The sequence below is a fragment of the Trachemys scripta genome, chromosome 10 (genome assembly GCF_013100865.1).
Source record: "Trachemys scripta elegans isolate TJP31775 chromosome 10, CAS_Tse_1.0, whole genome shotgun sequence".
In the NCBI taxonomy this organism is placed as follows: domain Eukaryota; kingdom Metazoa; phylum Chordata; order Testudines; family Emydidae; genus Trachemys; species Trachemys scripta.
In genome coordinates this window covers 81609981-81884362 of record NC_048307.1, presented here as the reverse complement: position 1 = coordinate 81884362, position 274382 = coordinate 81609981, and the positions used below count along the sequence as shown (strand labels likewise).

The window sequence follows — 274382 nt, the reverse complement described above, 5'->3', positions numbered from 1 at the left end:
CCCCCCCCCGTTTCTTGACTGCCCCCTCCAGAACCTCCCTGTCCCTTCTCCTGCCCCCCCTTACCCTGCTGCTCAGAACAGGGTGTTGGGCTCTGTGCCAGCCGGACACATGGCTGAGCTCCCCTGCACAACACAAAACCCGGTCCCTGGCCCTGCACAGGGCTGCCGGAGCGGGCTGCAGGAGGAGGAGCTGCCGGCCGGCTCAGAATGCAGGGAGGGGGGGGTGGGAGGAGGAAGCTGCTCCGGAGTCCAGCCCGGGACTTTCCTGCAGCCCTCCCAGCCGCTCGCTCTGCTCTGCCGGGGGAGGGGGAAATCCCGGACATTGTGAGTGCTTTACAAATTCCCCCCGGACGCTATTTTTAGCACACAAAAGGAGGACATGTCCGGGTAAATCCGGACGAATGGTAACCCTAGTTAATTGTCTCTCAGGCTTGGGTAGCTAATGATCAATAGGGAGGTAAACTCATGACTCCTCCAGATCTCTGGTGGCAATTTGTGAAGCCCCAAGAGAAGATAGAAAGTCTGAGACAGATGTTGGCTGTGGGGCCAGTATGCAATTTGCTTATCTCTGTACAGGGAGATTGAGTGAGAGAAACAGACAAGGTTGGAAAGTGACCTGACTTCAGTGAAGGAGCAAGAAGAGATGAGTGAATTTTGCTTGTACCAGAGATTGATCAAACTAGAATCATCGTCGTCTCTGGATTAAGATCAGGCAGTAGCTGGATAGGAGGGGATACCAAGTCTGAGCACCCAGCTTGGCCTAGCCCAGGTGCCAGCAGCCATGTTACTGAGTCCTTGTTGTGCTCTGCTTCCCTGGGGTGTGTTTGGACTTCTGGGGCCATATCCCACGGTCCCTTGTGCTGGAGCAAGCTGAGCGGCTCCAATTCTTTCCCAGTGAATGGTGAGAACTTGTCTGTCCTTCAGGAGACACAGGAGCTCGGGGGAGGGGAGGGTTGCGGCATTGGAGGACTGTCAGCATTCAAGGAGTTTGCAGTGAGGATCCAGGCTAAAGTGAGCCGGGTACCAGCCTGTGGGAAAGCACCACCCAGGCGCTGGCCTGTATCCCCAGCTGTGCCAGCTGGCCCAGGATGAAAGCTGCACTAAACTCAGTGAGAGGGTTTGTGTGTGTGGACGGAAAGAGGGCTGGGGACAACGCCCAGGTGAGAGCCGGCGTGAAGACAGATCTCCCGTGTGGGCCCTGACACGGCATTGCAAGTCAAGACTCTTATGCTTATCCCGACACAAAAGACACCCATGTACCTTCAGCCTGGGTTATTCTACTGGAGATTGAGGGAAGCGACAAAGTGAGAATGAATAAAGTCAAGGCTCCCCAAGAGCATGATGTGGGCCCCTTCCCTGTGACATGCTGCCTCAAGTGAGTCTCAGGTGCCTCTACAGAGACCTAGCAGGGAGATTTTTTCAAAGGCCCAAATGGGAGCCAGGTGCCCAACTCCTTGGACTTCCAGTGGAAGGTGAATGATGCCATGCACCGAAAACAAAATCCTTGTTGCTAAAAAGGAGAAAGATTGAGTCCAAGAAGCTGCATCCTGTACTCCTGGCTCTTACCTGCGGGGGACTTACTCTTCCTCTAAAACATACATGTGCAAATAGCAAAGGCAATTTCCCTGCTCTTTGTTTGGCGTGAACTGCTCTCCAGGAAGGAGGGACATGAGGCATTAGTTTTCTGAGATCCTCTTTGTTTTGATTCAAAACACTTTTTTGTAATCACATCAAGATGCTCCAGATGCTTCTGCCAGCGCAGCAGTAAGCATAAATCAATGTGTCAAACTCAAATTCACTTCACGCCCTGCTTCTCTGCCCGAGGTCATGGTGCTGCAGGCAGCCCATCACATGAGGAAGGACTGTGGGATGGGCGCAGTCCCCAAAGTGCAGCTGTGGCTAGCGCTGGGAAATCTCCACTCCCAGCACATTAGCATAAGGCCCTGCCATTAGCATAAGGCTGGCACGTGCACAGACTTTCACAGCTGAAAGGACGTAGCTGAGCGCTTGTGTAAGCACACTCCACTCTAAGTGTGCAGTTTGCTGTCTGAGCATGTGTGGCAAGCCTAGCGCACTGCCAGCGGAGTGCAGCAGGGACCTGTTCTTCCCCTTTGTTACAATGATCATTAATCTCCTGTTGCTGTCACTGTTTGTTGCTGTGAATATCTATCTGGTTTTCAATTCTAATATTAGACTCATAGACTCATAGACTTTAAGGTCAGAAGGGACCATTATGATCATCTGGTCTGACCCCCTGCATGCTGCAGGCCACAAAACCGTCCCTACCCTTCCCTTGACTCTGCTGTTGAAGTCCCCAAATCCTGTGTCTTGGTGACTTCAATTGGCAGAGAACCCTCCTGCTAGTGATCCCTGCCCCATGCTGCGGAGGAAGGCGAAAAACCTCCAGGGCCTCAGCCAATCTACCCTGGAGGAAAATTCCTTCCCGACCCCAAATATGGCGATCAGTAAGACCCCGAGCATGTAGGCAAGAGTCTCCAGCCTGACCCTTGTTAGCCATTATACTATTTACCTGTTATTGCTTGGTATTCCTCAGCTAATATGTTTTACCATTAAACCATTCCCTCCATAAACTTATCTAATTTAATCTTAAAACCAGACAGGTCCCTCGCCCCCACCGTTTCCCTCGGAAGGCTGTTCCAATATTTCACCCCTCTGACGGTCAGAAACCTTCGTCTAATTTCAAGCCTATTGTAGAAGTTATCAGCACATAGGATGACTTTCTCAGAGACTGCGGTGTGCCGAGAGTTGGCGAGAATCGGTGGGTCTGCACCGACTCTTTCCAACGTGTCTCTGTGCCACAGCAATGAATGGCCAGGGGAGGGTCCTGCTGAGTGCCGTCTGCTTTAAGGTAGCACATTGGAGTAGACTCCCAGTCTCATCCTTGGCGCTTTTCCTCTCCCGACACTGCTGTGGGGTGAGAAATCTGAGCCATGTTTTACAGATGGGGAAACCGAGGCAGAGAGGTGCCCAGGGGACAGAAGGCGCTAGCATCGGCACCAGGATTAGAATGGAGGCGTTCTAGCCTGTCTTCTGCCCAGGCCACTGGATCTTTCTCAGAACTTACAAGCCAAGAGCATCTCCCTAGCTGGGCAGTCTGCACAGCCCAGTTCCTCTTTGAACCCTCCACTGCTCCCCCTTCCGTGCGACACCATCTTCAGGGGCCTGCATAACTCTGCCCTTTCCTTCTCACTCAGGTTTGTGGCTCTGGAGTTGTTCCTCGGCCCCACCAGTAATGCCAGACACCAGCACCCGCTTCCCCCAGGCCACGCCTCATGCAGGGAGCAGACACTGTCCTCAAACTGACCAATCAGGCTGCTACCCTCGCCTCCTCCAAACACCACCTGTGAAGCCCCACCACTGGGGCGACACCTACACCACAGCAGCCAGGTAACCATGGTCAGCCTGGGGTGGAGCTGACCTGAATTAATGTGATCTATTTATTTAAGACCACTTCACCAATTCAGCATACTCAAGTAGTGCACCGAGCTGGCCTATAACTATGTGGTCTTACGTAGGCATCCACTAGGGCCTCCCAAATGCTCTGGAAAGATTGTACCTTTGCCAATGAGCTCCGTGTCTAAGGTCTGATTTCTAGTCCCTATGTTCTCCCCTCCCGCTCCATCCTAGATTTGTTAGCCTCACCTGAGCGGCGCTATTCTTTTACAGCGGTGCAAGTCAGACACTTGAGGATGCCGTTGACAGTTCTACACAATTAGGGCTTCTATTTTTCAGGGATTATTAATTTCATTTGGGGGGGTTATTTTTAGTAATGTTTTAGTTTTTATCCAAAAATCAGGATTTTCTGGGCTTTCTCTTACCTTACACATGATAGTAGATTGCTTTTTGCTTGTTACAACAGTCTGTCTCTTTGTAATGGTCCCTTGTGCACTTTCACGTAGCACTGTTTCAAACAGCACTATGTTTAAAGTGCACTAGGGAACCTTTAGTGCACAGCAGCAGGGTACATGGACCAATTAATGCGCAACACCTAAATGCGCTTTAAAAATACCACCCCCAGGGTCCACATTATTGCTCTGTGTAGACAAGCCTGTATATACGAGTAACAGTTTCTGATGTTTTTCCAGAGTTGTATTGGATAAGCACCAGTTTCACTTTTCTCTAGGGATGCTGTATTGGTGTGTATTTGTTTAAAACCAAGAATCAGAAGCCCTATACATAATCAAAGATGTACACTGTGTTGTGTACAATGTTGTGTACACAGTGTGTCTGTGCATACACGTGAAATGCCAACGTTCTGTGCCCAAACCTTCCATACTGTTGTCTTACATGCAGATTATTTGCTCGCTGCTGTTCAGATCAGTTATTGGAGCGTTAGCATTTTGGGGTTCCTGTTCAGCATGACCACATGGATACGTACAGGGCCGGCCTCAGGATTGGGGAAAGGTCAGCAAGAGAAGGCGTTGGAGCACTCCCCAAATTTCACCGACACTGGATCTCGTTGGGAACATGTCAACAAAACAGTTTGTCGGAATTTGCTGATTAATCAAAATCAAAACGACCCTGTTGATTTTGATGAAATGCCACCAGAAGCGGCACAGGCGTCCGATGGAATCCTGCCTGCCTGGCTTCAGGCTGTTCTGCCAGCTTTCTGGGGAACCTGGGTTTCTGGGTTCCCGGCTCCTCAACAACTCACCTGGGAGCCAAGACCCTGCAAGCCCAAGCTGGTGTCTCTTTGGCAGCCTGAGCATTCAGGGCTTCCAGGATCTGCAGCTCCAGGGCAGCGATCCCAGCAGAGCTGGGCAGAGACGATAGCTCCATTTCAGGGAAAATGCTGAAAACCTTGGGGTTTGTCCCAATCAGAACCAAATGTCAAAATCAAGAAATCCTCTGGTGGAAGGGATAGAAACTGGCTTTTGTACTAGGGAAAGTTGAGTTCCTTTTACGTTTCCATTTCCTTTCAATCATAGGTGACCCAGAAGGCTTGACAGCTGGGCAAATAAATACCTGTCTGGTACTGGGAGGACGCTGCCTGTTGTAATCAGAGACTGGCCCAAGACAGACCCCAAGCTCTCTGCAGGGTTCTGTGGATTTGATGGCTCTAATTATAATGCACTGCAACCCCCTTTACAGAGAATTGGTGTAACAGGGTGTTACCCAGTCTTGCATCAGACCCTGTCACTGCCTCGGTTTCCCTTTCTTGAGTTGCCCAATAACAGTACCCCGGCACTCATGCAAATCCAATAATGTCTGCTCTTGAGGATCTGGTTTATTATTACAGCACCACAGTTCAAATGGGAAGTTAAATCGAAACAGGGCTTTCTCCCTCTCCACAGTTTCTTCAGCCCTTTGTGGATCAAACACTCTTCTCCACCCCCCCTCCCCCAGCCAGGTTCTGTTGCATGACATTTCCAATGAGTTTTGCTCCAGGACTTTCCGTGTGGGAGAGCTCCTTCCTCTCTGACCTGAGCATCCTCTAAGAACCTCTCAGCTGAGGTCTTGCCTCACTTACCCTTGTCCTGGGGCTTCAGGCCCCCATTATCTGTCTCAGCTTCCTGATTTGTCCGCTGGGTTCACCCCAAACTCTGGGCATCTCTGGAGATCCCTCTCTATGGCCTTTCTTAGACCCTGAATGCCTCCTAGGCTACCATCTCATGATGCCTTGTTACTCAGCCCAAACCCATCAACTGTGACCCGAGGAAAAGGCTGGTCCCAAATCTCCTAAAGGGCCAGCCCACGTGGCCAGTGGGATACAGTGAAACTCCATTCATGGCAAGCTTGTGTGTAGAGAGCTGCTTTCCTGAAAGGGGTCCAGAGTCCACACACAAAGCATGTGGCGACTGAGGGCTAAAGAGCTGGAGGTTCCTTTTGTTAACACACCTGCCTGTGGTCTTTTATTCACTGGCCTGTAGGAAAGCAGCTACTTCTCGGCTGTTTTCATTGGTGATTGATTTAGAGCAGAAGCTGGTTGGCTGTCCCCACTTCTAAGCTATGTGCTCCCGGGTAGCTCTAAATAATAAAGCCCTCGTTTTCAGAATGGGCCGAGCGCCCATGAGCGCTGGCACCTGCCGCTGAATCACACGGGAGCTCTGGCTGCTCAACACCTTTGAAAATCAAGCTAACGCAATACCTTCCAGGCCAGGGTCTGGATTTGTACCTGCTTCTTTGTGCCATTCATGGTGTGCCTTACCACTTGTGAATATTACACCATACTATTTACCTTGGTCTTTAGTGTAGAGCCCTCTGCATGGCTTCTGCCCCTTCACCCTGTCTAGGAATTCTACCCAAAAAATCCTTGCCTCTCTGAACAGAACATTGCTTGTTTGCAATCCTGGTATTCTCACTGATGGGACAGGAAGAGAAATGGTAGTGCAGGCTTGGATTCAGAAAACCACCCACTCCTCACCATACACAGCTCTTTGCAAAGTTGTTGTTTCCCAACTGTCCTTTTCCCCCAGCAGTCAACATATCAGCAGTGTATCGTGTTCTGGGTAATGCCGCCAGCACTGCTGCAAAATTCATCCTGACGAGAAGTTCACACTTTAGTCTCTTAAATCTACCATGCTCTGCAAGCAACGTCCTCCGTGCCCGTGAGCCAAGCCCTCAGGATGCCACAAAGCTTTGCAAATATTTTTACTGTTTCTTGCAGAACAAGAGGAAGTTGTCAAGGCTCCGTCCTGGAATGAAATCCTTGGTATCGAGACGTGGCTTGTTTGCCTAGGCAGCCTCTTTGTTTATCCGTCAGTGTAATATGAAGAAAATAGACTCTTCTTTTAGCCACTCATTGGAAAAATCCATTCGAATAATCAAATATAAATGGTGCCACTTGTAGGGAGAATTGCTCCATCGCGTGTTTTCTTGAATCCCGATTCAATATGAAATCCAGATTTAAATGGAAAAACTCTGCAATTTTGGGGGGCTCAAATATTAGGTGGTGTAAAAATATTTTTCTAAATCCCTGGCAAAGGACTTTCAAATAAGACCCTGATACAGCAAACCACTTAGGCCCAGATTTGTAAATACATTTAGGTATTGCTGCATTTTGCATTGCAATGCCTAAGTCTCATTTTCAAAAGTGACTTAGGCAGTTAATGAGCCTAATGAGTAGCAATGCCTAAATACCTTTAAAAATCTCGGCTCTAAGCACTTGCTTAAATTTTCAAGTATGTGCTGAATTCACTGGCATTTAAGCACGAATGTAAAGTAAAACATGCTTTGCTGAATAAAGATGGACTGAAGCGACCGCCTGACGTGCAAGGATTGTTCATGATGGGAGCTAGTCTCTTGTGCCGGAGGAGGGATTAGTTCCCTCAAGATGATGTGATCCCGGCTGCTACCAGTAGCTCTAGTAATGAAGGTCACTGTTAGGAATAAATCATTCATGGGCGTCGTCAGGGGGCCAGAAGAAAGGTGAATGGAGCTCCAAAGTATCAACAGCTCTCAAGCCAACAGCGTTCCTTTGCCTTTCATACAACCATGCCCTTTTTTTAACTGGTGTGATGTCGTAGATTGTGAGTGTAAAGTCCTTTTATAAACTTCCAAATTTCAGTAGTGAGGCAAATCTCATCCAGATGGAGGAGGTGGGTCCCATGCAACTGGTGATAGGCTTTTGCCAACCGGCTGCTTCTGACTTGGGGTTCAATGATATATGGAAAGGAAGTTGCAACAAAAAACGTCAGCACAGTGAAAATTAGAGTTTGCCCCAAACTCCTTATTACAGTGCAGGTCCTTTGGGATCTGCTGCCATTTCTTTATTTCGATTTTTATTCACAGCACTGATACTGGTAAGCATCAGAAAGATCTGAGGTTCTGTGTATTTAGCATTGCAATTAGACATAACAAAATCTGCTTCAAATTTGCATTGGCATATGGGTAGCACTTTGAGCAGAGAGTGAGAACACTCAGGTGACTGCAAAAGTCATTCCGGCCATATGACTTAAATAGTGTATTAAATTGATACAATCAGCTAGGTCTGGGCTTGGGGTATTAATCTAGAAATACTCCTAAAAATGCCCCTTTGTATAAGAGCAAATTTCACCCCGAAGATGCCATCAATGTGGATAAATAGGCTGGTTACTACTAATGATGTCTGCAGTGTTTTGTCTTATAGGTCACTGCAGCTGTCTTTAACTGTCTCAAGGCACTACACTAATGTTCTTTCTCTAGCCACATGGATAAAGTGTGTTTTATTTCTCAATAAAGAAACACTTAATAGTTTTCCTACCGTCTCGCAATAATTCTAATACTCTGGTGAGCTCTGTTTCTTTGGGAGAGGGACAGCGTTTCTGCACAATTTCTATGATGGGTTGTTCTAATCAACAATCATTAGAACAGGTTGATTACTCTTTGTCAAATAGCTCTGGATAATAATTAGCACTAGTGTCAAACTTCTCATTTGCAAGCATTAACAGAGTTGGTACATTTTTGTAAACATTTCCTTTTTGGTTGATATTTTGAAATGCAGCATTTTTTATTGAAATTGCAAAGTTTTGTTTTTTTTTCTCACTGATATTTAAAATTTTGATGAAAGATGTCAGAATTCAATACAGAAAATTCAGACAGCTCTACTAAGTAATCCTTACAAAAACTTGTAATGTAGACATTTAAAATGTTATCGGTCTAGGACCAGTGGGTCAGTCTACGCCTTCCTTCCCTCCCCCTCCCTGTAACACCAGGCATGGGAATGGGGCAGGGGTGATGAACCCAGGGAGCTGCTCCCAAGCCCAGGAAGGGGGAGAAAAGGACCCTGCAGCAGCTGCTCCCCCCACCAGGCCTGGGAGAGGGGAGGCGCAGAGCTGCACGGGGAGCCGAGGGGCAGGTGTGAAGCCGGGGGCAGAACTGAGGAGTGGGCTGGGAAGGTGTATAATTAATTGCTGGGCAGGGGGGAGGGGGATGCAGAATGAATTGGGATGTTGGGACTTCGGGGGATGCGGGAAGCTCCACATCATCAACCCGGGAGAGCTCCTGCACCAGGGCCGGACTCGCCTGACTTGGAGTAAAAGTGGGGGAGCTGGTGTATCTCACATGATCGAGCAAACCACACCCCATAATCTTTTTTAAAAAACAACCTCCTGGTTGTGGTGCCAATCCCATGATTCTGGGGGGGTCTGACTGCTGATTTGGAGGTGGGCGGTACTATCGCCCCTGAGGCCATCTCTTGTTGTGGCTCGTCTGGTCCAGCGCTGCCTGAGCTCCTCAGTCTGAGAAGATCCCTGTCTCTTTGCCCCTCGGCTACTGCCCAGTTCCCAAACGAGCTTCTGGGGCAGGACACGGGCAGGGCGACTTGAGCCTAAATGATGAATAATCCTAAACCTTCCAACCAGCTTCTTGTGATACAATGCTATGCAGTGAATCGCACGGCTCGCCTGTTCAGTGCTCCTACTGACCTCCTGAGCGGCCCATGAGTGTCACTTGAAAAGTGTCCATGAAAATCATTGCTTAAGTGAGTGTGTAGTCACTGCATTCACTCATAAAACAAAAACAAAACACCTCCCCCAGGTGCTGAATTTGAAAGTGTGCAAGATGTTAATACAATAAAAGCACCTCCAATCATTTGGGAACCCTGTTTTTTAGATCAGGGAAGATTAATTTACACTTCAAATTCTCCTGGCATGTGGCACGGATTTAATCTGGCATTCGGCAAAGATTTCATCTGGGCCCTGCGAGAGCAGAATGAAGTTTAATGAATACCCGTTGAAGGTCTGGAAGACGATATGAATAATCACATTGTAACACGTATGATTTGGCACCCAGGGCAGCCCTGTCAAACTGCGGTCCAGGGGAAATAGAGTTTTGCTAGCAGCTATTCTAAAGGGCTGAGTTAGATGCATTCCAAAACTGCTCGTTTATCCTGACTTCTTGCCTCTGTTGAAATTCTTTATTTGATGCAACCTGTTGTTTTTTGCTTTGAAAATTGATTTGACATTTTGGTTTGGGGAAGAGGGAAAAATAATTCAAGAAGCCAATTATAAATTCCATCTACCACTGAAAAATGGATGGAATGGGACTGGAAAAAAATGTACCAGGGAGAAATATCAGTGCTGAAAAAAACAATAACCCATAGAATAAGGTTTGTTCATATAAAAGATTAAATATATTATGAAGATGATTTTCCTGCCCTGAATCAGTCAGAAAAATCTTGGCCTGTTTCTGCATATTTTGCTGTGATTTGCAAAAAAAATTCTTTGAAGAGAAATGTATCAGTCAGGATATTGTGAGTCTACCTTGTGCCTGCAGTTGCTGCCATATTAAGTAAAAATAGGACTGACAGGATTAATAACTGAACTAGAGACACTTAATCACTTCCAGTTACACTGGAACCTGCTGCAAATACAAAACCTCCTCTCCAGAATCATCCAAACTGGCATGGAAACTCCAACTAGAAGCATAACCAAAATAAACACCTAGGAAACTGGAAGGAAACATATTTGCTTTAAAATGTCCATCATGAAAAGAATTCTACCCGACTGCCGTCTGTGCAAACACCATAAGGCACTGATTAGCCACATCGGGAGCTGAGTGTCAACATGGATGAAGTCAGCCTCCTTCCTTTGCCAATTAGTAGCAAGATTGATTTTAATCTCAATGTACCTCTCTGAGATACTGCAGTCGCTGTGCAGTGTTTGAGTCGCACGTGCAGACTTGCACACATGAATGAAATCTGTGTCGGACATTGGTGTGACTCCAGTATCTTCACTAGATTTAGAGCAGGGGCGATGTTGGCCCGTTGTCTCCAAGCCAAAGATGTACCATTTAGTGTAACCACACGATCAAGGAATTTGCCTATATATTTTTGAGTGCTTTTGTTGAAAATGCCTCCACATGATAATTTCCCTTCCCCTCAGCTCTGACCAGGTCTCCCATTTGCCTAAATCTCTGAACTGGTTTCCCCTCTTCCATATACATTTCAACCTTCTGCTTCTCCCTTTCAAAGTTCTCTGTGACAGATCTTCTGTCACATGCATGTCTGCCCTCAGCTCCTTCTGCCCCACCGGCTCTGCTTCATCCGCAATGGGGGCTCAGTCTAGCACATAGGAAGAGACATTTTCCACCTGCCGTCAGCAGCGGCCAAGAAGTACAGTTAAAGCAGAGGAAATTAAACATGTTGCATCCGCACAGTGTGATTAAGCTGCTATATTGCAGCAGTGCTTGTTTGATTTTGCTGCATGCTTTTCAAGTTTGAACCCAGTCCTCTGTTTTATTTCCTCGACATTTTTTTTCTTGTGTGGCTCAAGCCCCAATTAGCCAGTGTTTTAACAGGACGTGCTAATGTATGTGGCTTTTGTGGCATTAGCATCCCAGGAATCATGTCTGCCTTCGGAGGAGCACCAGCATCCTTCACAACTCACCCATGCCATGTAACAACCTTCCCAAACTGTCCGGATTCCATTTCCCATAAAGAAAAGCTGTAGATCTAAAGTGCTGTGGAACGCACCAAGTCCTGAAGGATCTGGAATCCCTGGAAAAGATGTTTCACTTGGGCCTTGGCTACACTTACCCGCTAGTTCGACAGCTGGAAATCGAACTTCTGGGTTCGACTTATCGCGTCTAGTCTGGACGCGATAAGTCGAACCCGGAAGTGCTCGCCGTCGACTGCGGTACTCCAGCTCGCCGAGAGGAGTACCGCGGAGTCGACGGGGGAGCCTGCCTGCCGCGTGTGGACCAAGGTAAGTTCGAACTAATTCGAACTAAGGTACTTCGAACTTCAGCTACGTTATTCACGTAGCTGAAGTTGCGTACCTTAGTTCGAATTAGGGGGGTAGTGTAGACCTGGCCTTGGAAAGCCCCCTCCGGTGTCTTTATTTCTCCTTTGTGACTTCCCCAGGTTAGCCTCCAAGGCTTCGCTCTCTGATGAGTGAGCGCTCACATGCCAAAATCAATCCACCTGTAAATCCTCTTTAGAGGCAGCCGCTGCCACATGCTTCGGTGAACAGTCAAGAGGGTTTAAATAAATGGTCTTCAAGGGCAATGGGTCTGGCTTTGATTATAGCGATTTTCAAGTGTTTTACAAGTCTAAAAGAATGGAAAATGTCTCAGATTGTCACAGTCATCTCAGCTCCTAGCCAAGGATCCCCACATCCAACTGCATTTCTACGAATCCTAGAAAAATAGTGGAGCGGTGGGGAAAGCTTGACAGGGCCAGTTCAGAGGCCAATTCATTGCTCCCTAGACACGTGTCACGCTCATTAGAGTGAGAGAGAGCGTTGGACGGGAGGGCATGACAAATGAAGACTAGAGACCCACAATGAATTGGTATCAAAAGAAAGGGAGTGAAACGTGGCCCTCGCGTCATTTATAAGTAGCTTTATATTGCAGCACCCAGCATTTGTCTATACATTCTCTTTGTTACATTTTTAGAAGATGCAGGTCCAGAGGCTCACCTGCTATAAACCAGGATGATTCCATTGTAGTCCGCAGAACTGGGACAATTAACACCAGCTGAGCATCCAGGTCTCTTGACTGCAACTTTTGATATTTATGAGGGCAGCTTGAGTTACCTGTAGCAGCAAGTTTTCGCCTCATTCCCGAAGATGCTGACTGAGCAGTTGCAGCTCCCACGGGCCGGACTGGGAGTTGTGGGTGCCTAGCACCTCTGAATCAGTCTGCGGATGAATGCCGCCTTAGGCTTTTTGGTCTGACGCTGGGAGAGCTGGATACTTGAGATCTGCTGGTCATGGCTTAGGCAATGAGGAGGACCTAAAGCTCAAGATTCAGCTCTAGATTTGGGTCCAAACTTCCCCAATGTTCAGAGTTGATTCTTTTGGTGAGTCTCTGGTTTTGATTCAGCCTCTTACTGAGAAAGGGCTGAGCTTAGAGTTGGGATCTGGTGTTGGATTCCCCAGAGTCAGGACTGAGCGAAGCCCATCTCTGCACCTTAGTGGCTGAAAGCTCTGTTTTCTTGCTGAGATGTCTCTTTAAAGGTCACTTTCTGCCACACAAGTTACGACATTTCCACAGGGATAGCAGGGTTCCCAAAACAGTTCAGAGAAAACACAACTTGTCCTAAACCTTCACCCAGAACTGTACCTGAAACTCTCTTCCGGATAAAAAAAGCGGATTCATCTGTCTTCATTTGCTTTTTCTTCATTTGCAATTTCCTGTTTTGTCTAGGATTAGAAGTAGCTCTCTCCAAGTCAAGCCCTATCATATTCTGTTTAGGTTCTCATCCCATGTCCATCACCATGGCGTCTGGGAATCCTGCAAGGATTCTCACAGGCAAACACCAAAAATACCAGAGATCCCACAAGAGGATTCTCAAAGATTTCCTGCCCAACCTCAGATTTTTTCCATTATGTATGCTAGAGGTTGGTATGTCTGCACTATAGGGTACAGAGATGGAGTTTTAATCCCTTCACAAAACTCCTGGGTGTTTGTATGTGGGGTTTTGCTTTAGTGTATTGAAATTACAGTCCAGCACAAATTTGGTTCCAGGTCCTATCTTCAAGGGAGTTTGGATCCAATATGTTGGTACAGGCCCATCTTTAACATATAATATGGTAATGAAGAGGGGCTTACAGTATATGTTGTGAAAAGGCTATAAAAGATTCCTCTCCTACAAAATCATCCAGATTAAATGTGAGCCTGCGAGAGACTGCCAAATGCGACAGAAGAGAAACCAATATACTTGGTCTGGCTTGATTTTTATAACAGACCTAAGTTCAGACGGCAGCAGAGCAATAATTTAGAATCCTTGTAAATGGTTTTCAGGTGTGAGCAGGTAACGTAACGCACAATATCAGATGGAGTGAAAGGAATGACTTTGCTTGCTTGAATGTATTAAGAATACATCAGCCTTAAAAGAAATCTACACTTTAATCCAAATTTTTTTCCCAATTTACGTATCGAACATCTTTGCCTTTAAATATTTATATATGAGAGGAGCCTGGAAAGAATCTTGATGAAGCAATTTTATCCTGGAAAGGTCTTTTGTTATGCATTTAACAGAGTTTCTGAAGTGGAGGACCCAGGGGAGCCCAGGGCATAGGACAGGGGAGGGCAAATTATGTCCAGAGAGCCAGATCCAGCTCGTGAGGGCTTTCAATCCAGCCTGCGGGATTGCCAGCCCCGTGGTGCAGCGGGGCTAAGGTAGGCTCCCTGCCAAAAAGTTTGTGCACCCTTGGCATAGGACTTAACAGGGATCAGTAGCATCTTATGGTCCCATGGAACAGCTCTGAGTTGGACAATGGATGATGGCTACAGGAAGTAAGCACCGTCCCAGACCTTACCACCTTCTGCTCCAAGTCCAAAGCACAAGCTTTCCACCTGCCTTCTCTAGAATAAATACCGAGCAGCATCCGAAATCCTACCAAAACAATATTCTTCACTGCACAAAGAGTTCCCCCCCGGGAGAATAATCCACGTGTGACCAGTGTTAGCCCTGTCACTTGATGCGCTACTGGAAGGGGCTCAGACACTACTGGGATGCGGGTGGAATCAGAACCTATGAAGAATACAATGGCATTCCAGCAGGGGGGATTTAGAGCAGGGGTTCTTGGACTTTTGTACTGGTGACCCCTTTCACACAGCAAGCTCTGTGTGCGCCCCCCCCCCCCAATACATTAAAAACATTTTTTCATATATTTAACACCATCATAAATGCTGGAGGCACAGCGAGGTTTGGGGTGGAGGCTGACAGCTTGTGACCCCCCATGTAATAACCTCACGGCCCCTTGAGGGGTCCTGACCCCCAGTTTGAGAATCCCTGATTTAGAGTAATGAGGGCTCAATCTTGAAAAACGAGGATGACTCCTGAGAGGTGTTGAGTGCGCTTAACTCCCACTCACTTTAGTGGGAGCTGGGGGCACTCAGCACCTCACAGGGGTGTGCAGCATTGAATCCTAAAGGTCGTCTGAGCTGAATGTCAATTCTCACTGGCTTCAGTGGGGGATGAGAGCTCAGTGCCTCCACAGTGCAGTGACGACACCTGTGCCCTGAGCCAAAGGCAGGGTCCCCGGCTGCAACCCTCACTGGCCTACTGCTGCTGCTGTGGGTGAGAACTGCTCACTCGACTAAAGACTGCAGGGCCAGGCCCATCGAGGGACTGCATCGTGGGATGCAAAAGGAACATCCTGGAGAGTAGCTGCAGTGAAACCTTTTTCAGTGTAACTGCACTAACGTTCACTCAGTGGACTCCGGTTTTGCGGTGGCCTGGGATATCCCCTTTAGCTCACAATGAAAAGAGCACCTTAAAAAGTGTGCCCTAAAGACTGTCATTTAACTGGCAGGGAGTTCATGTGTCTCCAAGTGTGAGAGCCCGGGGAGCTGCTGTATTGGTGATGACATTCTGACCAAGCCCTAGCAAGGCCAGAGTGGCCTGTCTGTGAGGTAGTTTATAGGAGAATGGTATGGCCTGCAGCTCTTCTCCCTGATTTCCACAGAGAGCCCCAGGATATGGACTTTGGGCAGGGGTAAGGAATTTAGCTTTTTGCAAGGAGACCTATCGCTAGTAGATTTTGCACCTGAGCCTGCAATGCAGTGTTCACTGGTGGCCCCGCTCGGTGACACAGCTCTGCCCATGCCCACCCAGGTCTTATACGGAAATCTCCACTTTCCTAAGTGGAGTGTGTCCCCACTGGGAGAGCAGTATCTTTGCATTCTTTTCCTATTCACTTCAGTGGGGCCAGAGTGTCACTCCGGTTTTGGCGGTGGTAAGCTTTTCTCACAGTAGCTCCGTACCTTCAAGTTCTCCCGGCGTCCTTTTGACTTTCAAGCCACTCAGTCACCAGTCACAAAGTGGTTTAATTGGTTGTAATAGTTTTTTGTCCCCCATAGAACTTTTCTAATGAAAACTAGAGCTCCAGGTGTCGTTTAGGGAAGATGCCTGGTCCCGTGGGGAAGGGTGGGCAGGGACTTGGCAGTAGGGCTGGGCAAAATCTTTCCAGTAAATAGTAAATTTGTGAAGAGAGGTATTTTTCAGGACACAAACTATTTGTGAATTTGGGTCGAATTTGGCAAATACTTTCAGCTGGAAAAAACCCTGAGTATTGTCGCAATGGTTCATTTCAACATTGTTGAAACGAAAGCTCAGTTTGAATCGAGATTCAAAATCTTTCATTCAACCCGAATAAATTTTTTTGTTTGTCTGTTTTTCATTTTGGTGAGGAAAACCAAAAATATATAGTTTTGGTTTGAAACGAAGTGATTTTTTTTTTTCAGTTTGGCCACTGAACCTAAAAATCTGTTATTTGCTCAGTTCTATTCTGGAGGTCTGGGTTCTATTCCTGGCTCTCCCACTGACCTGCTGTGTGACCCTGGGCCAATTGCTCCATCTCTGTGCCTCAGTTTCTCTCCACCATCTTTTGTCTTGTCTAATTAGCTTTTAAGTCCTTTGGAGCAGGGACTGTCTTTACTATGTGACACTACAATGTCTAGCACAGTGGATCTCAGCTGTCCCTTGGGGATTTTGGCGCTACTGCAATACAGATCATCAACAATTTATAGATCCTGGATAATTTTTTTTATCCTGACTGTTTTCCTGTGAGCATGATCTAAAGTAAATATAATCCTCATTGCATTAACATCAGAGCTCTAGGGCACCAGACTGAACGTTTTAAATGTGTAGCGCTTGCACAGCATCATTCAAATGTTTTTTTTTCAATAACAAACAACGAAATATGCCTGTGGGAAGAATCTCCTCAAGTAGCCTACTTGGGAGAGTTACTGACTCCAGTGAAACACATGTTTTCCCAGGAGTCTAGCTTAGAGGAAACCAAAAATTGTCTACAAAAGACGTATTCTTCTCATCATGGCTTTGCAAAATCTTGTTTTTGTAAAGTGCTAAAACCAGAATCTTGCCAAGATGGAAGTAGAGCTGATTCTGCCATGTGCAGGTCTAATGAACGAATCTCATGTGCACTGCAGGAGAAATGAGAGGCCTTGGTACAAACACTAGATGTTCGCAGCAACAAAGCTTAGGTGGATAGTTACCCAAATGCTTTTCTGCTGTTCCCATGTAAGCGTAGGGCAGCTGAGAGAAAACAGAATTTTTAGATGAACAATAAGGGGAGAGGGTTAATTATTTTTAAATGTTTAAATGAGAAGTTTTTTGAAACCACATTTTCTTGGAGTCTAAGTTTTTCAGTTAAGCACCATTTTTTCTCCTACAAAATTTGTAGGCTATCATGTCATGCTGGGATGTGTCAGCCCACAGCATTTAAAAAGACTTGGCTTAAAAAACAAAACTTAAGAAAACCCCCGTTTACAAACTGTTTTCAAACTCTTTAAATTGTGATTGAAAAAATGTGCATCACTTTCACAAATGTGACTTTTTACCAACACACTTACAGGTAACTACACTGAATTCAAAAGCAGAGAAACTCTAGACACATCATAAATACTAAGCATAGCAGCACACACACAATGTTTTATAGAGAATTGAGTACTGATTTTTAATTTTAACAAAATACTAGTGAGATGGGAGTTGCCTTTGGGCTGCATAAAGAATCTCATTTTGGCTTGAAAACTGAAGACAACTTTGTAAACTGCAGCCAGAAATATTGATCCATATAACCTAGGTAGGAAGTGCATAGTAATTGTATTGTGTGACACTGCAAAATCTGACACGATTTTATTTGGTTACTGTAGCTAACTGAAGTTGGACTTTAGTACATACTGAATGCTGGTCTTCACAACAGATGCTGCACACAGATGGTATGCAAAAAAAATCCACTTGTCTATGGAAAGAAAGAGGGGACTTGAGCTATGCTTCCTGTCCGATTTATATAGTTTATGAAGGCATTCATTTACCGTGGTGATGCATGCAGCATAAATACCTAGAGAGAATAGCATCATTTTTCATCTACAGTATAACTTGGAAGGTACTAAGTTGACTGTCTGGTTTTGATTTTTGATACATGAACCTTTTATGATAGTATTTGATCTTCAGCTTGTTTAACTGATGCCTGAGAGGTAATAACTGTCTGCATCTATTTGCGTACACGGCTTCTGAGCTCCAGCGCCACAGAAGGAATGGAATTGGGAGTCATGGCATAGAACTGAGCAAAGAACGATTTAGGAGAAATAGCAGGAAATGTTTTCAGAGGGTGAGAGCTAATAGACTGGGTCAAGGCCTGCCCAGGGAAACAGTAGAAGACCAGGCCCAGACTAGGTTTGGCAAAATGCTAGATAATATGTCATAGGCTCCAATGCTACATGGACCCAGAGGGTACATCTAGACTGCAATGTAAGCCCAGAGTTAGTAGAAGTCGAGTTAGCAGAGTTTGTTAACCTAGGACTTGAGCATCTACACTCAATTGTAACCACAGGTTAGGAGCTGTTGAACCCTGGGACACAACCTGAGGCTCCAGGTTCAACACTACATTATGTGGGCCCGAGTCCAACCACCCATATCCCAGACTGTGCTCAGACTGTGAAATGATGAATGGGAATAATATTTTACTTACAGTTAAATCATTCAATTTTGCAATTGGACAAGTAGAGCCCATGTGGATGGGCACAGGTCTATTAATACCAATTGAGCTGTGCCCTGGTGACATTCTAGACCAGTGTTTCCCAAACTTGGGACGCCGCTTGTGTAGGGAAAGCCCCTGGCGGGCCGGGCCGGTTTGTTTACCTGCTGCGTCCGCAGGTCTGGCCGATTGCAGCTCCCACTGGCCACGGTTCCTGCTCCAGGCCAATGGGAGCTGTTGGAAGCGGCGCGGGTCGAGGAACATAGTGGCCGCCGCTTCCCGCAGGGATGATGCTAAGTATGCAGTCCCAATCTCCTGTTGGCATAGTGTGTCTTCACCAGACACGCTACAGTGGCGCAGTTGCATTGGTGCAGCTGTGCCAATGTAGTGCGGTAGTGTTGACCTGCCCATAGTGTGGTAACAACCCTGTAATTGGGACTAAGTCAAAAATCTGTTCCTGGTTGTTCAACCCTCCGTGTAATCGTCTGTGGAAGTTCCAGTCTTTGATTGTTAAACAGACATTTGTGTGAACCACGACTGATTCGTTCAAAATACCAAGATGCTTATGATGTTGTGTCTTTAAAAAGAATATATAAAAGGAGGTGAGGTCGTTGGTCTCAGATACAGAATGCTGTACTTTGTGAACTTGCACTGTGTATAGGCTAACAATAGCTCCAATGGCTGGGTGGGTAATTCTCTTCCTTTTGGGGTTTTTTTCCTTCATACCAAATGCTTACATGAGATATTGTGTGACAACCACAGGTCTCCCCACTGTTCATTTTATATAGAATGCCATTCAGGAGGCCAAAAGGGTAGGTAGAAGAGAGAGAAAATCTGGTAGATCTGTTAGTCTAGTGTCTCTAGTTAAAAATGTGGAGGGGATGAAACTTGTGGGGAATTCCCAGGCAGATACAACAGCAAGTAGCTCTCAAAGTCAGATCAGTGTTAGTTTTATCTGAAGATACTCCTGCCATTCGGATGTCTTTTCAACAGCTTTATGGATTGGAGAAAGAAAGAGGAACCACCTGCTTGATGCAGTAATAAGTTGTTTAACCTTGGAATATTTCTCATTTGGCATCACAGAACCAGTCAAAGGCATTTGTTTAAGAGTTTGGGTTTTTTTTGGTTTTGGGGGATGTTTTTGTCCACTGAATTGGAGAACTTAGTTGGCTCTTGGTTGTGTTTCCTGGTCTGTAGACGATACTGTGTCTCAGATCTGTTGTTTTTTTTTTAAATGGGAATTTGTTTCTGTGGAAAATGATAACTTTCTGATTGGAAAAAAATGAAAACCAGACAAAAACTGAAAAATGTTCAGGCATTCCATTTCTCAACAAAAAAATGTAAATTTTGATGGAAAACAGACCCCTTTCATGAAAAAATTTTGTTTACTCAAAAACCCAATTTTCCGTCAAACAGTTTAGATGTTCCGTCAATTAGCCCTTGTCTCAGATTTGTGAGCAATACCCAAGTTGAGAATGATTTCCTTGATCAAAAACAAAGTAGGCTCTCTTTGAACAGGGTTCAAAAAGGAACTAGATAAATTCATGGAGGATAGGTCCATCAATGGCTATTAGCCAGGATGGGCAGTGATGGTGTCCCTAACCTCTGTTTGCCAGAAGCTGGGAATGGGCGACACGGGATGGATCACTTGATGATTCCCTGTTCTGTTCATTCCCTCTGGGGCACCTGGCATCGGCCACTGTTGGAAGACCGGATGTTGAGCTACATGGACCTTTGGTCTGACCCAGTATAGCCGTTCTTATGTTTTTATGTTCTTAAGTATGTGGTACATTGCCAGGATGGTTCATGTGTATTTCTTTACATCATTCACAATGCCGTTAACCAAGACTGTGCAATAATTCCCCATGCAATGTCCCGAACATATATATACTCCATTATCTTACATCTTAAAGGCACATCATGTTTCAGTACATCCTGTGTATCCTGGCATTCAAAAAGCAATATAAGTGTACGAGTGGCTTGTATTTTCTTTTTAAACAAATATCAGTCATCAGCTGCGTTATCAATACACTTTCATCCAATAGCTCACCAGTTTCTTTAGCAGAGCAGACATCCGTGAGAACGTACATACGTGTGTGTGTGTGAGAGAGAGAGAGAAAGAGAATTTCTCTGGACAGTGGGCCTAATTCTAGTCCCAGTGAAGTCGATGGGAGTTTTGCCGTTCACTTCAATGACAGCACGATGAAAACCATTTTACTATTCTCAGACATGCGCCTGAAATTCACTGTCATGGGAAAGCTTTTGTTGTTCTCAAAAAACCAAAAGCTAATTGCATTACCTCACACTTACAATTATATTTACAAACAGGAGGGAGCTTTTTAAAAAAATCCATACAAAGCAATGTATGAAATTGTTCTATAGCTATCTCTATATAGAACATTCTGTCCTGGAAACGGAAAGTTATGAATATGAAGCAGATCATGATTTTCTCCACATGTGGCAAAAATGTTCATTATTAGCATCCTTGCCAGACAGGCCACTGCCAACTCATGTGGGCAATTCAGTCCACGTTTTCAGACATATTGTCTGAGACAAAAGAGAAGATTGGTTTTGTGGGGAAAAGTTGGGGTTTTCAAGAACACCTAAATGACGTAGGAGCGTACGTCCCATTGAAAGTCTATGGGAATTGTGCTACTAAATCACGTAGGTGCTTTTGAAAATCCCAAAGAGGAAGGAAATCTATGTTCTATTCCAGCATGACCTTGGGCCAGCCACCGGGGACCATATTTTCATGAGTGCCTACTAATTTTGGATGCCACCGTTTGGGGCTGTCCAATTTAATGCCTCAGGTTGGGCATCCAAAAACCGTGGCACACAGAGTCTTGAAAAGGTTGTGAGAAGTTGTGAGACTTGAATGATGTTTGTAACGGGGGAAGGGAGGGCTGCACTCTAACTCTCAACCCAAACACCCCTTCACTTTTGTCGTGTGTTAAATCTGTATCTAAATTGTGCAAAACGGCTCATCTTTCTTGTGGGTTGGCCCAAAACTCGGGTTCCAAACACCCGTGAACTCAAATGCATCAGAGATGTGGCTCCGATTTGGCTGGTATGATCCCATCTTTGGTTTGGGACGCTCTTTCGGATGCTTCGTGGGAGTGCTGTCGAAATACCAAGTGTTCTTTACATGACTACGACTACACCTCAGAATTCTCGGTGGGGTTATTTTTTTTGCAGTGGATGTCGCCTGTTCTGGAGAAATGACCACAAGGTATTTGGTTCCTAATCTGCATCTGGAAGAGTAAGAATTCTTGGTAAATGTCAAATGTGGGCTTCATTGACAGGTTTGACATGTACGCCTGCCACTGCACATTCCACAGCCTTCTGAGCACAGCTTGCTTGGAATCTAGTAGAACAACGTTGGGGAAAAGTCCGGGTGACTCATGCTTTAATATTGGTTTTGGTTTGGGTTTATTTTTAATCTCAGTCATTTACCATATGAGAGGTCAAATCAGATTTCCCATATTATTTTCTTAAGTTTTCAAATCCATTGCCATAGCAACTGTTTTGCCCTCCGCAAAGCTGTCATTAAGCCATGACATTGCTTTCCTTTGGGAAAGAAAAATGGCTGGTTGAGCTCAATGTAAAGAGTGAATATGTATTTTTTTAACCTTTCATAGAGCTCTGCTCAGCAAAAACTCCAAATTCCGTGGCTCTGGCAGTGCACAAGACTCCCTAGTTCAGCTATTACCAAACGTAGAATCATAGAATATCAGGCTTGGAAGGGACCTCAAGAGGTCATCTAGTCTAACCCCCTGCTCAAAGCAGGACCAATTCCCAACTAAATCATCCCAGCCAGGGCTTTGTCAAGCCGGGCCTTAAAAACCTCCAAGGAAGGAGACTCCACCACCTCCCTAGGTAACGCATTCCAGTGCTTCACCACCCTCCTAGTGAAATAGTGTTTCCTAATATCCAACCTGGACCTCCCCCACTGCAACTTGAGACCATTGCTTCTTGTTCTGTCATCTGCCACCACTGAGAACAGCCGAGCTCCATCCTCTTTGGAACCCCCCTTCAGGTAGTTGAAGGCTGCTATCCAATCCCCCCTCATTCTTCTCTTCTGGAGACTAAACAATCCCAGTTCCCTCAGCCTCTCCTCATAAGTCATGTGCTCCAGACCCCTAATCATTTTTGTTGCCCTCCGCTGGACTTTTTCCAATTTTTTCACATAATCCCCATCTGGAGACCAGGAGCTATTTCTCTTGCCCGCAGCATTTGTAATCTTGCCTTGTGCTTTAGCTCCCAGCCGGCAATGCGAAGAGAAGCCACATCTGTTCACTGTGTGCAGTGTGCTAGGTGTGAACATACCTACCATTGCTGGGCAGCTACTTGAAGCTTCCCCAGTTGAAGCTAATAAATAATGAAGTCCATATTCCTGAGGGGAAATGGGAACCATACATAAGAGTGTGTTTCATTGTTCCTCGGTTTGGTAGGACCAGTAAAGCTTGTGGTTGTGCACTGCAAATGGCTTCCTCTGGGCAGCTCTACATCAGCTCTTAGCAATCCCTGCCAGATGGGAACGAAGGCTTTTCGTTATGTTACAGCCCCTGCATGTGAGACCCATTCCTGGGTGAACAGCAAGACACCCACATGGCTGTGATCGTTGGCACATCTACAGCATGTGCCTCCAGGGACTGTGGTGTGGTTGTCCGTGGTTAATGGCTGTAGTCAATTTCCATGCAATGCTGCTTATGCGGGATCAGGATCAGGCCACGTTGGGGCATGGAGGGGTTGGTTACATTGCTTGTCACTAAACGCTACAAGTGTACACTAGCAGGGAGTGTAGCGATGGGGAAAGTCACAAGAACACCTGTATTGTAATAAGTGATCCGCAATACGGAAAAGATTTGAGAGCCATTGCTCTAAAATACACATCTGTGCTAATTAAGCTAGTAATATCCCCAGGCTGTCGTTCATGGAGCAGAATGATTTACCCACCTTCTGTTCATTGCCTGACCTTAGCTGCGAGTTACAGGGTGTGCTCAGTACAGGAACTCCTCACTTAACGTCGTCCCGGTTAACGTTGTTTCAATAGTAAGTTGCTCATCGATTAGGGAACAGGCTTGTTTAAAGTTGCGCAATGCTCCCTTCTAAGTCGTTTGGCAACCGCCTGTTTTGTCCACAGCTGGCAGGAAGAGCAGCCCGTTGCAGCTAGCTGGTGGTTGGAACCGGGGTGGACCAGCAGCCCCCCATCAGATCCCCCTATCGGCTCCCCGCTCCCCTTAGTTCCCTGTGCAGCGGCTGCCGGCAGTTCAGCTGTGTCCCTCCCCTCACTGCCATGTGCTGCTCCTGCCCTCTGCCTTGGAGCTGCTCCCCGAGACTCCCGCTTGCTGTGCGGGGGGAGGGGGGAAGAGGGGAGCTAATGTCAGGGTGTCTCCCCTCCCCCCTGCTCCTGCACCCCGCTTACCCCATCTTCCCTACATCAGGGGGGGCACACGACAGACAGAGGGAGCTTCTAGGCAGTAGCTACGGTCTCAGGTCTCAGCGAGCTGATTTAATTAACAAGGCAGTGGACTTAAGCCTGGGGTCAGCTACTTAAAGGGGAAATGCGCAGTTTTTCCTCTCACACACAGGGTGTGTGTCTCTGTCTGCCCTCCCTCCTTTCCTGCTGCTTTGTAGAGTGTTGTGAGAGTTAACCCTTGAGGGCTCAGCCAATTGCTAGTTCATTTAGCGGTAAGGCATTCCCTGGGAAATATCCCACCTTCTGACTCCTCCATCTCCACCAAGCTTCACAATCATCATCACTGTGTACCAGTATTAAATTGTTTGTTTAAAACTTATACTGCGTGTGTGTGTGTGTATATATATAATATAGTCTTTTGTCTGGTGAAAAAATTTTCCCTGGAACCTAACCCCCTCATTTACATTAATTCTTAGGGGGAAGTTGGATTCGCTTAACATCGTTTCGTTTAAAGTCGCATTTTTCAGAACTACGATGTTCAGTGAGGAGTTCCTGTATAGGTAAAGGGGGACGTGTCATCCAGGACCAACATGTGCAGCTTTCCTTTTGCTCTTCTTTAAAGGACAACAGACACCAAGTCCGGCTGAACCTGCTGCTCAGATTGAATGCACGAGTTGTGCACTTGTGCACTCCCCTGGAGAAGCCAGCAAACTACAGCACGGGCCAAACCCAGAGCACCAGTAAGCAGGCACACAGACATACTAGTGGGCTTGATGCACTGCAGATAAGTATATCGGGCCTGATTCTCCTACACGTGTAATGCTAATGAAGTCAATGGAATTACACTGGAGTGAGATCAGAATCAAGCCCATTCCGCTGAAAGTATGATAATGATATTTCCACCCTCTCAGGTGTTTCTGAGGAAAGTTCCAGAGGGAGTTAAAATAGTACCAGAGGAGAGAAGAGCTGATGATGAATAATCTGGAGGATCCAGAGGGCTCATGTCATGTTTCTTTTGAATGGGTTTCCACTTTCTTTGTCAGACAGAATGGAAAGTGATTTGAAACATTTCTCTTTCCCTCCTTGCAAATTATTTTGCGGAGTAAGTTACTTTACTGTCACATTTTCCCCTTCCAATACGTTCAGCGGGGTATGGATCAGGCTCTCCTTTTATGTTCTGTGATTTTATGAACTGCCAACTGCACAAAGCCAGTTTGGCATCTTCTCTTACAAATCCAGCTGGAAATGGCTTTCCCATTTGTATTTGGGACTTAACTGTGCATGTTGCTTCGGTAAAATTGAACTGGAGGAAAACAAAAAGAATTTGTATTTATATTACACAGCAAATGCCTCTATTCTGGGAGTAATTTCTCCAAGCAGACGAATGTCTGTAACAAAAACGTACAGCTCTGAATAATACTGCTGTGGAGCAAGAGAGAATATAATAATCAGTAAGACAATGTACATTTTTCCTACAGTGGAAAAATTTCCCAGGGGAAAGATTTTGTTTTTATGGGTGTGGTGTTTAATTTCTTTTTTGTAAATTAAACGTGTCTGAGCATTTCCATTGTCGGTACTTAGTGGTAATGGGAATAGCTTTACATTTCTGGCAAAACTGCACCTTCAGTGGAAGGAGGAGAAATCTGGCTTTCATGCGCGTACGTTTCTGGTTCTCCTGCGTTCCTCAACAGTGACTCGCTCTCAGAATGGCAGGGCTGGAGGTTAGAAAATGTTTTGGTGTGTGGGGTAGAGTTTTGGAAGAGAGGAGTCCAAGCCTGCAAGGTGCTTGAGTGCCTTTTGAGGGAGACTGAGCATTTTCAGCTCTCACTGAATTCAGCAGCCTGTACCTCGCAGGATCAGACGCGCGAGCACGAGGCTGGATGGGAAGTTGGAATATCTGGGTGCTGTTCTCATCTCTCCCACAGATTAATGTCTGGGCAACTGTGGGCAGGTCATAGGCAGGGTTCTTTCCAGAGGGCCTTTTCTGGGTGCTCAGCAGGGGATCTGGCTATCCAGCTTGGGGGGCTCAGTAAGGAAAGAAGTGCTGCTTGTTCTGTGAAAAATCTGCTCTTAAATTCCTCTCCCACGATCCCACACCACATCTGTGGGCAGAGATGCAAATGGACTCTGGGTCTTCTGACTTCCATGCTTGTGCTGTACTGATTAAGACATGCTTCCTGGAAGACTGTAAACTCCTCCTGACCAAGAACTGACATGAACTACTGCAGGCCACGAAATGGAATTTATATTTGAGTAACCCAGAACTAGCTTTTTCCCAGGGGGATTTTTAATAACCTATTTATTAGCAAGGCAGCACAGATGACTGACTCAAAGGAAGAAATAAACAAAGAGACTAAATAAATAAGAAAAAATGCTGGCTAAGTAAACAAGTAGAAATTCCTCAGTAGCAAACACTTATTTTAAGGTGAACTGTGTAAACATGGCATTTGAAGAGATGCTTTAATAATGAGGCAAGCCCTGGTCTAATATCAAAGGAAGTGCACAAACTCCCTTACTTTAATAGCAGATTAGCAGCTGTTTCATGCATTGGACAAAACAGCCTTGCATGAGCATTAAATATAACTTCCTACCAATGCTAACAGTAGAGGTTGGGACCAAGCTGCGAAGCTGAGATTTATAATTGAATCTGAATCCAAACATCCACAAAGCTCAGGAGGGCTGGATTCAGGAGGCCTCTAGTTAATAGGTGGCCTGGAAGTTCTGAGTCTTAAGGTGTGTCTAGACTGCAATTAAAACCCCACAGCTGGCCCATGCCAGCTGCCTCAGGGCCAGGCTAGTGGGCATCGGACTAAGGAGCTGTTCAATCACAGTGTAGACATTCGGGCTCAGGACCCCCTGATGGGGGAAAGTCCCGGAATTTGTGCTCCAGCCTGAGCTTGAATGTCTAAACCGCTTTTAAACCACTCCTTCGCCTGAACCCAGCTCGCCGGAGTCAGTTGGCACAGGCCAGTGTAATCGTGGTATAGACAGACCCTTAGTGAAAACATCAGTGGGGTGCCCAATCCCTTTCTAAGGTGTCTCTAGCCTTTTACTCCTTCAAATCCACTGCAGTCCAAATTGTCCTAAGGTCATTCCTGCTTTCAGATCACCGGAACTGATTACTCATTTAAGAGGTAGCATTGCAAGATGCTTCCCTGCCAAACAGTCAGATCAGAGGAAATGGTTACATTTTCAAAAACTTCTTCCATCTGGAAAGCCCCTGCTACTTTCCACCTTATACTTAAAATGCAGAATACCAGTGCAACTGGTAATCTATTAAATGGGTAGGAACTTGTAAGTTCATCCACTATACAGCACTACAAAGTAGGAATTTTTAAGTAAGTTGTCACAGTTAGGCAGAAATGGTTTTCCCATCTTATGAATATGTCTGAGAATTCAAAAATGTTTACTGTCCAGAATAGAGATGAGAAGTTGAAATCTCAAAAATTTTCACAAGCTAAAAGATTTTGATTATTTTTCCCCATTTTGGTCAATCAAAATGTTTCATTTCAATAATTATTAAATGTTTTATTTTAACCTTTTTTCTTGCCTCTTTTTCAGTTTAATTAGCTCAAGTGTCTAAAAAAATATCATTTTGAACTGGAAACCTGGCACTTTTTTGTTTCGAAGATGTCAAAACTTTTTGACAATTTTGAAACTTGTTTCAATACATTTTTGAGTCGGGAGATTTGTCAAAACCAATCCTGTTTCACAAACAATTTCAGTTTCAATGAATTGGCATTTTTCAACAGCAACAACAAAAATACCTTGTGTTGAAAAATTCCTGACCCAGCTCTACTTAGAGTTGGAGTGAGTGTCCTCTACTGCCTACAGCAAGCAACAGTAACTTTGATTCTATTCCCACCTCTTCCACGGGTTTGTTTTTGAGCTTGGGAAAATTCCTTAACTATTCTGTGCCCCATTTTGTCCACCTATAATAGTAATACCTCAGAGTCACAGAAATGAAAATGGAAAAGACTTATTCGGTCATTTAGTCAATTTTCTAGCCAGTGCAGGCTTATTTGAACTATACATTCCCTTATGGTAGGCTGTGTCAGAGCTTTATTAACTCATGTTGTGATATACTTTCAAGATCCTTAAAGAAAAGTTGCTTTTCAGAGCGCAAAGTACCTTTATCTGCAGTGGATGTTTGTGTCTGGAGATTACGGCTGCCTTTATTGCCAAGACAACTTAAATTTGCTAGAACGTTTCTCAAAACTGTTGCAACTTTGTTTTAGTTCTTATGGAAGAACATTCTTCAGTTATCTGCAGGGACTTCCTGGCTTTGGCCCCATGCGTATTGCAGCATGAGCCCTTCTGAAATAGGGAAGTCACATGCCAGTTGATTAATAGTGCCCATGCTTTCCTACCTGTTATAAAAAGCTTTAGGCCATGGGGGCGGGGACTGTTCCAATTGATGCAAAAGTAGAGAACTTCCTTTTAGGAGAGAAGCATTTTGGCTAAGAGACGAATAAATAAAGCTGAAATGCTGGGAGTCCAGTGCCAGAGGAATTCCAAACAGAGCAGGTTCCAAATCTCTGTTTTCTTGAGGTTAAGTTGCTTTTTAAGAAATACTGAAAAAGCAAATCGGCCTGAGCAGCACTGCTACATCAACAGAGTTTTCTCTTTGTTCCTTCCCAGTGTCACAGTTACACATGTTGAGTACGTTTTCTGTCCTCCAAGACTGCTTCTGGAATTGGGCGCTGATGGGGAGTGTGGCTAGGAGACTATAGGCCCTAATGATCAGGCTGTTTGCAGGGAGGAGGTAACTTTTACTACAGTAGCACTGTGATACCATCGCTCAGAGGTAGATTCGGTGCCTCAGCCAGCCACAAAAGCAGCACTGGAGGGATGCTATTATACACGTCAGCCATGCTAATCTATCCTCGTGGACACACCAGCTCCAGTGCTAGGCTCACAACCTTCGCCTTGCTCTCCATAGTCATTCGGCTGGAGGGTCAGGGCCCTGTGTGTTGCTATTTTCTGTTCAGCACCGTAGTTTTGCAGACAAATTTCCTGCCTTTAGGATCTTATCGTCTACATTAGACTCGACATGGGAAGAGATTCCAATAAACAAAGAAAGAGGGAAGGGAAGGGATATAGGAGCACAGGCTACAATAGCTGAAGATCAGGAGACATGCTTAATATTCTTGCTAGATCCTCTTTGGAGTTTTAAAATAAATGACTGTAACGTATTGGGATTGGGGACCCAGAATGGTTATGGTGGGAGTAGGGAGCAAGGGGCAAAGCAGGGGCTCTTTACTTGCAGGTGGGGAAGAAATAGGTCCCCAGTTATGGGTGCACTTTATTTTTCTTTTAAATCAGACAACAGAGTTTCTGCTGAGACTGCGTGTGTAAGAGTCAGGGGGCCTGTTTCTCCTTCGTCCATGAGTAGAAAGTGGAGGTTGGTGCCCTCTTGAATAGAAACAGTGGCTGGGAGTGGGAGTGAGGTCTCACACAAGAGCAGACGCTGGAGGCTGTGTTAGGGAATACTCACTCCCCTGCACCATCTGTGTGAGCCAAGGCTCAGGGAGACGCCATGAATCTAGCACATGGTAAAGACACACATGCACCTGAAGGCTACAGGAATATGCTGCCTGACCACGGCAATGCCTGCATTCATTGGTGCTGTGACAGCTGCCTGAAAAGCATGGGAGCTTAGCACGGACTTCTAGCATCATGGTGGTAGAGTGGAAATAAACGCACCTTTGTCCATACTGCAGCGGAATACAGAATTCCGTAAGGAGGCGCGTATATTTACTGTACACATGGGATTTGTTTCCATTTTGTATTCCTAGAGGGCTCCTGCTGTGGACATTTGCTTTACTATTTGAATACTAGACTTGCACAGCTAAAGATCCACCATTTCCTGGCTTCGTATTAAATTGATAATCTCCGGAACATGCCATTTTTGTACAGTGAGATCATGCGTTGAATCCTGACCAATTTCACTCTCTGAAGAATTCCAAACTACTGGACAGTTCTGGGATAGTCCTTGAGTATTTAGTTTAACCCTCAAAACGAGTTGTGGTGGGAAAAGTCCATATTATCAAACAAGTTGAGGGCTGGCTTTTAAGAGTAATTCGGCTGCGTTTCATTTTCGTTAGAGATGATCTGAGCAGCAAAGCTTGGAGCTGTGTCTGAACTGTCACAAAGTTCCGGGGGTGAATTCAATGGCAGTTCTTCATGACGGAGTCCAGCAAGATTTGGTCTGGAAAGTGATATTTTGTTGGCGGGCGAGTGGCAGGAGCTCCCTTCCATTAGAAGTGCTAACATGCTGTGTAAATTAGTCCACAGAGTTGACAGCTAATGTAATGTTGCAACTCCTTTCTTAGGCCTGGTCTACACTAGGAGTTTATCTCGAATTTAGCAACATTAAACCGAATTAACCCTGCAGCTGTCCACACAACGAAGCCCTTTACTTCGATATAAAGGGCTCTTAATATCGATATCTGTACTCCTCCCCGACGAGGGGAGTAGTGCCGAAATCAACATTGCAATTTCGAATTAGGGTTAGTGTGGCCGCAATTCGAAGGTATTGGCCTCTGGGAGCTATCCCACAGTGCACCATTGTGACCGCTCTGGACAGCAATCTGAACTCGGATGCACTGGCCAGGTATACAGGAAAAGCCCCGCGAACTTTTGAATTTCATTTCCTGTTTGCCCAGCATGGAGAGCACAGGTGACCACAGAGAGCTCATCAGCACAGGTAACCATGCAGGCCGAGAATTGAACAAGAGCACCAGCATGGACTGTACGGGAGGTCCTGGATCTGATCGCTATATGGGGAGAGGATTCAGTGCTAGCAGAACTACGTTCCAAAAGATGAAATGCCAAAACTTTTGATAAAATCTCCAAGAGCATGACGGAGAGAGGCCACAATAGGGACTCACTACAGTGCTGCATGAAAGTTAAGGAGCTCAGACAAGCCTACCAGAAAACCAAAGAAGCAAACGGAAGGTCCGGGGCAGAGCTGCAGACATGCCGCTTCTACGCTGAGCTGCATGCAATTCTCGGGGGGGCCGCCACCACTACCCCACCCCTGACCGTGGATTCTGAGGCGGGGGTAATCTCAGCTATGCCTGAGGATTATGCAGATGGGGAAGATGAGGAGGAGGAGGACGAGCTTGCAGAGAGCACACAGCACTCCGTTCTCCCCAACAGCCAGGATCTTTTTCTCAGCCTGACTGAAGTACCCTCCCAACCCTCCCAAGGCAGTATCCAAGACCATGACCCCATGGAAGGGACCTCAGGTGAGTTTACCTTTTAAAATATAAAACATGGTTTAAAAGCAAGCGTTTTTTAATGATTAATTTGACCTGAGGACTTGGGATGCATTCACGGCCAGTTAAAAGTCTGTTAACGTGTCTGGGGATGGAGTGGAAATCCTCCAGGGACATCTCCATGAAGCTCTCCTGGAGGTACTCCAAAAGCCTTTCCACAAGGTTTCTGGGCAGTGCAGCCTTATTCCGTCCTCCATGGTAGGACACTTGACCACGCCATGCTAGTAGCAAGTAATCTGGTATCACTGCATGACAAAGCCTGGCAGCGTATGGTCCCGGTGTTTGCTGGCATTCAAGCAACATCCGTTCTTTATCTCACTGTGTTATCCTCAGGAGAGTGATATCGTTCATGGTAACCTGGTTGAAATAGGGGAATTTAATTAAGGGGACAGAGGTGGCCGTTCCTACTGGGCTGTTTGTCTGTGGCTGAAAAGAAATCCTTCCCTGCAGTTAGCCAAGCGGGGGGGTGGGGGAGAGAAGGAAATATTGGCTCTGAGCTTTTCGCGTTTGGCTGGCAGGGATCTTCCCTGATACCAGCCACGCAGTGGGGGGAGGGGTAAAGCGATGGGGGGGAGGGGGTTAGTTTGGTTTCTGCTGGGATCTTCCCTGATACCAGCCACGCAGTGGGGGGGAGGGATAAAGTGATCATCCCAGAGAATTGGATCGGGGGTGGGGGTAGTTTGGTTTCTGCTGCTGCACGTTAACAGGAAAACCGCAGCACTCAACGGGCTTTGCTTGGTATGTGCGAAAGCAGGGCGTTGCTTTTCTGAAGGCTACAGAAGCCGAAAGACAATGGCTTACCATGGCCGCATGCAAGCTGAATTCTGTTGCCCAGACCTGCGTCTGTGCTCTCTAACACCAAAGCCACAGGCACTCAATATTAAGATGCAAAATGCGACCTTGTACCGAAATCACATGTGCTACGTAATGTGAATAGTGTTGTTCACCGTGAAAGAGTATAAGCATTGTTCTGTAAAATGTATCTTTTTAAATACTTCTCTCTCTTTTTTCTCTCCCTCCTGCAGCTGCACATTTTTCAAGCCTCCCTCCTCCTGAGAAGGCTATCTCAGATAAGGAGGTGAAAAAAAAGGACGAGAGACGAGATGTTCTCTGAAATCATGGAATCGACCCTCAATGAAAGAGCTCATCTGAATGAGTGGAAGGACGCAGTTTCAAAGTACAGGAAAGAGGCCAGTGAACTTGAGGACAGGAGGGGCCAACGTGAGGACATGAGGGACCAACATGAGGAAAGAAGGGACCAACGTGAGGACAGGAGAGACACTCAAGATGAGAGGTAGCAGCAGGAAGATCAGAGGAGGCAGGATGCAATGCTGGGGCTGCTGCGTGAGCAAACGGACATGCTCCAGCGTCTGGTGGAGCTTCAGGAACGGCAGCAGGATCACAGACTGCCGCTGCAGACCCTATATGACCACCCTCCCCATGTTCCATAGCCTCCTCACCCAGACGTGTAAGAACGCGGGGGGGGGGGGGGGGGAGGAGGGCGGCTCTGTGCACCCTCCCATTCCACCCCAGTGGACAGCCCAACCAAAACGCTGTCATTACTTTGAACTTTTTTAGTGGCCTTTTCCTTCCCTCCTATCCTCCTCCCAAACCCCACCCGGGCTACCTTGTCAGTTCTCTCCCTTTTTTTATAATCAATGAATAAAGAATAAATGATTTTTAAATTATAGTGACTTTATTTCCTTAGAAAGCAAGCTGTGATTGAAGGGGGAGGGTGGGTTGCTTACAGAGAAGGACTCAAGGGGTGGGTTTTCATCAAGGGGAAGCAAACAGAACTTTCACACCGTAGCCTGGCCAGTCATGAAACTGGTTTTCAAAGTTTCTCTGATGCGCAGCGCTTCCTGGTGTGCTCTTCTAATCGCCCTGGTGTCTGGCTGCGCATAATCAGTGGCCAGGCAATTTGCCTCAGCCTCCCACCCTGCCATAAAGGTCTCCCCCTTACTCTCACAGAGATTGTGGAGAACACAGCAAGCAGCAATAACAATGGGAATATTGGTTTGGCTGAGGTCTGAGCAAGTCAGTAAAGTGCACCAGCGTCCCTTTAAATGTCTAAATGCACATTCTACCACCATTCTGCACTTGCTCAGCCTGTAGTTGAACAGCTCCTGACTCCTGTCCAGGCTGCCTGTGTATGGCTTCATGAGCCATGGCATTAAGGGGTAGGCTGGGTCCCCAAGGATAACTATTGGCATTTCAACACCCCCAATGGTTATTTTCTGGTCTGGGAAGTAAGTCCCTTGCTGCAGCCATTTAAACAGAGTAGTGTTCCTGAAGACACGAGCGTCATGAACCCTTCCTGGCCAGCCCACGTTGATGTTGGTGAAACATCCCTTGTGATCCACCAGTGCTTGCAGCACCATTGAAAAGTACCCCTTGCGGTTTACGTACTGGGTACCCTGGTGCTCCGGTGCCAAGATAGGGATATGGGTTCCGTCTATTGCCCCACCACAGTTAGGGAATCTCACTGCGGCAAAGCCATCCACTACGACCTGCACATTTCCCAGTGTCACTACCTTTGGTAGCAGCAGGTCAGTGATTGCTTTGGCTACTCGCATCACAGCAGCCCCCACAGTAGATTTGCCCACTCCAAATTGATTCCCGACTGACCGGTAGCTGTCTGACGTTGTAAGCTTCCACAGGGTTATTGCCACTCGCTTCTCAACTGTGAGGGCTGCTCTCATCTTGGTATTGTGGCGCGTCAGGGCAGGGGACAGCAAGTCCCAAAGTTCCATGAAAGTGCCCTTACGCATGCAAAAGTTTCGCAGCCACTGGGAATCATCCCAGACCTGCAACACTATGCGGTCCCACCAGTCTGTGCTTGTTTCCCTTGCCCAGAATCGGCGTTCCATGGATAGAACCTGCCGCATTAACAACATGATCTCCAAAGCGCCGGGGCCCGCGGTTTGAGAGAATTCTGTGTCCGTGTCCATGTCCTCATCACTCTCGTCGCCACGCTGCAGTCGCCGCTTCCTCCTCGCCTGGTTTTTCTGGTCCTGGTTCAGCATAAACTGCACGAGAATGCGCGAGGTATTCATGACTGCTGTCTTGAACTGAGGGGCTCCATGCTTGCCGTGGTATGGCGTCTGCAGTGTTCACCCAGGAAAAAAGGCGCGAAACGGTTGTGTGCCGTTGCTTTCCCGGAGGGAGGGGGAGGATGTACCCAGAACCACCAGCGACAATGTTTTTTGCCCCATCAGGCATTGGGATCTCAACCCAGAATTCCAATGGGTGGGGGAGGCTGCGGGAACTATGGGATAGCTACCCACAGTGCAACGCTCCGGAAGTCGACGCTAGCCTCGGTACATGGACGCGCACCGCCGAATTAATGTGCTTAGTGTGGCCGCGTGCACTCGACTTTATACAATCTGTTTCCAAAAATCGGTTTCTGTAAAATCGGAATAATCCCGTAGTGTAGACATACCCTTAGATGACTATGGAGATACAGTGCTCCCAATGCACATCAAACTACGCATAGTGAGCCAGACACCCATGCCTGGCCTTGAGCTAACAGTGTCTATGGCAAATGAATTTGACAAATAGTTCATGTGAACAAAATTCATCTGTGCACTGTTCACAGTGAGAATGTATTCAATTATTCAGTCTCCAGAATTTTCAGTTCAGGCTGTGTGATTACTCAGCTCGGTCACGTGGTATTGTTTTTGCTCTCTGATTTGATGATCTAATCTTTATAAATGGCTATTATAAAGTACTTTCATTTAGTCACACAACCAATTTTATTTCTTGATTAAACAAATTCATTCTGTTTCCGTTCCTCTCAATGAAGCTTCACGCACATGGATAGTTCGGAAGACTGAACAAAAAAGGGCCTGGATGTCACCAAATCAAAATAATATTCGGAATTCACAACCCTCCTGGTGAATGCTTTCCCGCACTATTCACCCAGATTTTCATGGAGTATCTAATTGGTTTGCATTCTTCTGCTGAAGGGCCAAAGCAGGTTGGTTTTGGCTTTAAAACCTCATCCTAAGTGTGGCTGGAATCTGATTTCCTTTTTGCCTGGGCCATTAGAATTTGTAGGGTAACTTAACCCTTAACAAGACACAGCAGAACCAGCCTGAGCTACTGTCCACTAATCTAGGAAAACTAGCCCTCACCCCAGGCGGGTTCTTCCCCCCTCGCAAGCACTGAGACTGCGCAGAACAAAAGAAGCCGTTTATTAAAAGGGAAAGGGAATCCTGCATTAATGTGGGAAAACACCTCAACCACCATCTGAAAGCTAGCGCCCCGAAGCAAACACCCACCCCACAATATATTGGGCAGTGTCCTTTGCCTCCGTTTCCCGCCTTGTGCTGTGAAAGTCTGATGAACGAATGTCCCTTTCATACATCACTCCCCTCTCCCTCCGCTGCACCCCACTCACAGTTTGTTGTCCTAGGTCAGCGAAGACCAGAATTCAGAATGCGTTCAGGCGGGTTTGCCGCCCACCCCTCCAAAGAGGTGCGGGGCACACGCCAAGCAATGTCTCTTCTGCTGCAGCCACTGTACTCCATCACTGCTTGCCACAGCTGTTGCCACACTATCTCTACCATTGCTGGGCACCTGCTGATGCTGTTGTCTCTGCTACCAGTCAGCTCTGCCACTTCTGCAATGCAGCATTCTGAGGGTCCACCACTTAGCCCAGCTCCTAGTGATTTCACTGGGGTGTGGGGAACCTCTCAGCCGCTGCCTCTTTGGTCTTTCAGTGCAACCCTCGGTCTAGGGCTCAGCTCATTAGTGATTTCAGCTCTAGGAATCGCTGAACAGAAACAAGGACTTTCAGATGAGTCCTATCAGCTCTGTCTTTAAACAGTGGAGCTGAGAAGGTCAAATAGTGTCTAGGGGTATGTCCAGATTGGCAGGTAGTGATCGATCTATCGGGGATCGATTTATCGCGTCTAGTGTAGATGCGATAAAATCGATCCCCAATCGCTCTGCCGTCGACTCCGGAACTCCACCATGGTGAGAGGTGGAAGCGGAGTCGACGGGGGAGCGGCAGCGGTCGACTCGCCACCGTCCTCACGGCCAGGTAAATCGACCTAAGATACTCCCACTTCAGCTATGCTATTCACGTAGCTGAAGTTGCCTATCTTAGGTCGACCCCTCCCACCCCAGTGTAGACCTAGCTTAGGAGTCTTTAGGCAGAGTCCATACCATCATGTAGGAACATCTCTCCCTACCCCCTCTCATTTTCACTGTGATTGGGCATCCCTCCCCTGCTGCTTAGCAAGTGAGGTTTGGTTTAGAGTGAGCCCCTCAATCCGGGCAGGCTAAGTACAGTTTGGCTGCCCTTTACTCATGCAATAAGGGTAACAGCATTTCATTCCCCCTGCGTTTAATGCTAAAGTGAATTGTAACCCAAAGACCAGCCAAAATTGATCACTTTGGCCAGGCAGCTCTGTCTGCCGAACGCCTCGGCAGAATAGAGGTGTGTAGGCAAATACGGTCTGCTCCTGACGTCTTTCCCCTCAATTTGTCACTAGGAATCAGGTGCTCGTTCAGACCCTGTGTAGAGTAACATAAAAAAGGTTTCAGTTATGCCCCATCTCTGTTTTTACTACTATTAGAATGAGCTACTGAATCAACATTCAACAAACCAACTCTGAATTCATTTGGTAGGATCAGTGTCTGCACGTGACTAGCCGTCTCAACGTACAGTACAGTATGCAGAGATGAACAGCAGGCCACCATTATCCCGGGATGGACCAGTCTAGTCCAATTATTGCAGGTGTATTTTGGATGATATTTCTGTTTTTCCTCTCCTGGTGCCAGGCGTTGCTTCCTGACTGGGGGGGCTTCCTCTACACCCAATAGGTGAATTGCATTCAGCACTAGCAATCTATGGGATTTGCTAATGGATTGCATGTGCTGAACATGATGCATTGTGTAGCCACTTCTAAAATTGTCATTAAGTCACCATTGATGCTAACTCCATGAGAAACACCTACATGGTAACCTGCATCACTGATTTCCCATTACCTCCCAATTACTATAGGATTAGTTTGTCTTTTTATGAACGCAGTCCTTACGATGAAGGATGATTGCATGTTTCTGGTGCAGCTGATGGTTAAAATACCTCACAGAATATCCCAGTTCTTCTGACATTTGTATTAATTTATTGCAGCCTTTTTGTTTTCGTTCCTAGACTCTGTTTCTTTACATTCCCTGTATCCTAGTTTAATGCTTCAAAAACCCAAAGAACACAAGCCTTCAGCGTATCAAGCATCAATTGTGAGGATGTGTCTGCAGGAGGACAACCCGGAGTTTAGGAAAGAAACGAGCGTGTGTGTGTGAAAAAATGTACAATGAACTTCTGTGACTCTCTGCTAGCTTCTGAGTATCTTGCGATGGAGGGCAAATAAGATCGTGCAGAGCCAGGAGGTTGATAGAAGTGGGCTTTCTTCCAACTCGGGATGGGCTAGGGTGGGCGTCTGCGTTCAGCTCTGGATCCAATCTAGGCAAGTTTGGTCTGGGAGTCGGGGCCGAGGCATTGTGTGTATAAATCAAAAGTTTGGGACTTAAAATTAGTCCTTTATTTTCCTCGGAAAGTCTATTGAAGTATATTTCCATTCGGCAAGCCGTGTGGTGGTATTGCGTCATTCATATTTTTAGTGATTATATAGTAAGAGCCTAATTCTCCCCAGTGGGAGAGTTCAGGATTAAGGGCTACAACATTGACTCCTTAGTAAATTAATTAAATAACGTCAAATTCTGCCCTGTTACACTGGTGTGAATCTAGAGTCTTTCCACTTACAACAGAGAGAGCCTCCAGCTTTACATCAATGTAACTGAGAGCAGCGTGTTTCCCATGGCGGTGTTTTAGCATAGTAACTGGATTACCCACGACTTAATTCCAAGAAATTAATGATTCATTCCCTTGATGAAAACCAATTCTACCTAATTCAGCTACAGAGATTTAACATAAATTACTGAACATTTCTTGCCGAAAGGAAACGTTCCTTTACTTTTTAGTGGATAAAACACAGTATTGTAGGCTAATTCATTTGAGCAGCAAACGATGAGTCAAGCAATTAAAATGAGCCCCAGCTTTAGGGGTTGGGTGTAGCCTTGGTAATGCTGAAATCTCATGAGTTTTCTGCTATTGTGGACAAACAATCCAAGTAAACTGCTGGTGTCACAAATTTTTGTTGCTTTCACATGGGATCTGGTCCCCTGTTCTGGCCTGGAACTGAAACCTTCAGTTCAGGTCCAGATCTACGAATTTCTTAGATTTATATTTCACAAATGACCAGGGTGACTCCCCCAACCAAGGGAGGGTGGAACAAACTGATTGGATGGGTTACTTTCATTTCTCCGCTGCCTCTATGCTTTTTGGCTGCTCACCGTGGATTTTTTTAAGGCTCTGGTATTTCTTAACACAAATGTAGTGGGGTAGGTAGGCAGGACCTGACACAAAACTTGGATTCAGATTTTTAACACCAAGGAGTTTGGATGTTTTTTTAGCCTGTTAGAGAGAATGGCCAGTTGAATTTAGGGGTCAGACCCTTAACCCCTCCAGACCTCCAGAGCTCAGAAGAAGGACTGGCTGAAAACTCTTCATCAAATTTTTTTCCAATGGAAAATTAGGCTTTTGACAAAACCAGATTTATTGCAAAAACTGTTGGCTTTATGCAGAAAAAATCGAGTTTTTTTTGTCAAGACCAAAATCTTCATCTTCCGCCGAAAATTTTCAGTGTTTGGCTGAAAATTTTGGGTCTTGTAAAAACAAGAAAATGACAAAAACAACTCCTCCCCCGTCCCCTCCCCCCCCAAAAAAAACAAGTTAAATTTTCTGCAGGAGAAAAAAAAAAAATTTTCCCATCAGCTCTGTTCAGAGGTGTTTAGAGCCAAGGTTTTATTTCTGTCACGTCTCTGGCTGTTGGTGGGAGTTAAGGGACGGAGTCAATGGCAAAGCCTCCAAGTGAGTGTGTCAATTTATTAGGCTCGTGATTAACTTGGGGGAATGACTCCAAAAAGTGCCTGCAATGTGCACAGAACCTCTCATTCCTGTCATCTGAGAACCTGCTGAGAACCAGGAGTGGGCAACCCCCCTGAGGAGCTGGCAAGAACAAAGGGCATGAGAGTAGAGAATGCAGGGGGGCCAGGAAGTCATCAACTATACAGGGAAGGAGGGAAAAGGGAGCATTGGCAGAAGCTCATATACTATGGTCAAGAGGTTGTTGTGGGCATTGCATGCAAGTAACGGATGGAGCTGCTACTGGGAACTACTCTGCAAGTATTCTTTGCATTACTGTAGCACCTGGTAACCCTAGTCAAGGACCAGGAACCCATTGTGCAAGGCTCTGTACAAACACAGAACAAAAAGGACAGACCCTGCCCCCTGGCGCTTACCGTCTATCAAGAGACAATAGCTGGATATAGATGGTTGTAGTCTGAATGAAATCAGCAGAATATAGGAGTTTGGAAATGTAGCAGCGGAATAAATCAGAAGCATGATCTGTTGTTCAAATCTAAAAACCTCTACCAGATGTGGCAGTCCAGTATGGAAAGAAAAATATACACAAGGTTCACAGGAAGTATATGATAGCACATTTGTATTCTGCCATCAATATCGCTAGCTTTTGTTAGAGACGAACCCCCCACCCATCTTTTTCACTCTGTTGTAAAAGAAATAAATTGTACTATCACTGTAATTGCTTTTACAAAGCCAAAAAAAAGTGGCAAAGTTTTTCCTAGTCTAGTTCCAAACATCTGATGGTTTTTGTTATGGGATCAATTGTTTCTTTCCACAATCAGTTATTTCTGCGGGAGATGTTTATACCCTATCTATCTGCATTTCCCACAAGGAAACATTGCTATCAGCTCACAAATTTTCCTCCAAAATGTATAAAAACTTTGAGACTCTCCAGCGTTGCTGCTGCTGTTTTCACTAAGAATCATAATCAACTGCTGCGATTTTCAAAAAAAAAATCTGCTCTTTCTGTTTAAATACTAAACTTTGGCAGAGGGAGAGCGTATCCTTTTGATGGCTGCATCCTCTTCTCCTTGCTCGAATATGAACATGCGTAAATCTAACCCCAGTCACTGGGGAGATGCGTTCAGCTCAAATCTGGCTCCATTGTAGTGAAAAAAAAATTGAAAATTACTATCTGGCCTGGATTAAATAGAGCGCTGAATAGGACAATGATCCAAATATAAAATGGGAAGATAGTTCTTAATTTGCACCAACTCTTTCCTCCTGCAGGATTAATCACATTGGATGACTAGCAATGAAAATCTTCTTTTTCAGGTTTCTTTAACCCAGGATAACCTATGCTGTTTAATTTTCCAGAAGAGAACAGTGCAACGTCACCATAACAGCTCAGATTTTCTGAAGTGATTTCGTTTCCAGGTCCCTCCCTTGTCATTATTTCCTTCCCTTTTTCCCCATAGATCATTTCAGTTAACAGCTGTTTACATTTTGAAAGTATTACATCAATATTATCACAATGAAGCTTTATTTTCCTTTGAACTTCTGGCATTTCTAGTTCATGCAAAGAAGATCAGTAATATTAAGATGTCTGAACGTGATTTCTAATAACACAGCAAAAAAGACTCCTCATAACAATATAGCCATATGAATCACTGTAAAATGCGAACTATGCAAACACTGGCGTTTCAGAAGATCTACCAAATAAGATTACATCCTGCATTAATTGATGAATCATTCTGAAGAGTGGATAAAATTCAGAGATTGGCAAGCTTCTTACAGCCAATTCACAAGCAGAAAAAGAGACAAAATTTATCTAAGCGAAATTCTTCACCCCGCTCTACCTAAACAATTTGAGAAAAAGATTCTCTTTGCCTTCAGAGCTGGTTTTAAACTCAAAACCTATGAGGATCAACACAATCATCTCCCATCCTTTCGCTGTTATTGGGGTAAACATGAGGTAACATGGCGTCCTCGGATGTTGAAATAGTCTGTATGATAAGAGAAGAGGCTTACAGAATTGCTCATCTGCAGTAACTTTTGGTGGCAGATTAGAGCAAGGGTCGGCAACGTGCGGCACGCGTGCCAAAGGCAGCATGCGGGCTGATTTCTAGTGGCACGCTGCTGCCAGCCGGGGTCCTGGCTGCCAGCCCCACTCATCCTGCTGCTGGCCTGGATTACGGAACCCCAGCCCAGCAGCTGGGGTGGATGGAACCTGGGCCGGCAGCGGGCTGAGTGGGGCTGGCAGCTGGGACCCTGGTCTGGGGTTCGGTCTGCTGCCCGCGCTGCCGGTCTGGCATGTGAAACCTTTTGCTGGCATGCGAAACCTTAAATTAATGAAGACTTGGCACACCACTTCCCACAGGTTGCCAACCCCTGGATTAGTGTGTGGTATGATCAGGCCTGATCACATGATACTTACATTCCCAGAGTGACAGAATTCCGTTGATCCTTTTGCCACGTGCCACTTTCCCCAAGTTCCAGAACATTGGGCTGAGAGGGCGGGGCAGGCGCCCTTATGAGAAGACTGGGGGTAGAAGGTTGTTGCTAGGAAGTTCGTATCAGATGGGGCGCCCCAGAACATCTGTGAATCTAGACCCCCATTTGTGAAACTCTTGTGAGTTAGGAATTGTCACACCAAGAACAGAATGGTCTGCAGCAACCTCTTGAGTCATTTATACTGGGCCAAAGCGAAAGGGTTTTTTCAGCCCCTTTTCTTAGCTCTTCTCTATTGGGAATTCCCTGCAACTGCAACCACTTTAAACCATGGGAGACCCTGGAAATTTCTGTTTCTGCTTCCACTGCTCACTTTCTAGAGGCAATTATCCCAAAGCTTAGCTATTATCTGAGTTTTCCATAAAGAGTGTTAGCATCGTTAATGAGTATGATGTGAACTCTGGGAAAGTGCTGGATTGTTCTTCTGTCCTGAAAGCAATGCAATTGGCACCCTTGGCACCAGTGGATAGTTAGGCAAACTCTGGGAACTGGAATACAGTCCATTCCGTCAATGGGCATGTCATGTGGGATTCCAGGTGCAGAATTACCAATGTTCTTGCCCAATTTTTAGTATTCTATCATGATTTGCTGCATTTATGGAACTCCTAGGTATTGCCAACTTTGTTTGAGAGGTTCCAGAAATACAGAGGATGGTTGTTTAGTAATCTTGGCAACTTTTACATGTTAATACTCAGGGAAAATGTTATATTGATTATTACTCTCTTTTTTCCAACTGGAAATGATTCATTGTGAACAAGTGGCTGGAGAAGTCAGTACCTTCTGCAGAAGCTCATTATGAGAAAACAAATAAAAACATTAGTGGAGTCGGACCCAGATTGCTTAGTAAATTGAATGGGATTCATATTTCTAAATAGGGTCCGGTAATGTATTTGCAACAGAATCATAGAAATGTAGGGCTGGAAAAGACCTTGGGAAGTCATCAAGTCCAGCCCCTTGCACTGAGGCAGGGCCAAGTCAATCTTTGAAAGTTTCCAAGTGTTTCCATGTTGCACATTAGACAATCTTGTCGTGAGGGTTTGGTTGGCCAGAACGTTCACATTAATATGCCCACTGTTTGCTGTGCGGGGTCTCAGTTACCCAACCAGTGAACGTGGGCAGTTTGCTGTCACAAGCTACAAACCCTGCCTTTCCCCACATGACAACTGATGTATCTGAATGTACCTGCCCACGTTTCTTTCTGCGTGTGTCACCTTGATCCCCCAGTGAGTACCGTAGAGCGATTATGAAGACATTTTTATAGTACAGCTATGTTGTCCACTAGAGAATCTGAATTTGGGTGGGAAATTTGTACTAGATTTGGAAGACCCTGGTTGACAAGGTGTATTGGCTAGTGATTCACATAGGGGACCGGAACTTGTTGGTTTTCTTCCTGGCTTGGCCTTGGACTAGCTTTGGGACCTTGGGCAAGTCGCTTCGGCCTCAATTGTGTCACAAAGACACAGCAGTGTATTGTTGTCCCACCCCAGGGCCATCTGAAGAAAGGACTGAATATTAAAGAGCCACAAGTTCCTGCCTGCCCCCCACTTCCTATAGCTTGTGTCAGCAATAAATTAGGATCCCACCTATGCTCGCTCAGTTGCCCGGACTGGTGCTTAGGCTCTACTCACTTGCTCCGAGCAGGAAAAGAGTAGTGAGTGCACAATGCCCATTCACTCCTGCATGCCTGGACCAAAGTCCAGGTAGTCCATTTAGGGAGGGTCTTCTCCCCATTGCATCCTGCACAGCTGCGCGGCCCGGGGCACAATATAGCCATTAACTTCTATGTGCTCTGTTTACCCAATCCGTATCATAGAATGTACCTAACTGCGAGGATCAACTGATGTTTCTACATACTTTGAGATTCTCCAGTAGGCGTAACTAAGTCTGAACAAAATGTTGCTAGGCTATTTTAATATTTTCTAACTCAAGATGATCTGGAATCGAAATCCTGGATTTGAAACCCCCCGAAGTTCAGATCTGGTTATAGTGGCAAACTTTGTGGCTTGGGCCCATTTTTTACTATCTATGGTTTTGATCATGTCTATAAGATCCAACCCTACCCACCCCATCCTGCTTTAGTCCACAGAACAAACTTATCATGCTGGTTTGCCTGCTGGCACTTGCTGTTCGATCTTACTGGAAGGAATGGGGAAAAAATTGCTCTTCTTTCTGGGTGTTATTTAGTCTGCTGTATTTCTTCCTCTCCCGAGCCTGGTCATAATTAAGATTTCATTGACCAGAGTAATGTCCTAGGATGTGTGTGTATATTTTAGCAATGCATGAACGAGGGGCTGTTTACTTGGATATCTCCCAGATGAGACAGTCACAGCAGCTAGGCAGTGCTAGCATAGGTCATGGTTACTTTCTGGAGGCTTTAGTTAGACTTTGTAGTCTCTTCTTTTCAACTATTAGTTTCAGAAACTTCCTCTGCCCCCGAAGCAGCAACATCTTACAATGAAAACCCTTCCTGAAAACCTCTCAAATGTCCATCACCTCCCACATATGGACTTGCCCTCAGTTAATAACAGCATTCACTGAAAACACACTTTGTGTAAACACTGAAAGCAAACCACATCTGCTAGAGTCATGGCAGGTCACAGCTATCGTTTCTGGAGAAAGTACTTGAGGGAACATTCCTATACTTGGCTGTCATGTAGTCCACAGACTCTTACCATGCAAGACGCTGGCAGTGTGGAGCTGGTGGTCCCCCTTTTCTGGAGAATTTAGATGATGACAGCAATTAATTACTTCTCATCTCAAAGCCACAGTTTACAGCAAGTACATTACCGCCCCGTTTATCCAGTAGTTGGAAGCAACCTCCAGATCTCTCAAACAGCCGTCCAGTTTAGAAAAGACCTAACCCCGGTGGGAGGTGGAGAAACGCAGGCCAGGCCATAGGGTGCAATGGCTGTCTAGCTTTGTACCCGGGAGGAGTTCAGAACTGAGCTTCATGTTTCTGGGAGTACAGGTAAAATAGGTTCAGTTAAATGGTGGTACAGGGGAAGACCTAGGAGGAAGTTATGGTTCATTGAGATTAATGCTCTCTCTCAAGTTGGGCCAGAGTCTGCCACTCTTGCAGTGAGAAATACTCTACTCTGCAAGTAGTCCCATTGATTTCAGTGGGACTATTCCTGGAGTAAGTTATTACTCAGTGGGAGTAAGGATTGTCAGTCTCATCAGACTGCATTGACTTCCGGTACACATTTGCTGCACCACTCCGAGGTTTAAGTTGATGCACGCATTCTAGTGGCATTGAAACCGAAGCATGACTGCAGCCTTTTGGACATTTGGGGCCAAACATCTTGTTAACAAGCAGATTTCAATCCAACGAAGAGCCCAAAAGCTGCAACTTCGAAGGAAGTTCTCAGTTAATTTTGCTATTCTAGTCAGTAATACTCAATCAAAGGGTATCGGTTTTTAATAACTCCTTTGTGTTTATTCAAACATTTTAGGAAGTGTTCAGAATACAAAGTAGAGAGACAAGGCCAGGAAGGTAATATCTTTCATTGGACCAACTTCTGTTGGGGAGAGAGAAAGAAGCTTTCAAGTCACACGGAACGGTACTTCAGGTCCTGGGTGGCTCGAGAGCTTGTCTCTCTCTCCAACAGAAGTTGGTCCTATACAAGATATTACCTCATCCAGCTTGTCTCTCTAATACCTTGGGACTGACTCGGCTACAATTACACTGCAGAATACAAAGTAGTGCGATAGGATTTGCAGTTTTTCCATACAACTGATTAAATCCATAGGTTTGCTGGTTGGTAACAGTGAAGTTCCCAGGGGACTTTTGGTTGCTGCTTAATGGTAACCCATCTTCCTTCTCTGAGCATTTTGTTCAGTAAAATATGGGACATCCTTTGACTTAGACACATAGTTTACTTGCTGTGTGTAATCCTGCTGACTTCACAGTGTGTAAAGTTATGCATGTGTGTAAGTCTTTGCAAAACTGGAGATTTACTGTGGCGCATTTTACTGGCCTGAGTCAAATATTACATGCCTCTAAACCACGTCGTCTCCTGTTCTTAGACCCTTACTGGGATCATGGGTTGTAATGTTGCATTTTTTATTTAAATTGAATAGTTCTTATCCACCACTGTCTTTTGTACTTCAGTTAGTCCATGGTTAAATTTCCTATGTACTTGTGTATTATTATGTATTTGAATACTTTCCTCTGTTTGTTACTCCCCAAAAATAATGATAACAAAAATCATATACTACAAAAAGAAAAGTATTGTTTCCCCTTAGCTGTTGATCTCCCTTGAAATTCTGATTTTTGGTCTCAAACTGACATGGGGAGAGGCAGGTGGGAAATTCAGGAAGAAAACGGACAATGCTTAATTTTATCAAAAAGCATTTAGCGCCTAGAAAAAACCGGACGCTAACAAATGAGAAGAGCATGCACACATTGGAAATGTTTTGGATTCTGCTGCTGCTTTGATCTCGGTTCCAACATTCATTCTCTCCAATCTGGAGTCCCCAAACGTGCATTTTCTGTGGAAAAAAGTGGAAAGAAATCAACTCTCCCAAATGTTCTGCTTCATCCAAGAATGTCTGGAGCAGAGCTTAACTTCTTTCTTCAGACCCTGTACCCGGTTTGAAAAATAGCCAATAGACAGAGATAAGAGTCTGACATTTGGACTAATTTCAAAAGATGGTGGTTTTATTAAGCGGGAGGAGGGAATTATTTAGGCCTTGTCCTCTCCATCTTCTGCTTATAAGGACCAACTTTCTATGCGTGGAACGTCCCTTTCACAATCTCATTTGTCAGCAACAAGACCCGTTCTGCTGGCTGGCATTGTGCTTTAACAGAGATCCCACCGTGCAAATGGTAGTTCTGGTAGCTAGATTCTGCAGGGCTCCCTTTTGCAGCCAAAGTGTTGGGTTCCAAGAGGTTTGAGGAGAAGGCCTCTGGGATCAAATCTCGTGTAAACGAGATCTTTTTGTTATCTCTTTATTTGTACAGAAAGGAGAAAAGCGTGCTGCAGCAGCAGCAAGAAGAGCTGACATGATCTTATCACAAACCCCGCTGATTTGTATTCATGGCTAATCTGAATGCAAGGCCAGATCCAAAGCTGTTAGAAATCAGAGTGACACTGATTTACCCTGGCTGACAATCTGGCACGCCAAGTCTAGGTCTTACTATAAAAGCCCCTTACTGGGTTGGGACTTGACTGCCTGTGAATGTTACCTAGATAGGTATAGCTACATCATCCGTGTAGAGCCAAGACGGGCTCTCTAGTGATGGGTGGTGGGACCCCCGCGGTGGAACTCCATGCCCAGGGAGATTAGATTGACCCTGAGTTGAGCGGTGTTCAGCTCAAAGAGGGAGGCTGTCTTTCTCGATAAAGCCACCTCCACAGTCATCATGACTCTTCCACACCAAAACGACCAGCTCCGCCAACCCTGTGGGAGGTGGTCAGGGAGCAGAGCAGCCTTTGGATTTTGCTGGGCTTGGCTGGTGAATGCAGCCGAACTGCCGTAGATAAGTTAGATCCGCGCAGTCGTTACTGGGCTGATGGTGACCAAGCGAAGCAGCACTTTGTGCACAGCTGAGGGGACAATCGGGTCTTGGGGGATTCATCTCGGAGAGTCAGGGGATGATCATTGCCACTGGACAATTGGGAAGCCTTTCTCTCTCCCTGGTCCCCTGGGAGCTTCCCGGCTATGTTGTTCTAGGTGCCTGGCTGGGAGGCAAGCACAAACTTTAGGCTGTAGCAAAAAGTGCTGAATAACAATGAGACAAAACTTAGCCTGACCACTCCCCAGGCAGGCGTTTTCAATAGAGAGCGGCACTGTTCCAGGTACAGCCAGGTCAGTCCCTCAGGAACAATTCCCTGCTAAGCCCTGACACCCAAGTGCACGGTTCTCTCTCCTACCTACCAGGAAGCGTAATTAGAATAGATCTTAGCAGACGATAAATTCAATGGCTCAGATTGAACCCTGGTGTAACTCTCCAGTGGCCAGCAGGGTCAAGAGCCAGCGCTGATCTCGGCTTCAGCTATATTATTGTGTCATCAGAAATTATTATTCTGTGTAGGAAGAAATAATCTTTCCTTGCCATGGGTGGCATAAGTGCCCTCCCATTGCCTGTCTCTCGAGGCTGCCCAAGCCGGGGCATCTGAGTGTGAAGTCTGCGGGAGAGGGGCCCTGGCAGGACAGGCAGTCAGGGTGGACTCTCTGCAAAGCCTGTCCTCTCTTCAGTCCTCTTGTACTGTACCTCCTACAAGTTAACTTGTCCCTCCCACTCCTTCCCAATGAGCAGCTTCTGGCAGGGAGCTGGGAAAGGCTGGGGATAAGTGGAAGCTTTTTTCAGAGTAAGGCTACCACTCTGGCTCGGTGCCTCAAGCGGATGGTAGGGGTAGGGTACCAGAAGCCTCTAGCACTCACATGGACTTCTACAGAGGGCTCTTTGTAGCCTGGGCTCTCAGCCTCCTACCAGGTAAGCTCCCTCCCCTCTCTACCATCTGCTGAACTCTGGAAAGCTTCTCTTAGGGCTGAAGGCACCGGCGGCAGCAAGCAGCTTTAAAAAGGGGGGGAAATAGCTTTTTGCTTATGTTGGCAATCAAAGGAAAAAGAGCCTGAGAAAGCCACCGTTTAATAAGGCCGTGGGTCAGTTAGTGAAAGGTCTACAGTAAACGAGGAGGGGTAAAGGAGGGGATTTTTCTCCAGAAAGTGAAAAGGGATAAAATCTTTCACTCGGCTCCTGAGGGATGACTGGGAATGAAGGCGAGAGAACTCTTTTCGGTAAAGCACTCTCAGCTCCTCATCTGGGTTACAGTTGCCTGTGGGATTAGTTTGTATCTTTTTTTTTTTTTCCTTAAGGAGAAAATACTTTAAAACAAAAATGAATTCTCTACGACTGTGCTAAGTTTGGGGTTGTACTGGCAGCTTGTCTTCCGCAGCACAAAAGGGGGCTGGGCATGGGGAAGGTGTCAGGGACTAAATAACCTCTGGGTGCTGCGATTTTAGGTGCTCATTTCATTTTAAGATGTGAGTTTGCAGCCTTCCTTCACATCTGGTTCAGTGCGTGGCTGCATAAGCCATATTGAGTTACAAGGGGGCGGCGGGGGGGGGGGGGTTCTGCTTATTGTTGGCCACATGCCTGTGAGTTTAAGTTCAGTTGTTACAGAAAGTGAGTCCCTGCAGTAGTCAGTTTTGCTGCAATTAGACTAGCCAGCTTTCCATGCACAGCCTACCTCAGGAGCAAAGGGGACTGTGTCTCCGCTTTGAGCTTTAGAACAAAAAGAAATCTTTCTACCAGCTAGTAAAAAGTTGCTACTGTTGCTAACTAAATTACGCACAGCAATATGATGCTAAGAGCCGCACTGGGATCTCTTGTGATACTGTAAACACTTCTAAACATCCTGAGGGAATGCGTATCTATTTTTTCTAATTGCACAATTACTTGATAATCTATGGAAAGCTGCAAGGACGCTGCCTTTCTTTGCCTAATAGAGAACATGTGTCTATGCCTTGCACGTGGACAAAATGTTGTCCGCTTTGCACACAACTCTAAGTGAGATCTGAGAGGTTTTCACTTTGGACAGCATTCTGTGGTTACTTGCTGCATTTTGGAGATATTACTACTTACTGTTTTTTTCAGACTACGGCAGACTTGCCTTTGAAAATAGGTGGATCAAGTTGCTCTGACATTTGGACAATAGGCACTATACTTAAAACTGTGCTTACGTGTACTTTAAAGTCTGCAGCTTAAACTCTTTAAGGAGATCGAGTTATAGACTTGGTTTTATTTTATATTTTTAGACTCGACTTATGGAACACTGTACATTTTTGGATCTTTGCCTGCAGGCCACACAAATAAATTTAAACCTGGCTATTCCGTTATACGTACACTCCAGATGCCATAGTGACATCTGCTGGTGATGACAGAACTCTAAGTACAGACATCTGTGGTAAACAGTCTGATGTTTGTTCAAACAGGCAGCAAAAAGAATAATTGAAATAGCAAGAGTCAATTTTTAACTCCCTATAAAGGGTCCAATGGTATCCTAGGTCTGGCATTCCTGTATGTCTTGTCTTGCAGTCAACCCGGGTGGGGTGTGTGGGGACAGGAAACTAATGATGGCATTTGGATCTTTTGGATGAAGGCACATTTGGTTTTCTATGCTTGAGGCACAAAGACATGACCAACCTTAGAAGAATCATAGCATCATAGAATATCAGGGTTGGAAGGGACCTCAGGAGGTCATCTAGTCCAACCCCCTGCTCAAAGCAGGACCAATCCCCAACTAAATCATCCCAGCCAGGGCTTTGTCAAGCCTGACCTTAAAAACCTCTAAGGAAGGAGATTCCACTACCTCCTTAGGTAACCCATTCCAATGCTTCACCACCCTCCTAGTGAAATAGTGTTTCCTAATATCCAACTAGACCTCCCTCAATGCAACAAGAGACCATTGCTCCTTGTCATCTGCCACCACTGAGAACAGTCTAGATCCATCCTCTTTGGAACCCCCCCACCCCTTTCAGGTAGTTGAAGGCGGCTGTCAAATCCCCCCTCACTCTTCTCTTCTGCAGACTAAATAAGCCCAGTTCCCCCAGCCTCTCCTTGTAAGTCATCACAGCTTACATCACAGCTGTGGAGCAGTAACATAGGCTGAGCGTGAAGCTGCAGGGTGGAACCAAATCTAAGTATGTATATGTTGAAATAATCCTTTTATCCACATAGGAAGCCATCACATGTTCACAGCTGGATATTGTGTCATGATTTATGTTAATCTAGTGTGTAAAGTGCTGTCATGTGGTGCCTTCCTACAACAGAAAGAAAGCGGGGACCTAAAAAAAAAAAAAAGCTACTGCATCAGACCTACTTTGTCTCTTTCACCTTTTAAAGTGACTGTTTTGAGGCATAATTGGTTTGTGGAAACTCACGATATTTACACACTAGTTATAAAGACATTGGAAAATGCCCCGGCAGCCACTGGGGTATATCCTCTGATTTCACTGACGTTATCGCTGGGATTGATTTGGCCTAGTGCATCTCTGTATAACAGACTTTAAAACTACTTGAAGAACTTATTGTCCATAGCAGCGTGTGTTCCTTTAAGTCAGTTCAGAGGTTTTCAGTGGTGGCATGTGTGTGATGTTACTATGGAGTTACTATGGTGATTAGCGAATGTTAATAAATAGTGTTGGTCCAACTATTACATACATGACCAGAAGAGTCAGGCCACTTTCTCTTTTCAGCTGACTGCCCCTCTTCCTGAGAACGTACCTTCCAGGGAACGCCACGCAGTATAATGCCTTGTGCACTGGCAAACAGAGTTTGGTGAACAGTGATGATCCATCAGGGACCATTACTTCATATCTGGATCTACAGAGAACTAGCCTTAGGGCATACAAACAGTGACACCCTTCTCAGACGGTTAGAAACAACAAATAGGGCCAGATCCTGTTCCTAATGAATTCAGTGAGACAGGGCTTGGGCCCTTATTGGTTACTAACATTGTGGGGAAAGTGCTGCACATGGGCTTAATAGAAATGGCTTCTCTAAGTACCTACTGACAGCAGCTGGCCCTGGATGTGCAGAGTCAATAGATCATGTTGTTGATCACTGACAATGCAACTGGCTGTGACATGGAGAAGTTGTGTCAATTGGCAACACTTCCAATTCCAAAAATTAAAGACCCATTTGAAGAAAGCCGAGAAGGTTTTCCCTGATTAGAGAGTTTAGAAAACACACAAAGAGTTGTCACAGTTCCATCTCACATGTTTGCATCTGCCTGGTTTTAGCCGTATGACACATTCTGACAAGCGTCACTGGGACGTTAGTAAGTGGGGAAGAAGTCGGAATCTAGTAACCTTATCCAGTATGGTGCTTGGACCTGTTGATAACCTCTCTTGTTATCTTTATTTATTGCTTTTGTTATGTAGCTACTTCTAGACTTGTGTAAGTGAGGAACTAATGAAATAATAGAGCCAGACATTTCACCAGGCTGTCCCTACAGTTTTGTCCATTCACTTCCATCCTCGTCTGTAACACCCCTGTTATTCCAGTCCAGGGATTCTCTAGCAACTATGTCCTGCCAGCCATAGCAAATTAAGCAGTGATTTTGTAATGCACACAGATGTCCATGGGAGAATAGGATGAAGCCCCCTGACTCATCTTGCCTTGTTGGAAGGTAGGACATTAGGTGTGCTAGACTGGTATGTCTAGCTAGCGGACTAACACTGCGCCACCCAGACCCCACGCTGCTTTATTTCACTATGAAAGATTTAGTCTAACTTTATTTTTTTGTTTTCCACTTCTCCCTCGACCCCAGCTTTCTATTAATCTGGGTGGCTAGAATGTCTATTTCTAGCTGGGCAGCACATGCGTCAGGAAGGCCCTGACCACACTGGCATGGGAACTGTGCGCTCTGTGACCACGTTAAAAGATTGTTCGAGCGAGCTTCCAGCATGATTTTCCTGACCAGTGTGCACAGGGTTTATTATTCATCTGGAAAATGTGCTGGGGCTATTAAGAAAGTTTGCTACAGAGTAGCTAGGGGCTTGTCTCCATTAGATAACCTTATTGGGTTTGAATAAAATTATGAGGTCTGTTAGCTGATACGATACTGACCACCGTTTTGTGGTTAGGACAGATCATATGCAGTATCCGCCCGTAGTGTTTTCAGCAGAGTTTAACCTGCTAGGATGGTGAACATGATTCTCTTTGGTCTACCCTGCACACAAGGTCATGGTCAGAATCATGTCCTTTAACTCGAATGTTCCCAGTTGTGATCAAACTATCAGATTATTAGTGTTAAGACTTGGGGAGCTAGTCTATTATTTGGCTTGCATGGTACAGGGAACTCACCTTCGAACCCTGATAAGCACAGATATGTAGTTGGATTGGTGTTAACTTGGATCCCAAATGCAATGGGATACCTCACATGTTCTTCCTCTGTCTCTGCTAGTACAGCAGCAGTTAATTGGAGAGCTTGAATTTGTATTTTTTTAATGACTGTGTAGTCCCTGCATTATCAAGAATGATATTCTTGTGGCCCAGCATTTTAAAATAAAGCAACTTCTCGTTTGCTGCTTTTTGAAGGCCAATGAGCTGTAACTAGAAGTTGCTCTGACAGTTAATGACGTGCGGCTGCTTCCTAAAGATCTTGTGGGTAACCATGAACGTTACAGAACATGAATTTGTAATTAGAGATTTTACATTTATGCTTCTTATTACCCTGTTTTCGATCTACACCCATGTCGGCATCCACAAAGAAAACTCACTTTGTTCCCTAATGCCTCATGATGGACAATGGCTTTTAGTAGTTTAGGAGTTTGTTTAGCTCTTTGCTGGCAAGATCTTGGGTGTTTTAATACTTTCAGCATTTTATTTCACTTGTAGGAGGTAATGGCTGGGTTTATTGCAAGGTGATAAACTGTAGTCATATAATCTCTATATGTCATTATCGTTATTGTTGTGGGATTCACTGTCACTGCTCTCTAAGCTTTCTCCCAAGTTTAGGATTGAGTAGCAATGCCTACACGTACACTTTGTTACAAGGGCTGCTGCACCTCAGAACTGGGCTTTAGTGATTGGGTAGGACCCAGAAGTGAAAAATAGTCCATTGAGTTTCGAGTCCCAGACCAGGATGTTTGACCTCGGAATGCACCAGGCTTTGTGCATGTGTGAACTCCCCGCCTGCCACATTCACAGTCCTCGTCTCCACATCTCTGAAAGGATCGACCTTGATTCTCTGGAGCCAAGTGGGATCTAGCCCTGCTCATGTTGTTCCAATTCTCATCTTCATAGGGTTTCCTTAGCTCCTTTTAATTTGTCAGTGTCCAGAACCCTCCAGCCCCTGAATCCTGCATCTGCTTCAACGGCAAACTTGGGGGGATCCCTCTTCCAGGGAGAAGTGCCTAGTGGGGGCCCTGGGGAGAAGAAAACTCCACCAGGTTCCCCTCCATAAGTCATTCTCAGAGGTTCATAGAATCATAGACTATCAGGGTTGGAAGGGACCTCAGGAGGTCATCTAGTCCAACCCCCTGCTCAAAGCAGGACCAATCCCCAGACAGATTTTTACCCCGGTTCCCTAAATGGCCCCCTGAAGGATTGAACTCACAACCCTGATGTGTCTGCTAGAAGCTGACTATCCTCCCGGCATAGGAGATGGTTCAGGGGCAGGAGGGCCTCCCTCCCTACTGGCTATCACCTGCCTGCTGCAAGGCCAATAGATGCCCTGGCGGACAGAGCATGAGCTAAGGTAGGGTTGAACGCAGCCCCAGGCTAGAGCAGACACTAGATCCTCTGGAGGCCTGAGCTAGGCCGTGCCCTGGCTCCTAGACCCCTACTCTTCCCCTTCTCCTTGGAGCCACACAGCATCTCCCCGCCGCACTGCTACCACGGCACCCCTCAGAGGGGTACCCCGCTGTGGGAAGAGCTGTCCGAAAAGGTCAGCAGCCTCGGGCTACATTAACCCCTTCGTGGTTTTACCACTACAGGGAGGACCACTGTGTATTTCTCTAGTGCTGCCCATTTCCTCTCCTTCCGCCCACGCATCTTCCTACCCCCCGGAGAGCCCTTTCCAGGGCCAGGGCAGGCAGAGGGGGCCACAGAAGCTGCTGATGTCCCCTCTGTGCAGATGAAATACCCAGGGAAGAGGTACTCAGCTGAGAAGCCTGATATAGGCTGCTACACTGTAGCTCCCTTCTATAACCTTTCGGTTCATTCCACATTTCCGTCACGCTCGGATTACGCAGGGAATGCTCTCCAGTTCTGCCCTACTCCAGCTAAACAAACCTTTAAGGCGCTGCGGTCACACCTGTTTAGGTTAAGCTAATAATATAGAGCTATTATCACTGACACAGTAACCTCAAACCATTGCAACAGGCCACATTTTCAATAACATCAAACAAAACTACTCTATAGCACTGTCTAGAGAGTGGTGAGGTCTATGATAGAGCCAATGTCGTAACCTGTGACAACTGCTGCAGAGCAAAGACCAGCTACTATCAATAACAAGACACAATTTGAGAGGCAAAGGCTCAAATGTTAACCTTCCTTAAGAAAAATCTAGCTCGAATAGCATTCTGATTCTAGAAAACCTAGCTAAGGGGTAGCCCCGAAAACTGGCCAAATCTTACCTTCCTGGTGCGTGAGCTACTGAAAAGTGGACCGAGACGACCGGGTTTCTTTCCACTCATAGGCACAGGTAGGATGGTGCTGTGGCTAGAGTGATAGATGGGGACTTGGAAGATGTGGATTCAATTCCCTGCTCTGCTACAGACTTCCTGTGTGACCTTGGACAAGTCACTTAGTCTCCATGCCTCAGTTTCCCATCTGCACAATGCAGATAATAGAACTTCCCCTTCACCTTAGAGGTGTGTTTTGTGAGAATAAATGCATTAAAAGATTGTGAGCTGCTCAGATATTCTAGTAAAGAGGGTCACATAAGCACAGATATACACATTACATTTCTCCTCTCCTGTCTGTTCTCCTCTTATGAATCCTGCTCTCTGAAGCCCTCAGAGACACGGGGGGAATAGACCTAGAGAGGACAGAACCCTTTCAGTGTTGTGTGTTCCTTCAGAAGAAAGTCCCTTCTGACAGAAGATGCAAAGCTCCAGTAAGAAGAGAATGGAAATGAAGATGGGGAGAGAGATTTGTGCAGGAGAACTTTCTTTTGGAGAAAATGGTAGCTTTTCTTCCCAGTGTTGTTTCCCAAATGTATTTTTCTTTTGCATGCTTAGCTAATGAGTATCAAGAGTTTGTACTAAACAAAAACTCCAGTACGGACAGGAGATATTTGAGGCTTCTGGGTTTGACAGCATTGCAAGCTAAACCTGTGGGATTTGGACACTTGTTTATTACTGTGATGTCACTTCTGACAAGAAAATAAGACGTGGTTCTTCCGATTGTTAATGGTCTCCTTGACAACCTTTCACAAGATTTGTTTTAGTAATTTAATCCAGTTTGAACAGTCTCCGATTTTTCTTTTTTGCCTTAAATGCTCAGCTCAACATCTGCGTATATTTCTGAACAGCTTTTCCTCCAATATATGACGAATTCCACTGACTTTGCCATCTAGTTTGTAAATCTTTCCTCCAAATCATTTTCTGTTTTTCACCCCAGATTTGTCACCGGAATCTCACTAAAACTAAACATTTATATGGGGCCTGTGAACCTGAAAGATTCCTGTGCTATATTCACAGAGTATACCACCACTGAAATGCAGCTACCCCTGGTTTGCAGAGAAGGTCCAAATGGCTCAACGGTGTGGAGAGGGAACGTTTCTTGGCCTAGGGTACTAGGTCATGCCCCTTCTCTTACAAAAGGGTCATCTGCTCTTTAGGTGGTCATCTTGCATCATTGAAGTCAATGGGATTTTTGACATCAGAGTCCCAAAAGCCATTCAGGTTCTCTGTTTGTAAGACTGTGTCTGAAAGAAATCCTCACCCAGAAAAAACCACCTGGTGCTCACTTCATCTGCCTGGGGAAGATGAAGAGCTGAGCTCACCCACTCAGCCAGGGTTTGACCCTGAGACTCCAATGAACCTTGGTGTCCCAACCTGATGCTCCTGCCCCTAAACATCCCCTCTGGCATTTGCTCTTGTCCTGCCATTTTTAATGCCTGGGGAGTTTTCAGCTGTTATTTGTGTTCATTTTTTGAAGCTGGCTTTTGTTGACCAGCCTGAGAGCCAGGGGGTCCTTTGTGAACCTAATTTCTGACAGGCCTGGATGAGTTTACATTGAAAAAGGCTCCACTACTGAACGTTGAAAACTTTAGAAAGTTTAGTAATTAAAACATATTCCAAAATCCCTCCGCCACCATTTCTCCTTAGCCAAAGAAAAATGTATTTTGTTAACTGACAAAAATGCCTTGACAGTGAAACAGACGCCTGATGAAATGTAAATGACTAATCTCAGAAACAGAGGAGAGTGTCTACCTACTGCCAAAGAGTCATCAGTGCCGTTGCTAGGTGTCAACAATGGTGGGTGTGGCTGGAATAAGCAACAGATGGGATGCGACACAGAGTTTTGGTCTTGGAGATAAGAGCTGAAATCATATCTGATATTATGGGACTGATTCAGCACCACTGAAATCTATGGAAGTTTTGCGTTGATTCATATGGGAACAGAAAGCAAGTTCCATAGGGTACGTCTTCACTGCAGAATTAGCGCGGGCTCTTCCTTGGGTTTTTCCCCTAACTACCCTCCTCTCCACACACAAACCCTCTCACCTGAGTGCAGGGGTGCTTTCAGGCTAGCTGGCCGGGCTGGGGGCATAGGCTAGAGTGTGGGTTCTGCGTTCACTCCGGCCAAAAATCAGTGAGGAAACCGGTAAAATCTCATTCATTCCAATAGTCCTCTAATGCCTTCCCACAATTACCCCCGTGTGCCTAGAAGGACAGACACGTTTTCCAACAATTCACTGGGAAGGACTCATAGAACAGCTCTTCTTACCACAGCACAGAGAACCAGAGGGTCTACCCCCAGAAGTCCTAGTGACGTGCACAGAGGAATGCAGCACCAGTGAGGAGGACACAATAACACAAGTCAGGCTTTGCTGTCTGGCCACTCACACCTGGGCTAGGCTAATCCGGGTGCTGATCAATCGAGTTAACGCATGTTGATAAATTGGATAGTCAATTGCTTGACCACACTTTGGTTCTTTATGAAATATATTCAAGAGACCGAATAACCAGTGTCAGTCAGGTTGATTGCTCTAAGCCAATAACAATATAGTACAGGAAAAAGGTTCCATACTATATCAGTCTCTGGGAAGCTGACTCGTGAAGCGTTGTTACATCCACCTTAGGCAGAAGTGTGCTCCCCGAGTTACACCCCTAATGCCTCCTTTTTACACCCTGCCTGTTTACAAGTGAAACTAGACTGAACCAGTCAGCTCTTTGCCTTGTGTTTCTGGTGTCATGGTGTACCCCTTATCTCTTTAATCTGAACACATGCATTTCAGGCACCAGAAGGCGTGAAGGCACCTCCTAGGTTTGTACTAGGGTAGGACAATCATGTGGCTTGCCCTCTTCCTTTGGGGCATTTCAGTACAGGCCTGTGAGTAATTCCCTTTCTGTTGCTATGGTAAAGCACTCACTTGTCCAGATCTTAACAGCTTCCCTGTTTGCTCAAGCCAAAACTTACTTCAATGAATGCAAGGGGTTATGGGATACGTAGCATAAGTGAGCAGGGTGATATAAAATTCATTGGCCAATTTAAGCTATATAGCTGCTATATTATTATTGACAGACTATGTCTATATGCTAGCCAGAACACAGTAGTCAGTATTCTGACACGAAGACCCACCCTAAATCTCTCCCTAGCACTTTTCACATGAGTGTGAAGTTTGAACCCAGTGACCCTGATCCAATATTTCCTCTGCTGGGTAGCATATGCTCTGCAGCTTGGGAACTGCCATTCACCCCAGAAGTAGGCGCAATTCAGTGGCGTGGGGCTTGGAATGCCTTTGGAGTGAAAGGGGCTTGTAGAGGAGCAGACTCACCCCTGCGGCTCCTCCTGCTGGTGACTTCCAGGAATTAGCTTTTCCAGCATCCTGGAGCGCCCTCTGCAGGCCCGTGGTCCACCTGTCCTCTGGCCCCCGTGTCCCTCCCAAACCTCAGTGCCCTTTTACCTGGGGTGCTGCCCCCTGGCAGTACCCCCACAGTTCTGGGTCTCCCCCTCCCAGGGGAACCCCCACTCACTACCCCCACTTCACCTCAGTCTTGGCTACTGCCCCATCTCCATCTAGCCCCTGTTCACTGGGGCAGACTGCAGTATCAGCCACTCATCACAGGCAAAGGGGTTCGGACCTGCTGCCTCTGCCTACCCATGGGCTGCCCCCTGAAACCCAGTACCTAATAGGCCTTACCAGGCCGCAACCTGGGGCTTTCCTAGGCCAGAGCTCCCCTGCTCCCCTCTAGGCACTTAGTTGAGCTCCCTACAGCCAGGCCCTGAACACCAAGAGAGACTGAGTCCATACTCCTGGCTCCCAGCCTTTATAGGACCAGCTGGGCCTGATTGGGGCGTGGCCCCACCTGAGCCTGCTTCCTCCCAATCAGCCCAGTCGTTTTGCCCTTCCACAGCCCTCCTCCAGGGCTGTTTTCAACCCCTCAGGGCAGGAGTGGGTAACCATCCCGCTTCAGGGCTGTATAAAGATAAAATAGTATTTTCTCCTGTGAGGGTGAAACAAGGAGATGGCATACAGTCCTCTAGTAAGTATTGCTCTGATTGTTTTTGAACATGGTCAGGATATGGGGCTAGAACATGGCTAAGGCTTTCCAAGGCCTAATGGAAAAGAATTAGCTCCTCCCTGTGTTTAATTTTGTACTGAATATTGCTCCAACCTAGCATCACTTTATAGTAAAACAGATTTTATACAATCTTTTTCTCTGAGATCCTGCCAAGACTGTCTTGCTCTGACAAAGACCAGACACCATCTTGGGCTCTCTTTCATTTTTGGTAAGGATGTTATAGGGGTACCAATTATATATGGCACAGTTACCAGCTAATCAAAACACTCATTATAATTTCTTCCTTTGGCCCCATTCACCAACTACTGTCAAGGCAATTAACAATCACAAGGACTTTTTCTGGTTTCCTAACTTCAATGTATCAGCAAGAACATGTTCTGGCTACAGATGTGCTAGGCTGTGATTGTGTGATGGGGTGTTTACCCCCCTCCCCAGGTTGTTAACGAGTTATTATGGGCCTGAGAGGTAACCCAATGGCTTGGGCCAGACCTAATTAGAGATAAAGCACAGCTCGGGGGAGAGCTAGTGCATTTCTTTCTTTCTCCCACCCCAAATAAAGGGCTGTTAAAAGAAGGAGACCTCAAAGGTGGGGGAAGTTTGGTGTTTGCACTCTCTGGGCAGTAGCTTGGAAGCAGGCGGGTGGGCTGGCTGGTTTCCTTCTCCTGGGGTGAGCTGGAAGCCTGACTGGAGATGGGGTCTGAGGAGTTGTAGCCTGCCTGAATCCCTTAGCAAAGAGAGGAGTGTGCCAGCCCCTGAGCTGTAGGGTTGATGGCAGCACAGAAGCCTGTGGTTAGAGAGAAGCCCAATCTAGAGCAGCAGGGGCTTGTCTGTTCTGAGGTGGCTGCCAGCTGAAGGTTTGGCTGTTTTTATGCTTCTGTTGGGTTTTGGTGAAGGATTCTGTGGCCCTGGAAGCCGCGGTCTGGTTGGAGGGCCAGGACTCTCCTGTGGCTGGAGTAGGCCAAAGGACAGTGGGTGGGCACTGAGGCAAAGGAATTTCAATGCTACATCTAGGCATAGGCTAGCGCTGTTGTGGTGGCCCCCTGGCTTCAGACTCTTCGACAACTGTTGAGAAAACGATTTCCAATCCTAGTGTAACAAGGGCAAAAAAACAGGTCTTCTCAGAGCATGGGAGAGGCGGAGAGAGCCACCTTTCATGCCACGCCTGGGCTCTGGCTGAGCAATGCGTGGTGCAGGGCCAGAGAGGGGAGGTGTGTTATGCTAGCTTTGGGCTCACCCAGAGGGCCAGCTTGCCCCGGGGAGTAAGTTAGTGGCCTCAGGCTGGTCTAACTTACAGAGACTTGCGCGTGCTTCCAAGGGGCCATTGCAGAAGCCTGGGAGCACCAAATTGCAACATGTTGTGACCACAGCCACTCCTCTGCTAGCACTCCCTGGCATGACCCTCAAACCAAGCACAGAGCTGGCCGGTCTGCTCTACAGCACCAGGGATCTCCCACCCCAGGAAAATCCAGGTAGCAGGTGTGAAATTCAGGGGAAAGGGCTTCACACACTTGCGATTCCCATTAGGAAATAGCATTGGCAGGGACATCTCAGACTTGCCCTCTATGTTTAGTGTAATAATATCCATGCTTTAAGGACTGCCTGGCCACTCGGTGTATTGCTTTGTCTGCCGCTTGACTCGTAGGAAGATTCTCCCTCATGCTGGGTCCACCCTGAACTTAGAAAAAGTCCCTCCATTGCGGACCCTGCTGCAACTCTGGTGTTGTCTTACAGGTGAGGTGAAAATACAGAAGCCCGTGCCTCCTCTTCTGGCCTCCTGACATCATGGCCCTGAATATAGTTTGATTTTTAAGACTAATTACAGAAGCAGAGGGTCATACTTCATGGGATGAGCGTGGCTTAGTGCTCATGTCACACAGAGCTGGTCTTGCAAGTTTCATCAGTGTTGCCAAGTCTTGTGGATTTTTACCATGAGCTTTCCAATATTTTAGGCTTTTCATAACCTCCAGATCCTGGAGTCTAGGGATTACGTGAGAATCTCAGCTTTCATGTTTTTTTTTAAAAAAAAAAAAAAGTAATTTTTGAGCCTTCATGGGTGTGGAGGAAAGCTTGAAAATGTGACCCTTAAAAGCTCAAACATCAGAACACCAATAAAAAGAACCCCACATTCATTATTTTAATCTTATGATTCTGGGGAGGCTGACTCATGATTTGTGAATGCAGGGGGCTGGCAATGTGTCTCACACAGGATTTTCCAAGAGATCATTTGCAATGTGAGGGTTTTTTTCCCAGCACTAGTAGTAAAATGTAACCAAATTGCATCAGTTTCCAAGTCGGTCTCCCTGATTAAAATTTTTGCCAGCCTTTTGGGGGGCTGGCTGGATCCTGCCCATTTCTTTGACTGGGGAGGCAGCCAAGCCAGAGCACGTGTTTTACCGTTTGCACATGTGTGTTAAATTGCCCATTTTACACTTCTCCCTCATAGGTTTGATTTATACACTTTACTGCTCAATGAAGCATGAATGCTATTTTTTTTTTCTAAATTGCCTTTTATGAATAGTCCCAATGGATTACCTTTCTACTGCCACATTTCTCGTGATGATTGGGACCAGGCTAGGGCCATATATTAGGTCTGGATGGGTATGTCTACACTGGAATAAAAGACCTGCGGCGGGGCCAGGTCAGCTGACTTGCACTTGCAGTGCTAAAAATTGCTGTATAGTTGTTCGGGTTCAGGCTGGAGCCTGGGCTTTGGGACCCCTTTCCCTCATGGGATCCCAGAGCCTGGGCTCCAGCCAGGCCAAATGTCTACACTGCAGTTCAACAGCTTCATAGCTCGAGCCCTGTGAGCCCGAGTCAACTGACACGAGCCAGCTGTGGGTGTTTAATTGTTTTATTGACTTACCTTATGTGCTAAGGATTTTGTCGTTAGTTGTTCTTTGGAATAACAAAGCAACTGTGTAAGAGCATTCTCCTACAGGTGGATAGCCAGGGACAGATTCTGTCCCCAATGGTCTGCAAGGTTAAAGGTCCATACCTGCAGATACAATTGTATGGTTAAGTCCTAAAGCAAGGCAGGATGGTGCTGCAATCTTATGTTATAAAAGAATAAAATTGGGAAAAGTAGAAAACCAAGGGCCCAGCATTGCAGTCTTCAAAGGACAAAACTCCCATCTCTGTACACTGAGACCTTTATCTATGTAAGTTTTGCTGGTGTAAAACTAGAGACACTCTGTTGAAACTCAAGCATCCAACCTATGCAAAGGCAGAAGGGAGCTCAACTGTGTGTTACATCCCATCTAGCACGTCCTCTGTTGACTACAAAAATACAATAACCTAGGTAACTAATCTTCTTGAGAACGCAGTTTAGTTACTGACACACACGTACGTGGAGGTGGAGCTTGCTAATTTTGTGTGTTTGAAACTAGGAATGGCTGAAAATTTTCCATCTAAACTGTTTATCAGTTTACAATTTCGATTTTTCATGAAAAAAATTGAAATGTTTTTGGCTGAAAATTTTGGTGTTTAGAAGAAAAGCTGAAATTCTCCTGTGGCGAACAACTCCATTTTCCAACCTGCTCTCATTTAAACCTCGTCTGTTAATATTGGGCTTGATTCTCCACAATCTAACATGGGAGTCAATCTTCAGTAACTCCCACTGAAGCCAACGGATTTACACCGATATAAGCCAGCAAAAGGAAAACGAGCCATTAACTGAGACTCTTAAAGCAGCCAAGGAGATTTGGTTGCCCCATTGCCATTAAAATACCCCAGGCGGCTTTGAAAATCTCAATCCTGGCTTCTGTTGCTTTTTGACAGTTTTCAATTCTACATACAGGAGCCAATTCTTCTCGTATTTACACCTCTGTGAATCAGGAGTAACTGCACTCTGCACGGAAGACAGTGAAGTTACACCAATGTAAATGGATCAGAGTCAGTCTAGCAAATGCTGTGCTAGATATTCTGTCTTGTTTTTTCTTCATGATATCTTTTCATTATATTGCTGTTGGTAATGTTGCCCGGATTCCACCCAGCAGGTATTGGATACGTTGTAGCAGTTTTTCGTTAAACTAGATATTGTTTTTAGCATTAAAAAAGATGAGTCTAGCCACAAAATTTTGGATACAATCTCCACGTCTCATCTTCTGTGCTGTCTAGAATTTCTTCTACCAGGTTTTAAAGGGTCTTACCTCAGTTTTCTTTGGCTAGACTCAGGAGTTTCTCTGCTCATGAAGTCAGTGTTGCAGATCAGTTACTATGGTTACAAAGAAGCAGATTTATGCCTAACATTCTTACCTGCAAAAACACTTTTCCATCCTGCATTTTCATCAGAGAAACTCCAATCTCAACCTCTTGATGAGTCCTTGTTTTCCATAAAAAAGACTGGTCCCCCAGAACATGCTGTTGCCAAGTGGTCACCTTTAAAGTGGTCATTTACCAACCATTACCACAACATAGACTATGAGATACTGCAGCTATTTTCTGCCCTACGGGGGACAGAAATGCTGTGGTATCCTAGATATCTCACTGGAGTAATGTTCACTTCTTTTGATTGTCCCCCCCCAAGGCATTCTTTTCCTATTCAGTTCTCTGATCATATGCATCTAATGTAAAGAGATGCGGGGTCTCTTTTCAGGTGTTGGGGAGCCTACAGCACCTACAGGTATTTGATGTGAGACGTCTTTCAACAATAAAGCGTTCGGCAAAGGAACAAATTTCAAATTGACAGCATTAGGATGGAAAGCAAAGTGGGTGATTGTGATGTTGCACTCTAGATGATTTTATGAAAATATGCTAATGAGTGTGAATATAATGTAACCAGAATATGTTGCATGCAAAAGGTCTCTTATCATTACAAAGCTTATAATCTACTGAGTGTGGTCATCCTATTTGTATAAATGTATCACTCCTGTATCTGAAACTAGAAATATAAAATATAACTCTGAGGTCCTATTGTAGTTATGCAAAGTGTGGGCCATTAATGGTGGTTTGGAATCTTGATGGCTCCCATCAACCAGGACAATTGACTGTGGATGGCTCTGTTTACTTGTAGGCCTTCCTGTGAGTCAGGCTGGGAGGAATGAAAGCTTGGAGTCTTGCAGTGGCATGTGATCATGTCACCTGAACTGGAATCCATCTTTAACCTGGTGCTTTCCATTTAGAAGGAGGGGTGGGAACCCAGAGAGGGACAAAGGATTCCCTCCTTGTACAAAGCTATATAAGGGGGTGGAACAGAACAAAGGGGGCTGCAATCATGAGAAATCCCCTAGCTACCACCTGAGCTGGAACAAGGGCTGTACTGGGGAAAGGATTGTGCCCAGACTAGGAAGGTGTCCAGTCTGTGATAGAAGCTTATTGAAACATCTGAGGGTGAGATTTTATCTGTAATCAGTTTTCCTACTGTATTAGGTTTAGACTCGCGTGTTTTATTTTATTTTGCTTGGTAATTCACTTTGTTCTGTCTGTTACTACTTGGAACCGCTTAAATCCTACTTTTTGTATTAATAAAATCACTTTTTACTTATTAATTAACCCTGGGGGGGGGCAGCTGTGCATATCTCCCTATCAGTGTTATAGAGGGCGAACAATTTATGAGTTTACCCTGTATAAGCTTATACAGGGTAAAACGGATTTATTTGAGGTTTGGACCCCACTGGGAACTGGGCATCTGGGTGTTGGAGAAAGGAACACTTCTTAAGCTGCAGCTTTTGGGCAACATTGTTCAGACCTGGGTCTGGCTTTGTATCAGGCTAGCATGTCTGACTTACAGGCAAGGTTCTGGAGTCCCAAACTGGCAGGGAAAACGGGTTAGAAGTAGTCTCAACACATCAGTTGGCAGTCCCAAGGGGTTTCTGTGATCCAACCCATCACAGTGATGTGGCTCACAAATTCCAGGAACCATGACTTTGCTGGTTTGAAGACCTAAGGAGGATGAAAAGGGACCTGGTAAAGATAGCATGGCAGGAGAGGGTGGTAGGAAAACAGAGGAAGTAATAGATGGATTGTATCAAAGAAGGTGGTAAGCAGGTGGACTTTAGTGCATCAGACAGATAAAAATGACAGATGCTTGGGATAGGGGGAAGAAGTAAAGAGATCCATGGTGTGGATTATATTTTAAACAAAATCTCCTCTAGGAAGTGAGCAGTATGTGTACATGTAGGAGGTTGACATTGTGTTCAGACACAACTCAGGGTGTATATGCCTTTGAATAACGCTGAGTGTCTTCCATATCTGGAAGATGCCCCAACCCCATACCTCCAGACTAAGGCTGCTAATAGCCACGCATAGGCATTGAATGAGAGAGGACAAGATGAGAGTTGTCTCTAGGAAGAACAACAATTGCTAAGCACAAGACTTTGGGTCTTGACAAGAAATAGGAATGAGTCTATTTGTGAGCAGCCCTGGCCAATTCTCCCAATATCTACAGACAGGTCAGCGGCATCTTATGATATCGTAGGCAACAAAGAGCTCTAATTATATTAGCATGGATACTTGACTTTTTCATCCATTACTAGAAGATCATCAGCCCTCCCCAGTCATGCAGTCTATTTACCCAACTCCATACCTTGCCTGACAAAGGGTCAAGAGGATCTGAGAGAATACTGAGGAAAATTGTCTGGGCAGAGATAGTCTTTTCCTCTAAAGGGCCGGTTAGAGTGTCAGTCGAGTTTCATGAGCATAGGTAAAGCCAATGCGGCATTAAAAGAGGCAGCAGCTTCCCCTCCTAATGGGTGGTGTTGCCAATCTGCATTAACTCTGGGCCAGCCCCTTCTCCCTTGCCTTCCTCAGGCTGAATGTAAATCTGGAGCACACGCGGTGGCCCAAAGTTTCCCCAAAACCTTGAGAAACCCAGAGAATACTACTGGCCAAAACTCAAATAGAGCTGATGTCCCTCCAAAGTCATTGCCCTACCTCCAAGGACATAGGTTAATCTGAATCTTCTCAGGGAGAGGAACTCAAATGAGCTAATAAGGCAACATTGCCACTACTAAGCAAGCTTCCATTGTTTGAAACAAATCTATTGATTGAGATTTGTTGGAGAGAAGAAACTGCTCCTGCAGTATTATCCAATCAGGTTTCAGCGATCCATGCAAAGGTGGGGCTTCAACTTCAAACAGTGGCAACCCTGCGGACCAATGACGTTGGTGTACTCAGCATAAGCATTGATCCTTGACGTTCCAGCCTCCTGAGAGAGAGGCACAGGAGAAACCTATAGAACTGACTTCAAACATTTCAAACTTGGCTCGTATTTCTTTTATTCTTTTGGCAAGCATCATCGCCCTTCTGGTCTGCCCGCCTGCAGAACCCAAAAGTGAAGAGGGAGAGGAGAGGAAGGATTTGATCTGATTCTGTCACATGTTATGCACAGTTGTTAATGTTTTCCCTGTAGCACCTCCTCTGTGGGTGTCCCCCCGGGAAATGCACGCTGGCTTAGAGTTCTTAGGGAAGCTTCCTGGGAACAGCTGACTATGATCAGAAAGTCTGTCTGCCAGTTAAGCATTTTTCTTATTTAAAAAAAAAAACCACCCCATACTTTGTTGTAGTTAAACGTTGCTGATGATAATATGTCTTTACAAATGATAAAACCAAGATTTTTTTTTTAAAACAGACTTTAGATTCCTGGGGAAAAATAATAATGGATGCACTCAGCTGCGAGAGAGTCAGGAAATGTCAGGAATTAGTTTTACCTTCCATTTTTATAAATCTTTGCATACTGCATTATGGATTTACACAGCAAAGAAATAGCTATTTACCTTTATCTGTGCCTGGCCCCAAATTTCTGGATGATAAGAAATGCCCCTTAGGTTAGCAGTGCGAACCAGAAATATATTATTCATGCTTTCTATACTGAAGAAAACACTGTGGATACCATAGTTCAGCACAAATAAAAACCAGACTCCGTCATTTCATTTAGAGCAATTACAATTCTTGAACTAGATCAAGATGTATTTCATCATTCTTTTTCACAGTCTGGACACTGTGTGAGAGAGAGAGAAATCTTCACATCCCATTGGCAGTCTGTTTCCTTTCTATTTACATTCCAGCTCTCTTTTGAGCTCATCTGCAGCAACAAAATATGTCCCTAAAGAAACCCCTATAGCACAAAGAATTTAGTGTTTTGGTTTATCTTAGTGACCACAAAATACCACCCATACAAAAATGCGTGTGCTGCCATATTTTGATCTTGCCTTTCTTAGACAGTCAAAGTTCTGATGGTGAATTCGGTTATCATTGCAAGCTAATCATTTTTATTCTTTTTGGTTGAGTTCGTCCCACCAGGTTTGTATCATAGCAGTTCTTTGTGATGTTAACACTGAGTTAGATGGGGACTTGGACCAAATGCTTATGCAGAGGAATAACGGGGGAGGAAGAAATTATCTTACATCTGGGTTGGCTACTTGGCTCTTGGAGCAAAGGAGAAAAAGGGCATTGTGTACCTGCTTACCACCTCTCCCTGCGCGAGTGACTGAGATGTAGGACAGGAGGGGCAAGGAAGGGCTGGACCCTTAGTTATCTCCCAGTGTCTGAGCCATTTCAAGGACTAGTACAGGCAGGGCTGGCTCCAGGCACCAGCTGAACAAGCTGGTGCTTGGGGCGGCAGATTGTTTGAGGTGGCACGGCCGCTTTTTGTTGTTGTTGTTCCGCTCCGGCCGCCCTGTAGGGGGCAGCAGCGCGGAGAACCAGAGCGCCCTGCAGGGCAGTTCTCTTCCTTCCCTCCCCGCTGACCAGAGCGGAGCCCTCGCGGCAGGAGGCGGCGCAGCGGAAGGGGCCGCGTGGCAGTGCCCCTGCTGTAGCCCTGGCTGCCCCCTTCTCTCTCTCTCCCACCCGCGCCCTCCCCCAGCCAATCCCCCTGCACCCGCGCTCTGGCCGCGCCGCAGGGTTTTTTTTTGCTTTGCCGTTCTGGCCGCCCTGTTTTTGTTTGTTTGTTTGTTTGTTTTGGATTTTTTTTGCTTGGGGAGGCCAAAAAGCCAGAGCCGGCCCTGAGTACAGGCCATCAGCAGTGCCGACACCCTAATTCTTCCCCAGAGCAAGGTGAAAGAAGGGAGGGAACTGAGCCTCTGGGGGGTGTCTCTGAAGCACAGTGTCTTCTGGAGTGATGCATTTTTCACACGGTCCCTTGATCGGGGCTGTACCTAAAGGCACAGCTAATGCTATAAGCCAGGGGACGGCAACCTTTCAGAAGTGGTGTGCCGAGTCTTCAGTTATGCACTCTGATTTAAGGTTTCGCGTGCCAGTCATACATTTTAACATTTTTAGATGGTCTCTTTCTATAAGTCTATAATATAGAACTAAACTATTGTTGTATGAAAAGTAAATAAGGTTTTAAAATGTTTAAGAAGTTGCATTTAAAATTAAATTAAAATGCAGAGCCCCCCGGACCGGTGGCCAGGACCCGGGCAGTGTGAGTGCCACTGAAAATCCGCTCACGTGCTGCCTTTGGCACGTGTGCCATAGGTTGCCTACCCCTGCTATAAGCAAAAATACACTTTAAGCTGAGACTGGTCTGAGGTGCAAAGCCGGGCTGGGCAGGGAGATCCGATCTGGTCCTGAACTTCTCCAAACTCTACTGATGGTCACAGCGGAGGGGTTTGGATTCTGGACCAGCAGTATTGCAGAAGGGGGCCTCTTAGTGAAGACAGCAGATTCAATGCAGATTTAAGCATATATTTCATAGGCAGGCTTTTTAAACAAATGTCTGAGGCTTAAAGATCACACGTTTCAGTGCTTCCAGTCTCCATGTCAGAGCATCCTTCCACCTGGGAGAGATCCCACTTTAGAGTCCATCAAGACTGCTCCCTACTCAGCTGGAGAGCTCGCGAAACATTGGCTTCCTTTCCCCCTGGAGCTAGAACAGCCTCTGCTCCCAGAGCAAGACTGAATTCAGCCTATGGCAGAGCATCGAACCATCACTAAACTTCCAGAAGGATTGTCTAGGGGAGAGCACTGTTTTGGGATTCAGGAGGTGACAGCTCAGTGCCTGGCTCAGCCACAAACTATTTATTTGGCCTTGGGCAACTCACTTAATCCACCCCGTCTCTGTTCCCCAGCTGTGAAATGGGGCTAGTACATCTCTACTTGACAGGGGTGTTGTGAGGATAATGACTTTGTGGCATTCAGACATTATCATAATGAGTGCCATATAACCTCCAGATAGGAATCCAATCTGTCAGAATAGTGATGCAGCGTTCGGAGGGAGGTGGTTGAGAGGTGCAAGTGTGCAAGGAGGATGTTCAAAGATCTTTCTTTTGTTGTTCCTAATCCCTGTCCTGTCAGCTGTGGTTTTCCAAGGGGACTTGCTCTTGCATTGCCGAGGATAAACATGTGATTGTCTCTCTCCTATCTTTGCTCAGAGGCTGCCTCTGCAGCTAAGGAATTCCTTACAATGATTTCAGCACCCAGACGGGTTAAACCTCTGGGCAGGCCCCAGATGGGCTGGAGAGCGGAAACAGGCGTCTTCCTTCAGACTTCTGCAGCTGTGACCTCTACACCCTAAACAACGGGTTTTAAAAATAGTTCAGATCCAGGTCGGCCAGCAGTCTGTTGACACGGCACCCTGCTGGGGAGCCAGGGTCCAGGCTTGAACTTGGACCCTTGCTCCGAACGAAGGCTCAGCCCGTGCCTTTGCCCTTCTGCATCAAAGGAGTTTACTGGTAACAGGGGAGCTGAGCTGTAAAAGCTCCTGGCAACGCAAAGCACCCTCCTCTTTCGCTAACTTCAGAGGGAGCTAGTGTGCTCAGAATCTCCCGGGATCAGACTCTGCGAGCTACGGATGTGTGATCAGGGAGATGCTGATGGTCTCAGTAGGCTGTAGGAGACTAGAAGGAGCAGATCCCCTATAATCAGTGTGGGGACGGGCAGGGGAATTCCATGGAATAATTATTGGGCTACAGAACATTCCTGCTGGGGCGGGGGATGGGGCGGCAGAACAGTACCATGTTAGGCAGAAATAACGCTCAGCAGATGGATAAATGAAGTGCAATGTCTGGGGGTAAAGTCTCCGTCCCAGTATCACCTTTGTGCTTTACACTGGAGGTCAGTGTCGTTAGGGGAAGATCTCCTCCTCCCTAACTGGGACCTGAACTGATTAGATCTTTTTTTCCCCCCATCTCAGGATTCTGTGACACCTTCAATATTGACACCAAAAGGCCCCGAATCATACCAGGCTCTAAAGAAGCGTACTTTGGCTACACGGTGCAGCAGCATGAAATCGCTGGGAAGAAATGGTAAGTGAGCGCCTCTTATCCCTGTGGTCTAGCAAGAGGAAGGGTGTCATACTCTTAAAGCCAATCTATGCAAAACGCTGTATGATCATACCATCTCGCTAAAGGCGTTGTCTCAGAGAAGGCAGCGTTGTGGCTTTCTGTTCTGAGAGCTACTACGAGTCAAATTCTGCTCTCCCTTATGCTGGTGTAAATCTTTGACCTTCCCTAGTGCCTTCCATCTGAGGAGCTCCAAGTGTGATTCACATGAGAGGTTCTGTCAGAGAGAGAGTTTGTTTCCCTTCCATAGAAGCTGATGGGTGTTGAGTTTCCAGGTCCTGCTGTTGCCTGTCATTTGTACATGGCTGGTTCCATTCCCATGAACATTACCTTCGATCTTCAGGTGGGTTCACACCTCCAGGGGATCTCTTTGAGTTTCAGAGTCTGGGACTCAGAGGAAAAACTCAAAGCAAAACAGCCTGGCTTTTGGTCCGAACCGTTACGTTTTACCCTAGTTTCCACCCAAATGCACAACATAGGCCAGGTTACTTTGGGTTGGGTATGAAAGATGAAACTTGGGTGAATTTTTATCTGGCTTTAGGTTTCATGGTGAAAAGTTTCACTCCTAGCCAAGGCTGGAAAACATGAGGACAGCCTAGAATAATATGATGATTCACCAGACATTAGAGACATCACTGAGTGCCCTTCTGGAAGGCACTCAGATATGACAGCGATGAGGGTGGTATGAAAACCTATGCAATGCCCCAAAACTTCATTAACACAGAGTTAAGGTTGCCCAGTAGTGCCTAGCGCTCTTCCAGAGTCCGTAAATCTCTGAAAACCAGGATATGAAGAATTTATGGTACAGGCCTCCTCCATTTCCCCCTGCCCCTAATCCCCCAACTCCCTCTACTATGTCCTCCTCATGTCTCCCACCGCTCTCCTACCATCTCCCTTAATCCCCTTCCCTACCACTCCTCCTTATTTATCCCCCTCCCCTCGCCCCAGCTGAAGCCCTCTCTCCCTTCCCCTCCCAAACGCCACACCCCTGTACAGCTCCAGCACCCCAACACATTCTCCCTCAGTGCCCCTCCATATTCCTTTGGTTTGCACCAAAAAGTTATAAGACTCTGAACATGTTCGGAGCAGCTCATGTTGGCAGGGGGTGGGTGTCTATGTACTAAGTCACGGGGGACTTGCTTTCTTTGGTCGCACTGTCCTATTGTTCAGGAAAGAGGATGACGTTATCCTAACTGCTTAATAGAGTTTTTCACCTTACCTGTATTGAAGTTAATGTTAATTTCCTTGACAATACTTCCAAAGGAAAGTCTGAGCCTGTGTGTGGATTTTAAACTATTGCTCTTATCGTATGTCACCTTGAGCCACCCGGATACCGTGACAACAGACTGCCTGGACACTCTTGCTTCAACAGAGCCCTAATCTTGCTGCGTGCGCATTTCACTTTGGCACCTGCCAACCCGGAGTTACACACCTTACCCTTAGTCACCTTTTCCATCAACCAGAAAGGGCCTGGGCACTAGCTGAGATAAGACCCAAGCAACTGAGATCAGTTTGGGGAGGATTGGAGCCATCGTTTGTGCTTTAGGTGTATGCGAAAAATCAATCAATCAATCAATAAAAGAGATGATGATTTTGTAAAAGGCTGGTTGGGGTTCGGAGGGGGAGGGCTGTATCTTAAGAGCCCCTTGTTCAAATGGCACCAAATCAGACCCCTGATACGATCTGGCACCACCATGAGGCACAGCACATTTCAAGACCATCCTCGTCAGCATGTGAATTTTAGAGCATTTATAATAGCCCGCACCCAAACAGAAAATGACTCTCAACCTTAACCAAAGCAGAGCTAGTGCTCTGCTATTCTAGAGACGAAACCAGACCACACCGCTTCTTGTCCGGCTGCTTTCTGGGACTTGTTGCCCAGCTGTGCTCGGTGCTCCCGGACGCTGCTCTCTCTGTCACGTTGTGAAGGTGCCCACACCCCAGGCGGTAACCGTCGATGTGTGCGAACGAGCTGGGGCAGCCTGCGGTTTGTGCAGCAAGTTTGCAGGGTGCAATGGGGAGGGGTCTAATGACTAGATCAAGTTCTGAGGCTTTGCATCTAAATGCTCCGTCATTGCTATGTGTGAGGGTGGCTTTGGGCACACTTTCCCCATGTTAATGTTGGGCTTTGCTGTCTCAGTCTGGGAGGATTGCTCTGATTTTATTAAGATATTCACATGCGTGAAAACCCACCAGATGAAAAGTTCTTCCCGTGGCCCCCAGATCGTCAGCTAACCCGGGGGAATTGTCTGTCTAGTCTCTTTAGAGGCACACATTCTCCCTTACAGTGTGGCCTCACATGACGTAGAGTTGGTGGAGTGGCTTTTAGGCCTCCCCCACTGCTGTTCTCATGTTCTGCCATTCCTTCACTCTGCTGCAATACGGCTCAGTGGCTTCTTTTACTTGTGAGTTAATGAGAGGTTCTGATTTAACCTTGGATTCCCCAACTTTTGTCATCACAGCCTTAACATATTTAGATGCAGTTTCTTTTCTGTTTAATTTAAGGTTAGTGATCTGCCCAGACAGGCTGTCCTGTGGTGAATGACGAGTCTCTGGCTGGATTTATGCCCTGATTGCCCTAAAGCCAAAGGGATGGTGTGTTTTTCCCAAATCGTACCATATACTGCTTTAGTTAGAGACAACTGCTGTGGGCCAGAGACTTGTTAGAAACAGCAAAAGGTGACTCCGTGGGCACAAGACACCAGCCGTATTAGTACAGTGGTGGATCAGAGCTCCAGGTTGCTGCTCATGACTCCAGAACTCCTCGCTGTGATTCTTCTGAGATCATTGCAGTTATATAAAGCATTGGTGTTTCCAGTCTCTGGCCTCTGGTTTCCCTCACCCTACAGGAGGGGACTGAATTCAGAGATTCAGAGAACGTAGATTGACATTCCCGTGAGAGCCGGCAATAAGGGACTGGTTTGAAAGGCGAATGGTGGCATTATTATGCGTTCACTGTTGCCAATTGAAAAGGAAAATTTAGGTATTTAAAAGTGCCCTTTAAAACTCTTGGCTGAGACTTTCAAAACTGGGTGCCTGTATTTAAGACTGAGGTGTTTTCCTACTGCTTACATAGGACCACCAATATGCCCCAAATTATAGTTGGCTCTAGGCTTAAATTTTCAAAAATGATGCATGTTTTTTGTGTGTGTGCGCCCGACTTGAAACTCCTTATGGGGTGTGGCTTTCAGAGGGTGGGGGCACAGCACTTCCTGAAAACCAGGCCCCTTTGAGGCATCTCAACCTGGGCAAAACCACTTTTGCAAATGTGGGCACCCACATCAGCGGCCTGATGTTCAGAAGTGCCCCCAGCTCCCCTTGACGTTGACTGGATTGCTGGGTGTTGAGCCCCTCTGACGATGAGAGTCCACGTTCTTTCCATGACACCGGTTAGCCTGTCTTCCTCCTCCTTTGGGTCACTTTATCTATTTTGGAAAGACAGAAGAAATCCTTTTACATCCTGGTATCGATGTGTGGAGACCTGTGGTTTCCATCTGAGGTGGGTAGCAGATACTTCTATGGCAGGATTTTGGTGGCTGGTGGTCCAAGTGCCACATTTAAACAGCTCATCCGTCGCATCCGTCTGCCAGCAAAGCCAGTGCAAACAAATGAACAAAGAAATGAGAGTTGCCAGCTATTTCTGTTTACTAAGAAATAATGTTTCACTCATCAAATTCCTTGTGGTTCAGGGAACAACGATGCAGCTAAAGAACCTGCTAAATCAACACCAACTGTTACTCAACATGTGTATGAATCTTACATTTTAAAATTAAACATGTGGGGAAAGAATAAACTGCATTCCCCAAATGCCACTCAATTGGGGATTTCAGTGCCATTTGCAATTGTTTGGATTATTTCTTCCCCTCTAGGAGCAACCAGTAATACTTCTCCTTGTTAAACAAGAAAGAGTGGATACTTGTGTCCACACACAGATCTCTTCATTTGGATATAAATGTTGGTATTTGCCTCCAAGATGGTCTTTCCCAAACACTTTAGGGAACAGAAGACCCTCTGCAGGCATGCTCACGGAAAAGCCAATAGAATGAGGAGCAAGCATGAAATAATTTCCTGACTATTCCTCTTGCTCGGGTAGAGGAATAGGCAGGAATTGGCCATGTTAGAGTCACATTTTCTGTGCCCAGCACCTTCCAGTAGAACTTTAGTTCAACATGGGAATAGCACCTTTCCTGTCATGATTCAAAATGCCACCAGCATTTACATGTGCATTAGATCATACAGCCTTGAATTAGGCTTGGATCAGAATTTCCTGATGATTGGAGTGTCCAAAATCCAAATCTTTCTCCCCGTGCCAATCTCTAATATAGTCAAAGCTGAGTATGAATCACCGTGCATGGTAGATTTATCCCATCTGATCTCCTGCTGTAGGTGAGCCAGCAATTCTAATAAAACTTACAACCATAATCAGTCTCTGGCAGGCTAAAGCAGTAATTTCTGCCTGCTAATGCAGTATCTCTCTGGCAATGTTGATCTTTAATCATGATTAAAGTCTCCAATCCTGATTTACATCCACATGATACACTGCTAGCAATTGCAACTCTGACTGCTCCTGATTGCAGCACTCAGTCACTGTTGAGTGTACCACTAACACCTTTGCAACCGAGACAGCAGGCGCTTTTGTATATAAAACGGATAGACATCTGGTTTGCAATGGCCTGAAGTAAGATACTTATGTGTTGGAGTTTCTCTCTACCATTTGCTGGTCAACTAGCCTAAGTCATGGCAACCGCTTTGTGGGATACGTGGCGGGTGAGAGCTAGGATGAAGTATCTGTTTTCTAAAAGAACAGGAGTATTTGTGGCACCTTAGAGACTAACAAATTTATTTGAGCATAAGCTTTCATGGGCTAAAACCCACTTCATCGGCTGCATGCAGTGGAAAATACAGTAGAAAGATATATATATATATACAGAGGACATGAAAAAATGGGTGTTGCCATACTAACTATAACGAGAGTAATACATTAAGGTGGGCTATTATCAGCAGGAGGGAAAAAAACTTTTGTAGTGATAATCAGGATGGCCCATTTCCAACCGTTCACAAGAAGGTGTGAGTAACAGTAGGGGAGAAAAATAATTAGCATGCAGAAATAGGTTTTACTTTGTGTAATGACCCATCAACTCCCAGTCTTTATTCAAGTCTAATTTAATGGTGTCCAGTTTGCAAATTAGTTCCAATTCTGCCGTTTCTCGTTGGAGTCTGTTTTTGAAGTTTTTTTGTTGGAGTATTGCGACTTTGAGGTCTGTAATTGAGTGACCAGGGAGGTTGAAGTGTTCTCTGACTGGTTTTTGAATGTTTTAATTCTTGGCATCTGATTTGTGTCCATTTATTGTTTTGCGTAGAGAAAATGTATCAAGTTTGTCCTCGCTGGAGAGAGTCACCATTTGTCTAGATTCCTAGATTTTATTTTAAGGCCAGAAGGAAGCACTGTGATCTTCTAGTCCGACCGCCTGTCTAACACAGGCCACAAAACGTCACTCCCTAACTTCTGTCAGAGCCAGCTAGAGTGTATCATTTTAGAAGACTGTCCAGTCTCTATTTAAAGACTTCAAGGGACGGAGAATCCACCGTATCCTTTGATACGTCCTTGGACCGTTTGCCCAGCCGAGTCACTCCATCAGGCTCCTGTTCTCACCCCAAAGGTGTAGCCAGCTGAACTGCAGGTGGGGCCAGGGCCCTGCCTTTTGCCGGGCACCTAGCAGAGGCCCAGGGCTGAGTGTAGACCATGTTTATCTGTTAAGGCTTATGTGCTACTGCTTGGCATATTCTCTCCAGTGCCCCAAGGCCTGCATTTGCCCTGAACAGATGGAATTCATCGGCAGGTGCTACATCTGTTTTCCTGTTCTCCCTCCCATCCTGTCAGCCTCCAAAGGGCAGGGTTTGGCCCATGGTGTTTATCTGTCTGAAGGAGCTAGAGGCTATTTGGTGAAAAAGGTTCAATGTGCGATATAAAAGCAGCCTCTCGTGATTTCGCTTTGCTTCTAAAGCGAACGGCAATGACTAGAGGATTGCAACATGATTCACGCCAGTGTATGTCTTTAAACCACTGGGAGACTGCAGCTGGCACAGAACACAGCTGCTCGCTTCCTGAGCAGAGCACTGCATTGAGAACACATGAGGCCGGTGTTCTGGGATCTGCACTGGCACCTTCTTGGTCTTTGGGTGGAGTTGAAGGTATTGGTTATGACCTGGGACTGGCTTACCTGAAGGATTGCCTCCCTCCCTGTGGTGAGCAGGGGCATGCAAGCCGGATCCCCTGTTATAAAAGAGAAGGGGCAGCTGGCAGGGTGTTCTCTGTGCGGGCTCTGGACTTGCCCCTCTCCCCCAGTCCAAAACTGCCTGAACTTAGTGACCTAGCTCAATACAAAAAACACCTATTTGAGAGGGTTTTTTTGGAAGGGCTGAGGGCCTACATCCTGGATGATGAAGGGGGTAGATAGCTGGCTGAGTTCCTGTGGCATCTATGACTTTACTGCTACTGAGGTTGAATTTAAGGGCCAGATTCTCATATTGGTGTATGATACCCCCCACACACACACATTTGCATGCATGCACTGAGGCACTGAGCATGTGCACTTGGGGATTTGAGATCCAAAATTAGGCACATCCAAAAGGGTGTGCACACTTTTCTGTATTCCCACTTACAATCAGAACCTAAACTAACAGCAGACTTCATTTTTAAGGAGGTATCATCCCAGCCTCCTGTTTTGCAGGTGCAAATTTTGCACCCACAATTGACTGTAGGTGAAAATGATGTATTCCAGTATCTACTTGCCTGAGGTGGCAGCCAATCAGGTAGCTAGCTAGTGTTGTCATGTGTTGTTAATAAGGAATTATTAATCTTCTCGTTTGCAGAAACTGCTTCCTATTTGAAGACTTCATTAGCTAATTTTAGCACTCAGTCAAGTTTTGCAGTCTGTTATCCCACAGTAAAGTCCTTTGGCAACTGGGTGGTAGAACAATTCTGCTAAGTAGCTGGCTCAAATCAAGCCAGGGCTGCCTCGGGGGTGGGGGGCGGAGAGGGGCAAGTGGGGCAATTTGCCCCAGGCCCCACAGGGGCCCCCACAAGAGTTTTTTGGGGCCCCTGGAGCGGGGTCCTTCACTCGCTCCGGGGGCCCCGGAAAACTCTCGCGGGGCCTGGCCTCCGGAGCTTCTTCCGCTCCGGGTCTTCGGTGGCAATTCGGTGGCGGGGGGTCCCTCTGCTTTGGGACCCGCCGCCGAAGTGCCCCAAAGACCCGTGGCGGGGGGTCCTTCTTCCCCAGGACCCGCCGCCGAAGTGCTGGGTCGGACCCCGCCACCAAAGACCCCAGGCCCCCAGAATCCTCTGGGCGGCCCTGAATCAAGCCTCCATTGATGGTGACCAGAAGTCATTGCCATCTGATGGCTCTGTATGAAATGAGCTGTGTATCTTAGTTCATTTCCTAGAGAGCAGGGATCACATCACAACATTGGGGCAACTGCCACAAAATTGGCATCCTTAGTTGTAGCCTAGGCAGAGAAGTCAAGACCCTTGCATGGAAGAAGAAAGATCCTGTGACCCCAGGGCAAGATTGAGGCATATGGGCAAGTTGGCTTGGCAGGGGTGGGGGGTCTCCATTTTCCAGGGCTGCTCATCTGACCTTTTTCACAAGCACTGCCTTCTCACTTATAGACATCTGCTGTGGGATAATAGATGAAATACTGGATTTGCAAGGACCTGATCCCAAGCCCATAGCAGTCAATGGCAGTCTTTGCATTGATGTCTGTGATCTTTGATTTAGGCCCTAGTAGATGTTTGGTTTCTGCAAAGAGTTTTCTGATGGGTTGATTCTAAGCTCAGGAAATTCTGTTTGAAGCTGCAGATCTCAGAATTAGATAAGGAAGAGGAAATAAGATGCTTTTCCGTTAGCTTCCTTCCCCCTTTTGCTTTGGACACAATCCTTTTTTGAAAATCCTCACTTTGATCCTAAAAGTACATGCCACCCATAGAGAACTGTACTGTGATAGAATGCAAAGGGTATGCAAGTGTGTGGCCATCCAGATGTTAATTAGATACATAGCATATTGCTCCAAGCTGATGTGCCAAACTGCTCCTCAAGCAATGTTCCTCATCAGGCTGTGCACGGGAAAGACTACAACGACTGCTGAAAAAATCCACTGGGGTGGCAACACTGTGGTTCTACAGTGCAAATGATTTAACTTTAAAATCTCTTCTACAAGGGAGACCCTGGTGTATTGGGAAGAAAAGAGGGTATTTTAGCAGAACCAGCCTACTGTCGTGTTCCTCTCCGGCCTACTGTCGTGTTCCTCTCCGGCCTACTGTCGTGTTCGATATTAAGAAGCTTGAAAGAGGTATCCCTTCTGCAAGAAAAGTTAGTGAGGCTCTTTCTCCACCAGGCGCTCCACTTCTCCCCTTGATGCATGACCCTCATGTCACATTCTATCTCATGAAGTCAGTTGTGCCTAAGTTATTTACGCACCGCACTGAGCCTACGGCTGTATTTTGTAATCTTTCCACCAATGGCTACCCTCTCACGATACAAGAAAAGTTCCCAGCTTCCGAGCTCCGACTCACCAAGTGGGTATTTATGATGATTAAATGTCCAGTTCCAGGTAACCCGCCCCTTTCTTTGCAAACTTAGCGTCGACTATGCAATAAATAACAGCCTCACTCTTGCAGTTGCTTAGCCGGGTTCATTGAGTATAGAGCGCTTCTCTCAGCTCTCTCATTCTCTGGCAGAGGCTGGGTCCAGCTCTTTGTTCACACAGACAAAATGAAGCAATTTACACTCATTTCAGCAGCCATTTTGTCTCAAGGTTTTACTTATCAAAAAGCTCCAGTCTTTGACCTGATGGGGCTGAGAAGTATGGTCAGAAATGAGCCATTAGTTGCTTAAAGCCTCAGACCTGTAAGTGAAAGACTGGTTGTTTGCTGATTGTAAGGACAGATTTCCCCCTCCCCCTCCAGCCCTTGAGGTTTTTATCCCTGATCTCTCTTTGTGAAATAGAAGGTCTGTGACATTCCCCAGGGTGAATTCCTGCGTCCCCTTGGCTCTCCAGCCTGGGAAGCCTTTAACACTGCTTTGCTAGTGAACATCAACCCTGCAGAGTCACTCCCAGCTGAGTACATGAATGCTATGCCCAGCCATCCATGAATAGATACAGGGTGACACCCGCATATACCACAGTCCCAGCCTTGCCCCCCAGAAATGTGCGTCTTGTACGGTTCAGTAGCCCACTGAATGGTACAAACTCATAATTTTAGTCTGTCATTCCAACAAAGGGTAATAAATACACCAGCCTTTTTGACCTGAGTAGAGATTTCTCAAACACTTCAATCAAACACACTGGTTTAAGTAAAACAAGTTTATTAACGAGAGAAAGATAGATAAATTTTAAGTGATTTACAAGTGATAAAGCATAAAATTCAGAGTTGGTTACAAAAGAAATAAAAAGATAAACATGCAAGCTAATTCCTAAATTTACCACGGCTAATAAATTTAAAAGCAAATAGGTTTCTCTCACCCCAAAACTTACAGCAATCTGTACTGGCTGCAAAAACCTGCAGGCCAGGAACACTCCCCCCGCCCGCCAGTTCAATGATGTGCCATTTGTCTTTCAAGCAATCTTGCTGCTGTGAGTAGAGATGGGGAGGAGAGGTGATGAAGAGGTCGCTGTCTCTCCTTTTTATAACCTCCTCCTCTCTTTGAGGATTACCCCCTGCCCACCGGAGTGTAGGCAAAACAGTTCCCTGTGAACATGAGATTCAAAGCGTCTTTCAGGTGAATTGCAAATTTCTTTGTTTACAGTCTCCCCTGCTAGTAAATGGTTGCTTTAGCAGTTAATAGTTTTCTAACACCTGTGGTCAGTTCTTTGCTGTTTCTGAGGAGCTAGTATGGGGGCATTACCCAGAATTGTAACATATTTCAGTAACGAACATATAGTAAAATCTCATAGCTTTACACACAGTGTTGTTACACACTTTTAAACAGGACAATTGTGTTCAGCAGATTATGGGTTTTCAAATGATACCTCACAAGGCATACTTTACGCAAAATATATCATAAATGTACATAAGTGGTGAACATGGGGTACAGGGTGTCACAAGGTCCTTGTAGACTGATAGAGAATGTTTCCTTGATATTTTTTTTTCAATATAAGGGCATATCGAGCGGTGTCCCACGGGGGTCAGTTCTGGGTCCAGTTCTGTTCAATATATTTATCAATGATTTAGATAATGACAGAGAGAAAGAGAGAGTAAAGTTTGTGGACAATACCAAACTGGGAGGGCTTGCAAGTGCTTTGGCGGATAGGATTAAAATTCAAAAAGATCTGGACAAACTGGAGAAATGGTCTGAAATAAATAGTATGAAATTCAATAAGGACAAATGCAAAGTACTCTACTTAGGAAGGAACAATCAGTTGCACACATACGAAAAGGGAAATGACTGTCTAGGAAGGAGTACTGTGGAAGGGGATCTGGGGATCATAATGGATCACAAGCTAAATATGAGTCAGCAGTGTAACACTGTTGCAAAAAAAGCAAACATCATTCTGGGATGTATTAGCAGGAGTATTGTAAGCAAGACGTAATTCTTCCGCTCTACTCCAGGCTAATTAGGTCTCAACTGGAGTATTGTGTCCAGTTCTGGGCGCCACATTTCAGGGAAGATATGGACAAACTGGAGAAAGTCCAGAGGAGAGTAACAAAAATGATTAAAGGTCTAGAAAACATGACCTATGAGGGAAGATAGAAAAAATTGGTTTGTTTAGTCTGGAGAAGAGAAGACGGAGAGGGGACATAACAGTTTTCAAGTACATAAAAGGTTGTTACAAGGAGGAGGGAGAAAAATTGATCTTCTTAAACTCTCAGGATAGGACAAGAAGCAATGCGCTTAAATTGCAGCAAGGGAGGTTTAGGTTGTACATCAGGAAAAACTGGAATAAATTGCTCAGGGGGGTTGTGGCATCTCCATCATTGGGGATTTTTAAGAGCAGGTTATGAATAACCAAGCGTCCTGATGTGAGAAATACTGTCTGCAGCAAATGTAGACCTGGAAAGAACCTCGCACTAAAATTAGTAAGATAGGGCTCCCTGGACTCGATAAATGTTATCCAGTGTTGGCTACAATACTTACCAAACTGGCAAATGTAGTTGGTTAGATTTCAGCTTTAAAATCTAACTGGGACTGTTGCAAAGTCATTAAATGGACCCCTATTCAGGCTTACATAATGGTTATGTGATTCCTCCACACTTACCCAGACATGCCAAACCCACACACACAAAAATGCAGAAATTGGGCTTATGTTTGGCTTAATTGACTTGTGAGTTGTTTGTTGGCTAGTTTTTGGCTTGTAGATTGCTGCTTCTTTTTTTTTTGATTGGCTCCCGGCAAGCAGGGGCAAGGGTGAGGGGGGAAGCAGGGACAAGAGGGGGATAAACAGGGGCAAGGGGGGGAGAGAGTCAGGGGTGCACAAGCAGGCCCACCACAGTCCCAGACTGCATGCCGGGCAGATCTAGTCACATAGAGTGTTGGAGTTCTTAAGGATTGGCTTGTTTTGAAATAGGATTAGCTTGATTTTTGGCTTACTTTGAAAGTCAGGGTGCTTATTTACTGCGTGGAAGTTGGCAACTGTGCACTCACCTATCTTTCAGGGGTCATAGTTACCTGCCTCACACCTCAGCAGTGTGGGGGTGACCGGGGCACTCTGGAGGTATAAAGTGTCATATACTGCCAATTGAAATGTAATTTTACTTATGCTTCCAGGCCATCACCTATAGCGTCATGAAGGGATTTTCACCCCATGTATCTGATGGTTCAGTAAGGCTACTCCATGTTCCTCAAGCCAACATCCAATTTATACTTCTTTCCATGTCTTTGCATGAATATAAATGGATATCCTGAGGCAAGATAAATAGGCTAAGGAATTTTTATAAAAAAAAAACCCACCATGAGTCACTCTGGTTAAAATATAAATCACTGACCAAACAAAATGGCCATAGTATAAAACCAACAGACATACACTGTAGAGGAACCCTATTATGTGATTGCTAATAATGGTGTAGGACCTCAACTGGCAGGAGGCAGACGAAATGGAAATGATGAAATGAAACCACAGCTTGCTGGCGAGGTGGAAACCAGACGTTTGTTCCTGAACAACAGCCTCCAAAAGGTTCCATGAGATCTGATGAAAGGCAAAGGGGTGCCAAGAAACAAAACGACAACCTCAGAAATGCAAGACTATCTAGGAGCAATTGCTATAACAACACTTCAAAAACTTTGCTGCCAAATACCAAATGTGGAATCCGAGTCCTTTGGCACCTAACGCTAGTTTCTAAATATTTTAATGCTGCTTTTGGCCAGTTAGATGACTTTTAGGAGAATTTTAAATGTTATTATATACATAGATGTGTATGCACATTTATATATATACCTATGGGTGTGTTTGTGTTAATATATACTATGTATATTTTTGGTCAGGACTGTTTTGTTAGGGCAGTGAGCCAGATATTACACACTTTTTGGGTTCTAACCATAACCCCCTATAATAGAAAGTTTGAGAGGAAAGGCTCCAGAATACTAAATTCAGGGGGAAGAAGGGAGGGTATTTGATTTGTAATACTCTCAAAGATGGCCACTATGTGGGATCTCTGTTCATTGTCCTCCCAGACCAGCGAGTTAATGGCAGGCGTTTCCTCTTCAAACCTTGGCTCCTTTTAAAAAAAACTCCATATATTTCCATTGAGCGTGTGAATGAATAAATGGCAGTCCGCTGTCAAAACCAATGGAATCATGTCATATAATTTTGCACAGTAGCAATGGCTGAGCTACCACAACACTGTGGAAAGCTCCAGCATGCGGCTGTTCCTATGCTCGGTGGTGCTGGATCAACGGAAATACCCAGAAATGGGCCTCAGCGGGCCCTCACTGACACCTAGGAATCGCCGCCGAAGTCATTGGGGATGCTCGGGTGTAGCGGAGGGCAGAATACAGCTCCATATGGTTTTTGCACTTGGTATAAAGTCACTTTATATAGTTTTCAGTTGAATGAAGCAGAATTTCGTTAACAAGAGATTGTTAAGGACGTGTATAACTATGAGATCCTCGCGGTGTGCGTAGGATTGGTGGTGGTCCATTCCCTGGAGGTGACTTGCACCTCACGGGGCAGGTCCTCTGCTAGTGTCAGTCACTGTAGCTTCAGATGGCGAAGCTGACCCCTGTGACCACTCGTGGGAGCGAAGGGTGCGGAAAAGTCCCATCACTAGGCATGGATGCACCTGCTTGGATAAAGTAAGAAGCACATACCTCCCCTGCCCCAACACACACACACACACCCCTGCCCCTTGCGCGCGCGCACACACACACAGACGCACCTCTCCCCACATACATACATACACACACACAACACACATGGAGAGACACACCTCTCCCCACCCCCTCAAAGCACACACGGAGATGCAAACCTCTCCCCACACATGTCCCCCCCAGCACACATGAAGACACACACCTCCCCAGATGCACACAGGAGTGCGCACACACAGAGATGCACATCTCTGTACCCGCCTAGGCGCACACAGTTTTGAGTCAGCTTTTTTGAGTTTCAGAAAAAAAGTTCTTAAAGGTCCACCTTGAAGGGAAAGAAAAGTGGGGGGGGGATTCTTGTTAAGCCGCAGCTCTGGTCTGTAGCTAAGGGATGCATAGTGAAGTGTGAGGGCCAGAATCTCTTGTTGAACATCATTGTCCTCAATGGAAGGACACCTGACTTACACAAGCAGGAATCTGGTCCGGCAGGTGAAATTTACTCTTGGGGCGAACCCACACACGAGCTAGACACCACTTCAGCTCACTGGTGCTGGAACTAGGGGTGCTACTGCTCCCCCTGGCTTGAAGTGGTTTCCATCATACACAGGGGTTACAGTTTGCTTCAGTGGCTCTCAGCCCCCCGCCCCCACTGTACAAATTGTTTCAGCTCCCCTGCTTCAACCCCCCTTTCCATCCTGTTCTGAAGGCCTAAGCGGGAGTCTTCATTGTGGGTTGAACCAAATCCTAATGTGTTTTGAAATGTTCAGTGAATCAGAAAGTAAAAAATAAACTGATTGCAGGTCGAAGGAAATGTTTTGTGGATGCCAAAAGGAAACACTTGTTTTTATTTCAAGCCGTTGTTTACATTTACCCCCAGGGTGCAGCCTGGGACTGTGGGACCACTGTGCCCCCTTACCTCTCTCCAGCCTGGGCCGTCTCTCACAAAGCCTTGCTAGTGACCAGCAGCAAACCCTTCCAGGCGCTGTGATCACTCAGCACCACAGCATGTGGAGCCCCACACCCAGCTAGATTGTGTGAATGCTCCCATAGCCACTGACGAATCACACAGAGAAAGCACCGGAGCCAAATCCCCCCAGCTCCCAGCACTGTACCTCAGGAATATACTGTCGTGCACTGCTCAAGATGGGCAATGCAGATTTATTAATGGTCAGAGGGGTGGCCGGGTTAGTCTGGATCTGTAAAAAGCAACAGAGTCCTGTGGCACCTTATAGACTAACAGATGTATTGGAGCATAAGCTTTCATGGGTGAATACCCACTTCGTCAGATGCATGCGTATTCACCCACGAAAGTGTATGCTCCAATACATTTGTTAGTCTATAAGGTGCCACAGGACTCTTTGTTGCATTTATTAATTGGTTCACCACTTCAGCAATGGAAAGTGGCTATACACCAGCCTTTGCAAACCTGAGCAGATTTGCCACATGCTTCATACAAACTCACTGGTAAAGATAAACAGTAAAACAAATGTATTGACTCTAAAAGGTAGATTTTAAGTGATATTAAGAGAGAGGCAAAAAGTCAGAGTTAGTTACCAAAAGAAATAAAATATAAGCACGCCGTCTAAACTCTCAGGTGCAGGCGGAGTGCCGGTGAAGGGCGGTGAGCCTGCTGCGGCTCCGCTCTCCCTGGCGGGCGGAGCGCCGCGTGGAGGGCTGTGAGCCCAGTCACGGCCCTGCTCTTGGGCCGAAGCGCCAGCCACCCCCTTCCAGGTGCCGCCCCAAGCACATGCTTGGTGGGCTGGTGCCTGGAGCCGGCCCTCAGAGGAGGCCCAGGAGATGTGCTGCTCAGCCGCCCAGTGCCAGGGCTCACCGTCCGTCATCTTTTCTGCGCGTTCCTCCCAAGTCTTCCTTTCACAGGGGTGTGTTGTCATCGCTGAGCAAAGGATTAAAAAGTTCTTCCCCCCCCAAAAAAACTTCACTAGAGGCTTTGCTGTCAGATGTTTCAAATTAACCCATTTGACTTTTATGGCTCCTGTCGGAAAATGACATCTCCTAGCAATTGTGGTGTAGGCTCTGAAAAGAAAAGCAGCCGTTCAGCCAGACAGGTTAGACGGTGAAGGGCTTTCACATCAAATGTGTTTCTTTAATTTAAGGCGAGCCAGGGTTGATTCGATTACCATTGCTTTGTCGTGCTCTTCATGCCTCAGGCCAAGGGAATGCCAGACAGAACTTTCCGCTTCCAAACTCCAAACATATTTCTAGTCAAAATTGAAAGACAGGTGTCTCTCCCATCCCCCCACAGACTGGTGTTTAAACCAGAAGTGTGTATTTTAGGTACTCTACACAGAATGGCAAGCTGGTAAATTAATTGGTGTTGAGGGTTTGCTGTTGTCGGCTTTACGCCATCCATCCTTCCCCCAAGTGTAGGAGGGTGCGTCAAAGTGTGCTGCCTTTGCAAAGCAGCCCCTCGGGGACTTTCCTCCCTGGTGAAGCTGAGCGCAGACCTTAAAGAAGCTGAAGTTGCACCAGGGCCGGCTCCAGGCACCAGCTAAGGAAGCTGGTGCTTGAGGCGGCCAATTCAAAGGGGCGGCACTCCGTCCGGTATCGGGGCGGCACGTCCGGGTCTTCGGCGGGAATTCGGCGGCGGGTCCCTCATTCCCTCTCTTCCTCTTTGAGCTGCCGCCGAAGTGCTGCCGAAGAGGAGGAGAGGGAGTGAAGGACCTGCCGCCGAATTGCCGCCGAAGGAGTGGCACGGTTGAGCTGCCGCCGAAGTGCCACCGCTCATCTTGGGGCAGCAGAAAAGCTGGAGCCGGCCCTGAGTTACACCAGGGGTCAGTTCAGCCTTACATCAACTCCAGGATCAGGGCAGGGGGAAGTGTCTTAAATCTACCTTCCCCTCTACCCCAGGTCCTGTGCTGAGCAGGCAGGCCCTGGGTGTTTCACCCTAGGGTGCAAACTTCACGCATGGTGATAGTGATGGATGTCTTTACGCCTGCAGCTTCCTAAGTAAACTGGACTGATGTGGGAGGCTCCTCTGCCTTCGATGGCTCCAGCTTTCCAGTTGCAGAACAGCTAACTCCCTTTGACAATGTATTGCAACAACGCTGCACATCATTGGCTAGCGAGCGCTTGTTCCAGTGCTGTTTTGGTGCGTTGTAGAGGATGACGGGTTTATATTCCCATTGGTAAATGTCAGTAATTGTTGATTTTTCCCTCTTCCCGAAAGTCAACAATTTCCCCCCACTTCTTTTTAATCAAAATGGGCAGAAACAGGCGGTTGAAAACCTCTCCATTGCACTTGTGGCAAACTGGTGCCATATTTTGCTGTCCTTTCGAGCTGGCACGCAATAGGAAATTATTACGCAATATTCTGATTATGAATTCTATTTGTGGCTTCTAAAGCCATATTTAATCTTGACTTATAGAGTCATGTAACTTTTGCAAGCACAGCAAGGAACGTCTGGCTAACATTTTTCACTAGTGCAAAAACAACATTTGGATAAAATGTTGGGGCTGGGAGAGTGGATTAAAGACCCCGGGCAATAAGCCTCAATATCCATAAAGCAAACAAAATCAAATCCTAACCATCCCCTTCGAGTGAGTTGTACTGATGCTGTGTTACTGGCAAGGTGGCTTTGTTCATGATCAAAACAGAGCACTAGCAGACTCAATCATTTACAGCAGAGGAGAGCCAGTGGGCCAGCTTTTCAGTGCCTGCTAGGAATTAGCTAACAGAATTGCGTTAGCAGCCCTGTTGTTTGCCCCAAACCCAAGCCCTGTTTCCTTGCTATATACTTCACTGCTTATGGACCAGCTGTCACCTAACCTCTGCGCCTGTCTCCCTTGTTCCAAGTGAATGGGTGCAAGGAGCCTTCTCCCCTGTGCAGGGGCCAGGTACAGTTAAACTCTCTGCTGTCTCCTGACTGCTCCTAACAATCACCTTCTGGCCCTGCGTGTGTGCACGCCTCTGACTCTAATGAAAGAGGCGAAGCTGGCGACCCTGCTAGTCCCCAGCCACTGCTGCAGGAGCAGACATGACGTTTTCAGTCTGACTGTAACCGAAAAGGAGGGGGGAGAAGAGAGAAAATCTGCTCTGAAGATTTAGAGCCTTAATTGTGCTGATCTGGAAAAACAGCTAAAAGGCTCGCTCTTTCCCTACTACTGCAAGAGGCCGTCTTGGCTGCAGTCCTCTTGTGGTCTGGCTAGTACATGAACGCGCTGATTCTTTTGGTGAAAGGGTACATGACTGCTCAGCGTTCTTTAAATAGGGGAATAACATCTGCCCTCAGCTAGTCCGATCCCAGGCTCCAAGCCCGTCCACCTGGCTGGAACCGCAGGGTAGCATCTGGCCAGCCCAGCGCTGGCCTATTGCCCATCTTTCCGTCTATATCTTTTCTCTCTCATCTTTAGCCTTTCAGGATTGTCTCTCTCCCGAGGGGTGTATTGTTTTATCAGTTTCAGCAGCAGAGGGGACATCAATCACAGCTGCCTTTTGGAGCGCGCCCGATGTCCGTGTCTCGTCCATTTACCAGGCCGAGTGATCCTAGTGAGGCTTCTTTACACGTGAACTGCCAACTGTCGGAGACACACACTGTGGCTATTCTCATACAGGAGAACACAGCCCTTGTCTTCGTTCAGATCGATTTACTGCGCTGAATAGTCCTTTTTTTTTTTTCCTTCTCGGCTGACCATTCAGCACACACTTGATAATAGAGAACAGTCAGCATCCTTTGGAATCCTATCCCCTCCTGTCGCTCACATAAGGATATAGGTTAGCACCTCCGGGGGGGGGGGGGGGGAGGGGGAAGGGGGTCAGCCTGTAACATGGGGAGTATGCGCCACATTCTCAACTGCTGGAAATCAATGGAACTCCATTGCAGACAATTTTCAGAGTAGCAGCCGTGTTAGTCTGTATCCGCAAAAAGAACAGGAGTACTTGTGGCACCTTAGAGACTAACACATTTATTAGAGCATAAGCTTTTCGTGGGCTACTGCCCACTTCTTCAGATGCATCCAATGAAGTGGGCTGTAGCCCACGAAAGCTTGTGCTCTAATAAATTTGTTAGTCTCTAAGGTGCCACAAGTACTCCTGTTCTTTTTGCAGACAATGAAGCCCTGAACACCCTGAGGTCTGGCCCTCTATTTGTGCGCATGATTTAAGTTTTGCAGAAGATCTCATTGGCATGATGGGTCCTAGGATACTCAGCATTGTAAGATATGGGTGCATGTGCACACACACAACTCCCCCTCACCTCCCGCCGCAGCTTTCAGAAGAGATCAGTTTATCTCAGTCCTTTAGGGTGACCAGACAGCAAGTGTGAAAAATCGGGATGGGGGTGGGGGTAATAGGAGCCTATATAAGAAAAAGACCCAAAAATCAGGACTGTCCCTATAAAATCAGGACATCTGGTCACCCTACAGTCCTTAGTTACTTGGGTCTGATTCTCCTCTCACCAACATACCAGTTTTATACCAGGATAACTCCATTGAGTTCGGCAGAGTCACTCCTGATTCACACCCATCTCAATGAGCAGAAAAGCAGCTCCTCGGGTCCCTGTTCGCTGACTTGGTGGAGCTACTGACTCTAGCAGATGGTCATGAGGGGGCAGGGGGAACAGCCAGGCATATGTCACATACCACAGAGAGTAAAAAGGAAATGCCTTGGGGCTCTCTTTTGTGTGACATTCTGGCACATGATGCTGCAAGGTAACACTGCCCTGGATTGCCTCTATTTGCTTTCCCAGTTACAGATAGTATGTGGGCAATGAGTGGCTGGCTACCCTAGAGGGGTGATGAGCAAACTGCTGTATCATTGTGTTAGTTCATGCAGAAGCTCAAAGAATTCATTGATCGGGGGATATTTTCACGGTTATTGACCATTGAACTCAGGCAAGGCAACTGCTCCACCCCTGTTCATGCCTCCCCAGATCTGCTATGGACTAAAGGACCAGTTGCCAGCAGGAGAAAAAAGGGGATCTCAAATTGTAAGCGTCCAGCAAAAGGAAACGTGTTCTGGATTCTTCCCTAGTGAAACCGGCAGCGGCTCGTGTGCAAATAGATTGTTCAGAATATGCAATGGACCCTGGCTCTCGGCTTTCCATTTGTCTTCTGCTTTTGCCGCTGGTTCGACAGTATTTGCTGGGCAAGTCTGACTCCTCATCTGTATCTGCCTTCCACGCATGCAGTCAGCTGCAGGCTGTGTAATCTCCTGTGTCCTGGAAAGGCTTTACATGTTCCATTTTAAGTGAAAGGCCGATACAACATTAGCAGCCCAAAGCAGTTGAATCTATGTTTTGCAGGTCTTCTGCCGCTCCTGCTGCATGATACCAGACTGACCAAGCCATTCATTCTTCCTTAGACTCCTGAAACAAAACAAATCCATTTTTTCCTAGCAAAGAGCAAAGTTAGCATTTTTTGACTCTCAAGTTATAAACTCCCCTGCTGACATATGGAGGCTCCGGGAAAGGTTTGTCCTGTTGCATCAAATTCCATTTGACTTTGGCTGAGAGAGTCCCTAGATGGAATGTAATCTCCTGTTATTTGTGTCTGTGGGTTCTGAGACCATATTCCCGTGGGTAAGGCCAGTCCTCATGACTCCACGAATATCGTTGTGTTTCTTTTCAGTTCCAATACTCAGGGCTCCAGCCTCACCAGCAAAACGTCAGCGAGGGAGTGTGATATCCTCTCAAGCGGTACCCTAAAAACACCCCCTCGTCTGACGGCTGTGAAGTTGTTCATTTAAAGGGCCAGGTTCTCAAAGGCAGGCATGGTGACCATTCCGGACCTGTGCATGTAGACTAGGGAGTAGGATGGTGTATAAGGGCCTGTTTTGTGTGCCCAGAGTCTTGGGGGTGTTTTGGATCCTTTGAAAACTGGACATTTGCCATGCTAATGAAAGGTCAGTTCTCAGCCTGTTGCAGCTATGGCCCTAAACCTCTTTAGTAACACTTCTGCCGTGGCAGGCTGTACATCAGGAATGCGCTGTGGCTGTAGTATCACCCTATCCTGCCACCACTCTTCATTCGTGCAGTGTCGGTCAAGCAGCTAACCCCATGGGGTCCAGAAGCATCTCCGTGGTAGGCTCCAGTCCCTTCCAACACTACATAGATTAGCTGTGGGAAGCCCATTATGTGTTCATAAGGTTCACATCTGGATCACTTAGTGCTTGGGGACCTGAGGCCGTGAATATGATGCCATGGACTTGAAATGTTCAGAGGCAGCTGGGTGAAATTCTGAATCTTGGTTATACAGGAGGAGAGACTAGATGAGCAAATGGTCTTTAAAAGGTATGACTCTGTGATCCCAGCAGAATAATATTAGCCACCGATAACCAGGAATGTGGAAAACCAGGAGGCAACAGGCCCCCGTCTGGAGAGGTGCTGGAGTCAGAGATCAAGGTGTTGTTTCAAATCCCAGAAGGAAGTTGCATTTAGTTTCCGGTCGGAAAGCTCAGGAAACTTACTGTACATGCTGTGCAATGTTATGTGATGCCTACAACACTGGCAACCAGAAAGCACCTAGGCTGTAAACTCTCCAACAGAACACTGATGGTCCTGCCAAGAATCTTTGTACTCGACTGTAAACACCTCTTTATTAGAGTCTACTTAAGTAAAAGGGAAAAAAATGACACCAGAAAGTTTGGAAAGTATCATTACTGGTGACAGCAATGTTCAGAGAGCTCCTGAGACATGCTTTGCATCATGTACTTTAGAGAGCACTACAGTCGGGTTGTTTACTGTCATGTCTGTTTAATCACGGCTGTAGAACGTGTGGCTTATTGAAGGGGAGGTGCTGAAAATGTTGCAAGGTCCCTTCTCGCAGGCTGCCTGCCTAATCGCTAGACCAAAGAGGCTCAGATAAGCTTTGCATTAGCATCCAAACCAAATCTCTGAATTTTGATGGCTCTGCCCATCACTAATTTGCATAGGCTTTGACTGTTCAGTGCAACACTACGCCTTGTGACTGTAATAGACAGGGATTTCTCTTGACATACTCCTCAGCACTTTGTCCTTTTATACATCATCACCCTCCAGAAAATCAGAGTGGCCTTTGTGTGCTTAGAGAAGAGGCTTGAAGTCAGAATTGCTGGGGTCTGTTCCCAGATTTTTCCACTGAGACAATGTGTCACTTAAGCTTTCCGAGCCTCATCTGTAAAATGGGTATACTAATTCTTTCCTACTTTCCAGACACATTTTGTGCCTTAATTAAAGTCTGTGAAATCCTTCCAAGTGAGAGTATAGAATTATAAAATCCCAAGCTTGGAAGGGACCTCAGGAGGTCACCTAGTCCAACTCCCTGCTCAAAGCAGGGCCAATCCCCAGACAGTTTTTTGCCCCAGATCCCTAAATGGGCCCCTCAAGGATTGAACTCACAACCCTGGGTTTAGTAGGCCCATGCTCAAACCACTGAGCTATCCCTCCCCCTGATTTGATAGTAAAACACTATCAAATCAGATTTGCACAGGTGCAAATGACTACACCCAGCGCAAGGCCTGATCAACATGGTAGCAAAGGTGCCAGAAGCGACTCAAGCCTTCACTACACCAGGGCACCCACTGGCACTGACACTAGTGCTATTCAGCCAGTGGTACGAGCAGTGGGGTTCATTTTGTTTTAATTCCTTAATATAGACATGGCCCTCAATTCAGTGGGCCTGATTCTGATGTAAGTGGCAGCATTTTAAGTCAAGACTGACTCTGTTGTAGTCAAGAGAGTTAAAGTTGTGTAAGGGAACTGGGATAACCATTCGCTGCGGTTTTCAGAACTCCCATCACCTGACTATCCTGCTAGAATCTTACCCCGTTACGGTGGCGCCATTTTATGATATCTGACATTTCCCATTGTAGATCTATGGGTTTGTTCATGCGTCTGTGTGTATCCACTTAAAAAAGAAATGGGTGGAGGGATTGCTAAAACAAGCCTGCATTGCCACGGGCTGAATTAGGAGATGTGTTGCAGGAACGTACTATATAATTAGAACTATACATTCCAGTCTCAAACCCACTGTCACTAAGAACATCTGTTTAAATTACAATCGTGTTTATATTTCATTTTGGGATGAGAGGGTTTGTTATAAAACAGGAAAAACACTGATCATTGCTTAGAAAAACAAAGCTAGGTTGCCTGGCGGTTGTAAAAGATTAAAGGAAATATTCTCATGGGTGTCTTCCATTAAAATGACAATCCTCTCACACCATGGCTAATGGGTTTTTCCAAAGAACAAGAATTGTTCATTAGGAAGGTAATGTGAGACAGTGTCAGAATGCAGGGAGGATGCCAGAGATGGTCCCGCTCCAAAAGCCAGGGTCTGAGCTCTCTTGAATGGTAGTCATGTTCAGACAGGCTGATTCTACCTATCTCTAATTGTTACAGTGTGTATGTTGTGTAGGACCCGCTGGAGGAGAACTAAGATCAACCTATCAAAGTAAGGCTGTACTTCATTCTGTCATTCTCAGGACAGAAGAGTTCAGCACCAATGACCCCATTTTCAGCTGCCCTCAAACCAACTTCCAATTTCATGCAGCCGCTTTTCCACATGCAACTTCTGCATCATCAACATAAGTAGGCTTGCAGCCATAGGACTGTTAGGTGCCCAGCTGCCAAATCCGCACACGTGTATCCATCTTTGTGGGCACAATCAGGTGCACGCCTGCTGAATTGGAGAGTCCCTTGTTACTCCTGAATGCATACCGAACTGCCCCTCCATTCTGCTACATGCAGAGGTCAATGGGAATGCTGCACAAAAGGATACACGGTGATATTTTTAAAGAAACGAAGATGGCTTTTTTCTCCCACTGATGCACACCTTTAACTGCCACTGGCTTCACTGGGAGTGATATGTGAGCATTAAGGGGAATCTACGGACCCAGGTTTTGATTTTCTGGGCTGGATTAATCCTCCAGCCCCTATAATATAGGGGAACCAAGGTTTGCTATGCTATGCTTTTTGCTGTGCTGTGCTATGCTTTTCTAAAACTGCTACCTAAGTATAGCCAATTAACATGATTGAAGATACGGGTAATGCAGCCAGCAGTGTTCAGTATAGTCCTATACGTTTGCCAGACCTAAATGATGGGACAGCCACAAATAGTGATGGTAAAGATGCCAAGACACTCTAAACTGTGATCTTCAGCTCAGCACAAGCTGGATTGCTGCTTTCTAACCGTCTAGTCCCTCTCCCGACAGATCCTTCAATGCCAAAGGGTTTCCCTGTTGTTCCGTGTCTCTGACACACTGTCTGTGTTTAGGTTTCAGATGGACACACTCCCTTGGACGTTTGGTTTTTCGGAGTGTCCCTGCTAGGCTTCCTGGAAAAGCGTTTAACCGGGATTATTTAGCAAAGGCTTTTCTGCAATACTTCTGCCATCCCAAGTGCTCGATGGTGTCTCTTTTTCAGGGCTAAGCACTTCCCATATGGAAGAAGTAACCCCTTGAGTGCCTGAATATAGGGCGTCTAGTGTGAAATTCAGCACTTGCAGCAAGGGGCATTACAGAACTTTATCAGCCAGGCTAATGCTTTGGGTCCCATCTCCTTGTGCCGGGCAGCAAAGGAGAACCCTGTGGTCCCCACCCCAAATACCAGCAGGCACACATGGGGCAGAACCCCACCCCACAGCGTGGTCGCTGTAGGATCCCAGCTCTCTCTGAGCTGCTGGACAGTACCAGGTTGGGTAAAGTCCTAGCCACGTCCCGAGGAGAAGGTGGTGTGCCGTGACCTGTCAGTGTCGGAGATTGGTCACGTTGGATCTAGGGGGGCAGATCCTGAGCTGCAGCTGAGACCTGGTTAGTTCAGGAGGGAGGGTTTTAAACTGCCTTTGAGGCCCCTGAGCTGGGGCCATCCAACCACTGGGCTGGTCACGCCAGCTGCCACGGGCCACCCCAGTGAATGCTGGCTGCCTGTGGTGCCGGGGGACTGTCCCTCCAGCCTGGCTCCCTGGCAGCACCCCCTGTGGGAGTTGGGGAAGTGGCAGAGGGAGGACGTTCTAGAGCATCCCCACCTCACTGGCCTGTGCGGTGCAGGGCGCCAGACTAGAGCGTCACAACGGTCCCATCCAGCTTGCGAAGGGATGACCGATGCCCAGGGCTAGGAGACTCTGTCTAATGGGGGACTTTCGGAGACAGAGGCGTGTCAGCTCTGGGTTAGTGGCTCGAATCTGGCCCTAGCCAAGTGAGACCAAAGAGCTTTGCCATCTGAGGGGCGTTTGTTGGCCTGTCTGCAACAACGGGGCCGGTCTCAGGCCAGTTTACGTACGAACGTGTGCATCATTTGGTACCCAGAGGGCAGGCTCCGAAAAGATGCCAAGAACTGAATGGGCCAGAGCACAGGCGCCAGGCACTAAAGAGCCGCTCGTGCTGCCACTGCCTGCATGCTGTCCCTTCTCTGCATAGCCCACTGCAGCTTCCAGGGTGTCCGTCCGGTACCTTCCTGGGTCCTAAATTCACTTTAAAATGTCCTAACGCAGCTCCCCCACCCTCCCATGAAAATAATCCCAGCGTCCTGCCCTCCTGGCCTCCTCTGACTCCCTTCCAGCCTATCCGTACCAGTGCTTGAATGAGGAGAGCCTAATTGTTTGAGTCTGGTCTGCCCTCTTTCCCAGGTGTAGCTGCCGTGAAGAGCAGTTCTCCTGCCCACGATGTCACAGGCTGGAGATACGTTGCTAATTTTATGGAGCTATTCCTGAAATGCCTGCGTGGCGTACCAGACTTGGCCCACTGCTCTGTTGTAGCGTATTGAACTTCGGGAACTACACATATAGATTTACTTGTGGCACCTTAGAGACTAACAAATTTATTAGAGCATAAGCTTTCGTGGACTACAGCCCACTTCTTCGGATGCTAGTCTGAAACATATAGATTTGTACATCCACAGCAGCCTTTCAAATGTGAATGCAAACATCACCTGTTCATAAGTCTGAGCCCAAACCTCTTCCCATCCCTGATTCAAGGAGTCTTAAAGGTGAAATGCGCTAGAAGCTATTCTGAAAGAAAAGCACCAGTGATGATGAGTTTCTCAAGGAACACACAGTTCTGTATATGAAAGACTATTCCCCTGGAGACAGCCTATGCCACCAGGAAGAATCTATAATCTTCCTGCAATTACCAAAGAGGAAGATGTAGGCTTTATTTTAAAATCAACCATCTGCTAAGATGTTTCTAATATATTATCCTAAAAGTAATACTTCAATTTGGAACTACTGTAACGGCACTCAAGTCACATTGGTGGGAATTGTGTAGGTAGTACAGAGAGCCCACTCTGTAACCTTAAATCTCATCCCTCGTTTTATAGTCCGTGGTGTGCATGTCCTTATGGGAAAGCCCTACAGAACGTAATGGAAAATGATAGCTTTTCCATGCATTTTTAAACTACATTGCAAACGTAATAGAAGATTGCATCCCTGCTGTGCAACTCTGTACAAAACATCTCCAGGAAGGATTTCATTCTGTATTGATCCTATAGTTCTGAGAGTAATGTCTAGGGAAGCCTGCTACATTTCAATGTGAATGCAGGGTCAGTGAAGCTATGCTGAGTTACCCCAGCTGAGGATCTGACCCCAAACCTACAGTGGCAGAGGTCAAATTAGAGATGGGCCTGAACCAAAATCCTAGATCCGAACACCCCCAAACTTTGGGAGCGTGTGGATCCTAATCATATGGCTGGATCTAATCTCACACTGAGCCTAGAGGCCAGCCCCTTCCATGTCACCTGTTCCCTCCTCTTGTGCACATTGGAAATGAGAGTTTTGTGTAGGGGACCTGGTTAGTAACCTCGTGCCCCTTCCCTGCTGCTGTGAATGGAGACAGCTCCATGCTGTGCAAGGGTGGGGAGCCACCTCTTCTCCTCCCACACACATGGACACACCCCATTGCAATGGGGCCACTTTGCAGCTCTGTGCATCCAAGCAAAGCAAGGGCGGGCTGGGGAGATTTGCAATGGTGACTGTTGTTAATTAATGAAGATGACTGTGGAGACTCTACTGCACTGTCATGAATAGACTTATTTATTACCACGGACACCAGAGAGTGATCATCTCTCTGTCTCTCATGTACTGATTTGATTGCCATTTAAAACAGTGGTTCTCAAACTTTTGGACTGGTGACCCATTTCATATAGCAAGCCTCTGAGTGCGACCCCCCCCCCCCTTATAAATTAAAAACACATTTTTATATATTTAACACCATTATAAATGCTGGAGGAAAAGCGAGGTTTGGGCTGGAGGCTGGCAGCTCATGACCCCCTGAGGGCTCCCGGCCCCCTGATTTAAAATAAAAAACGAAGCAGCTGAACGACTACTTGTTAATGCAGTGCGGATTAGTGGACGGAGCACTGGACTGGGACTCGGGAGACCTGAATTCGGTCCCCAGCTCTGCACCTGGATTGCTAGGTGACCTTCAGCAAGTCATGTTACTGGTCGGTGCCTCAGTTTACCCATCTGTAAAATAGGGATAATGATACTAATCTCCTTTGTAAAGCTCTTTGAGAGCTACATCTGATAAGAGCGAGGTGTTTTTAATGTAAAAGTTTCTACAATAACTTTGCTAAGCAGGGACAGCAATCAAATTGCAATTAAAAAGTTAGGCTTTGCTGGTAGTCACTACACAATGGCACACGCACAGTGGGAAAGCGGTAAGGGGGACATGGGGTTTTAATGGCAGCCACTTGTCTCTAACAAATCAATCCTAGTGTGTGTGTTTTAGAAGAAATAGACAATACTAACTGAACTTACTGTGACGCTGGAGGGAGGAGCTCAAACTGCCCATTACCAGGACTGTTTGACCTGGACATGGTTTTGGGCAAGCCCTTTTGCTATCTGTCACGTACACCCCTTTCTCCTAGTGGCAAAAGTATGGAAGGTTTGTTGTATATGTGGTACCTTATCATAGTTAACTGTAGCACTGCTCACCAGAATCAATCCTCATGCCGCGGTTAGCCAGCATGCAGTGAGGCCCACAGCTTAGCAGTCCTTAGATGGATTGCACATTTATATGGACAGGTACAGCCAGAGTTACAGTAGTAAGGAATTAAAAATATGAGCATTTAAGGGACTGAAATGCTCCTGGCTCCAGGGCGTCAGCCGATCTCTAGCTATGGGGGTGAGGAAGATTTTTTCCCTGTGGGTGGGTTATCCCAGAACTGACTACTACAGAGTAAGGCCAATGGATTCCATGACATTCCCAGGACTACACAGAGACCTGTTGTCATATCTAGGTTTAGATTTTCTGCTCCCCCAGTGCCGCGCTCTGCCCTCAGTCTCGTATAAAGTGATGGACACCTTTGTTAAAGTTCTGAATTGTTTCTCTCCGATTGAATTCCCTGTCGCTTCTGGAGGGTTTTTTTGACCATTGCTAGTGTACAGCAGGCATTTCAAGTCCATTCCCTCCCCACTTTCTCACAAAGTTCCCCAAGTCAATTTAAAGTTTTCCATCACTACCCTCTCCCTCTCCTCACTCTCCATAATAAGTAGTTTCTCTAGTGCCATCTTGAATAAATTAGCTGCAACTGAATTTGTACTGCAGGAGATTAAGTGTTCCACTGATTGAAACCCCCGGTGAAAGGAATAGTGGCTTCTTTGTTCATTCTTAATTCTTGCCTCCCAAAATCACCAGCTAGACGTACCTTCCGTTCCTGATTTTTTTCAGTTTAAACAAAACATTTTTGGAAAATCAAAAAATATTGAGTTTGGTAACTTTATCGCTACTTTCCCAAAGGGCTTTGTTATTCCAATGGGATTGTTCCCATAGGAGATGGGCAGCTGATTGGACACAGAATTCAAAAACAATAAATTTGGTTAGACAGCAATGTGTAGATGGCTGTTAGAGGTTTCTAAAACGTTATTAGCTTTAGTGTTGGATTCATGGTACAAAAGTATCCTGGCTGTACAGATGGAGGGATAGAAAAAGTGTACCAGTAAATACTGTCAAACTCTCTCATACATTTTCTCAAAGAGATTTTCTGCAATATATGAGGCACATACAGAATACATGACAAGGCGGTGTGGCTTCAGACTTGATAGCACTCATTTAAGGTGACCAGCATAACCAGTGTGGCCATCTGAAGCTCAAGTCAATAAAACCTGTAGATCACAACATTGTCATGTATAATCATTTTTGCATCTGCAGTTCAGGTCACCTAGACAGCTAAGACCTGTGGCTGTCTGGCAGTTGCCCTCAGGTCTTTAGAAATCTGATGGGCCAGTCCCACACTGTTGAAGTGAATGGAAAAACTCTTTCTGACTTCAACAGGAGTTGGTTCGAACCCTCAGTCCATTAAATTGTCGATGTCAAATTGTCCCCACAACAACTTGTACTCACAATTTGCAGGAGCAAAACCGGAGAGCATCATTTCAAAATTTGATCTGTACATGCAACATAGGTATAATTCATTCCTACCAAAAGCCTTGTGTTCTTCGGAGTTTTGGGGTTACGGATAAAGATATAGGCTCAGGCTGAGCCTATAAAGATATAGGCCAGCAGCATGCTCAGTCAGGAGAGGGACTTTTTTTCTTTGCACAATTGAAAAACAAACCCGCGAATAAGCATTTCAAAAGAGTTTATCTTCTGAAGCCGCCTTTATTGGCCAAACAATGACCCAAGGCCCCATCCTGCTGCCTTTGCTGGCAGCTTTGCCTGTCTGGGATCAGACCCTAAGTCGGGGTATTATAAATATATACAAGGAGCGAGAGGAACTATTGAGGGTGATCCAAGGGTGCATAGCTAGGATTAAAGGGGAAGCCAAGGGGAATGGAGATGGAACAGCAGGAACTGGCTGCAGAATACTCTGAGAGAAGTCTGCTGAGAAAATGTTGATGAATGGACTGCAGGGACCTGTTCTGCATTGACAGAGAATAGCCTAGTGAAACTAGGTTTGAACACATCCCAAATCTCAACGCAAAGCTGAGGTGAAACCTGGCCATTGGGGCTGGTTTCCCACTGAAATCATCCGCCATTTGCATTTCCTGGGGGTTCTGAGACAAAACTGGCAAACCTGTAACTCAGCCCAGCTTCACAAACCTCCCCAGAGTTTCAGACTCAGATCCTGGAAGCAGGAGAGTGTCCTGTGGCATTGAGTACTACTGCAAACATGTGGCTGAGGGCCACCGCCACCAGAGCCAGGCCACCAGGAAGTGGGTATGGGCCACATGGGCTATTGGCTCATAAGAATGGCCATATTGGGTCAGACCAATGGTCCATCTAGCCCAGTATCCTGCCTTCCAACAGTGGCCAGTGCCTGGTGCTTCAGAGGGAATGAACAGAACAGGTAATCATCAAGTGATCCATCCCCCGTCGCTCATTCCCAGCTTCTGGCAAACAGAGGCTAGGCACACTCAGAGCATGGGGTTGCATCCCTGCCCATCCTGGCTAATAGGAACTTATCTCTTTTTTTTTAACCCTGTTCTAGTTTTGGCCTTCACAATATCCTCTGGCAAGGAGTTCCACAGGTTGACTGTGCATTGTATGAAGAAGTACTACCTTTTGTTTGTTTTAAACCTGCTGTCTATTAATTTCATTGGGTGATCCCTAGTTCTTGTGTTATATGAAGGAGAAAATAACACTTCCATATTCACTTTTGCCACACCAATCAAGATTTTATAGACCTCTACTATCAGTCCTCCCTCATTCATCTCTTTTCCAGTCTTTTTAATCTCTCCTCACACAAAAGCTGTTCCATACCCCTAGTCATTTTTGTTGCCTTTCTCTGTACCTTTTCCAATTTCAATATATCATTTTTGAGATGAGGCGACCAGATCTGCGTGTAGTATTCAAGATGTGGGTGTACCATAGATTTATACAGTGGCATTATGCTATTTTCTGTCTTAGTCTCTATCCCTTTCCTAATGGTTCCTAACATTCTCTTAGCTTTTTTGACTGCCACTGCATATGCGTGGCTCCCCCGTCGGATAAGCAGAGGACCCTCCTTCCCCCCATCCATATCACATGGGTGAGATTTTTCAGTTAGAAGCCCAAATCCTACTGAAAGCCAATGGGTCTTGTGCTGCTAAATGACTTAGGGGCTTTTAAAAATCCCAACCAATGAAACCATCCAGGTCTGTTATGTCAGCTCTGACAGTTATTTACTCAGTTTCCTGGAGCTTCATCCCCTCCAGAGTTCCCCCCCACCCTCCCATCCAAACCCATTTGTGTCTCTTTCTGCCCCTTCGATTGTCCTCCTCTCCCTCCCAAGCTCAGTATTTTGCATAGATGTAAATGCTCCATCTGGCCCCATTCTGTGTAACTGTTGGGAATCAGGGCCCGCAGTTCTAGCCTGGAAGCAGGACCTGCAGCAAAGCCTGTCTCTGGGCAACCTAACAAGCGCAGCTGGCCTGCGGCTAGGCTTGGTTATAAGAGTCAGCAGACCAGCTCCTAAGCCCAGCTCCAGATCAGTGACTGCTCAAAGAATTCACCCTCGACTGTGGTAGCTGCTTGTTTGTTCCCAGCCCTGTTTTCGCCTTGTTCCAGCCCAGATCCTGGCTTGGCCGCAGCCTTGCCCCCGCTTTTCCTTACTCCAGTTAACCTGGTTCTGACCCTCAGTTCCCATTCCAGACCTTAGACTTTGGCTCTGACACTGGACTCTGACACCTGGACTCTGACTCCAGTTCTGACCCTGAGCTCCGATTCCTGGCTCCTAACTCCTGTTCTAAGCACTAGGCCTGACTCCCGCTCTGACCACAAAGCATGACCGCCCGTGTCCAATCACGTGACAGTAACGGGTTGTTTTTTGGGACCCGTCTTGCCAGCTGGAGACTCAGGCCCGTTTTGATCACTGCTCTAATCTCTCCAATGCACCATTTGCAGCTGGCGCGAAGAGCCTTATGCCAGTCAACAGTTCAGAACGCTGCGATCGGCCCGGCGGGGGCTCGTGCCATGTACCTGCAGCCCCGGGCTGTGCATTGAACTGGGCGGCCATCACACACGTGCTGGTCACTTCTCGTTCCCAGGTTCCCTCAAGCCATTAAAACGTGATCTGAAGGCCCTTGGAGCCTGGACTCGGACAATAGCTGACACGTGGCATTGCTTTGTATGCCGGAGTTGGTCGCTGGAAACACGAAATACCCTCTTACGCTACAGGAGAGTCTAACAGCTTTAACGGGAAGCAAACAAAAAATAATGTCATGCATTGAGTTTTGCTGCCATGGAACAATTTACGGAGATGACAACTACCGTGGCTGACTTGTGCTGAGGGTGGCACCCTCTCATTAGCCCCTTTTGTTGTTATTTATTGGTTTCCTTTCCCAGATGTGTTTTCATGCTGATTTGGGACAGGATCTTATTTTTAGACAAGCATCTAGCACATGACTTCATAAACCACAATAATACAAGCAGGCTTCTAACCGACTTGAGACTGAAGCATTACATGATTACCACATTCTAATTACTGCTCTTGTGAACATTAGTCTACATGCATATGTCTCTTGTAACTAAAACTCTGTCCACCTTTTAAATAGCCGGGAAAGCATTTCTTTAGCTGCCAAGTTTCCATGTACAGTTGGTGACTACAGCTCAGTGACAATTTAAAGTTAATCCAAAGTGGAAAACAATGCCATTGTATTTCAGAGACAAATGCTATTTTCGTTAGCTTCTGATTTTCATTACCTTTATTGTTGTGTCTGTAAATATTTTTGGTTTCCCTGTAGCTTCAAGCTGTGAAATTGACTGGGAGGTACGTGGAATGTGTTGCTTTAGAGCCGTGACATTTTTGTGTTTGTATGAGAGACATTTAGGCCTGATAGTCGGCAATGTTAAAGTATTGGACTATGAGTTGTTGATAGGTATTGGTTTAGCTGAGCCTTGAAGGGAAAGATGCCCCCAGTAGGAAAGTGTTTGAGGACGTTAGGAGTGGTCTGATTCCGAAGCTGGTTTTCTTTGGTGCGACTACTGCTAAGGCTACGATTTAATCATGGGTATTTTTAGTAAAAGTCATGGACAGGTCACGGGCAATAAACAAAAATTCAGGACCCGTGATCTGTCCATGACTTATACTAAAAATACCTGTGATTAAACCTTGGCACAGCACCGGTGGGATGGCAGGAGCTGCTGCTGGGGGGTGGGGGGCGCCCGGGGTCGGTGGCACCAGCTGCTGGTGCCAGCGGACCGCGGCTGCTCTGGCTGCCCTGGGACCATGGCCGGGGGCCACCGGAGCAGCGACTGGTGTGGTTTCCCCAGGGCCGCTCCAGCAGTGGCTGGTGTGGCTGTCCTGAGGGCCCCCTGAGCAGCTGGCCCTGGATCCAGCTGCTTGGCCAGTGCTGGGGTCAGCCACATTGGTCCCTACAGAAGTCACGGAAAGTCACAGAATCCGTGACTTCTGCGACCTCCATGACAGACATGGAGCCCTAAGTATTGCTTTAGGAGAATGAATTTGTGTAAATGATGAACTCTGGGAGATGCTATTACAGCTCGTTACTGAACTCTGTAACTACTAACAGAAGAGCGCCGGACCTTTATATGTGGAAGTGGAAGGATCTTTTTCAAGTCTCCAAGCTCTGAAGCACTCCAGAGAACTTTTCATAAAGTTCTGTTTCTTCTTGGGAAGCAAAAAGATCTAAAATGAAAATATCTGCCCTTGTTCGTGGGGAATTGGTTGGAGTGTGATTAAAAATTAGAAATGGACCAAACACCATTTTTGAACCTCTTTCTTTTTATAGGCAAGACCCTACCCATCTTTTGAGGTTTGTCTCTTTGCTACCAGGATCCCTGTTCTTTCACCCCCAAAGTCATGGCCTCTCTGCCCAGTCTCCCTCTCTAGCTAGATAGAAGTTTAACAGTACCTGGAAATTCCCAGTCCTGGCGGCGTGTGGGGAGTTATCCAGATTTTCATTCAACTTCTGGAAAGTGTGGTTTGGATTGAGTCGGAGGCCCGGTCTACACTACAAACTTTTGTCAGCATAGTTGTGTTGGTCAGGGGTGTGGAAAAAAAACACCCACTAGCCGACGTAGCTACACCAGCAAAAACCCAGAATAGAGGCAGCTAATGTCGTTCAGGGAGGTGGTGCTACTCTGCCGACAAAACTCCTTCAGTTGGCAAAAGCTGTGTCTACACTGGGGGCTCTGCCGGTTCAGCTCTACTGGCAGAGCAGTTGTAGTATAGATGATGCCTGAGTTATTGATGGTGGCTCTAGATGGTTATTACTTTCTCCTAATTAGTCTCCTTATTAGCGAAGTGGAATAACAAGGAATGTTTCTTTTAAAAACCTAACATGCTCATTAGACTTTTGGAGTGTCCGATTTGCTGAGCAACCCTGTTTTACTGCAAGGGAATTAAAGAATTCGTTCTTAATGCCGTTTTGGAAACAATGTTGTTAAAAAAAGATAATCATTCCTACTGTAACACAATACAGCTGTGCTGAGACTCATTGTTTTTCCAGCTGTTGTATAGCACCACGCAGAACAAAAGGGTTTCTGTTCATTTACAGATCTGGATGTGGAGACAAGCATGTGCATATTTAAGCGTGTTACTGCTGCTATCTGAAACCACCGATAGAGTTCCTAACCCAAAGCTCTCCACATTCCCATAGCCGATACTCAGTGCTGAATATTTATCCAGGGTTTACAGGTTGGGATTGAAAGGTGTCACTTATCCAAGTGTAAGCAGGGAATGGTCCCCTAGGAACGTTCCGGGCTTATACACGACCCCGGTGAAGTGGGCTAGCGAAAGGTTCTGAGTCCCCACTCCCTTTACCCAGAGGCCTGCCTGACCTTGAGGGCTCCCCGTCCACTCTCCTGGGTGGCAGAGACCTTGTAACCCCAACAAGGCTGGGCCCAGGATTCCTGGGGGGCTTGACCCCCAACCTTGTCATGGTCACTTAGGACAGGGGCAAGGGTGTCCCCATTCCAGGGTGCTCTCTCTGCTCTGGATGCTTCCCTGACCCACTGATCATCACATGTAGTTAAAAGAAAATACAAATACAAAATACAAACACCAAACAGCAACTAATTAAAAAAAAAAGGAAAAGGAAAACACGTCACCCTGCTCTGTGGTCTCAAGGACACCACAACCAGCCATCCCAGGAACAGGGCCACCCCAAGCAACAACAACAAAAATCCAGAGTGCCGCCGCCAAAGCAAAAAAAATAAAATAATAAAAAAAAAATGGAGTGCCACCCCTTGAAAAAAGCTGCCCCCAAAGGGCCAGAGTGCTGCCCCTTGAGAAGTGCCGCCCCAAGCACATGCTTGGAAGGCTGGTGCCTAGAGCCGGCCCTGCCCAGGAATATCTTTTATTTGGACCCACTTCCATTGGTGAGAGAGACACTTTCAAGCTACAGAGAGCTCTTCAATCCATGGGGGACAGCTGAATACAAGATTAAACAGGTTTCAGAGTAGCAGCCGTGTTAGTCTGTATCCGCAAAAAGAACAGGAGTACTTGTGGCACCTTAGAGACTAACACATTTATTTGAGTATAAGCTTTCGTGGGCTACACCCAAAGAAGTGGGCTGTAGCCCATGAAAGCTTATACTCAAATAAATTTGTTAGTCTCTAAGATCAAACAGCTAGTTTAGCATAAGTAGTTAGCACATACTCTGAGGGACAATTCAAGATGAACTGGCCACTTCACTTTGAGGAAGGGCTCTGTGTAGCGCGAAAGCTTGTCTCTCTCACCAACAGAAGTGGGTCCAATAAAAAATATCATCTCACCCACCTTGTCTCTTTAATTTTTTTTAATTTTATTTTATAATATATTTAAAAAGTGACAATGAAAAATATCAAAATTGAAACTAAAAATTTCAATGGACCAAAAATGTTTTAAAAAATTTCATTTCATGGGAAATGGTTGAAATTTTTTGGTTTTGCTCCAAATGCCGAAACGTCAGAATTTCTTGCAGAATGGAAATTCTGAGTTTCAACCACCTCTGGCATTAAGGCTGCAGCTTGCACTGCTGTCTACGAGGCTGTGGACATTCTGGTCAGGCCACTAGCTGAGAGGATGCAGAGGACTTCCTGCTATCTCAGCAGACATCATCTGGCAGGACGGGCTGTGTCAGTCCCATGGAACTGCAAAAGGGAGAATCTTAGCCTTACCCAGCTCCTATTGCTGGTGCCCCAGTGACAGTGTGACTGGCGAATGGAGCTACCACTTTATGCTAGCACTATTCAAAGCAGGGGAGAAAGGCATTGGTGAGGGCAGCTCAGCTGTGACCCCATCTCACCACTCTGTGTTGGCCGACAAAAATGGCCAGGAACAGGGGGAGGATACGCTTCACCATGTAAAAGGGTAACAGAGCTGCTATGGCTGCAGCCTGTGCCAAGGTGGTGCCTGCCAATTCCTCCACCTCCGTTATCCCGACACAGGGCTGGACCTTGAAGGCCTAACCTAACCCAGAGCCTATCCCACAAATGGACACAGGTGCGGTAGAAAGCTCCCTATTAGTGACCTTTACTAGCTGTGATTCTGTATTTTATACAATTAAAGACCCAGGGAGGAATAATAAACGTGAGCCAACCACTGGTTTAACTGAGAAACCTGAGGGCGCTGCATAATAGTTCTTAAACCATAAACAATGTGCGGACCTTGTATTGCACAAATCTGTGAAGGAGAGTAACCAGATCATAGACATACGTGGCCAGACGCTCCCATGTATTGCTGCTGCCTTGCACTGGTGCAATCTGGAAAGGAGACGACTAAGGGGGGATATGATTGAGGTCTATGAAATCATGAGTGGTGTAGAGAAAGTAAATAAGGAAGTGCTATTTACTTCTTTCTTATAACACAAGAACTAGGAACTAGGGGTCACCCAAATGAAATTAATAGGCAGCAGGTTTAAAAGAAACAAAAGTAAGTATTTCTTCACCCAATGCACAATCAACCTGTGGAACTCTTTGCCAGAGGATGTTATGAAGGCCAAGACTATAACAGGGTTCAAAAAAGAAGTAGATAAATTCATGGAGGATATGTCCATCAATGGCTATTAGCCAGGATGGGCAGGGATGGTGTCCCTAGCCTCTGTTTGCCAGAAGCTGGGAATGAGCGACAGGGGATGGATCACTTGATGATTACCTGTTCTGTTCATTCCCTCTGGGGCATCTGTCATTGGCCACTCTTGGAAGACAGGATTCGGGGCTAGATGGACCTTTGGTCTGACCCAGTATGGCCATCCCACCATCAACCTCAGCCTGGACCAGTCCACACAAGATATCAACTTCCTGGACACTACAGTGCTAATAAGCGATGGTCACATAAACACCACCCTAAACCTACTGACCGCTATACTTACCTACATGCTTCCAGCATTCATCCAGACCACACCACACGATCCATTGTCTACAGCCAAGCTCTAAGATAAAACCGCATTTGCTCCAACCCCTCAGACAGAGACAAACACCTACAAGTTCTCTATCAAGCATTCTTACAACTACAATACCCACCTGCTGAAGTGAAGAAACAGATCGACAGAGCCAGAAGAGTACCCAGAAGTAACCTACTACAGGATAGACCCAACAAAGAAAGTAACAGAACACCACTAGCCGTCACCTTCATCCCCCAACTAAAACCTCTTCAGCACATCATCAAGGATCTACAACCTATCCTGAAGGACGATCCCTCACTCTCACAGATCTTGGGAGACAGACCAGTCCTCGCTTACAGACAGCCCCCCAACCTGAAGCAAATACTCACCAGCAACCACACACCACACAACAAAAACACTAACCCAGGAACCTATCCTTGCAACAAAGCTCGTTGCCAACTCTGTCCACATATTTATTCAGGGGACACTATCATAGGACCTAATCACATCAGCCACAGTATCAAAGGCTTGTTCACCTGCACATCTACCAATGTGATATATGCCATCATTTGCCAGCAATGCCCCTTTGCCATGTACATTGGCCAAACGCAGTCTCTACGCAAAAGAATAAACGCACACAAATCAGACGTCAAGAATTATAACATTCAAAAACCAGTTGGAGAACACTTCAACCTCCCTGGTCACTCACTTACAGACCTAAAAGTCGCAATTATTCAACAAAAAAACTTCAAAAACAGACTCCAGCAAGAAACTGCAGAACTAGAATTAATTTGCAAACTGGACACCATTAAATTAGGCTTGAATAAAGACTGGGAGTGGATGAGTCATTACACAAACTAAAAACTATTTCCCCATGTTAATTTCCCCCCTGCTGTTATTCACACCTTCTTGTCAGCTGTTTGAAATGGGCCATTCTGATTATCACTACAAAAGTTTTTTTTTCTCCTGCTGATAATAGCCCACCTTAATCAATTAGTCTCGTTAGGGTTGGTATGGCAACACCCATTTTTTCATGTTCTCTGTGTATATATAGATCTTCCTACTGTATTTTTCCACTGCATGCATCTGATGAAGTGGGTTTTAGCGCACGAAAGATTATGCTCAAATAAATTTGTTAGTCTCCAAGATGCCACAAGTACTCCTGTTCTTTTTGCTGATACGGACTAACACGGCTACCACTCTGAACCATTTTTCAATATTCTTCCAATTTTCTTTTCACATGCCCCAACCATCTAAGCCGGATTCCCTCCGCTTCTCTATAGTTGGTACCACATTCACTCTTCCCCTAACTCGTTAGTTCTGAACATGGTCCATCCTTGTCACTCCAGGCATCCATCTCAGCATTTTGAAAGGCATTCTCCTATTGCAGATCATTCCACGCACATCTCTCCATTTCACTTATGCCTTTCCTGTTCTGCTTGTAAGTTTGTCATTGAGGTCACCATTATCCTGTACTATATAACCTAGGTACCTGAACTTCTGTACCTTTGGTATGGCTGGCCCACCAGACTTACAGTCCCGTTGTCTTCCTGCAAGGTATCATCAAGTCTACAGACCATGGCCTCCATTTTATTTCTTCAGATTTTCATGCCATTTCTTTTAAATACTCACCTCCAACTCTCTTAGATCTTAATTTCAAACAGAAATTATTCATGTTTATAATACTTGAATGTTCCCTGCTGTGGTAGAGAAGTTAGCTCAAATTACTTGTTTTGCTACTTGGTTGGATGCAGAGAATGACCACATCTCCCCTCTGGCTATTCAGAGGTGGAGAATGCTTCCCCTCACATGTCATAACAAGGTAGGGGATATTTAAGGGGCATGAGTTGTTGGCTTTTTTCCCACCCAAGGTTATTAGCCTACCAGGTTGTCAGGATGTTTGAACAACAAACTTTAGCCTGGATTCCCGTGGACTGTGGATGAATTCACAGTCGGTAGTGAAGAATGGAAAGTTACGAAGTCATTTATTGTGGCAATAATACAAATGTGGTAGGAAGGAGCCATTAAAATGTCAGTATTTGCCAGCTTCTGAGCTTGCTCTCTCTGAACATCTCAGCCTATCGATAAAAGCCACCTATGGGATTAGGGATCCAATTCGCATTACAAGTGATGGGCATCCATATCGTTTAGGTAGATTGGAGAATTGCAGCCTCAATGCGTATACAACACAGGGTCAAATTCTACCCTCATTTATATCCATTGGTTTCAGTTCACAGAGGAGAAAAATGGATTCCTGAGTACTTTGAGGGAATTTGTGTCCATTGAAACATTTTTTTTTCACATAACAAAAAGTATTTCATTGAAGTCCAGCTTTAATCAGGTAAATCTTAGGGATGTTTCCTTCAAACAAATACCATGCGTGTTTCTTTTCTGTCTGCATTAATTCGCCAGTGCTGTAGATTGTTTCTTTGGGACGCTCAAGAAATGATAATTGGAACCATTCCTGGGTGTCTCTCTGATGTGGTGGTTCTGGATTTGGTGCTGAAATGTATGTTATTTGCAAGTGCCCGCTCATGTCATGACGAAACATTCTTTTGTCCAGGCTGGTGGTGGGAGCCCCCTATGAAACCAATGGACAGCTGAAGACTGGAGACGTCTACAAGTGTCCGGTGAATGGCGAGACTAACAGCAACTGCACCAAACTCAACCTAGGTACCACATGCCCTGCCACTTACTCAGCACAGCTAGCCTGCGTGCTAGAAAGTTATGAGTTAGGCGCACACAGATCATGAGATAATATATACAAAATCTTGTGATTTTAAAGTCATATATAAAATACTCTCTGTGTGTGTGTGTATGTGTGTGTGTGTGTATGTGTGTGTTTCTTTTTATTTATCTTCTGTCTTTTGAGCCTTTAAAGGTGCACTCCAGTCATGTTTTCAAGCTTTTTTTTGAAATGGCAGCGGAGATAATCATATAGTCATGTGACGGCTCGAGCTGGGGCTTTAAGAAATACTAAATCTCACGAGACTAAAATGCTTGTGCAGTCTCCAGAGGGAGCAGAATCAAAGAGCCAAACTGGTTCCAGCGGTGGTGCCTGTTCATTGTTGCTCTCAAGTTTTGCTTTTTTTAAAAAAAAACAAAGATCCTCAGCTGGTGGAAATCCGTGTCACTCCCTGACGGATTTATAAAGTATAAGGAGCCTGGTCAGACCCTTAAGTGATTTACACCAGCTGAAGCACCGACCCTATTGTGTCACCTAACCTAAAATGAAAGGAAAAGTTTCCATCTTTGTAAAAAGCATTGAGGGGGCCGAGGCTCCTCAGCGGGTGTGAATTGTTCGGGACCCAGATGGAGCTCTTTCAATTTACACCAGCTGTGATTTTGCCCCAGAGATTTTGGTTGGGAAGGATTTAAAACTTCCTCTGCCCTGTGTGCAGCCTCAATGCTATCTCACTGGGACAGAAAGTGAAACTGACCGGGAAGTAAGTGAAACTGACTGCTCCATTTCATTGTTATGGCCGAGTGTGAACACACAGTATTAACGTCAAAATGAAAAAAAAAAAACCAATCCCTAGAGAGTCAATTATCAGAAGTGTTACCTATAACAAGCAAGGGCATTTGTTTATAAAGTATAAGGAGCCTGGTCATACCCTTAAGATTACACACATGGGGGGACTCCCCCTCCATATTCAGAGAGACCCCCCACATCCCAGGGGAAGTCACCTCATCCTATCTGTCTTAGGTACCGTACTTATATGGCCCCATCAACATAGTGTCTGAGCACCTCAGTCTTTAGTGTATTTATCCTCAAACACCCCCCCCCCCCCCAGTGAGGCAGGGCAGGGCTGTTATCCCCCATTGGGCAGAGGGGGACGGAAGCATAGAGAGACTAGTGACTTGGCCAAGATCCCACTGGAAACCTGTGGCAGAGCAGGGAATTGAACCTGGGTCTTCCAAGTGGCTAGTGCCCCCACCTGAACTTTTACTTTCATGTACAACCCCCTGCCCTTCATTCCCCCTCCAGCACTGATCCTGCAGAAAAGTTCAGCCCCACAATATTCAGATCCATTCTCCTGCCTTCCAGAGGTCTAATATGTCTGAGATTCCCTGGCTGGGATGTTCTTGGCCTGAAGAATCCCCAGGTGGCACAGGACCAGCATAGCACCTCCTACACCCTGCCCTGCATGCTTGTCCCTACCCTAAGCACCTGGGGTGTGGCTAGTGAAAGTAGGTTCTGACTGAGAGCCAGCTGCTTCCCAGGTGCTGAAACAATCTGCTGGAGGCTGTGACCAGCCAGCTCAAGGTAGAGCAACCCTGAGACTGCTCTAAGTTGCACCTCAGTACTGTCCCAGTGACCACAGAATCAGGAAGGCATAAAAGTGGCTTTAAGCCCCACCCCCATCTGTGCCGAGTGCAGGAGGGCCAGTCCCGCCTATTATGTTTCCCAATTGTAATTGATTATGAACAAATACAATTCCAGTTACAATAGAAAATATCCTTTAAGTTGTAGGTGGGCCGGAGGCATGATATGTACATCTGGCACCGCCCCATGTCTAAGCTTTCTCAAAGTTCAAGGGTTCAGGAATCAATCTTTTTACATGGGCCTAGTATTCAACCTACCAAGTTCAGCACAGGATCTATCCTCCCCCAGAGTCTGGGGTGTGGGACTGGGGATGGACTTGTGGTTCAGGCTCCTTCCCATTTAAAAGCCCACAAGAGCCTTGAGAGAGAGGCTGATGCAAGGCCCCAGATGAAAGAAGAGGCCTCCTGCTCTTCCCATTAATTGCTCAGTTTTCTCCTCAGTTCCCACCTTTAGGCTCAGACGTGCACTCCAGCGAAGCACGGCCCCCGTGCCCAAGAGATGTACAATCATAGTCCCATGAGCATTTAAAATTGCCAGACCACCCCGGCAGGTTAGTGTTTATACCCCCACTAACCACATGCTGGAGGCTTGAAGAGACAAAACTATTTCTTTTGCTGAAGCTAAACGATGTTACCATTAGCCAAATGAAAGCATTGAATTGTGGGACTCCCTCAATTTTAAGAAATGGAATAAATTTGCAAATATACATTGGCAACTGGACGTGTTTCATACCCGCAATTACTTGCTAGACCAGTTCAAAGGTTTTTCTAAGGCTTATTTGGAATGGTAGGAAGTCCAGGTTTTTAACTCATTATTTAATTCCCTAGAAGACTTTTTTTCTATTTGTCAGTTCAGCCCATCCAGGGATAGTCTGAGATCTTGGCTCCATGGCAGTTGCATCTATTGAGCTAAAATACAGGCTCTGTGACATGAACAAGATCAAGATGTCTTGCAGTCCTTCAACTGGATCTGTTCTTACACTTACTAGGATACTCACGGTGGCACAATAAAAATGTGGGATTTTCTGGTTTGTGTTACAATTCTTCTGACCGCTTGTGGTCTGCCAAGGTGCTTCCTTCGCAATGGTAAAGCTTCGGCCAGCTGTCCAGCCGTGACGTATAAAAACATTTCAGAAGCCTGTGTACTAGCCGCACCCTGCTGGATGATACAGCGCGTCTAACCTTGGTATTCTTTCTCAAGGAAGAGTAACACTCTCCAATGTGTCAGAGCGCAAAGATAACATGCGTCTTGGCCTGAGTCTGACCACAAACCCCAAGGACAAGAGCTTTCTGGTAAGAAATAAGATACTGTCTATAAATAATTGGCTCTTAATATGCAAACTGCCTGATGCTTTTTTAGTATATTGAGTCTCTCTCCAGGATCTCTGCAGCAACGTTCCCCTTGCTATTTGTCTGTGGTTTATTTCATTAACTAAACCCCAACAGGATTGTTTTATCCAGTTATGAATATAAAGGCGAGACCTCCACTTTCCAAGATGGCAGCAGCTTCTCCAGCCTGCCAAAGGAAAATGCATTTTCCAAACACCTATAGTTAACATTTCACGTCAATGTTCTGTTGACCTCATGGATCAAGCTTTCAGTCTTGGCTTCTATTGCGGCGTGCCGCCTTTTGTGCATGGAAAAATGAAGCCTTTGCTAGTTGGCATTAAGGGGCTCATAGGGTCACAACGTCTACACTACACACAGAACACAGGCTCTTAATCAAGTTGGCGCTCAATCTCTCCTTCCGTCCACACACAAATCAGTTTGACTCGGGACAGCGAGCACTCAGGACCCACATCCGAGGATGCTGCTAGCAGGGTGGATGCATCAGATCCCAAGTCCCGCTGTGACTTGGGTCCAGCCTTGTCATTTTGCAGTGTAGACATAGCTCAAACCGCAGACCCGAGTCAGAAGGTTTATATAGTGCAGTATTCAGAGTAGCAGCCGTGTTAGTCTGTATCCGCAAAAAGAACAGGCACCTTAGAGACTAACAAATGTATTTGAGCATAAGCTTTCGTGGGCTACAGCCCACTTCTTCGGGTGCATAGAGTGGAACACACAGACAGAAGATATTTATACATACAGAGAACATGAAAGGGTGGGAGTAGCCATACCAACTGTAAGAAGCCAATCAATTGAGATGAGCTAGCATCAGCAGGAGAAAAAAAACGTTTGAAGTGATAATCGAGATGACCCATAGAAGGTGTGGGGAGAACTTAACATGGGGAAATAGATTCAATTAGTCTAATGACCCAACCATTCCCAGTCTCTGTTTAAACCTAAGTTAATTGTATCTAATTTGCATATTAATTTAAATTCATCAGTCTCTCTTTGGAGTCTGTTTTTGAAGGTTTTTTGTTGCAAAATTGCCACCTTCAGGTCTGTCACTGAGTGGTTAGAGAGGTTTAAGTGTTCTCCCACTGGTTTTTGAATGTTATGATTCCTGATGTCAGATTTGTGTCCATTTATTCTTTTGCGTAGAGACTGTCCGGTTTGGCCAATGTACATGGCAGAGGGGCATTGCTGGCACATGATGGCATATATCACATAGGTAGATGTGCAGGTGAACGAGCCCCTGATGGTATGGCTGATGTGATTAGGTCCTATGATGGTGTCACTTGAATAGATATGTGGACAGAGTTAGCATTGGGCTTTGTTGCAAGGATAGGTTCCTGGGTTAGTGTTTATGTTGTATGGTGTGCGGTTGCTGGTGAGTATTTGCTTCAGGTTGGGAGGCTATCTGTAAGCAAGGACTGGCCTGTCTCCCAAGATCTATGAGAGTGAGGGATCATCTTTCAGGATAGGTTGTAGATCTTTGGTGATGCGCTGGAGAGGTTTTAGTTGGGGGCTGAAGGTGACGGCTAGTGGCGTTCTGTTATTTTCTTTGTTGGGCCTGTCCTGTAGTAGATTACTTCTGGGTACTCTTCTGCCTCTGTCAATCTGTTTTTTCACTTCAGCAGGTGGGTATTGTAGTTTTAAAAATGCTTGATAGAGATCTTGTAGGTGTTTGTCTCTGTCTGAGGGATTGGAGCATATGCGGTTGTATCTTAGAGCTTGGCTGTAGACAATGGATCGTGTGGTGTGTCCTGGATGGAAGCTGGAGGCATGTAGGTAAGTGTAGCGGTCAGTAGGTTTCCGGTATAGGGTGGTGTTTATGTGACTATTGCTTATTAGCACAGTGGTGTCTAGGAAATGGACCGCTTGTGTGGATTGGTCTAGGCTGAGGTTGATGGTGAGATGGAAATTGTTAAAATCATGGTGAAATTTCTCGAGGGCTTCTTTTCCATGGGTTCAGATGATGAAGATGTCATCAATGTAGCGCAAGTAGAGTAGGGGCGTTAGGGGACGAGAGCTAAGGAAGCGTTGTTCTAAGTCAGCCATAAAAATGTTGGCATATTGTAGGGCCATGCAGGTACCCATAGCAGTGCCGCTGACTTGAAGGTATATATTGTCCCCAAATGTGAAATACTTATGGGTGAGGACAAAGTCACAAAGTTCAGCCACCAGGTTTGCTGTGACATTATCGGGGATACTATTCCTGATGGCTTGTAGTCCATCTTTGTGTGGAATGTTGGTGTAGAGGGCTTCTACATCCATAGTGGCCAGGATGGTGTTTTCTGGAAGATCACCGGTGGATTGTAGTTTCCCCAGGAAGTCAGTGGTGTCTTGAAGATAGCTGGGAGTGCTGGTAGCATAGGGCCTGAGGAGAGAATCCACATAGCCAGACAATCCTGCTGTTAGGGTGCCAATGCTTGAGATGATGGGGCGTCCAGGATTTCCAGGTTTATGGATCTTGGGTAGCAAATAGAATACCCCTGGTCGGGGTTCTAGGCATGTATCTGTACAGATCTGTTCCTGTGCTTTTTCAGGCCTGTGCAACCCACGTCCAGCAATTGTAAGCCCAGATTTGCAAAGCTCAAACACAGGCTTGGAAACATCAAGTCCCCAAGCCCGGGTCCCAACGAGCTGGCTTTACAATGCAATGTAGATCCCCTTAGGTTCCTGAGAAATGGATCATGCAAATTGGCTCCACACATTCTTGCCATTCTGATACTGCCATTTCTGACTCCTGGCAAGCTGCTGTCTCCACACTGTCTGCTGCCACTGCCAATGCATACAGATCTAGAGCCTGATATGACGAGGTGAGGATTTTTCTAAATCCAGCCCAAAGCCGGCAGGGAACTCCTCCTAAACAGAAGATATTGGTACAGGATAAAATGCTAGTACACCCTTGCCATGAGCCAACATCCTGCAAGTTAAATCTGCCTCAGCATAGCCCACAAACACCCAATCATCCCCAGAGTTCACATATTTTAGAAAGGAAAATACTTGTCACTTCCTTACTTAGGCTATTTTCTCCCTCTGTTTCTACTTTCTGCACCCCCTTCAGGATCTGTGACACCCCTGGCTGTCTTCTCCACATGCGCACAATGTTCTTAATGGCTAAAGTCTTATTGTAATTTGCTCTGGAGAAACCCCATGTAGTGTGCTTCTTCCTGCAGGCTGAGCTGGCATTGGAGGGGTTTGGCCAGAATAGTCCCCAAGTCGTACATAGGTGCAGATCTCTGATTCTTCGCTATAGATCTTTATCGCCTGTAAAACCGAGGCTAAGTAAGTGGCAGTTTTTCAACCCCTCACTGATGTTTTATTTTTCCCAATTTTCTTTACAGGCTTGCAGCCCTCTCTGGTCCCATGAGTGCGGAAGCTCTTACTATACCACGGGAATGTGCTCCAGGGTGAACTCCAACTTCAGATTCTCGAAGACCATAGCTCCTGCTCTCCAGAGTATGAGACGCAATCTGTTATGTAGCCTCTAACTCAAACCCTGCTTTTGAAGTTAAATAGAATTTTTGTTCTTTAATCACTTCATGCCATTGAGAAAACAAAGTGAAGTCAGGATTTAAAAGGAGGCAAGATAGCAAAGGAAATGATTCGAGAAAGGCAACCCAAAGGGGATTACATGCACAGACATCTGGCCAACATTTTCCTTTTGAGTGACACTTGAGGAAGACAAAGCACCTTATGCTCCGAAAACCAGAAATAAGTGTCCAGCATATTTGATCAGCACCCTTCAGTGTACTGGGAAGGGAAAAGAGGGAAAGAATTCAGGCATTGGCTGCACATAACAAAGCTGATCTGCATAACAACAGCTAAAAATGTTGGCCAGTATTTTCAAACCTGGTTGCGTAAAGTCAGCCACCTGGCTCCATATTTAGGCACTAAATAAGTGTCCTGATTTTCATGGTCACTCAGCATCCGCAGCTGCTTTTGGGTTCAGTGGAGGTTCTGGGTTCTCAGCCCCTCTGAAAAATCAAGCCACTTATTTAGCTGTCAACATTAACATCCTCTTTTGGGGGAATTTTGGCTTCCATCCTGTTGAACAGGCCGCTGATGAGCTGGGGTTTCTTTGGGTAATGGAGGGGAGTGAATTCAGAGCCTACTAACACTTTAACCGTATTTTTCTTTAAATTTCCCCTCTTATAATGTAATGTTGTAGGATGAATTTCTCCCATTGGTGCCCCGTTTGTTCAAGATGATGATGTCATTTCAGACGTTCTTATCAATCAGAGATGCTGCTATGATCACATTGAGAAGTGTAACTGATGCCTTGGAAGAAACTAGATTACCAAGCCTAGCTTTATCTTAAAATAATAATTGAACAAGCATGAAATATAAAGTCCTCCTTCCATTTGGAGCAGTTGATATGAGACCACTCAAGCTCCCTTCCCCGTGATTTATGAGTTCACTAGACCCTTTTGATAGAATCATGTACCCACTGACTCATGGCATGTCCATCCTTTGCTCCCCCAACAGTTCTCTGAGACACGTCATTCATTCTTATAAAATATGAGGGCATAAAAGAAAGCCATAAGGATAACACTGGACAATGACAGGCTTCAGAAAGGAAACTGATCAATCCACTGCCTCCTTTTCATCAGCTCATTTGATCAGTCCTGCGTAATGTGTTGCTATTGGACAAAACGCTGAAGTCCTCACTTGATTTTTTTTTTTTTGGCTTAATCTTTACTGTGGCAAAAGCTCCCCTTCTCTTTAGTTGGAGCAAATACTGATCTATACCTATTTCCTGTGCACTATCCATGTGCTGAGTGCTGGGTAACCATAGAAGAAGGCATGGTCCCTGGCCCAGGAAGTTACAATGCCAGGATCAGATTCTCCTACACTTCCACTGGGTGCATCACCTCCTGCTGGCGCTGATTCTGCATGGTGCGTAGGCATGTGCTTATCTCACACTGAAGTTAAGCATATGCTTAAGCACTTAAGGGCCTCTTCGAGTTGCCCCCTTGAAATCAAAGGGGTGACTCACAGAGTAAAGTACTACTCAACATGAGTAATGGTGGCAGAATCGGGCCCTAAACATTTGAAGTAATCTAATACACTGGATGGAGGTCCAAATCTGAATCGGAGCCGGCAATCTGAGATTGCTTATGTACAATATTATTCTTAGAAAGTTCTCCAGCTCTCTCCTGCCAGAGCTAACCAGGGTGTGGGCTCTCTCGATTTCATTTAAGCGAATGTGACCCGAAGGTCTTTAAGTCTGATTGAAATCAGATTTTTCACACAAATCACAAGAGCGAGTACCAGGCTGCAGGGAATAAAGCCATAAATTTCCACTTTGCAGTTGTTGCCAAGGTCTTTCAATAATATGCTGTGTATTTTCCACAGGATGCCAAACGTACATGGACATAATCATCGTTCTGGATGGATCGAACAGCATATATCCCTGGGTTGAAGTGCAACATTTCCTGATAAACATCTTGAAAAAGTTTTACATTGGGCCTGGTCAGATACAGGTAAGCACGTCCCTGGTCATCCTGTGCATTTACGTCTCTGTTCATCCTTGCGATACAGATTTTCCTGCTCTATTTCCTAGGAGAAATGTCCCTTTGGTGCCAGTATACTGCAGCTTGGCAAGGCGCTTGCCCAGAATAAACCTGCAGAGTATGTATTTGAAAGCTGAGCCAATGGAAATACTGCTCACGTTAATGTTCTTAACTGAAATATTGAGTAAGGAACAACCCACGCAATGAAATGGGAAGGAAGGAGGATGGTTAAGTTATGTGAAACTCAATTAGCATCGCTCTGTGTTTATGCAGTTTGTAGCAGCTGTGGAGTGTACTCCATCATTTTCTTGCTGGGCCTTATTGGCTATCTCTACACAGCAAAGAAAAACCCATGGCTGGCCCATGCCAGCCAACTCCGGCTTGCAGGGCTGTTACCCACACAAAATTCTCTGTTGCTCACACACTCGAGGGCACCCACCTTTACCCAGTTCCTAATGCCCCAGGTGAAAAGCACCTAACTTTACCCTTCCGTGGGCTCCGGGAAAACACCCTTTCCCTGTGGATTCAGGGCTTAATCTTTTGCGGGTTTACGGGGTCTTTTACCAGTGAAAGAGCTTTACACAGTAATATCCTACATAACTTCTAGTTATTAACAGTCACCAAAAACAGAAGGCACACGCTACACATACAGTGCTCACACTCCCAATAAAACAGATGAACTTTTCTTGATGGCCAGGCAGGATCAGGTCCATGTGGGGGACTCCAGTTTCTGCACTGTGTCATTGGCAGAGGGTTGAGGTCTGGCAGCTCTGATCTTTGGGGCTGTGTCCTGGAGTTGGTTCCCAAAGAACTTCCTTTTGGACCCCAGTTTATATTGTGGTATTTGATTCCTTTTTAGCTGTACCTTAACCAATCATTCTACTAAAATTTTACTAACCAATCCTAACATAGTGTAACAAAGTTCTCTAACCAATCCTATCCCACCACCTTAATTAATTTACACCTAGTAAAATTAATTATGTAACAGACAGAAACAATTAAAGAACCAGACAGAGACCATACAGATAAACAATAGAGAAGTAGGGACCATAATGACAAAACAATAAAGAAATGAGGATTTCACAACCATAACTATTGAGAAGTGATTTCTCAACAGACAGATGCTATCAAACTAAGTTTTCTTTAACCATGTTAAGAGCTGTTTCTTTATCTGCTGATAGTGGGTGCCATTAGGATGGGGTCTCCTTTTTAAGGGCCTGATATTATATTAGAATATCAGGGTTGGAAGGGACCTTAGAAGGTCATCTAGTCCAACCCCCTGCTCAAAGCAGGACCCATTCCCAGACAGATTTTTGCCCCAGATCCCTAAGTGGCCCCCTCAAGGATTGAACTCACAACCCTGGGTTTAGCAGGCTAATGCTCAAACCACTGAGCTATCCCTCCCCAATTTAGAAGGATTGTGAGGATATGACTTCCTGCTTCAAAGCGAATGGCTCCTGCTCAACTGCTCTTTTAATCTGGCTGCAGACGAAGGCCTGATCCTTACAGGGCAGTTTCATTGCTGTGTAAACTTCTGGGCTCAGTCCAGAGCCTCAGATCTGGGACGCATCCACCTCACAGGGTCCTAGCGCCCGGGCCCCAGTTCGAGCCTGAGCGTCTACACAGCAAGGAAACAGCCCCGCGGCCAGACCCGGCGAGCCTGAGACGGCTGGCATGGGCCAGCTGCAGGTGTCTAGTTGCTTTGTAGACATGCCCATTATGGCTGACGTTGGGACCTAGGTTTGTGACTGAGAAGCCAGTAAGAGTGGGGGGAATACGACATAAGGATTTCAGCCAATTCTGAGTCCCCAAAACTGCACAAAGAGCCACCCTGTACGGCCTCAACAAGAGAAGACACAGGTCAGCATTATGGGGCCAGAGGACCTGGTCTGCACAACTTAACACCTTGGTTCCCAACCACACCACCAACCCTCTTCCCTTGGCAGTTTGAGCATGGGTGATAGCTGGCCAGAATATGGGCCCACGATTAATGCTGGCTTTGTATTGCCAACTGTCATTTGGGGGGGAAATATGGAGCGGAATTTGACTGAGTTTAACTTTAACTGTGGGCAGAGATGACTGTGGTGAGAACACGCTGAAATAGAGTCTTCTCTGCCAGTTACGCGTAAAAAGACATCCAAAAGTTCCCCTTACAAAAGGATGGATTCTAGTATCTAAGTCCCAGCAGAAATACGGCTGAGAACAGTTTGTTTGCCAGATCTTCTTGTTTGGAGCAGAACTTGTTTAGTGGCTGATCTATCTTCATGCACTTTTAATGGACTACAATTAATTTCCACACTGATATTGGCAGAGATGCTACTGCAAACTCTTTTTGGATTTGCTTATGTATGTTGTCAGTGCCAAACCTCTAGCACTATTAAAAGACCAACAGCTTCCTGCCTTCCTTTTTCCTTCATTGTTCCCTGGGCTCAGGAACGGCTGGGCTGTTGGCTTTCCCTACACAGAATTCGGAGACATTTGCAGCTAGTTTTGAGGCTATGCAACAGGTGTACCTGCAAAAAAACTTCTGTTCTTGTGTGTGCACTCACACACGAACGGCTATGTGACCTTGCTCTTTTTCAGTGTCTGAATTGTAAGGTTCCCTGGTGAACTTTTTTGTGTGCAGGTCACTAAATAAACCTATATTATTATCACAGCAGTAGACATACCTGTTAGTCCAATTACTTGTAGCACAGAAGCAATGTAAGTATGGAAAAACCTGGTTTCATTGCAGATGGCCCCATTACTACACACCCCGACTCCTAATCCCCACATTTCTAGTAAATCATACAACAGTCCGTTCTATAGAACTATATACAGTATATTAACTGAAATTCTACTTGATCACTAAAACAGGCTCTTTGTTTCTCCGGTGACTTCTATGATGTGTGGTATGTGCATCCTTTGTAATGCTCCTTTAATTCCTAGGTTGGAGTTGTTCAGTATGGAGAAGACGTCGTGCATGAATTTCATTTAAATGACTACAGGTCTGTAAAAGATGTGGTGGAAGCTGCTAGTCACATAGAGCAGAGAGGAGGTACAGAAACCAGGACGGCATACGGGATAGAATTTGCTCGGTAAATCACAAATAGGGACTCACATTTATTCTAATTACAAGTTTCTTTCTTTCGTTCTTTCGTTCTTTCGTTTTTTCCAGGTGTTTTGAAAAGTTAAACAATCCCCTGAACTAGGGGATATTTCCAGACAAAGCCATAACGATACTTTGTAAAAGAATATATCCACCTCAATCCGCCACTGCAGCCGAACCCAGGAGGAGGGAATCAAGAGTTGCTGTATGTCAGTGTGACATCCCCCGACTCCTGAAACTGTGGAGAGATCATTTCAGGCCCTGCCCCATGGTCTCCAGGGGCGTCTTCCACCAGCCAAGCATTACCACCCCCAACATACCTCTATCCTGGGACTGGGATAAGGGGGCATAGACCTGGCTATTGTGATGGCTTTACACTAGACCAGGGAAATCTCCAACCTGTTGATTAAGCTGATTTTCTGCATGCTCTGTGCTGAGCAGGAGGAAAGGACTCAGGCCCATTTATGTCAGGGATATCTACCTCTTTCTGAACCTAACTTGGGTTGCACTGTTCAGATCCAGAGTCAAACCGGAAATATGAACCAGCCCAGTGGCTGGAGGAGTTCTGATCTGAGAGTGCAACGCGAACACGCCGCAGCAGAGCTCTATAAAGACCAGAACCAGTCTACAGTTCAGAACTTGTTTTTTCTTCACCCCGTCTCTCCCTCTTTTGTTGCAGAATTGCAAGTGGTGCGAGATTAGTAGGAATATTGACCACTAAATCACAGCACTATCGCCCTTAATTTATAACCGAATTTGTGGGCACTTTTTAATACAAAGACTGAGCCAGATTCTGATCTGTTATATGATGTAAACCTGGAGCAAGTCCTCTGATTTAATGGAGTTGTTCCACAGGGAGATTACAAGTGGTTCCACTATGAGGAAATATTGCTTCTTAACACCAAAAAGCTTTCCAAGAATCCCGTATTTTGTTAGATTTCCTTTTTAATTTAAGAACTCGCGACCCATTAAAATAACAGTTTGTGGTTTGTGAGTCGACCCTGGAGTAGATTCCTGTTGATCTGAATGGAATGAGAATCTTGCAATTTGTTCAGGTTAAACCGGAGATCAGCCAAGAGAAGGGGTTTTTCATGTAAGTGGCACAAGCCAATGTGACGCATGTGAAACACTCCCAGCATGGCAATGTATATTAAGCTATGTTCTGATCAGAAGAAACCTCTTGCAGCCAGCCTGCTGCTCTGCACCACCCAATATTTCCTTTTCCTTTCAGCTCAGAAGCCTTTCAGAAAGGTGGGCGAAAGGGAGCAAAGAAAGTGATGATTGTCATAACCGATGGGGAATCCCATGACAGCCCAGACCTGGAGAAGGTGATTGAAAACAGTGAGAAGGACAATGTCACCAGATACGCTGTGGCAGTAAGTCACTCTCCTATTTAACAATATATTGTAGCTCTTCTATAGTGACCCACTAAGCTTGGCATCTGCCCGAGCTTCCCCATCTGTGAAATGGGTACAGACCGGTAACAATACAGGGGCATTAACAGCTAGGCTGCCCAGCCCTCCAGGCCCCCTATCCCAGTGTGCTTCTCACTGTGACGTTGCACTCCATATGTTTTATGGAACTATGCTAAGGAGTGTGAATATAATGTAACTGAATATGCTTCATGCAAAAGGTCCCTTGTAAGATATCATTACAAAGCTTATAATCTACTGAGTGTGTTCATCCTATATGTATGTATGTATCATTCTTGTATCTAAAGCTAGAAATCTGAAGTATTACTCTGCATAGTTACAATAGGACTTCAAAGTGTGGGCCATTAATGGTGGTTTAGAATCTTGATGGCTCCCATTAACTAGGACAATTGGTTGTGAATGGCTCTTTTTATTTGCAAACTTTCCTGGGTACCTGCAGGCCAGCCCTGAAAGAATGGAGAATGAGGTCTTACAGTGACATGTGATCATGTCACCTGGTACTAAAATCCATCTTAAACTTGGTGCTTTTCCATTTAGAAGGAGGGGTGGGAACCCAGAGAGAGACAAAGGATACCCACCTTGTGCCAAAGATATAAAAGGGGGTGGAACAGAACAAAGGGGGCTGCCAGTCATGAGAAATTCTCTGCTTACCACCTAAGCTGGAACTAACAAGAACTGTACCGGGGAAAGGATTGGGCCCAGACTAAGAAGGAGTCTAGTCTGTGAAAGAAGCTTATTGGAACATCTCTGAGGGTGATTCAGTTCATTACCTGTATTCAGTTTCTTAAATGTATTAGGCTTAGACTTGCATGTTTTGTTTTATTTTGCTTGGAAACTTACTTTGTTCTGTCTGTTATTACTTGAAACCACTTAAATCCTACTTTTTATGCTTAATAAAATCACTTATGTTTATTAATTAACCCACAGTAAGTGATTAATACCTTGGGGAGCAAACAGCTGTGCATATCTCTCTATCAGTGTTATAGAGGGTGGACAATTTATGAGTTTACCCCATATAAGCTTTGTACAGAGTAAAATGGATTTATTTGGGGTTTGGATCCTTTTGGGAGCTGGGTGTCTGGGTGCTGGAGATAGGTAACTTGCTGAGCAGTTTTTGGTTGAAGTCTGCAGCTTTGGGGACGTGGACCAGACCTGGGTCTGTGTTGCAGCAGGCTAGCGTGTCTGCTCAACAAGGCAGGGTTCTGGAGTCCCAAGCTGGCAGGGAAAAGGGGCTCAGAGGTAGTTTCAGCACGTCAGGTGACAGTCCCAAGCGGGTCTCTGTGACCCAACCCATCACACTCATTTCCTGATCTCAGCCTGTAATTGAATTGCAAGTACAAAATGCAGGGACTGATTTTATGGATGTCTATGGCACCTTTGTAGAGGGAGGCTTCTCTTTTGAAAACCTGCCCCTTGGCATCTTGGGAACGCTATGTCCATTATGTGGAAACATTAGACAACTTATTTTTGTTTTTCACATCCAGGTTCTGGGGTATTATAATAGAAGAGGAATCAACCCAGCAGCATTTTTGAAAGAAATAAAATTCATAGCAAGTGATCCAGATGACAAGCACTTCTTTAATGTCACAGATGAAGCGGCACTTAAGGATATTGTGGATGCACTGGGAGAGAGGATATTTAGTTTGGAAGGTGAGTGATGTACATTTCCTGCATTCTAACAGGTTTATAGTGTTTCTAACTTCCACATATTCCTACAGACCATCTTCAGTTTTAGGATAAGCCTGCGTGTTTCTTTGTTAGCCAACCCAAACATTTGACCTAACTAGAATGGAGTCTGCTGGGCATTTTCCTAACATTAATAACATCATGCTTTGTTAATTAAAACAATTGCATTTGTCTATGCGTTGAAAGACATCGCGTGCGTGGAACATCGCGTGCACCTCCGACATAAGAGGAGCAGCAATTCCCAAATTAAGGTTGCCTAACATTTTCCATTATGAAAAAATCTTTGCAACTTTTATTCGAAGATCTTTAATGCTTCCAGCAGGCTTTTGAAATTTGCTGGGGGATAGTCTGGCAGTCAGTTTGTTGCCTTTTACTGACCCCATGAAAATCCATTCAGATTTGGCCATGTTATAAGCAGTCAAAAGTCACCATATTCTGGGTGTGTATAGCATATGTAAGGTGCAATCGTCTAAACCTGGATTCCTTTGTAACTGTATGGACACCTGTGAGAAAATGAGGCACTTCTACACAGGCAGAACTTGCCATGTTTATTCACTATGCTAGATCCTTAGCTGGTGTGAATTGGTGTAATTCTCTTGACTTCAGTGATTTTACACCAGTTTAACCCAGCTGAGGAATTGGCCTTTCCTGTTCTGAAGTTACAGGGGAGGTAGTAGTTCATTGTGCCTAATTCCATTCGGTAACAGACGATCTCCCCTAGGACAGGTCTTTAATTTAAACGTCTCTTTTTTATTCTAGGTACCAACAAAAACGAAATCTCCTTTGGACTTGAAATGTCCCAGACTGGATTTTCATCACACATTGTGGAAGTAAGAGAACAGATTTGTTTTTCTCTCCCATCCAAGTATTTTTTTTGCAGGTAACTGTCCTATGGAAAGCAGATGTAGTGGCTTTTGGTTTTATGGTGTATGAATCCATGTTGCAAATACATGGCCCAGAAGGCTCTGATGTGCATTAGGGTTTGGAGATGGCTCAAGGTCTTGATCCCTGAGGAGGAATCTATTTTTCCTGTTGTACATTGATACTAACTCCCAGAGTAAGTGTCCTGAATTTTTCCAGTATGTTTCCGTTTCACTCTGGATGGAAAGAGATGCCATTCCAGAGCTGACACCCTGACCTTTAGGAATGTGTGGGATGAACATTGAAATGAAAATCATTTCTCTCTGGAGCCGATGGGCCAAATTCTACCTGGCACAACTCCAGCACAGTGTGGGGAGTTGCGTTCACTCACACTGTGCCTGCGCTTTCCTTTTAAACCTTACCTAACCAGTCAGTGCATTCTAGAGACGTCAGCTGAGGGTTTCTTAGTGGCACCACTTACTCAGTACGAATAGCCGAAGGGAGCAGTGAGTGCCAGGTTCCTTGGTAGCTGGGATCAGTGCTGTGAACTGATTTGACTCCTCCCTGGAACTTGGGTGGAATTCCAGGCTTTCCGGAATGTTTAGCCGCTGTTTATAAACACAATAAAACATCTTTACTGGTCTCATCTCGAAATAGGAGGGCAAATGAATGAGTCATCTCAGTATTTATATATATATTTATTTTAGTTATTAGCTTTAGCTGGAGAGGGGCAAGCAAACGTTTTATACAAGCTAGTGTTGACAGTTGAAATAGACAAGGCAAAGAAGGGTGGGGAGAAAGTGCTGTTATCCTCACAACGGAAGCATAAGAGGTTTGTCCCAGGGCACGGGGGAATCTATGGCCAGAGCCCAGAATTTGAACCCAGACCCCCTGCGTCCATTCCTTTCCAAGTTGGGAGAGACGGGACTGACTCAGCGTGACTGGAGGAAATGGTGGGTGGATGAGCAATCACTGCAATGGCTAGCCCACACGGCAGCGTTACCGGTGTGCCCTGCATTTTCACATCCGACTAATGCTGTGCTCGTCACCCTGTGAGTGCCTCTGGCATTCCCATCCCTTCCCAGCTGGGACCTGCACCTGGGCGGGGTGCTGCTGCCTAATGAGAGGGACCCTCACTCTGCAAGGGATGCACGTTGGGGGGTGGCTGCCCACTGCCCACCTGTGTCACGCCAGCCACAATCTGACCCCCTTGCCATTGTTCCTTTTCTGGCTGGGTCCAGCCCCTTTCCCGTGACACGTCAGGAAGCAGAGGAGGAGGAAGGGGGTTCCTGGGACTCGGCCCTTGGACCCAGAAGGAGAGTAAACGCCATGGGTTGTGCTCAGGCTGCATCCAAGACTCCATCTGCAGTCAGAGGCTAATCCGAAGCCCGGGGAAGTCAATGGGAGCCTTTCCTTTAAGTTCCTATAAGTTCAGTGGACTTTGGATCAGCCTAAAATGGGGGTGGTGCTGGCCTTAAAAACCCAGCCCAGCTTGAAATATGTACAGCCCTCCAAATGCAGGTTGAGCAGTTAAATCAGGCAGTGTATTATGGGGCCATTCGTTATATATAAACTCGGCGATGGAAACACGACTACAGACACGATCTCAAACGTTACCCAGAAAATGACTTTCTCCCTCTCTGTTTCCTCTCTTTGTTTTCCATCCTGCCTTTCCCTGCACCTGCTAACAGCTGCTGTCCAGCACCTGTTGTACTGCCAGGAGGGTAGCTGGACTTCTCCGCCAGAAGAATCAACAGCTTTTAACCAGTCTTCAGCCTTGCTTTGTTGTTTGCTTAAAGACAGACTTTTTTCGTAGTCTTGCCAAAGCTGAAAAGATTGCAGGAATTGGCACGTCTGAGAATATTTCAGTCGCTGACTTGGCACTTGGATTTAATGCACATGGCTTAACTGCTTTTAAATGCTAGATGTTCTTCTAAACACACCTAGTACACTACTGAAATGCAATGTGACAAGGTGCAAAAGACAATGCTGCTAGGATCAGTTGGACTCTTGGAAATGAAAAGGTCATTGAAAAGACAGGGCTTGACTGGAAAGATCGTTACAGTAGTTTTAAAAATATACCTTTCTGTGAATGCTTTGGAGACTTGCTTCCTTGAAGCTTTACTTGCTAAATTCATCAGTCTTTCTGAAAATGACAAGTGTGATTTGTGGGAATAACTTTTTCTTGTTTTTCCTATAACCTATGGTGAGGCATCAAGCCAAATAAATACACTGCTGTGGAATTATAATTTCAGGAAAACTTCCAAAAAAAAAGAGCTGATAAATTTCCTAAAGGGGAAAACAACTAATTAGATTCTTCTCGTTACTCTCATTGATTTCAAACATCTGGCTTTAATCAGGATTTGCCCATATGTCCCATTAGGGGAATAATTGTATCTACATGGTAACAAATATTTTAAACAGAGATAGGGGCCCAAAAATTAACCTTGAATCCACCCCACCTGTTCCTTCTGAACATGTGTGTGGCAGAGCCGAGGGAATCCAATTTGAATCCCCTTATCTGAATCTGATATTATGGATTTGGTTTGAGGTCTGATCCAACACTGAGCCTGCTCTCCTGTTCTGGTAGAATCAGCTAATCTCAGGAGATTTCCGGTGCTTGGGGTCAAAATCTCAGGAGACCAGCTGGGGAGATTTCAGGGCCATCAAACCAAAACTGTAGTCTTAGCTTGACACAAAATCAAGGCTCAAACCCTGACCTGACCCTCTTTCACATCCAAACACTGCACCCTGAGCCCAACGTCAACAGCTATGGACGGAGCCAATTCGACATCAGACGTGGAACTGAAGTAGTGATGTCTCCCATGTAAATCACTGGCTAAATCCTCATTCGTTTCACTGGGAGCGGGATTGGGGCACAAGGGTGGGACCGGGGCACTGGGGCGGTTTAGTGGCCCAATCCTATTGTCTTTCAAAGGCAAAGGGATGTGCTGCCAAGTCATTGAGGCCTCTTTTGAAAATTCCACCTTAAATCTCTAAAAGGGCATGGCCGGGGTTTTAACGGAAGCTTAGTACCTTGTATAATCATCGTTACAGTGCTTTACTTAGCCTGTGTATCACCCCACTCCCTGCTGGGTCTCCTTGTTATGGGAACCTGCAAGAGTCACAGTCCTGTGCACACAAGTCGGTGCAATCTACTCCTGGCTATTTGCAGTGAGGGCAGTGATGTTATCTGAGGCAAGTTTGAATCCCAGTTTGCCATCTGCTGTGAAACGAAAGGCCACCGCGATTGCACCAAAGGGCTGCTTTATTTCATTATTTTTAGCGCTGGATCAGGCTGCTCTTAGTCAGACTTTGGTTTTAGCCGTACTTATGATTAAACTTCTGCAGGGCTGAGGACAGGCTGGCTGCGGCAACATGTTATTAAATAACTGAGCATGGAGGGCCGCCGCTACCAGCCGTCCCAGAGCTGATTGTTCGGGTCCCTGGGTCCAGCTCTGCTGTGTTTGGCACGGGACCCAAAGGGGATAGGAAAAGTGGCTTTAAGTCACCTTTGTGCTTCCCCAATCCTGGAAGCTGGCGGGGGGCAGCCCCTGGCACAACCCCAACATGCCCCCCAGGGATGCTGAGCCACTGACACCAGGGCAGGTTTCTGACTGCTGGAGCAGCGCAAAGCAGATCGGACCCATCGGGCTTCCGTGCTCGCTGCAGGCTCAGCGATGGGAGGAGGACACTTGGTGAGACAGGTTTAACAAAAGGGCAGCCTTTGATCCTGCAAGTCCTTGTGCCAGGTACAGCAGGGTGCTGCACGCCGGCGTGCGGGGGGCAGAGACACGCAGGCACAAGCGGTGTTAAGCACTGGGTGTCCTTCTCCCTGAGCAGGCGTGAAGCTGAAGCTCCTGGTGCCCCCAATGCCTTATTCTCAGGTGCACTGGATATAAGAGGGGGGTGGGTCTAGGTGGAGAATGGGTGTATCTGAGCAGACTTGACCCTGAGTGCAACAAGAGGGGGGAGGGATAGCTCAGTGGTTTGAGCATTGGCCTGCTAAACCCAGGGTTGTGAGTTCAGCCCTTGAGGGGGCCACTTAGGGATCTGAGGCAAAATCAGTACTTGGTCCTGCTAGCGAAGGCAGGGGGCTGGACTCCATGACCTTTCAGGATCCCTTCCAGTTCTATGAGCTAGGATATCTCCTTATTATATCATTAAGTAGGGCAAGCAGTGACACTCCCTTCTGTGGCCAGCTGCTGCCACCAGGAAGGATAACCTGGCCGCCTCGCAACTGCTCTCATTGGTTCAGGGCAGGATTTCCATGTGCTCCCGGACAGGATCCTCACCTAGCACTTGTGTGCCATGCATCTTAAAAGGAAGCCCAAGTTCGGCCCCTTTTTGGCACCGCTTCACTGTTGCTGGGTGATTTCGTATCTCCGCTGGTTTCCGTCTGTTGTTTGCTCAGTTTGATTTAATTCACGAGGTGTTTGGTGTTTGCACTGAAACCACCTTCAGCAGCCACAGGTCCAGATGACAAGCTGCTCTAAAGCTTTTGTGTTCCCCGCAGGATGGGATTTTGCTTGGGGCCGTAGGAGCGTATGACTGGAATGGAGCAGTGCTCAAAGAAACCAGCAGTGGAAAAGTCATTCCTCATAGGGAATCGTATCTCCAGGAATTCCCAGAGGAGCTGAAGAACCATGGAGCATACCTAGGTAAGGACATTACACAGAGCGGGTCGGTTTTACAAATTAAATTCATGATTTTTGCCATTTTTCAACCATTTCTGCCAGGCCAGGTGGAAAGTGCAGATTCTTTCACAGCAGATCCAATTTGCCAGTGCTCACAGAAAGACCCGTCCAAGCAAAAGTATATTGTTATGTACCCAGCTGTGCAGGCAGCCAAGACTGATACTACCCCTAGGTCACGGATAAAGCCGACTGACTATCGAACTAGTGGAGGATCCAGAGGAAAGCCAAAGCCTACAGGAATATACAGTGTACAGAAGCAATATACATGCAGGAGTTCTGATCGTCTGGGTCACCTGCGGTTCTTAATGGGGTGCTTTAAAAAATACTGATGATATGTCATGGGTAAAGAGGAAATATCTGCAGCTCTACATGCAGCGGTTGGCGTCCATGAGTGATAATATACGCCTGGTTTTCAACACGAAGTCTACTGATGTGACACGCTGCGTGGAAACGGTCTTCTCGGCCTGGCAGGAAGCAGAATCAGAGATTACACAGTAAGAGATCAAAGAGGCCAAAGCTCTTCTCTGTGATATCAGGCAGAATAACAGCCCCCAAGCACATCATTCTCCTCCAAACAATGGGAGAACGTAACAAAGAGGCGAATTGTTACAAACTGAGTATGGCTGCGTTCACCGTACCTGGAGCAGAGACAGGCTTTCAAATAGCACAAGGCCAGCTCCCGTTACACAAAGAATACCATGCTGCGGTGACAGGGGATGGGAGCACTGATTGGCCTTCTTCCTTAATAGCCCCAAATGGATCAGATAGGAACAATAGAACGGTCTGAGAAAAGCTGGGCAATCGTGTGTCCTGGACCAGTGGCAAGATTCCCCTGCACGAGGATCCTCTGGTGTAGACTGGCATGCGGTGGATGAGGCCATGCTGAGGACAAACGGGGTCCCTGGTGGCTGTCACTGTACCGTAAAACAGCCTATGCCAGGGGATTGGCTGCATGTCCAGCAGCTCCAGGATCAGAGAGCAAAGGTTCTGTAAAGCTACCTGGGCACCCACGCTCCTGACCTTTGTCGAGTGCAAACAGGTGAGCTCCGGGAACTTGCCCTGCAAAGTCGTATAGACAACGTGTACGCATGGTGACAGCCACATGATAAATTGATGGGCCAAAACAGAACCTCTCATTCTAACCCCTTTAAGTTGAATTCCCAGATTGGAAACCTCCCCTATAAATTGGTTCTGAGTGAGAACCAACAGTGGAAGGGGCCTTTTTTGCCATTCTAGTTCAACGGGCTGAACAGTCAGTTTAACGGGACTTCAGCTTAGGAGGGGGAAATCTGGGGAAAACAGCTGATCTTGCAAGATTTCAGCTCTTGAATCTTGGCCATCTCTAGTTACCAACAGTACAACAGCTTCCTGCAGCTCCTTTGAACTAGCAGCTCCAGAAAAATGTCTGGGACAATGATAAGTACATTTCTTCTCCGAAAGCAGAGTGAGCTTTTGGTCCCCTTTCATTTGGTTGGGGATTGTAATAAAATCCAGGTCAGTTGTCTTTGCCTAAAAGTATCTTTTTCAGAGGCCCTCCCTGGTTTCCACTTTAAATCATTCAGTGCCAAAAGAGACGGAACCAGAGCTTGGAAACGAAATGTCTTACCATTATCTATCTACTATCTGGTTTCTATAGTGCCCCACCGTACTGCCTAAACCTCTTCTTTGCTAAGTGTGCGCCGACATTCTAATCAGTGACACAGTCACTCCACACTAGGCTGCCTTTGGTCCCATAAATGCCCCGGGCTGGACAACATGTAATGCCATCCTTAACTCAACTCTTCCTTGCTAGTGCATCTGCTGGGCACACCTGCTGCATGTAAAAGTGTCCAGGTGAAAACTTCAGCAAAGTCCCTCCAGGCCAGATTATCAGGGGCCTCCTGCAGGTGCACGCGACTGGGGAAAGGAGGCAGCAGCTCTGTTCGCCCAACCCTTTGGACTCCCCTCTCCAGGGCAGCCACAACCCTCAGCCTGCCTTTCATGAGTGCAAGGTGTGAGAGAGGCCTTCACAGCCCCAAGGGAGAGCAGCTGGTTGGACGAACTGGCTGACGGCTGCCCAAGGCCAGCTCTGGGGAGCCCATGCTGTATCCCCTAATAAACATGAGTAATGCTTCTCCGGGCAGTTTCCTCCATCCTCCACCTGCTGCAAACCCCACCTGATACAGCCTCAGGATAGACGGCAAATCCTATTTCTATCCAACATCTCTAATATTTCTCCTTCTTCCATAATGATAAGGGATATTCATCAATGTCATCAGTAATTCTCCTCAGTCTGTTATTACTGATAAATGCGTGCCTGCCTCTCTTGGTGATCTGCGATCTCCTCACATACATATAGTGATAAAGAGGCTAGCGAGTACCTCTTGCATCCTAACGCTGTTCGTTTGTCTGTCAGGCGTCACTTTTTGCCATTCACGGGGAAGCCATTGGGGGTAGTTTATCTCTTTTCTAGATAACGTCTAAAGCACCTGCCTAGCCCAAGAACAGTGTAATCATTTAAACAGGGATTTACCAGACATTGGAGTAGCTACATTGTGTAATTACTTTGATACTCAGCCAACCCTGGTCTATAGATTTCACGGCCACACTTTATATCAAGGTTACATTTGTGAAGCATGTTAATAAATGATTAATAGATGCTATAAGCCTTGCATTAGTATATGTGTTACAGATTATTATAACAACATCTTCTACCGATTGGCTAGATCAGTGATTTTCAACCTGTGGTCCGTGGACTCCTGGGAGTCCACGGACTGTCTAAGGCAGGGGTCGGCAACGTTGGCACGCGGCTCGCCAGGGTAAGCACCCTGGCGGGCTGAGCCAGTTTTATTTACCTGCTGACGTGGCAGGTTTGGCCGATCGCGGCCCCCACTGGCCACAGTTCGCCGTCCTGGGCCAATGGGGGCTGCGAGAAGCGGCGCGGGCGAGGGATGTGCTGGCCGCGGCTTCTCGCCGCCCCCATTGGCCCAGGACAGCGAACCGTGGCCAGTGGGGGCCGCGATCGGCCGAACCTGCCACGTCAGCAGATAAATAAAACTGGCCCGGCCCGCCAAGGTGCTTACCCTGGCGAGCCACGTGCCGAACGTTGCCGACCCCTGGTCTAAGGGGTCCGCAAAAGGTTGTTACCATAGAACATTGGTTGTCGACTTGTGGTCCACAGACCGTGTCTAAGATTTCCAAAGGGGTCCGCATCTCCATTTGGAACTTTTTAGGGGTCCACAGATGAAAAAAGGTTGAAACGCCCTGGGGTAGATGATTATAAACACCTTATTGATACATTGGACTCTATAAGAATTGACTAAAGATTTATTAAAACATATTAATCACCTCTAACCCCTTTGTAAACTATCGATAAATGTACCCTGAATATAAAGTGGGACCAATTTCATTAGCGAAATCTAACCCTGCCTTCCTGGCTCACGCAGTAGATTAGCTTAGAACAAGAGCTAAAGATTCTGTGGCTAAAGTAAAACCAATCGCTGGGATCCAGCCGGATCATTCAGGGGGATATAATTCAGCATCTTTGCCTGGTTTCAGGTTCTCCATTTGTATACAGGACACATCCGTATTTAACAGCAGTCACTGACCTCCTGGAGTTTTCAGGGCATAGGTGCAGGATTATTTACTAAAGTGTTCATGAATCTAACGTTCTCCGTGGAGTCACAACTTTTTATAGCACCCATTAGTTTGGCATCAAATATCAGTCAACTCTTTTACGCTTGTGCAGTCTTCTCAGACCTGGTTTGTGCTCTGCTCGGAGGATGCCTTACACAGCACCACACGCAGCTGCGTGGAATCATGCATCAATGTTTTGTATCCAAATACAGTGTTATGGTTTGTATAATTTTATATAAACCGTGAAGTAAGATGGCTCTCAGGAAATGTAATGGACTTACCTGCTACTGCAATATTATTCTGCATTCGATTTGCTATCAGCACCAAACCTTGCAAATTCTAGTTGTAATCTGAATGATCCAGGAGATGTAATGAAGGGACCTGAGCAATAAATTCTGGGCACTTCAAAACATAAGGTTAGAGTTGTCAGGTTTGTTTGAATGACTTTATCTTGTTGAGAACTCTTGGTTTCCAGTTTGCTATCTGGGAGGCAGCTGGAGTTGGGTTAGCAGCCTGAAATGAATCAAAACCAGATGGTCAGCCAACAATGTTGCAATAAAGGAAGAGATTCAAAGAGTGGAGTGAGCAATGAAATGATAAGCACGGATGTGGACAGATTCAGACTGGAAATCCGGCATAACTTTTTAACAGTGAGAATAATTAACCATTGGAACAATTTTACCAAGGGCCGTGGTGGATTCCCCATCCCTGGCAATTTTTAAAATCAAGATGGGATATTTTTCTACAAGATCTGCTCTAGGAACTATTTGTGGGGAGTTGTCTGGCCTGTGTTACACAGGAGGTCAGACTACATGATAACAATGGTCCCTTCTGGCCTGGGAATCTATGATTCCATCTGTCTATTCAGAGCCAAACGGGAAAAATCTAATCAGGACACTTATTTTCCAGCTAGAAAACACAATGTGCAATTGATTTAGCAGGTTTCTGGTATCCAGATTTGTCTGTGTCATTTGTTACATCTATTCGGGACAGTATTCAGCCCGGGAGGTCATTCCCATGTTGGTGCTTCTTGGAGCTTCATTTCCAGGTTGTGCTCACCTTGTGTTTCCATGTCTTGTAGGTTACACCGTCACCTCAGTGATGTCTCCAAAGCATGGAAGGATTTATGTAGCGGGAGCTCCCAGGTTCAACCACACTGGGAAAGCAATTATTTTTACAATGCACAGCAACAGAAACCTAACTATTCACCAGTCTTTGAAAGGAGAACAGGTAAAACCTAAGGAGATGCATGGTACAGATCTATGGGGCAGACTTCTGAAATAGGCTTGATTGAATGCACTACTGTATATGCAGGGCCGGCTCCAGGCACCAGCATTCCAAGCAGGTGCTTGGGGCGGCAATCTGCAAGGGGCAGCAGTCCGTGTGTTTTTGCCGCCCTGAGCAGCGCGCCGAATTCCACCATGGACGGCAGGGGCAGTCCGTGCACCGTTAGGGTGACACACGTGTTTCCATGGTGGCAGCAATTCGGCGGCTTCGGTCTTCCGGCTGAAGACAGAAGCTGCCGCCGAATTGCCGCCGCCGTGGAAACGCGCGTGCCTCCCTAACGGCACATGGACTGCCCCCACCATCCGCGGCGGCAATTTGGCGCGCTGCTTTGGGCGGCAAAAACAGTAGAGCCGGCCCTGCGTATATGGCTGTTATCATTAGTCCTCGGATCCTAGGTATATTTCTCATCTATGTGACCTGACGGACAAAAGGTCAGATCTTCATCTGATGTAAATGAGCTCCATTGACCTCAGTAGAATTACACCCGTTTACATCAGCTGCAGGTCTGGCCCAAAGGCTTTGTAACACATGTTGTGGTTTAAAAACCCCTGTAACCACTACATTTTATTCTGAATGTTTTACGTTTCTGATCAGGAGATTTGCTCGTTTCCCCACTCCACTCAGTGGAAACCTACCAATATTTAGTGGAGCAATATTGGTAGCTTCCGGTTCCATCCATGAATTCCGGAGAAACAGATTTGGGTGCTCTCTCTGTGGTCTTTGTCTCCCTCCCTGTGCAGATTACTTCTCTGTTATGTTGAAATGAAAGCTAGATATTTTAACAAATCCATCACCAGCTAGGGATTTCATGGCTCTCACTGGGCTGGCAACGCTGACTTTCACAGCTGTAGCAGGGATAGAACTCAGGTCCTCCTATTTCAGGCAGGTGTGAGCAAAAGGAGGGGTTTATTTTTAGTTGTTCCAAACCCAAGGCCTTTGATACACTGTTCTGCAGGCTGGCACCTATCCAGCAGAGGGCAGTGGTGTACACACACCCCACCCACCAGCAAGTGCAGTAGAATATGGAAAGAAACTTACTCTGTGCATAAAACTTACTAGAAGGTTGCACCCTGTGTTGTATCTGTAGACCAAGCTCATTTAGGGTGATAGCAGATAGCAAGTGTGAAAAATTGGGACGGGGTGGGGGGTAATAGGAGCCTATATAAGAAAAAGCCCCAGATATCTGGAGTGTCCCGATAAAATCAGGACATCTGGTCACCCAAAGCTCATTGCGCACACCAGGGGCTTCTTGCCTCCCTCTGTTCCCCTCCCCCACAAGTGCTCTGTGTGCCACCCTCCCATCGCCCTCTACTTCAGGGACTCCCTACACCCTCACCCACCCCCTTCCTCATGCTACGGGTCTGAGTGCCCCATCCCCGCTTCCCCCATTCTTCCCACCACCCTGCGTGCGCTCCGGTGCCCTCTCCCTTCCCCTCACCTTTCTTTCTGTCTGGGAGCTAAGTCTTGCAAGGTGCCAGCATGTTGAAGTCTTTGGGGGGCATGAGGGGGCAGAGCTGAGAAGGGGATTACTGTTGTGCTGGAAAGTGTTAACAGCCACCATCAAAGGGTTTTCTATAGACATTCCAGAGGCAGTTGACGGTACTAGCTCTGCCGACCAGATTCCAGGGGATCCGTGGCCCCATTTTCCTCCTTCTGGTTTTCCCCCAGAGTCAGTAGGGTTCGGATCACTGGTGCCTAGAACGTTCCCTGAAATTTTGGAATTGATTGGGTGCAGCATTCTAAAGTTATCGCAGGACAGACAGACAGACAGACAGATGCCGTTGGGTCGAGTGTCAGACCTGGCTTCACTCGACCAATGACGGTTACACAATGGGGATGTCTACACAGGCACAAAAGCCCCGCGGCGCAGCCATGGCAGGCCCAGGTCAGCTGCCTCGAGCTCGTGGGACTAAAAATGCTGTGTAGACATTCGGGCTCAGGCTGGAGCCCGAGCTCTGGGACCTTCCACCCTTGCAGGGTCCCAGAGCTCAGGGTTCAGCCTGAGACTGAACACCTACACAGCAATTTTTCAGACCCAGATCCCGCCCCCACCCCTCCGAGCCTGAGTCAGATGACCCGGGCCAGCTGCGGGTTTTTTATCCCCACGTAGACACAGCGAAATAGCCTCGCAACCTCCTTCTCCTCCAAATAACCTTCTTCTTTTATCTTACGCCTCTGCACTCATGCCACATCTAATGCCGCAGCTTTGGCTCTGACTTAGAGCACGTTCTCGCCTCGGGATCACGCTAAAAGCAGCTCCCTTGCATAAATCTGCACCACCTTCTGTCGTCTGTCTGTCCTCTTATTCCAACACAGGGCCTGGAAATTCATCAACCTTTGTTCCCTACCCAGCCTCCTTGGCCTGCTGGGATGGGTGAACCTTCCATGCTGGGGGTGAAATTCACCACTTTGCAAAGGGCCAGTATGAGGCATTAAGTTCCACTGAAGACTGATTTTGAAAGGCCTTTATGCTGTACAGGGCGAGCTTCACCCTGTGTGAATTTTGCCCAGAAGCAGAAAAATGGCCAGGCTGGTTGTGCTCATATAGATTAGTTACGCATAAGCTGCTGTTAATCGTCTCCAAAAAAAAAAAAATTCAGTCCGATCTCTGGCAACCGGGCAGAAGTCAGGAGTGTTATCAATGGTACTGCTGCGCAAACCCAGAATTCCAGAATATTGCCGATATCAGTTCTCTGTGTTGTGGTCCATATAGAGACATGCCTAAACTGTAACGTTCCCAGTGGGATACAAGCTTTCCCAAAGTTTCGTGGGGGAATTGGACTCAGAGTTTTGATCCATCCCTAGTTATACGATGTAGCAGGACAGTCGATGACCAGCTGACCTGGTAGTCTGGCACCCATTTCTGCTAGCCTAGGCGTCCCGGAGGGGGCCCCAGCCCAGGCGTGTGCAGCAGGCCTCGATCCCACTTGAGTGCTCCTCTCCCTCCCCTTGGGGTTCCACTGCTATAGAGGAGCAGAGGGACAAGGTGGGGGACCCAGGCCCACCCACTCCACCACGTCCCAAGCCAGGGCCCTAGGGGTTTGATAAAGTGTCCAGACCAGCAGCTATAGATCTACCCCAAGTGACGCTTGCCCCTGCGTCACTTCCTACCAGACTGGCGCTCTTCTGTTTGGGGCCTGGTCACTGGCTTAGAAGACTCCACTTGATAATGTCCTGTTAAGGAATCTCTTTTAGGGCTTTCAGCTCCCAAAGTATGGGTAGAAAGATCCCTACTGCTAGAGCAGCCTTAACAAAGCTGTAGCCACTCCTATCCCAGCTCCCAGCATCAGCCTTTTTTCCTAGTGCCCCCTTTCCTTCCCCCCCCACCCCGCCCCCTTTCCTGGGCTACCTGTGTCAATTATTCCTCCACTTGATGCATGCCCTGCACCTGCTCAGGGTGGGTCCTCCCTGGCCCAGGAGTGCTCTATTCCATGCCCTGGTTCAGGTTGGGGTCTGTAGAGCCCATACGGTCTCCCTTCGAGAGTAAAGGACTGATTCATTCAAAGTAGCTTGAGGAAGAAACGGCGAAAGGGTGTCTAATAGAACTGGGGCGATTGCCCAGCATATACAGTCCACACAGGGAGGGAATTCTGCAGGGCAGAAGAATGAAGCCACCATAGGCTTGGAAGGAACCCTTCAGCTGAAATATACACGCATGTACCTACATTTAAACAATCTCTCCTTCAAAACCTAGTTTAACGGGAAAATGTGACACTAAGAGAACTCAACAATGCCAGAGAAAGGAAAAGAGCCTGATCATTAATCTTTTAGCATTCAAATTCTTTTCCCGGAGATCTGTCTAGACAATAAGTTAACGTGTCTCCATTCAGAAGACTGGAAATTCCACTCACTCCAAGGGTGTCATCCCTGAGGTATTCAATTCCTTAGAAATACGGGGACGTGTCGAAATACGTGGTGTTCTCATTTACATTCCAACCATTTTCTCCTTTTCGGCTCTTTCAGATTGGCTCCTACTATGGAAGTGAAATAAATTCCATCGACATTAATGGAGACGGGATGACAGATATTTTGTTGGTCGGTGCCCCCATGTACTTCAGCGAAGGCAGAGAGAGGGGGAAGGTGTACGTCTACGTTCTAAAAGAGGTAATTAAGCTGTGGTTGTTCCATCTTTGCTCCTGCCCCAGAAGAGGCTTTGGAATAGCCTGCACGTCAATTCCCCTTCCTCAAACTTGGCTACCCTCTGACGTGGTCCTCACCCTGCCCTGGGCACTCTGCCGGGGTGTGAGTACAGACAGCGTCCGGCGTCTTCCAGGGGACAATGCAGCAGCTCCTGTGGGAGAATGAAAGCATGCCGGGAAGGGGAACACTCCCATCATGCTCTGCTTGGACACTCTGGGTCCATCTACACTGAAGCTGGAGTTGATGGAGTTAGCCTGCTGAAACTAGCAGCGTAACTGTGTCAGCATGGCTGGTGGCTCAGGCTAGCCACCCGAGTACCTTCCTAGGAGCACGGACGGGACTGTAGTCAGGTGGCTAGCCCATCCACCATGGCTACGCTGCTGTTTTTAGTGCACTAGTTCAATCAGAGCTAGTGCGGTTATGTCTACCTGAGCTCTTTACCCAAGTGCTGTGTAGATATACCTACATGTACCCTAAGACAGGCAAAGGTGTCCTCTCTGCTCTGCTGGACAGAGGTGCTTTTTCAGTCCCGAGAGACAGACAGACAAGGTGCAGCTCTGCTTGGCCAGATGAACATCCGAGGGCACCTGCTCTGCTCAGATGGATGAAAGAAGAGGTGGATTGGGCCCTCAAAGTAGGTGGAACACTGCACATGGTGTCCCATTCGGCAGTCTTACCAAAAATACCAAGTGGGTATCCCAGGCTGGATGCAGGGCCATGGCACATACACATCTGGCTTGTCCAGAAGTACAGCCAAGTTGCCTTCAAAGATCACCTGGCATCTTTTGTCACAATCCAAAGGAGACACAGAACTTGGAAGCCCTTCCCAGCTGTGGCTGCTACTAGACTTTGAGCAAGTTTGCCTCTTTTTCTTGTTTATAAACCATCCTGGTTTTCTGATGTCAGCGAAGGGAATCTAGACCGTACTAAAGTGCAGCTGCATTGTCTCAGGGTCCCTTTCAACCACTCTTGTTCCAAACATATTCACAGACCTTGGGGAAGGCAATACTAGAAGTTGGATTACCTTTCCCTTTGGGAAAACGTGTTCTGGCTACTGGCCCCTTTGTCCAGCTCACACTCTGGGGATGGGCGTCTGGGTCCTGATCGAAACCCCATTTTAATCCGGGGAAAGAATCCCATTTCTTCAGTGGATTTTGTATCAGGACCCTGGGGCATCAGGGTCTTCTAGCCAGACCATCTCCTGCTCCCAGTGCCTCAAGGATGGTCCCATGGAACATGAACGGCATTTCTTCTGCCTTGTCAGCATTTTCCCGTTCCCAGAGTCCTGGTGCCTCTTGAAGGTTGCTGCCCTGCCCTTATGGAAAAGCCCTACAGAATCCAATAAAGAATGAAAAGTTTTCTTTTCTTCTTTTAAATCATCCTACGGATTTTAACAGAAAATGATAGGCCTGCAGTGGAAGCCATAGGATTGTTCAGATGGTAACAAGGGTTCCAACCAGCTAGAGAAAGGATCGGATTCTGTACAGACTCCGTGTTGCTAGACTGAAATCCCATTTTTTTTCTGTAGAACCTTTTAAATGTTATGGGATTTTCCATAAGAGCCTGTTCTGTCTTAGCCTGAGTCTGTAAAGTGCGGGATATGCTCAAAGATTGCAATGGTGTGGGCTAGGGGGAAGGGACTGTGCCTTCTCATCATTAATAAGGAAGTGGTTGGTGCTGGGTCAGAGCTTTTGGGCTCTGGAATCACCTGGTACTAGGTGCCTGAGAGGAAAATATAAATGCCCCGATGCTGGTAGTTGAGGGCACTCAACATCTCTCTGGGGACGCTTAGCATCTCAGAGGCTGTGTTTTGCTTTTCCACGTGTGTCTTTGGTTGTAGAACTTTGCCTGTAGCAATGGGTGTTTCACAATCTCAAGCAAAGGGAGGGATAGCTCAGTGGTTTGAGCATTGGCCTGCTAAACCCAGGGGGTTGTGAGTTCAATCCTTGAGGGGGCCACTTAGGAATCTGGGGCAAAATGGGTACTTGGTCCTGCTAGTGAAGGCAGGGGGCTGGACTCGATGACCTTTCAAGGTCCCTTCCAGTTCTAGGAGACAGAATATCTCCATTAATTTATTAAAGCTTTTATCCAATTATTCAAGCATGTAAATGAATGAGAAAGGAAAAATAAGACATCAGTGTGAGCTTTCGCGGTGGCATTTGCTGGTTCCTTGTTGATTCGTTGTGGGAAAGGCTCCTCTAATAACATTTCAGAATTATGCTGTCTTCCTTGTTTGGGAAATTGTTTGCAGATTGCACTACCTCTGTTATGATTTCCTCTAGGATTCCAAACTCTCTGAGGTAATGACCAAAAATAGTCTCTGTAGACAGGAAGAGCCATTCCTTCTCCTTCTCCTTCTTCTCCTCCTCTTTCTTGGACATCCTTGTAGCTTTCATGAGATTTTAAATCTTGGCAGCGCTGAAAAAAGCTGTAAGCTCAGTCTGGTTTTTATTGACAATGCAATGATAAAATTAGATCTCCCACATTGGCACTGAGTACTATCTTGAGTAGAGTAAACAGGGAAGCGCTGTTAAGGAAGAGAGATATACCTTTTAGCATGAAAGCTGATGATTTCTGTTCAGAGACACACAGTAGCAAATGTTGCATTATTTCCATAAACGCAAAGTAGGATTAACAGTAAGTGTCGCGTATGCGTGGTGACTTCAGGTCACCTCCAAGAGGAATGTTACGTTTGAAAACAACACTTGAAAAACTCCTTTTGGTCTCAGTTTGCTTTTGCTTTGTGACCTAAGGAAGCCAGTAAATAATTGGTTAGGAGGATTTTGTAACAAATGCCCTCGCCTCCCAAAAAAACATGTTGTGCACTTCCTGCTCCGTGAAGACTATAAACAGAGGCACTGTCCCTAGATTTTAACTCTTGAAAATTGGAGATTGGGCGTTACCGATGGGAGGGTCCCTCTCACTCTCCAGCAAAGGCCTGAAGTAGCTGGGTTTCAAGACCCCATTCAAGGCTCACCTGTTGGACCCATGTTTCCTTGGCTCTGGGTTGAGACGTGGCAGGTTAGGTCAGGTTATTTGATAAAGGTTTGTGCAATATGGCCAGTTGATTTCCTTTTTTAATGCAAACTGCGTCGCTAGCGGCCACAGCAATGGGTGCCTAAAACTGAAATAATAGTAATAATGCCAAGTGAATAAACAGAATTAATCTGACAAGTGAGGCTCTGTGAAATTGTCGGGGAAATTTCAGCCGAAATATTCACACAATTTTCTTGACTTGGTTTCGTGCCCTTGGTTTTTTTATTTTGGGGGAACGTTCATGAAATCAGCAATTTGGCAACGCTGCTTGTGTTCACGGTGCAGTTTTGCTTGAAATGGGCTCGTTGTCATTCTGAAACTTGATGACCACAGCACCTGTTTTGAATTTGCAATAAAATGCAAAAACGTTCAGAGCTGGAGCTGGCCTCTGCTTACATGTTCCGCACCAGCCTCACAGGCTACAATATCCAGGGATCTGCCCAGCTGTGGAATCCCCAGCCCCACCCTGTGTCCCCCCCAAAAATACAGTGCACAGGGCTGAAATGAGCCCCCAACAGGCAGGGCTCTGCTGTACACAGTGGGTGAGCACATGCCCATGCTTCTGAAATACTGCGTCCCTCCCACAGCAGAACAGGGTGCAGAGTTTGCCTCAAGATGAGCAGATCTTACAGCCGTATAGATACAGAATAATATTTGTATGTCCAGATCCCTTCCACCTAAAGATCTCAAAACACCAGACAGATATTAATGAATTAAGCTTCACAACACCCCTATGAGGAAGGTACGTGATCTTTTTTACAGATCAGTAGGCTGAAGTAGAAAGAATCTAAGTGGCTTACCAAGATGATAGAGCCAATGTTTGGTTGGGCCAGAAAAAGAATGCAGGGGTCCTGATTCTCTGTTCTGGCCAGGAGTCCGTAATGCTTGGTGTTCTTAGTTACAATGGGCAGCAATCTCTGTGGCACTTTCTTTCTCTCCTAGCTTAGGTATGTACATGGCCCCCCTCATTACTATCTTTTCACCTCACACCACTCCTGCTATTATCCCCATTTAACAGATGGGGAACTGAGGCACAGGGCGGCAAAGTGACTTGTCCAAGGTCACATAGAAAGTCTGTGGTAGAGCAGAAAATTGAACACGCGTCTCCCAAGGCTTGGGCTACTGCTCTAACCACTGAACCATTCTTTCTATCTACCTAAGGCTTTTATACTGCTGTCTGTCCTTCCACATGAAGTCAATAGCAATAGCAAAGCCCTTAGTCATGGAATTTCTGGCTCGTCTCTCTTTTTGGAGTACAGTCACTATTTAGGTTTGGGGAAGGGGAGTTGTTTGTTCTGTGGGGTTTTAGGGAGTTGGTTGATTGGTTGTCTCATGATTTGGGATTTTTTTATTCCTTCATCTTCATTGCTGTTTTTCTTTCCCCTTTGAAGGACCGGTTTGTTTTCAATGGAGCTCTGAAAGATTTGCAGAGCTACCAGAATTCTAGATTTGGTTCTTGCATCGCCTCTGTCCGTGATCTGAATCAAGACTCCTACAACGATGTTGTCATTGGTGCTCCTTTGGAAGATGACCACCAAGGAGCAATATATATCTTCCATGGCTTCAAAGAAAACCTCCTGAAGATGTATAAGCAGGTATGGTTTCCCTTGTCCCATGATTTCCCTACCAGCGAATTCCAAGAATTGTAATTTTCTCCCACTTTAGGGCCCCTTAGAGTGGTATATTTAGTGTAAATGAGAATCAGGCCCTGAAAAGGGGAACAATACAGTTTGGAATAGTTTGTGGAAATTTGACATCATTTCTGAGGTAATAGTGCCTCAGATGTTCACAAGCCAGGAGTGATCTCAATTCATCTCTGACTACCCATTTTTTCCATATCCATTTATTTCACCCTTGAGGGCTGGTCCCCACTTAGTCCGGACTTCGGACTAAGGTACGCAAATTCAGCTACGTTAATAACGTAGCTGAATTCGAAGTACCTTAGTCCGGACTTACCGCGGTCCAGACGCGGCCGGAAGTCTCCCCCCATCGACGCCGCGTACTCCTCTCGGCGAGCTGGAGTACCGGCGCCGACTGTGAGCACTTCCGGGATCGATCCGGGATCGATTTATCGCGTCTTAACCAGACGCGATAAATCGATCCCAGAACATCGATGGCGTGCCGCCGGACCAGCCGGTAAGTGAAGACTAGGCCTGAGTCTCCCATGGAGACTTTACCAACAGGAGAGGGCTAACGTTTTTCGTGTTCCTAAAAGTGAGACGTGGCAAGAGATAGTAGTGTCATATCCTCCCTTGGTCAACCTGTCCTGGGCAAGATCTACTCCTGATGCCATCTCATGGGCAGGGATGGTGTCCCTAGCCTCTCTTTACCAGAAGCAGGGAATGGGAGACAGGGGATGGATCATTTGATAATTACCTGTTCTATTCATTCCCTCTGAGGAACCTGGCATTGGTCACTGTTGGAAGACAGGATACTGCTCTAGATTGGGAATTGGTCCTGCTTTGAGCAGGGGGTTGGACTAGATGACCTCCTGAGCTCCCTTCCAACCCTGATATTCTATGATTCTATGGACCTTTGGTCTAACCCAGTATGGCCATTCTTATGTTCTTATTGTGTTACCAGAAATCAGTGAGAGGATTAAAATGGAATTCTCCCCACTACATTTAATGTGTGTCTACAAGGCAAGCTTCATTTGGTGGTGTGTAGTGCACATACGTGCGTAGCGCCCCTCGCACTGGTATAGCAGTGTAGATGGTGAGGCATGGTGAGCGTATACCTGAGCACATACCCTGCACTGCCCTCTGCTCACTCAAGCCGTGCCTTCCCGGCTACACCGCTATTTTTACCAGTGCAGTGTCCCGCTGCCTCCCTGCTACTGGAGTCTTTCCCCACCAAAGGAAAAGACTCCGGCAGTGGGGAAAGGCTCTGGCATAAGAGTTTCCCCACTACTTCCCCCCCTGCCAGAGCTTTTCCTCACCACAGGGAAAGGCTCTGACATTGGAGAGCTGCTGACAGCTTTCTGCACTACTTCCCCCCTGCCAGAGTCTATCACTAACATCACAGTGTGGACGCAGCTTGCTTTTCACTGCGATGTGTGGCTACGCATACTTCACATGATGCCGACATTGGTGTGTAGTGCAAGCACAGCCTGTGAATTATTCAGCAAGGTAAAGTACATCAGAGGTCATTGGCAAGATTACTTTTCAGAGAGAAGCTGCCATAATCAAGAACATGAACTATCGCATCTCCGAACATCTGCTATGTCTATTAGCACTTGTAATGCGTTTGCCTAGCTATCCAGTATTTTCTGTGTTTGGAAGTGAACTTGTTCTTTCCATACGTCACTAATTAATCAGAGAATCTTCTTTTGCCCAGATTGTTCTTCTTAATGTTGCTTCGCAGGCTCCAGTATAAAATCTGTCTCCAATGACAAAATCTGGAGGAAGAAGAACAGGAGTACTTGTGGCACCTTAGAGACTAACAAATTTGTTAGTCTCTAAGGTGCCACAAGTACTCCTGTTCTTTTTGCGGATACAGACTAACACAGCTTCTACTCTAAAATCTGGAGGTGAAATCCTGGCCCCATTGAAGTCAAAGGGAGTTTTGGCATTGACTTCAGTGGGCCAGGATTTCACACTCGCTGTTTAATTGTCCCATAATGTGACTGTAAAACTGGTGCCAAGATATTTCCTTCACATTTCCATGCTGAAACGCACGAGATATGAAAGATGTATTGAAAAGGAATGGGATTTTTAGAGCTTCATACAGTGGGACTGGTTTTGTAAATGAAACAGAATCATAGAAATGTCAGGGGAAGGGACCTCAAGAGATCATCTGGTCCATCCCCCTGCACTGAGACAGGATTCAAGTAGACCTAGACCATCTCTGACAGGTGTTTAACTTGTTCGTTAAAACCTCCAACCTGTTCTTCAAATCCTCAGCAGAACCATCCTCAAGAGCTAGGAAAATGGCACAGCCGCCCACTTAAACTATTTTTAGTGGGAAGTTCTGAGAGTGATACCGCTCAAAAGCAAATGTACTGTTTTCCCAACAAATTATGTAAATTTCTTTTCCTTCAGTCATTTGAAAGTGACTCACGTAGCTCTGAACGCTCTAAAGCCGGTGGTTAGTTCAGTGATCTGGGCTGAACATAACACGTAAGCATGATTACTCCACAAGATCAAACTTTAATTTCTAGATCCACTGACTTGTCAGAAAGCAAGCAGGGAGCATGTTTTGTAGAGCCATGAGCCCTGTGTGTTAGAGACTAAGGCCTGACTGACATAGGCACAGGCTTGTGCACCGGCAAGTGAATTTATGTGCATTCGCACCCACGTATGCCCATCTTCATGCACATATACTCACACTCATGCACCCACACACATGTTCGTGCATGTTCCCACACACAAATGCATACATGTGCTCACACTTACGTTTTCACACACACGTTCATGCTCACAAACATACTTTCACCTTTACACACTGCCATTCATGCTAGATTCCCAACAAATGAGTCTGAATGGAGGTCTGAAGGTGGTGCACCAAACCCACAAGGGAGTTCATCGCCTGAAACAAGAGATCCTTGTTAAAAGATAAAACCCAAGCTAGAATAGGGTACTGGAATGCAATAACCACTGGGAAACTGAGTCAAGAAGTCAGAGAAATGATTCGTTCAATATTAGTATTGTTGGAGTGAGTGAAATGAGGACTGGATGCAGAAGACTCCATTCAGATGGTATTACACTACTCAATTCAGGAAACTTAACACATTCCACCAGAGATATCTGTGAAGAATACTTGGTGTCCGCTGGTGGGACAAAGTAACCAATGGTGACGTGTTACAAAGGACTGGCCAACAGAGTGCAGAGACAATGATTCGAGAAAGAAGACTGAAGTGGTCTGGATATGTTGTATGGATGTCAAGAAACATGGCATTAGACAGACGGCGAGGGAAACGCCGGCTTGTCTCATGAGTCACAAGGCACAAGAGCATAAAATAATAATAATAGTAATAGACTACTCATGCTAGAAATGAGAGTGGATTTCTTTTTGTCCATTTCAGAGAATAGCAGCCGCAGACCTTCTTCCAGGCCTGATGTATTTTGGATGCAGTATCCATGGACAACTAGATCTAAATGAAGATGGCCTCATAGACCTAGCAATTGGCTCCCTTGGAAGTGCTGTGCTCTTATGGTAGGTTATGTCTCCGGGTTTTGTAACTGCCCTCTCACCAAAGTTCATTGAAATATGTTGTCATTTAAGGGAACAACTGATTCTCCAAAAATATGACCGATTTTATACCCTTAAAAAGCCCTGCAGTATTCTACAATAATGATCCAATATACTTAGGCTTGGAGAATTAGATTTTGTGTGTGTGTGATTTTGACAGATATCTGTATTTATTTATTTTTTGTATTTTTATCAATTCAAATGTATTATAGTTGTGCAAAATTATGGGTTGTCAGCATTTTTTTTTTACTGTTATCCATTTAAATTTTCACAGTGGCGGGAAATTATAGAGGAGGGTCAGACAATAATTATTCAATGACAGTAATCATTAGGATTCAAAAAGGTAAAGCTTTATAATCATTAAACCAGAAATTGTCAATATCACATATCAAAATATACAAAGGAAACATACTTCAATCAAATTTTAGTAAGTTCTCAAGCAGCATTTTGCTCACTTTGCTTATCTGTAAATTTCAGTTATTATTGATGGAAAGATTTTGTTGGTTTGTGTGTGTATACGGTGAAATCAACACTTACCAATAAAGATCTAATTATTCCAAGCCTAAATATTCTGAGAAGCAGCAGGGTTCTGGATCGTTTCTGTAGAATGGTATTGGAAATGTAGCTGTGCATGAAAAGGTGTCAAAACATCACTGAATTTCATAATTAATTCCCCAGGAGTTTCAACCAAAAACCAAACTTCATGTTGTTTCCCAAAGCTCTCTTGGTTTTATTTAATTCATAAATTAATACATCAAAGCATTAATTAATGTTTGGAAAGCACCTTGAAGGCAGGAGGACAGACTCTCAGCTGACGTAAATTAGCATAGCTCAGTGGAGCTACACCAAATTTATACAACCTGGAGATCTGTCCTGAAAAGTGCTACCCACTTGCAGAGGACCAAATTCTCCTCTCAGTTCTGAGCATGCAACTCCATAGAAGCCAATGGGATTACAGAGGAGAACTTGGCTGTACGTTCGTTAGTGTTATTCTTCACCTACTAGTCTGCAGTTATTTCCTCTCCCGAATCCCAGTTGAAGACTGATCATTGTACAATAGCGGCCTACGGTCTGAGCCACGTATGTCGTCACCTGAGGGCATGCTTAGCCAGGTGTCCTGCGAGTACACCTGACCCATGTGACACAGCCCTGCGTAGCGCTCTCATTCCTTGCTGTGCTCCTGGTCACTTCTCCTCCTATCCCGGTTCTAGTTCATCACTTGATCCTCTTCAAGGGCCCCACGAAACCTTACTCTGCCTCTGGATGGGATGCTTCACATCTTACTCCAGGGAGAGCCCTGCAAAACCTATGTATAGACACCCGTTTAGGTGTCCAAAGACGAGCCACAGCCCTGCGGTATAATTCGTGTACTTGTTCCCACCCTAGGTCCCGCAGTGTTGTCCAGGTCAATGCCAGCATTCGGTTTGAACCATCCAAAATCAACATCTTTAACAAAGACTGCAAGCGAAATGGGAAGGATGCCACCTGCATGTCTGCATTCGTCTGCTTCACTCCAGTCTTCCTCTCGACTCATTTTCAGATGGCAAGTGTGGGTAAGTGAAGGCTCCTGCTCTGATTTCGCCATTGCTCTTTTGCGAATCGACCTTTTCATTTGTCTTTACCTGGCCTGCATTGGTAAGAGCACTGCCAAGCTGCCCCTGTCTATTAGCAGGAGTGGAGGCGGAAGGGGAAAATGAGCTAAGAGCTTGTTAGGTGCAGGGTAGCACTAAACACATGTGCTTAGCCTCATCTGACATGACCCAGTCTCGACCCAGGCCCCACCCCTTTTCGACCTGCACACTGGCAAGTAATGGAGGAGATGTGCCAGGCCCTTTAGATCTACCACTACTCAGTGCAGGGGGCTGCACCTAGTACGTCCCCCTATTAGTGTCTGTGTGTAACCTCTGCTCACCCCTCCATTGGAGTGCAAAGTCTTGCAGTTCCTCCTCTGCCCTGTGCAGGGACTTGCAAAGTCCAAGCTTTGCCATTAGAAAATGGTGGAAATCAGAACATTAGGTGACCAAAGAGGCTCTTGTTACCGACAGTCCACGCAAACCCATGTAGGTCCCTGTGTGTAGCGGGGCAGATACCTTTTCTCCCAGGAGTGGGGTAAGCTGATTGGGGAAGAGGCCCACACCTCATCAGGCCACTACAGGCCCTGATAAAAGGGCTAAGGGAGGAGCTGGGTCAGTCTCACTCCAGCCTTGGAGTAGGAAGGGCCTGGCTGCCTGGGAGCAGGGTACCTGACGCAGAGCAGAGCTGGGGAAAGGCAAAAGGAGCTGGGGAGCTCCAGCCTGGCAACTCCCCAGGCTGAGGCCTTGGGTAAGGCCTAAGCAGATACTGGGGCTGCAGAGGTGTAGCCCGGGGATAGGCAGAGGCAGCTGGTCCCACCCCTTTGCCTGTGATGAGTGGCCATGACAGACTGCAGTCTGCCCCAGAGAACGGGGGCTAGAGGGTGACTGGCAGTAGCCACTGAGGCAAGGTGGGTGTAGAGGGTTGGGGGTTCCCCTGGGAGGGGAGACCTAGAGCCGAGGGATACTGTTGGGGCAGAACCCCGAGGTAAAAGGCACCGGGGTCCGGGAGGGACACAGGGGCCTGAGGCAGGTGAGAGACCGGCCAGCAGAGGGCACTCCAAGAGCTGGAATTGAGCTAATTCCCAAGGCAACCACCAGGAGGCGCCGTGCCGGGGAGTGCTCGATCTACTACACTGCGTTCATAAAAATGATTCCAGTCCTCAGGGCGATTAGCACGGCCAGCTCTCACCGTCGAGCAGAAAACCCAAGCTGGAGCAACAGTGAATCGCTGTGCAAGTTTTATTAAAGAAAATAACCCTCGATTGGAAAATGTGCCGCGGTTCTAGGGATTGTGATGTAGAGGGAGCAGAGGGACCCCAGCCCCCCTGAAAGGAGATGGGCCAACCGCGCCGCAGGGCCGTGCACAGCACAGTCCACCCAGCGCTCGTTCTGAGGGTAGTCGAATTCCTTCAGGACTGACCTCTGCTCTGAGCTTTGTAAAGATCCAGAAGCAAGGCCGACGAGGCTGCAGCATTCAGTCTCTCACGCTGGCTACTGCTCTGTTCTGGGACATCCTGGCTTACAAAGGGAGCCCTCCCAACCATGGGCTGTGGGAATTGTCACAATTCTCGTACAGTCTGTGTGTGTGGGAGTTTGCTGCCTTGGTCTTGCATCCACATAGTACATCTGTGGGCCATATGCCTACATACTTGGCCAATATCACAAAGAGCCTTTATGAGCCGGCCGATCCTGCTTGGCTTTAAAACACTGCACGCTGCTCTGACCTGGAGTCAACACACAGGATGCCCATGACTCAGCTAGAACAAGGAGGAAGCAAAAACAGCGTGGCCTATAATAACCCCCCAACAATGTATAGTAAAATGCTATGACAGGGGCTTATGTTATGAGTGAAATCATGTCCCCAGTGAAGGCAATGGCAAAATTCCCACTGATTTCACCGGGGCCAGGATTTTCCCCTATAATGATCAAGGCTGACATTCTGTGTGTAACTCACCCTGTCATTTTCGAGCTTGCAGAAGAGGGTGACACAGAAATGTGTTAGAAGGGAGAGGAGATGCAGAGGGTTATCTCTCAGGAGTACAGTGCTGCTGAGGACCAAAGGAAACAAGAGAAGAAAGAAGCTGAATTCTGAATGTCTTAGACTTTGGATCTTCCATCTATGTTTAGCTTTGCACTAGCAGGTATTAGGTCCTAGCACCGCACTAACACAGGCCGTTGGGGGTTTTGTCGTGGTGTGGGGAAGAGGGGGAATGTACAGCAACATTTGAGAAGAAAAATGCTCTCTCGTTACATATGTAAGGGATGACCTGCAAAGCAGAAAGGGTACTTTCAGAACCAGTACAGTGCATCATGTGGATAGATATCAGACAGCCTGTGCATTGTTAATCCGTGTCCTGAAATGACCCATTTATATGTTGGATTGTTGAAACACGAATGTAAATACTTCTAAAATGTCTGTTAAAAAGCCTAAAGTGGCTCCAGAATCCCAAATCCCTGACTCCCAGGTTCTCAGGTATTGCTGGTGTCCGCAAGTTCCTTTTCCTTCTGCGTTTGGCCAGAAGGTCATGACCTTTCCCCTCTGACCTCACCACAGTTATCCATAACTTTTGTAACCTACAGATTGGATTCCTGAAGTGTGCACTACAGGGGGCTGCTCTTGAGAGCATCAGCTGGTGCAGAATACAGCTGCTTGTCTGCTTGATATATGAGTCACGTGGAGCATATTAGATACGTAGTCTGGTTTCCAGTGCTATTCCTGGGATTAACTTCGATTTGTTCAACCCTTCGTACTCTAGCCTGGGTCTAGGCTGCTTTAGAAGCTACCTCTCTTTCATCTTCTGCTGACAGCCCCTAGATTTTAATTCATGACTCATCACGCTGGAATTTACTTCCTCTGCTTGCCAGCCTAACAAAGCCTGCACCTAGGTGTCAATCAATCTCATCTTTATCCTCTCATCGTTGGCTGGGTTGGCATGATTGATGGAGCTGCCTTTGTGCTTTCAGTGGAGTTTCCTTCCGCCCCTATCAAGGTGTTAATTGTAAAGACGTTGTGGTGATTCGGTTGTATAGGAGCTGAGCTCCAAGGCTTGTAGAGGGTGCATGCTACAGCATAAGGCAGAAACATACATAAATAATTCAGGGCACCAGCTGGCTGTCACAATGGACAAGGTTCCATAGGTGCTGACACAGTACAATGTGAGGGCTGTCTGTTTATACCTTACAACACTGGTTCTCAATCAGAGGTCCGGGCCCCCCTGGGGGGCCGCGAGCAGGATTCAGGGCGTCCATCAAGCAGGGCCAGCATTAGACTCGCTGGGGCCCAGGGTAGAAAGCCAAAGCCCCACTGCCTGGGTCCCCGAGCCCCCTCACCCAGGCCTGAAGCTGAAGCCTGGGCAATGTAGCTTCGGCGTAGCCCCTGTGGGGTGGGGCCCCAGGCAATGGCCCTGCTTGCTACCCCTTGACGTCAGCCCTGGCTTTTATATGCAGAAAACCAGTTGTGGTGGCACAGGTGGGCCGTGGAGTTTTTATAGCATGTTAGGGGAGCCTCGGAAAGAAATATGTTGAGAACCCCTGCCTTACATGACCTGCGGTTTGGCCAGCTTCTTAAAAGGACAAAGTGGCAACAACCAAAAGTTTCCTTCAGATCTCTGAATTAGCATCTTGTTTTTAAAAGGGGGCTTTGATAAGCTCTGCTGATGACATTTTGAGTCCATGCATTGACAATTCATAGATATTAATTTTATTCTGGTAGGAGAATGTTGATTTGTGCTCTAGGAAAGGATGGAGCGGAGCGGAGGCTTTGCCACATAAAAATGTAACAGTAGAAAGAAATCAGAATCAAATATTTCCCTTTTCAGGATTAAAATACAATGCAACCATTGACGAGCGAAGGTACACGCCACGGGCTCATCTGGATGAAAATAGCGACCGGTACACTCATAGGCTGGTCACATTGTCTGCAGGACAAGAACACTGCGACAAGCTAAATTTTCACGTCTTGGTAAGTATAGATGGCACCAAACTTGGAGACTCCTTCAACTCCTTTTGTAGTCAGTGGAGAGACTGAGTGGGATTTAGATCAGGCCAGGTAAAAGAATTCTGCTTGGCAAAGATCTTCATGCAAAACAGAAACACATCAGGAAGCAGGCACGTAAGCCAAGCGGAAGTGCCTCGAGTACATCACATGGCTGGAAACCGGGTTAAGCTTTATCTCCAAGTCCGGATTTATTATTGCTGGGTTTGATGTGGTTAAGGATGAAATCCGCTCTGAGTGAGCTGCTGCAGTTTTATAGCTGCTCGGTCTGCTCTGTGAGCCAGCCGGGGACCTGAACTCCTCCCAATCCCCAGTTATTTTTTTCTAAACGCCTTTTATCATGTCAGTGCTGTAATCTACGGAATTCATACCGGGCTGCATTGCTCACGTTTGAGGACCAGTCCAAATGGTTCTGAACTCAGTACAAACACACGCAGTGACTTTGATTCAGGACCAAATGTTTTCATTTTCCTTCCCAGATTTCTTCACTTGGTGCATTTCTCCTACCAGTAGACTCCTCTTGCTCTTGGGTTAGAAGCCAATTAAAGCTTCTGCATAGCAGAGCCCAGCCAAGAAAGAAATACCATCAAATTGACCAAAATTACTCATAAGTGGAGATAGATCTGAACAGAAGCCTGGATCCAAACACCCCCAGATTTGGGGAAAATTTGGATCGTGATCTGGAGCTGAAATTCACAGCTAGCCAGGCCAAATCCCCAGACTCAAACTTCTGTAAAATTTGGGAAAGTTTGCATCTGAAGTTTGAATCTGAGTTAGTGATTTGCATTCATTTCTGCTTGTAAGTTTCTCTCTGGCATTATTTTCTAGAGCCAGATGTTCAAAAGACACACCCCACCCCCACACACACCCATATTAAACATCTGCACCTTTGTTTCTGATTCATTAAGACTCAGTCAAGGGCAGCCATTATGTCTCTCTATACGCAGTTGTTACAGTTTGGGAATCTGGCGTGGTATAAACAATCACTCTTTGTGATGATCGACTGTTTCAAAGCAGATGTTCTGCACTCCTAAGTACCCCTTGCACTTCTACACACACACACACACACCTCAAATTTTATTTGTATAGGTCAGGAGACATGCATGCAATCTCAGAGCAGTAAGAGGCCGTGTTTGTTGTCCTTTAGTTGTAAGATGAAAGAAGACAAATGCAAAGGGTGTTAAACTGTGATACATTTACTTTGTAAAAAATGGTTCCACCATGTTTCGGTTTGTGTTTTCATTGCACCCAACTATTCCTGCGGAAAACATCTACCCGTTTTTAATGCTGTATTAGAGAGGCTACAAAAGCAGAAAGCCCAATAATAACGGGGGATTTCAACTGTCCTCATATTGACTGGTTATATATGTCACCTCAGGAAGGGATGCAGAGATAAAATTTCTAGACATATGAAATGACTGCTTCTTGGAGCAACTTGTCCTGGAACCCATAAGGGAAGAGGCAATTCTTGATTTAGTCCTAAATGGATCACAAGATCTGGTCTAAGAGTGAATATAGCTGAATCACTTAGTAATAATGACCATAACGTAATTACATTTAACATCCTTATGGGGGAGGAATGCCAAAGAAACCCAGCACAGCAGCATTTAACTTCAAAAAGGGGAACTACACAAAAATGAGGAAGCTAATTAAATGGAAATTAACAGGAACAGTCACAAGGGTGAAATGCCTGCAAACTGCATGGAGACCATTTAAACAAACTGGCTCAAATTAAATGTATACTCCAAATAAAAAAAAAAACAGTAAGGAGGCTGAAAAAGTGCCTCCATGGTAAAGAGCAGAGAAGAAGAGTCAGTTAGAGACAAAAAGACATCTTTTAAGAATTGGAAGTCAAATCCTAGTGAGGAAAATAGAAAGGAGCACAAACCCTGGCAAGTCCAGTGTAAAAGTGTAATAAAACAGGCCCCAAAAGAGTTTGAAGACCAACTAGCTAAGAACACAAAAACTAATAGCAAATATTTTGTTAAGTACCTCAATGTTGATAAATGCAAAGTAATGCATATTGGAAAAAATAATCCCAATTATATATACAAAATGATGGGGTCTAAATTAGCTGTTACCACTCAAGAAAGAGATCTTGAAGTCATCATGGGTAGTTCCCCAAAATCATCAACTCAACATGCAGTGGCAATCAAAAAAGCTAACAGAATGTTAGGAACTATTAGGAAAGGGGTAAATAATAAAACAGAAAATATCATAATGCCACTATATAGAGCCATTGCCCACACCTTGAATACTGAGTGCAATTCTGGTCGCCCCATCTCAAAAAGATATAATAGAATTGGAAATGGTGCAGACAAGGACAACGAAAATGATTAGGGATATAGAACAACTTCCATATGAGGAGAGATTTAAAAGACCGGGACTGTTCATTTTAGAAAAGAACGGAGTAAGAGGAATATGATTGAGGCCTATAAAATCATGAATGGTGTGAAGAAAGTGAATGGGAAAGTGTTATATACCCCTTTGCATAATACAAGAACCAGGGGTCACCCAATGAAATTAATAAGCAGCAAGTTTACAACAAACAAAAGGAAGTATATCTTCACACAACACACAGTCAACCTGTGGAACTCATTGCCAGGGGATGTTGTGAAGGTTCAAAAAATAATTAGCCATGATGGTCAGGGACACAACTGCATACTCAAGGTGTCTCTGAACCTGTGACTACCAGAAGCTGGAAATGAATGACAAGGGATGGATCACTCAAAATTACCCTGTTCTATTCATTCCCTCTGAAGCATCTGGCATTGGCCACTATCAGAGACAGCATACTGGGCTAGATGGACCATTGGTCTGACCCAGTCTGGCCGTTCTTATGTTCTTATTTTCTCTGCCTCTAGGACACAGCAGACTATGTGAAGCCTGTGACATTTTCCGTCGAATATGGTCTGGAGAACCCTGACTATGGTCCCATGATGGATGATGGCTGGCCAACTGCATTTAAAGTCTCTGTACGTAATGGTCTTTGCACTTGGAGGAAAGTACTCTGCATGGGATAGCCCACTGCAGAACTAGTCTGAGCAATGGTCTACACTAATTATCTATAGCACCTTTCACCCAAGGATCTCAAAGCTCTTTATGGAGGTGGCTACGGTATAGTCTCACCATTTTATACATGAGGAAACTGAGGCATGGAGAGGCTGCGTGAGTAGCCCAAGGTCACACAGGGTTTGTGTATACTTTGAGCTGGCTACTCTCGGTTCTAGCCCGGGGATGTCTCCTCCCGCTACAAATCACACCCCCAACTCGAAGTGTAGACATTCACACCGTCAGCCAGGTCTCCTGACTCTCAACTGCTGCAGCATGTCTGCTCCGGTAAATCTCAGTGATCTCCTACCTGCACAATGCATATTGGTTATTTGTTTCTCTGTGAACCATGGAACATATGAGAATCCATGTTATTGGTATCACTTAAAGCCTTACCCTCAGTCACATCAGAGCCAGTGGTTTTAAAACCTTGTCCCCTGGCTTTGACAGGAGAAGCAAAATTGTCAATGGTTAACCATAAGGGGCTGGATTCCCGTGGTCCAGCAAGTTCACAGCGACTGTCACTGGGAAATTCCCCGGGTGCCGGGGGGATTAGTGCAAAGCCGGCAGGAACAACTCCATCACCTCCAGTGCCAGAAACCAGTCCCCTGGCAAAAGGGGAGGAGGGGGCACGGCCGTAAAGGGGGTGTCATAGGAACAGTCTCCGCTGTCCCTATTCTCCAGTTTCCCAAGGGACCGTGCAGCAGTGGCATATGTAAAAACCACCCCCTGGAGCCAGGCAGCTCTGCAGAGAATAGAAAAGCAACTCAAAAGAGAGCAATAACGTTATGCTCCCCTATTGCACAGCCAACCTGATTAGAGCAGCCCAAGGGCTCTTACGTTCTCATATTACCCTATGGAGATCTAATTCTAGCTCTTTGCCAGGTAGCAAAGACTTATGGGTCAGGGGGTTTCCCATACACATGCCTTCCATTTCACTGAGGAACCCAAGGCTGTGTTTGCAAAGAAGTGGGGTGCTAACCCCAGATTCTAACCGGAGTGACTACACTCTGCCTAGCCCAGACCCTCCTGTAATTCCAGCTGGGTACAGTATTCGTCACTTCCTGTCCTAAACTGTGGTGTAACCTTGCTGCACTCTGCTAAACCATCGACCTGTTCTACCATGAAGGCTGCTTCTGTGGGAGACAAAGTGACCCCTTGTGTATAGTTTGTAAAGCATTTTATGGTCCCTCACAGCAAAGATGCTGTACAAATGTTACACTAGTATTATAATTTCTAAACATTTTGGGCTAGATCCTCCCCTGGTGTGAAGTAGCATAGTCCAGTTGAAGTCAATGATGGAGCCACACTGATTTCCACCAACTCTGCCCCGTAGAGTTTTAAAAATCATCATCGCAATAGCTTACTTAATGTCAACAAAGGAGACAGAGAAAGAGAGGGAAGGTCGCTGAGAATGGAGCATATATTCCAGGTGTGATTAGGCGTAAAGCAGGAAATCTTTGAAAAGTTGGATGTATGATTTGTACTGAGGTTTGAAATATGTGTGCTCGAGATTGGAATTAAAAAAGCAAAACCAAAGCAATATGAATGATAAACTTGGTGGTCAGCTAACTTGTCCCTTAACTCAATACTTCTGCGCCTTTACCTTTCAAATGGGCAGATGATCAAGAATCTCTTGTATTGTTTATTTGCCATATGAATTTTGTTGTTGTTTTAAAGCATTTAGTTTGTGGTTTTGATTGACTAAAAATGGCCATTGTGGGTGCATAGTACGTGAAAATCCCTCTCCGCATGTGCATGTGCACATCAAAACGCTGCTTGGATTTCTCTTGTCATTCCCCCTTCAGGTGCCTTTCTGGAATGGATGCAATGAGGATGAACACTGTGTCCCTGATCTGGTCCTTGATGCTAAAAACGATATTCCAACTGCCACGTGAGTAGATAATCCAAACGAAATTGTCCTGCTAACCAGGAAATCATGTCACGAAATGCAGAGGATTGTGGAAATCAGATCACAGGTTTAGCTCTTCTCATTACAGAGGATTTTGTCCTGAATTTTTTGTCTCTCTCTCTTTTCGTCTTTGCTTTTGCCCTGACATTAACCATCTATGGTCCATGTCCCATACACACGCTGTACATATACACCGTGTTAACAAATGATGAAATGCTTCATAATTAAGAGCATGCATGCAGAAGGAGATGAATCATGCAGACCTGGTTTGTTTGGGGTTTTTTGGAGGGAGGAGGTGTTTGTTTTGGGGGTTTTGAGGAGGGGGGGAGGGGAGTTGTGTTTGCTGTTTTCATTGTTTCCGAAGGGCTTATCAAAATATAATGTGTTTTTGTTTCTCGTGGCTGGGCTGGTTTGCCCTTTGCAATGGATTTCAGAGGCATTTTCATTATGTGTTTCAGTTTCTGTTCTGAGAGTGATGCTCTTGTTTGGACTCCCATCATATACTCTAACCACATTGCCAAGGGCTTGCCTGTGTCCAGATGCAGACTAGCTAGCTGCCCAAAGAGGCTGGCATCTGGCTGCCAGCATTAACATAACGAGCTAACAAACCCAGCAAGTCTGCCTGGTTCTCAAAGTAAAATGCAGTAGGGCATAAAATGCAGGAATTTCTTCACAGAGCAGCTGGATGGTGGGTGGAAGAGTCCTGGCCTCTGCCTCAGTGGCCCGCATGATTCCTGTCTGACCCTCTCCTTGCCCCACTCATTTGCAGTCTGTGTTCCTATGGGCCATCTAGTCCAGAATCACGTCTCTGAGAGTGGCCAGTGCCTGACCCTTCAGAGGAAGGGGGACGGACCCTGCAGTAACAGATGTGGAATTATCACATCTTAGGTCTCATCCTGGTGTCTGATAGGGAGCGATGGGTGAAGCCCTGAAGCATGAGGTTAAATATCTCTGCCAAAATGTTGGTTATTGTCACGCTGTCTGGGAGGACTTAGGAGCGTGTGGGTACCTTATTCAGGGCAGACTGCCATAAACAAGGTAGGAAACCCAAATTGGCTCTGAATTTTATATTTCATTTTCACCAACCCAGCAACAAATATAACCCCCTGAGGCACCGTAAGCCAGATCAAGGCATCACAGACAGTCCCCTCAGGCACTCCGATCCACTAGCCCATCAGCCGCATGAGGTTCTGTGATAGATGCATGCTTCCCTCCAAAAATCACATCGATTCCAGGTTACCCCCAGTCCCAAGTGTCACCCAGGTCTGGCTGCATCCTAGAGCTCACCCTGCAGCTAATTCTATAATAAACTATCCAAGGTTTATTAGCTAGGGAAAAGAAATGAGTGTTATTGGGAGGTTAAAGCAGGTAACATATATATACAGATGAATCAAAGTTCGTAATCTCAAAAGGTGGCCGAGATGTAATAAGCTGCCAGTTTCCCCAAAGTCTTTTCAGGGTATCTAGATTGTCTCTGGGGATCTCCGCTTTGCATCCAATACCCTTCCCTGTAAGAGTTCAAACAGCCCCGAGATGAAGGATTTTCCTTTGTATTTATATTCGTTCTCTTAGAACAATCTGATAGGGTCACCACCCACACAGGCGCTTCCTCTGATTGGTGGAGCGAGAGGAGTGCATTGAGAGTCTTTGACCTCAGATCATCACGTAATGGCCACATGCCTTCAAATGCTCACGATTTAGCACTTTCCTTTTAAAGCTCTTCCTTTGTATTGTACAAGGCTTCTTTCTGGTTTGATGGGTTACTTCGTTACAGGGGTCTACCCAGTGTAAATTTTTGCTAGTACATTATAACAGCATGCAGCTAAGTGAAAACAATGCATGCAACATCCCATTCATTTTCATGAAGTTTAAACGCCAAATACCTTCTTATACATTTGACAATCACTTTGATCTATATTAATACACAAGTGAATTGTCCTGAGGCTTTGGCATGAGCTGGCACCTAGTCTGCCAGCGTCACAGTTATCATTAACTATAAAACTCTGGATTCTCTTGATATCCATAGAAATATCAACCCCTTTTGGAATTTTGCTCCAATCTTGGAGCCAGACTTTTAAAGGTATTGATTCCATGGAAATCAATGGACTTAGGCACCTCCGTCCCTTTCAAAATCTGAGCCTTGCCCTTAACCTCTTCCTGTGGCAATTCCATTTTAGATATTTGTATATTTCATTAATTTTCACTTTTTCTGTTTGATTTTACTTGTATTTTACAGCCCCTAGCAAAGTCCAGTAAATTATCTTCTCTTCCCTTCCTTCTTCCACTCCCCAGCCCTCTTGTCTCCCCTACCCCCAGTCTGCCAGTGCATGCCCCACCCAGGATGTTTGCAGATATTTATGAATACAGTCTACCCCTCCTACAATGGCTAGCAAATGAACAGGGCTCGGTGCGTTTTTTTATGGTTTGCTGTTGCACATCAAGTTTCCAATCCAACTTCCAATGAAGTCAGTGGGAGTTTTCCCATATTGGCTTTGATGGATGTTAGATCTGGCCCTAAAAGAGAAAGAAATATAGGGATCTGCTGAGCAAACCACTGTTAAGTTTCTGTGTGGAATAAACCTATTTGTTGCTGTAATGATGCTGTGGTTGCTTCACCATCACAGGTAACACATTGGTCCCCGCTGCTACATTTTTCCTTTCCTTTTTTTTTTAATATAAAAAAAATTGACACGTCCATCAAAAAGTCTGCCAAGTCTGCCACAGTTCAAATTCTCCCCTGGCGCGACTCCATTGCTATCAGTGCACGTATGCCAGGGCTGAGATTTCAGACAGCAAAACTGACGTTATACATCATCTTGACCTTTTTTCTCTTACTTTTCATGTAATGTTTTATTTAGGAGACAATAATCATGCCCAAGTGTGATGGAATGCACCCCTGTGTTCACACCCTACACACAATTGTAATAATCTGTTCAAAGTATGCTGTGTGCAGAATCATTGGAAAACTCATAACTTGCTAATCAGTAATATCCTGGTGAAAGGTGTACAGCAGCACTACGTGTGAAGTTATACACTTCCCCCATATGATGTTAAAAGTGCACGTTCAAAACTCACATAGCACCCAACTGGTCAAACAGGCCTGTCTTGAACAAAGGAGTGTGTGTTGCCTTAATTTGCATTTAAGCAGTAAAAAAGTCATTAAGCAGAAAGGGGGAAGGGAGGAAACAAAAGGAAACCGGCATGTGAGCATACAGAGGTGAAAAAACCCAGCGGGGTCCTACACAGACTCTTTGTCTCCTGGTTCTCAGCTGGAAATGTTTTTGAAAAGGGGAAAGGAAACTATAAAAAGGAGTGGCAAACACCCCAAGAAACCCCTTTCACTTGTCCTTGCCCTCCTCAGTCTTTGTACCTGAGAAGGCAAAAGAAACAGCCATTAGACTTGAAGAGTTTGGTCAATAATGCTGTTGGAAGCATGTGGTGAGAAATTTTGCTTTAATATAGTTTAAGTTCTAGTAGGCACTAGAAAGTGTTTTATCTTTATTTTTCTTGTAACCATTTTTTACTCTAATGCCTCATTGCTTGTACTCACTTAAAAGCTATCTCTTTATAGTTCATAAACTTGCTTTATTGTTTTGTCTAATCCAGTCTGTTTAAGTTAAAGTGTCTGAGAAACTCTACTTAAGGTAATAAGCTGGTGTATATTAGCCCCTTAAAAGAATAATGGACTTAATATATTTGGATTGTCCAGGAGAGGGCTGGGCAGTACAAGATATACATTTGGGGTGAGGGAATCCAGGACTGGGAGAGTGTTGGGGGCACCCTGCAGAAGTAACCCAGGCTGGTAAAAGCCAGAGTGTACCCGCGTGTGGCTGGCAGGCTGTAGTTACACACAGACACTCAGGGTGTAGCTTGCATGCTGGACGGCTGTTTGTAAGCGCCCCAGATGGGAGGTATTGCAGCAAGGCATTGTAGGCTCCCAAGGTTGCAGGTCAGGGGTGACACAGAACCCTCACTGCTCTGGATTGCACCCCAGTGGGTCACACCAGGGCAGTTAGACAGTGTTATACAACAGCCACAGCAAACGAGAGTTCACAGCTACTCTATTTAGAACCACGTGACTCCTTTCCTTCCTGAGCAGCCTGGGGTATGACAGGCACACCGGGCAAAGATTTACTTGCACTAGCATTCCCAGCCATGAATGAGTATTTCTTTTTCTTCTTACCTTGGTGATAAGGAGAGAGATTGGATTTATGGCAGCCCTTCAGGCAGTTGTAAAGGATTTATGAAATGGAAGGGCACAAAGAGACTAATAAACAGAGCTGGGATGCATCATTTACTGACATTCAGCTCAGCTCTGGCAAGATAAAAAATCCACTAAGCTTAGAAGAAAGACTAGAGACTCAATCATGTTTCTATTTCGTTAGTGTGCAAGTGCATTTCCTATACCGTATTTCTTCTCACCAATGGTCCTCAACAGAAGACACTGTGAGGCCAAGGAGGTCTGGAGAAGATCCCCCTTGAAAGTCCATCATTGCTATCCCTTGCTCTGCCACAAGGGGCACTGTGGTAGGAACAAGCGAGCTACTTCCCCTCCAGTGGCAGGGGATGTTCCCCGTCCCCACTATCCTGGACTATCCGATTTGGAATTCATTCTTTTCCTGTAGAAGGCACCTGGCGCGTAGCAATCTACCGCCCTGTAAAGGAGATTTAACTAATCCTCCAAATGCAGTGATGCACAAATTGTTCATCTACATGAAATATGCTTGCAAGCCTGGCGGGCCCGATTTTCAAACAGGGCCTCTGATTTCTTCCACCTGCAAAACGGTTCTGCACGCAGCAGTATGTACAAAACCCCCTATTTTGGTTGCACAGACTTGTGTTTGTGTATCCAGGTTGGTAGCTGGGTATCAATGTTCATGGCCAAATGCAAGCGTGCCTACTGTTTCGCTGATGCTAACATTTGCACACATTTTGAGGGGCTGATTTAAAGGCATCTGAAAACTTAGCCTGTACTATTTGTGTGTAATGCATTAAGCACATACAACTATTGTACGGAGAGTCTCACATTGATTCTAATAGCTGTACGCAAAGACAGCATTTCCAGCATGCTTATGTACAAACTGATCAATACATTTATTTAACCAGTTTAAATGCAGTGAAAATACATCTTCATTTACCTAATTGGAGCAGCTCAGAGCTCAACTTACTGTGTGTCGATGCATACTAATCATGTAAACTGCCTCCTATGTCAGCAGATAATCTCTTGGATGTATCAGGCGCCCCTGATTATATAAGATCTTTCGTGCTATGTGTCCTCCAAAGCTTTTACAGATGAAGTCTTCTAATAACAGTGCCAACCTGGCCACTGCTTTAATACTCTGCTTTTCTTGTAGGGAGTATTGCAGAAGAGTACTGAGAAAGTCACCGTCGGATTGCGCCGCCTACACACTATCTTTTGATACCTCCGTTTTTATCATAGAGAGCACGAGGAGGAGGGTGGCTGTAGAAGCTACACTGGAGAACAAAGGCGAAAATGCATACAGCACTGTCCTAAACATTTCCTTCTCGAGAAATCTGCAGTTTGCTAGCTTGATTCAGAAGGTAAGAACTCCTTTAGAGTCTTCTCCAGTTGGCACTTGTGTTGGGAGCAAATCATTGCCAGTAAAAAAGAGAAATGGCCATCAGTGGGCCTGGGCCTGCACCAATGAAACTAATGAGGGTTTTGCCATTGACTTTAGTGGAAATGAAACTGGACCACCAAAAGAGGAGTCATTAGATAGTAAGGGGGAGGTATTGCCAAAGTATGTGTGTTGTTCAGTGCAGTGGCTCAACACCGTTACTGTTCTGTTGCATTTCCATAGCCCCTTCCACACTCACTGTACAAAGATTAATTTAGCCTAACAACTCCTCTGCTCCAATGACAGGGTACGTCGGGATTGCCAGCCTGGATCAAACCCAAAGTCCATCTCGCCCAGTGTCCCGTTCCTGACAGTGGCCAACTTCAGTGGAAGGCACAAGAAACTCCAAAATATACAATTTATGGGGAAAGCTGCCCCATATCGTTCCCTCCAATGAGCATGCCCTTGCATTTGTCAGCACGGAATTTCACCTGCCCTTCTGCCGTGTCCCCTTAGCATTTTTTGGAGCCTACTCTAGTCTTGAGTAACCAGAAAGATTCCACGTCATCTGCAGATATTGCCATCTTGCTGTTCACCCGCTTTTCCACATCATTAATGAATATATTACAGCACCCCGGTCCTTGTGCAGAACCTTGGGGCACCCACCCCTCTGCCACCATGGTGAAAGTGTATCATTTCTTCCTATTTGCTTTCTCCTAGCCATTGTCTAATCCATCACAGAATGTTACTTCTCACCCATGATGACTTAGCTTAATAACCTCTCATGATGGACTTTGTCAAAAGCTTTCTTTGGAAAGTTCAAATAAATCAAATTAATTATTTCTCCTTTATCCACCTTTTTGACACGCTCAGAGATTCTAGGAGATCAGAGGCATGATTTTCCCTTACAGAAGCCATGGTGGTTTGTCCCCCTCATGTCACATTCATCTAGTTATTTTTATTATTCATATTACTCATTGTTGCAGAGAATTGAAGTATTGTTTCAACCAATTATCCCCATTTTGTAGATAAGGAAATTAAGCACAAGGAGTGAAATTCTAGTATATGCTCGGCACAAACCCAGTGCAGCACTTTAATCACACTTCATAACAGGCTTTCCATGGGACACACGTGTACCCTCAAGGACACACATGGGCCTCAGGCTGGCCTTCATTTAGGCAGCATGGCCTAATGCATAGGGCACTGGACTGGGAGTCAGGAGACCTGGGTTCTATTCCTGGCTCTTCAGTTCCCATCTCTGTGCCTCACTTTCCCCATCTGTAAAATGGGATAATGATACTGACCTCCTGTCGGGACCCTGGTTTCAAACCCAGGCCCACTGGATTCTCAGCAAACAGCCTTGGCCATCAGACCTTTCCACTAGGTCAGACTACCAGGAACTCACAGACATGGGTGGGCCAGCTACCAGTGTTCCATGGCCTGCTTCCTGATTGGCCACATGGCCTTGACTCTGACTGGCTGGTGACCCTATATAAACTTCCTGCTTTCTTTCTGGCCAGGTCTGAGCAAAACAAGCCATTGCCTGCTGCGAGCTACACGGACTCACCTGACTCTGCCTTAATGCCCCACCTCATCCTGACTTGCTGCCTCACCCCTCCAGCCAACCCCCTATACCTTCCCCTTGGATTGGATCTCCTGGCTATCAGACCTTTGTGTGGACTCCCACCACTGATCTGGACTGCCCTTCGACCCACCGGACCCCAAGGCATTACACCTCCTTTTTAAAGCACTGAGGGATCTCCTGATGAAAAGTGCTAGAGATTATTAGTACTTGATTTCTCCTTGCAAAACTGAAAGCTGTTCTAAAAACTCAGGGGGTTAAATTAACTGGCCTAAGTTTCCCTGTTGTCTGTGGCCGAGCCAAGAATAGAATTCAGAGTCCTTGACTCCCAGTTCTGTGCCTTAACCACATGACCACATTTCCTCTTAATCACTCTCCCAGATTTTCTTCTTCCTTTCCTCAGTTTCTAAGAGGAGAAAAGGTCAGGAGAAAGAGAGTGAAGAAGTATTCAAATGATCTTCCAAAACCTCCCGGTGGCACTGGGATGCTTTGCTGTAGCTAAGAAAGATGGGATTAATCAAAGAGCATTGCATTACTCATCTGCAACACATTTTCTCCTTCTTAATTTCTTGGCAGTGCAGCTCTCTGGTGCTCCACCACTGTGGTGCTCCATGCTGCCTGATGTTCAGTCTTTACACTCATATCCCAGATCACGGCCTACACGTCATCCTCAGAGTTGGGTGCAAAGTGAACCTGGTATTCTTTCATACAGTTCTCACTATAACTCCTGAGATGTAGCTAGTTAAGTATGCATTGTAACAGGGAAAACAGTGTGTCTCTTTACTTATCGAGGCTAAACATACATGGGGAAAATAGATGCAGAACTTATTGCTGTGGAGATCTCGGGATTGGAATCTAACATGACAATAAAAACAGGAGCACTGCTAAGGGCGTTAGAGGATGTAACCAGATGATCTCAAACTCAGCGCAGAACCAAATCATTTTTGAGCGCTAATGAAGCTTAGTTAGATTTTAGTGAAAACTTTTCCATTTTCACTAGTTTTGACTGAGACCAACAGCAAAAGGAATGGCTATATATGCTGATAAGAAGATGTTCACAATTTCATCAGAGAAGATGAAAATGTAATGTGGGATCTAGATCTCCATGCTTCAGGGCAGAACCAGTTACTAACTGCCTGGGGTCAGGAAGAAGCTGCTCCTACATTCTGTTCTATTCCATGATTGTGCATTACAGGGAGTCCTGCACTTCTCCCTGAAGACTCTGGTACTGGTCTAGGGTGTGGGATAGAACAGACCCCATGTCAGATCCAGCCTAGCGATTCTATCTCCGTAAGAAGTTTGTCGATGCTTTTGGCTTTTAAGCTTCTAAGGATGTTAAATCCTTCATTATTAGAATACAAAACGATTTTTTTATTTGTAAGTGCCTGAGATACACTAAGATGCTGAGGAACTTCTTTCCGCCTTTGCTTTGGCACTCCTACGGCTTTAAAAAAAAATCTCCCAAGCGGAGCACGCTGGTGGCCAAGTTTCAGTCAATGAAGAATTTTTACTGCTAAGTTATAGCTCCCCTGAAAATATGGGCTTACAATGGAAACAGAGCCATGACTTAGAGTTGGGCCAATCGATGCCACTCTAATACTGCTTTGCAAGCGGTATGCTGACTGGAAGATTGAAGGCGGCGCATATGTTTCGAGTATTTGGGACATACAGGGCTCTGTTGAAAACCAGCTTTGTTCAACAAAACAGTCAGAGTCTGGGAATGACCAAAAAAAAAAAAAAAAGAAACCTCTGATTTATAAACTTCATATGGCAGCAACCACATCACCCACTTTGTCATCCTGCATGTGTGTGTGTGGAGAGAGAGGCAGCCTTCCCTCTCGCATCTTCAGGCCTCCTTGTGGTGAATGGGAGATCTTGGCCTTTTATTACAGAACCATCATGTCATGTTGCATCTCTAGCCACTGCAGCTGCTGCTGACCTAGGTTCAGAAGTGAACTTCACGGGCCTTGTGTTTTCTGGGGCACTTTCTGCTCCCCTGAGAGCCCTAAGCAGGATGTCCTGTCATCTCAGGCCCAGCGCCTCTCAGTGGTTTGAGCATTGGCCTGCTAAACCCAGGGTTGTGAGTTCAATCCTTGAGGGGGCCATTTAGGGATCTGGGGCAAAAATCTGTCTGGGGATTGGTCCTGCTTTGAGCAGGGAGTTAGACTAGATGACCTCCTGAGGTCCCTTCCAACCCTGTCTAGGATTCTATCTTTGGGGGTGCATTTCATGTATGTGTTTCAAACAGCTAGCTACCCTCTGCTTCCCGGTCCCTCTGAAGGCCCAGACTGGAGGAAGGAGGGACTCACTCCTTACCACAGCCATGGTTTACTTTTCCTACTTGGCTTCTTTAACAACCTTTTTGATCCAACTCCACAGCTACCATAAACACTCACACACAGGCATGCCCCAGGATACATGACAGATAACCCAGATATCTCCCAGTTTATCACCCTCCATCTATCTAATGATCTTCTCGCACTCATCCCCATGTTCCCCAAGCACCACCCTTGGCTCCTTTCTTACTCCCCTTTTAGACAGATTTTCCTTACATGAAAGGTCTGTATCTTTTTATCACTGGTTCTCAAACAGCTTAGCATGCCCTGCCTTTCCCCACTATCACCTCTAAGAAGTCTGGGCCAAGCGATCATTCAGCACTTCGCTGACATTTCCGCATTGTGTCTAGGCTGTGGAAAGCTTTGATCCATCATTCTGGTTGGGAGTGTAGTAAATGTCTGTCAGCCGTCCAATGGGCGCTCAGAGGAATTCCTGAGACCTCCAAATCCTGCTTCTTGGGAAATGTGCTGATCTTGCTGAGAATTCATTCATCCACTACATGACTTCATAACCATTCTGGGTATCAAATAGCTCCCATTTGGTGGTTTAAAAGTTGTGCCAATGGAAAATTACGGGACATGTTGCCCACAAAATTAGAAAAATGTAAGGGTCTGCTCTGTGTTTTCTGATAGATTACTCCAAATTAACCAAGGAAAAATGTTATGAGATGTAACAGAATAAGCGCCATGCAGCAGCGTTTAGAGAAAACACTGTTGCCAGTTACGAACGCTCAGCTCGACTAATGTGCTCCTCGCTACTGTTCATTACAAAGACAAATCAACTAGAGTAATAAGTAGCTTCTTGAGTTTCCAGCTAACTTCGGGATTGTACCCGGTGCTGTACAAACACACAGTAAAAGCCAGGCTTTGTCCCAGGGAGCTCATAGGCCAAATAGACAGAGGATGGGAGACAGTGTTAGTAGTGCCACTTGACAGATAGGGAACAGGAACCGCGGCACAGCGAAATGCTCCAGGTCACGCAGGGAGTTTGTGGCAGAACCAGGCACTGGACTCAGAACTCTTGAGTCCCAATCCAATGCCTTAGCTAGAATGACATCTTTCCTCCCTACATTGCAGCATCGCTGTTACAAACTGTATTATTTGGAGCATTACTGTAGGTCAATTTTTTGATGAAGCGTTCCCTTGCTGACGGTATTGTTAAATATAGCAAGTGTATTTTATTGTTGCATTATCTTACTATTCCATTGTCTGATTCATTATTGGGACAGATATCCTGCAATCTCCTGGACAAACCATATTGAATTATGTTAAAGTGTCTTAAGAGGTCATTGCTTTAAAAATGCAAATGTATCGTGGGCTGGTATGTAGCATCTTTTAAGGAGGAGACAGGACTTAGGTAAACACCGGGAAGTGTCATGTGCTTCCAAGGACTCTTGAGAACAACGGACCAGACAAGGCTGAACTTCTAGCTGAGCGAGGTTCCCGGGAAATACTTGGGACGAGGGGAATGCAAATGTCTCACTACTGGGCCATCCTTTGGAAGCTGCACCTTGAAGAGAAACCCATTGTCTGGCTCATTACCTAGTCCCGGTCTCTTCAAAGACCCAGCCTGGCTAAAGGAGGGACTCTGTCACTCCTAGGGGAGCTAGTTCCAAGCGAAAGCTGTTCTGAACTGGTAACCACAGGAAAAGCTCCTGGGTGGACTTTGAAGAACTAATCACCAGCCAGAGCCCTGGTTAGAGTTAGGGGCTGATTTCTGGGAAGCTTTTTAGCATGCGTGTAGGTTCTTGTATTGTTTTTAGTGTGTTTTCTCTGTAATGGCTTTACCTTAAGACTAGAAGGGCTTGCTTAGAAAGAGCTGTGTGATAACTTCTAACTGGGCCATTGGACTGTCTACTTCCTCTGAAGGGAGAAGAGAAGCAGGCCGGCTTAGGCAGGCTGCCTTTTGCTGGGGATACCACAGTATAGTCGGGACTGCACAGCCTAGAAACACCCTGGTTGGATGGGACTCTCGTCTCCACCCAAGAGAGGTGACCCCAGAGGGGGAATACAGGTGCAATTGCCCTGACTTGTGGGGATGATTATTTACTGTTTGTATTAAGATAGCACCTAGCTGCCTCGGTCATGGAGCAGGACCTCCCTGTGGCAGGAGGTGTACAAACAGCACAAAAAGATGCCCCCAAAGAGTGTACATTCTAAGTAAGTTAATTATCACTGACATGTGGTCACCATGTAATAAAGGAAGTTGGGCTATTTCTTGTTATTTCTCTAGCACATTTGATCATAGAAAATCTATGCTTCTTTGTGATTATTGGTCCAAGAATAATCAGTTTTATTTGGTCTTTTTCATTCATCGCTGTATCTAAAATCCCAGAGTAGGATTTAAACCAAGAAATTTGAAATTGGCTTTGTGACTGTGATACTAGTTTAACAGAACTGCATGGGAAGAATGTCTGGCTTACAACAACTGTAGTTTCCCTGTTTTTCAAGCTTCAGTTCGGATGTCTTTCGGTCCGTGCACACAGCCACAAGGAGCATGTTGGCTATGAGAAATGTGCTGTGGGTATCTCTGGTGTTTCTGGTAACCTGTGGTTTTCCATTTCAGGATGATACAGACATCAATATTGAATGCATGAATGAAGAAAAGCGCCCCAACAAGAAGGTGTGCAATGTTAGCTACCCCTTCTTCCGAGCCAAAGCAAAGGTAAAGATAGTTTCTGTTATTTGACCTGGCAAGTCCAAATGAAATATCCTGCCGATGGGGTGCTCCGGCCCCTCCTCTGTGGCCGCAGAAGGGTGCCACTGAGCGGGCAGGGGACAAAGGTGCCACTGAGCGGGCAGGGGGCATGGCCGCATTTGGGAATGGTGCTCAGGAGGTGACGTAGTGCTGAGCTCAGCTTCTTGCCTAGGGCATGCTGAGGACAGGGAGAAAGGTTCCTCCACTGAGCCGAGCCTCTGTGGATCGCTCCCAGAGAAACACTGGGGCTGCAGATTCTATTTCGGCCATTGGAACAAAGTAACCTAGGGAGAGCAGAGCCCCACTCGCTTCCGGAGCTAAGGGGGAGCATTCCTGTCCAGATCTCTGCCCAGAGCCCTGCCTGCCTGCACTGGGGCTGGGCTAAGGAGCTGGCCCAGCAGGGATGAGCAAAATGATTCAAAGACCAGTATTTGCTTTCGTTTCTATTTCAGAAGGCCACCAGCGTTAGGGGACAAGAGGTCAGCTAAGAGGTGTCAGCAGCATAAAAGTTGCATTGAATCCTAGCCGATCTTCAGGCAGCCAAATTCAAACCAGTCACACAGAGACAAAGAATTTGACTTTAATCCTTTGGCACAGTTTAATGTTGGCTGTTCCGATCTGCTGCTGCCTTACAAAATGAGTCCCCTTTTACTGGTTAGGTAGAGCAAGCTAAATTCTTCTCTCTTCCATTTCAACCGGACCCTCTGCCCCTCATTCATCATACTGGAGACGTTCACGTGAATTTGCGCAAGAACAAAAAAAGAGAGAGAAACCGAATGAAGGAAACCTCACTAGTATCAGTTTGGTGAAGAGCGTGTCACGTCTAAGGGGGTTTTCTCAGATAAACCCCTTGGTAGCATTCTTTTTAACCCTATCCATTCATTTTAGTTCTAGATCAGCTAATATTTTAGAAACACGGATCAAACATTTTAATGAGCGTTAACATATTTAGTTCATTACATATGGGCTCAAAGACACACTTCACTTGTTGTTATTCAAATTATGATGTTATTCATACGTGCAGTGAGGCAATCCTTGCACTAAAGATCTTACAGTCCAGGTTGACAAGACACAGCAGGTGGGAGAAAGGAGGTATTGTTATCCCTATATGACAGATGAGGACAGGAGTGGCAGAAGGTCCCTAAAAGTGGGGGGGCCGCAGGCGCCTGAACCGTGGCACCGCCGTCACATCGCCCCCTTCCTCCCGAGGTCCCCCCCGTACTGCTCCTTCTCCCCGAGCCCCCACCCTTGTGCTGCTCATTCTCTCAAGGCCCCACCCCTTCCCCCGAGACCCTGCTCTCGCGTTGCCTCTTCTCCCCAAAGCCCCGCTCCCACACTCTCTCCTCTCCGCTCCTTCCCCCTGTTGCTTGCCTTTATCGACAGTAAAAGGGGAGGGGGCATGGCCCCCTGGCTCTCCCTGTTCTGGCACCCAGGGATGGGGAATGTAGGCACAGAGAGATTAAGTAACTTGCCCAAGGTCACATAGCAAGCCTGCAGCAGATTCAGGAATTAAACCCAGATCTCCAGTCCTGTGATTTTACCACAAGTTCCAGTCTGACAGCTTAGTATCCCTGGACTTGGAGGCTTTCAAAAGCCAAACTGAAAACCAGATTTAAATGTTGCAATTCTCAGAATGAGCTGAAGGAAGAGCGTGGATATGATTTTGCATCTGCATCCAAATTTCACATCTCCAGTGTTTGTGGCACGTTTTACCAATATGAATATTTTTTTTCTTCTTCTAAACAAGGAATGGATTGCACCTTCAGTGAGTTCACGGATGACACTAAGCTGGGGGGAGAGGTCGATAAACGCTGGAGAGTAGGGATAGGGTCCAGAGTGACCTAGACAAATTGGAGGATTGGGCCAAAAGAAATCTGATGAGGTTCAGCAAGGACAAGTGCAAAGTCCTGCACTTAGGACAGAAGAATCCCATGCACTGCTACAGACTGGGACCGAATGGCTAGGAAGCAGTTCTGCAGAAAAGGACCTAGGGATTACAGTGGACGAGAAGCTGGATACGAGTCAGCAGTGTGCCCTTGTTGCCAAGAAGGCTAATGGCATATTGGGCTCCATTAGTAGGAGCATTGCCAGCAGATGGAGGGAAGTGATTATTCCCCTCTATTCGTCACTGGTGAGGCCACATCTGGAGTCTTGCATGCAGTTTTGGGCCCCCCACTACAGATGGGATGTGGACAAATTGGAGAGAGTCCAGCAGAGGGCAACAAAAATGATTAGCAGGCTGGGGGCACATGACTTATGAGGAGAGGCTGAGGGAACTGGGCTTGTTTAGTCTGCAGAAGAGAAGAGTGAGGGGGGATTTGATAGCAGCCTTCAACTACCTAAAAGGGGGGTTCCAAAGAGTATGGAGCTCGGCTGTTCTCAGTGGTGGCAGATGACAGAACAAGGAGCAATGGTCTCAAGTTGCAATGGGGGAGGTCTAGGTTGGATATTAGGAAACACAATTTCACCAGGAGGGTGATGAAGCACTGGAATGGGTTACCTAGGGAAGTGGTAGAATCTCCATCCTTAGAGGTTTTTAAGGCCCGGCTTGACAAAGCCCTGGCTGGGATGATTTAGTTGGGGTTGGTCCTGCTTTGAGCAGGGGGTTGGACTAGATGACCTCCTGATTCATCTATGATTCTATGAATTAGCATATATATCAACTCCCTGTATGTTACGTTAGAAGGAAAATGGGGTGACAGGCTGACGCGTTGGAATATAAAGAAGCAGGTCATGACAGAAGCTTTCCCAGACTCAAAACAATATATTAGTCTGAAACCTTTGCCTGTCAGGAGCTCGAAAATGATGGATATGCTTCATTCACTTCTCTAGAATTTAAACCTTGCAATAAAACCGTCTTGTGTGCTTGTGGCCATAAAATAAAATGGAGCAGCCCGATTCCACATGACCTACAGCGGCTAAGAATGCATCTGCGTGGCATCAGGTAGTTCGGGTCCTGCCAAAACAAAGACAAGCTGGAAATGGAAATTTGGCCCTGGGAGCCGGAGTAGAATTTTAATATTATAATCAGCTGTGCACTGTCCCAGACAGTTTGAGGTCATTGCCACGTTTTTTTCAGATCTGCCATTAATGACATTTTATTGTTGTTGGAACATCTCTTTGGCACTTCTTGTCCCCCATCGGTGGAAACAATGCCTCAGATGTGAGTTAACTGTATGGCACAGTGAGCCTGATAGGCCTTTAACAAAAAGGATGTTTTTGTTCTCTATTCTAAATAATAATAATAATTTTAAACACACACACAAACAAACCACCAAGTCAGTAGCTGTTTTCTCTGGAAAGATATGGCTCTGCTTGAAACTTGCCAACCTCTCTTGTAACATTTCATCCATGATCTTTCTCCCACACACTTTGTGACTGGCTGAAAAGTTGTGCTCTGCTGCGATAGGGTTAATGGGAAAGGATGGTGGCAGAGGGGAACTCGTGTCTGCGACAGCTGGATAACTGTATTTGTTTAATGTTTTTTTTTTCAATCTGTTTTTAATCTCTGCAGGTGGCTTTTCGCCTGGATTTCGAATTCAGCAAATCTATTTTTCTTCAAAGCATGGAGATCTATCTAACTGCCAACAGGTTAATGATTGCATTATTTTTCTGTTCCCTTTGCACATATTTATCACCTTTATTTTCTAACTAAATACAATGCTGTCTGCACAGATCTCGTCTTAGAGCGCCTGTCATCTTCTCCCTCCTGTTGCAGCTTAATTGTTGATGGTTTTCACCTCTCCCCCTTCCTCCCCATGCAATGGCAGCCTGAGATTTTTAATTGGAGTGAGTTTGGAGAGCACAGATACTCTACAGTTTTGTTCATAGTTGACAAGAGCCTGCATTTCAATCTTCAATATCTATTAGCATCGTTCAGCAAAGCTGGCAACCTCTGCTCTAGAGGCACCCAGGGCATAGCATATGGAAATTAAATTACCTTTGGCTGTTAGAAAATATGTAGCGCTGTACTTGTAAGTCATGGCTCGCTCTCTCTGGATATCTGATGTGCTTCAGCTGCCAGCAATATTCCAGGGTGTGTGGATGAATAGAAAGTGACACTTGGCAATGCTTTTCGTTCAGCTACTTTCACTAACACAAACACTCCCCATAAAAATACCTTATGCTTGTAAAGTTCTACTCACCCACTTGCCCGGCACAAGTAAATTGTTTTGACAGGCAAGTAAAATCTGATTAGGGTTTTGTTGGTTTGTTTTTGTTTGTTGTTTCCTGCATCAATCATCGTGGCAAAGGGCAGCCAAGGAGATTTTGAGCTTGGGCTAGTAAATGTTCATGACAATTTTGCAAGGCTGCTCTGTGCTCTGAGGAAGGTTTTGGTAACCTAAATTCATTGCCTTGACCTGGGAAAAGTTACTAAGGAAAATCTGCTTCTGTCAGCTCATTTGCCAGTAACATAAGAACATAAGAACGGCTGTACTGGGTCAGACCAAAGGTCCATCTAGCCCAGTATCCTGTCTACCGACAGTGGCCAATGCCAGGTGCCCCAGAGGGAATGAACCCAACAGGTAATGATCAAGTGATCTCTCTTTTCTATGACTTCTGCACACACTTACTTGGCATCTTCCAGAAAAACACAAGAGGGCAAATTCTGACTCATCCGGAACTGGTTTCAAAGGATATGTTTACACTGCATTGTAAACCTAGGTCTGTGGGATCCTGGCTTCTGGGCTTGGTGTTTCCAAACCCACGCATCAGTGTCTACACTGCCTTGTAAACCTGGGGTTACAGTTGCTGGACCCTGGGTCTCACAGCCATACTGCGCTACCCGGACCTTCTGACTGGGTCCTGCAGCGTGAGCTGTGTCCACACTGCAAAACGACAGGGCTTGGACCCGAGTCACAGCAGGACTCGGGTTCTGACCCATCCCCCTAGCAGGGTCCTAGGAACCGGGTCCCATGTGCTTGCTGACCCGAGTCCGACCGATTTGTGTGTGCATGGAAGTGGGGCTTGGGCTCAAACCTGAGTGTAGACATGGGTGCAAATCAGAGTCTTATCCTGTACTCACTGAAGTCAATGGGCCTTTTGCTGTTGATTTCAGTGACTGCGGGTTTAGAGCCAGACACTGCACAACTGAACGAGTGCGTTCTGCCCAGAGGCAACCCAGTTTCCTTAACCTAAGTCTGCGTGGAACATACCTAACTTGTACCATGCCCCGACCCTCTAGAGCCCATCCTCTAACACCGCACTCTGTATTAAGCAGCTCTCCCACCATACATGCCTTCATACCCGTGTAACTGCATCCATGCTACAGAGTTGTACTGATTCAACTCAATCATTTTCTACCAATTTAGTTAAATCATCACAAAAACTGTGTGTAGACAGTGCCTTTGTAAACTAAACAGAACTATCCTTATTAGCAGTCGCTACCAGCTACTTCCTATGAGAGAAGATGCTTCCCTGTTGCCAATTCTGCCTTCTACTCTTGGCAATCACACCCCAAAGCAAAATAAAATGGACTGGGAATTATGAGGTTATGTGCTGGACTGAGGCTCTGAAATGCCAGCAGAAACCAGGCAGGAAGAGGGCAAGGGAAATTTTTAGACAGAAGCTTGACAATAAAGCAGAGAGAGAGAAAGAGAGGGTGAGAGAGAGAGAACATCATTTCCCTTATTCTAATAAAGTTTCTTGTTCAGTGTTAGAAGAAAGCATCTGGTCCTGTGATTCTTTAAGATGTTTGCTCACCACTTTCCCAGCACAGCTGTTATAGTTATACATGTGCCTGTGATCTCATTGGCCCGGACTGACTTCCATTGCTGTCCTGCATAACTGTCAGCTTTGCGGCAAACACCATGTGATCTAAGTTATTAACCAATCAGGATGCTTTTACTGTGTTGTTAACCAATTGTAGTTGATAAAATAATACTTGGTCAGTCATTTTGCTGTGAGAAATAGAAAATGAAACCAGGAGTTCTCACGACTGTGGCTCTTTGGGGTAATGTTGATCGCTAGTTTGGCTCCAGAACCACTGAGGTCTGAGTGTCGCTGCTCTAGAGTTTAGGGGGCGGATTAATTCTTTGCAGAGTTTGTGAATCATGCCGTGTCAGCAATAAGTGCCTTTTATATGTTCCTATCCCACCAGCCCCGCCTGGTGTAAGCGCCAAGGTGAAGGGCCTCTGTCCCCTGCCCAAATAGGCACGAGTAATTGCAGAATGTTGTTACTGTCATTCCCCTGCCTTCCTAGAAATTCATTGCACAAAATCAAAGCAGTTCCTTGTATTTTTTACTAGCTCTGACAGTTCATACGTGAAGGGACGGGCCCTAAGAAGGCCTTGTCAGCAGCTAGGGGCCAGCGTCCCAGCCCTCCATCGAGAATCAGTCGTCCCATTTGGACTCTGTGCTGTGGAGTCAGCAAATTAATCCTCACTCAGGGTGGGCTGTTTCCCCCGCTGTGTGGAGTGGCCTAAATGCTGTTTTCCTTGCTTGGCTTCCAGTGACAGCGAAGAACAGGAAAGTACGAAAGAAGATAATGCTGCTCTCCTGAATTTTCACCTGAAATACGAAGCCGACCTCCTTTTCACCAGGTTTGTGGTCATCGTGGCCAGGGGGTTGAGGAATCTGTCACTGAGCAAACCCGGCCCAAACCCTGCAGCCCTTGCTCAACCCTGATACCCACTGCTCCTAGGGCTGCATGTGTCCCTGCCTGGGGGGAGGACGCTCAGCTCACGGTTTGCCTGGAATTGTTCCATAGAGGCTGACGGGCTGGGGGCTCAGCTCCCTAAACTGGAGTCAAGGGTCTCCATGGGAAGGCTTCTTGCCTCTGCCCTTCTGTCCACACGTCCCCAGCGCCTCTGCCCCACAACGTGCTGCCGGGCGCTGGGTGTGGGGAGCTCCGCAACAGGGAGGGGCATCCTGGGCGAGGCCCCCTGCGCGTTTGGGGGAGAGAATCTGGCATGGGGGTGGCCAGTCTATGGGGACCACCTGTGTTAGATGGGAATAAGGGGAAACCACATGAAACACAAGGGACAAGGTTTTATTTTAAGGGGCTTTTTAGGGAAAAACCATTTTCCGTAACATTTCATGTCTTTTTTTCTCTGATGTGTACATTTCTACTGCCCTCGGGTATACAATGCAATTATCAGGAGCTTCAATTCAGTGGTTAAAATGGTACTTGTGATCAGGTTTAATACATTTCAGTGCATCTTCAAATGAGGGACAGGTGGTCCCCCTAGCACAAATCAATGAAATAAGGGACTGTCCCTTAAATGAAGGGCCAGGTGGTCAACCTAGGCCAGTCCCACCAACAACTACCAGCCTGTAGAACGGGCTGCCCCTGATTGGCTTCCCCGAGTCTAGGAGAAGAGGGGAGCATGCCACAGAGGTGTGATGGATCCGCAGGTGCCGGCCCCACTTTGCATTTTGGGTTAGAGCAGCAGGGTTCGTGGCTGCTCTCGGAAAGGCGAGAGAAGAACGCACGTTGGTTTCGAGGAACGGCTCCTGGGTAATGCTGACCTTGCGAGAGGACCCAGCTCAGCAAGTTGTCGGTGCTGCGGTGAGGGTGTCAGAACGCAGCGTAGCAGAACAGGCCCATGCAGCAGCTTGGGAGGCAGGAACAGCTGACAGCTCCCAACGCTGAGAAAACGAAGGCTGCCGCGAGTGAGGCCGGACTATGCAGCTGGCGGCGGCTTTGCACACCCGCCCCTGGGCGTGCAGCTGACCTCTCCGGCTAGCCCAGATGTGTGGCCGTTTGTGCAGCGGCTGCCGGTTGCACACGCAGAGAGGGACGTGCAACAACAGAGGCTGAAAACTCTGCATGTGGCATCCGAGCCACCAGTGTCCCAGCTGTGTGCACAGGAGGGGCCGGGGGGATTGGCAGCATCAATGAAATGTTCCGGCTGGACTGGACCGTATCAGATACCCCTTAAAAAACCAAACTACCACTTTCAAAGTCGTGCGGCTGGGAAATCCTGGTGCACCTTGCTAGAGAGAAGACATGCGAATGACTCTTTCAGCGTGTAACTAGAACTCTCATTAGCCCACTGAAAAGCTTCCTTGTAAGGACCCAGGTTGCGGCTGGGGGGACGTATCCTTTGCCAGGTCTGTTTTGCGTATCGGGAGGTCTGGGCTCCCCAGAGACACTGGGCAAAGACGCACTAACGCAGCGAAGCGGGTGAGCTGTATGGACGGGCTGATTCACAGTCATGGCAATCGGCCCGGGCGGGGAAAACCTCCCTGTTAGCCAACAGCAAGAAGGGTAGGAAGTTTGTACTGCCACCTCAGGCCCTGTGGGAATTCAGACAATGACTGGCTTCGTGTTTGTAAAGTCCCATTCAGTGGCAAACTGGGACTGCGACAGGGACCCTGCGCTACGGCCTGAGAGACATGGAGCAGAGGGCTGGGAGTCAAGAATTTCTGAATTCTAACCCTGGCCACCAAATTAGCTGCTTGGCCTTGGGTGAGCCCCTGCCCCTCTCTGGGTATCGGCTTTCCGACCTGTAAAAGGAAGATGGTAACAGTCACTTTGCCTGCCTCATAGGGGTGTTTGGAGGAATAATTAGCTGGTGGTTGATGCTAAAGTGCTATACAATGACATCAGCAGATCTCAACGACGGCAAAGGATTTCAGTCTCCTCATCTCCATTTGACAGATGGGGAAACTGAGGCATGGAGCATGCAGTGACATGCCCCAGGTCACCTAGCAGGCTGGTGGTAGAGCCACAAATAGAACTTGGGTCTGCTGAGTCCCAGTCCAGTGCTCTGTCCGCTAGGCCACGCTGTCTCCACTGACTGAGTAAGAGCTTAGTGACACTGTTGTGGCCCAAAGCCCCGTGGGCAGCTCACAGAGGGTGCCCTCGGTGCAGATACTCCTTTCCGCACAGTGTGGGGGTTGCACGCTATCTCTGTGGTGCCATCTCACCACGCAGTGCCTTTGGGCATCCGGGAGCCCCAGTGGGGTTGGGGTCGCCCCCTACCACGCCCTGGTGAAAAGCCTGTGGACAAGGAATGGACATTTTTGGAGGAGGGTCTCCCCACACCTGCCTTCCTATGGCCTAATCCTGCACCAGACTAGTCAATGGATGTGTAGCCATTGCCTCCAATGGGAGCTTGGTCAGGCCCTTAAAGGGGAGGTGGGGGGACCAGGAGCGGATCTCTGTGAGGGAGCTGTGGGAAGCCCTGGGTGGCCATGGAGTTGGCCCAGAGGCTCAGATCCACCGTGCTCCTAGCTGAGCATTGACACGGTGCTCATCACTGCAGTGGGTGAGCCCTGCAGGACCCAATGCCTGTACCGTACAAGGTCAGACTACCCTCTGATACAATGATCCGAGCTTCTGTGAGCTGTGGCACTTGGGCTATTACTGTGGTATCTTTGCTTTCCTCGGTCACCTGGGGCCGGAGTTTTCCTTATCAGCAGGGCCTCTGGCACTCCTTGCTTAGAGTTGTTTGAAGGGCATTTCCTTAGCCTGTTTGGAAAAGAAGCCCCATCTGGAGTGGGCCATAGTCCAAGCTTCAGAGAAATCTGCAAAGGAGATGTTTGCTGTGGTGCTAGTCTGGATTGAATAACAATGGTACAAACGCAACTCTGCTTGGTAGCATCAAAGGGGCTACCGTTCAGGGCTACCGGCTTTGGGTTTTCTGCTTGCCAAGAGAGCGTTGGAGTGTTACTCCTGACTGGGCGTTATGCGGCCATTACTTTGTAGCTCCAGCACTGCACAGCGTCTGTTTGAATCAGGATCCGTTGCATCAGAGAGGACCAGGCTTTCCCTACCGATTCTAGTGCCACCGGTGTTTCAGCTGTTCCGCGTGTTTCAGAGGGGAACCGCCGTGATTTCCATGTAACCCGGCTTCCCAGGCAGGCCACAGATTGACAGCAGTAGTTTGCAGTGGAGGAGTTAACACACTCTCACTGGCTTCTTTTTCCCAACCAGTAATTTCAATTCGGGTTTCTGGGGTCATTAGATTCCTACTTTCCTCCCAAGGTGAAACTCTTTCCAATGATGTAATTATGCTACATTATCATTTAAAGATTACAGTCCAGTTTTCTTCTACTGCGCGTCAGTCTGGAATACAGATATAAATGAGGCCAAGGTGATAACTCACCGACATTCCAGTGCAATTCATTCTTCCAGCCAAACCCCCCAGAGCCCTGCTAAATAGATCTCATGCAATATTTCATAGCATCCTGATTAGACATATTCCATATGGCATGTGGATTACACACAGGAAGAGAAAGCAATCTAAACCCGAGGGATTTGTATATTATTTAAAATCTGGATTGTGGGTGTGTTGTTGAAAAAGACTAACTCACACTGTGGTAAATACAATATAAATGAGAGGAAAAGATTAGTTTGCACATGAAAGGAAATGTAATGTGAATGTTCATTTTTGAACACACACATTGATTGCATTCATAAGGCCATAAGAACGGCCAGACAGGGTCAGACCAATGCTCCATCTAGCCCAGATCCTGTCTTCCAACAGTGGCCAATGCCAGGTGCCCCAGAGGGAATGAACAGAACAGGGAATCACCAAGTGATCCATCCCGTCGCTCATTCCCAGCGTCTAACAGAGGCTAGGGACACCATCCCTGCCCATCCTGGCTAATAGCCATTGATGGACCTATCCTCCAGGAACTTATCTAGTTCTTTTCTGAACCCTGTTATGGTCTTGGCCTTCACAGCATCCTCTGGCAAAGAGTTCCACCAGCTGACGGTGCGTTGGGTGGAGAAATACTTCCCTCTGTTCGTTTGAAACAATTCCTCACTGTAACGTATGGGTGCGATGCCCAGGGCCGGCCACAGATGACAGCTATAAACACGCTGCGGGACAGCATGAGGGAACTCTCCGTGTCCATGCTCAGCTGCCCCGCTTCAGCCCAGGAGCAGCTCAGCAGAGGGAGGGGCAGAAAGGTGGCCACCCGAGTGCTCCCTGGTCTGTGCCAGTCTCCCAGCATAAATCAGAGCAGTCTTCAGGGCGTTCTAATTTATGGTAGCTGCAGATGGCTCCGAGGAGGGGCCTAGAGATGCCCTGGAGTGACCGCCAACCCCTGCAATAAGGGTGGCGGAGGAGCTGCAACTCTGGCTTTGGGCACCACTGCGTGGAATTTTTCCCCTGGCGAGCCAGCTATCGGGCAGCCGTGTGCCAGCAGCACGGTGTAATCAGCCACCGCAGAGCTCCCCGAAGGCGAACGCCTTCTCTGTTTGGCTTGGGTTCCATTAAAGCCCTGGCCATGTGACCCGTTTGTAAAATTCACATTCACCTGCCACAGGTTTGAAACCATGCGTAGCCCAACCCGCGGGGATGTTCTCTAGAGAGCATTAAAATGGTCTTCGGGAGAGAGACAGGAAGGATGGTCTAGTGGTTAGGGTGTTAGTCTAGGAGTTCTGGTTGCAAGTTCAAGTTCTGCCTAAGGTTTCTGCTGTGATCTTGGCCAAGTCATTAAAGGTCTGATTTTTTTAATGTATTAGGCATCTAATTCCCACTGAAATCAATGCGAGTTCGGCTCCCAAAGACATTTAAAAACGTGCCTAAATAACTTTAAAAATCAGAGCCTACTAGCCTCTGGTGAGGATAACACTGGAGATTGTGAAGCACTCCGATACTATGGTAATGGGCACCATATAGGTACCTAAGGGTACATGTACACAGCAGTAAAGAACCCACAGCAGCACATCCCAGAGCCCAGATCAGCTGACGGAGGCGGGGGGAACGTGGGCCACTGCCGTAACAAGGGCGAGGCACTTGCCTCGGGCGCGCAAAGCGGAGGGGCGCAGCTCTACCCCCCAAGCAGGGCAGAGGGGGAAACAAAAGCTGCAATCAGCGGCGCTTCGGCGGCAGCAATTCGGCGGCGGGTCCCTGAGTCCCGGCGACGGGTCCCTGAGTCCGAGAGGGATTCAGGGACCCGCCCCCGAATTGCCGCCGAAGAATGAATGAAGCAGCAGCAGCGGCAATTCGGCGGCAGGTCCTTCCCTCCAAGAGGGACTCAGGGACCCGGCACCAAAGAGCGTGGAGCCAGCCCTTGCCTCGGGCGCAAAAATTCCTTGTTACGGCTCTGACGTGGGCTGCAGGGCTAAAAATAGCAGTGTAGATATTCAGGCTTGGGCTGGAGCCTGGGCTCAGAGACCCTTCCCCCGCAGCCAGAGCGTCTACACTGCTAGTTGTAGCCCAGCAGCCCTGGGCATCGGGACTCTGTGCTGCGGGTCTCTTACTGCAGTGGTGCCATCCCCTAAGATAAGGCGACATGGTAACCCTATTTTGAAAGCACTTTCACAGACCTAACCCCAGGGCAGTTCTGATGTATTTGCTTTCCCACAATAGCCAGCGAAAAGCCACTGCCTTGCAATGGAGCATTTAATCCCCTTTCCTGTGGCTCCCATAGAAAGGCATTATTTTAAATCGTCTCGGTGACAGCTTAACTATTTTCCGAAAGGTCTCGGCTTTCCACTACTGCAGACGAGACTTGAGCTTTGGTTTTCAGTTTAGAAAACATCAAACCAGAGTCCCTTGGCAATAATCCCACGGTGCTGTCTATAACACTCAGTGGATACATGTAACAACTGATCGTATAAAGCAATGAGGTGATGGGCGTTTCATAATGTTTTAACACACAAACGTGCGTGTTATTAAGTATGTGTGAGTGTGATTTCTTTAAGAGAAAAACTACTTACTGGACACACTACTGTTCCTAGCATGTGTTACCAACCTCTGATGTGACTTCACATCCCTGTGTCTGGAGTCTTAGTCGTTGGCTTTAAAATAATCTCACCCCCACCAAAACAAGGGAATGTGCAGAGGATTTTATGCATCATGTTAAAAAAATGTTTCTCCGGGGTGGAAATGCATAGTTCAAGGAGAAAAGTGAGCTAAAGTTCAGATGACAATTTATTTACACGATTATAAAAACGCAGCATATATGAGCACATTCCGTGGCTGCCCCTATCCGGGCTGTAATTTCTACCAGATTTTGGAATCTTTCTGGGATTTCTTATACTCCTGCCAGTGGGGCCCAGCAACCAAAGTCACTTTATTCCTTGTGATTTATGGGACTGTTTCTTTTCACTTCAACAAAGATGCAACTGCCAGAACCACGCCACAAGCACAGAGAACGAAAATCTAACCGTCTGGTCACACTAAAAAAGGAGGAATTGTAAGTTATTTGTTGGCCAAAGGCTTTGTGCCTGTGTACCAGGACGCACACCCACCAGTGACTGTGTTCCACCATGCAGAGCTGGAAACCGGCTAGCAGAGATTCCTCAGCTGGGATCTGCGGAGCTGGCCGTCTGTGGCAAGCTGGCTGGTCACATGGTGCTGGCGCCTTCCCAGGGTTCAGCTTCTAAATGGTTATTTGATTAGTTGATTTATATTTATACACCATAGATCTCAACGTCCAGAATTCTTGCAGTGTTGGGCCCTGTCTATGATATGTATTAGCTAGAATAATTAACCAGCTTCCTGTAGTACAGTTATTCAGATTCTGCCAGTGAATGTATTGCTGGTGAAACTAGAGTCTAGCAAATCAAGGTGCCAAGGGAGCCCGTCAACACAGTCCTGCCCAGGCACCTTTCTCTGACCCGGCCCCTGTCCTCCTCTGCCATCCCTCGAGCGGTTAGTACCATTCAACTCTAGGTTGCCGCAGCTCCTGGCTGATGAATGACAGGTCCTCTTGTTTCTGACTGGTTGTTTTGCGGAGAAGTGACGCGCTCTCATTCGTTGTCATGACAGGAGTTCGAGTCTGGACTATTATGAAATCAAGTCAAACAGCTCCCTGGAGAGGTACGACAGCATCGGCCCTCCCTTTAATTGCACATTTAAGGTAAGGCAACATTTTCAAGGGATGGGTCAAAATACTTCCCTTTTCTAGGCCCATGGATCAATATGAGGCTCTTAAATTAGCCAGGGCACTGCCTGGGGGCTGGCACCTGACACAAGGGGGCCTGGCCTGGCACACACCGCGTCGAGATCAGGGGAGCCTTGGCGGAGCTTTGGGCCACCTCTCACAAGGGCTGCGTGTTCCTAGGCCAGAGCAGAGGCTCCGCCTCGCCATTGGTACACGACCTGAATTGCTTCTTGCGGCTCACGAGGTCTGTCATCGCCGGAAGACGTGCGAAGCAAAGATCTGGCAGGGTAAAGCCTCTATCCTGGAGGAAGCTATGGTTACTTCCCTCTGGAAATGAGTTCTCCCTAACCCAACGGCCCCTCTTCACACCAGCCCTCCTGGCACTGCACTGCTTTTGGGGTATATTCCACACGCTGGAATAAGAATTCGGGTTTGCTAAAGGCCAGTGGTTTGGAAAGCCTGCTCCCCACTCGTCCCGGCACGCTTCTGCTCCCCTCCTCGCCAGGCTTCAGAATCCGATCTCCACCCCGAGCCGCGACATCTGCAGGGCTGTTTGTAGCATGGTAGCGCTGTCGGCCCAGGGCGGGCGCCTCACTGCCATGGGCTGTGTAGACACCTTCTGTGCTACCATGACCGTCAGCAATGTGGGAAGAATAGCACTTCCCTAACTGTTGGGGGCGCTACAAGGACAGTCCATTAGCGGTGACCAGACATCATGGTAATGAGGGCCAGATAAGGCCCTAAAAGAGCGAGATGATAGATTTTACTACCAACACACCCTCAGTAAAACAACCGATTGCCTCACCTGATAAAAAACAGTGTCCCAATTTAGGTCCATCTCACAACAAAAACCCACCAGTTATCCCTGAGCAAAGAGCTTGCAACTGAAAACTTGCTCTTTCTCACCTAGTACAAAAAGGTCATGCTCCTCGAATGCCGATTCCCTGTGTTAAAACAATCTTCTTTCCGTGTTACAGCTGCACAATCTGGGGTTCTTTCCTGTCGACGGCGTGACTATCAAAATCACAATCCCAGTAGCCACAAGAGGAGGGAATCGCCTTCTGCTGCTGACTGATTTCATTGTGGATCAGGTAGCAGTTTTGATGACTTCCACTTTTGGAATGGTTCGAGGCGCTGCATTTGAAATATTTCCTTTATCAAGTCTCTTATCAGCGCTACTTTGAGCTTCCCAAATGCTTAACCATTTCCACTCAGTCCATGGGGATTCACAGTAGGCAGCGAGATGAGGCTATTTACCTCCGTCCGATATATATAGCCAGGGGACATACTTTCATGTGCTCTAGAAAGTTGGTAGATGCTGTAATATTCATATCCTAGTAGCGGGTAATTATTTTCCTGCTGTCAATTCACCTTGAGTGTTAATAGTCATCTTCTCGCTTACATGACCCAATTATTTAACTCTTTGGCTCTTCTGTACACTCATGGACTTCTTCCTTCCACGTTCATTTGGCTGGGAAAGTGGAAAGTGGTAGCAAGCCACAGGTCTAATCCGCACCTTGCAAGAACTAAACCTCCCACTAGCATTTAATAACTTCTTGCAGGTCTTGAAATAATTATACTTTGACTGGGACATCTGCTGGAATCTGAATGACCTCAAAGTGGTGGGAGAGTTTGTGGCAGTTCACTGGGGACCTTGTGTATAATATTCCCTCTGCAATGGAGCACGTTTCACAGGCGCGCTACGAAAAGACAGCCTTGCCTCAGAGATGGTGTCAGTGGATATTTTAGCTTCAATACTTCTTTCTACAGTCACAGCCCAGGCACGCTTGGCCTACCACACACTGGACAGAGTTCTGATGATGTCCCAGTCAGTGGGAGGTATTACTGATATAGAACATATGCTCTTGGGAGGGCACAAATTTGTCCTCCACTCTGGGACTATGCCTCCCACCCCCACCCCTGGGATGAATTTCCTTAGTAGAAAAGAAAAAATATTCCGTGATCCTTGAGAAACTTGTGAAATTGAATTCAAAGCTACTTGTGAATCAAGCTCTCCCAAAGGGCTTACTCAGAGCTGGTTCGTTTCAGTGCGACTGTCTCCAGCAATGGAACAGCTCCTGGAAATAACTCTGTGAACTAGACAGGGTTGAGGAGAGCTGTTAACCTTTTAATTAACCTTTTAATTAAAAATATATTAAACATGTTAATTAAAAATGAATTGCTAGTAGTGAAAGCCACCTGCTGTCCATTATAGCTTGGATTTCAGATGCTCCTTCTTAACTTCTGATTTCAGGGCTAAGCTTTCCATGCCTGAAGGTCTGTAACATTTGGGTAGCTAATGTGCTAAGAGACTTGTTCCGTGGCCACCACTGACCATGTGTTGTTGTTTTCATACAGTAGCTGTAATTAGAGAATAAGTTTGTGTCCATGTTCAGATGTGAATGGATAACAGTAAAACTCTGAACTCATTGAGAGAGAACTTTTCCATGCTTTATTGTTCTAGACATGTTAGACAAGTCTATGAGTCTATGAGTCTATGATTAGAGGAGAGGGTCTAGATAGAGAACCCAGCCTTCTGTGACACTTGTCACAGACCCATCCCTGGACTCTGTATAGTGGAAGAGCAAAAATAAAACTGACCTGAATATGGAAAGCCGAGGGGGGAGTGTTTGTTTAGTTCCTTTGGGTTAGTTTTAACATGAATTTCTTTATGTTTAACTGAACTTCTTTTGCCCATTGAAGGAAAACACGACGTGTAATATCTGGGGAAACAACACTGATTACAGAAGGACACCCGCTGAGGAGGACCTTTCCCGTAACCTACAACTGGTATGCCATTCGCATCGGCTTTTCCCAACTCTCTTGTCTGGGATCTGTCTCCAAAGCACTCCCGCTCTGTCTTTGTGATTGATACATGTCTCCAAAGATAGCGTGACCCTTGGGCTGAATGAGCGGAAGGGAGAGGGTGATCCTGTATGCACACAAGTTCTGGGGAAGGCCTCCTGGCTGTGAGAATTGTGCACTGTGTAGTTGGCCAGGGTCAGTGTCTCCGTTAAGGCCACCCATTATTCAGGAGGTCAATGTCCAGTCCACCCACAGACCTCGTCTCTCCCCTTCGGAGGCACGTACCAAAAGCATCACATTGCTGGGCTGCTAGATGAGGTGCAGTTTGTGAAAGCTGTTTTGATGGTGACAAAACGACTCTTTCCAGGGGTTAGAGATGGGCTCAAACAGAAAACGCCAATCCGGGTCCCAAACCCCCCACTGCCTGCAGGCTTTGGTTCAGCCCATTGTACAAATCAGAACTGTCCGCGGGCTCCATCTTGTCTTCCCCATCAGATGGGAGCTCCTCACTCTCTCCTCCTTCCAGACCCTGCATGGCCCTGCGCTAGTCTACATCTCTGCTCTCAGTTTTCCCCTCCTCCCTGTCAGTGCCCTGTTGTAGCACTGCTCAGCTCCATGTAATCCATTGCCTCCTCACCTCGCTCTGTAGGGTTTGTCCACTTAGGGAAGGGAGCTCGTTTGTTCCGTATAGTGAAGGGGAAGTTGAACCTAATCCACCACTCCTTGAAACTGGCGACATTCCCATTTGCTTCAATGAGAGCAGGCCCCAGGCCCTTTATCGACAAATAACAAATGCTGTGTTTTTGTACAGCACCTAGCACAACAGAGCCCTGATCCTGAATGGGGCTGTTACCCGCACAAAATTCTACACTCTAGGGGCACCCACCTTTACCCAGTTCCTAGGGCTCTGGGCGTAACGTTCTGCGGGTTTGCAGCACCTTTTACCAGTGAAAAGTAATATCCTTATCCTAAATTTATTAACAATTACCAAGCACAATACACATGCTAAGCATACAATACCATGCTCATCAATCCTGATCAGGCAGGCGGACTTTCCCTGTTGGCCAGGCAAGGTCTGTCTCGTCTGGATTCTGGTTGCTGCACGTCACGGTCGTGCAGAGGATTCTTAGCAGTTTTGATCTTAGGCTGAGTCTTGGAGGTGAGTTCTTCTTCTTCTTCTTCTTCCAGGTCTTTCCCTCGTCCTTCTCTGCTGGTCTCCTTCTTGGACCCCAGTTTATATAGTGAAACATAAGTTCTGGTTAGCTGTACCTTAACCAATCATTGTACTAAAATTTTACTAACCAATCCTAACATAGTGTAACAAAATTCTCTAACCTGATCCTACCCCACCACCTTAATTAATTTCCACCTAGCAAAACGTATTATGTAACAGACTGAAACAATCAAAGAACCAGGTAGAGAGCATACAGACAGACAATACAGAGGTGGGGACCATAAAGATAAAACAATAAAGAAATGAGGATTTCACAACCACAACTATTGGGAAGTGGTTTCTTGCCAGACAGGAAGCTGTCAAACGAAGTTTTCTTTAACCATGTTAAGATCTGTTTCTGTATCTGGTGATGGTGGGGGCTATTAGGACGGGGTCTCCTTCTTAACAGCCCGATATTACATTGTTTTAATGTAATGTAGATGGAATGTGAGGATGTGACTTCCTGCTTCTCTGCTAATGGCCGCTGCTCTCCTAATCGGCCTTAGGCCTTACAATATGGCTACAGGGCAAGGCCTTATCCCTACAGGGCCTTTGGAGCCTGTGGCAATACATAGAATCAAATAATAATAATGAGACAGCAACATTCAGAGTCTGGGTCAGATTTCACCCCTCCCTCTTCCCTGCACTGAATCCGAGACTGTTCACATCCAGGATTATGGTGCAAACCCAGGTTCTCAATGCTGCTGTTTGATTTCAGCATTTTGGTTCTTGCTTAGGACCAAAAAATATTTCCGCCTCCCTTTTTCTCCCCAAGAGTGAAACGAGCCAATCAGAGCTGGGCGGCAGCGTCTTTTCATTAGTACCAGTATGGTGTGTGTAGGGGGGATTTATTTAATTATGCACTGTCCAGAAAGAGACGGGAAGCCCGGCCCACATGTGAAGGTAACATCAGTGACATGCAAACATCTGCTTTTTCAGAACCACAGTAACTCGGATGTCGTGTCCATTGACTGTAATGTGAAATTAGCATCCAATGAAGAAATCAACTTTCACTTACGTGGCAATCTGTGGCTGGAGTCACTGAAAGCAGTAAGTACAGCAACCGGAGTCGTGCCACGGCTGCCGTCAAACAGAAAGAGCCTTACGGTGAAGCGTTACAGGGCAAACAGACTGGTTTTCTCCTGAGCACAGACGTGTGCGTTTTGATTCTCGCATTCACAGACGATTTATTCAGCTGCAATTAACCCTCCATCCTAATCCGCAATCTCCGGAGGCAGCTCACCATGGAGAATGTAATACTGAGCCTTACCCGGCCCGTTTCTTCTTCCAAGTGCTTTGCCATCGTTACCTAATTAACCCAACACCCCTGTGAGCTGAGGTCTAGGGCTAACCTTATGGCTGGTGTGAACTGGCCCAATTCTATGACGTTAGTAGAGATTCCCCTTCTCACCCAGGTCTGAATTTGTCCCATGGAGACGAGGGGTCACTGATGTCAATAAAGCTCTGCTGATCTACACCAGCGGCCGGGCTGGCCCCAGGCCACGTAGGGAGGATAAGAACTCAGAGCTAGCGCAGGGGTTACGGCCCAGTTCTTCCTATGCCCCGCCCATCTCCCTCGTTCTGTGATGCCCACTTGGGGAGGAGGAGCAGCGCTCCACAGCTAATATTCATTCCCCATGATGCAGCAGGTAAATGGAGGTGACGCCAGATCCCATTTGCTTCACCTTCAGCCTAGCCGCTGGGCTCATCAGCAAGGTCAACCTGGACAGCCAGATTGGTCCCTAGCCCAACATTACAGCCCCTCACGTTAACCGGCAGGGTCCAGCCTCACTGGGACGCGCCAGGGGGCCTGTGAACCTGTCTCGGGGAATGTGACCTGGGGCATTCGCTATGGGTTGGCTTCTAGGTAGCTGTTGAGCATTTGGACTGTGTCTGACGAACAGAACAACTGCCTGCAGTTGGGTCAGCAACGAGCCACAGGGCCTTGCACCGCGACAGCTCCAGCTGGGACCCAGCGGGGCTCATAATGACCAAAAGCTGTTGCCATTTGATGGCCATTCAGTGGCCTGTATTACATGTTTGGTGGTCTCAGGCCATGTCCCAGTGGACGGTGCCCACCCCACAAGGCCCCCTTCCATTGCAGCTGCCCCTTGGGAACGTCGCCTGACCTGGCTCTGTGTTACATTCTAGGCTCACACTGAGCTGGGGCCGATTCTCACCATTGTTCTGTCTCTGCAGCTGAAGTTCAGGTCACTGAAGCTCACGACGAATGCAGCTCTGCAGCGACGGTTTCGCAGCCCCTTCATCTTTCGGGAAGAGGACCCCAGTCGCCAGGTGAGCTGCTGGACCTCTTGACTATATTCCCCAACGATGGGAGCGCAGCTGTTTGCATTGGAAGGGAGGGGATGGAGAAAGCCCTAAGGGGGGCTGCACTACATCTGGCTACTGTGGAAAAGAAATCAGAGCAACTCCAGCCCCGCCGGGTGGGCAGGCTAGCCGGAGAGAGCTGGTGATTCAGAATAAGGCGGATTCGGGTGCCACCTCTCCCTACCTCTCAACCTGCACAATCGCAGCTTGGAAGCCGACGGGGCTCGCAGCTACCGGGATGAAATCAGGGGAAGCTGCAGCCAGAAGCTGCCACAGCCCCGGCGCTGAGACTGGCCACTGATTTCACAGTGCCCCAGGACAGACTGCCAGAGCTTTCCCATCCCCCAGATCAGCAGAGGAGGGAGCTGGGGGAGAGGCGAGTTACACACACTCCCATGCACACGGGCCCACCCGTCCTACCCCAGGGATTGGAGAAAGGGGAGAATTAAGGCCTGTGAAAGACCCTCAGGTGCTCAGATACTGAGGAGTGTCACACAAAACAGAAAAGAAAAGAATGTTGCAGCCCGATCCGAGTCCAGTGTATCTGCCGGAATCCCTCGGTTTATTTAGCCACTTACAGGCTGCGAGCGCACGTGGGGCTTTTAGGTATTTTCTTTGCTTTTGTCGACTTGCGCTTGAGCTGACGTTTTTCAGGCACTTCGCGAATGGCTTTTGTCAGAACCAGCTCTCCTCCGCTCTGCTCTCCAGGCGGCAGGGCAGGCTGGGGGATCTCCGGTTATTTCACCCTCGCGGCCGGTTTCTCTGAGTTATTTGGGGATCTCCACATGCCCCTGGAGCCCAAATGCACCGGTGTCTCTAGGACACAGCGGCTGGTGGCACCAAACAATAATGCCAAGGGGCAAAACGTTTTTAAAAATCAACTAGAGACCAACTGGATCCAGTGCCGCGCCCCAGAAGACCCAGGGGTCTGGCAGAGGGGAAGCGACGTGGCCAGCAGCAGCGGCGATCAGTTCACGCGTGACACCGCGCGGGTCCGTCTACACTGCAGCTAGCGATGTGATTGCAGCCCGGGCTGTAGAGCAGTGAAGGTTCAGTGGCATGTTCAAGGCCGCCCGGATCCCTGGGCTCACGCTCGCGCGGCTGCCGGGTCGTCACTGCGGGTTTCAGGCAGGCCTGCTAGATTAAAGCTGTCGTGGGTATGTTGGCCACAGCTGCCATCGCCCCTTGATTGGCAGCGCAAATGTGCCCTCAGAGATGGGGGGAGGTGCAACAGAGGACTCCACATAGTCCAGGCGAGGCCGCTTGAAGCCACTGGGTCATGCGGTGTATCCTAAAAGCAGCCCATCAGGGTCTCTTCCAAGAGGGAGTTCCACAGACAAGCACCCTTGGTGGAGGACACCCAGTCCCCAGCCTGGCACTGCCAGGTAGGGCAGAGGGCCCAGAGCGATGGGCGGAGGAAGCGGGGCAACGAAGTGGCCTCCAGAGAGACTGTTCTGTTAAAAGGGGCTTTATCCAAACAGCCGTCGTGGGGCGGCTGGTTTGTGCTGGCTGAACTGCGTCTCCGGGGCTGAATGGCTGGGGAGCGCGGGGATTCCCTGATCGCTAGGCTCAGGGCCTCGTCTGCTGCCTTCAGCGGGCTTTGAATCAGCCCCACAGTTCCAGCAGCAGACACCAGACATTGCTGCTCCCACCAGGCCCAGAGCCACGGCAGGGCTGGCTGGGAGGCTCTGTGCCAGGTTCCCAGGAGATGGAATCTCTCAGCGTCTCCTCGGCAGGGACAGGCAGTGGGGCTGGAAGATCCACGCTAGCCTCCAGAGGGTCCATGCGCACTGTCAGCCTTCAGAGCTGCCCTCCCCTCAGCGGTTGGCAGCAGCAGCATTGCCACGTGCCTGCCCACAGGGCAAACTCCAGTGTGGCCAACTCTCATGATTTCATTGCAGATCTCACAGCATTTGGTGGTTTTCTTAAATCTCCAGCTCCCGGAGTCCTGTGATTCCGTGAGAATCTCAGCTGCCATTGAGCAAAACAAAGTAGGTGTCAGGCCCTCGTGGTCACAGAGCAAAGCTTGAAAATGTGGCCAAAAGGAGTGTTTTCACACGTGACCCGTCTCCCCGCGGGGTTTGTGTGCGGATGTGTCTGAGGCAGAGCCAGCCAGGCCAGACTCCTGCTCCCACCAGGTCACCGCGTTCCCAGCTGGGCCCAGAAAGAATGGAGCGCTGCTGCCCTCTGCTGGCTGCAGGCTTCATCTTCTAGTCAGTAGCCCTGCCAGCCATCCTGGGCTGCTACATGCCCTGCAAAGGGCCTGTCCACCGCAGGCAAGTCCATTGTTAGCCTGAGCCTCACTGCCTGCAGACACCCACATTCTAGCACCCGCAGCCAAGTGACAGCAAGAAATGTTTAGTCGTTCTTTAAAATCTAAGGCGGGTGAAAAAACTGTGTTTTATTGCATTCGGTTTCAGGCCGTTGGCAGACCCTGTGTCCCGTGGAGTACCATAGTCCCCTTTCCGTAGGGCCCTACGCAGGGCAGATACAGCCTGACAGAGCAGTGTGCCTGTTCCCAGGCCTGAGCCCCTGCGATCCTGTTACTTCCCAACCGCTGCCTCGAAAGCACTGGATTGATGTGCAGGCGCAAGTGAATTTGAGATGACATCCTGGGGATTCCACCCGCCAATGCAAAGCCCTGGTGTCCACAGGCAAAGCTGTAGTGTGCACCAGTGAGCTGGCCGGTGCAAGGTCTGGCGGGCCAGAGCGCTAGCTAGGGGCTGACACCAGTAAGCGACTCTGCCGGCTGAAATCCGGGCACGTGCCAGACACAGAGAAGGCCTAAAAGTTGCATGGGGGGGGGGGACAGAACTGGGGGGAGGGAGGGAAGCATTCTGCAAACCCAAGTCCGTTCATCTCACACGGCTTCCGATTGCAGATAACGTTTGAAATCTCCAAGCAAGAGGCATCCCAGATCCCGATCTGGATCATTCTAGGCAGCACGCTAGGAGGGCTCCTGCTGCTCGCGCTCCTTGTCCTGGCTCTATGGAAGGTAAGGCCGGTCCCCACAGCAGAGCTCATTTTCCAACCGGCACTCGGGGCGGACACGCCTCGCGCGCTTGGGACAAGCTGAGGCCGTTTCCCTGCATGGTCACTAGTCCTTTGTCATCGACCCATCGACATTAAGGCCAGAAGGGACCGTTGTGACCTCTGACCTCCGGCATGACGGACCATAGAACTTCCCCCGCCTCCTGCTTTCCCTTGATTCCATTTCCTTTGGTGAAGATGCTGTAGCCTCTGACTTCTCCCCAGAGCCAGAACCCAGCCCCACCCCACGCCCTCGGGCTCTGTGCATCCCCCTGCACAGCACGCCTGGGTTTGATAACAAAAACATCCTCCGCTTGAAGTCAAGGGACTCCTCCAGGAGGGACAAGCCACAGCTGCAACTTGAGTTCCCAATATGACCCCAAACCTTCAACCAGCCTGCAACCCATGCTGCTCGGATGGCTTGGAAACGGTCACGGTCAGGCTTGCTGCCCGGTGCCCTGGAAGGGAGATGAGGAAGCCCCCAGTGCCCTCCACACTCTCCTTGTCCCCTTTCTTGCTTGTTTGTGGTGGAGGCGAAGAGAACAGCCCACTCCCCAGCCCAGCTTCAGTCTCACCTCTGGGCACTGATTGGGTTCCTCACCTCCCACTTGAGCTTCTGGGGCTGGGAGCAAGGGCTACGCAGCACCCCAAGGGAGCAGGCTGAACAGCCATGTTTGAGGGACAGGGGCACGCAGAATGCCAGTGCTGGGGAGAGAGAGGGGAGCAGAGAGGCTGGTCCATGGCTGCCAGGGATTTGGTCTGATAAACATTATCAAACTGGCAATGCAAAAAGCAGCATGGGTGTGGAGTGAGACCAAAACTCTCTGGAGGTCAGTGCCAGCTTCAGCGGGTCAGTGCCAGCTTTGCTCACAGCTGGGCAGACTGTTAAATACTCCCAGGCAAAGTGAATTGTACAGCTAGACACTGGCCATGGGGAAGACGAAGGTCCCCTCGCCTGTCATGCCCAGGAAACCGATCACAGGGGATATTCCAGGGAAAGGTGACAAAGGCCCAAGGTCCCTGATGTTGTGCCCTGGAGATGAAGTCCCTTCCTGAGCCCGTTTTAGGGATGGGTTTAACCTTGTCTTCTCAGAGCTTGCACGGTACCTTGCAGTTGCTCTTACCAGCAAATCTTTGATAAACCTACACCAAGTTTTGTCCACAACTAGGGCATGACTGAATAGATTGCACTTCCCAAGAGGGCCCTTCTCAGGCAGGTAAGATTGCTGGTTCAACAGACGGGGTGCGGGCAGGCAGGTTTTGCTGCTCATTGTCAAGCTGGAGCCAGGGGGTAGGGGCAGGCAGAACACATCCAGCCCAGGCTGCCCTGTCTTTGCTCCAATGTTCTGAGTATGTCAAAAATCCTGCTCCCAAAAGCCTATGGCAAGAGTCCCTCGATTGTGATGGGAGCAGGATTTGCCCCATATGGAACAGGGGGCCCTGGCATTTACAGTTTATGTGTAAACATTTCAAAAGAGCAGTAATTTGGGTTTGTGGCTCGACCCATGAAAAGACATCGACACCCAATGCCACATCCTGGGCACTCTTGCCCTTCGAGCACCTACCGCGAGTGTTATTGCTTTGTCTGAAAACCTTTGAACACGAGAAGTGCTTCTTTTCCACCCCGGATTACAAACCAGGCTTCCCAGCAGCACTGCATAAACAGAGATTCTTTTTTTTTAAGCTTCAGAGAAATCCCACAAGAATTTCTCACTCTAAAGCAGCGAGACTCAGATGGAGGCTCAGGTGCCGCAAGTGGTTCTTTAATGTGTCTCTTTGCAGCACAGGATATTAAAACACTGCATGATTTAATTATTAACCAATCAGGAAGCTTTTACTGTGTTATTAACCAATTGTAGATAACTTGGTCAGTAATTTTGCTGTGAGAATAATCTATACAGTAAAAGCTGCAAAAAGAAGAACAGGAGTACTTGTGGCACCTTAGAGACTAACAAATTTATTAGAGCATAAGCTTTCGTGGACTACAGCCCACTTCTTCGGATGCAGTAAAAGCTGCGTTATCCCGCACTTTATCAACCAGAAAGCTCTATTAACCAGCATTTCTGATCTCTCCCAATACAAATCTTCAATCTAGCAACCGGGACTAGTGTACTGCCCAGGAGGTTATGTAATTGCACATTCTGCACTCTACTTCTATACGAAAGAGGCAGAGGACAAGTCAACAAGCTGATATCAGGGATTTATTCAAAAAAGCAGCTTCCAGGGTGTGTCATAGGGTCAGTACAGATTCAGCCCAATCTCCTCCACCTTCTCCATCTACAGTGATAATTGATGTTGATTATAATGACCCTGAGGCACTGCAAGACTCTGAAGTGCCTTCTGAATCATCAAAGATTCAATTAGGTTCAGTACAGTTTTAGTGTTAAGTGTATTTTCAGTGACCTGGGTGTACGCCACGCGCGGCCCATAGTGATAGGTAGTGTCCTCAAATAACCTACTGTATAGAAAACTTTACCTGTCTACACCTAAGTGCTTCAAGAAATCAACCACTGTGCAGTGCGGTACTACTACTGGATTGAGGAATATCTATATACTGTACTGGATTTTATACTTTATTCATTTGATTGTATTCTAATTCTTTGAAAATTGGTATTCCATTGGTTAACCGGCACCACTCATTCTCCCAACATGCCGGATAGCAAAACTTTTCCTGTATATAGTAAATGAAACAGTGAATTCACACTCCTGTGGCTCTTTTGGGTAATGTGGATCATTAATTTGGCTCCTGAATGACTGAGGTCTGGGTATCACTGCTCTAAAGGAACAGGAACACTCAGGTTCCACACCATATTTTGTAAAAAGCACATTTACTGATCAACTAACGCATTAAAACCAAATGATGAAAAACTAAAAACTCTCTGCCATGAGTGCAGGGGACTAGATGACCTCTCAAGGTCCCTTCCAGTCCTGCGATTCTATGATTCTACCCTTTGCCATTGAGACTTCTGCCTGAGTCACCTTGGCCAGATGAGTCAGTTTCACTTCCTGCCTTTCAAACCCCAGCAGGTGCTGCAAGGTTTCAAGGAAATTGAAATGCAAGCCATTTGAAAAGTTTTTCACTGGATTTTTCTTTATAATGTCAAACACATTTTTTGTCAAAATTTAATTTTCCAAACCCTTTTTATTGTCAAAAAATGTAAATGTGGGCCCTTCACTTTAAAAGAAACGCACTTCAACATAAGCAGCTGAAGTAATGGTGGGTTGTTGTTGTTTTTTTGTCTTTTCTTTAATTCCTACAGCTTGGATTTTTTAAAAGTGCCAGTCGCAAGAGAGATACAGAACAGGAGCAGAATGCCAAAGTATTAGAATGAGGCTTCCCCAGCGAGGGCCTGTGAAGCTCATCTATCTATCATCCTGTTCCTATTCATTTACAGCTTACGGAGTATATGTCTGTCTTGATGCTGAGGGATGTGGGTGTGGAACTCCGTTTGCATCGAGATGAGAATACACCCCTTTGTGTGAAATTATCTAAATAAAACCGATTCGCTGGCTCAATGCCACAGGAGCACAAGCATCAAAAGGTACTTCAAACTGGTTTTAACTAGCTCTGTTTTGCCTAGTCGGAGGCAGCTGTGCAAATCTGAGAGAGAGAGAGAACTAAGGGCAATAACAGAATAGGGGTGGTCATTATGATTAATGTTTTCATGCTGGGGATTGCAAGTTTAATGACATGCTACAGAACTAAAAAACAAGCCAGTCCGATTAATTGTGAGAGCTGTGAGATGAGGGTGAAATCTCAGGAGATTTACAGGAGCTAATTTTCATGCCTGAGTTGTATAAAATCCCACTGATTAATTGCACCTCCTGTTCTTGAACTTCTTAATCGGCATTATGGATGGGATTTGAGAGACGTTCTAGCTAAAAGACATGGAAAGTCTAGTTCCCAACTGTTAAGCTGTAGCAACAGTAAACCTGCATTTATTGTTTGTTCATTTAAATGGCCGCACACACTGTGGGTAATGTGTGTTCAAAATGTAGTGTTCAAAAATCGTGTGAGGGGATGTCCTTGTGCAGAGCACTCCTTCGCTGCTGCCACTGCTACTAACCAGTACTTCTGAGATACCTCATATTAAAGGGTAACATTTGGATTATTCAAACTAGGCGGACTTGTCCGTAAAATGCCACATGTGAATTCTCCAAGTGCATGATTTGCCTGAGGAAATAAGATTTCTCCAGTGAGGAAGAAAGAGACAAAAAATCCTGTCCAGCTAGTAAACTGATCAATTGAACAAATTACACATTTGTTAAATTCATGTTGTGCATCAAAATGTAATAATGCAGGGTTCAGTGGAGCGCCCGTTGAAGCAAAGCGGAGCTGGCTCAGGCCAATACAAAGCCACAGATCCCCAAGTGTTTTACATTTTCTGAGTGGAGAGTTTAATACAGAGATTTTAATTTGCTTTCTTTTTAATGCACTGAATACAATTAATAGCAAATTAAAGCACCTTAATGCAAAACTTCAGTGTCCAGCTGTATATACTTATTCTGAAAATATTTACCTGTTTAAACACAAAAGAACATCAAAAAACCAGTTTGAAGTGTTTTCTACAAACTGTGCAATTTCAAAGAGTATACGTGCAACAGGAATCCAAACATGTATTATAATTGTATATACTTGGTGTAATGCAGAGATGATCAGTGCTGTTTGACAAAAATCTTTTCTTTTGCATAATATAATTATTTATGCTAATATTAACTTTATGACTGAAAAGAAAGAAAGCAGACGTCCACCCGATGTGTAATAAAGTCTGTTAAATACTGTTTGAGTATTTTTTAAGGATAAAAAATACAGTATTTTTAAAAATTCATAGTTTCAACTACCATTCTGTGCCAAACCATTTTCACCAATATCATCTAGAATTGGATTGACTTGTTCACATGCCTTTAGAAGAGAGTGGAAAGAGGGACTATGATTATACTATTTCTGCCCTTATTTATTTTGACAATAAATATATTTTCCAGAACGACTATATAGAAGCCTTCTTTTAAAGGGACACTGTCAGGTTAAAAAAACTAAATGCTTACGCCTGCAGCATGAGTATCCCATTGTGGCCCATCCACACATACGTTGCAGGATCATCCCCGTTGGGCCTTATCGTTGTGTTAAACCTTTTGATTATTTAAACTGAAAAACAAATCTAATTGGCTTGTTTCTGTTTCTGCTTTTCTTGCCTTTTGCATTTCTCAGCTTGAGCAAAGGAAGGTCTAGTCAGTTTCATTATTTCTAGTTAATTTTACTTTCATGTTTTCCTGCACTAGCCCAAGCAGGGGCTAGTAATGGGGATGCAACTGCTTCAGGGAGGTGTTTATTTACATTTGTTTCCATTAGCGATTTTAAACAAAGAATGGGACTAGCTATGATGGTTTTAGGCTTTGTGAATGATTAGCATGGGGGTGCCTGTTTTACAACACTAAATGGGGATTTTTGACCTGACGTTGTCCCTTTAATTCAATATTATATTGGGAGTAGCATATGTTTCCCACCACAAGAGTGCATTTTCTTCTTGAGCTGCCTTAACTAAAATCTTGGCCACTGTACAGAGTTTCTTTTTCCCCCTTTTATGAGTGATCGGTTTTCAGAAATCTTGCAAAATAATCTTGTTGAAAGTATTTAAATGGAAGGCTGCATAAAGAACACTGAAGTCATCAATTCATCCTCACACGACCTCTCTCTTTGACCAACATCAAACCCAACACACAAAAAAAACCCAAACCCAACAACAAAAAACAAACAAACCACCACACATTGTTCAGCAGCTTGTTCATTCCAGATGTTGGCGATGAGAAAATTAATTTTCTTTTTCAAATCCAAAACTTTAGCTTCTCATTAGTATTTTCCCCGTATTTTAAATAACTTCAATATACACGAAATAGAAAATACCTCAAGGTCAAAATTCACTGGGGCCTGATTTTGCACCATTGAAGTCAACTGATGCTTTGCCACTTCCTTCGGTGGGCACAGAATAAGACCAATAGTGAATAAGCAACAGTGTAAATAAAATACCCAGTATTGCTGTAGGGTCTTTCCACTGGCAACCAAACGGATGAAATGTAGCGACTTCGTATTAATTCTGTTCCTTAAAACAAAAGAAAATGATTGCCCAATCAATTCTTGTTTATACTATCCTAATAATGGACAAATAAAAGCTTTTATCGTGTATTCCACCAGTCTCATAAAGAACAAAAACAGCACTACCATCTTCATCGGGATTGCGCGGCGTCTGGCCGGTGCCTTGTTCTGAGATGCAGCTGAAGTTCACATTGCTCGTGTATATAGGAAACATTCCGCTGGCAAGTGCTAGTTACATGATTAGCCAGTTTCCAATTTGATGGACGCACTTTGCCAAAACTGGTCACTGCTGTATAATATGCAAACAATGTGCTTGTACACAGGGTCTGTAAATATGCTTCGAAATGTGCAGCTCTACTTTGTAACACTGAACTGCTGGGAAATACAATTTGAAGATTTGTGTACATGGTCTTAGTGTTCAGCTTCGCCTATTTATTTTTTCGTGTTTTCTTCTGTCGTGACGCTGCTGAAATCAGCCAGGATCGGGTTGTCCCTGCAAGGTTAGCAAATAGAATTTGGTTTCACACCGCCCCGTTCATTCCCAGAAGCACATGGAATGACTGAGTTACTGTTCATAGACCAGTGGTGGAGACAAGCGTAGTGAATGCGGCAGCAGCTCATAACCTTTGTACGCCAAGGCCCCAGATCTCTGGCCTGTTTGAGCAGGAACACAGAAGGGGAGTCTAAACGGCTTGGTTGTTTTTTGCATTGTCCTCAGGATACGTTAGATCAGCCTTAATGCTGCTCTGACCTAGACGTCACTGCAGAGGCACCCGTTCGGCTGCTCCAGCAGTTCCGAGTACCTGGAGCACAATGCCGTTCCAGCAATGCACCTCGCCAAGACAGCCCCTTCACTAACAGAGGAGATCTGCTGCGTTTACTGCCTTTTTAAGCTATTGGAGCAGCATGAATGGGCTGGGGGGCAAGTGCATAGGTCCCTGGCAGCCAGTTTTACAAAGGGTGAGGCATGTTGGCCAAGATTAGAGGGACCCATGCCGAAAAAGTGAAGCCCCAGCTCCAAACTGCCCCATGGAGTTTGCTTTGGGCTTAGGTCTAGCTGTGAGCTGTCCAAAAAAGCACCATAGCTGTTTAAAACGGCCCCCTGCACCTGGGAAGACGGGCTTTGGCTCCGCCACGACCCTCTTCAGCTCCAGTAGTATTGACCGAAACCGTCAACAGCTGAGAGACGTGTACGGTCAGGCCGGAAACCAATCAGACCCGTTGGAGCTCTTTGACCTGAATTTATTCAGCCTGATAAAAGCTTCCTCTCACTAATTCCTTTGACGCCAGATTTATACCCCTCCCAGTCGGGGCAGCATCTGGCCCCAGGGGAGGAGTTTAAATTTGTATCTGTGGATGTTAATCCGTTACCATTCACTCTGTCCCTGGCTGGTAAAGAGCCAAACCTCTTGAGAGAACATGGGCCTCTGCTTGACATTGGAGCTGATTTTTATAGCATTTTGCTCTAGCCCATTTTTATGCTGCTAACGTGCAGTACCTAGCAACTCTGGGAGCATGCGCCGCTGTTTAACATGCTACGACATCGCTCCTAAACATTAACGAACAATCAGCTGGGAGGGAGACGATGCTTTCAGATGTATGTTTAGAGACATCGCGACAAGGACTTCACACACACCATGGTCAGACTAACCTCCACTCTGAACTCACATGAGATATACCACGTCCAAGTACTGGGGGGGCTGCCTTGGCTGACACCCTCTTTTCTGTTTAATTCTATCTGCCTTTTTGTTGTGTTAAGAACATTAAAAACAGCCATACAGGGTCAACCCAAAGGTCCATCTCGCCCAGTGTCCTGTCTGCTGACAGTTGCCAATGCCAGACGCTTCAGAGGGAAAGAACAGAAGAGACAATCATCAAGTGATCCATCCCCTGTTGTCCACTCCCAGCTTCTGGCAAACAGAGGCTAGGGACACTCAGAGCATGGGGTTACATCCCTGCCCATCTTGGCTAATAGCCATTGATGGACCTATCCCTCCAGGAACTTATCTAGTTCTTTTTTGAACCCTATTATAGTCTTGGCCTTCACAACATCCTCTGGCAAGGAGTTCCACAGGTTGACTGTGCGTTGTGTGAAGAAATATTTCCTTTTTGTTTGTTTCAAACCTGCTGCCTGTTAATGGGTGACCCTTGGTTCTTGTGTTATGTGAAGGAGTAAATAATACTCCCTTATCCACTTTCTCAACGGCAGTTGGTTAGTTAAAGCTGCTGCATCCCAAGGTCACTGTTAGCTTTCAAACTAAGCCAAATGCCTGCTGCCCCGCAGCGGTAGTAAGCAGCAGTCCGTCGAAGAGGTGATGTCAGGCTTTTCAAGCAAAGCTGACCTCCCCCCCCCCCCCTGCCTGCCTGGTTATTGTGCCCACTTTGCATCTGACTCCCAGCGCCTAGCTGTGCGGGTGCAGGGTGAGCCCCCAGCCTGCTGGTCTCACATTCATAGGCAATGCAGGCCGCCCGAGCAGGCCTTTCTGCCTCCCCTACACTGGGCTGGTGTGTCTGGAACTCAGCCAGGCCTTAGCAAACTGGCGTGTGGCCAGAGTTTTACGCCTACATTCAGTGTGCATGGAGCGCCTGTGCTGCTGGAGCTCTCCGGAGGCAGAAGATCACAGTGCCTGAGGAAGGGAACAAATGCCTCCCCGCCAGCACCAACCCCCAAGAGGGGCCCGTATGCTTTCTAGGGATCGCCAGCCAACAAATGACCTGAGAGCTGCTGTTCGAGAGAGCAGGGACTGGAACCTGCTTCTCCCCAGAGAGTGCTGTAACCACAGCCTACAGCGTCATTCTCCTGCACTCTCTGGCCCGAGGACTGCTCCATATTGCCTGGAAAGGGGAACAGCGAGAGCCCCCCCCACCCCCGCCCCCAAATAGCCACAGTTAGGCCATGCAATAGGGGCAATCCCTGTGTCACATCAGGCAGCGTGGAGAGTCGAACATGGAGCGGCCACATCTTGGGTGCGAGTTCGAACAGGGGGGCACCACCTGTACCCCAGCCATAGGCATGCTGCTTGGAGGTCCGGGGCTCCGGGTGCTGGCTTGTGTGATGCCAATTTTTTGGCTCCTGCCTCGCCCCATGCAGTCCATAGGGAGCCCCCCCCCCGCTTCCCCCCTAGTGCAGCCCTGCGTCTGAGGCCCCTTTGTGGCCCTACCCAGCGAGCATTGCACACCCGACACTCTTACAGCACTGTGCAGCCACAGCATGGGCACCGACTTGCTTCTTTTCCGGGTGGGGGCTCCACCCCCATTCCACTCCAAGGCCCTGCCCCCCACGCCGCCCCAGCCCCCAAGGCCCCACCCGCACTCCGCCTCTTCCACTATTTTTTTCCCATGGGTGCTCCAGCCCCTGTGCACCCATGGAGTTGGGGGGGCCTCTGACCCAGGGCCTGCCCCCGCTCAGCTACACACCAGAGCCAGCAGCAACCAGCTGAATTGGAGCTGACGGGAACCGCACAAGCCAAGTGGGTTTCAGAAAAACCTGCTGCCAGGTGGCAAGGAAGTTATTCTGCCGACCCTCTGGTGGCTACGCAGCCTGTCTGGCCTACACAGTCACCATATAAACACACAGTTAGCCTGACGCCATGCCAGCAGGGGCCTTGGGGTAGAGCAGGGGTCGGCAACCTTTCAGAAGTGGTGTGCCGAGTCGTCATTTATTCACTCTGATTTAAGGTTCCGCGTGCCAGTCATACATGTTAACGTTTTTAGAAGGTCTCTTTCTATACATCTATAATATATAAACTATTGGTGTATGTAAAGTAAATAAGGTTTTTAAAATGTTTAAGACGCTTCCTTTAAAATTAAATTAAAATGCAGAGCCCCCCGGACCGGTGGCCAGGACCCGGGCAGTGTGCGTGCCACTGAAAATCAGCTCGCGTGCCGCCTTCGGCACACGTGCCATAGGGTGCCTACCCCTGGGATAGAGCATGGCTGGGCCATAGCCTGGGTTGGGGAGAGGCTTAGCTGCCCTGGCCTTTGCTACCCACCGCCCCTGCAAGCAAAGCCGCTTGCGACACCCCCAGCACGGCAGTGCATGCCCAGCGCCTGCCTGGCATGGGGCTTTTTTGAATTCACGCACCTGCATCGTTAGCATGCGGAACGAGCCAAGCCCCAACAGGCCAGAGGCTGGCACAGTGTTTGCAATTGACTAACAGACAATTAGGCCAGGGCGCCACGCGCTCTCCCCACCCCCCGCGCCTCTCCCCTGCCCTGGGGCTAATGTTGTAATCCGCGTAGCGTCAATGGTTCCCACTTTTAACACAGGCTCTCGCCATGTGTCAGCACTGGGCTGCATAGAGGTGGAAAAAACCCTCCAGCACTAGGGCTTGTCTACACAGGAGCTTGGCTACACTGCAATTACACACCCACCGCTGGCCTGTGCCAGCTGCCCAGGTTGGCGCTAAGGGGCTCATTGATTGTCGTGTAGCCAGAGCTCTGGGCCCTCCCCGCCCCGGGCTCCAGGCCGAGCCTGACCATCTACACACACACAAACAAATGTAGCCAGCCCCTGGGTGCATTGCAAGCCGGGCTCACCACGCACGGCGACTCTGTGCACAAGCCCCTTGGGGCACTGCAGTGGTTGGGTTGGGTGGCACATGCCAGAGAGGCAGGTTTGTGAACTCATTTGCCCTTAGCTAGTGTGAGACCAAGGGGGAGGATGCAGGGGGTGGTCCGCACTGCTGTAACCCGCCAGCTTACGCACTGGCCCCCAAGCCCTGGTAGAAAGGGGTTAGAGCCGCAGCAGCAGGCCCTTCGCCCGGCCTGGAGTCTGACGTGTGCCCTGCATTCATCCCCGTGCCGCGACATTTACCACAGGCCCCCAGGAAGGCGCTAAAACTAGCCCGTCACCAGGCTGGCGCCGTACCACCACGCAGCCGTCTGCGGTAGAGCGAGGGGCAGGCAGGCCCTGCCGTCACTAGGGCTTCGCTGGTGCTCCGGGGCACAGCAGGCCGAGCGCTGGCTAGCGACGTCCATCCGCGCATTGCAGAGGGGCTCAGCGCAGCAGAGGAGACGCGCCTGACGGGCGGCTGTGCTGCAGAGGGGACAGCAGGGCTGGGGCTAGCTTGTAGCCTGAGCCCTCGTTCAAGGCCACAGCAATGCTCTGGGCAGCCCCCCCTCTCACACGCTACTCGGGGGTGGCTCCGGAGCCACATGCGGCTCTTCAGAAGTTAATATGCGGCTCCTTGTGCAGGTACCGACTCCGGGCTGGAGCTACAGGCGCCAACTTTCCAATGGGCCATGGGGGGGGTGCTCACTGCTCAACCCCTGGCTCTGCCACAGGCCCTGTCCCCATGCCACCCCTCCCCACCCCCTCCCCCTCCCCTGAGCCAGCTGTGCCCTCGCTCCTCCCCCTGCACGCCCCAAAACAGCGGGGAGGGTGCTGCCAGTGGGTGGGAGGCGCTGGGAACGCGGGAGAGGGGGCTGCTGACATATTCCTGTGGCTCTTTGGCAACGTACACTGGTAAATTCTGGCTCCTTCGCCAGCTCAGGTTGGCCACCCCTGTGCTAGGTGCACCCGAAAGTCTGGGGCTCGGGTCTCATTCTACCCCCGCTTCCTTGGCTAGCAAAACTACGGTGGTGTTGCAGTAACCACAGCATCCCAACGCTGGGGTAGGAGGGAGGCTGCTACTCCCTGGTCCAGCCCCTTTACGGTATTTGCCCCTTGTTCCCCCTTTGCATCTCTCCACCCTGTAATCGTGCCCTCATCTCGCTGCCAATGCCGTCAGTTCAGCTAGTGCCCCTTTTCTTCCTTGTCCTCTGCAGCGTCCCTGTCGCTCTCTTCCTCGGCCCCCTCCCACAGGGCATGGGGACGCAGCCGAGACCAGTACAACACCCCCGAGAGCAGCTGAAAGGTAGAGACAGCCAACTGGGCAGGAGAAGGGCTTGGGTGACTGCAAGAGACACAGCTGCACACAGAGGGCCGGGCCTGGCCACCAGCTTCCCTAGCATTTGATAGAAAGCAAAACAAATGGACGACCCCCCTCTCCTGGCCCTCCCAGTGAGAGCGACCCAGGCCAAGGAAATAAACCACCCCAAAAATGCTATGGGGGGGCCCCTTCACTGAAGGTGGCGCTGAATGAAAGTGGTTTTTATCTAAGCCTGGCCGGGAAGGTGGGCGCTCAGCAATGCAGACGCTGGGGAGGGCACGGCTGGATGCTGCGTATCAGATCTACCCCCGGCTTGGTACTCAGCCAGTCGGTGAGACCTTCTCCATGCTGATTACTCGCCCCTCGCTTTAAGGGCAGCCAGGCCACCTTCAACAGCTGCTAATGGTGCCAACCCCCCCCCTCTGTCACATTTCGGCTGAGCTGGGGCCAAGCCTGGCTGCGAGAAATGCTCCCAGGATTCTCTGAACATTTTAATTTAAGTGTCTAATAAAACAGTTGATTTGGGGGGATTGGAAACAACCATGCACACACCCTGCCGTGATACTGGCACTTCAACTATTCCAGTACCGGGGACTCGAAAGCAAAACCGGGAGTCTCTCAACAGCAGTGAAGCTGGGATCACGGCTTTTCCCTAGCTGAGTCGAGCAGTGCGGGTAGCAAACGAGCAGCAATGAAGTCTCCCATTTGAAAAAGGTTGTTGGGGGAACGGTTTTCTTTAACTATAACCTTACCCTGAACTGTATTTCTGCAGCTTAGCTGGATTTAGCCTTGTGCGTGTTTTCTTTAGAAATGCCCGTTTTTCACAATACCACGTTTATTAAGGGGTAAGAGTGCCACACGCTGGTGGCTACTGGCACAAGGCCAAAGCTCTTATATTTGACAGTCCCCAGGGTGTGCCTTATGGGAGCAGAATACAAACCCTCGTGTTTCTTAAGGCTTAGTCATGGCGGTGATTTTAAGAATGTCAATATTTCTATCCATCCAAATCCAAGCTTTCATTTGCAGAAGATATTTAACCCAAGTAATGTGGAATCACAGCCCTCATCTGAAAACTGGGGCCTTGGTTATGGACAGAAGTTGCCACAGTTTAGAATACAGCAGTTTAGTTAAGCCAGTCCAAAATACAATGTAGACACCCTTACTTCAGTTGTAGAATGGCTTATTGCAGGTTAGCTTACACTTCCTCCTAGTCCATTTAAGAGGCACACCCCACCGCTTAGAGTGGCTTAGCAGATTTTAAATCTCACTTTTCGTTAAGTCTTTCCAGCTTTGCAAGTAGAGGTGCCCTGTGTTGAAACTAAGAGGCAGTATTAGCCATGACAGAAAAGCTACGAACGTGGGCCCCAGGTCTACAGTCTGCAGCAGCAAGCAGCTGACTCCCCCGCCCCTCAGGGCCTTCCTCATGTAATAGCTGGACTGTGCGGTGGTGCCGGAGGAAGTGCCAGGTGAGTAAGTGTCAATGGCACAGGATCAGACTCAATGGGAACTATCAAAACAATGAGCCGGAACTGTTGATCCAAACTTTTATGTTTCCTAAACACAAAACGCATTCATTTTTTATTAAAAACATTCCTTTTCCCCAAATAATTTTTTTCCTGAGCTGTCACTCCTTAAAAAGGAACATACGGAGGGATAGCTCAGTGGCTTGAGCATTGGCCTCCTCAACCCAGGGTTGTGAGTTCAATCCTTGAGGGGGCCACTTAGGGATCTGGGGCAAAATTGGTCCTGCTAGTGAAGGCAGGGGGCTGGACTCAATGACCTTTCAGTTCTATGAGCTAGGGATATCTCCATATAAAGTTTTGTTTTATCCACCAACACTAGAAATGTGAGTCCCAAACCATCAATAGGCCTATCACAAGCTGTACTATTTTACAAGCACGATTAAACTAAAGGAACAGTCAGAACTATGCACAATAGAATGACGCCATCATTCGAACAATCAATCCTAGGGAATTGTTGGATTGCTGCAATACAATCGATCTCTCTCCCCCCTTAGGAAGAGTGGCTGGGAAGAAGTATTGCTGACGCCTAGTGTTCAAAATTGATGGGTCAGGCCCATCCAAAAATTGTCAGATTGGATTAAAAATAAGATGATATATATACACACACATACTACATTTGGAATTCTTTCCATTGCCTTCTACTGTTTGGGCCTTTAAGATGCACACAGGTCACCTTTTCTCCACAACCATGAAGGTTAGAAACTTACCTTTATTAAAAATATGAAAGCTGAGATTGTCACATAATCACATGCCTCCAGGAGTTGAGACTTTAAAAAGCATTTAATAGCGTGAGACACAATAAAGTTGCAAGAGCTGGCAACACTATGTAGGGCTCTAGTCAACAGCTATGAGGATCAGCAGCTCAGGCCCACAGTTCTAAACGCAGCTGACCCAACACTAAGAGCATGGTGGTTGTGAAAGATCAGAGATGTGCATCTGTCCCAGCTCTGATGCACTCCCGCTCATCATGCACAAGTATTTTCGGGGAGCGGTCTTTCTCCATTGGTATCTGAGGAGTTGAGTGAATGGCACTCTCCAAATGACGTCCAGGAGACTTCAGTGAATACGCCCAAGAGTTTGCCTGATATCTGCGCCCCCTCCAGTTGACTGACAGGCTTAGCAGCAGCATTGTGAAAGCTTGTATCTCTGTCACACAAACTCTCTAAACACAGAAACATTTATAATCAAACTACTACAGCCCTTCACTCGCTCACTTTCCGAGAACAAATGTAGAACTCCTTTTCCTGGTGAAAGGAATGTATACAGGAGCTCACTGTGGATTTTTATAAAGACCATACACAGTCTGTGTAAAGCCAAATGAGAAAAAATAAGTGCCTCAAAATGTTCCCCAAAATTGCTTTAAAAATAAATGTCTAGAGTAGAATGCCTCCTGGATACCTCTGTGTCAGTCATGCCTACAGTACCCTTTGGCCAACACTCCTGATGCTGTCGGTTGGTATCTAATGAACCATCAACAATTTGGCTAAGTCTGAGGGACAGCTATGGGTAGTTTCAGTGTGCATCTTCTGCCTGTAGTATCTCCCCAAACCAAACAGTTGTTGGTACTTTCAATGAAACCCCACTAGAAGAGCCCAGGTAGGTAAAGTTAGTACTCCACAGGTGGTAATGTAATTAATACATAAGTCATTGTCAAACCTAAACCAAATTAAGGGTCTAACTGATCCACACAAAGGCATTGCTGCCTCTGCAATCTGGGGCAGCGATACAGTTTAAAAGACGACTGCCTCCGTGACCTTTCATAGCAAGGAGAGCTTGGAGGCTTTGTATAAAATACAGCAGTAACTTCTCCTTCCCCGTTCCCCACATGGTAGGGTTGCATAGCTTTAATTTATAGAACAGCCAATCATGCCCTCAGTTACAGCTATGTAAACCCACTGACCATAAGTTTTAGACCCCGATGGTTGACTCCAGCTAGAAATGGAGTATTTCACTCTGCTCATCGGTGCAGGGATATAGGATCAACATTCAGAGCGAAAACGATGCCCAGTGGAATTAATAAACCTGGTCACATTTTTGTCCTTATGGGCAAGCCCTGTGGGGTCCTTCCAAAGACAAAACTTTGACCCAACAACAAATAAGGCTTGGGACTCAGGTAAGAAAGTACAAAGGAAGACAGAAGCTGGGAATGGGCGACAGGGGCTGGATCACTTGGTGATTCCCTGGTCTGTTCATTCCCTCTGGGGCACCTGGCATTGGCCACTGTCGGAAGACAGGATACCGGACTAGATGGCCCATTGGTCTGACCCAGTGTGGCCGTTCTTGTGTTGTTATGACAGACTCTCAACAAGGCACGAGCTGGACTACTAATGTCAGATTTTCCTTGTGGGGGGGTGCAAGGAGGTGGCTTTTTTTTTTCTTCTTCATACAAATCCAAAACATTAACAATGGCAAAGCCACAATGGCAAAGCCAGGTAACTCTCTCCACCAAAGGCATCTCCAGCCTAGTCAGCTGCTCTAATGTGAAGCTAAGTGGGCCTGATTCTGTAACAGCTTTCAGATCCCCCTAAAGGCAACGTTAGTTGAAATCAGTTAACACTTCACATGACCATCACCACCATCAAGACCTAGGGCTGCAACCAAAAGGACTGTCTTGTGAACCGAGGATGGCATCAGGAGTCAAGAACTCCACTATAGACTTGCCATGTTAGACCTTGGGCAAGTCACTTTGTGCCTTACCCAAAGCCCAATGATGTCAACAGGAATCATGTCATTGATTTCAGAGGATTTCAGCTTAGACCCTTCAACACTGTGCATCAATTCCCCAGTCTATAAAATAGGGCTAACAACACTTATTCATTTTTATACAGTGCTTGGAGAGCCACGAGCTATATAAATGTTAAGTAGTATTGTTGCTCTTGGATAATGGCATATTTTCTCTGCAGCTTTCCACATACTGAAGTCATGGGTGAAGGATCCTAGAATAGGAAGGATGCAGTAGAACCAAAGGTGGAAATTAGCAGAACACACATTGCAAACTGAAATACAAGACCACCACCCTTCCCACCAGAACATATGGGGTAATTTTGTTTTCTATTACACAGCAAAATGATTTGTGGAGGAGTTTCATTTAACTAACAATTTCATCTACAGAAATCTCAGGCATGTGTTTGTTCCAAGAATGGTTTTATGCAGATATTTCACAAGAATACATCATGTAGATTATTTTACACGTCAGAATCACATCCTGAGGAAAATAGTGCAAGGATGTGCTGTCTTCATTAACAGTACACAAATTGTAACCAGTGCCTTTCGAGCCATTCATAAAGCAGTCAGCGGTTATCTACTGCCTAGCTGTTTTGCCAGCAGCATGTCACACGCACACACGCTATCAATATAGAACCAGTGTTCAGTCCTTTCTTCCCTAGTCAACTGGGGTTCAAGAACTCTTTAGTCTTACACATTATAAATGTGGACCGAGGTGCAGCAGTGCCCAAATAACTTATTTGATGTAGGTGGCACATTATAGCAAGAGATGGGAGTTTTTTCCCAACACATACAGAGATTCATCTATCTGCTTATTTTAGTTGGTGTTAAAATATATCAGCCACCACTAACAGTACCACCATAATATATAGCTTTTGGTATTTGTTCTTCATGTCCTCCAGCGAAGGTCTTGAGGATTTAGCTATAATGGATGTGATCCCACAAGGTGCTGAGAAGCCATTGGCTTCAGGGGGCTTGAGGACATTTGTCATCTCGTGGGCTCAGACTCAAACATATGAGCTTTAAAAACTTTCTGTCAACAGTAAGTTAAAACCCTTTGAGGGTATCTAACAGCCAGGCTAGAAATGTTCATAATAAAATCTTAGCAAAACAGAAATCTAAGATTATGTGAAACTTCAGATTGTTGGTACAGAGGAAGACATGCAAAGTACAAAATTACAGGAACACTATTGTCTTCCTGCCTATTCTGTGGAAGGTTCTGTGGTGCTGCATTTGTTTTAAGGCCATGGGTGATTGACTTTGGCTTTGTCATCTTTCCTGAAACGTTGAATTGCAACTGTTAGTTTTTCAGACTATAGTTGAAACGACATGAGATACAAATTACAAACACATTTCTCATTTGAGGATTTTGTTCTCACACTCTGGCAGACTGAGAAGCTTGCAAGTTAAAGATGTAATGGTGCCAAAGCTTTTTCCTTTACAAGAGACACACAACAGTCTATCTTTACAGCACTATCCAATCTGAGCAGCATTGTTCTGGTTGGCACTAGCCAAAAATTAGAATTACAAACTAATTTCACATTCAGTGTTTATTTATTTGTAATACAAATGGAAATGTGTGCTCAGATCTTGCCTGAAGTTCTACTCAGATTGTTTAAAAAAATACAGAACATTATTTCATTGTCTGACAATTAAAAAGCCCTATTTAAAATAATAAACAGAATTTTCAGTAGCCCGTCAAAACAAGTGACATTTTACTGCTGCAACTTCTGCCAAGGAGAAGTACCTTCTCAAGTAACAGCTATTATACAATCAGTTACTTCTCATCGTAAAAGAACATTTTAGTTATAGGATGATTTAAAAAAAAAAAACAATTTTACTGTAAGTTTTCATAATGAAAGGAATAAAAATCATGAAAAAGTTTAAACTGAGTCAGGGAGACTAATTCCATGCTTATTGGAAAGTTGGTTCTGATCATCATCACACTTAAAGGAAGACACTTGGGCAAAGGGGATCCTTCGATGAAAGACTGCTCCATTAGGAAGACACAGCATTAGGAATTCCGGAGTGCAGTTTTAAAAACGGAGTCAAAACGTTGCATGTTAAGCACTAAAATGACAAAAAAATTTAAAAGCGATTTGAAATGTGAGGGGACATGAACATACACACACACCCTATCCATTTTCTAGGTATCCAGGCACAATATTTATAAATGAGTGGCTTGCTGTGTAAAAGGAAATTGATAGATTTAGATTCATTTGGACAGATGTGCTAGTATAAATGAAGAACATGATTATTTAACTATTACTATATCCGCATATTCATACAGTTGAATTTAAACCTGTATTTCCTAATAGAGCGTCCCCACACTCCTACAGCTGTTGATAAATGCTGCTTACATTTCAAAAACAGAATAGGAATAGTTTAAAATGTTACTGATCGCGTCAGTGTTAAGTGAATGGCAGAAAAAGATGGCAAGAAATGAGAGCCCTGGATTGCTCTGTATATTGAGATTTATCCCCAACTACAAGATACTTTCAAATTCTTTTTTTTCCTTCCTTGTCCCAAGAAGATTTTAAATCTACAAATTTGCTGCAGAGGTAATGTGGTGGCATGGGCTTTTTAACAGAAACATCTTTTTAAGTGGCTGTTTAAAAGCATTCTCAGCTGTAACTCATGAATGCACGTGCATATTTGAAACAATATTTTGTGCTTGTTACCGTTGGTGTTTGTTTTCATTTTGTTTTTGTTTTTTTTAAAGATGAGAAAATGTATTTTTAATCAAAAAAGAGCGACCACCTTTTCAGACACCAGACTGTAGTTATATCCAAGCAATGTGGCTTTTTTTCCCCAAGATCTGTTTGAAAACAGAGGCTGAAGACTGAATGCAAAGAAAAAAAAACCCCCAAAAGTGGAGAACTAATCTATGCACATGTTTTCTAATGTCTGTGATTTAAGTCTTCTCGGAGTAGCACCACCTTGAAAGATTGTATGTGGCCTAATGAAACTCCACAAATTCTTCCAGCGTTCTGGGGATCTGCTTTTGGTAGCTTATGTTATAGCTCCGTACTGCACGGGCAGCCAGGCACTTGAGACTCAGCTTCATTTGCGTTTTAAGGAGGATTTCAGACACCCCAGTTGTACTTTTGTCAAGAGGAGTCTTCTTCTGCTTATTTGTCATGTCTGTATGAGCACCAGCCTCCACCAGACTGATGATAATCGAATGCAAAGTCAAAAAATCACTGATAGGTCTGTTGTACTGGACAATGATGTGAAGTGCGCTGTTTCCTTCGTTGTCCACAGCATTCACTTCAGCACCACAGTCTAACAGGAGCTTGGTGACCAGTGCATTTGGAAAGCTGCAGACGTCATTGGTGTGGAAGTCATCTACTGGTGTACTGGAGTTGACAGCATGATGCAGCAAACTAGACCCATCCCGAGTTCTGGGATCAAGATTAATCAAGTTATAAATCTGCTTGTTGATTCGAGACTGCTCTTCTTCACCGCACTGAGTCTTGGTTGAGATGCACACCAAATACAAGAAGGTAAAAATATTGCATTCGTAGTTGTCCATGGCTGTGTGGATGTCAGTATCTTGGTTGCTTTTAATCCTGGACATTCCTTGTTCTATTTCCAAGACACTACACCTCAAAACACTTTCTATGTCCTTGGCTTTAACAGGCTCATTCAAGTGTATCATCTGAGAGAAGACTTGAGCAAACCTCAAGAGATCCTTATGGGTATTCCTATTACCTTTCTGCCTCAAATGCAATGCATGAAGCCATAGTTTGATACACTGTTCAAACTCCATGTTATCTGCATAAACAGCCCCACGATAAATAATAGGATGCGAAACATCTATATTGTCCGAGCCCAAAATTCGTTCACGCACTATGAGGCCTTCCATGTGAAGGGCATCTCTGTCCTGCCTAATAGATTCTAATTCCTGAGGAGTTCTGCATTCAGTTCTGTTTCCATAAGCTTCGATTTGTGGAAGAACCTCTTTCTCAATGACGTTCTCACGGTCTCTATACCTCTCCAGCATTGCTAAGTATAAATAGTGATAAGTCTTCATTATATCATAATTTTCTCTGTCATTTGCAAACGATGCCCCCAGAAGTTCCAAAGCTTCAATTCTACTTTTTCTGTCGCAGTCGGCATGAGCAAGAAGTAGTTCAACGACATCTGCCTTACAGCTCTCAGCAGCTACTTTTAATGGCGTCATTCCATGCCCATTCACCATCATTGCAGATTTCCATTTGACCAGCTCTCTAACAATCTCGACATGGCCAGCTTCAGCTGCGAAATGTAATGCTGTAGCACCACAGTGTGCCTTGGCGTTGGGATCAGCATGTTGTTCTAAGAGATATCTCACCACATCCGTGTGCCCCTTGTAAGCTGCAATCATAAGGCAAGTGTTGTCATACTTGTTGGCAATACTGATGTTAGCATTATTTTCTACCAGGTATTTCACTATGTCCAGTCTGCCATCAAAGCATGCGGCCCGCAGCGGAGTTGAATTGGTCACAGTAGTGTGGTTCACATTGGCTCCATGACTAACTAGCAGTTTGACAACTTCAAAGTGTCCGGCTCCTGCTGCACACCAGAGAGCTGTGGCTCCATCAATGACATAACTACAAATGCAAAGACAAAAAACGGGCAGTTAAACGGCTGCACTTTGTAAGAGAGCGGAGTAGTCTGCAAGAAGCAGGTGACCAATATTCCAAGTTTATATTCAACACAGGCAGATATTTTATAGCCATCCCATTTTATCCTTGAAGAGATTTATCAGCAGAGCCAAGACAAAATAAGGCAATCAGCAAGTACACAGATGTCCAGCAGAAAAAAAAATTAGAGATTGAGATTTTCAAAGCAGTGCCAGGGATTTAGCCACATGACTCCATTAATATTAATAGCATCGCCTACAGACATTCGGTAAAGGAAGGCGAACCTACAGATCGTAGAATTACATACGGAGAATAAAATTCAGACTTAAAAAGATAAAGTCTGATGTTTTCTCCACTTCACTAGGCCACTGGAATGTGGAAACAAGAGCTGTTTATATCGCAGCAATATGGATGAAAACAGTATCTCAGACTTCACTGGGAAACCAAACCATTGCAAAAGGACAAACCCATCTTTCATTGCAGTTTGTAGACCTGCTCAGGCGTTCTCCAGAGTTAAAACTGAATAAAAAAAACACCAACGTGATTGAATAATTATTGTGCAAATGCACATAAGTAACTTTGCGAGAATAGCTGCATGTGTATTTACATGCTCAAGTGCTCAGACGACACCCAACAGGACAAGCTTCAGAGTTCTGGTCTAAAGATAGTTCTTAGGGCTGGATTCTGATATCCTCACTCAGCATGAGCCGTTCCTTACTCCACAAACAGCCTCTCTGAAATCAGTGGAGCTACTTTTGTAATAAGATGTGAGGAAGGATTTCAAGCCCTGGCCCTATGACCAGAGGTGCTTTCCTGGTGCAGCAGGGGGACACATACACAAAACAAGAATTTGGGGAGTAAACAATTGGGTGTTATGAGCCAGTCTTCCTTAGTCTGCACCTTGGCTGAGACTAGAGGCACCATCACAGACTCCCTAGCACAACTGTGGCAATCAGGCTCACAAGAATGATGGGAGACACAAGGAGCACAAACAGTGAATGCACAGCACCCCCCCCCATGCCCTAGCCTGAATATCCTCATGCAGGGGGCATGAGAGGAAGTTTAAACAGGCGGTGCATAAAAATGACCTAGCCCTGAATCTGTGCCAGGAAGAAGTGAAAGGGCCCAGCCATCCCATAAACACACAGTGATGTAGAGAAGAGGAGCATTCAACAGCAGAGTGGTGATAACAGCCCTTCCAGGTGGATACAAATCAATGTTGTTTTTGATCAAATGCTTCTTGAGGAAAAAAAACTTATCTAAAGATGGTTTTAATTAAGATAAATTATAGCTCAAAGTTATCTCATCATGGACGAGGGATTATAAATTCTAATTCTATAGTATGAGACAATATATTCATGTCATGTTTAAGAAACGTTTTGTAAATGAGTTCCAATAATTCGTGGATTAGGGACCCAATCTTATGGGGTTCCAGGGCCTTCTGTATAGATCATTTAGGTTAATCTTTCTATCGACCCAATGGGACTCAGAGCTCAGTCTAGAAGATACCATCAGAGATGCTTAGTTTTGCAGTTCTCAAAATGTGGATTTGTGTCTCCAAAGATAACATGCTTGTTACCAGCAAAAATGTTTTTAAATAAATAAATAAATAAATAAATAATATGTAGAGGTGAGAAATAACAGACCTCAACCCTATTGTCCCTCTTCAAATTTGTGTACACAGAGTCAATCCCTTACCCCTCTCCAAAAGTGCAAAGTTTCAAAAGTTCTATAAATAGAAGATTGCTGGGGGCGGAATAGATCTGGACAAAGAGAAGAAGTCTAGAGATAAATGTGAGAAGGGAGGGTCAGGCAGTAGAAACAAAAGTGAAACTGTTTGAGCAGCATATTCCAGAAGTCTTGAGGTCTTTCTGAGGGTAGCCTTCATTGGTTTGAGATCTACCATACCATTCTCTCACTAGAAGGGAAAATCTATAATGGCAGCAGGCTGTAAAGAAACCCAGGTTTGGGTCTCATCTATCTCTGAGTTGTGAAGAATATGATTAAGGTTATAACAACCAACAAGAATGCACTTTTATGTAGAAATCCATGATTAAATCGAGTCTTCCTGACTAGTGATTTAAATCAATTTGATTTAAATCAAATCCACCCTGTCCCTTTCTAGCATTGACTGGGAGCAGGAGTCCCTCCTCCACCTCAAAAACAGGAGAGACCCCCTCACACATACACCTCCACTCTACTCATTCTCGATGAATTTTTCTTTGGAAAGAATGATCAAAAATGAGCATTCTTGGGTTCGGCCTGTCTCCCTCAGTGCCATAGAGAGGAATTACTCTTAGCTCCTCCCCTGAGCTGGTGGAGAGGCATAGCTATAGTAATTACAGGCCATCAATTGACAGCCAGATGCAAGTCAGCAGCGGGTACCCATTATTTTCTCTCTCTCTTCCTGTATCTGAAACAAGCTCTTCCTTTTCATACAGGCAGCATAAAGAAAGCAAATCTGTGAAACCTGAGTTTGCTTTTAGGGCAACTTTAGCTTTATGGATATGGTTGGGCAGGAGATTTCAGCTTTTTTATTTTAAGAACCATTTATGGGTGCATACATGTTGGAACACGTTAGAACAGTGTTTCTCAGACTGGGGTCGCCGCTTGTGTAGGGAAAGCCCCTGGCGTGCCGGTCCAGTTTGTTCACCTGCCCCGTCTGCAGGTCCAGCCGATCGCAGCTCCCACTGGCCGTGGTTCGCTGCTCCAGGCCAACGGGGGCTGCTGGAAGCGGCGCGGGCCGAGGGACATACTGGCCGCCGCTTCCTGCAGCCCCCATTGGCCCGGAGTGGCGAACCGCGGCCAGTGGGAGCCGCGATCGGCCGGACCTGTGGACGGGGCAGGTAAACAAACCAGCCTGGCCTGTCCGGGGCTTTCCCTACACAATTGGCGACCCCAGTTTGAGAAACACTGCATTAGAATAACATTGCAACAAGTAGTTTTAAGAACAAGGGCAGTAACAGAGGTGAAGAAAGGACGGTCCACTCAGGAACACAGAAACAAAACATTCTGGAGAGGTAATCTTGGTTGATTATAAGTGTTATTCATAATCTAGTAAAATTTCACTGTATAGTATTCGTTCCAGGCTAAACTAAAATACTTATATCAGTGCTATAGTTCTAAAAAGGTGAGGGACTAAGATTCATTTAGAAAGGCCTCAGGCAATAGCTCTGTCCACACTACACAAAACAAATCCATTTACAAATATGATTTAACACACAGCTAGAACTGCATAAACATGTTTAAATAATCCACTTTAACAATGTATCTTCTGATGAGCTTTGAAACCCATAGACTCTTGGGTCAGGTAAGGTAGTTTTCTACAAACCAGGCAGTTTAGCAGCCAAGAATTTTAGCTTACTTTTAAGAAAAGTTTCTTCTGTACCTTCAGTCTGTATGCACTTAGCTTGCTGGTATACTGATGTAAAGTCCACAACTATCCCAGTCTAAGTCATAAAATTACTCTATATTCCCAACTAAGGAAGAGTAAAATGGCTGAGAAGATGCAGGAACTGAGTTTGTGGGAACTATAGCTCCTTATACAACCTTGTCCAGAATGCTCCATAGCTCAAGACTAAACTCTTGTGGCCCCAGCAATCAGAGCTAAAGTAACCTTTAAAAAAATAATTACCATTAAGTAAAATCTGAATGCCCAAATTAGAAATAAAACTTCATTAAAATGTAGATATCAATGAGGCCATAAAAACCATCTCCCATGCCTTTAAACAGCTAGAGTAAGCAAGGTAGAGGGGAATTTGCGCTCTCACTGGAGGTTTTCAAAGCACTTTAAAAACATTTAAGCCTCACAAAATCCCTGTATGCTCCATATACAACCAAAAGGGTCCTTTTTCTGATAACTAACTACTGTACATTTGGGCTGAGAAGGGACCTATAGCATATTACAAATGCAGCTATAGCATCTCATGCTGTGATCCTGTCACATCTCATAAGCTAAGCACCAATCGGTAGCTGACTGTGAGATCCAGTTGCTGCAGGAAGTGATGGTGGTGATTCAATATAGGCAGTTCTCTTTCCCGTGACTCTGAATTGAACTGGTACCACAGCTTTTGTCAGAGGGTGCTGAGCTGCTGGGGACAGGTCTTGCAAGAGAAGGAAAACTGATCCTTTGTGACCAGAATGATCCCATAGCACATCTTCCAAGAACAAAATTATTACCCGCAGCGTCCTGGCTAAATCCCAGCTCAGGTGATTACGTTCTCTCCCCCAAAACTCCCCATGCAGTTTCAGTTGAATAGTGTACTTTTCTCCCCTTCCTGTCCTAAACTGTTATGTGCCATTGAGCACCTCCTTCAAAGAATACTGCATTTAGTATTCTTTAGTAGGGGGGGATAGCTCAGTGGTTTGAGCATTGGCCCGCTAAACCCAGGGTTGTGAGTTCAACCCTGGAGGGGGCCATTTAGGGATCTGGGGCAAAAAAATTGGTCCTGCTAGTGAAGGCAGGGAGCTGGACTTGATGACCTTTCAAGGTCCCTTCCAGCTCTATGAGATAGGTATATCTCCATATAATTATATTATAGTGTTGGAGGAAGTGATGTCTCCTGTATGGTTTATATAATACAATAGTTTGTAAAAGGTTTTGGAATAACATGTACTAAACAAAAGAGTAATACCATTTTGTGGAGTAATTTAGAGAGGAATCCCTGTCTACCTTATCTAGAACCAGAGGCATTATAAATTATATCTAGAGCAGCTGAAAAGGAGGGTGGCTGCATACAAACAGGGCATCCATGTGGCTCACACCTTCCCTCTCTGAGGGCATGTCCTAAAGCTCCATGCGACCCATGGTAGCAGTGATGTCATAGAATAATACATTCTGGTACATCCTGAAAAAAGGCCACTTGCCCAAGTCAAAGGTGAAGCTTTCCCTGGGGAGCTGAGGTGTGGGAGTTGTGGCTAGCCCCATTAGATGCTGTATAAGGTAAGATTTTTTAAAACAAAAAAATACATGTTTTGCCCATGTAGCTGGGAACTGAGGAAGTTATGACTCCCTGAGTCGACACACAATTCCTGTAGCACTGCTACTGCTCATAGCTTTCCTAGCAGAGTGCGGGTGGGGAGAACCCTAGTTCGTTTCACAGCTACTATTCCAACTCTGGTAGGAAAGTGCTGTGTGGTCCCCATAATCACACAGAGAGGGTATGTCTACACTGGGAACATTACAGTGGTACAGCTGCATTACTTGTAGCGTAGATGCTTACTACAATGATGGAAAGGGTTCTTCCGTTGCAGCAGTAAATCCATCTGTCTGGGAGACAGTAGCTGGGTCGACAGAATTCTTCTGTCGACCGGTGTCTGCAATGGGCATTAGAACAACTTAATTACAGTGCACAGGATGTGAAAATTTTCCCAGGCCTCAGTGATGTAGGTAAGACAATCTAACTTTGTAGTGTAGACCAGCCCAGGGTCTGGTTAGCAAGATCTTTCAGCATCTGTTTCTGAGATAGCTCAATTTTCATCCCGGCTTTGCAATTCCCTTTTGAAAGAGGTAGGGGTAAGAGACAGCAGCATTGTGTACGTACCCATCGAAGCGGACCGTGCCAGTCTGATGGGTCTGCACCCGGTAATGTTCTAGCAGCAAGCGCACCACCTTGGCGTGACCGTTACGGGCTGCGATGATAAGGGGCGTGGAGCGCTGCCCACCTTGCTGGCTAATGTAGCTCAGCAAGTACCTGATGTCATTCTCGGAGCGGTTGAGCAGCAGGGCAGCCAGGGTCAGCACTCTCCCTTCACTGGCCGCCTTGTACACGTAGCCGGCCAGGCCTTCCATGGCCTTCTCCTCCTCCCAACTTCTCCTCCTGCTGCCACCGCCACCTTCAGGCCTGCCAGCTGCAGCTGGTGCCAAGGCCAGGGTAGTCTCTTCCTCCTCCGTCCTGAATCGGTCCACGGCGGGGGGCACATGCGGGCAGGCCCTGACCAGAGCCCAGCTGGCCCCCTCAGGGTCAGCAACAGCGCAGGGTGACCCGAGTCTCCACCACTACCCACAGCCCCCAGGACGCCCTGTCAGGGCCACATGCTCCAGCCCCTCGGAGTGCCACGTGCCATGGCGGGTGGGCAGCCACCGCTCTGGGGCTCAGTGCCCACTCCCCTACCCCCACCCCCCGACAGGGCCACGGGGCTGGGGGGCAGGGAGCCCCCCCAGGAAAGCTCCCAGGGGGGGCCTGGTGGGGGAGGGACCCAGAAGGGGGACCAGAGGGCGGGAACCCCCCGTTCGCTACAGGCCCCCACAGGAGGACTGGGGGAGGCAGGGACCCAGGAAGGGCGGGGGGGGTCTTGCCCGCCCCTTTGCTACGGGTGCCCGGAGAGGCCTTGGTGGCGGAGCAGGGACCAAGGAGAAAGCAGAGGCGCGGACGCCCCTACCTCACTACGGGTCCCCGGAGGGACCGTGCACGGGGCACAGGGACTCTGAGACCGCGAGTTCCCAGGAGTGACAGGGTCAAGCCCCGCCCTCCCAGCTACGGGTCCCCGCAAGGGCCGGAAAGCCGCAGCTCCCTCAGAATTGTCCTGGGCCGCGCCCCTCCCCCGCCCGCGCTCCTTCTAGGCCGCTGAGATTCCGGAAGCAAAAGCGGAAGTGTCCGAGTCCCCCATGGAATCCATCCCGGCCCGGAAACCGCGACCCGAGCAGAACCGTTCCGGGGCCGACCGGGCCCGCGGCAGGACCTGGGAGTGGTGGATGGTGCCAGGGGCTGGCCCTGCTCGGCAGGAACCGGGCTGGGTCCCCCATTCGGCCCCTTCCAGCAGCCCTGTCCCCTCCCCAGGACAGGGCCATGGCTGGGGCGGCTTCCCCAAAGGTGGTTCGTGGGTCTCCAGCCGCCCCAGGTCCCACCGCACTTGACAACCCTCAGCCCCTCCTGCTGGGGCACTTGCCTGGCGCCCCCCACCCCTCCACACGCACCCAGGCCCGATCTGGCTGCAGCCATCGAGGACCTTTCGGTGCCCTCCCCCCTTTGCAGGCTGCTGAGGGCAACCAGCCAAACAGGGAATCAAAATAAATCCCCCCCCCCCACACACACACACCCCATCTGAGTCAGGGGTCCCTTCTCCTGCCTTATAATCCCACCAGCACCATTGCCAAGCCCTCAACAATCATGAGTCCAGGCTCCAGGAACCATGAGCTTGGCTTTAAAAGGATGATTTCCATAATCCATTTGGGGTTGTTTTTAGTTACTTTCTGTTCTGGTGCCGTTCAGGGTGCAGCTTGGGTCGCATTTGCACAAATTTTTTGTTTTAAATGAAAACTAAGATTTCTGGGTAATCCCCTCACTCCAGGAGGTGGGGCTTTCAGAGGGACACCAACCATCGCAGCAAATGGCAACACTGCTAGCACCCCAGTCATCCAGAGAGTCTTCCAAAAATACCAGAGTAGATTAGACCTACGTTTCGAATGAAAAAGTAATTGGGGAACAACTTTGTTTTGGTGAGGGGAAAGTTTTAGGCTGCATAATAAATCATAAAAGGGCACAAGCTTAATTGTTAATTCTTGTGCGAGTCACTTTAAAGAGCTGTTAGGGATAAGGAATGCAACAATGCCCACCAGCATTATGAGGTCCCTGCTTCTTGGTTACCATCTGTTGTGGAGTTTTCTTTCTTTTGTTCTATGCTGCTTGCCATGTGTCACTGCCTGGACCATGTGCTGCATGAAAGGGGCTTCTCGGGTGAGTGAAATGCAGAACTAAACAATCAGCATTAATAATAAAAGGAGAATTACGTTTTTGAAAAAACTGTCACCTATACTAATTTTACATATACACTAATGTTACCAATAACGAAAGTAGATAATTATTAACCTGATAGCTCCACAAAGCAAACCCTAGTAAGTAAAGGTCTAAACAAAGGAGATTGTGTGGGGTGATGTTCTATAACAAGGCTGAACAGCAAGTACAATATTCCTGAGATACAGAACCACACTGGCTATGTTTGGCTGTGGTTTAGTAGTAATTATCTATATTGCAGTAGTATGTAGAGGTTCCAACCAAGATGGGGGCCCAGTGTGGTGGGCACACTGGAAACACAATAGGGCCCAATCTTGCAAACTCTTATGAACATGCTTAATTTTACTACCACGAGTAGTCCCACTGAAATCAATGGGCTACACATAGTAATAAAGTAAAGCCGGGCATGTGTGCAGGACCAGGGCAAAATGACTTGCTAAGAGGGGGAGTAACAGGTAGAACTAGCACCCAGTCCAGCGTCCACTCCACTCGACCAGAATGGCTTGTGTAGGCTTGCCTTGATTCTCTTCAACAAAAGCTGTAGGCGTCCAAATACAGAAATGGAATGATAAACTGGAACTCCTTTTGAAACAAAAAAGTTGGCTGAGCAATGGTAACAGGGCAACCAAGGCCCCAGTCCTGTAGCCAGCGAGAGCCCCATTGACTTTAATAGGGATCTGCCCACACTCAGAACTCAGTTAGGGTTCTGGGCCATAATGTGTAAGCACGTTGGGATCTTGTGGGATGGCAGACACTATATAGATTTAAGTTGTTATCAAGAACAGAGACGCGATGCCTCTTGATTTGGTAAGTCCCCCTAAGCCTCCTCTCTCATTTTCCAGGTGAGGAGGGCCCATCCCTCTGGTGTCAGGCCATCACGTTCCGTCTTCGCTCTAGTTCACCTCTATTCTCCCAGCTTCTTGTCAGCTGCAGTCTGGCATCTTTGACTTTGCATTCCAAAGGCAAGCTCCTTCAGACAACTTCTACCTCCTCAAACAGCCTACTCTTGCAAACTCCCTTTTAAGTAGCTTGACTATGCCACAAACACAGGTGATAGCACTGTTCAGTCATACAACTTCCACTGCTGAAAGTGTCACAATGGTTTATCCTCGGTAAGTATAACTGTTTGAAAGTGTACAGGAATCAGGATGTTCTCTCCTTCCCAACCTTTCACTGATAGTTGTCTGGGAACATGTCTCTCCCTTTCTGTGCTACATGTGTTTGTAACTATGTGTCCATTTGTGTTATCCATGTCCTATAAGGCAAGGACTAGAACTCACTCTTCCTGCTTGTTATGTAAAAAACAGAATTTTCCAATGATCTTTATGAAATTCTGCCCAGACGAGCCTTGGATTTTCCCAGCCTCAACTTGTACCTCTGTTCAAGGGCATAATTCAACTCCCATTAGTATCAGTGGGAATTTTGTCATTGACTTCAATAGGAGTGGGACTGAAACCCAAGTGTCTATAGGTGTATTTCTGCTCTCCATCACTCCTGATCCACCATTAGCAACTTCACTAAGATTGCATCAGTTCAACTGGGGGAAAAATGTAGCCCCATCTATTTACTTGTTTCTCCCTTTCATCTACCGTACTCCCCTTCTCCGGAAGCTTCTAACGGATATGTCTTGTTGTGACCAGTTATTTGTTATAACTAGCTGACACTGTAAGTAAAATGATCTACTAATTGTACTGAGGTCTGCTACGTGCCATTGTTTTAAGGTGGATACAGTAACAGCAGAATTAATAGTTAATTTAAAATCATGCAACTAGACCCGCTGCTTTCTGTGGAAACTTCGCTACAAGCTATTCCATCCATTATGTATGGGAGCAATGGCCTAATTCTGCCAAAGGCAATTGCCAAAATAGGTACTGAAGATACAACAGCCAAGTGACACAGTACATAGTGTTAAGTTGTTGGGTCACCAAGGATCAGCTTTAACAGGCACATAAACACATAAGCTACAATACAATAATGCTGGCTTATGTTACTGTTGTAAATTGAAACCTGTTGTCTCCACTGTCTCAAGAATTTCCCTCGTTTTGGATCTCTGGACTTTTTAGAGTTCTACATCCAAGGAGAAGGAAATGCTAAGTCACAAGCATAATCAGTTCGAAAGATCCCAATTAAGAGGTGATCCTGCAAGATGCTGAGGCCTTGCTATTCATTGATTTTAATGCGTGCTGTGGGTGTTCAGCACCTCTGTTAGACAACAGAAGGGTGGCATCAGGTAATCAAAGGATACATTTCAGTGCCTCAGACCACATGGGTCATTGTATAGGCATGTCCCCCAAATAACAATACTTTTATATTCCTCCGAAGGTCTCAAAGCACTTTACAAAGGAAAGTAAGTCTCATTACCCACATATGACAGCTTCAGTTCTGAGGCAGAAGGTCCAGTTCACCATTGGCCTGCTCCCTGTGTCATCGATAACACCAGTGGAGAGTGAGTATAACACGCTACCGGTCTGATCTGGGAGCATTTTACACTGGTGTAAGTGACTCCACAAAGTGCAGGACAACAGTGAATTGGGCCAGAATGAATAAGGGCCAGATTTTTAAAGCTGTTTAGGTGCCTAAAGATGCAGATAGGCCCCTCATGGGGTTTTGAACAGCACCTAACTCCTCTCGTAGCCTAAGCACTTTGAAAAATGCCTCTGGATGCCTCGTTGTCTCTTTCACCACCTAGGTAGCGTTAAACATCTGGTCCTAAGTGACTTTGCCTTGGCTACAGCAGGTCAGTGGCTGAGCTAGGAATAGAATCCATCTCCCCTGACTTCTAGTCACATGCCCCCTCCACTGAACTACTCTATTGCCTTCTATGACTGATGAGAGAGTCTCCTCCCCCTTACCATAGACTGAATCACGAACAACGTGTGGGGGGAAATATGTGAAAGGGGGACAGTGGAAAAAATTCAGCATGAGGATTCGAAGACCTCGTATGTGCTCTCAGCTTTGTCCTTCTTTAATCTCTTGCATTTCCATAGAGTCTTACTCCAGAGGCTCTCCCAGTGCTTTATGTTTCACTGCTGTCTTGTGAGAGGGTGAAGTATTAATAACCTTGTTCCATATGTAACACCAGCAGATCCCGGTCATCGGTGGGTGGAATCAAACCTGAGACTTCTGGAGCTAAATGCATGAGCCTCTTCTGCATGAGCTAACAGCCACAGGGCCCTTAGAGAAGGCAGTAGAGCGGACTCATTCATCGCTTCGTGGTCTTGCCACGAGAGGGGACAGAGCACCACACCCAAGAGGTGTGTAGGTTACATGTAGATTATGAAAATGAAGCACACAGAACTTGCCCAGGGTCACACTGAGTCTGTGTCAGGAAAAGATCCCAGATCTCCTGACTCCCAATCCGGCGACTTATTTTAATTAAGGGCTGTGTTTGAAATAATAATTAAAAATATGATAAGCTGCTCGTTTGTGAAAATCCCTATTTCTCATGCCATTTTCATAGCTGAAAATCATTTTCCATCTTTGGATCTGATATAAAAAGAGATGAAGGCATACTGCATGGACAATTAGTGGTTGGTCAAAAAGGCAAGTAAAGGGTTAAAAGATTGTGTGTGGGGGGGGTCCTATTTTAAAAATAGCAAAGATTATCTGACTGTACTTTGAAGAGGGTACGTGAATGAAATAAGCTGCCCAGATTTGCTGCCTGGAATATGGGGACAGCGCACTGAGGGGGCAGGACACGAACCCAGAGGATTTGCAATGATTTACCTTCTGCTCTGATAAGCCGAGATCACAGCTTCTCGCCTAAAACATTATTGTGGATCCTGCGTCAGTCTGTTCCTCTAAGGCCCCAGTCCTGCCACGAGCTCCATGTGGATGTGTCTGTGTGGCGCTCATTACAGGCCCAAGGACCTAGTGAGCATGGCCAGTTACTGAGATCCCAGACCGTGCTGATAATAAGAGATTACATGAAGCTAGCTGATATACACAGCAAATTCATAGCACACGTGGTGTGGTTTGCTCCTTGGAAGGCCCAGTGTTTCTCACCCCTCCCCTCCTCATGTTCCAGTCTCAGCCTCAATCTTGACATCAGGCTCCCCCGATGTGAGGGACAGGGTTAATTCCCTCTGGAGCCTTCGCACCCCCCTTGAATCAGCCATTCGAGGCATTACTGCTGCCAGATCAGCACGAGAATTCCTGCTGAGCCGATTTCTCAGCGCTCACCCTCCCGCCTGACCTGGGGGCTTTAGCCGACGTAGAAGGTAAATATCCCCATGCATGCCAACTGCTGGTAAAGCAATTACAGCCACAGAAGTAACACACCGTTTGTTTTCAGACAGAGTTTTTTTAAGGCCTTTGTGTTTGGCTGGTGAATTGCTTTTGGAATAAGCTCCTTTACGTCACAGCATTCACTCACTCTTACAATTCCCAGTGGCCATAATCCTGATTGACTCCCACTACAGTGTGTTCTCAGTTGACTTTGTCCTCTGGCCTTAAGTTATTTCTTCCTGAAAATCTCCTCTCGGCAGCTTTGTTGGCATCTGCAAAGGCCGCTGTGGCACAAGCAATAAAGCAAACCGAGTGAACGCTTCACTTCCTAGCCAGCCACACTCCACTCCAACGGGGCCACCTCTCCCCTCCCCATTCACGTACAGCGCTCATTAATGGCCATGCGATACGCACACCCTAGCAGTCCAGTGACCTGATGATGACTACAGCTGATTCAAGTTTAAGGCTGGAGTTGTGTTGCTGATCGTTGCTGCCTTTTGTGGAGCAGGTCCCTCCAAGGCACCATCAGGTATACACAGGGACTACTCAGCAGTAGTGCTCATAGTATGAAGCAAAGCAAGCTTGAAAAATTTAGCTCCATCTTAAGACCATAAGAACAGCCCCACTGGGTCAGACCAAGGGGCCACTTAGTCAAGTATCCAGTCTCTGCCAGTGGCCAATGCCGGATACTTCTGACAGTTGGAGGTTTAGATTCAGAGATTCTAGGACTGGAAGGGACCTCGAGAGGTCATCGAGTTCAGTCCCCTGCCCTCATGGCAGGACCAAATACTGTCTAGAGACAAATACTGTCTAGGTGTTAGAGACACCTAGAGCATGGGGCTGCATCCCTGACCATCTTGGCTAATAGCCATTGATGGACCTATCCTCCAGGAACTTATCTAATTCTGTTTTGAACCCTGTTATAGTCTTGGCCTTCACAACATCCCCTGGCAATGAGTTTCACAAGTTGCGTTGTGTGAAGTATTTCCTTTTGTTTGTTTTAAACCCGCTGCCTATTAATTTCATCAGGTGACCCCTGGTTCTTGTGTTATGTGAAAGGATAAATAACACATCCCTATTCACTTTCTCCACACCATGCATGATTTTATAGACCTCTGTCCTATCCCCACCCTTAGTTGTCTCTTTTCTAAGCTGAGAAGTCCTAGTCTTTTTAATCTCTCCTCACATGGAAGCTGTTCCATACCCCCTAATCATTTTTGTTGCCTTTCTCTGCACCTTTTTCAGTTCTAATCTTGTTCAAGCAATCTACATGGACTGTTCATTAGAGGCCACCCTTCAGTGGTTTAGAAGCTAATATTAGCTAGTTTCAAAGCACTGTACAAACATTAAGTAAACCTGATGACTCCCCTTAGGGATAGTTAGGTATAATTCCCATTTTATCGGCACACAGGCTGGGGCTACACTAGCGCTTTAAGCTCTAAAATTGTCCAGTTGTCAACACTGGTATAGCTACATCCCAATAGCAACAGTGGGAGCTGTAGCATAGACAGGGCTATATGGCTTATGCACTGCTGTCATCTAACTCAGCTCACAGAAGCACTGTACAACTTGGCAGGAGAAACAGTGGGAAATTGTCGGGAAAAGGCCTAGTGTAGACAGAACCACAGAGAGATACTGGATGTGCTCAAGCCCAATGCTGGGATCAGAACACAAGAAGTTCCTTGTTCCCAGACCACATTACTTAGCCCTGCATTCTGCATGTGCCTCTACCTTTGTGTTTCTCATTGAACTTGTTTGTTTGTTTTCCTCTGATGTGTTAGATAATAACAGCCCACTGCTGAAAGCAGTTGACCAGACTAGATGGATCAATGACGTGTTGTGACATGGGAACACTTCTGTTTATTTACTACATGACAATTTCTTTTGTTCATTTAAAAATATAAGCAAAAATAACTTCCTGCTCTCTCAATCTTTGTATTCATAATTTTGAATTTCTGAATGAACGGAGCTTAACTTATGCAGCGCTGTTGTAGCTGCGTCAGTCCCAGGACATTCAAAAGACAAGGTGGGTGAGGGATCTTTTATTGGACCAACTATGTAGCTCGAAAGCATGTCTCTCTCACTAACAGAAGCTGGTCCAATAAAACAGTGTGACTTGTAGTTTTAATCTGAAAAGTGATTAAAATGACATCATGGGGTTCCCTGTTTATTGGTTCTCAAAGACTCAGATCTGCTCGATTTACAGTTGAAAAAAAATCTCCTAATTGCCAGGCCTGTAAATTCCACTTGGGGTCTGAATTTCACGTTGCGCTCTAGCCGATGACATGAGTCAGAACAGAAGCCAGCTTGTTCTCCCACAGTTGTATTGTATAGCTAATATTTCCGGGCTAACAGGAGTAAGTAGTAGTGAAAACAAAATGTTAGTGAGTACCACAAGCAGATACGACTGAAATGACACAAAGAGCAAATCTAGTGAGCAGGAAGCTACCATTTTTACATAGACCCTCTTCAAACCAGACCTGGATTTCAAGAGGAACATTTCAGCAGATTTCTGTACACCATAAAGGCAGAAAATATTACAGCCTTACTCTGCCCTTTTACAAATGTAGCTTAATTAGTTAAGATTTGTAAAGCCCTATGAGCATGAAAAGCACAGCGCTCTGTAAGAGTTAAGTATTATTATCTCACTCTGCACATCTGGATAGGGGCATGGCAGGCAGACCTACAGTTGAGAAACACACAGCAGTGCTAAGCAGCCAGCCAACTCTGTGAATGATGGGGTGATGACAGATGATCATTTTAGTTAATTCAAGTTTTGTTTATTTGTTTGTTTGTTTGTAACATCAAAGTATAGAATCCTAGAATATCAGGGTTGGAAGGGACCTCAGGAGGTCATCTAGTCCAACCCCCTGCTCAAAGCAGGACCTAGTAGACTATCAACTCTCTAGAGCAGGGGCTGTGTCTTATTGTGGGTATTTACCTGCGAGGTTAGTGACAATGTAAAAGGCTCCTTTCTTCTTTGGAAATATATTTCTGACCCACCCGAGCATGAAATGTCATTTTCAAACCAGAGTTACATCGGTGCTAGAAACCCGGGGCCCAAAGATCCACCTAGGCCAAGGTCACGGTTTTGCACAGCCTCACAAAACCTGGGCCAGAAGCACGTGCGGGAAAGGAGAAGTCAGCCCCAGAGAACATTTACCCCGGGCTCCTTCCACCCCCAGGCTGCAAGGCGCTGTACCAAGCCAGGGCAGGACTGTCCCCCCACTTGACAGGGGAAGCAATGGGGCGCAGGAGAAGCCTGGCTCTGTGTTAGCGGTAGAGCCAGAGACAGGACCCAGGAGTCCCGGGGGCCAATCCTAGAGCAGGCAGCGGCTGCATTTCACCCGGCCGCTCCCCCTCCCTGCTTCCCGGCCAGCCAGCGTCATCCCCCCGCCTCTCTTTGTCCTTCCCCTGCTCCCGCCCCGTCACCCGGCCTCTGGGGCGGGGCGCGGGCGGGCGGCTCCCGGGCGCACAGAGCCCGATGCGCCGGGAAGCGGAGCGGCCAGCGAGCCGGGCCGGACGGGCACATGCAGGGCTCGGCGCGGAGGCGGCAGTTCCCGCCGGCGGCCCCGGGCTCCCAGCAGCCGGGCGGGTCCTTCTACCAGGGCAGGTGAGCGCGTCCCCCGGGCGCCCCGAGACCGGGCGGGTGGAACCGGCCGTGCGCCCCGGGAGATGCGCGGGTGGAGCCGCCGTGCGCCCCGGGAGAGGGGCGGGTGGAGCCGCCGGGCGCCCCGGGAGAAGGGCGGGTGGAGCCGCCACCAGCGCTGCTACCTTCGCTGGTAGCCCCCGGCCGAGAAGTCGGTGCCCCTTTTGGAAATGGCTCTCGAGCCCCCGCCTCCTAAATTCTTCACCGTTGCATTGTTTGCCCCATTACGCGGCCCCGGTCCTCCCTGCGGGCGGTGAGACGAACCGGGCGGGTTCATGGGGCAATGGGCTAATAAAGCAGGGTCGTGTTCACTCTTGCTCTGATAGCAGAAGTGCAGGCCCTGCTGCACTTTAGTAGCGGTTATTGAATCAGGGGCACTCTCTATAGTCCCCAAGGGCTGGCTGATTCCTCCAGTTCTGTGTGTCTCCCATCTTGCCTCATCCACCAGGACAATACTCTCCTCCTGGGGGAGGAAACAGCACTCCCTTCCTCCCAAAGAACCCTAAATAATCTTTCCGGCATTGCCCCAACACACACTCCGACACCATCACACAGCGCACCCTAGCTATAGCCAGCCTAGGATTACACATGAAGCTAGACCAACCTTCCCCTCGCTTCTGCTAGTAAAGTATCAAAAGTAAATCTAAAAGGGCCTTGTGCTTTCCCCTCCTCTGGTTCTGTCACCCTACTTACCTATCCCCTCCTGTCTTTTTCTTCCCAACTAATAGCCACCATTACTTGTCTGTATACATTAAATCCTCCTTCCTTGCACTAGAGATCTTAGATAAAAGTTTGAAAAGTACCTATGTGAATTAGGAGCCTAAGTAGTCACTTGTGCCAATAAGATTTAAGTTCCTAAACTGCTTACTTGCTTTTGAAAATTTCACTCCTTGGCTCACTTTTTTACCTTCAAAGTGCCATGGAGGCCTCTGGTACTATGCATCCGAAGAAGTGGGCTGTAGTCCACAAAAGCTTATGCTCTAATAAATTTGTTAGTCTCTAAGGTGCCACAAGTACTCCTGTTCTTTTTGCGGATACAGACTAACACCGCTGCTACTCTGAAATCTGGTACTATGTGGATAATGAATCTCTTATACAGATACCACCTCCAGTCCGGGGAACGCTCTTGGCAGATAAATTTTGCAACAAAGAAAAGAATCAAGCCCAAGGATCCATACTCCTTCTGTACCCCAGATCTAGTGCCACAAAGGCAGTGTACAGATTGATCTCAGCTAAGCACCTCCTATCCGGGCTGGAGACTGGATGGAAAGGATGGGTCATTTTATGAACAAAGACCTGATCTACACTAGGAAATTAGATCAGGATAATTGTTAAAAAAAGCCACACACCCCTGAGCAACACAGTCAAATTGACCAACGCCCTGGTATAGACAGCTCTAGGTCGACAGGAGAATTTGCCTCTCTGGGAGGTGGAGTACCTATACCAATGGGATAACCCCTCCTGTCAGCATAGGTGGTGTCCTTTGCATTTCTGTACTGCCTGTAATCCAAGGAGTTTAACCTTTGCTTGTTCCTCAGAGCGCAGTTCAGCGGTGTCACACAGCAAAGCGGAAGAGAAGCTGTAGGGTCCAGGGGACAGGGCCCTGAACTGGGTGTCCGTACACCTGGATGCCAGTCCCAGCTTCTCCAGTGATCTGTTGTGTGACCTGGGGTTAGGTGCTTAAGTCAGACATTGGGCACCAGCTGAGCAGTGGTGCCTAAAAGTCCCCTAGGCACTTAGGCTTCTGCTGGCAGGCATTGCAAAGCCAGCAAAGTCCTGCTGCTGCCCCCATCCAACAAACTGCTTGGAGCTCTCTCTCACACACACACACACACACACACACACACCCACCCCTCATCCCCCGCAGGAGTCTCAAAGCAGGTGTTCCCCTGCAGTGCACACCAACCAGAGCCTTACACAATAAAGACAGCCAGGGAGCTAACAAGCTGGGAATTTTGGGGCGTGTCCAGAGTACCCAAATGGTTATGGCTCCCAGCAGGGATGTGGGAGACCCAGATTCAAAATCTTGTCCTGCCTGCTGTGGAGCAGGGACTTGAAGCCAGGTCTCTTACCTCCTAAGGGACTGCCCTACCCACCAGGTTATGGGGCATTCTGGGGTGGGTCTCTCCATCTCTGAGTTCCCTTTCCCACACTTTGGGTACGTCTATACTCCCCGCCAGATCGGCGGGTAGTGTTCAATGTATCGGGATCGATTTATCGCCTCTCGTCTGGACACGATAAATCGATCCCCGAATCGACACCCGTACTCCACCTCGGCAGGAGGAGTAAGCAGAGTCGACGGGAGAGCCGCGGCGGTCGACTCGCCGCCATGAGGACGGCCAGGTAAGTTGAACTAAGATACTTCGACTTCAGCTATACGAATAGCGTAGCTGAAGTTGCATATCTTAGTTCGAACCCGCCCACTAGTGTAGCCCAGGCCTTTGTCTGGCTTGGCTAGTTGGACGAAGCTTTTTGAGGCAGGGACTGTCACTCCATGTGTGCACAAGGGAGCCTCCCTCTCCTTTGGAGCCACGTGGTCCTACTGTAATATATACAACATAGAGGACACAGTTACAGCACGGCAAGATTTTTTTGCCAGCTCTTCCACAACCCGTTCATATCTTATTAAAATGGAGCCTTCTTAAAGTGCAGGACTAAAGGGTATTTTCTTCCCATTACCGTCAAGAAAGTGACCTTCCGGAAACACAAAGGGCTGAGGTTGTCTCTCCTATCTCGTTAATAGGCATGGGTCAGCCAAGAATGAAGATACGTTTAAGACTTCTCAGTTTCATTTTGACCTGTGGTTCTACTTCACTCTACAGAACTGGGTGTTGGACTTTGGCCGTCCAATAGCTATGGTGAGTAGGACAATTTAGCTGGCAGTGCTGGTCAGCTGAGGGCAACGCAAAGGGTGGGAGGATGTAGAAGGAAGAGATGTTGAGCAGTCCAAGGAGCAGCGGGTAAAATTAGTGGAACTATGTTAGCTAAGCACAGAGAATTATCCCTGCACACTGGAACCCCAAGGTCTAAATCCTTCTTCTGCCAGAACAACTTAACTTGCATCTTCTCTATTCTCAAGGGAGGTATGTGATGGTCTCTGATTACGTATCATTGTCATCATGGTGCTATTGCTGTTGCCGCAGTTTCAATGACTGGTGCTAGCTCTACGGCTCACTTGGCAAAGCAGAAACCTCAGAAGTTTGGTCTGATCTCACTACCAGCTTCCCTGCATCAAAATTAAATGGAGAGGCTGGCAGCATCCGTCACTAATACACAGTACATTGTGCTCACCTCCAGGAACTGCCATGTCGGAGAGAAAAAAATCCCAACTATCTATTATGGCTGAAGGGTTTTCACTTCCAAGCTGTAATTTTTTTGTTGGGCTACATGATTGAAGATGACCCAAGTGTCGGATACAGGAAGCCTGCAGAGTGTACTAAATAAACAATGGATTCTGAATGGGGTTCTTAACAACTGGCCACACAAATTAACAGCATTAGCTTTTGGCATTGTGGCAGGAGTAAGTGGATGAGGAGGGAAAGAGCAGTGTGTTCTCATCTTATTTCAAAGCTCCCATTTTAGGGAGGCTTAATATAAATCAGAAAACGTCTCTGGAAAATTGACAGGCAACTGGCTTTACTTCATTAACAGCTAGGCAAAGCCAGGACAGCCAGCTGGCTAACAAATCAAGCCACAGCAACCAAGATGTGACTGCAGACCAAACTCATTCTCTTTCTCGCAATCACTAAACATTCAGGCAGTCACCGTGGGCTGCAGATGTTTTGATAAGTTTGAAATGTCATGCAATACTTGTATTTAAATCCGTTGCCTGCTCTACTTACAGGCGAGGTATTCAAAGGCTTACTGACATTTTGTTTTTCTTCTCTCCTCAGATTATTCTACCTTTAGAGTGGTTTCCATTAAACAAACCTAGTGCAGGAGATTATTTCCATATGGCTTACAATGTGATTACACCATTTCTTCTTTTAAAGGTAAACCTCGAAGCCTGGACGTTACATTTTTGAAACAAACACTGGGTATGGGCAAAACTTGCAAAGACCAGAGGTTTTGCTGCAGGAATTCTTGAGGGAGGGTATGCAAATTCAGAAATCCCTTGCCAGAGGCCAGTTCCACCCAGGGTAGAACTACTCTGAAATGCTTATGGGGGGAAAAAATGGTGGCTTTTAAAGAACAAGACGTTAACCAGCCTGAGATAACTGTAAAGTTCATTTGTCTTCTGACCTGCTGAGGCTAGAAATGTTTTTAGCAGATGGGTAGAAATGGTTTCATTGTCAGTAACTTGTCCAAGTCCTGGGCCAATGATCAGGGACAGATTTGATCCTTTCATCACTGTGCGGGGGTAGCACTTCTCATTCTTACTCATTTCCCCGCCTATCATGAACTGTACCTCTAGGTTGGTTTCTCCTCTGCCTGTTCATAGGAACATACGAAGTGCCACACTGTATCACATCCATGGTCCCATGAGTTCAGTAGCCTGTCTCTGACAGTGGGCAAAATCAGAAGTTTCAGTGGAAGGTTTCATAGATTTAAGGCCAGAATGGACCATTAGGATTAGCTCTAGTCTGACTTCCTGTAGAACACAAACCAGAGAGAGTCAGCCAGTAATGTCTGCATCAGGCCAATAACTTCTAGGTGAACTCAAGGCATCCCGTCTTGAGATAAGACTTCAGGTGTTGGAGAATCCACCATATCCAGAGGTTAATTGTTCCAGGGGTTAATTACCCAAATGGGGAAAAGTTTGCATCTTATCTCAAGCCTGAATTTTTCTAGCTTTAGCTTCCAGCCATTGGATCATATGTAGGGTTACCAGACAGCAACTGTGAAAAAACAGGATGGAGGTGGGGGGTAATAGGTGCCTATATAAGAAAAAGCCCCAAAAAACAGGACATCTGGTTACCCATATCATATGTCTTTGTCAGCTACAGTAAAGAGCCCTCTACTCTCAGAAAGCTTCTCCTAGTCAGAATACGCAAGTAGGCAGTTTCTTGCTCACCGTTATTAGTTAGAAATTGAATTATGCCCTGGAGTGAAGGGTTTATCCCTTCCAAAAAAAATTTTTCTAAATCCTTACCTTGGATATGTGTGTTATTCACACCAATGTCCAATCCCTTTCTGAATCCTGTTAAGCTCTTGGCTGCAATGGTAACTTGTGGCAGAGAGTACCATAGGGTCGCAAAGCATTAGGTGAGAAAGTATTTCCTTCCATCAGTTTTCACTTTCTGGCCTTTCAGTGTAATTGGATTTCCTCTTGGAATTTTATGAAAGGATGACTAGGAATGCCTAACCCAGCGTCTCTAGGTCATTCATTATTCAGTATACCTTTATCTCTCATTTGTCTTCTACATTACAGCCCCATCTTTTCCATCTCTCTTTGGACGGAAGATTTTTGCTCGGCTCTTTGTGTTGCTCACCTCTGAACCCCTCTTTCTGATATCCATAAAGTCATTATAAAAATCAATTGAAAGCTAAGCTTTGAAAAGAGATTGTCTTGATTATTACTATCAAAACACTTCTGCTCAGAAGCTTATTATTGGCAGCAGAGAAAAGGGCAGGCAGAAGACCATGGTAGCTGATTTTCCAAGCTAGGAAGGAGGACACAGCCAGAGCCGTGGAGCCGATCAGCTGTATTTCCATGTGAAGCACCCTTATCAAGACTAGTCTTGAGAACTGACCTGTGCTGGAGAGTTTAGCTCTTCAACCAGCACTAGAGAGAAGCCGAGAATGCTTTCAGTCAGGAAGAGAAATTATTCCAAAAGTCAGTCGGATTTGCAGTCACACCAATGTTTTCATTTAGACCCATGACCTCAGTGTCCCAAAGCATTGCAGGTCAAATTAATACAGTCTGTCTAGAAGCCTCCCTCCTGTAGAAGCCACGGATAATCCAATTTGGGGTGTTCATGCTGCTCTGAAGTCTCTGTTACTGAATTGTCCTTTCTGGGGTGAAATTCACCCTGGGCAGAGGACCTGCACAAGATGCTAGTGATTGCCCCACCCCAGGGATTGGGCCATAAGAGCTTGAGTAGAATACACACATGGTCGTGGGCAGGTTCCCACACCAAGGAGAATTTCACCCATAAAGTTCAGCTTGGCTACTGGTGGCAAAGGGTTATTGAAGCCACCAAGCAATTTGACATGGTGCTTTGATTTTACCCGTACATTAGTGCAGAGTAAAGGAAGCTTCGCCTTCAGATACAACTAATAACCTGAAGTACAGAGAAAAATGAGTCAAACTCCTTAGAACACGTTCCAGCAGAGGGTATAGTCCAGCAGACGTCTGCACTAATTGAAGGAGGAGTTAGAGCATCATACAGTAACTTGGAGCATTGCTGGAGGTGCCACTCACCACTGGAGGGCACAAAGAGGCTTTCAGACAGAATCATTATGCTACTGGGAGCAGGAACAACAGAAAGCCACATCCGTTTTTCTTCTAAGGAATCAGGCTTCTGCTCATGGCTGATTGATAAATCAATTGCGTTGAGTACTATTTTGTATCGTTGACTTAGTCGCGGTGCTGGTGCAGTTAAGGACGGGCAGTCAGGTTTGAGGCTAAAAATAAGGTGATTTATTTACAATTTTATAGGGAAAAAAAAAATCAGTAAAACCCGTTTCTTGGTCCCCTGAGCTATGTGCATCCCTGATACGGCAATGGGGGAAGTTAGGAAACAGCTTCTCCTCTGGGTAGGGGATTCTATAATTGTCCAGTAGAAGATGCAAGGAATGCCTCCGGGGAGCATCTGACAGGATACGGGGCTGGACGGACCCTGGCTCGGATCTGCTCAGGCGACACACAGTTTGCAACGTTGTATAGAATGACTCGCTTGTTGGGGATGATTTTGGGGGGGAGGGGATGGGACAAAGACTTGAAGTTGGCATTTTCCAGTGGCTAGAATCGATCATGTTTTATTTCCCCCCTGTTTCTACCTTCTGCTTCCTGGTTCAGACACCCTTAACCAGCCCCTTGAATTGCAGCTCATTGAAAGGTCCCCGAAGACCCTGCCCAGATCAGTGGTCTACGTCAGCATCATCGTGTTCGTCATGGGAGCGAGCATCCATTTGGTGGGCGACTCCGTCAACCACCGTTTGATTTTCAGCGGGTACCAGCACCATCTGTCCGTAAGAGAGAACCCAATCATCAAAAACCTCAAGCCGGAGACGCTGGTAAGGACGCTTGGGTGTGCAGCAGCATTTGTTTTAAACGACCTGTTTTTTGTATACTACGGTGCCGCCCCCGCACGCCTTTCTAACCCGGCTTCGTTCCATTGCAGATTGATTCTTTTGAGCTGCTGTACTACTACGATGAATACTTAGGGCATTCAATGTGGTAAGTGATTTACAGCGTGTCTGATAGCCGCAGAACGTAGCAGGAAGTAAACCTGGTCGATAAAGCGCACAGTCTAGGAGACCTGGTTAGAGTACATTCCTAGAGCAAGTGCCAGTAGCACAAGTCATCCCCTTGGAAAACTGCCCCAGCCATTTTCGCTCTGTCCCTGTCACTTCCCCGTCCACAATTCCAGACCACTCGGTGCTATTGACAGCAGGAGGACTCGGTTCAGAGCCAGGCTGTTATCTATGGAGAATGAGCACTTGGAGCCCTTGAAATGGGCACTGTGTAGGGCTCTCAGGACGAGGAACATCCTTGGAGGCACAAGTCAGCATTCTGCAGGCTCGCGGTCTCTCCTCTTTTTCCCCTTTCAAGGTTCTTCCACTCAAGGAGTGTCCTACTGGGGCATGTCTACACTGAAGTTAGACTCCTGCGGCTGGCCTGTGCCGGCTGGCTCGGGCTTCCGGGGCTCGGGCTGCAGGGCTGTTTAATAGCAGTGTAGACATCCAGTGGAGTCCAGCCTCTAGGACCTGCGAGATGGGAGGGGTCCCAGAGCTCAGGCTGCAGCCTGAGCCTGGAAGTCTGCCCAGCAATGAAACTGTCCCGCAGCCTGAGGCGGCCGGCACAGGCCTATTGCGGTTTATAATTGCCGTACCCCTTAGTGAATAAGGCTGGACTTCGCTCCTTCAGCTGGGTCTCCCCAACCCGGCTCCGGCCAGGGGGTGGCTCAGAACCACAGTCCGACCACGATAAGAGCCGGGCGGGCAGCTGTGGGGAGCCGTGGCGGACCCTCCATCTGCCCTGGTCATGGGGCCCAAGCAGCCCCCGGGCCCTGTCTCTGCCCCCCAGGCCCTCCACCCAGGGCAGGTGGAGGATCCGCCGCGGCTCCTCACAGCTGTCCACCTGCTCTTACCGTCAGAGCCCTGTGCGGATACAAAATGTGTATCCGCATCTGCGCTCGTATCTGCAGTAATGGTCCACGGATATCAAACGGATCCCTGCAGATTTGCAGGGCTCTAGATACGAGTGAGGGAAACGGTCACTGCTCTGTGTGCATTTCGTCCCGGCAGTGGATTTTAGCATGGATCCCATAGTGTCTCTACTACAAAATGGCATGAGGTCTCCTTGGACATTGCAAATATAAATACTTTCACCCACAAGCTATTGTCACGTCCCTGCAGTGCTAGTTAGGGCTGGATCTGTGAAGCAAACTCAGTTTGTCTTAATAGGGAACACAAGTCAGCTGGCCCGTCTTTCCAAATGGCTCCATTTTTTCATAAAGTCCCTACGCATCCTATCAAGCCAGACAGTGCAAACAATGCAAGTGTTAGATTGGGAACTTGGATCCTTACTAATCAGCAAATTCTTGCTTGTCCTTTGAGAGGCAAGGAAGTCTGTTTTCCTTTGAAAGCACTTTGCATCCCCCCCCCCTGCCCCATACACAATAGCTCAGTGCGAGGCGTTCCCGGCCCTTTGCATCTCTTATCCGCACAGCTGTAATCTTGTGGCTACAGCTGTGACCATAACAGACAGGGCTGTAGCATTACAATCAGCACAGTAGCATGACCCTGAATGCAGACCGCGCCTTCCCAGTGGTGCAGAGTTTCCAGTGAGTCACTTCAGCACAGGCCTTGGCCAGTTCATGGGTTCACCAGAAATGGCCCCCGTTAGCCTCCCTCCCTAATTTGGTTTGCCAAAAGGATTCCTAGGTTTGATGGAGGGAATTAGCTGAAGCTAGCCGGATCTGAGGCCAACCTGTAGCTGCAGAGTAAAGGGTTTCAGCCCTTGTGAAAAGCCTCAGAACTAGGTTCAGGCTCCGACATGGAGAACGGCTCATCAGCCGTGTCTACGCGGCTGTTTTTAGCCCCCGAGCGCGAGCCCCACCAGCCGATGTCTGTAGCTTCTGGCTCTGAGGTGCTGCGTGGGTGGGTTTGCAGTCTAGACGTACCCTGTGAAAGGAGGAGTCCCATGTCGGTCTCCAGCTGGTATGCTAGAATGGGGTTTTCATTACTAAGGACCTGACCACAGCTTTCTTCTCCTGGCACAGGTATATTCCTTTCTTTCTCATACTCTTTATATATTTTACCGGCTGCTTCACACCCATTCAAGAAGAGAGCAGAATGCCATTAGCCGCCTTGCTCCTTACGGGGCCAAGCAGCCTTTATTACTGGTAAGTTAGCTAAGCTCCAGGTACAGGTAAGGGACATAGAAAACTAGAGGATGTTTGAATAATGATACAAGTGACTACATGGCTCGGAGACTAGATAATGGGAACCTAGCTGGTCCAGTAACTGGCACTACAGAAGTAAAACCGCCTCTCTGAGATTGTGGAACTTTTCCCATAAAATCTACTGCCCATCTGCTCCGAAATCTAAACCTTTTTTTAAGTTGGTAGCCCTTATGGCTGCACAGAAAACCTCTCAACTCTGATCCAGATGGGAATAGATGCAGTTCCTCTGCCTGAGTTATCAAACCCCTGGATGGTGCGAACAAGAGCCCTGCACAGGACTGCTTTTTTAATCCCACTCCTACGCACTCTCTCATTGTTTCTTGCATTTTTATCCCACTCCCACCTGCAAAAACCTTCGATCCTGCAAGAGAGAGACAGATTCCCCCCTGCTACTTTCAAAAATAAAAATAAAATAAAGGTCGGTTAATGTATTCTACACACCCACGGAACGCAGACACAATTTTTACCACTCAAAGAATAAAACAAATCTTGCTTAAGCCATGTAAAAAAATACTTGAACTCATTATGATAGATATCAAATCTCTTTCTCTCCCTCAGTTTAAGTATTAAAACCTTTATTTAAAAAAGAAAATCTTGCTTGACACTGCTGAAATTTTATTTATGCCCTTTTCTTCTCAGTGACTGTTGTCTCTGAAACCTAAGGATGGCCTTTGCTGATCATTTTAGCAAAAGACGTCCAGTTAATGTGTTTATCCACAATTCCAAACCCTCCATAGCTGCCCAGTCCCCAGCTGCCAAAACCACCAGCTCCTCCTTGTCACCTTCTGTAGTGCCATTGTGTGTTTTCAGGCCAATCTTCATTACTCTATGGGAAAGGTAGGGGGCAGCCTATATGAACTCAGCAGCAGTGGCTGTTCTCATAAATGTAATTCATCTACATGTTAGTTCACCATGAGCCAGCATTTTCATGCAATTCATCGGAGCCACTGGACCCACAAGGAGACACTTCTACAGAACCTCTTGCCCCATGTCGCAATCTTGAGTCATGCTCATGAGCGAAAGCCACCCCTACGTGTCTCCCTCCAATTCATTGAGGGAACCGGCATCGATACCACTCAGGAAACCACCATCAGTTGGTACCTACATTAGTCACCTTAGCAAGGCGGCCAAGGGATGAATAGGTGTGGAGCCTAAACTATCCACTCGGCCTGAGACGTGCCCCCCAGAGCGGGGTTGGAGGCACGCTGGTGGGCCTCATATCACCTATTCTGGGGACAGAGACTCTGGGGCAGGCACTGTTCAGCGCTCTGGTGGGAAAAGCAAATTGGTGGATGCGGTGGGGGAAATGAAAATTCCTTTACCATGAGATGCCACGGAGAAGTCGGCATTCCTGGCAGACAGAGCTGGCCAGGAGGAGCTTAACAAATGACTCCGCATCCGGGGCCTGCGTTCTGCATCAGAACCTTTGCTTTGGAGCTAGCGGGCGGTCAGTCACCTCTCCTTCCTAAGGGCAGCTTGCATCACCACTTGGGATCCGAAATACACGGAGGTCTGGCTGCCCTGCCACTGGGAGTGAGCCTTGCAGCCCAGCTAGACAGACTCAAACCGGCACACCAACAATAGCTTGGCCGTGCCAGCGCAGGCTGGCAGGCCTTTGGGGCATTAGGGGGGCTTGAGAACCCGAGCACCAGCCTAAGTTGCAGTGTCCACACAACTCTTTTTAGCAGGCTAGCATGAGTCTGTCTAGCCAGGCTGGGAGACCTCCTCCCACTGCTGTACACCGTTACCCTGAGACGTTGCCCATGTACTATACCAGACTTTCGGGTCAGCAGCTGATTCCAGCCTACACCATACATTTGCCTGGTTAGCATGAAAAACACTGAATGCTACTTCACCATCCCCTAGGAGTATTGACGTGAGATACTATGATCTCTCGACTTCGGATGTTCTGCCTTGATTTGATTTGCCGTATGTAGAGCCAGGAGCACACTGTATTCCATGCAACTTCTAGGAATATTCACCTTTCCTGTGCAAATCAAGCAACCTTATTTTAAGTTATTTATAATAATGGAAATCCCCTGTGATCAGTCATCTAGGCTTTTTAATATATAAATCAAGCCGCCTTCATCTGCATGCTGCTCTCCAGCTCTGCCTCCTTAGCCGGAATAGCCTTTGGAGAGAGGGCTTATTTATTTCCCATTTTCATTATTCTCCTCTTTCCAAACGCTTTCCCTGATGGCCGCCAAGCAGCTTGTCATTTGTCTTCAGAGATTATGTTCTCTTATCCAGATCTCTGCCCCCTGCCAAGATTGTATTTCATACATTAAATTAATTTTTTATAGTCAAATCAGCTTAATGATTTAGCCAACTCAGTTACCCCATTCTAATTTCCTTTAACTACATCAGCTTGGAGTTCTGCAATTCATGTTCTTATGTGTGTTTAGGAAAGGAAAAGATTTAAAGCCAGGGGGAGCTTAATTCCTTCGCTTCTCCCTCCTCCCAATTCCCTTTTTGGTTCAGATCTCAGTAAGCAGTAACCCATTTTATCATTCTGGTTTGGCTCTGTCCTGCCTGTCCCACTGTGATCTGTTAATAAATAGCTGTTCTATAAAGCCTCCAGTTAGTTTCCAATTTTCCTAATTCACTTTCTTGACATCACTAAGTCTCTCCTGGACCGTAGTACATAGCATCATATTGATTCACACCAAGAAACAGGGCATGACTAGATAGGAGAGATATGGAGCACTATAAATGCCAAAAAAAAAAAAAAAAGAGTTGGATTTATGGCATTCATGAAAAATGCCAGCCACCCATTTTAAAAAATAAACTTCTACCTCTAGTGGCCCGACCCTCTACAATTGCTAGTGCCTTGTCTATCCTGGGGTCTTTGCACTGATGAGACCACAGCAGTGCAAATCCTCGTGTATACATGATGCACTAGTGTAAGTCTGGTGCACTGGTATGATCTGCTCTGCTAAATCACACTGGGGCAAGATCTGTCTGCGGAGGTGCAGCACATCTGCATCAGGGGTTTGCATTGGAGGGACTACCTCACGATGTAAACACTGGGGCCTAGTGGATTGAGAGTAAAACTGGGACTCAGGATTCCCAGCTCAGCTACTGGCTTCCTGGGACCTTGGGCAAGCCACCTCCCAGCTGTGTGCCTCAGTTTCCCCATCTGTAAATGGGGTGAACGGTATCTCCTTTGTAAAGCTATATAAGAGGAGATATTTTTATTGTAATATAGTGGTGCCAATTTCCTTAGTCTAGACAAGTCCCAAGTATAAAGTGTCCTATTGAACCTCCCAGCCAATCAGCTTCTGCCCTGCGCGTTTCACCCTCACTCATCCGTCATGTTGAAGCTAGAATCTAGTCAGGTGGGAAGAGAGATGGCCAGTTTTAAAACCACACTCTGAACAAGGTGGGCAAACACATTGAGTTACTTATAGTACCGGTTACAGCTTTGGGTTATTAAAACAGATTTAAAAGATACAGTTTTCTAATTTCCACATTGAGAATTATCCTGACAAATGTAAAGACGCAGCCCTGCAGCTAAGTTTCATTTTGGCTGAACAAACCCTCTAGGTGCGTAAGGTGGAAAGAGTTTTAAAATTTACCTTTGAGAATTTATGCGGCTCGGACTCTCCCTCACCTTGGCCAATGAAAGTTAGTTACTGTCAAGTTCCCGGCGTTGCAATGGCAGCATGAGGGAATGTTTATTTGAAAACATCTGTTCATGTATGAAATATAGGGAAGAGGCATGAGGCAGTGGTCTGAGCATGAGACTAGGAGCCAGAAATACTCCACTCTGATACAGACTTCCTCTGGGGAAATCCCGTAATCCCCTGCCTCAGTTTCCCCAGGAGTACATAATACCAGTTACTGTGAGGATTAATGTTGGTAAAGGGGAAGATTTTCCAAAAGGTACAAGACACAGGTAGCTGCTCAGCTCCCACTGAAAGTCCCAAGTCTCCCCCCAAAGTGCTTTTCATCCATCAATAGCTATAGATGGGCTAAGAATTATTATTGCTACATGATCACAGGGCACTAATGATATTTTTGCATTGTAGGTATCTTGTGACAGAAGGTCAGATTTTCATCCTCTACATTTTTACGTTCTTTGCCATGATGGCTTTAGTCATGCACCAGAAACGGAAAGGCCTGGTCTTGGACAGCAATGGACTCTTCCTCTTCTACTCTTTCATTATTACATTGGTCTTAATTGGCGCTTGGGTGGTTTGGCTGTGGAATGACAAAATCCTCAGGAAGAAGTATCCTGGCGTCATTTACATTCCAGAGCCCTGGGCCTTTTATACCTTACACTTGAGCAATCTCCATTCAGCGAAGGAAGGTTTTTAAGCGGCGATATCTTTGGAGTGGTTTGCAAACAGATCTCTCGCTTTTCCTAATATGGGTGTGTTTCAAATCAGTTACTGACCATGGCAGCTGGACCGCATGCTGTTCGCTAACCCGACCCGGGGGCAGAGGTTTGTTTGAATTGGAGGGGAGGCGTTAAGTCTGCTGGGAAATACTTGCACTACTGCATTGTAAATTACTTTCCCAAGCTGCCGTTGGACGCGTTCTAGTTTGCGTTGAGTGGAGGTACGTAACTGACCTTGGCGGGAACACTGAGATTCCAGTCGGTACCCGAATGGCATAGTCCTGTTGTACCGTAAAACTTCGTCCTAATGTTGCACACGATGGGGCATTTCCCCCCAGCCATCCCTTTCTGAGCTGAACGGGGGAACGGCTCTCATTCCTGGACTTCTGGAAACATGCCATGCAATGACTTCAGAGCAGCGGTTGGGACCCCATTTTAATAGTGTCGTCTGGGCTGGCGTTAGACTTGCTGGAGTCTAGGGCCAAAACCCGAGCCCCATCATCTGGGGCCAAAGCTGAAGCCTTGGGTGGCAGGGGCTCAGGTTACAGGCCCCAGGTTTTGGCTCCCCCCAGCACAGGGCAGCAGGGCTCAGGCTCAGGCTTTGGCCCTCCCGCCCAGGGCAGTGGGGGCTTGGAGGAGCTCAGGCTTTGGTCCCCTCTCCTGGGGTCGTGTAGTCATTTTTGTTGTCAGAAGGGGGTCGCAGTGCAGTGAAGGTTGAGAACCCCTGCTTTAGAGAACTCGTCCTCTGAGCCTGGCACAGCCGAGCGATCCAACATCTTGGCACGGATCATTGTGGGCAAAATTCATCCCCACCTCCCATACTACATACACAAAGGCATTGAGTAAGGGGCCGCATGGGGCTTGGAGCGGGCAAGGCAGTTCAGCCTCCACTTGGTAGCTGCTATTCCAGCCTGGAATAGGGGCTGCAACTGTGAGTGCCACTTACACCGGGGGTCATGGGCACATTCTCCCCACCCCCACCCATGCACTAGGGTCTGCTATTGTGCACAGTGAATGTTAACTGAGAAAGTGAAACTAAGCATCTTTGCATGAGTAAGTTACACATTCCCCAGCTGCTTTAAAGCAGAGACAACCCGTCCCCCAACATGAACCAGGAACCAAAGAGCAAACGCGTTTGGCGGCTCACGGCGTTTCTGATCACGGATGGCCAGCAGGTTAGGAGTTAAGGGATAGCGCCCCCTGGATCCTGCCGCCATGCACGGGGACTCTCGCGGCTGGCTTTAGTTCCCCCTGCCCATTGTGGGTTTGGACTTTGCGACTGTGCTGAACACTCTCAGAGCGGGAGACCTGCTAACACCACAGCAACAAGGGGCAGGACGGACTGATCAGACCACCCAGAGCTAGGCAGGACTGGGGGCTAGGGGGGCCTGCACAAAGGGTTAAAACTCCTCCCTGCACTAATGACCTGGCTCACACATCCTTCCCTCTCCCAGCTATTTCCACCCCCTCACCCCAGTCTTTCCCCCCAGCCCAGTTGCTCCCCACACATTTGTTCTCCTGGGTCTTTCCTTTCCTCTCACTCCTCTTCCCAGGCAGGAGGCCGCTGGTATCTGGCGTGGTTTCTTTCTCAGCTCCCTCCTGGACCATGGCATCCCCCAGAGGGGAGGAGAGGGGGCTGAAGGTCCTACCTCCTATGGGGACTGGGGCTGCAGCAGGATTCTGTCTGCACCCCTCCCCTCTCCCACTGCTGCCTGCTTACTCTGCTTGTGTTGATTGGCAGGTGCCCTTCAGCTGTTCCCCACGGACAATACGTCACTATAGGCTTTAAAATAGTACTGGCTTTGAGGAAACACCTGCCCTGTAGCCCTCTGTAACTTGTCAGGATAGTCACAACTACATTAGCTGGCCAAGTGCGTCGCTTCGATTCAGTGAGAATTTCACCAATAGGTTTTACTAGATTCCTGTCTCTGGACAGGACCGGAGTAGCCAGAGCTAGGCCAGGGATCCTTTTAATCTCCCTTCCCACCCAAATTCCTACCTTCGTTTCCTCACTCTCAGGATATACAGTATTAATGCAGACTTTGATTTCCCTTCCTGGAAGCCTTTAACTAAATAAAGCAGGAATGACCCAGCCCTGCTCCGGTTTTAACCTACCTGCAGCCGAGACAGACGTTGATGCATATCTGCCAATTCTCCAGCATATTCCCCTCCCTCTCAGCACAGCACGGGGCTCGCCAATCCTGCCAGGTTCCGAGCGCCATCCACATCCACTGGTAGCGGCGAGACTTGGTGATCCTCAGTGCCGCGCAGGATTCAGACCAAAGGGTCGGTCTCTGCAGCGTCCTTGCTCCGCAGAGCTGAAGGAAGACTCATTTTGCTGGCGGGGCAGCTTGCAGATAACGCTGTGATTTTAAGTGGGCAAACCTGCAAGAATCAGACGCAGAAGTCAGTTCTTGTACCTGGCAGCTGGGAAGGTTCTGCATTTCTTTTCAGGCGACCTGAAATGAGGCCTGTTCAGCGACTGCCAGACTTTCAGTTGAATTTGGCAGCTTGTCAAGCACAATCTAATGACCCCTTGAGTGGACAGTGTCTATGTAAGTGTAGAATATACTTGACTTTGGTGAATCACCCACGTTCCTCCATTATTTTTGCATGCTACATCCAGTCTGGTGTCGGTAGCTCCTTATGTCCTTTGTAACACAACTCACTCATTCTCTTCTAATACTCAGGTAGTGAACACTTAATGCAATATGTGTGCAGAATCTTTTTGAACTAAAGCTGGTTTTTACCTCCTGGAATTCTTTGGCTAAATCCTTGTTATTTATATCAGTCACATCGTATTACACCCTAGTGTGGCACAACCCAAGTGTAAAATGAAGTGTTCTCCACAAAACGAACCCCAAAATAAAAGCATTTGCATATGGCTGGAAGTAGTTATTGAACTAGTTCTGTCCTTTATGGGAGGTGGGTGCCCAACTGGTTGGAAAAAGCACACACAGTGGTGGTTTACAGTCAAGCGGGAAGGGCATATTAAGTGGGATCCCCCAGGGATCGGTCCTAGGTCTGGTTCTATCCCATATCTTCATAAATGATTTGGATAGTGGCATAGAGATACACTTATAAAGTTGGCAGACGATACCAAGCTGGGAGGACTTACAAGCACTTTGGAGGACAGAATTAGAATTCAAAATGATCTCAGACAAACTGGAGAAATGGTCTGAAATAAATCGGATGAAATTCAATAGGGACAAAGGCAAAGAGGAATAATCAATTGCACAAATACACAGACAAAATTGAGATGACTGCCAAGGAAGGAGTACTGCAGAAAAGGAACTGGGGGGTCGTAGTGGATCACAAACTAAATAGGAGTCCACAGGGTAACATTGTTGCAAAAAAAGCGAACCTCACGGTATGAGCAGGAGTGTTGTAAGCAATACATGAGAAGTAATTCTTCCACTCTACTCAGTACTGATAAGGCCTCAACTGGAGTACTGTGTCCAGTTCTAGGCACCACACTTTGGGAAAGATGTGAACAGATTGGAGAAAGTCCAGAGGAAGGCCACAAAAATTATTAAAGGTCTAGAAAACATGACACAGGAGGAAAGATTGAAAAAATTGGCCTTGTTTAGTCTGGAGAAGAGAAGACAGAGGGGACACGATAATGGTTTTCAAGCACATAAAAGGTTGTTACAAGGATGAGGAAGAAAAATTGTCCTCAACCTCAGGATAGGACAAGAAGCAATGGGGGAAACAGCAGCAGTCAACTCACTGCGGTAAGTCGAGACACCGCGGTAAGTCCATCTAAGTACGTCGACTTCAGCTACTTTATTTACATAGCTGAAGTTGCGAACAGATCGATCCTCTCTCCCCCCTGCCCCCACAGTGTAGACCAGGCCTGAGAGTCTTACAATGTAAGTGGGTAACATATAGGCAAAGGGAGAGGCAGACGCTCAGATTCACTCTTTTGCGGATGAAACACCAAACCATTTAGTCTATTCAGATCCTGCCCACGATGCTGTATGTAGCCTGACATGCTAGAAACATCAGGCTTCTGAGGGTTCCTTTAGACTGGTTTGAAAATCTTAGCTGGATGGATAAAGACCAGCCACATTCGAGGTCTTAAATTCCTTATCGCTTAAGTGTAAGGGGGGGGGGAAGGTGTAGCCAAGAGCCAGTTGAAAATGTTGCTTAAGTTTTTTCAACAAAAAACTGCTTTTTGAACAATACAAAACAGCGTCTCAGGCGATTTCTGTATCCTTCAAACTCCCATTTTTCCAGAGACCAATTAAAAACTAATCATTTTAAATATGGGGGTTTTGCCCTTCTCCGGCGCTGGAGGGGGACAAAACATGGAAAAACTTGCATTTTGATTCCATCCGGTTTGAACAGAAATACATGTTTGGTTTCAAGTTTTTAATCAAAAAGTTGGGAAAAAACAAAAAAATTGAACTTTTTTGTTCAAAGTAATTCCTGTTTTTCAACCAATCCTGAGACTGTAGCTTTGTGTGTTTCTTTACAATGTATAGTAAAGGCCTGGACATAGATTCCCCCCCCCCTTCAATCTTTTTTCTGACCCCTCCCCTCATATTATAAATATATATTTCTCTCTTAGGAATATATCTATGGGTTTTCCTAAGCAGAGAGCTGGGAAAGCAACTTTCAATCCTCAAGGATGTTTGCTCCAAGTGGTTTAATTAAATAAATATTAAAACTCTTGTCCGTTTTAAACAGTCTCAAAATCACTTCCCCTTTCTCTGATGTCAAATCTACTAACTCTCCAGACTTCCACAGGCAGATAAGACCTGCCGCCTTTGCAAGGTTTAACAAAACAAAACCAAGCACATCTTTCAATCCTCCTTTATACACCATAAAAGCAGACAAGACTAATTCTAGTCACCTTTTGAACAACTGGCCAGTCGGGATATAAACATCAACATCTTTTACAGAGCAAAACCTGTTGCAATTTGCTCATAGAGCGCACAATTCAAAAATTAACTTCCTCGCTTGCCCAGCAGCAAAACCCTATCAAGAGTGAATTATTATAAATAAATACCCCCTTCTGTCCCTTCTAAACAACCTCCTTAGATATTAGGGCTTGTCTCTAAGTGTTGGTATTTAAGCACAGCATGAGGTCCATTGCAATCTATTGGGGATTACCAAGCCTTTTATACTCAACCTGGAGTTGTTTCATTATTGAGTCTGACCTAAGGCTGAAGGCGACCTCCAATTAGACAGAGGAGGAGTCTGCCCCCGATTTCCTGCTCCTTTATAAACCCTTCTTGTGCAACCGCTCCTTCGAGAATTCTGAAATGGTAAGCTTGTTGCAGGAGAAATCTTTTTATTAGAACTCGTGTGTGTGCCTATCTGATTAACAGCTGTTGCTGGTAGTTGGAATCCAACCCACAGCATGGATCAGGTCTTGTATCCATGGCAGCAGGGTATTTATTACAGTTCCTACCACTCTCCACCCAGGATTGGCGGACTTTAGCCCTTAATTAAATAGAAAAGTAGGAGAACACAGGGACTGACTCTCTGACCACCAGATATAAAACAAAGGGGGGCAGATTCCTTAGCAAATGGTGAGTGACAAACGTTTTTGATCTATTTGAAACGGGCCTTATTGTGCTACATTCAGAAATTGAACATTTTTTTCCCTCCCCTCCTTCCTTTTTCCGCTACAGGCAAAATTTCTGTCCCAGGATCAAATTAATGGTATGTACAGTTGCTTTTTAATTAGCAGGATCAGTTTAACAAGTTTACCGCTAACGGCGTTTCTCATTAAAGGGTCTCATTCGGGGGAGTTTACTTCGTTGTTTAACATTCTCGTAATTCTTGAGGTGAACTGTCTCTGCTAGCTAATGTTTCTTAAAAGAGAGCATTAGATGCAGTCAGCCGGAGACGTCCTCTCTGCAGTCGGCTGCTGAGATGGGGTGCGGTTTGGGCTAGCAAAGGAAAGGGAGCAAGAAACTAGAATATCGTACAAAACATTTGTATGTATTGTTCTTAAAACCTAAGAACGCTGGATTTCATGGGGAAAGAAGTTTAACTCCCCGTCCCCAACTCTTTAACATTACATCTCTGGACAAATAAGGGAGAGAGGATATTTAAAGCAATTTGAGATACTGACGCAGTACTGTAAAGCTTTGGCCCTCAAGCAAACCCCTAGAAAGGCAGGGGAAGGCTGGTTTTGTGAGCAAAGCCCAGGATGGAGTCAGGTGAGCCGAGTTCTAATTCCCACTTCTTCCTGCGTGACCCTTGGCAAGTCACTTACCACCACCTCTCTGTGTTTCCCTCTCTCAGAATGGCCACAGCAGCGATCTGCCTTATTAACCGCTTGGAAAGAGCAGCGGGATTCTTGAATGGGAGGCAAAATAGAACCATTGGTTTGATATTAACCCAGAGGGGAAGCCGGCCCAGGGAATGGAGGGTGCTGGTTTGGAGAGGTGGGCAGACAGCTAAGACAGGGGGCGAATGGCATGCAACAAGCAGCTGCCGCTGGCCCTGCACAATGCTGGCAAGCGAGGGGGATCGGAAGGGGACCCATAAGGGTGGGAGAAAGTCAGGTTATGCAGGAGCTGCAGCGCCAGCTCTGAGAAGTGCTGGAAATCTTTCATCTCTGAGCAAGTCCCCCTGCGCCACTTAATTCTTCATCCCGACACACCCAGAAAGCCCTGGGGGCGGGGCGGGGCACGCCAAACCTTGACCTTTGAGCCGAGTCAGTTGATCCAGAGCTGTTTACCGGAAGCGTCTTGTGAAAGGAGAATCAGCTACAACTAGGACAGGCTTCCTTACACCCCGGGTACAGTCCCCTGCCCTTTGGAGCGTGGCTCTTAGCTGGAGCTGGAAGGAACATGTCTCAGGGAAGGTACCGCCGCGCCATTGTCTGCTCAGCCCCTCACAAAACTCTGCCCTTTAACTCCAGGAAAGAGCTCATGACAATACAACCCCCAGCACCAGCAGTCGCGGGATAGAAAGAGGTTGTGTTCCACATAGCTCCTTGGGCCCCCAAGGCACTGTACAAATTAATAAATCTAATGCTGGTGTGTGTCAGGACCGAGTAGCATGGCAAACAGGACAGCCCACAAGCTCCCATTGCCCAGGGTCTGCTGCTAAGGTTATTTTTATTAAAACATCTTGAGTTCAGAATGCAATTCACAAAACACAGCAGAACGAACGTGCACACGCGACAGCAGGTCGGTCAGAGGTGTCCTCTAGGGCCGGCGGCAGCCACTAGTTCTGTCTGCAGACTGGCCTAGGTCAGTAGAGCGCCGGTTCTTATCGCTTAGTCTCAGGGCAAGGCCTCCAAATGCTTGTGAGTGCAGGAAGAAGCACTAAAGAGGACGCGTTTCCACCGGGTCCCCATTGTGTGACACACCTTGCGTTTCTCAGAACAATGGCCCAGCACCAAGCGCATTGGGGTGAAATCCCAGCCCCATGAAGTCAAGGGCAGGTTAGCCATTCGCTCGAAGATGATTTCACCTCTAGAGACCAGGCGGGGTCTGGGCTCACCTTTGGCCTGGGATTGGGTGGGCTAACCCCCTCACGTGGGATTGGCTAGACCATTGCTGGGGCCTGACTAGCATAGCCCAAGTGTAAAACCTACCTCCGCTCTTCCTTCTCCTGGGGAAAAACGGCATCCGCGCCAATGTTCGAATTCAGAAGGCACATTGGAAAGAGCAGCATGGCCCATCGGCCACAGCAAAGCGCACACACAGCGAGCAAGTTTCACAGTCCCCACGAGGCACGAGAGTCCTCATCTCATCCAAAGGAGGGGGGTTGAACATGGCGCATATCCTCCCCGTCCCCACAGGACGGCCCGGCCACATGGGCGCGAGCTCTGATCCTGGTGAGAGACTCGAACTAAGGACACTCCAGCCCAGAGGCTAGAGTGCTACCAATCGAGCCCCACAGACACTAGTTATTGCTGCTGTGAAATTCAGCAGGGGAGATTTTTGACAGGGAGTCTCACACACGCACCCCGTCAGCCCATATTTAAAAGCCCGGTTGCACATACTAAAACTATTCCCCCAAAGCAGCACTTGGGTCCAGGGGGCCCACCCCCCTCAGGTTGCTCTCTCTGACCACAGCTTCAGCAGAGACGGCTCCCTTCACTTGACCCTAAACAAACCATTCAGTGGGTGCCGAGGAGGTCTATACGCGGTAGGCAAAGGCAATGGGTCCAGTGGTTGGGCAGAGGTCTGGGATTTGAAAGCTGGCTTCTATCCCCAATCTCTGCAATGGACTTGCTGAGGAACAGCTGTTAAGGGAGCCGGATCTCTGTGTGTTTCCATTCCCCTCCGCCTCCCACACCCCAGTGAAGGGGGACAATAGACTCCATTGTGAAGTGCGAGAAGTGTTCTAGCCACACCTCATGCATTGTACACACTGCACCATGACTGAGCCGTTCACTGCTGGTCATTTCCAGCACTTCTTAGCGTCCCCCGCAACGCTGCTTTTGTGGAATTAACTCTTAATGGTGGGTGCAACAGACCCACTGGTACCAAGACAGTTAATTTACTTTTGCTCAGTCTTTGCACTTGGCTCAAAATCTGTCCTGCTGCACTCTATAGCCCCAATTCACATGATCCTAATTAACAGCAGAGAGTAACTGGCCTGCAAAAACCCACATACGGGCTCACCTAATTGCACAACAGAAAGCACCGCGATCGGGCTGCTGGAAAACAATAAGGAAGCTCGCTTATTGCTAAAGCACTGGCCTGCTCCATCAGCCCAACTAGTAAAAATCCAGACTTACTTTATTAGATAAAGGAGTCGACCTTTAGGAATTCAGGATCCATCTTCACCGACAAATTGACTGTTCTTTAGCCTAATCTGCGGAGACAGGTCCATACTGTGTCAGTCATCTCAATGAAATCTGCTACTAGCCAGATCCTCACAGAGCTGTGGCAAGGTTTTAACCATCTTCTCAAACCATCCATCTGTTTCCTACGATTCCGTGGCTGTGAAGTTTCCACCTTTACTCCAGCCTCTGCCACGGAATCTAAACTCTTATTTCTAGCCCTTAAAGCTGTCAGGGTAACCTTCGAATGCAAGCCGACGCAGTGAATGTCTGCCAGTCTCCATACAGGAGAACTGCTCCCATTCATCTCAGGGCAGCGTTAATCTTGAATTCCGTTTCCATCATGAGAAGATTGGGAAGAGGGCGGGGAAAAGGTTAGCGAGACTAGCGCATATATTTGTTTTGCCATAGCCCTGGGTCATGGGCCAGAATCTCATTATGGTAGATGCTCTATGAACAAAAAACACGGAGGTTACCAGAGAGCTCACCCCCACCCCACAGAATTGTATTTTGGCTTGGGAGTAGGTCGCAGCGTCACGACTGATTTCTTTCAGTACAGTTTAAAATGACGACATCACAGCCCTGTGTGTCTAGTTCCCTATTTTCACTTTGTTCATTTCCTTAGGCTTGTCATCCAGCCATGGGTCCTTTGGGAATCCGAGGGAAAAGGAGTCAGGGAAGTGAGCCGTTTGTCTCTGTAGGTTTCTCTTAGTTGTTCAGAGAATGTCGGTCAATTGTTTCAACACCACAGTCCTCTTTTCATTAGTATTCCACCCAGTAGATCTAGACAGTTAAGTGTTTAAAAAGCTATTTCCCAAGCAGAGATCCTTTGCCGCTCTGATGAATGTTCAGGCGCTCAAGAACTCCATAGCTCATTAGTCTGAATATATTAAAGGAGGCTTGAGTTGCTAGGGCTCATGGAATTCACTGTTCTGTACTCCTACTCCAAACGGGTTTGTTCCCAGCGCCATCTAGAGACTCCCTAACATCTCAGCACTGGTTACAGGATCATAGAATCATAGGACTGGAAGGGACCTCAAGAGGTCATCTAGTCCAATCCGCTGCACTCATGGCAGGACTACGTATTATAGACCATCCCTGACAGGTGTTTATTTAACCTGCTCTTAAAAATCTCCAATGGTGGAGATTCCACAACCTCCCTAGGCAATTTATTCCAGTGCTTAACCATCCTGACAGTTAGGAAGTTTTTCCTAATGTCCAACCTAAACCTCTTTTGCTGCAATTTAAGCCCATTGCTTCTTGTTCTTAACCTCTAAGGATAGGACAATTCTTTTCCCTCCTCCTTGTAACAATCTTTTATGTACTTGAAAACAGTTATGTCCCCTCTCAGTCTTCTCTTTTCCAGACTAAACAAACCCAATTTTTTCAATCTTCCCTCATAGGTCATGTTTTCTAGACCTTTAATCATCTTGTTGCTCTCCTCTGGACTTTCTTCAATTTGTCCACATCCTTCCTGAAATGTGGCGCCCAGAACTGGACAATACTCCAGTTGAGGCCTAATCAGCATGGAGTAGAGCGGAAGAATTACTTCTCATGTCTTGCTTACAAGTACTTTGCATTTGTCCTTATTGAGTTTCATCCTATTTACTTCAGACCATTTCTCCAGTTTGTGCAGATCATTTTGAATTTTAATCCTATCCTCCAAAGCACTTGTAACCCCTCCCAGCTTGGTATTGTACATAAACTTTATAAGTATACTCTCTATGCCATTATCTAAATCATTGATGAAGATATTGAACAGAACCGGACCCAGAACCGATCCCTGCAGGACCCCACTCGTTATGCCCTTCCAGCATGACTGAGAACCACTGACTGGTCTGTAATTCCCCAGGGTATCCTTATTTCCCTTTTTATAGATGGGCACTATATTTACCCTTTTCCAGTCTTCTGGAATCTCTCCCGTCTTCCATGACTTCTCAAAGATAATCGCTAATGGCTCAGATATCTTCTCAGTCTGCTCCTTGAGTATTCTAGGATGCATTTCATCAGGCCCTGGTGACTTGAAGACATCTAATTTGTCCAAGTAATTTTTAACTTGTTCTTTTCCTATTTTAGCCTCTGATCCTACCTCATTTTCACTGGCATTCACTATGTTAGATGTCCAATCACCACCAACCTTCTTGGTGAAAACCGAAACAAAGAAGTCATTGCGCACCTCTGCCATTTCCACATTTTCTGTTATTATTTTTCCCCCTCATTGAGTAACGGGCCTACCCTGTCCTTGGTCTTCCTCTTGCTTCTAATGTATTGTAGAATGTTTTCTTGTTACCCTTTGTGTCTCTAGCTAGTTTCATTTCGTTTTGTGCCTCAGCCTTTCTAATTTTGTCCCTACATACTTGTGTTACCATGCTGTAAGATGGTCCCTGTTGCAAGAGAGAAGCAGCTCCATGGGTGACTTGGCACATTGGTAATTTAGGACAGTCACTTCCCTACACAGCCAACCTTGGGATGGATTGGCACCGCCTACTCTGCTCAAGAATCAACTCACATCATACCCCGGCACTTCTATCATCTCCATTCCCTGGCTGACGTGCTGCTCTGTCCTCCATCTGTTCTCTCCTCCGCCATCTTATTTTCTTGCATTCTCTCCTATTCTTTATTCCTTCTGCTCTATTCCTTTTTTGCCCCCTCCCCCATAGCGATCCTCTTCCCATTCCCCGGAAGGCAACAATGCTGCATAGGGGCACATGGCACCCTTGGGGCCACTCCACAAGCTACTCTCTCCTCTGAGTCAAGTGCCCTGGGAGCAGAGCGGAGAAGATTGGCCAACAGGCTGATATCTGACGCTCTGTATGACGAGCTGGAGAACTGGTCTGAAGACAACAAGATGAAATTTGGTGATGCCAAGTACAAAGTATTTCAAAGGAAAAATCAAATGCACAACTACACAATGGGGGGAACTAGCTAGGTAGTAATACTACTGACCTAGGGGTTACAGTGGATCACAAATTGAATATGAGTCAACACTGTGATGCAGTTTCGAAAAAGGCTAATAGCAGTCTGGGGTGTATTAACAGGAGCGTCACATGGAAGACACGGGAGATAACTGTCCCGTTCTACTAGCACTGGTGAGGCCTCGGCTAGAGTACTGTGCGTCCTGGGTGCCACACTGTAGGAAAGTTGTGGACAAACGGGAGAGTCCCAAGGAGAGCAACAAAAATGATACAAGGTTTAGAAAACCTGACCTATGAGGAAAGGTTAAAAAACTGGGTCATGTTTAGTCTTGAGAAAAGAAGACTGAGGGGGGACCTGAGAACAGTCTTCCAATATGGTAAGGGCTGTTATAAAAAGAGAACAGTGATCAATTGTTCTCCCATGTCTACTGAAGGTGGGGCAAGAAGTAACAGACTTAGTCCGCAGCAAGGGAGATTTAGGTTCGATATTAGGCAAATCTTTCTAACTCTCAGGGTACTTAAGCTCTGGACTTGGCTTCCCATGGAAGTTGTGGGATCCTCCTCACTGGAGGTTGGACAAATTCCTGTCAGGGATGGTCTAGGGTTACTTGGTCCTGGCTCAGCGCAGGAGACTGGACTTGATGACTTCTCGAGGTCCCTTCCAGCCCCACATTTCTACTAGAAGGAAAAGGCCATCCACCACTTTGACCACACGTTCAGGAGCTGTATTTAAGGACAAGCCCCAATTGCTCCTTTTCTCTATTCTTCTCCCCTTTGGAGAGGTCTAGTATGTATGTGTACACACGCACACACACACGCGCCCCAGCACAGAGTTCAGGTTGTCATTTGATGCTTTAGCTACAAGAGTTGATGAAATGCTGAAAGAGCTTAAAACTTGGACCAAGTCAATCGGTCATTTTGCAGGTTTAAATAGTCTAGCTGCTTTTTCCTCCTGACTAGTAGACTGCAGGGAAATTTCACTTTCAAACGAAGACAATATTGGATGGTAACACACATCAGTTTTTGTTTTTAAACTAGAATTCAAGGAATGCTTTTCTCTATACGATAAGAAACAAAAAGGCAAGATAAATGCCAGCGACCTGATCACAGTGATGCGGTGCCTGGGAACCAGCCCAACTCTGGGAGAGGTAGAGAGACATCTTCAAGTGCATAAAATTGGTAAGTAAACTAGATCCGGACCACAAGGATTATTAAAAGAAGACAGATGACATGTAGAGCTCTCAATCTGACAATAATCAAGTGGAAAGTAGGTCTAAAATGTTCAACAAGGAGGACCCCACGCAAACTAGCAGAAGAGGAAGAAGTTGGATGGGATGGTATTTGTTAAGATTCAACTTTTCTGATGTTGAGACACTATAGTAATAAAAATGAGCAAGGCAGGAATCTAGGTAGATTTGGGTCTAAGATGAGACAGCCCAGACACTACAGGATAACCAGAAATTAGTCATAAGAGAGGTCAGATATGCCGGATGATGGATAGGAAGGGCACATTTAGAAGACTTCACAGACAAGTCCAGCACAGGTATCAAAATGGTGCCATAAGGACATCAAGAGGAGTGGGGAAAGGAGACACACACTTAAGAAAATGGTGCGGTCACAGTTGTGTTGAGCTGCAGCCCTCCTGAGATCAGAGTCTCCTATCAAACCAGGCTAGGAAGGGAACAAAAAAGGTCATTTTCAGCTCCAGATGTCTCTAAAAAACACAGAATGGGGGTCAAAGAAGAGTCATGAACTGAGGTGGTCTGCACCAAACCATTGTGGGATAGGGGCTTTGAGTGTCTGACAAGGCTACAGAATTGTTATAGCTAAAGGCTGGGCTCCTCCAACGACCGGGGGAAGCATCCATACACGGATGAGCTGAAATTTGGTTCAGACCCTAGTCCTGGGACAAAGGTTACTCCCCAGAAGTGCCCTACGAGATGGCAGTTGGCAGTGTACTCAGGCGGAGTATTGTACTCAGCATTGCCACCAGTTTTAATTATTCTTTCAATTCATACCGTGCACAAGGGGGGCGCCCGCCCCGAACTCTGGGCGCCCTTAACACTCGTTTTAAACACCCAACAGCAAGTGTGAAAAATCGGGACAAGGGGTGGGGGGGTAATAGGCGCATATATTAGAAAAAGAATGTGTCCCTATAAAAATCAGGACATCTGGTCACCCTACCCAACAGACCCGTGCAGAACCAGACTCTCAATTAACCCTACACAGCCCTGATCCTTATCACCACATGGTGGGACCCAAAGGCGTTTCCATTAGCTAGGACGCTGAGAAGTCTCCTAGCTCGGTAGAATGCAAGGAAGCCCTGGCTAACAGCCTGAAGGTAGGCATCTCACTTCACTGACTTGGCAAAGGCCTAGCACAGCGTGAGGATCTCACAAGGGAAGCAAGGCAATCCCTATTTAGTAAGATGAGGCTTGCCAAGGGGTGAGAGCGCATCAGTCTGGGGAACAGCCCTGCAAGGCAGGGCCTCAGTGAGAGACAAACTGCCTGGATCTGGTGCATACAAACAAGGAGAGACAGCTAATCTAGCTCAGGGAAGTAGGCCAAGCTCTCAGAGGAAAGGGGAAGAGTGAAGGCCGGAGGAGGCTGGGCTGATGGGGCACAGATATGCCAGTAGCTAAACAAGAACGTGTTGTTTTGGGTCATGTTTCCAGACAGAAAGGCAGAACTGGATTTTTCCACTTTCCTGACCATAATGTACAGGCAAATGCAGCAGGAAGACCCTGAGAAGGAAATCCTGACAGCCCTGGCAATGACGGACAAGCAGAAGAAGGGTTTCATCACCGCTTCCGAGCTGAGAACCAAACTCACCAGGCTGGGAGAAAAGCTCTCGGAGGATGAAGGTACAGCGTCAAATGGCAGCATAAGTTCAACACCTTTCTAACACCCTTCCTCTCCCTCCACCCAACTCCCACTGGAGTCAGATATGAGATCACAAACACCTGTGGGTGGGTACCATGTCACCTGCCTCCACCAGTGATCTTCAACCTAGAAGGGCTGGGGCACACAGCTCATGGTAGAGCAAAGTCACGCGGTCACGATCCAATCACAGCGCAGTGTGCTGACATTGCGTCATGAGGCTTGCATTATGACATTGTGTTGTCACAACTCTAGGTCATCACACTAATGCCACACATTGTTGCAACATTAGGGTATCACTGAGTTGCTCTTTGGAGCTTCACACAGTATTCTTTTGCTTCTCTTCTTACTGCCTTCTGATCCAGCTAGTCATCTGTACCTTTCCTACGTGAGGCAGAAGAGGAGAGCCAACCCAAATCACAAGGGCCACATATCGCTTCATAGCCCCAAGCTAAGGCTTTGATCTAAATCATAAACAAGCCGCTGCCTTATTCTCCATAAATATTTTATTCATCTCAAGTTAAAGTTGGCTGGAGGCAAGGAAGAAGTAGAGAAGAGTTACCTGGCAGCAGATAGTCAGAACAGATCCACACTCTTGAGATACACCTGCAGAAAAGATAAACCCTTTAATTAGGCACATTAATGCTCTTTGAGAAAAAGGAAGGATATTTTATGCCATCGTCTGGGCTTTAAATTAACACTAGTGCAAATCGGAAGTAATTCTAGGTGAGTTATTCTCCATTCACACCAGCGTAACTGCGGGCCCAAATGGGCAGAGGTTGGCACTTTGTAGCAGTAATCAGAAGGTGTGGGTTCAGAGTCACGCTGAAGAAAGAAGAGATCATTTATCATTCTTTTCCTTCAGAGGTGCCCATCGTCTCCTGAAAGTAACGACTATTCTTTGTAAGAAACTGTCCTTGTCCCCACAGGGGTCTGGGGAAAGCTTCATCCAGAGATCCTCCAAGCCGCACCCAAGGGTGTCTGGATGCTCTCAGGGAATTCTGTTTGCTCTGAGGAAGGGTCAGACCAGCTTAGAAAGAGGCAAAGAGAGGGCTCATTTTGACTTATTGCTCTCAAGGCTGGAAGGCTGCTCGAGGGTACTCCTATTGGGTGCTGGGAAGCAGGCGGGCGTAAGCCCCAGAATGTTAAAGGCCCTCTTCCCTACTAGCTGAGACTGGGTTACCTCAGGTCAATGAAGAACACCTGATTCCAACTAAGGCCTGCCTGAGGCCTTTAAAACCCCTCCTCTGGTGAGAGAAAAGGGGGAAGAGAAAAGACAAGCTTTCTGCCAGGTTAGTGGCAGTAGGAAAATAACCTTCTCCAGGGTGGGAGGCTGGGCTCCCTCCTATAGGGGAAGTTGCCAAACCTGAGGCCTGCTGGGGGAAGGACTGACACCCCAGGGCAACCAACAGGGCGACACCCTGCACCAGGGCGGAGGCAGCGAAAGGTACGCTTTGTTTATGAGACAGTTTCGTTTTTGTTTGGTGGAGGATCAACCCTTAGGCCAACCTTCAGGCCTACCCTTAAAGCTCAAGCAAGGGAGTACAGAAGGGGGAAGGCAAACCCTGCCGTGAGTGGGGCTGATTATCCCAGGCCTGCCATCGCCAGAGGGGGAAGCACTAAATCTGGCCAGACGAAGGAGGTGCCTTGCCACAATCCTTAGTCAAAAATCTGCCTCCGGCAATTACAAGAGCTCTCAGGGGGCATCAAAAATGATCTGAAGAATTTTGCCTCAGCCTTTTACAATCCTCTGAAAAGCTTTTTCTGCTTCAAATGTCATATGCATTGTCTGTGGATAGAAGCTTTTGGGGGAGGGAGGTCTAAGTTTGAGAGAAATCAGACAAGCCGAAATTTGCCAAATGCCATCACCACCAGATAGTTCAAATGTTCATGATACTTTATCACTCAAAAATGGATCCGCTGCACACTTCACATCTGGCTGCTGTTCTCTCAAAACTCCAGCGCATTTTGCCATATTCCCGGAAAGAGGCTCTCTAGCTTTGAAGTTATTCAATCCCTCTCTGTAGTGGTCCCTCACTCTCCAGTGGGGAGGGAGGCCACTCTGCCTCGTTGTCGGGGCAGTAGTCTTCGGGCTCCGGCCGCACCGGCGGGGCCGAGGCCTACACAGTCTGTGGTTCTGGGCCCGTCTAGCAGAGGCAAGCACACCACAATAGTCTGGGGCTCCTGTCCCTGCCCATGGGCGGGACAGTGCCCGACGTCGTCTCTAGCGATACCAATTAACCGTCTGGGCCCCGGCCCTCAGGGCGGGGCCAGGCTGATAGCAGGCTGTGGCCTAAGCCTCCGGCAGGCAGCAAACACAATTAATAGCTCTAGCCCTTTGGGACGGGGCGGGGCAGAGAGCTTGGGGGTCAGGCAGCCAGCAAACGCACATCGCCTCAGGGTTCAGGTAAGGATGAGCGCCCACACAGTCTAGGGGGCTCCAAAAAGGGTTGAGCACCCAGCAGGCAGTCTAGGGTGCTGGCAGGGGTGTTGACGGAGCACAGGCCTCCTGGCCTAAGGTGGGGAGTTGGCCACCCCGGGGTTGAGGTGCCAGGGGGACGCAGGCCCACCCTACTCCACCGCGTCCCCACCCAGGGCCCTAACACTAGCAGAGGGGTCTGGCATGGGTCGGCAGGGATCCAGCTGCAACACGCCAACCCAGACGCAGACAGCCTTGTAGCCAGCCAGTCGGCGGCTGCCCCTGAACAAAAATAGTGAAAAAAATTCTGGAGGCATTAGCCAGAATTAAAAACATCCTAGGTAGTACTGAGGTTATCTATAGTGAGGGCACTTCACATTCATTTGAGTAGAGAGACAGTTTGCCAGCTAAATTACAATGCACTATAAATTTTAATGACGCAAGCAGCGGAATAAGAAATCCACTCAAGACCTTGTCTTGACACAATGAACTCCAGCTTGTTAAGCTGCAATAAATATTTCATGCTGCAACAGGCTCCATTTCAAAAGCATCCGCTATGTTCAGTAACTACTGGCATGTGGCTTCATTTGTGGGGTTGCTTAAAGTGGGCTTTTAAAGCCTTCGTCTCTCCAGTAAAATATTGTTTTCCATTTTCCAGACAGGAACGAACAAAAGTTACCCTGGTGCAGTATTTAAAATGCTGCGCTGCTTAGACTGGGGTGGGTTTGAAGTTTATCTCTTTTTAAAGGTGTATAGTTACCATGAGGATAGTCTCTTGTTGGAAAGTAGAAGTATTAGATCTCTTGGTCACACAAAGAACACTTACTTACCTTACAGTAACTATGGTTCTGCAAGATGTGTTGTCCAGATGGATTCCACTCTTGCAGTGCTAGGAGATAAGAAGGAACAGAGGGACAGTTGGACCCACTCTGCTCCTGGGTTGGAGGGTGCAGGTGTGGCCCCAGCACACACTGCTGGACTGAAGAATCTGATCCTAGGCACATGCACACCAACAGTATGTCTGCCCAGCAACTAGACACCCGCGGCTGGCCCATGCTAGGGCTGTTTCACTGCCGGATCCCAGGTTCTAGGACCCTGTGGGGTGGGAGGGTCCCAGAGCTCAGGCTCCAGTCTGAGCCTGGACGTCTACACTGCAGTGAAACAGCCCCAAAGCCAGAGGGTTTTTCTTTGCTGTGTAGACGTCCCCCACAAGTGGAATCCAGGTGGACAATCCCTCCATAATAATAATAATAATAATATATGGAGATATACCTATTCCATAGAGCTGGAAGGGACCTTGAAAGGTCATTGAGTCCAGCCCCCTGACTTCACTAGCAGGACCAAGTATTGATTTTGCCCCAGATCCTTAAGTGGCCCCCTCAAGGATTGAACTCACAAACAACTGAGCTATCCCTCCCCCATCATCACATGGCACAGCTCCTCTCCTGCCTTCTTCCCCCAGAAACGACATGGACTCCAGTGGTGGTGCCTTCTCCATACCCTGGTTGTTATTTCCACAACAATCCCTGTGCAGCAGTCTATTTATAGCACCAACAGTACTTTCCGGCCCTCTCCCCAGGACCTGAGGGGAACAGAGGTCTCCCTGCCTCGAGGCCTCTATGTAACTGGGCTCACCTCCCTCTCCTTGGCACTTCCTTCCATCAGCATTGTCCCTTTCCCCTTAGACATTGGCTTGGCAATTTATCCCTAGCACCCAGTTCATTATTGCATTGCTAGAGCTATATTATAACCAGAATGCTAAAGCCATAACGAAATTCCTCTTGGTTTCAAACACTGAGGGCCTGTCCATAGGACAAAACAGCACTGGCATTTCTAAGGTGTGAATTTAAACCAATTTTGTTAAACCAGTGCAATCCTCGGCATGGACACTTATTTTGGTTTAAGTCTGGTTTAGTTTAAGTCAATAGGGAATAAGTTTAATTTAAACCCAAATAAGCCACTCATGCTGAAATGGTGAATCTTGCCCACATGCTCAGGGTTTAGCTGACTGCCATATTTGGGGTCGGGAAGGAATTTTCCTCCAGGGCAGATTGGCAGAAGCCCTGGGTTTTTTTTGCCTTCCTCTGCAGCGTGGGGTACAGGTCACTTGCTGGAAGATTCTCTGCACCTTGAAGTCTTTAAACCATGATTTGAGGACTTCAATGGCTCAGACACAGGTTCGATACAGGAATGGGTGGGTGAGTTCTGTGGTCTGCATTGTGTAGGAGGTCACACTAGATGATCATAATGGTCCCTTCTGACCTTAAAGTCTATGATTCTATATGAGTGTGTCCACACAGGGATTGCATCAATTTAAAATTGGTTGAAGTTAAACTGGTGGAAGTTTCCTATGTAGGTAAGGCCTGCGGGTCAGATCCTGACTTGGGGCAAGTCGGCTGAACCCATGGGCTTTAATAGAACTACAATTTAGGTCAGCTGAGGAATGACCCTCTGTGCTTGTGTTTCCCAGTTAGCGTCCACCTGTCTATTCCAAACTCTGAACTCAGTATAGATCAGCCACTAATACTTGAAGTAACTAATTCAAATTTTGAATTAACAACAAAAGCCAGATTTTTAACAGTCATATTTAAATAAAGGAAATTGAAGGAAGATGACAATACCTAAAATTAAAATAAGTTGAACTGAGATTGTTACATTTTGTTATTTACAGTGGATGACCTTCTAAGAGAAGCTAAAATTGCACCAAATGGGATGGTGAAATATGAAGAATTCATCCACACCCTCACCCTTCCTGGTGCAGACTACTGAATTTCAGAATGACAAGACTGCCTCGGGTAGGGAAACAGGCAAGCTTTTCCAGCTGACGTTTTCCTGGGTCACTTTTGGGCTCACTGGAATGAGCACTGCTTGCCTTGAAGGATCAATATTTTGCTTTCTTAGAGTGAAATATTTGTTTGAACAGGTTTTTCCCGTTGCAAGGCCTGGCCACACCTTCCTTGTCAGTTGGAATGGCGTGGTCATGTCAAACACTGGCTGTATTATTTTAAATGAATTGAATTCCATGTTACATTGCATAAAGCTTAGCGTGCTTACAAACCCACTCATTAGTCATTAGCATTTTTAAAACACGTTCTACTTTAAAGGGGACAGTTTTTGCAGAGCAAAATCAGCTACCTACCTTAATGTCACAGGGAGATGGTTCTTCTTGAGAGTAAAAGAACGAACGAACAGCTATTTGGTCTGACCGTGAGCCAGTGGTATCCAACTATTCCCTGTGTATAAGGTATCCTAGGGTGCTTGACTATGCTACCCATAAACTTTGACAAGTTTGGAATGACCATGCATATCGCTCACACCAGTGCCTGGATACACACAACCCACTGATCAATCTTGCTGTTATGGAGAAGCCAAGCCAACACGCCAGTGGGAAGGGGAGCTCAGAACCCTGTTGACTATCTGGATGAGGACAGTGGTCAGGCAGATTGCTGTGATTCTGTTTGGAAGAACTCACATCTACAGTAGTTACCGGGCTTACAGTGAACTGCGAGAAACATGAGCCCTCCTATTACTCTTCAAGCATGATAAGGGGTTCCCTATGCAGCATAACTTTTCTCATCCAGATTCTTGGGGAGTGGAGGACAAAGAGAAGCAAGATCTCCATACTACCATGCTTATGACCTTTTATTAATCAGGAAGCTACTTCAACATGCAACGCCGTAGGAAATCTCCATGAAGTTGGTCCAATAAACAATATGTCACCCATGTTGTCTCTCCGTGAAGTTAGATACCCACAGCGACTCCCGAGGCAGGAGAGTATGGGCTTTGCATAAGAAATCTCAATCCTATGCAGAAAAGAGAGCCACAGTCCTTGGCTGAGACGCTGTGGGATAGCTGCCCAGAACATACTCCTAAAAACACTTCAGCAGTGTGGACACAACAATACAGTTGTGATGGCAGAAACGTGCAGCCTGGTCAGGGTTGTAAACTAGGGTGATCAAACTTTCAGTGGAGTGGGCTGAATTTCAGCCTTAAGTATGGTCCCTTGACCCGGGTATAAATTTAGGACTACATAAATGCCTTGGTGCCCAGCAGATCTGCTGTCAATGGGAGGTTGGCACAGACTATGGTCTTTATCTAGTAACTCAACTTGTAATTGTTATCTCTTCAGTACATTAGCAAGATAATATACTCCCTGCTAGGATCACTGCTATTTCTGTCCATTGGTGCTCTTACTCCCCACTCCTCCTTTCTTCCCTGCAGCAACTCTGCAATTCCCATCCTCCTCTCATTCCCTTTGTCAGATGATTAGCAATGAAGTAGTTAATGTAGCCATCCGCGTTAGGCTTTAGAGTTAATTCCCTAATGTATCTAAGATGGGATGGGGGAGAGGTCATTGTTTCAGACTGCCTGCAGACTCAGGAAAACTCAGTATATTGATTTATACTGTTTACATTTGAGAAGTTCTTTCTTCAGCTATTAAAGCCAGAAACTTTCATTTTTAAAAAGATTCCGCAGAACATGAATATTCCATGCAGGCCATCTAAACACATCAAATGGGCTGGATCCATGTTTGACTTGGTTGGAACATTTCAGTTCATGAAAAATTAAAGAGCGCCCACAATGTTTAGGTCTTCTACATACAACTTTTACCCCGGGTTTTGTTAATCAGTCACAGAAACCTTGTTTGTGAATCCCCACCTGCCGTGCGAACCACATTTGTATCAATGTGTTCTAGTAGCGCTCTCATAAAGATTCCCCTTAACACAGAATGTCCAGAGGACATGGACAATAGCATCAGGGGCCATGCACACTGGGTTATATTACTGCAGAGCTGGGATGAAGGAGGATTACCAATTACGTGAACATCATTATTGGGTCCTGCTCATGTTGCAAAACAGTATGTTGAAGTGGTTATTGGGTGACAACTATGTGAGAGTCGAGGCCTCAAGCAGGGGCAAGACACAGAGCCAACCAACCATGGTTACTAATCATGACCACAAGGTGACAACTGATGCCAAGCAAGCACATCCTTAAGTCTGCACATAGCCCCATTAAAGGTAGTAGGGATCCACTCACACAGCCAGCTGTGGATTCAGGACTCTAGTTTTGGTCATATTTCATGTGTGGCCACAGTGTTTAGAGCCAACCCTGTCAGTAACTGACCACAAAAACTTGGTTAAAATTTTACTGTGGACAGGCCTGTTGGGTCTTTCAAACAGTAAGTTGGGCCCCAACTCTCTTGGAGGTAGGCATTTTCCCCCTATTTTAGATATGGAAAACTGAGACACAAAAGGGTTAAGTGACTTGCCCAAAGTCTTGCAAGAGATGGGAGTGGATCCAAAGATCTGTCATTCACCCCACTGCCATTCCTTGTCCATTTCCTGCTTTCACTTACTCATGAAGACTTGAGTTGCAGATTTTGCCATTCCCAGGCCATAATCAGCCATCATGAAGTAACCATGATGAACTCAAATCCTTGCCTACAAAATACTTGAGAGGTGGTTTTATTTTTTTAAGTCTTTTAAACGGCAAAGGGCTGTGTGTTGAGGGGACACTATCCCTTGCCAGGCATAAATCTGATCTACCTACCCTGTCACATATCTGTCTACAATGTCCACTCAATTTATCATCTTTGAGCTTTCCACCATCCAACAAAAATACTCCATGGACTTCTAAAAATTAGACAAAAATCTTACCAGCAGCTTAACATTTAAGCACTCCTCCAATAACGAAGAGGGAGGTCCTGAAGATAGAGGGCAGAGAACTCCAGTAAGGAAATAGTTCTTGCCTTTAAATGTCCAAATTATGCCTTTTCTCCCCTACCATTAAGTTCTACAAATATCTTGACGTTACAAGTGAGGACAGTCTACTTATTACGTTCACTGGTCCCTTTTGAGGAGTGTGCCTGTAGCTTGTTCCGAGCAGTGAAATAGGTTTTCTCATTTGTATTAGCTGCCAACTACCAATGGCCCAAGATAGCCATTTGACAATCTCTCTCATTGTTCAGCGCATTTGACTACTGGAAACAAATGCTTTCGGACAGAATTGATATAATAGGCGTTGATGAAGCATGGACATTGCTCAGATCAAACACTTTGTATTAATCTAGAATGTGTTGTAACAGCCTGTTTCTACCAGCCAGGTATAAACACTTCCCAAGTGAAATCTAGACAAGAATGGGGACAGTGCATTTTATACATTTTCACACAAACATGGTGCCACTGATAGAACAGGAGGAGACTGGTGTGCTGAATGCTCTCCTTAAATTCAGATACAAAATGACACATCCCATGCTACGAAACATCATTTATCAATGAAGCATGCCTGTGCAAATTACATTCCTGTGAGTTTCCCACTCCACAGGGAGCATCCAGCATTACTTAATTTAGAGAAGACAAGATAACTGATTTTTTTTTATTACATCTAAAGATTTCTACATAAACAGGTAACATTCAATAGGTAAACAATTTTTTCCAATGCATGTAATAAATATTTTCACTTGGTACTTTTATACAAACTGACATTGGTCTACTATACATTTTTAAAAGCCATTTTACTGGTTTGGCATGCCGTATGGAAACTAAGAAATTTTAAGGCAATGAATCACAGATTTAAATTCATGGAATTAATGGTAACTTGTTAATATTCTGCTTATATACATTTCCCCTTTGTTAATTAAAACAATTAACAGCAGCACTTTCTGGGACCACCAGCTATTCTCCCTTGTTAGAAATCTAAGCTCTGTTTAAAAAGAAAAATGAACACTTACATTGATAAAACAAAATCCTTTCTGAATACAGGTTAAAATGTGCTTTAAAACCCTGAAATGACAATGCAATGAAGGATTCTCTAGGATATGCTCTCCCCACAGTTCTTAGCTTTAAATTAGAAGGTAGCTCCAAGCCAGTTCAATAAAAATCTACAAGCCACCCCACCCCTGAGAGGCTTTCTGAATCCTTGCCGTGAAGGGGAACGAACAGGCATAGAATTGCTACAATGCCTATATTAATGAAAGCACTACGAAGTATTTTAAACGCTCAGTCTGTTAGATTTTAGCATAGTTCCGATTTTGTTTTGCGTTGTTTTGTTTTTTAAAAGAATGCATTCAATAATGCCCACAAGTGATTGAAAACCACTTCAGCCCTGCTATTGAAATAACAGCTATTTACTCAGATCTGTGTGTACAGACACACACACACATGCAGTAATGTACATAACAGACAGACACGCACTCTAGTGGAAGAATTTGAGGACAAAGGAAAAAATTGGTACCCCACAGCCTAAGGGTTACACAGATTCAGTAATCTACAGTCAGGTTAGCAGTACTGCAAACCAGCCAAAAGCAGGAGTTACTTTACTGCATCGTTAATAAATATGCAACGAGTGATTTTTTTTTTTTTAACTAAATAGTAAGGAATTCCTGGAGAATTCAGACAGACTTCTGCTAAATAATGTTAACTGTAGGCAGATACAAAGTTCCAGCAAGTTATCAATCTTACAAAAGCTCAGAGAATGAAACAAATAGCCACAAAACATACAGAATAAATACCACATAGGAGAATCAAAGGTTTGCTGACCTATGTGGAACAATGGGATTAAAACATGAAACTGAACTGAAAAGCCTTTTGCTCTTATTTAGCTGGTTTGGGGGATCACCAGCTGACCGTGGCTTTTTGAAGGTAAGCTAAGGATGAAAGATTCCCAACTCTTTTACAATATATTCGCCACTTTCAGTTCTCCAGGGTTGCTGAGGTTTAATTAAATTTTTAATTTTGTTTTTAAAAGCAGATTTTCAGCTCACCTTTAACACAGCAGAATCGTTATGAACACTGCCACCACTCAGATGTAAAATAGCCATGAACTCCCCAGAATTTCATTCCTTAATTTTCATTTTCTTACCAGTTTTAGAAGGCGGGGCCACATTTGCTCTCAGTTACACTGGTGCGAGTCTGGAGGAATCGTCACTTCCGATTTATACTAGGTATTACAGTGAAGCATCTGCTCTCTAATTACCAATTTAATAACCCAATGGATTTGCTAGACTAAAATTTATAAACTAGTTAAATTCCTAATGAAGGTTTAAATACCTCAATCTCAGACTGAATTTAAAAATGAAATATTTCCTGTTTTCTCCTTTTATTTACTTTTTAAACTGACATTTAATAAATTATAAAACGGGTGTATGGTGAAAGATATAGCTATATCAGCCAGATATGTATGGAATACACATGCATGGGAAAAACTATTTAACTCACTTTTGACTCACACACTGATCTATAAATACATATATACACACACATTTACATATAAACACAAACATTTTGTTTTCAAAATTCAAGTCAACTATTCAGTGGCGGAGGGATGCTGTAAAAACTCTAAAAACAATTTTGATGCCACATATTCATGTGAACCTGTCAATTTACCATTCAACTGATCTTATAGCAATGCCTAATTCTACTTGGATTAAAGTTTTTTTTTTTTTTTTAATCAATGCAAAATTTAAAGAGACAACTTTATAAGTGAAAGGTGGCCCTTGTCAATGCTCAAACTAGCCGATATCAACTGTTTGGGACATAAAAATTTGGACAGGAATCTGCTAATTGTGGTATTTCTTCCTAGCCTTCCTGATAAGCTTGTTACCTGCACTTTCAACTAGCTAAAAAAATATTTTTCACACCAGAGGACATATTCACTCTCTCTGGTGAGGACTTTGGGACACAATAGAATCACCTCCCTCTCCCACCCACCCCCAACTCTTATTTTAAAGAATCTTCTGAAAAACTGCTTTCTATCTATTTACACGTTTCTCTATTTAGTAAGAAAGGATCAGTCCAAATGATCCATCAGTTCTAAAAAAGACTTTCCTATGTCATGCATGACTTTAAAAAAAAAAAAAAAAAAAAAAAAAAGTAACAGGAATTGCAGAGCAGATATGGCTCTCAACATAAGCATACTTAAAATAACTCTCAGGGAATCACTCAAAATAACTAGGAGGCCAAAAAGAGAAAAATCCAATTTGTGACCACTAATAGATTTCTACAGACAGACGTTCTGGCCCAGTTACGTGAGTGGGCTATGGTTTGGGTGGTGTTTTTGTTTGGTTTGTTTTTTAAGCTTAATGTCTAACATTCAATATTAACTAAATTTTGATGCATGAGAAGTCAGAAGATGATGGATCACTACCACTGACAGCAGCACAAATCATGCAATAGTGCATTTAAACCCTATTTCCTTCTCTTTGTTTGACAGGTTTGTTTTTTAGCAGAAATTTAATCTATTGTGGCCAAAAGTAGGTATTCACTGACAGAGCCATTTGGCCCCAATTCAGTAAGCTACTTAAGCACACTGCTAACTTTAAAGCAAATGAGTAGTTCCACACCTTAAAGTACCATGTTGATTGGGACCGTAATTATTTCAAGGATTAATACTGGAGGTTAGAAATAAAAATCTAAAGTGAAGGTGTGTCAGAGCTTTTATATGGGGCTAGATTCTATAAAACTGTCCTGTCTCAAAACAATACTTCAGCTTGAGATTGTATCGAGTCTAACCCATAAGAGTAACTGACACACTAATGAGCCTGCAACACGTTTGATGAAAGAGCTGGTACTCCACATGCCAACTGAATATACGGCCATATAGAATCAGAAATGACATTTAAAACACACTCCCATACCCTGCACTACAGAGGGAATGCGGTGGAACAGTACAAGTAGGGTATATATCACTTTAAGCATAATAAATCTGTGCTGAAAAGGAGTTAAGAGGAATTCAGTTCTGCCATCAATTGTAAATGATGTTTCCAAAAGAAAAAACTTCCTGCAACGTAAAACTTCAGAAATTCCTTTTCTTTTTCATTAACATTACTGTGAAGAAAATAATGCCATTTGTGTCCAAACTAAAATAAGTAACTCACAGGACAAATGCATAAGTGTAAAATCTTCAGCGTCCAGAAAAATGAACTGAAGTTTCTTTCTTTCTTTTTTTTCTTCCTTTTTGTACTTTTTTTCTTTTTGTTTTGTTTTGTTTTACCAGTCAGGCCATCTTAGGTTTATATACAAAAGTAAAACTGAAAATATAGTTTTGTTCTCTGTACATGTCTTAAGTTTTTTTTTTTTTTTCCCTAAAAAAGGAAAAAACACCTTGTCTACGTTTCTAAATAGAGTAAGATAAAACCAAGCACAAAGATCTCTTTTTCTGACAAGTTCATTTAGTCCAAGAATTAGTCCAATGAAATAATGTCAGGTATGCCAAAGATAGATGCTGTGTCTGTCCCGCTTCGATTTGCAACTGGATGGCCATGATTCTCTCGCAAGCTGTTGGAGGACACAAGACTGCTGTTACTGCCACTATTGCTACCGTTAGTGGCTGGGAGAGTACTGCTGCCTCCTGCATTCAACTGATCAAGGAACATCTGGGATGAAGCGTATGGGAAAAAACGAGGGTGCAAGAGTTCTGAATCATCTGACGCAGAAACTGCCGCCGCTGCAGCGGCGAGAAGGGAAGTGTTGTAATGCTGTGGGAAAAAGACAACATTGTAAAGTTACACTTCTGATTCCACAGGTTTTCTTCACAGAGGCACAAAGGAAGTAGAAAGTATCTGTGTATTCTAAGCTTCCTGAATTCTAGAAACTGACAACCATTTGTCTACTCTGTGTTGTCCAAGTGTTACTTTGTAAGACAATTTGTACAAGCAAGTGGACTGAAGACCTTGGTTTCTAAAGCCAGAAGAAAATTGGAAACAAAATGAGGGCTGTTTGCTCTTACTGGATAGTAAGCAATCTCTCACAATTCCAAACTAGAATGAGGTACTATTGGGATGGTGAGAAGCAGTGTAATTTCCCTTTCTTACCCCTCCCCCACAAAAAAAAACCCATCTATTGGAAAGAAACTACTCATATTTCAATGGAATCCTTTGGCCAAAATTAAGAGACACAACCACCCACTACCATTAAAGTCAGATACTTATTTGTACAGTAGGAAGACCTCTCGTACTGCACTCAAGAAACAGATATAGGAATAGTGTGCTTAAAATCAGTAGGTGGCTATCACGGTTCCCAGCAGTACCGTTCTTTTTTTTTTTTTTTTTTTAAATGTACAGGCAAGCCCCGAAAGAAGTGAGCTTTCAGCTTGAAAATGACATTAACGAGAAATACTAGTTGCCAATGATCCTTTTTAAATAATTTAAAGGTAATTTGCATTTTGCTCTTTCTGCCAGTGGTTTCCATTTTGCATTTCTCCTCACAATGAAAGCAGACTGCTCAGGTTCACTTCCTGCTACACATATACTAATGCAATGATGCAATATTTGCCATGCAAACTACAGGGCAATGATTATTTCAGAAGAATTTCCATTCCTGTTTATTTTATTATTCCAGAAACATTTCTCTTAGCATTCAAGTTTTGTAAAGCCTTCTTTATAAAAATCTACACACTGGCTAAATTTCTGACTCTCTGGAATCCCTTTAGAAGGGATTTACTTAAAATTAACTTATGCTGCATTGCTCATTTTTCTACCACTTACCTGATTGTCTCCTGATAGGAAAGGGAAGAAATCTAATCCTGTGGAAAATGAAAATAAAAAGGTTTTCAGTTTCTCAAGAGAACCTTGCCCTCTTCCTTTCCCCTCCTCCCCCCAAAATCAAATAATTTAACCAAAGTGCGATGTGGATGATCATGAAATTTGACTCTTAATTATATCTTGACAGTGAAGTACAGTTCGTAGGAGAGATTCAGTGCTTTTATTCCTTCAAATAAGAGTTAACCTGAGTTATGCATACAATTATCTTCTATGATCCCCCAAATAATATTGTATATGATTGGACCACTAATCAATTGTATGTTTACACTCCTTCACAACAGCGTGAACTTTTTATGTGCAATTCAAAGCAGTGAGAAGCCAAACCTTGTAAATCATAAGGCATAGGTGTCATGTGGAATGGATGCCTGTAGTCCTGAATAAGTGATGTATTCATGTAACTTGTGTCAACAGCAGGAAGGCTTGGAGTTCTTGAAACGGGAGATGCTTGATGGGGTAGGTTTAAAATGCTGCAAAGGAAAGAATGTTTTTCACACTTTGTAAACATGTTTGGTTTAAATGTTAGAACAGTTTGAAGACTGCAGATTTCTGCTTGCAGAAAAAAAACAAAACCCAAAATACCAACACATGCATCATACAGACCTTTAAAAACCAAAGTTAGTCTTGAAGACATAATTTAAAATGTGGCATGCATTACAGTAAAAGCACATGTCACTCAGGCAAAAAACATATCCCTGACACCAGAGGGGACAGCCCCCGCCAAATTTCAAAGTCTTGTTCCAAAGTGTAACGGTCTAGAACTTCAACAAATAACAGTTGTAAGAAGTTTTTTACAACCGGGGTGGGGGATGGGGGGAGGAGGGGAGAAAACCCACATTTTTCTCTAATCTTGCTCTCAGAAATGGCTGAATCATTTGCACAGACACATAAAACAACAGTCTGAGGCAGACATCTGCATGGAAAATTTCAGCCCCCATGGTTACATTTTGTCAAAGTTATAAAGATATGAAAACAGGTCTTATAATGGAAAGTGTTAAGCAACTTTAACTTTAGTCAGAGGTAGCACTGCCTATCTTAATAAAAGTATGAATAGCCATCACAAGTCAGGACAAAAAGACTGAGGATTTAAGAGTTGACTATATATATAGTTAAAAGTCCACATAAATATCCCTACAAATATTTCTATATGCCACACGAGGCATTTCCTATGGAGCAACAGCCAAGGAGATCTTGACAAGACTCACATGATCACTGAGTGGCTTTTATTACTGGGATAATAATCGGTACAATGGCACAATCCCTTTGTATAGACCCAATGTTTTCATCCATTCATGTTTCGCCAGTGCTGCTCTATTAACAGCATCGCTCTTTATTTATATCTGGTTAGTCTGCTATTCTATATAGCTACTTTGTTGGTGGTAGTCTGGCAAAAACAGACAACACACCCACACCACACTATGTAAGTTTCTCATACCACTGCTGTTCTCAGTTGTGAACTTTGTTTCCACAATTCTCTACTAGCACAGATTAATTTCCAAGCCTCAAAATATTTGTTTCTTAAACTACACACTAGCTCAAGGCCTTTTTCAATGTTTTCCTTTTTTACCACAGGTCAGTTAAAAAAATGCTTCATCATTGTACTATGTTTTGTAGTAAAACCCATAAAGTTCAGCCTGTGAAGTTGCAGCAAGACAAATATTCACTTCTGCTAGCATACCACCATGTTTGTAACTCCCAGTCTTTCTGTGAGTTATGAGCTACTGAGATCAAACCAGAGTTTGTGATATCAAGTTCTGTTGTAATAAACTCAGGACATACTTTGAATAGTGAACTTCCCAGGTGCAATTAAATTTCACTTGAAATTTGTTTTCACCATTGCTTGTCGTGAACATATTTTCATCTTAACTAAAAATAGTGTCCACTTTATTCTTACCCCTTATTATTTAGTGGTGATGCAGGAGAAATGGAAGGACAGCTCCTCTTGGCAGACGGTTCTTCCTCCTCTTCATCTGAGGAGCTGTCTATGGTTAGATCAATCACTTCTACTTTCTTATTTTTATTTGATTGATGGTGAGAAGACACCTGATGATCCAAAGAACTACTTATACATCCTACAAAGATTTAAGAAATAAGGTAGTTATTCAAGTCATAATTTATATTGTATATGCATTACAAGGAAGACAAGCATCACTTGGTTAAATTAAAATTATACACGCTTGCCATAAATAAAGCTTAGAAGCCAAAACAAAAGTGAAAAGAAAACGATTTTAAAAAAGCATTAACAAAGCTTCAGAAATACAGACAGGCCCACGTGGATGTTCCTGTTACTCAAACAACTTACTTCAGATTAATCAATAAAAAGCTACCGCTACACAGAGAGAACTTCCATGTTCCGTTGCTCATAGAATCATAGTACTCTTTTAGAAACAAACCCACATTTTAATATTTTAAACAACGTGGGTTAACAATAAGGGATTTAGTTTGTACCTTCAAAAATTTAAGACTTACCATCAACTCCATTATAAGACGCAGTTACTTCTTGAACTTCCTTTTTTGATCTCATGGGAGCCCATGACCCATCCTCCTTAAACTGAATTTCATCGCAGTCTGTGCAGTACTTCAAGATTTCCATAAACAACCTGTGAAACAAAAACCTTAATATCCATCTTCAAAAAATAAAACGGAACTGGAGAAGCACTTTAAATTAGATTAAATTAAAGTAAATTAGAAAGGATTAGTCCTATTTGAGAATTTTGGGCATTTCTCTCTCCTTAGTATAAGTTCTCAACAAGGAAACTGATATTACTTAAAATAGTAACCTGCACATTCACTTAACGATACAGTAGAATCTCGATTGTCCAAACCTCAATATGTTGAACTCCTTGTTGGCCAAAACAGGTTCGTGCCCCGCTATGCATATTATGACAAAAATTCCCCTATTTATCCAGATTTAGTCAATGACTTCCATGACATTTAGACAATCAAGGGTATAATGTATTTTCTAGGAATCCAAACG

The 274382-nt window shown here is 46.4% G+C and overlaps 5 protein-coding genes across 7 annotated transcripts in view; 3 read left to right on the top strand and 2 right to left on the bottom strand.

Annotated features, from left to right (window-relative positions):
- Positions 1-47795: 47795 nt before the first annotated feature.
- ITGA11 (integrin subunit alpha 11) lies at positions 47796-199027 on the top strand. 2 transcript variants are annotated; one of them, XM_034784470.1, is made up of 31 exons: positions 47796-47971; positions 69815-69926; positions 108999-109108; positions 111963-112054; positions 115435-115549; positions 117449-117576; positions 120535-120683; positions 121926-122070; positions 123612-123777; positions 124573-124643; positions 129191-129335; positions 134068-134216; positions 138237-138377; positions 142841-143044; positions 146473-146603; positions 148026-148192; positions 152032-152174; positions 155072-155182; positions 157067-157152; positions 162525-162732; positions 169234-169332; positions 172880-172956; positions 175818-175907; positions 183042-183132; positions 184134-184247; positions 185860-185946; positions 188114-188224; positions 189374-189469; positions 192384-192497; positions 193702-193749; positions 195793-195877. In XM_034784470.1, the coding sequence occupies exons 1-30, from the start codon at positions 47920-47922 to the stop codon at positions 193714-193716; spliced, it is 3519 nt and encodes a 1172-aa protein (XP_034640361.1). In that variant the 5' UTR covers positions 47796-47919; the 3' UTR covers positions 193717-193749; positions 195793-195877. The 2 variants fall into 2 exon arrangements, with proteins under 2 accessions (XP_034640361.1, XP_034640360.1); XM_034784469.1 differs by lacking the exon at positions 193702-193749 and having other exon boundaries at positions 195793-199027.
- An 11251-nt stretch (positions 199028-210278) lies between these two features.
- FEM1B (fem-1 homolog B) lies at positions 210279-219920 on the bottom strand. Its single transcript, XM_034784079.1, has 2 exons — positions 218915-219920; positions 210279-213338 (listed from the first exon to the last, which is right to left on the bottom strand). The coding sequence occupies exons 1-2, from the start codon at positions 219160-219162 to the stop codon at positions 211703-211705; spliced, it is 1884 nt and encodes a 627-aa protein (XP_034639970.1). The 5' UTR covers positions 219163-219920; the 3' UTR covers positions 210279-211702.
- Positions 219921-228776: 8856 nt separating this feature from the next.
- Positions 228777-245785, top strand: CLN6 (CLN6 transmembrane ER protein). The gene is made up of 7 exons (XM_034783952.1): positions 228777-228944; positions 231724-231838; positions 232874-232972; positions 235971-236159; positions 236267-236322; positions 238370-238492; positions 242584-245785. Exons 1-7 carry the CDS (start codon positions 228862-228864, stop codon positions 242870-242872), a joined length of 954 nt encoding a protein of 317 aa, XP_034639843.1. The 5' UTR covers positions 228777-228861; the 3' UTR covers positions 242873-245785.
- Positions 245786-248172: 2387 nt separating this feature from the next.
- CALML4 (calmodulin like 4) lies at positions 248173-263668 on the top strand. 2 transcript variants are annotated; one of them, XM_034784940.1, is made up of 5 exons: positions 248196-248434; positions 248537-248567; positions 255609-255749; positions 257246-257434; positions 262541-263659. In XM_034784940.1, the coding sequence occupies exons 1-5, from the start codon at positions 248432-248434 to the stop codon at positions 262636-262638; spliced, it is 462 nt and encodes a 153-aa protein (XP_034640831.1). In that variant the 5' UTR covers positions 248196-248431; the 3' UTR covers positions 262639-263659. The 2 variants fall into 2 exon arrangements, with proteins under 2 accessions (XP_034640832.1, XP_034640831.1); XM_034784941.1 differs by lacking the exon at positions 255609-255749 and having other exon boundaries at positions 248173-248434; positions 262541-263668.
- Positions 263669-266230: 2562 nt separating this feature from the next.
- Positions 266231-274382, bottom strand: part of PIAS1 (protein inhibitor of activated STAT 1) — an 89867-nt gene continuing 81715 nt past the window's right edge. The window contains exons 10-14 of the mRNA XM_034783247.1: positions 273875-274005; positions 273300-273477; positions 271733-271875; positions 271352-271389; positions 266231-270343 (exon numbers count right to left, since the gene is read on the bottom strand). Of these exons, the coding sequence (XP_034639138.1) occupies positions 270050-270343; positions 271352-271389; positions 271733-271875; positions 273300-273477; positions 273875-274005 (784 nt within the window). The 3' untranslated portion in view covers positions 266231-270049. The remainder of the gene's footprint in view (positions 270344-271351; positions 271390-271732; positions 271876-273299; positions 273478-273874; positions 274006-274382) is intronic.

Bases quoted from the DNA above. Each gene is read 5' to 3' on its own strand.
- FEM1B (XM_034784079.1), bottom strand. From the start codon at position 219,162: ATGGAAGGCCTGGCCGGCTACGTGTACAAGGCGGCCAGTGAAGGGAGA. The intron at 213,339-218,914 runs GTACGTACACAA...TTGCATTTGTAG, and splicing joins GGCACGGTCCGCTTCGATGG to TTATGTCATTGATGGAGCCA.
- CLN6 (XM_034783952.1), top strand. From the start codon at position 228,862: ATGCAGGGCTCGGCGCGGAGGCGGCAGTTCCCGCCGGCGGCCCCGGGC. The intron at 232,973-235,970 runs GTAAACCTCGAA...CTTGAATTGCAG, and splicing joins CACCATTTCTTCTTTTAAAG to CTCATTGAAAGGTCCCCGAA. The intron at 236,323-238,369 runs GTAAGTGATTTA...CTCCTGGCACAG, and splicing joins TACTTAGGGCATTCAATGTG to GTATATTCCTTTCTTTCTCA.
- CALML4 (XM_034784940.1), top strand. The intron at 248,568-255,608 runs GTATGTACAGTT...TTTTTAAACTAG, and splicing joins GTCCCAGGATCAAATTAATG to AATTCAAGGAATGCTTTTCT. The intron at 257,435-262,540 runs GTACAGCGTCAA...TGTTATTTACAG, and splicing joins AAAGCTCTCGGAGGATGAAG to TGGATGACCTTCTAAGAGAA.
- ITGA11 (XM_034784469.1), top strand. From the start codon at position 47,920: ATGGACTTCTACAGAGGGCTCTTTGTAGCCTGGGCTCTCAGCCTCCTA. The intron at 69,927-108,998 runs GTAAGTGAGCGC...TCTTTTGTCCAG, and splicing joins GAAATCGCTGGGAAGAAATG to GCTGGTGGTGGGAGCCCCCT. The intron at 109,109-111,962 runs GTACCACATGCC...TTCTTTCTCAAG, and splicing joins CTGCACCAAACTCAACCTAG to GAAGAGTAACACTCTCCAAT.